Source organism: Corvus cornix, chromosome 1A (genome assembly GCF_000738735.6).
Source record: "Corvus cornix cornix isolate S_Up_H32 chromosome 1A, ASM73873v5, whole genome shotgun sequence".
NCBI classification, from domain to species: Eukaryota; Metazoa; Chordata; class Aves; order Passeriformes; family Corvidae; genus Corvus; species Corvus cornix.
In genome coordinates, this window is record NC_047057.1 from 40,743,316 (window position 1) to 41,031,673 (window position 288,358).

At 36.2% G+C, this 288,358-nt stretch overlaps 4 protein-coding genes and 1 long non-coding RNA gene across 10 annotated transcripts; 3 read left to right on the forward strand and 2 right to left on the reverse strand.

The window, feature by feature from the left end:
- Nucleotides 1–511: 511 nt before the first annotated feature.
- On the reverse strand, nt 512–37,962 carry SLC6A15 (solute carrier family 6 member 15). 3 transcript variants are annotated; one of them, XM_039571057.1, is made up of 12 exons: nt 37,778–37,961; nt 27,074–27,550; nt 18,008–18,165; nt 17,405–17,531; nt 15,364–15,545; nt 14,008–14,118; nt 10,324–10,565; nt 10,026–10,218; nt 8,651–8,843; nt 6,008–6,167; nt 3,324–3,486; nt 512–1,882 (listed from the first exon to the last, which is right to left on the reverse strand). In XM_039571057.1, the coding sequence occupies exons 2-12, from the start codon at nt 27,360–27,362 to the stop codon at nt 1,511–1,513; spliced, it is 2,190 nt and encodes a 729-aa protein (XP_039426991.1). In that variant the 5' UTR covers nt 27,363–27,550; nt 37,778–37,961; the 3' UTR covers nt 512–1,510. The 3 variants fall into 3 exon arrangements, with proteins under 3 accessions (XP_039426991.1, XP_039426992.1, XP_010412058.1); XM_039571058.1 differs by having other exon boundaries at nt 1,447–1,882; nt 37,753–37,962; XM_010413756.4 differs by lacking the exon at nt 37,778–37,961 and adding an exon at nt 30,424–30,612 and having other exon boundaries at nt 1,447–1,882.
- A 36,495-nt stretch (nt 37,963–74,457) lies between these two features.
- Nucleotides 74,458–91,540, forward strand: LOC120411974. Its single transcript, XR_005604614.1, has 3 exons — nt 74,458–74,957; nt 78,514–78,590; nt 83,029–91,540. It is a non-coding gene; the product is annotated as an uncharacterized LOC120411974 (long non-coding RNA).
- Nucleotides 91,541–102,695: 11,155 nt separating this feature from the next.
- Nucleotides 102,696–111,267, reverse strand: TSPAN19 (tetraspanin 19). Its single transcript, XM_039571082.1, is given in 8 exon segments — nt 102,696–102,764; nt 103,897–103,980; nt 105,283–105,324; nt 106,352–106,543; nt 108,327–108,407; nt 109,628–109,760; nt 111,015–111,085; nt 111,202–111,267. Coding segments are annotated over 8 exon segments (738 nt in total).
- A 3,017-nt stretch (nt 111,268–114,284) lies between these two features.
- LRRIQ1 (leucine rich repeats and IQ motif containing 1) lies at nt 114,285–218,998 on the forward strand. 4 transcript variants are annotated; one of them, XM_019279921.3, is made up of 27 exons: nt 114,285–114,449; nt 115,215–115,365; nt 116,550–116,664; nt 117,608–117,678; nt 118,876–118,978; nt 119,401–119,606; nt 121,471–121,545; nt 121,723–122,928; nt 123,739–123,891; nt 125,061–125,211; nt 129,120–129,313; nt 130,217–130,344; nt 136,476–136,549; nt 136,848–136,941; nt 139,688–139,852; nt 146,865–147,341; nt 149,316–149,454; nt 151,901–152,020; nt 167,494–167,583; nt 168,298–168,422; nt 169,023–169,121; nt 169,468–169,553; nt 178,507–178,608; nt 198,901–199,024; nt 200,534–200,594; nt 205,410–205,530; nt 217,596–218,998. In XM_019279921.3, the coding sequence occupies exons 2-27, from the start codon at nt 115,237–115,239 to the stop codon at nt 217,733–217,735; spliced, it is 4,548 nt and encodes a 1,515-aa protein (XP_019135466.3). In that variant the 5' UTR covers nt 114,285–114,449; nt 115,215–115,236; the 3' UTR covers nt 217,736–218,998. The 4 variants fall into 4 exon arrangements, with proteins under 4 accessions (XP_019135466.3, XP_039427389.1, XP_039427390.1 ...); XM_039571455.1 differs by lacking the exon at nt 217,596–218,998 and adding an exon at nt 205,828–207,867; XM_039571456.1 differs by lacking the exons at nt 198,901–199,024; nt 200,534–200,594; nt 217,596–218,998 and having other exon boundaries at nt 205,410–205,513.
- Nucleotides 218,999–230,130: 11,132 nt separating this feature from the next.
- On the forward strand, nt 230,131–250,291 carry ALX1 (ALX homeobox 1). The gene is made up of 4 exons (XM_019279780.2): nt 230,131–230,671; nt 232,818–233,122; nt 236,722–236,850; nt 247,969–250,291. The coding sequence occupies exons 1-4, from the start codon at nt 230,440–230,442 to the stop codon at nt 248,287–248,289; spliced, it is 987 nt and encodes a 328-aa protein (XP_019135325.1). The 5' UTR covers nt 230,131–230,439; the 3' UTR covers nt 248,290–250,291.
- Nucleotides 250,292–288,358: the final 38,067 nt, after the last annotated feature.

Here is a 288,358-nt window from a genome sequence, read left to right on the forward strand (position 1 = left end):
TTATTCTCCTGTGACAAAAGAGTTATCCATAAGGAATTTTATCAAGTTGCTTAAGTGCTTTGGTTTAAAATTTTGCGCCTTTCCATTTATCTGACATAGCTTTTCCACACTGACATGCTCAAAACTGTACTCTTGACACAGACTCTTGAGCTTCAGAGACCTGCATTGATGAATTAATCTGGTTCTTTGATGCTGGGACAATGTAAGTGGGTTCTGCTCCTTGCTTATTAGGGGTAGCAAAGTCAGAATTTATGCCTAATTTTAAAACACTTTAAGGTAAGGAGTAGATCACATACCAGCTTCCAGAGTATCCTGACAGTTTACAGTGCTACATCAGCCCCTGTATTCACAGTAAATGGCCCTGTCTAATAGTTTATTAAGATGACTGATTTTTTGTTTTCAAGTTCTTTTAGCATCTGTATTCATCTGGTAAATGTCATTCTTTCAGATAGTCCAGATGAGGAAAAAGCAGGCTGTGTTATAATAAGTGTATTAGGATATCACAGAGAAATACCTTATCAATCTCTTTATTTGTAGGTTAAAATGTAATGCCATACAGTTCTTAACAGTTACTGACTGAAAAAAATTATCTGCATAAAACAGAAGCAAAACTGAAGGAGACTAATTAAAAAAGCCATCTTGCTTCAGCTTTTGAAACTATTACATACAGAATAATATACATATTTACATTACAAGTATATTATATAAATATAATATATATGTAATCTTGTAACCACAATAAATATCAAGGTCTTTTTTAGGCACACAGCATAGAAAAAAATGCAGAATCTGCACAATCCTTAAGATTCTTGGAGTGACTCACTCTAACATTGTTTTCACACTGAAAAAGCAAGTATTTTACACAAAATGTACAGCCACAGTTTATGCAGTCCCCAGTGAACAGGGCATCTTTGATCGCCTTCCTATAAGTCTACTCCTTGATTTTCTAATACTATTGCTCTATACAGCTATTACATAAGAAAATAGTTTGCAGGTTTGTTTTTTACTCAGCTAATAGCCTAAGTAATTATCAGTGCTAATAAAATAAGTACAGCATATCTACATAAGGTATAATACAGGTGTTTACATAAACATGGGTTTAGTGAACTACTACTGAGCTCACCACTAAGACTTGGGAGTCAACCTGAAATTCAGCAGAAAAAAAAGGATTTTCAGTGATATAACCTCAGAAATATTTTATCATTTGAGTGAGACCTGTGCTCCAGAAATAGAAAGCTTTGAATTGAGAAATTAATTAAAAAATCAAATTCTTGGCTGTGCTGGCAGATGTAGACTGCCATTGAATTCGAATGCATTTCCTTCAGTGCAAATAAAAACTCAAGAGAATTAATCCAAAGGGAGTTTTCTCAACCAGTACGTACAGTCGTAACTTTTTAAAGACTGTCACTATGAAGCACCTGAGATCGCACCCTAGTAAGTGAAGCTGAGCACTTCTCATAGCAGGGCTGTGATCAGTGAGAGAAACAAACAGCACTTTTTTTCCCTGTAGTTACAAATCAGACTCTGGCATGTCAGGCATATCTGCCATCAGGTACCCAATACCATAACGTCCATTTGGAGCAGTGTCCAGAGTCGGTGATCCAGACTGTTTTCGATATATGTTTTTGCCAAAATTTGGAGACGGCACTTCACTTGGACTCTTCCCGTGAATCAGACTTGTATTATCTCCCTCCAGATTAACAGGTTCCTTTATTATCCGACCTCTTTTGTAGGATACAGATGCCAAACTACCAGAACTGTCATCGATAAGGTTGCAACGGCGCACCATGAAGACTATTGGGACTGGCAGTAGGGCCAACACCATCAAAGATATACAGACGATCATTGCCCATGTTGGATAGCTGTGGAACTCTTCCATTGCCTGAGAAACACAACAGAAAAACTATTAATACATCTTTACCAGAAAAATAAGAAAAACCTGCAGTCTTCACTGAGGTCTGTGGTTTTCAAGCATATACTCACCTTTTTGTCACCCTGCACCCACACTGTGGGCACCACTACAGATCTCAAATTTGAAGTCATGGAGATGTAGGATTGCTATCTTTCTGCCAGTGAGCAGGACTAAAACACCACTGAACAGTTTCTGAGATGTTCAGAGCATTTTAGCAGCACACAAATCAAGATTTTCACTTTAGGCTTTGTTACATTTCTCTGTAGTTGTGCCCTGATCCATGGATGACCATAGATCCAAGGATGTCCAGAACAGACAAGTGTGCAATGGTATCTGTAACTATGCCTGGAAAATTAGCCCTTGTTCTGTAGGCTAACAGGTGGTCTAGACAGGGACCATCTCAGTTATTGCACTTTGCATAAACTTCATGTAAACTATAATGCATTTACTGGGGCACTGACTACACCCCACACCTCTACGGCATCCATGCATCACTGGCCAACAGGCTCCGCTCACCTAATTTTTTATGTGGAAAGGAATGGCGTGTTTGGTATTCTAAGGTATTTCTCCTTCTAATTTTTGAGGGCAAGAATCATATGTAACAAGAGCATTTTTCTGAGAATCATGTAGCTGTCTGGATAGAGGCAGGCATACTGTCTACCTATAGGAAAGCCAACCACCTGTATTTACCCTTTACCTGTCTTTGTTGTGACTTCACCCCTGGCGAATTTGGACAAGTTTCCCGAGATTAATTTCTCTGACATTTTCTCTCTCTCCATTTTGCATAAAAAGCCCACAGAAACAGCTGAGGGCTGATGAGCCTACAATTAGCAGAACTCTTCCAATTTACCTTGACTGAATCTCTTTGAAGCCAATGCTCAGAACTGCCTTGCTGCTCAGCCTGACAAGTTCTTACCAGAGGCAGGTGTTAATACAGCTGCTACCTACACTGGGATATGTGTTCCAAAAGTGAAAAAAATTATGACATAGCTAAATTTCAATATTTAATTCCACATGAAAAGTCTGATGTGATATCTGAAATGACTTATGCGGTTATCACCTGTTTTCTTCAGTAAAATAAGACTTCATGAACATAAACAACCTCTCCCAACATTAAGAGTTTCTTCATCATACATCAACAAACTAAAAGTCACCCAAGGCATAAAGGTTTGTGTCAATCAATTATATTTTAAAGCAGAACTACTCTAAAATTAAAAAATTGTTGGTTTTACGTCAAAGCAACCTGAGATAAAAGCAACCATGTCATTATTTATACTGATTTTAATTTCTAATTGAGATTTTTTTGTCTGTTCATGTACGTCTCAAATGCTTCAGATATGATCACTATGATGATGATGGTATTATATATACATACAAACCCTACATATACACATACATACTATATACATACCGTATCTTCAATCCAAGCATTGTAACCAGGAGGACTTAATCCCATTTGGACAATGCTAGCTACCAGCAAACATGTCAATACAAATGGTGAAACATACTTCCACATGTAGTAGTAATACTGGCTTGGAGAAAAACCCAGCATATCCTTCAGGTCCTCCATAAATCTGTGAAGGGATTAAAAGGTTATTGTTAATGCACACACTGAGATTTTCAGCACTATAGTCGACAGCACCTAACTTGAGGGAATCAACACACTGGAAAAATGCATATATAGAAATAGTTGTACTTTAAGCTACTGATGGGCTGAAAAATAGAGTTCATACTACTAGCTCAGACCAGATGAACAAAAGGAATCGCTGCACAGTGCAGTGACTTAGTAAGCTGCTTGCTGGACTGTGCTGAAGATGTTGTTTACCAGCACATCTTACAGATTGTGCAATATTAATTTTGAACCCACACATGTGCTGCAGTCTAAAAAACCAACTTTATGCATAAGCTATGGTTTGCATCATATAAGCTGCTGAAATGAAACTTCGCCAAGCTATAAAACTGCCTCCTTGTTCCTCAAAATTTTAAGTTATGACATGAACAAAACTCCTATTTTTGTTCTCATGATGAAGTTCCAGAGCCAGTAGAAACACAGAATGCTTTCAGAAATAATTCTTTTGGAGTGTGCACAAGCAATGATTGTTTTAACTCCCTTGTGGTCCCACTCCCTTTTGAAGTGTGCATCTCAAAAAAGCTCTTAGACCAGTAAGTGCATTTTCAAAGCAGTTACACATGTGAAGCTTCTGCCATGTAAACTCTCAGAAAAAAAAAAAATAACTGCACCGCTTGAGGCATTCTATTGTTTGCTGACAGTGAAATAAAACACATCATTAAAAAAGAAGCTGGATTTACAAATGGATTGTGCCCTCTATAGATAGCGTTTTCTTTCTGAGATCTCCAGTTCTTCTTCCAGTTGAACATGAATCTTATCTTTACTTCAAAGTCTTCCATTGTCTCCATCCTACTAATCCTCTTCTAAAAGTCTCCTTTAGGCTCAAGTGCCTTATAGCACTGATCCCAGAGGAGGAGATTTTCCTTCTTGGCTACAGAGATTCCCACGTTACCTTTTTTTTATCCCTTTGGATGCTATGCTTTGGTTTACTATTATCTTATCAAAGACTTTTTATCTAATAAGACATTTATATGGAATTTCATCTACAAGGAACCCTTGGTACTATCACAGCCAATGGCAACCTGAGGCTGTTGATCCTGACAGTTTTTGCAAACTGAATTGCTAGGTTCCTGAAGGATATTCTGGAGAAACATACATCAGAAGAAATATCAGGAGTACTCCAGAGGGAGTACTTGGGTGGTCATTACGAATGAGAACTTTAGCTGTTAACTTTTCACTGTATCCTGTCAGAATCCCTTCTGAAAACATGAATGCCCTGCACTGTGAATCGTAAGTAAAGGATTACAATATTTCAGCTATGCCTAAACATCAACTTCCTCACAGGAAGCTGCTAACGTTTGGCATGACTACCTCCATTCACAGTGGAGCTCGGACATCACCAACCTTATAACCAGGTCATCTGTTTTATCTTTTGGTTGCATGTGTAAAATAATCTACATGGTGTTTTTATATCTAAGTGATCAATTGTAGGATTATATATGTGGTCCAAGTTGGAATTCTCTCTTAATGAGCAAGTAGGCCAAGCACTACCTGCACAGACCAAAAACAATGTCTGGAAACTATAAAACTAAATTTTCTTCTTATAGTTTTGTTTCATTGTGACAAAGGATTGGCTGATTACTCAGATCAAACAAGTGAAAAGTCAATTGAAACCACACCCATTCTATGTCACACTTTTTCTCCATGCAAAGGAATCACAGATGCTTTAACTACTTCAGCATGTTAGTACAGCAGGCTCTGTTTGACCTGCAGAGGGCATGAGTTATTTTTGATCCAAACTCTTCTACTCCTTAAGTGTGGCACATACTGATCTCGTTTACTGAACACATTCTGCTGATTTTGGTTATAAAATGAATTAAACAAAAAAAAAAAAAAAAAAGGAAAAAAGCAAGAGGGACTTATAGCCACTCCTCTTCACCCATCACCAATACGTCACTTTACGTCATTGTCAACTGTCAATTCCAAATAAGCTTTGACCCTGTTTTGCTATCATCTCCTCTCACAACTGATGCAAAGAACAATTGCTACAACACCCCAAACTAAATTTAGTTCATAAATAGAAATTTTTTCTTTTTACTTCCATTAGAGTTTGCTTTGTTCCTTTCTCAGCCTGCCTAGAACACTGCATTGAAATACTCACACTCATCTGCTGATTAGACCGTGGTTATTCTTGAAATCTTTATGTCTTTGTTGCTACAAATTCCCTATACTTTCATATCCATTCTCCTTTCTAATTCTCTAATTTTGTTTCTTTTACAGTATTCTCCTCTTTTTGGACCTGTTATACTCATTCTCTGGGTTTCAGTACACTGTCCTGATGTAGTGTATCTTGCTCCAATCCTGCTCCTAGTAACAGACTAGATTCTTGACCAGATTGACACGCTTTCTACTTACTTGTATTTCTGTGTATATTGAGCATGCTTCATACAGGATAATTAAAACAGTAATAATTATTGTAATGAATAGTGTTGATAAGGACAGGGAGATACATTTCCTTCACTTACTTGTCTATTCCATAAATTCGTATGACTGCAACATTCTCCAAAATGACCACGATAAGCAGGGGCAGAGTAGCTGAGTAGTCATCAAACATCGTCACAAAATAATTTCCAGAGCGCTGCACAAAGATCAGGCCAATAAAAAATGCTACCAAGCAGCAGATGACTGGAATAAAGGACAGCAATGTGAGCAATAACTACAACAAAGTTCCCAGACAAAGAGGAACTAACGCATTATTTCATATAAGTAACATCGATAACATTTTACTTTTTAGGTGGTCTCAATTCTAAGAATATTAGGAATCCCACCTCTTTCCTACAAAATGGAAAAGTTATGAAATTAGAATTACTAGAATTTCCATATTACAGCAGTCCTGATTAAGCAGCAGAGATTAATCAAGTGACTATTTCTGTAATAATAAATGTAATGTGAATGCAAGGGTAAAATCAACTGGTGGGGAAAACATCATACATCATGTTAACTGGTCACCAGTTCACTATTTGGAATTCAGAAGTGAACAGAACTTAGAAGTGAAAACAAAGGGAAAAAAATAAAATGAAGAAGTTTCATAGACTTCCCCTAAAACATAATTCCCTGCATGAAATCCTATTAGGATCTGTCTAAATGTATTTGTACATTAAGCAACATTTCTGTCCCTTCTTTAGGAACAACCCAAAATGTATTTCCGGAAAGGTTGATCCTGTGTAATGGATCTCAATATAATTTTCTCCAACTAAATTTGTCAGTAACAGGACTTAATGCTTAAGTAGACATAAATTAAGTCAATTTTCAATAAATTGTGAAATCAATTTTAGGCTAAGCATCAGTAAGACTGATTCTTCCAGTTAAAGTGCCCTTTTTTTTTTCTCACAGGGAACTTAGGCTAAGGATGCACCTAAGTACTCCAAAATTAGGTGAAAATTACCTGGGTCAAAATATAAAATATCTTTATAGAATACACCCATTGGATGAATCCAAGATAATCAATTATTGCTGATTATAGCACTGAAAGTAAGACAATGACACTGTTACAAATACTGTGGTAGAAGACTTATCACTTTTTTGAACCTTGTGGGAACTGTTACTGGAATGACTGTCTGAACTTTACACCTCTCTGCACAATGTTGTTGAACACAAAATAACTAACTATTTGAGCTGGTTCCCCTGAACTCAAAAGGGAGTTAACTGGAACCAAAGAGTTGCAAAAGTGCTTACAATTCTAAATTGTAAATGTAGGAAATTTTTGTCCTGTAAGCACAAAACCTATTGCAGCCATAATTCTTGTTAAATGCCGCCAATACTGCATGAAAAATGATCCAGATATTTCATTCCTGTAAGTTAATTATACAACTTGATAAGGTGTTTTTAATCTTTTGAGTACAACTGACTTTAGCTAAAATCATGCATGCATACCACTTTAAAAAATTACAAGAGAAAGGCAGTTCTTGAATATTCCTTTATCTTAATTTTTTTTTGGTCAAACAGAGTAACAAGGAATTACTGTAAAATGCTCCATTACTCCTGTGTAATGACTATGTATCATGGTATTTGCATACATACTTAGGAAGAACAGCTAATTTCTAACTCTTGCAGCAATAATTTAATACCTTATTATAAAAAAAAAAACCCCAAAAGACCACCAATTCAGGACTTCCAAAAAATCAGCTGATTTATCTTTCTGAAGAATTTGATTTTTTTAGTCAATCAAATATTACTAAAAAAGGTATATTCTAATATTATATTCAAATATTATCTAAGAAAGGTAAGGAAAGCAGTTGGGAAAAAAAGAAGTGCTCTGCTGCATTAGGGGTTAACTCTTATAAAATGCATTATTGTTTCTCTCACAGAGTTCATTATTTCCTTCATAGAATTAGATAATATTAAAGCACCTTTTTAATGTTTTTTTTATTTTCTATCCCACTTTTCACAGGCATTAATATGAAATCTGAATTTGTGCATAACACATCATGTCCTTTGCAGCTGTCCTGAAGGTTTTCAGAAACCTAACTTTCACACTTTTGCTGGTGTTTTATATAAAAAAGAGAAATCCCTACAAGTCAGAACTACATAAACATGCCATACCTCAATTAACTTTGGGCATTTAAGTAATAAAAAAACCCCAAATAAAACAACTAGACATCTTGTTTAAGACTTTATAAACATTTAACAGGGAAAAATATGTTTCTCTAGAGAGTAACTGTATGGATTTTAGCATAATAAAAATTTCATCATAAATTAGGATTTCGTTTGGCCTACTTAAGAATAATTTGTAGTAATTTGCAATGTATTTTCATTCTTTCCTTTTCCTTTGTTTCTCCGATGTGTGACACAGGCTGGAATAGAAAGTATTCCAGAAGAGCCCAAAAGGACTGACCATACAGAAACTTGTAACAGAAATTAGTCCTCCATTAAAATTTAAGTTTTAGAGTGTTTATGCTACTATAACATTCCGGAAAAGGTTTTACTGGCAGATATTAATGTGCCTGTGCATAGAAGTACAGTCTGGAATGCAGTGATTTACTGCTCTGTAAAATACTCTGTAAACTTTCATGTCAAAAAAAAGAAAAAGAAATAAAAAAAAGAATTCATACTGTCAAAAAAAATTCAGCTTACTGCTCTATGGAGAAAAGAAAGTTTGTGTAACTCACCAGTAAGAATTTCTTTCCTGACTTTGAAGGTATCAACAATGGGTGTGATAATGCCTTCTATGGTTCCAAACATACTTCCAAGTCCCAAATTTACTAACATGAGAAAGAACATAACTGACCAGAAGGGAGAAGCAGGGAAGTGGGTCATTGCTTCTGTAAATGCAATAAAAGCTAAACCAGTTCCTTGAACTGCCTGTCAATGAGAAAAAAACATTCTGTCATTATTCATGAATTTGTTTTTAATTTTTTTTGGTAGTGTGACAGCCTGACAAGTCTGACTTCGTGTTCATGCAGTGTCACTGATTACATCTTGAAGGCAGAGTGGGAAGTTGCTATCTAATATGCAATTCTTCCAATTAATACGATTTACTGAAACATGAGAATTTATTAGCTGATTGACATTAACACAATTCTTTCACATAATCACAGATTACTAGGTTTGAAGGTGTCTCAAGGATCATCTGGTCCAAACTTTCTTGGCAAAACCAGTCTAGAATGATGGCCTAGCACCCTGTACAGCTGAATCTTAAGTGTCCAGTGTTGTGGAAACCATCCATTCCACAGAGAGATTAGTCCAATGGCTGATTGCTCTCATTACGAAAAATTTTCCTCTCATGTCCAATCAGAACTTCCTTCTCTCTTTCACTGATAATTTTGCATGAGAGCTACTATACAGGACTAGTACAAAATATACTCTGTTTTCTCCAGTAAGCATACACAGGATTTAATTTCTATACTTTTGTTTCAAATTTAAACAGTGGGAATAGTGTAGAAACTTTTGAAGTCTAAGTCACCAATTTTATATTTTATCTTCAGATCCTGGTGCAACTATATAGAAGTCAGTGTTTCAATCTACAATTGACTCCCTAAAGCTATAATTTCTGCTATATATTTCATTTACTGTAACATTTCAAAACAGGATGATACTCATTAAACAACTACCTAATAAGTAAAGAATAATTTTTTACTTTCAGCAAAGTAGTATTTTTATCTAATAATTGTATCTTAGCATTAGAATATATTGCAATCTGAGATAATGAATAGGTAACACCTCTGTTTAGTCTTTGGAAAAACCATCATGCTCAATTCTTCTAAAAAACAGAGCTTTAAAAACTTATCACCTCCTGAGAAGAGTGATATAATGATCAAAATATATTATAAATCAGTGAAGACTATGTTAAGACACCAGACCCAAAAGTCCTCAAGTGAGCTGGAATGCAACCATGTTTTCATCCAGGTCTTTATAGGTGCACGGCTCACAGGTATGCTGCACTGATACTCTGTGTACACAGGTACACTTCACAGTACAACTTGTTTCAGGCTTACAAATACCCATCTGTTCATAATCTCTGTATTCAAGACTGAATGACATTACCTTGTCAAGTTCATCTTCTATTTGACAAGATTTCAGACCAAGAGAATCAAACTCTTCTTCTTTAACTTTCTGTATAATGTCATAAACTAAATTATAATCTTCTGCTGTAATGCTTGAGAAATTGATATGATGTGGGATCATATCCTGGCTGAGATTGCCCATTTTCAAAAGTTTTAAAATCTTCTCTGAATTTCTGTAAAACACAATAAAACAGAGAGATCAAAGTCAGTGATCTGTGTTAGCTCAGAAATAAAATAAAGCATAAAAATAATTTAAAAAAATAAACAGATATTCGTACTGGATAACACATTTTTCATTTATGATATTAGCTTTGAAGCCCAGCACTGCAAACACCACCAAAGTTGCCAGCACAGAAGTGAAAAAATTGATGAAGGACACCAGTACAGCATCAAAATGGCAGTTGTTGTCTCTCTTGTTGTAGCTTGAAAAGGCAATGACTCCACCAAATCCAAGCCCTAAGGCAAAGAACACCTGAGTAGCAGCTTCTCTCCAGACCTTGGGCTCCAGCATTATTTCAAGCTGTTTGAAATTAGATATAATATATGTCAGCTATAAATTGCATTTCTATTATATGAAAAAACAACAGAAAAAACCCTACATCATAAAACCCTAATACTCCACCACAAATGTATTTTCATTATGATAAAATGAAAGCTGAATACGACACCTGAAGTTGGCAAACTTATGGGCCAGAATTTCTATGTATTTTATATTATCTAAACATCAAAGAGAAACATGCTTGCTATACAGTATGTTCCCAACAATAAGACACTACTGGAGCTATGTAACTGAAATAGTAGCTAGTTATGCTGAGAAATAAGAGAACTTTTTTTTTTTACAGTATTAACTATCTTTTATTTACAGTATATGTACTGACTTCTGTTAGACTTAAGATGTCTTTTAGATTGACCAACCCTCTTAATAAATGCAATGAGTATGATTAAAGCTGCTTTGTTGTTACTTTTAAAACAAACAAAAAAGGTGAACATGAGATATACATGCTTATATGGAATTCTATTACATGCAAATATGTAAAGCAAAATGACATATATGATATGAACGCTGGCCACCACAAGCTGTATAGTCCATGAATCAAATCTCTAAAGTCAGATGCCTTGAACTTAAGCCTATGTTAAATAGGTCTTGTATTTCAGGGGCAGCTATGCCTTTTATCAAAAAATTGAACTGTATTGCGCCTTCAAAAAAAAAACTTTGTTACAAAGTTATGAGTCATCATCTGTCTAGCTCAAATTCTTCTAGATACTGAATCACAAAAAAGAAGTAAGGAAGTACATGTCAAATTTAAACATTAGATTTTCTGAAGCTGATTCAGGGCCTCCATTAAAGAATGTAATTTTTATTTTTTTTAAGCCCTAGGTTTATTCATAAAATTAAAACAAAAAAGCATCAGCAAAGATGCAAGCATTATTAGACTGACTGTCTTACGCTGAGAAGAAATAAATCTGCCATTGTTATAACATTTTGAATAAAATGTCAGTTTCCCATGAAGGTAGAATATTTATTACAGATAAGTAGCAGATAGCTTCTTTATTCACTAATATATAGCTGAAATACAATGTAATTGGGAAAAGCAAAGGTGTTTATGACAATAAATTTATTCCTGACTCACAATTTTGATTATAATTACAATGCACAAGTAGCTATTGCACGCCGGTCAACCTCTGTATCACATGGTCATGCCACAGCTTTCCCACCAGAGGGAGATCGAGGAACATTCTTAACTGTACCAAATCCATAAATGCTTGAAATATCAAAACACTTCTCACTTTCTACAATGTATCATTTGGTACCATCAAAAGCAATGCGTTCGTCAATACACATGGCCCAGACTTCCAAAATAAACTTGCAATTGATTTGCTGCTAGGTATCTCTGTACTTCAGCTTCATATAATCCTATACTTTAATTGCAGTAGTTGATTTAAGTGGGCTTTTCATATACCTTTCTTTAGGTTTTCCATAAAGTTTCTTATTTAGAATCTCTGCTTTGTTCAACAACCATGCCAAACAGAGAAATACTCCCCTTCTACATTAGTCCTGCACTCTCCTACCTGCACCAATGTGTGCTAGTCCTCTCCCATGCTGGCATAACTCTTACGGCAATTTGCTGAGATCATCTGTGCTCCAAATGTAGTCATTTGCTCAGCTAATTGGGCTGAAAAGATGTTTTTCCCTCCCCTCTCACATCTATCTACCTGAATAATTTTCATGCTAGATTGGTTTAGCATTCCTTTTTATAGCTTATATATGGCTGCCCATATAAAGTGCTAGCACAGTGGAGCAAACGAAACAACAGGTGGGGTAGTCTAAATTTCTTCAGGTAGTCTCATATGAACCTACAGTCCAAGTTAGTGCTCAAGTACAAAAAATGATAATGGAAATACTTTTTAAGGTTTATATTCACATATAATACATGTGACATACAGGTCTCCTAACTTCAAATTTAAATCACACCTTAAATTTTGATACAGAACTGGAAACTGGCAGAATAAATTAAGAACAATTTTTTGTTTGATATCATTTATCTGAACAGTTGAAACAATTGTATAATTAAGTATAACATAACTGTACAGTAAGCATCAGCTGCAATTTATTTTAAGTCTAACTCAGATGAAGTAGTGAGTACTGAAGAGGTGTTGGTATCCAAGGGGAGTTTTTCTATTTATTTTCCCTCAGTAGCTAGTGGTACTTCTCCAGTCAAAGAAAGTATTAACACTGCGGTCGAGAAACCAAATTATATCTTATAGAGGTCTGTATTTCACCTCTGCTTTAGACTTTCTCTTGTTAGTAGGGACTACATTTCTCTCTTTCTCGGGTTTCCCAAATTTGCCTGAGCAGCCTGCAAGTTCCTGCACAAGCACTACTCTCTAAAGCAGTGACAGTGAGTGAAGTGGAACATGACTGCATCAATGTGAGAGCTGAAAAAGGTCATTTTTATAGGATGACAGCTCTCCAGACTCAAAACACCTGGAATCAAAACAACTGACAACACCCTGTCATCTGGCATTAGCCACTATGTGCATTGATTTTGATTATTTTATTATTTAGCTTCAATTTTTGAAATAATGGTCCTGTTCTTCTTAACTGTATTATGAAGGGGACTTGCTGGAAAGTCAATTTCACAATACAATATGAAGCCCAGCATTATACAGTCCTGAGTATGGCTCTGACTATTCAAACATGCTGTTCCTATAGTACAGATGTAGCTGTGAGCATTCGAGATAGGTGTGGGTAGAATTTAGACCTTCAAGCTAAACAATGATTCATAACATCCCTTAGCACCTCCGTAGTTAGAAAATCTAAAGCTGTGTAAGGCGCATTGCTGGTAAAAACACTGGCAGCAAAAAATGTATGCTCAGAACTTCTGCTATCTTGTCACATCATAAGAAAATGGATAAGGAAAGCTGAGTGGAGAGTGCTTACACTACTTTACTATTAAACACAGGTCTCCTGTACTTCGGGCTACTATGTAAACAGCTTTAGTTTATTTCTAGAAGGGAAGAAAAAGAATCTTCTTTTTCAAAAGGGACAAGATAATTATTTATGCCATGACAGTTCAAAGTGAGGCACTGACATCCCAGAACTAGAAATTTCAGTATTAGGAAATGGCAAGATTGAAGATTCACTTCTATTTTCAGTATTTAGAGCTCTCTGAACATCCTGAATCCTCTAAATTGCACTCTCAGTTGCTCAGCTTTCTAGAGGTGTAAAACTCTGGGAACCCTCACCTAAGGGAGGTAACTCTACAGACCCTTGGAACACCTAGAGCCTTTGGACTTTAGGGCTTGTTATTGTGCCACTGAGGTAAAGAACAATTTTGCAATTTAAGCAACAGAAAAGCAGCCAAATGTTCTATGAAGACAATAAGTTTAAATGAGAACATTCATAAATGGCCAAATTGCCACTGAAACTTTAACACTCTGCAAACAAATTAAGTACATACCTTAGGGGTGAACATGTGACGAATTCCATCCACTGACCCATTAAGGAGCAGTCCTCTGATCAGAAAGCATAAAAGTACCACATATGGAAAAAGGGAACTAAAATACATGATCTGAAATATAAGAAGGTAAGAAAAAATGTAACGTGACATTTAACATGGACTTTCCATTCAATAGCTTCATTCACTACTCAGTATCCTTTGGATATATGACTGAATTGATAATCATATGTCCTAAGAAATATGCAGAACACTTCCCATTCCCCGTGTCTCTGCAGAAGAAAGCAAAATCACATGATTGCAGAAGAAATTAAATTCTGTACTGTACAAAAACAATACAACTGCCTGATGTACTTATCATTAACTGATAAAGAACCACCAGACTTCCAGGGAAATTCAGTATGATTTCAATGAGATGACAACAAAGACAGAAGTAAACTGTGGCAGAAATGCCTCTCTTTACAAAAGCACTTTGGCTGGGTATGGCAAAGGTATGCAGCATGAATAGTAACTCATTTTGTCTTCAGAAGGAAAGGGGACAAGAATCAATAGAAAGTACATAATCAATGAATTCAATCAATAGGTAATGCTTACTGTCAAAACAACAAAAAATAGTAATCAAACCTGATCTTTCATTACCCATCACTGAAAAGAAAATTTATTCTATAAAGTTTAGTAAAATGATTCACTAGTTAAACTTGATACTTTTTTCTTTAACTGAAATGCTCTAAGGATGTCACAGAAATTGCCATGTCAGTGCCAAACTTTTTAATAGCAAAGAATTTTGTTATTAGAACGAATTATTTTTCCTCTGAAAATCCCACTGAGATCAACAGATCTAGCAAATCTTTCACCAGCTAATCCAGCTGGCTGCATGCAAAGGAAAGAAGACAACAGTACTCAGATGCAAAGGGATGGTAAGTGATTAGTCAAAAGAAACAATCCAGAAACCTGGAAAGCAGCTATGTTAAAGACAGAAGCATGCATATGCAGGTGCACTGCAGTCATACTGTGAGTACACATGGAAACCTATTTCCTTAAACACTCAAAACACACAGACTTATGCTGCACAATAAAGCTGAGGAACAGTTACATGCAACAATTATGCTGATGAGAAGTAAAATGATTCTTCCGATCTCAATTCCCACTAAATTAGCACCATTTCCAATAAAATTGCTAAAATTTTAATGCTTAACTACTAACATTCCTCTGCTTGAGATAATACAAATACAGAGGTGAGTCACAGCACTTAACCTGCTCCTACAGATTTCATGAATGTAAACAGAGGGTTTGGTGAAGAGAAATGTCCTGAAATGCTTCAAAGTAAAACAATGTCATGCAGGTAAATAGTATACTCACTTTGCCTGAAGACTGAATGCCTTTGATCATGGCTAAGCATACCATGACCCAGGCAGCCAGCAAGCAGATAGTCATCTTCCAATTTAAACCCCCACTCTCTGACAGAGAGCTGGAAATATTCAGTGCTTCTCTGTACCAGTAATAAGTGGTTGCAGAACTTTTTTCACACTCTGGCTCCACAACTGTCAAAGAGATGTTAGCAAGTAAAGAATGGGTTCAGGAGAGATATTTCACTGCAGTGTTCTACCACTTCTAAATATTTCTAATTGTGCCATCACCATTTATTAAGAAACTAAACTCAAAAAATAGTCTTAAGACATTGTCTAAAAGCAAAAGTGACTGCTATCAGTGAAAGCTTCTGGCTATATCTTTTAAAACACCCTTTTGGGATAATGTATTCCTCAGCATTATGGTTAATCCTGCTCCAAGGCAGAATTTATTTCTCACTTTAGAACTAAATAGTAGGCAGGCTTAAATGAAGACATACATTCCATTTATCACACATAAGACTGCATTATCTGCATGTGATACCATGAATTGCACACTATGAAAACCATCTCTGCAATGAACACAAATTTGAAGACAAATGTAAAACAAATTGTCGATTGTGTCCACTTTGATATGACACTGAAATAAAAAGAGACTTAATTACTATTATAAACAATAAAATAATAGCGTAATGATACCAAAGTTATGAGAAAAGGAAATAAATGGTTCCTACAGAGATACGTTTAATGAAAGTTGCTATGTATATTCCAGAAATGATTCTTTTGATTATACTGTAATTCTGTTATACTCATGTTACCAAAGAGTTTAAGAAATTACCTAGACATATAACACATAAATAGAAAGATTCCTTCAGAGAAAATATTTACTTAAGTTCTTTATAAATTATTTATACCTGACAATCAACTACATATGTAAGCTAGGCCCTGAATCAAGATAATTAATGGAAAAAAATGGAAAAATATGCTATTTCTAAGAAACCTAGCACAGATGCCAGATCTTCACTGAAATAATCTATTAAAATGTTAAGATATTATCAAATATAAACATTTTCTTTTTTTAAACTTCGTTCAAATGGCTTCTGCTGAAGCTGGGCAGACACACTGTGTCTTATTTAGGCAGGATAAGAGTACATAAACAATCACTGTTGCTTGATTAATGGACAATACCTTATGAAATACAATACATTTGACTGTGTCAACATTCAAAAGTACTGACTATTTCTGTATAATAACTGAAGCAAGCAACTCTGGAAAAGACACTGTGATAAGGTACAACTTTTCAAATGTCCCTGGTTGTTCTTTATTCAAGTGGCAAATAAACCCACAAAAGATAATGAAAGAAAATTTAGAATCTGGAAAAAAAAGGAAATTAAAAAAAGAAATAATACACATTTCAATAGCAATAATAATGCAAAATGCATACTGTTACAAGATAAACAAATCCAAAGGATAAGGCACTTTTCATGCTGCTATAAAATATGTCCATAAGAGATCATCTCATTACAGCAAAAATCCAATGACTGATTATCTCATTTCTATTAATTTACAAAGAAAACAGTGCTTTTATCACTTGCATTTCACTGATATTTACAGTTTTCCATTTTCCCCTTTCTTAGTAAGCCAACAACTTTGTGCCAGGAAGTACCCTACTAATTGAAATGTAAAAATATTCCTCTTTCACCTTTGTTTTTCATCAAGTAAGTGTAAAAGGCAGTATCAACACCAGAAAAAAAGAAATAAGTTTTTTCTGCAACACACTAAATAGCATTCTCCTAATTTCACTACTCTTTAAAATGCTGTTGACAGTGATGCTTCTTTCCAAATATAGTGTATTTGTCTTAGATTAATCTTCTGTTGTATTTTTTCAAGTATTATAACATGACATCTTATTAAGATAGAAAACCAGTTTCGCCTAGAACACTTTTGCACACAAATATCTTTTTGAATTGTATTTTGCCGCCTTTTTGTTTGAAAATCTCAAATTTTACATATTTTATATGATTTTTAAGAACCTTATGTTAACACAGACTTACAGGTATGAGATGCATTTTTAACTAAAGGACATTGGTCCCATGGTAACGGATGCTGAAAAGACTGGGAAAAGTAAAACAGGCTCCATCCAATAATGACATTGTAGTACAGGGCCACAAAGAAGCATACCTAATAAAAAGGAAAAAAAAGCAACCAAAAAGTTACATTTATGAAGTAAATAAAAAAAATCCCTGCTGAACTTCTGCATGTTTCTGTACATCAGACAATGAACCTAAGTTTAACTCAACTAAGTCAGAAGAAGAAGGGAATGATTGGTCCCATTAAAGTACATGACATTTTCTAAATTTTCACTTTTCTCCGTACCTATCATATTACACCTATACTTTTACAGGCATTTTTCCTCCAGAAAACTATTCTGTTCCACAGTTCCTAATTTCAAAAGAATCACAAAATGCAAGTTGACTGATTTAACAGACACATATATATCAACATTTTTAATGGATCAATTCAAGTTCTAAGATCTTCAAAAACAGTGTAAACTGACCTTGGTGCCTAGCGAAAAATCAGTGGCCTTTCCCTGTGGCAAAACAGGAAATCTAAATCACAACATCTGAAAGCAAACGATGCAATGTTTAAAAACTTACTACACAGCTTGCAAATCCAATTCCTCCAAGTTTGGGGCTGATATAATTCCACACACCAATACTCCCTCGGCGGATCCTCTGCCCGACAGCAAGCTCCAAGAAAAAGAGTGGAATCCCTATTATCAGCAGCAAGATTAAGTATGGCACAAGATAGGCACCTAGGAGGGGAACAAAGTATAAATCAGAGTAAATGGAAGAATAGTCAGAACTTGACAGAACACATGTGAAAACTTCTAATAGTTTCAAATTTGAATTACTGTCCTTCATTGCAAAGCTTTTTTGATCACATGCAAGAGTGATTTTACCTCACCCTTGGTCATAAGTCTTGTAAGATATCAAAAACCCAGAGACACCTAATTTATAAAGCACTGTAACAGGTTTGAGGCAAGCCTTACTGAAAGTGAGATATTACTGAAATTAGTCATTTATTTGTTTGGAATTTTGGACATTCAACCAAACTTTTTAGAAATATAGAATGATCAGGAACAGAATCAACATTTCTTAGAAAACCTTACATCTTGACTTGTAACAGAGCAGCAAGACTGAATATAAAGGAAATATAGAAAACATTCTGTATTCAACATTCTGAGCTTCAGTCATAAGAGGTTTCAGAAGATATCTCTTGATTTCTCCATTTCTCAGATGCTCAAAAAGGGGATCACATAGTGTACATAATGGTGATGCTACCTAGCCTAGCAAGGAAACTGTATCAGCCTGTTGCTACAAGGTTCCAGACAGAAAATAGAAACATGAAGTGGAAGCGAAATGGAGTATTGTGGATCTGTATCTTGTAGTTCTACCCAGCCCTCTTCTTTTCAAGGCATATTTGAAAATGCAATTGTCACTTCACCTTTACATAAACATATACATAAAAAGCAATTCCTCTTTTTAGGGTCTTACTCCCAGGAGCTGATCATACACAATTCTAACTTAAGGATGTATCTCCATTTATTTCAGTAAGTCTGATTGCAAGCAAATATATCCATATACTAAGAGCCCTAACAAGCTCCAAGCTTAACTTCCTCCTCAGTGTTGTGGAGTATTTAGTACCAGATCTAACAAAACATGCAGGCCTCAGCAATAAGCAACATAGCACCTGACTTTGTGCGGCTCTTATGCTGCAATATAGACCGCTGTGCCAGACAACTAACTCAAAGGACTTAGAACTTCTGTTTGAAACTATTGTAAGGCTACAGAAAAGCATCTGAGAGATGCAGACTGCAACGTGTCGAAGCAAGCTACAAAGCAAAGATCTAAAGACCTCAGAAGCTTAGGTTCAGGGCTGCTAACTTGTATAATCAGTCTCTTCATCTCTGTGATGAGAGAGAAGCTGAGCAAAGTTCAGAAACCAATTTGGCATTTATCCTGAACTCCAGCTAAGTCCTACTTCAAGTTCCCTCATTCAGGGTCAACTTTCTAGGGCTTTTTTAGGAATCTATCAAAATACACTGGCATTTTCATATCCTTAGTGGGCAGCTTATCTCATGGAATACAGCTTACTTTAGAAAAGTTAAACTTTCCTAGACTGCGAAGGAGGTCTCAGATGTTCTGGTAGCATTCATTCCCATTTAGGTCCGCTAGCTATTTTGCTCCTCATGCAGTACACACTAATTGGACATCCCCTTCCACTACAATGATCTTTTGAAGATATTAATCATGGACTAACTCCAGTCTTGATTCCAAGACTAGCAGGGGGAAAAAAAAATAAAGTCTGAGAAAACTGGGGGCCCCAACACAAGATGTTGACCAACTGGAATGAGTCCAGGGGCACCAAGTTGGTCACAAGACTGAAAGACAGACCTGGAAAAGTTTGGGTTATTCAGTCTGGAGAAGAGAAGGTTCTGGAGAGACCTTATAGAACCTTATAGAAGTACCTAAAGGGGGACTACAAGAGAGCTGGAGATCTTTAATAAGGGTATGTAGTGACAGGATAAGGGGGAATGCCCTTCAGCTGAAAGAAAGTAGGTATAGATTAGATATTAGGAAGAAAATCTTTACTATAAGGTTGGTGAGGTACTGGAACAGGTTGCCCAGGGAGGTTTTGAACTCCCCATTCCTAGAACTGTTCAAGGCCAATTGGATGGGCCTCTGAGTAACCTGGTCTAGTGGAAGGTTCCCTGCCTATGGCAGGGCAGCTGGAACTGGCTGATCTTTAAGGTCCCTTCCAAACCAAACCATTCTATGAAAAACTACTGGTGCACCAGCCAGAGAATATTAATCTCATGTACCTCACAGTCTATAGGCTATGTTATCAAATGAAGTAGCTCCTATGTTTTATTTTCATGACGTGATAATAGGCTATGCAATGATATTGTCTGAGCAGCATTTGATCAATACCTATGTCAGGCTCTGAAAAATATACCTGTTTTGAGGTCATAGTACTCCCTTCATAGAACCAAACATCATGGTCTATCTACCCCTTTCAGCACACTACACTGTCTACTGAAGCATTATTTTTACTGAGGTAGCAGCTACATTCCCATTCAGTACTTTGGTGTCTCTTGCAGTTCATCTTCTATGTGCACATAATGGAAAGAATACAAAGGACTTACTTTCTATTAAGAAAAGAGACAGAAAGACGTAAATGTGGGGAAAACTAAGGAACATTCAAAAATGAGGGGGACTATCTGTCTTAAGAACACGTAACACAGAAACCATTAAATAGCCCTGATTTACCCTCAAAATTTCTGCAAGATAGAATTTACATTGCAAGTGAGAGGCTTTGGCATAAAATCTGCTCATACAATTCATTGACAGCCAACAGTACACAGGTTTTATATCATATAATGCTACTGTAAATGATACCTTAGATCTTAATTAGACAGATGTGGCATAGCTGAGTAGAGACAAACCTATACAGCTCAAAAAAATTGGGGCCTAGTGACTTACCCTGTATCCCACTGGATGACTGTACTAGAGCAGGAACTGAACCCAGCTCTTCAGTGTCCCAATCCACAACCTTAATCACAAGGCTGCAAAGTTAAGCACACGTTTAAAGACTGGGCTGATGTGGGTGTTTTACGGTGAAGTATCAACGTTAAATTGCAAGATTTATCAGTTAGATTCTACTAAATGAGTTAAATAAATGTGGTGCTTAATCCACATTACATTAGACACGACAACCCTGTAATTCACTGGGTAGCCAGACAGCAGAGTTCACCTCTATACTGCTAGGCTTGAAGTGCTGGTCTTCTGATTATTAAAACATGCTGAGCTTCCTTCTGATCTTGTTCCTCTCCCCAAAAAGGACATAATGGAAAAATTGTGCGTCTATGAGTTTCAGTATGATAGAGCTTGGATGCAGCTGGATTATACAACTGCATCACAGCTGCAAAGGGCTTCTGTGCCCCATAGTCAGCATGAAACCACAGCATCTCTGGGCAAGTATTTTGCTGAAGTCTTCCCTTGAAGCTAGACATACTTCAAAGAACTCTAAGACATCACCACTTCATCCTAAAAAAGAATCACTATGGAAACATCTCAGCATGTCTCTTATTTGCCTGTGCATGAAAACATGGGTCCTTGCAGTTACAATACTGGATAAGGACCATTCTTATTTGAGTTTGAATAATAAATTTGCCTCGAACAACATCCTACAATCATTTGTCTGCTACATTTACCAGCTAAGCTGCCTCCTGAATATTACAGTTCTGTGTAGTTCAGGATCCCCAGCTCTCCCTTCTACATTTACAAAATTATTTAACTGTGAAGTCACTTTTTTTTTTTTTTTTGCACATTTTGGTCTTAAACACTGGCTTCCATATTAAAAAATTCATCTCAATAAGGGAAAAAAAAAAAAACATTCATCCTTCTTCACTAGAATGAGTGACAAAGATACAAGAGATTTCATGAAGATTTCATGATTGTCAAAACTGTGCACAGCACTGCTTTGATTTCCTAATTTTTTTATTTAATCAAGCACCAGAATGGGATAGCTGGTAAATTGTCTCCCTTGAGATTACAATAAGCACTACATTTGGCAACATTATCAATAAAAGTGGAAAAATGACACTGGTTTTGATTTAAGCTCTTACAAATGCTCCAAAAAAAAAAACCAAAATTACATGATTCGTAGTGCTTAAAGAGATGGAAAATACTTTCAAAAGCAATAACACAAGGTCACATAACCATTTCCATATTGATACTACAGAAGAATTTTCTTCTTCTAGCAATCCTTGATGTAACCTGAAAAACGTGTTAACTTTCCACATTTGTTTCAGCAGCTGCTGTGCTAGATTTTAATTAAGTGTCCGGTCTCTGATTTAATTCTTATTTAATCAAGGTGAAGTTTACCACTGTCTTGAAGAGAGATCCCAGCTCTTATTGCTTACTAGACACTTACTAGTAGAATGCAAGCAAGAAGCTGATATTCAGATGAAGATCAACTTATTTTCAATGTCAAATGCTAAAATTTTCAAAGTTATGGCAAGTGAGCAACAGAATACTACAAGTTAACAGCATACTAAGCTTCATTAAGTGAAATTATTTACCACTACAAAATAGAAACTCCTTTTATCAGGAAAACTCTGATAAATGGTTTTATGTTTTATCTGTAGGTTTATAGTCTATCCTACTGATAGGATAGTCTTCCTGTCACTAGTTTCAGTTTCAGTATGTTCAGGTGTGCCTGTTTACAAACCTGGCTATTATTAGCCAATAAGCTTCAATGAAGAATTACACTTGCAAAATAAAAACAAGACATTTTCAGTACACTCAAGTACAACTAAATTTTATATCTGAAAATACCAAATTCGAAAAATGATACTGAAGTCATCAGTGAACTCAAGGCACTGAGTATACATTACTGATCCAAAGCTACATAATAAAGCCTCTGAATCCATATGCAAGTGTTGGAGTACAAGGGAATACTTGCTTTGTTCCCATTTCTCTTGTACTAGTTGTTATCTTCTAACAACTACTCAGTCTTTAGCAGTTTTTATATACTTTTTGCTCTGCAGTTGTCCACTACAACTGCTGTGCTTTTTCATTAGACCACAGAACTTTAATGTCAAGCTGCTGGTATTTCAGTAAAAAATTCAAACTACTTAATCATAAAAAGTCACAAAGTGACTCTACCCAGGTCAATCTTCTCAAAACGTAATGACAATATCATCTGCTACAATGTTTCCTATTTTGCTCACATCTTTTATCTATAATTGTTTAGTAGTTCTTTTGGCTTTTTACATCACAGAGATCTTAAAAAATACTTTCCTTTAAAAAAAAAAAACTAAGTTAATGCTCACAAAAATGCAACACAAAATCTTCGGGAATGCAGTACCTTGTAGACTCCTCACTTTTTGTCCACAGTAACACTCTCACTCTTTTTAGAAGAACAGCTAATTTAACTTGCTTTTGTTACTTCTAATTATGTAAAAGTATCATTATACTTCTGCTAATCCTAAAGGGAAATGACCAAACCAAACAGAATAAACTTTAAATATTTTCTTTGTTTGAAAATAGTGAAAGGTGTGCAAGCTGTCCTCCAGATGACAGTTATGAGAAGCACGAAATTGTAAGTCTAGTTTGTCACTATTTATGAGCATCTTGGCAAGACTGGGTAGACCTGAGCAGTTTGTTTTTAAGGCTATCAACCATAGGAAGCTCTGAACCTATGTTATGCTAACAGAGGTTATGAAATTGTTATATAGGAACTGTGCTTATCTGAAGAAACACATGTACTTACTTTCATGTACTAAAGGAGTAATAAACAAATTGTACAGTGCAAAAATGATAAATTGAGCATACTCAGCTCCAGTGCAAATCACCTGTATCAAGAATCAAGGATGAAACAGCTTTTTTATCTGTTAGGCTGCAAAGAGGTGCCCTAAGAGCCAGATGGGGTCTGGGCATTGCCTACCGGGGTAAGAAGGGCCTGTGGTGAGGACAGAGATCTATCGTCAGTTCCTCAAAACTTTACTGAACATCTTCAGCCCCTCTTTCACAGAGCATAAAACTCCTTTGGGCACTCCCTCTCAAAGTCAGGAAAACCAGCACTCTGGAGTGCTCTCAGTCTCCTCCCGGACTCTTTTCCATTCAATACATTCTGCATTACAACTACATCCCCAACATGGATCCAAGTACATCCCAGCTGCACACCAGCCTTTTCTCTCACCTCTCCCAACAAACATTTTTCTGGGAATGAGACAAGTGTGAAAGTTAGCAACGAGCTACCCAGTCTAGCTGTAACTGAGTTAACTACAAAAAATACCAGATATTACTCTAAATATTTGTGAGTTGCTATGAATTAAAGCAACGGAAGTAACTGTTAAATGATCACAAGAAATAAATTGAAGGAAGTTGGTTTGGTGGTACAGACCAGACCCAGAAACAGAGATTGCAAAGATATCCACAGACGTACAAATTCTCACTGCACTGTAGTGCTACTCAAGTTACTTTTAAACATGTATCACAGGTATCTCATTTAAGCAGTAGAGTGCTCTGACGTCAGAAGTGTCACCATACCCCAGGCCACAGCCATAAACAAACTAAATCTCTGTAGAAAACAGGGCAGGAAACAATTTTTTCTCCACAAAATCCTCAAATAACATATCTATTTTGACTAACCTTGCTGTGTCTTATCTATGTTTATTTTGTTGTTCTTGGCCCAGAAGTTTAAAAAAAAGATAAAAATGAAGATTATTACACATTTAGGATTTGCCTTTTCTTTTACTGGTGGCTTTAGAATACGTTAGGAAGCTGTGAAGGAAACTAACGAGTAACTATGGTTTTTACTTTTTGGTTTAAACTGGAACTGGATTTATTGGTTTACTACTTTTTAATATACTCCCCTCACCTGATGGTATTTTCCAGATATAAGTTCCTTTAACACAGGGAAGAAAACAAAAAATGTTTGGTCTAAACTGAAGGTAGAGACCTAGTCATACACTTCACTCAAACAGTCCTAATGAAAATCCAGAGAAAGATAGTTTACCATATATCAAGAGACTTCAACAGGTATTTATAGTAAAGATTTATCAGCAGATTACACAACAGTTCTGACACCCATATTTACACTGGGTTACATAAAACCACCCTAATTTTACCTAGAATAAAACTTATTTGAAATAATATGTGTAACAGAAAAACAGAACCTCATATAAAATGTGTATAGGTTTTCTTACCATGTGTTTGAAGTTTGCACTCCCTCCCCCTACTCTTCTATGCATTTGTGAGGATTACCTGTCCATCGGCACACACCTATACCAATGTATTTTACACATTTCAAAGTTTTGTATCACCTTCTACATCTTGCATTATGACTAACTTGAAAACCAAGCAAGCTTCAGCTCTAACGATCAATTCCTTTTCTCTGTTGTTCAGAAAGCTGCCATTTGCTAAAATGGTGCACAATTATTGTTAAAAGCCAAATACACCCTTGTCTCAGCATGTGCAGAAAACATTGTATCTCCACAGACTATGTTATACATCCAATTTCCTGCAATCATAGCACAGGAGAAAACATTTAACTACAATCTCAAGTGACACCATAACTACTTTTTCAAGTTTGATTAATGAAGTCTCATAATCTTTGTCTGGTTTACTGTTTTGGGGCGGTTTGGTGTTTTCCTGAAATGTGAAATTACTAAATAATTTAATTCACTTATATTTGATCTGAATTAAATTTACCCTCAGTCCCAGAGTAACTTTACAAGTGCCTGATGGCACGAAACCAACAGCCTAAGGAGCACACCAATGGATCCCTTCTTGTGCTTTGAAGGAGAATCCAACCAGCTTGCAAAATTACTAACTACATTAGACACAGCCTTTCAAAAGGATACAACTACACAAAACAAACTGCTGTAATCCATTATCCTTGAGACTAATTCTTGACACCATACTTAAAATCAATCATTTAATGACTTTCTCTCCAGAATAAAAAAGAAAAAAAGAAACTTAAATGATAGTAAAAAAAATCAGTAACTAGATATAAAAGGATTTATACTTTATCCTGAAGACAGAATATTTGAAAGCATAAACTTATTTTTTATTGCTTGAACTAAGAGAAAACAAATAAAGAATTACACTTTTATTATATTCTAGGCTCATTTCTATACTCCTCAATTATATCAGTTGCATCATGCAGCCTTTAAAATCCAGCAGGAGTAAAACGTTATTCTTCATTTTCTGTACATGTTCATTTTCTATATCATAAAAAGTGACAGGTTTGTTTTGAATTCAGCTTAGTAATTAGCTACAATAGAGTGTGCGTTAGTGTAGTATATTTGGATATGGTATAGCATTGGATAAAATACTAATCCGGCATTCAAAAAGAAAGGAAATTCTCCAGCCTCATACTTCAAATGCATTCAAGACCACAGATGGTCAACTAACAAACATGTTAGCTGTTTAAAGTGATGTTTGATGTTATTGTTTTAAGTGAAAGGTACCTTGTTATTTAGGAAAATAGTAGACTGTCTAACAGCACCAAACCAGATGCAGTCCCTTAATGTAATGATTGTAATGATTTAAATTATTCGTCATCAGTAAAAGAAAACCAACCAACCAAACAAAACCCAAACAAACAAAAAAACCCCAACAACTTTTTCCCTCCTAGAGTATTTTGAAGTTCTTGCCAAAAGTAAATCATGATCAAATGGCCAGGAGCCAAGAGCAATTAGAGAGTAAAAGTGTGAAGCTTAGTACCACTAAATACTAAAAGACCAAATGCGGCCTTGGTCTTTAAAGTGGATGTAGTTTTAATGCCTTGATTTATTGTCCAAGTACCATAAAGAACACTTTAGCACAATAACCAGGTCCTAAACAATGCAACCCTCTATAACCATGTGTTATGGGGTAGACACTGGTTTGACCCATAGTCAAGGCTGTATCAAGAGCTGTCTACCCTAAGATAAGGAAACGGCATCTTAGAAGAATCTGCTGCTTACTTTAACAAATGCATCTTTCTAAATAAAGAGAATGTGGGGTTTTCCTCATGGGCTCTGGCAAAAACTAAAAGAAAAACCTGGCATGTTGGAGCAGGTCTTACAGTGGTTCTCTCTGCTGACTTTGAAATCTGAAAGGTTAGCATCATCAGTTAGGTATAACTAGCTGTATCATAAAACTTACCTCCACCATTCTTCTGACACAGATATGGGAATCGCCACACATTCCCCAATCCCACAGAAAATCCAACTTGTGCCAGAATATATTGGAGTTTGCTGTTCCAAGCAGGTCTTTCATCTTCTACATCTGAGCCTTCTTCAACATCTACATCTTTTTCTTCCTGATCATCAACCATAAGTTCACTCTTCTTGAAGGCATCATCTGAAGAGTCCTCATTAGAGAGCAGGTCCTTAACTGACTCAATGACCTCATCATCTAGTTCTCTTTTCACTACCTTGCTGTTCTTAGGCATTTGTAACTTGAAACAAACAGCAAGGAGATGACGTTCAGCTGAGACAGATGGACACAGAAGTAAGCTCTCCCTCTTCTTAGGCAAAAATACTGAATAAAAAGACTGAAGATGGTGCCTGATGAGTCCTTGATATCAGGGAATCAAGAGTAAGGACTTCTGTTTCTGAACGCTTATTCTACTGAAAGTATCTGAAAAAAAAAATTAAGAAGGATATTATACTATTATGCAGAAGAAAATTTTGAAATCATGTGCTTTGTTTTACCCATTTCTGCTTATCTCAATGATATGACGAGAGGAGAAAATGAGAAGAAAGGGATGTTAAAACACTTTAAAATTGTAGCGAATACATCCACTATTTGGTCTAAAAGATTTTTATAAAATACATTTCATTCAGTTGCTAAGGGTTTTGTTTTGGTTTAGTTCCTAAAGACTGATAGGCTAATTGCTCATATTTTCATATCATAACTAGATTCTTCTTATCAGGCATAAAAGGGTATGCACTTTACATAAAATTTAGGAGCCCAACTCCATTACTTCCTGACTTAACAGGTGTGCTTGAATTTATTAAATGTATATTTTAACAGAAGTAAATTAAGTTTTTCAGACCATTTCAGAAAGTCATGCAGCAATTAAATTTTTGATACAGAGCATGTACCTAGTAGTTTAAAAGCAATGCTGACTTATTTTCTTGTTAATCTTTGTCACGGTATAATCACAGTCATAGTTTGAAAGGATAGATGCTCATCCCTTACAAGCTTTGATGCTTTAGATATTTTTAATTATTTCCTGTTTCTAAGAAACTATCTGAAATATCTGAAAAGCCAAATCCATTTTAAAAGCCTAATGTTTCAAATATGTATGTACAGAAACAAAAACGCCTGCGCTTGAATACATGTTTTTCTTCAACACAATCATTTAAAAAGACAGACTTGCTTGCAGCTGCCATACAAAAGGTAACCATAAGATTTTGGGGAGGAATGTTTTTCAGTAAATTCTTCATTAATCACATGGGATAAAACTAGTGCGTGCAAAGCCATCTGCACAGTTAAGAGTCTTAAAAGGGATTTAGATTATGTGTTAAGCTTCATGAAAGCCCTAAAGAGGGCTTCTGTAAAGAATACACAAGAAGTCTAATCAAGAACTGCTAACTTATGAGAATCTGAAATTACTTCAGGAAACATGAGACCTTACAGCTTTTGCTTATGGACTTGCTTCAACATCTGGTCCATAGAGTGAAGGCTGCATCATGTCCTGACAAAATCCCATGCAGTGGAGAACTGCAAGTTACCTTTTGCACAGTCATCGAGAGATCAAGCACCTCATGGTTGCTTCCATGCCAGACCCAAAGGAAAGACACTAAGCCACTGGAACCCAGCTCCCAGCTTATCAAGATGAGACTTCGCAGTACCAAAAATAAAACCTCTGCCACCACAAGTACTATCACCAGCCTCCTAGCCAACAGGGCAATTACCTTCTCCAATAATTTCCAAGGATTTGGAAGTTGAACTTCACTCCGGTTGCCTACTGAACTCCACTGCAACCTCTTTTCACTGATTCCCTAGACTCCAGTCACTGTCTTCTCACTTTCCCTTCTGTTACTGCCTCCTCTCAGCAACTCTAGCTCTGGCAGTCAGCCCGATTTTTTTAAGCATAGTAGAGCCTACTTGTGATCTGCTTCATGTTCACCACTATCACTGAAGGGTTCGGGGTCCTATAAACCTTCCTTCTGACATGCAGTGGGACTAGCTATGCTTTGACTGATACCAGTTCTTAAAAAAAAAAAATAAATAAATTTAAGTGTATGACCTATACAGACAACAGCAGAATAGGGGAAAAGTTGTTTATACAAGAGAGAAATCCTAATACTCTATCCTGTATATCTGGGCTAAATGAATGCCTGTGTGGGCCTCTTTTCATCTGTTCTGTCTTTTGCATTGCAGTCTTCAAAGGACTCTACTACACCCTCTTCTAGTTCATACATGATTCAGTGGCTCTTGGTTCTGACTAAGTAGAACCAAAATGCAAACTTAATACTAAGCTGAAGCATTTAAGCAGTCCAAATGGACCTTTGGGACTATAAGCCACAGAATCTGGTACTTCAAACACTACATTTAGCCACATTTCAAACTTTTTTTCCCTTTGTTCCACTGATGTAAATTAGAGAGCAGCTTCTCAGTTCCAATAATTAGTAATAAGATCAAGGATTACATTAAAATGAAACACCTGCACATGTGAAACTACATCAGTATTCATGTGTAGGTCTGAAATCCTTCTCTAACTATAGTGAGCAAGAGATTTTCAGTCAAAAAGACACAAGCCATCCATCAGTATTTAATGAAATGTTTTAAAAGGTCATACCTGTTCTAATTATTTTATATAGAGTAACTTGCAGGGCAGCAATACGATTTATTTAGAGCTCTCACTGATGAGTCAATTCCAACAAAAATTGCATCATTCTGTCCTTTCATGCATTAAACACTGCACCGGTACACTTCAGGATAAACTGGGCTTGATACTTTTACTCCTAGCACAGTATCATATCAATTTCCTTTCATTAACCTTCCACTAAGCAGTATGTTATCCATAAAACTATCACTGTATAGACTTGCAACATTTGCAGGGCTTGAGAAAATGTGGGAGGCATACTCAGCAGACTGATGCATGGTTCTAACAGTACTGCGTTATCACTGGCCAGACTGCACCAAGGATGGCAGACAGTCCTTCCGGACACATTGCAAATCCAAAGGCAGTCTCCAGCTGTCAGATTTAACAACTCTTCTCTGTATGAAAGGAGCTGGTACTAAACCAAATAAGAAGTCCTATCTCAAGAGATACTACCATCAGGTACAAATGTTTGAAGTGTGGTCCCAGCTGGTTTGTGTGAGGAGTCAGCAAGTCCATGCTCAGCACTCCCAGAACGCAGTCAGTGACATGCACAGAAGCCTCTATTTGATCCAGAACAAACCTGCACAGAAGACTGATATCAAACTACTCAGCTCAAGCTTGGTCTAGATATGAATGCTCCTGAGTGAAGTCTGAATAGGGAGAAAGAGTTACTCACCAGCACTGTTTAGCTAAACATGAACCACTGAGCAAGCTTTATTTTGTTTTTCTTTTTCCTCATCACAGTATTGAACTTGAGCACTTCACCACATATTTTCTATGTTCCCATATCATTTAGTTCGGCATTGAAGTTCATCAGCATTAAACCAGGAAATAGCACACCAAATTCTGTTAAGCACCTTCAGTTAGTTCCAGCAGTCATTACCTTCTACGCTGCCTTGAAGAGAAATACAGCACTATGTGATAAGACAGTTTATCCTAAGTATCATTTAAACACCTACAAAACAAACCACCATTTTAAAAGGATTTACAAAATTAACTACTGTTATATTAGGACTCTAAGTCCTAAATCTTGTCAGGTATTTTAAAACATTGCTATTATCAGCATCTTGGATTAAAAGTAAAATGTGTAGAATATAATTCAGCCTTATTAAAGCTGTCTGTTTGTAAGTTGGATTTTTTTTTTCTGTCTTGGATCTAGATCATGGAATTTGATCAGTTGATTTAGTTCTGGTTTCCAGGCAGGTTTCTCATCCTTTTCATGACTCAAATGATGTAACCTGTCAGATGAAAACACTGAAGGGAAATGTTTATTATCACATTTACTGGAGAATATAGTATTTCCCTGGACTTGCCAACAACTGAAATCAGCAAATAAGGATGGTATCCCTTTTCTTTTGTAAAATTCTTTTTATAAAAAAATCTACAATTACTCTTAAACTGACCTGACAAGTGTCTGTACTGTTTGAGGGAATTTAACACAATGGAAATTGATGAACAGTACACAGTTCAGTTAAAAGAACATTTAGAAAATTATTCTGCCACTGAAATAACAGCAATCAATAATCTGACTCAGCATAAACAAAATTCTGGAAAAACCCTTACTAAATCAAACATATGAGCTAGATTTTAATTATGTCTTACTAGCATTGTCCTTGATATGCTAAAATCTAGTCCTTTTGCATACTGAAAGATAAAACAGTGAGTCTTTTTTGACTTTTCTCATATCAAACAAACTGCAGATCCCAGCTTTCTCTCTCAGAACACAGTGGGAATTTTGTTATTTTTTTCCATGGAAAAATAATCAAGTCTCAATGCGCCAGCATGCAGAAGTAAAGTAACGTGATTAGACCGCCACATTACTAGCAGATTAAGCAGTAATAATCCCTTGCAACAGGGAATTCAGACCCAAATTAGCTCCCTGGGAGATCCATGCTCGCTATAGAACTTTTACTTCAGCTTCAGGCCTGCATTCAGAAATGCTGGCACAGGGAGATAAGACTTGCAATGCCTCCACTGATGAAACTCGCAAGTGTTTGCAGTAAGACCCAAAGGAACTTCATTAGTCAAAGCACCAAAAGACACATTGAAAAACTTCATTTCATATCCTTTCCTCACAATCTTTTTTGTATGGAATGCCTAGTAAGGGAGTTGTCCTGGTTCTGTTCAACATTGCTGCTCCTCCTCACCATTACACTGATAATGAATCCTATGTCAGGTTCCTTCCAATGCATCTCTATCAGACAGATCTGCATGCCAATCAATATACAGATACCTACTAGAAGAACCCTGTACTTCTGGTTCTCTCAGCTGTGTAATACCAGTGAACAACTAAAAGTTACAAGGCTGGGGATTTTCCCACCATGTACCGAAAAACAGGAACCAAAAAAACCTCACTTACAGATCTTAAAGTATAATGAGTACAGCTGCCCCACGTTCTTGGAAATTAAGCACGAGCCTCTATAAAAAGCCATTTGTAAGGCAATTTCATGTTTAAAACATCCCACAATACTATTGCAACAACTGATGTAACTAAATACTAATGAACTTCTAGCAGTGTTTTTCCAACATAAATTACAACACAATAGTTCTTACATGGCATTTCTTCTTAAAACCAGCACTCCCCTCTGAAAAGGAAAGCCAAAAATACTCCTTTCTAACACAGTGGACTTCTTTCTTTTATAATCTTATTTTTACATCTGATGAAAACACAGCAATTTGACAAAATTATTTACATTTAATTTTTAACGCCTTACAAATAATCCTCAATACCTTTTTAAGTTCAATGTTTGCCATTGAAGGGATTAAAAAGACCAACATTCTATTCTTCAGAGCACTGCGTTCTTCCCTGAGGAAGCAGTTCCATACCAACACGCTGATGTGAGGGTGGCAAAATGCAATAAAAAGCTGCAGCCAGTTCACATCACTGTAATCTCAGCTTTGAAAGTAGATTGTGCCAGTGCGGTGTACCAGTCCTGTCCCACAAGCTTGTGTCTTATGTTCCTGTTCACCAGATCTTCACCTTGACTCCCAGTGAAGAAGCTAGTATGATTAAGCAGAGGACACAGAACTAAAAGTCAGGATTCTCACCACGGTACATGCTCATAAAAGATCTTTACTGATATTCATGCTAAATGTTTCAGTCTGTATGAAATCACTGGAGGAGAATCAAATGCAAAAGTGAAGAATAGGAGCCTTTTGCACCAAAAGGAAATGTACAAAATGCATCTCCATCACAAGTCTATGGGCTAGGAAGAAAAAGCATGATGGGAACAACCAATATAGAAAACAAAAACCAAAGTTTTAGGAGCAAGGGACTGATGTGAGTCTGCAAAAAAGGAATCTCTGCAGGCAGGATGAGGGCAATCTAGTGACCATCATATTTGAGGGAAAAAGAGAAGAAGAAGACTGCAGGAGTAAACCAGGTTTCACGGGAGTACTGTGACTGTGAAGAATGGCTATCGCTGGGGGAATCTGTGTACAGATAATTATTTCAGGAAGAGTTACACTGTGTTACAGTACTCATTGCACAGACTGAATTACTGCTGCAATGCAGCATTGTGTTCTTTGGTGGAAATAGGAATACACACCATAGCCTTTTTGCCTAGTCAAGCCCATTTCCATCTACGTACTGAAGCAACCATTATGCTGCTCTTCAGCATGAACTACATGATCTAGCATTTTTCCCTATCCAGTTTAATACAGCCTGTCAGTAAGATATAGATTCAATAGGCACTTAACTCAATTGCAATTAAAGATAATTATATTCTATACAATTATACTTGCATTAGCATGTCTCAGAAAACATCACTGAAGAATGTAGAGAAATCTGTTACACATTCATGACACTGTAAAAAAAAAAGAGCTCTGTGGGCTATGGGAGACAAATGCATTAGAAGCAGTTTCTATTCTGATGTCTACAATGAAATCATTTATACTATAGCAAAAGTATTTAAAAATGCAATATGATTTAAATTCACACCTGCTGCAGATACAGGTATTTATACAGACTTCAGTGACACTGCATCTGTTTCATTTTGCTGGGTAATTTATTCTCTCTTCCTATAAAATCTTGTTCATGGCTTTATCCTACAACAAAACCCTGCACAGACTCAAATGCAGGCAATTTCTGGTCCAGATTAGTCTCCTTAAATTTTAGTTACAGGAGAATACTTCCTATAAAACAAGCACAATAAATTTACAAAACCAGCAAAGTTTCTTTCTCAGGATTGTTCGTTATCAATAGACTTGATCTTAACAGCTTGTGTAAGTACTGCCAAATCACTGGCCCATCAGAAACATCTAGAGACAGAATGTTACAACCTAGAGCTCTTGAATGTCATTTTTTCTTTTCACTGCACATAATCTCTACAGAATTTATTTGCCTTACTGTAGTTTCTCACTTCTGCATTCACAGATTTCTCAGTATTTTCTTCTCACAAATCAACTTCACCAAAATACTTCACAGACTTACAGGATGAGCTAACTGTAACCTCTTATTCAAATGGAGAAAATGCATCACTTATTCAGCAGTCTTTTTTTATATGTACTTTATTGAAGGAACAAATTCATTAGTTACCACTCCTCCAAGTGAAGTAATCTCAGCAATTATGAAGAAACTCTACCCCTGATTGGTCAAACTCAAAAGGTGTAACTACTGGCAACTTGAAACAAAATCTCCATATTCTAAGTTCACCATATAAGATACAAGAGAACCATGAGTTTATTTTACAACTTATCACACTTTTCAGAAGAGGATAAAAAAGTATATTTAATATTTCAATAAAGTTATTTAAGTTGCAAAATCAATTACTGAAAATTAGATATTACCAGATACATAGCTGCCCCAAGACCCTGATTGTCTGACCTCTGTGCTTTAGAATGGATCAGTAAGTAGATCGAGTTGTCCTTGGGAAGAATTTATGTGATTACTTCTTCCTCTGTGTTTTTTATATACAAGCAAAAAGCTGAACTGATCATATGGGTTAGCAGAAATCTTACTTCTCCTCACATCTGATTATTTAATTTCATTACATGGATCATGTTTTCAAGTCATGTTACATTAAATCCCCATGTCTTTAAAAAGAAAATTATTAATACCAATTCCAATATAGAAAATCAAACACTGTAAATGTCCTATTACAGTTTTCATCTCTTCTCCATTTTAGCTTAAGGAGAGCATACTGAATTATTAATACTGCATTACACGTTTCTGACACTTGGAATGCAAAAATATCATTTGCCAGCAGCAAGAAACTATTTTCCCAAAGTGGGAAATAGACTACTGACACCATGACTTGAGGCACTGTTGTCCACATCATTACACAAATGTTTTCTTTGCTTTCTCCCATACAAACAAGGAATCCCTAGCCTTAAGAGAGAAGGATAAGAACAGAGAGCTCTGTTTCAGAGTAGTCTTACAGGAAGCTCAGTTCAGTTATTGCCATTGCCTAATGCAACCATTCTGGCAGTTACCACTGCATTTTCACACTACTTTGTACCAGCTTGCCAGGATTTGTGCTTCCAGCTCTTCAGTGGAACAGCATTTGATTGTCATTTGTCAATGATAATTTGTTTCTTAAATTATTTGAATACATTTCCTGAGCAGTGGCAAGGTGACTGAATCAATTTTCAAGGACAAATGGAGTCGTTCAATGTTTAATCGGCCACCTGCTGACACGTCAAAGTTATTCTGCAACTGAGAATTCAGAGATCTTTAAAGTCATATGGAAAAGCTGCTACAATTGCTATGCTGATCTACAAAATTTGGGACTGAAATCTGTTCTTCCAAAATCAAGATGTATTTTGTCTTTTAAGAACTTTACTGGTGGAGATGAGTGAAACGGACAGAACAATGGGAAGTAGCTGGGAAACGGGTAAATATGTCTTTAACGTTGTGTACACTTCTGGTATACTACTCTAGAGAATTTCCAGAAAAAAATCTTCCCAAACAGATTCTACCACAAATACTTCAAGTGGTAATTCCACACCACTTGAGCAGCAACCACTCCAATAGATCTTAACAATGCAATTTAAATCAAAAGGAATAGCTGCAATTAGTAGATTGTGCTTCTGAATAAACTGTGGGGTTTTTCTGACAAATTCAGCATTTTAAAAGTTTTGTGCATTCAGCTTTCCGGACTATGAAAAAGACAACTGTAAGAATGACAAGACATGAAAGGTCAACAGGAATCAGATTATGCTGTAAAACTAGTTTCAAGATGCCTTGGCAGTTTCACACACTCAGTTTTCTATACTGGTGACACATCTGAACAGCTATGAAACGGTTTGGTTTTTCATGCACAGATCAAAACCAATGGGATTGTTTGTTCTTGAGTCTGAAGCGCAGAGCTGAGCCCAAAGGGAGTGTCTGATACACACTGAATGCAGGCTGTGATTCCACAGTTATCTTAATATGTGGTATATGTAAACAAAAATCTTGTATATTAGCCAAAACTAAATTAAGAAATCTTTCCTAAGTATTTTTCATAGTTTCCTTTCTAATGTGATGCTGATAATGGGAAATATACTAGCAAATAGAAAGAAACCGAGTATGTTTTTTAATCAAATGGAGAAAGCTGGCTGCATAATACATCCAGTGTACATTTATATGACATCAGATAACAAAATATTTGCTTCATTTATACTTTTCTTTGGAGGGGGGAAATTGGGTCCATATCCTATGGTATGCCACAGTGACACACAGATGGTAACATACTACTTAGAAATTATTAGGCTTAGAAAACAACAGTACAGCAGTGAGCTTGTGATGTAGCAATATCACACTGAAAATAAAATAGTTGATAATAACGTGGTCTTTAACAAAGAAAATAAAGTGCCATTTACTTAAATAGATGAAATCCTATCACAAACCTCATGTGTGACAGGTCGGTGTGACTGTGCAGACATATTTCAATCATCTAATTTACTTCCACAACAAAAGCAAAGCCTTGCGAAGAAATTCCAGTTCTCTCTAACACTAGCAAAATCAGAACAAAACCAGGAAATATGGGCATAGAAAATTAGAAGGATTAATAAGCAAATGGAAGAGAAAAAGAATCACTCGGAGAAAACTGTAGGTACGAATCTACCCTGTGGATATGCCGTAGTACACGGCGGGCTGCAACCATCAAAATCCTGCACAGAAAATAAATCCAAGAGGCACAAAGGTTGGGAGAAGGTCCTCATTACCATACCCACCCAAACATGGCTGACACGACACGGGCCCGCAGCAGCCCCCGGCCGCGGGGGTTGCCGCCGCCTTCGCGGGGCGAGAGGCGCGGGTGGCGCGGCGCGGGGAGGCACCGTGCGGCCCCGCCGGGCGACGCCCACGCTCCGCAGCAACAATGCGGTGCCCGGGCCCGGCCCCAGCTCCGCTGCGCCTCTGCCCGCGCCACATGGTGGGCACGGGCGCCGCGGGCCGCTCCCGATGGTACCCGGCTCCCTCGGCAGCCGGCTCAGCCCCCTCTCCCCGGGCTCATCCGCGCGGCGAGGCGCATCACCACGGTGCTCCCGGGATGGAGACAGCCCGCGCCCCCGCTCCTCCCGGAGCACGCGCTACACATGCATCTCGGATTTTTTACGCAACACACGGGAGATGAATGAAATTTCTTCCACTCGAAAAAATATATAAGTTCCTCGCCCTTCCCAGTAGAAATAATAATACTAACGCTGACTAATACAGCCCCGTACATCCTTTTAACCTATGGCCGAGTAAAACATATGGGCGGCTTCTAACCAGTGCTCGCTATTGTCTCCCGAGGGGTCGGCTCTCTCCCCGCCAGCGAGAGGCTGGCGCCAGGGCGAAAGCAGCCTCCCCGCGTGGGCTGGGGGGACCCCCTGACCCGCAGGAAGGCGGACCCCGGGCGGAAAGGAACCCCCGGCACATCCTGCCCCTTCCCGCCCGGTGACACAAGCGAGGCGGCCACGTTCCCCCCCACTGCCCCAGCGGCACGGCAGGGCTGGGAAAGCGCGGGCTGCCCCGCGCACCCACGCTCAGCGCCTCGCCGTGCCGTGCCGTACCCTGCCTCACCGTGCCGTGCCTTACCCTGCCTCACCGTGCCGTGCCTTACCTCCGCCCGCCGGCTGCGAAAAGGGAGGGCCGGGTGCCCCCGCGGGCGGGGATGGCGAGCAGGGCCGTGCGGGCACGGGGCTCAGCGGCGGGCAGGCGGCGGCAGCCACAAGTGCCCAGCCCTCACTGCGGCGGCGTTTAAAGACAGACATAAAAGCGGCGGGGGGAGAGGAAAGGGGAGGGCAGTGCCGGGCCGGGGGAGCCGCACCTCCTGACGCAGGGAGGAGCGCCCACCCACCCGCCTGCCTGCAGCAGCATCTCTCCGCCGGAGGCGGGCGGCGGGGAGGTAGAGGCGGCAGCGAGAGGGCAAGGAGGGAGGAGCTGCCGTTTCGTCGCCGCGCCAAAATCCCCCCGGCCACGCTTTGGCACCGCGGGTTCCCTCATTTTTGTCCTCATCTTCCTTCCCTGCCGCCTCCGCCCCTCCGCCCGGATTCGTGACGATGCCCAGGTCCCTTGTGCCGCTCACACGGGGTGCGAGCGGCCCGCCCTGGCTTCCTGTTGGTGGGGTAGCGGCAGACGGGCGGGGGTGGCCTCCGGGGCGGCCTGGAGGCGAGAAGTAGGCACACAGGTGGGAGCTTCCTTGGGGAACACGGAGGTTTTCCAAAGGAAGGGGGTGAGTGGGAATGAGGGGTGTGAGGAAGGAAGAGAGGTCGGTCGGAGGGAAGCAGGCAGGCCTCAACACCTGCGTGCTGGAGGCCGGGAGGCGGCCGGGAGCGAGCTCGGGGGCTGAAGGGGTGGAGAGAGACGGTGAGAAGAAAGGAAGGCACCGACCATCCCCGTGGTGATGGTGCACAGGTTTTGTAGCCCTGACTCCTACAGTTGCTTCAGTCGCAGGAAGGTGATGTTTCGCTTCAACGCCTCCCCTAAACATTCTGTCTTTAAGTGTTCGCTGCCCTTCGTCAGTTTTTTCTCTGCTTGCATGTTTCTTGCTGATCGATCCTGCCTAGCAAGGAAGGCTTGTAGTAAAGATGAGGAAGTGAGCTGTTCAAAGGCGCGGCAGCCCGATGGGAGAGGCGCATTGGCTTTGCTGCGGATAGGCACGATCGAATGGAGAGTGAACTGGTTTTAATGTTCGTAAATCAAGGAGAGATTTTCCTTAAAAGAGGGGGAAGATAGTCTGCCTAAATTGTTTGCATTTCCTTCATATTTTACTGAGAAACCTGTGATACAAACTTGCTTTCATTTCTGCCTTTTTATTAAAAGTAATTACTCTCAGCATTGTACTTTTCTTGCTATTGGTGCTAGTTCACTTAACTAATAATTTCCACAATGTATTTCAGTTATGTATAAAAACTGCCCTATAGACAATAGATTTTGTACTTACTGATTGAATATTGTTTGCAACTCAGTAAAAATGAACTTGCTTTGAGTAAGTTTCTAACTGTGAATTAAACTTTTTTTTGTACTAAGTACTAATAAGAGGAAGAATTTACACTTTCACTTGCCAGATCATGAGTGATACTTTTATTTAGTAAATTAACTAGTAATGTTATCAGATGACTGCACAGTTAATTGTAACAGGAAGAGGTAATTTCTGGATCTCTTTAAATTCTGTGTACCATTAATGATGAGCTTAGACCTGAGTTAGGGACCTACACACACAGAGACAAAGAGAAAGTCTCATTTGCTGGTCAGACTCTCCAAGTGTCTCTGCTTGTGACTCAGGAGGTTTGAGGATAGAGAGAAAAAATCTAAGTGGAAAGCAAGAAATGCCAGCAAGAGAAAAATCATTATCATAAAAAGCAAAGCCCAAATGCTGATGTACAAAAGCTCTACACTGTCAAACCTTTAGAGAAAAAAAATGCACAAGCAGAGAAAATGACTGGAAGAAAAGCAGTTATGCCAATTTTACTTTTCTGCTTGGTTATGCTATCTTGTCACTTGCATAGAGATTTTAAATATCGTGAGTTGGAAAAGACCCACAAGAATCATTGAAGTCAAGTCCTGGCTCTGCGCAGGACAACCCCTCACACAACATATGTCTGAGAGCATTGTTTGAACTTCTTGAACTCTGTCAGGCTTGTGCTGTGACCACTTCCTTGGGAAGGCTGTTCCAGTGCCCAAACACCCTCTGGGCAAAGAACCTTGCCTAATACCCACCCTAAACCTCCCCTGACACAACTTCAGGCCATTCCCTTGGGTCCTGTCACTGGGCAACACAGAAGAGATCAGTGCCTGCCCATCCTCTTCCCCTCATGAAGAAGTTGCAGACTGCAGTGAGGTCTCCTCTCAGTCTCCTCCAGCCTGAACAGACCAAGTGACCTCGGCCACTCCTCATACGGCTTCCCCCCAAGGCCCTTTACCATCCTCATGTCCCTTCTCTGGAAGCTCTCTAAGAGCTTAAGGCCTTTCCTGTATTTTGGCACCCAAACCTGCCCCCAGCACCCAAGGTGAGGCTGCCCCAGTGCAGAGCAGAGCGGGACAATCCCCTCCCTTGCCCGGCTGGCGATGCTGTGCCTGATGCACCCCAGGACAGGGTTGGCCCTCCTGGCTGCCAGGGCACTGCTGGCTCATGTTCAACTTGCTGTGGACCAGGGCCCCCAGCTCCCTTTCTGTGGCATTGCTTTCCAGCCTCTCATTTTCCAGTCTGTCCATACATCCAGGATTACCCTATCCCAGGTACAGAATCTGACACTTGGGCCTTTTGCGTGCAGGTATCATTAATATTCTCAGTGCATATAAATGACACTTTTTCACATGCCGGGTAAATGTGAAATTAGTCTTGCATTTTACACCTTTCAAATCTGTCACTTTTGTTAATATTCTTTCTGTCTCTCTGTTAGCTCAGCATTGATTTTTTCCTTAAACTATTGCACTCCAGAATATTGTGGATTACAAATTGAGTAATATCAGTAATTACCAACTACACTAGTTTGCATAAGAAACAGCCATTCCTATTTTTTTCCATATTTTTCGAAAAGCTTCATGATCTAGTAATTCTAAATCACTCATGATCCTTTTCAACATAAAATTTTTATTTTTATTTTACTAAATGTATCCTCTTTGGTTAAGAGCTGTAGTAGTCTATTCAAGGAAACAAAAATATGCTTTTTAGGATTAATTAAAACAACAGAGAATAAGGATGTTTTATATAAGTTGCCTATTATCAATGATTTTATGATAATGACCATATTGAGGAAGTTCAGCTGAACAGAGCAGAACCACTGACAAGTCACTGTGACTTCTTATTGCTGCATCATTCTGGCTGCTCTTAGTTCTCTAGGAGATGGCATCTGGTCAAGATTCTGAAGGAGATTTTGCCTTATTGCTCAAGACACAAATTATCCCTTTGGACATAGCAAGCATAGTAAGCATGGATTTCCTGACTGCAGCACCTGTTTTCGTGTCCGGAGACATTGAGAAAGACACCTTATTCTATCCAGTCTGGGGCAAATCAGAGTACATTGCAAGCACTGGGTCAGTATAGAGATTAAAATACTCAGGAGCACTGTCAGTTGAGGGTATGGCTAGTTAGGTTTTGAGACGTGTGTTTGAAGTTTAATTTTCACTAAATTTAAAGTTTAGGTGTAATTAATGAAATGGTATAGTGTCTATCATTTGTTGTACAGAATAAATTAAATAAGTACCTCATTTTACTCAAAGAAAGAATTAGCATTCTAAATATCCAGATAGATACAAAGTGTCATTTAAAGTATAACTGTAGCCACAAACATATAAATTTTGGTCTTGAAAGTAACACAGAACCTACTGCTTACTAAAGAATGTTTCCATGTATTACGTTCATCTATATAACACATTATGAGAACCTCAGAAGCTATATTCTCCACTGAAATCTAGTGCTTACCATAAAATCATAACATACCCAGGGGAAGTTCTTTCTGATTCCCAAAATTCACTGACACTAGAAGAAAAAGATTGTAGCAGCTCAAAACTCTGCATGAGTTAAAAGTAATTTCTTCTCATGATGTTTTCTATCTGAGATGATTTTCCAGAAAATCGTTGGGGATATATTTTTTAAATAAATTAATGCTTTTATGATAGAATGAAACAAGTAGGAACCACTATTACAATTACTGCAATTCAGAATCCCATGTAAATAACAGAATTTAATATTAAGACAAAAGAAGAGCATTTATTTTCAGAAATCCCCACAAGACTTTTACAGATTTAATCTATGATAAATTAATTTTTGTGGCAGCAAGGAATAAAAAGCATAGGATGTTCAGTTGCAAGCCATCTGTGAGAGGTACTTAAATGTATTTAGGCATATAAATGGGCATTTCTATAGTGCGTTTGAGACCATCCAAGTTACCTCTGGAAACAGTGCTAAGGCACATTGAAAATAAGGAGGTGATTGGTAATGACCAACATGACTTCACTGAGGGCAAATTGTGCCTGTCCAGTTTGATGATGGGGTTACAGTGGTGGTGAATTAAAGGACAGCAAATGACATCACCTACTTGGAACTGGTATTCCTTCTGGAACTGTACAAAGCATTTGACACTGTTCTGCATGAATTCCAGTCTCTGAACTGGAGAGACGTAGGTTTGATGGGTGGAACACTCAGTGGATACGGAATTGGCTGCTCAGAGTTGCGATCGACAGCTCGATGTCCAAGTGGAGACCAGTGGCGAGTGGAGTTCCCCTCAGGGCTTGGTATTGCTATTAGCACTGTTGAACATCTTTGCTGGCGGCATGGACAATGGGATTGAGTGCACTCTCAGCAAGTTTGCAGATGACACCAAACTGTGTGCTGTGATGGACATGCTGGAGGGAAGGGATGCCATCCAGAGGGACTTGGACAGGTGTGACAAGTGGGCCAATGCAAACCTCATGAAGTTCAATAAGGCCAAGTGCAAGGTCTTGCCCCAGGGTCAAGGCAATCTGAAGCACAAGTACAGGCTGGGTGGAGAATGGATCAGGATGAGCCCCAGAGAAAGGACTTGGAGTTGTTTGTGGATAAGGAGCGTGACATAACTTAGCAATGTGAGTTTGCAGCCCAGAAGGCCAGCTGCATCCCGGGCTGTATCAAAAGCAGTGAGGCCAGCAGGGTGAGAGAGGTGGTTCTGACCCTCTACTCAGTTCTCATGAGACCCCACCTGGAGTGCTGCATCCAGGTCTGTAGTCCCCAACATAAAGAAGGCTGTTCTATGTGGCCTCCAGGACACAAGGAAGAGAGCAAGTACTCTGCTCCAGAAAACAGAAGAAAAAAAGTGTCACAGCCATGGGTGTCACTGCTACAGCTCTGCTAAAACGATATTTACTTTGAAAATTAAGAAGCCAGCAGGTTACTGAGTTGTTTTCTTTACATCAGAAGTAGGTTTGTATTGCAACACAGCATTCAAAAAATAAAACGTTTACATAGAAGTAATGCTGTATATGAGAATACAAATTCTCATATACTCAGCTTTAGCACATTTTAAATTAATATGAGCCATTAATATAAACCATTACATACACACACACATAAACATCACATAATAGTTCAACATACAGCTGAGCATAGTGATCTGTTCATGGAAGTACTAGGTCTTGAATGAAGGTAAAATGATGTCAGGACGTTTGTTCATTTTTTTTAGTATGCAGAGTAGTCATCTAAAAATTATTTTTGCTTGCAGAACAATGTGCCACATTTTGAGTATTATACTGAGGTCTCAATTCAGAATGGCCTTCATGTTAAATTCCTGCCTGAAAGGGCACACAATACTCAGAATTGTTCCTTATGTTTGAGCTTGGTAAACTATTTTAAATATGAAGTCTTGCTATGCTTTGGGGTTTTTTATCATCTCATAATGAGTTGAGCCAGAATGGAATCCTAGCCTCTGCAAAATGAATTCTAAAATTCTTTGATCTAGCATAACATGAGCTGTGTTAATCTGTACATGGCATGAAGAAAAGTGGTTTGAAGAAAAGTTGCAAAATATCTCTGACTGTCTTGTCTCATGAGATTTCAGAGCAAGCCAGGTTGCCAGTATATTTTAACATATGTCCTGTGATGACAGGCTTCTGGGCTGAGAAAATCCAAGCATATTTCTTAATCCCAGGACTGGCAAGGGCAAATGTAAGGCTCCACTCATGTATGCAATCCTGTGAGTCATCACTGCCCACAGAAACTATCGTTTTCTACTTGAAGCCTAATAACTGCATGATTTCATAATAATATGAAATCCATGTTAGATTTTTGCCCATGTCTTACACATGCTATGTCATTTTTAGCTATTGATGGGCAAGGGTGGGAATTACTTTTTTCTACTGCGTGGAATTTTCTTTAAAATCTGTGGTACAAGGGGCTGGTGTATTCCATATGCCTCAAGCTGAAGCCCTTATGAATCAATCACAACTTGACCTTTGTGTCAAAAGACACAAGCAATTCATATGAAATAGTTTTATTTTAATACATTATATTCATAAAACAAATCTGAGTATATGCAAGCTTATAGTACATTAATAGAATTAGAATTTCATTGTTGGCCATCAGTTAAGGCCAGGGAGTTAGGACCAGGGTGTGTGTTTCATTCACAGGACTAAGAGACTGAAGGGAACAACTGGCATTAGCAAATCTAGGTCTGTGATATCCTAGTTAACCTGCCTTTAGGGATGGGTATAAACCTATCCCTAAATGTATCATGTTCATTCTTAAAACTACTTAGGTTTCACCACTGCATCTTGTTGAAGTTTCTCTAGAACATCTCTCCTGTGATGGTTTGAAACCTCCTTTGAGCAGTCACAGCCTATTCATCATTATTTGTTCTTGTGCCAAAAAGTTTTTAAACTGTTTTCTGTCTTCTATTTTATGTATCATTTTGTATTTTTGGAGGGTAGCTCTATCATTGCCTCCATTTGTTTTAACAGTGTATAAAACTGAGGGTTTTTAGAGCAATGAAAGATGATGCAAAATATCCTCATGCATATTAGTCATACACATTGTGAAAAGATACTAGCTTGAGTCTTAAAAGGAGCAGGCATGTGATAGTTTACTCCAATATTGTAATAAAGAAGTGTTATTCCTGAGTTAATCTACTACATCTGTGTGAAAGAACAAGCAGCTCCCATGGAGCACAGTACAGTGCCCATGTAGCACACGTTGTTTCCAGTTAAATACACGACCAGAACAAAGGTCCACCTGGATGGTATCTGTCTTCAGCAGTGCTATATGCTAAAAGTTTACAGAAAAGCATTAGGAACAGTGCAGGTTTGATTTCTGGTATTATAGCAAATGTTTAATAAATTTCAGATGACATTTCCTATAATTAAAATAGAATACTAGTTTATTCAATACAAATATGAAGCTAATATGCATGAATTGTCCTTAGCAAATCCCTGCAGAGCTTACCAATTTTTATTTATCTTTGACTCTTTTTCTTTCAATTTGATTGAAAAATCTGCATGTGACTGGAGTCAAATGAGTAGTCTAACTGTTTACCTTAAATATATTATTTCCAGACATATTTACAATCTTGACTTAATTTATTTATTTTCAAAAATTGCTAAGGAAATCTTAGAAACATGTATTAGAATCTATCATGCATAGTACTTCTTGGTATTCTGGGATGGAAATCATTTGACTTTTTCCTCCCTTAACTGTCTCTAGCTACACAGAAATTGAAGTATTATTGTTGAGATTTGCTCAATTTTAATCATTCTCATTAGCAAAGCTGCTTTTGATACCAAGAATTACGCCACCAATTTTGCTTGAAGACTCTAACAAGCTCTCTAAATTTTTTGCATATTTTACTTAAGGAGGCTGTACTTTCTATTGTGTAAGTCCACAAACTTCTGTAATAAGTTTCCTAACTTCTTACTCTTGGCTCCTCTGAAATCAAAAATATTATTTACAGAATTACTTAACCTCTCTGGTTATGTAGTTGAACTAGCTCGTGATTACTAAACTCTTCTTTAACTTCTTTATTTCCATTATGACTTCACTTTTCCCCAAAACAAGTTAATATTAACCTTTTTTTGCTTCATTATGCATTTTTAAATAAAAGGAATCTACTGTATGTTCTGCTCAGGAACAGTTGTTGTCGATAGCAGTATTTCCCCTCCCAACTGTCTGTAGTTGCTACCTTTATTACACAGGCCTCAGTAATATTTACCTTGCCAGTATCATTATTTTGTTCATATCAGTGTCCTGTTCTGAGGGTTTATAGTAGACCTATGCCATTTATAACCAACCAACGAACCAACCAGAAAAAACATAGCAACTTTCCACTACCACCCCAACAAATTGTTTTAACCAAAATGGATTTTTCATGCTCAATTCTGATCTAATTAATCTAATTAATCAGCAGCTTCCAGAAACTACACAGCATCTTTAACTTTTTATCTTTTCCATATCTTACACCAGAAGTTCTAGTTATTTAATTTTATTTTCAGAGTTCTTTACAGTAATGTAGATGTTAGTTATTTTCTCTTGAGTTCATCCAATTTCCTAGCTGAATTAGGCAATCTTCTGTCTTCTATCCCTGACTTCTGCACTTAAACATTCTCATGACTGTTCACCATCTCCTAGACTACTATGCTTCATTTTCCATACCATTTTTTTTACCACTCCATTTATCAATTTTTCTCTTCTTTATTAAATGCAAGTAGACTGATTATCTGAGACTCTCTGATTTAAGAAAAAAAAATCCTGAGGGACAATCTTTGATCTTAAATGCCCGGGCTTACTTGCATGCTTAGAATTGACTCCATCTGTCGAGAAGACTCCTTTTTGTGCATCTGCCTCCCTGAAGCTGGACATCTCTCCTGTTCGGCTTCTTTACCTAGATCTGAATTTCCAAAGAACTGCTGCCTGTGGAGTCCACTTCTAAAAGGTTTGTAATCTCAAATACCAATTTTAGTAATCAAAGTGAGTTTTTGCCGTCTTGCTTAAAAGTCTTGAAACTCCATTTGTGGTCAGATTCGTGCTAGGGGGCTGTTGGACTAGTAACACTCTTGTGTTCAATGACTTCCCATTTCTATGAATTTTGCCCATGTCCACTATTTATTCATGGTTTTCAGTGGGAATCAGGAAGTTGTTTGGCTGCACGTGAAGACCAGTCAATAGTTTTTTTGCATTTTAATCCTTTTCAGTCCATAGTCAGTATTGTAAATCTTTATTGTGTCTGAATCTGCTCAGTGGGCAGGCTTCTTGATTCTTAATTTCTAACCACAAAGACTCTTTTGATACCTTAGTGAACATGAGACTCTCTCCCATCTGTTCTATTCCTTTCTGAGGATCGTTCTGCCTTCTAGACATGTTTCCTATGTATCATCCTTTCATTGCTTTTTACCTGGTTCATGATGGTATCTTCTCTTCCCCAAATTTTACTACTGAGATGAGCTTCCCTCCTTTCTATGCTCTTAGTTTGGCAGAAATAAGGATACTTTACTGCTACTGATCTGCAAAAGTACCTTGCATTTTCCAGCAAATTCCCAGTCCTTCTCCTGAATGGTGCTAATTAAAAAAAACCCCAACCTTTTACCCTATCTCTGTAACTGTTGCCTTAATCACTTTTCTGTGTGGCTTTTAAACAAGCATTTTTACATTTTAGTCTTTCAATTTCCCTGTGTTTCACATAATGTTAACCACATTGGCTGTTTTAAAACCCCAACTAATAAAGTACTGATTTACATTCTAGTAATTAATGAAAGATTTTGATGTAAATAGCATCAAAACTATTTTATTTATCCAAAAGTTGGGTTTGAACTTTTTATTTTTATTTCATTATTTCCATTGGCCTACACGAACAATATTGAAAATAAAGGGTTTATTCAGAATTTTTTTTCTCTACACTTCTAGAAAACTTCAAGTGGCGTTAAATACACGTATAAAGGATCTGAGTTTTGCATTTCATCTATTTGTTTGAACTAGTTTGTTAGAAGAAGTTACTTTCTCAAGACTGTAACACTGATTAATTTAGAAGTGTCTTTTAGTGGGAAAAGTCATAAAACTACTCAATCATTAATTTTTCAGTGAAGAAAGAAGCTATACACAAGCTAAGGCTATTTTCATGTACTCATAAAGACCTATTTTATGCTTTAGTACTTTATTCCTTTATGGAATAGTACTTTATTTTTTTAACAGCTTAACATCATGCCATTACAAGGGAAAACAGAATTGGTAACATAATGAAAGATTTTTTTCCATTATGTCATACATTTATATTAACTCTTATAATGTAAGTACTATGTTCTAATATTGAAAATAGGTTGTATCTAAAAAACCTGCTGATTTTAGTAGGGTTTTTTTCAGTTTAATGAATTACAATGAATCCTAGTATTAATTCTTTAAAATTATGTTATCTTTCTTTGTGTTAATTATAACATGTAAATTTTGGACCAAGTTCAAATTTGCAAGGGTGCCTTTATCTAGTTTGGACTAGAAAAATCAATAATTCCTTCAAATATCAAACTAGCTCACTCATGCAATTCCCCTGGTGGTTTTTTTGGGGTTTTTTTTTTTTTGGTTAGGCTTGATTTTAGGGGTTTTGGTTTGTTGGTTGGTTTTGCTATACCAAGTGCAAAAATACATATTGGTGTATCACAATTACTTCACAGGAGGGATTTACCTAACAGTGTCAGCCAGTCTGACATCATTGATACTTAGATTCCTCTGGTGGGATTTGACAAGTTTGTTTGTGGATACCTGTTCTGTCCAGCAGCTAAAAAGAAGTCAAAACCTTAGTTTAATCCAGACTTCTAATTTTGAGGCAGCTGAAAAATTCCATTCCTTACCCAGGCCTTTTACATAGGTACAGATATGAGATTTCAAGTCAATAAATTGGTCTCGTTATGACAGAAATACTTTGACATGAGTTTGAGATTCAAGCTAACTAGTTGTACGCTTTGACTAAATCCATATTATTAGAATTTGTGATGAGGAAGTGTCTGAAAATGACAGTGTTTGACGATTTGCTACTAGGCTATGTAAAAATGCTGCTTTAAAATAACAGGCTGTAGAAAAATTTACTTTGGATTCTAGATATTATTTTGCATCCTATGTGTTGTATTAATGTGAATATTAGAAAAAGACTATTATGATTCTATTTGGCATAAAACTTTCTCAAATTATATTTTTCTGAATATGCATTTACAAATGCTAGAAGTCTTTAACTCTTTTTTGCCTGAAAATAAACACTATTTTCTGTATATGGAAATCAATATAAGCAATATTTACATTGATGATATTGTAGGATGTTTTCTTTGATTTCCCCTTACTGCTAGACAAATGATATATCAAGGAATTTATGTCGTTTTGGTAAGAGTTTTCTTTGAAATGATACCTAGACCTTGAGGAGTCATTTTAGCAATGCAGTTTAAACTTTCAAAATGAGAGACATTCAGCTCTACAGGACTTGTGACTCAAAAGCAAAGCTTAAATGCAATTTTCAGAGGTGATAGTGAAATTTGTAGGCCCTTCACTGCCAGACCAGGGTTTGGAGTCTGTGGAGACCTTGTTAGGTTAGTTCTTTTTCCCAGGGCTGTTGCTTTAGTGTGGACTTCACTCTGCACCTGAGAGCAGTATGGGGTGTTCTACTTTGGAACTGAAATCACAAACTAATGAGTAGACTGTTAGCTTAATTCTCTGTACATGTGCTTTTCTTATGATACTGTCTGGTTTACACTGTTCAGGGCTATGACAGCTGGGATGGGTCCTGGTTTTACCAAAGTCAGTGGCAAAATTTCCATGGTAAGTAACAATTAGAGTTTCCCAATTCTTGACAATGTTAAAGTACACATGAACAAAAGCTTTACTTTGCTGTAGGTAGGAGCTAGCAAGAAATAATTCCCCAGAGTAAGAGAAGTAGGCAGGAATATGCACCACAGCTGTGAGTGCCTCAGGGCAGACAGACGTAGTACTTATAAGCTCTGCTGCTTTGTGCACCAGACTTGCTTTAAGCCAAAAGCTCTCAGGAAGTCAGCACATGCAACCAACATTTCAAGTGGTAACTGACTGAGAAAGTTTGTCAAGGTTGATGTCTGTGTTAGGTGAAGTATATGATTAAAAAGGCAGAAAGCTTCCTCATATTGACATGTTTTGTTCACAAAAATAGTATGTCCGAAGTAATTAATCTCTTGCAAATATGTACAAAGAGACAATTAATGCTGGATGCATTGCATGAAGGCACCAGTTAGAAAGCTGATTTTCCTGGTCCCTTATCTTCAAAATGCAATGGCCCTACTTGAACATGACAAATGAGGATAAGACCCTGTGAAACAAGCCTTGTCTACTTTGTTGTGCTGATATCATTGTTCAATCAATGAAAAGGATGGATTTAGTTTTAAAAAGTGAAAATATATTATTGATTTCCTAAGGGATCCCAGTGAAAAAGGATGCATATAATATTATTATTTAACCTGTAAAAGCAAACAGAATACAAGCAATTAAACTTTAGTTCTTAAATATGAGAAATCTTATTCATATTGGGGGCAGAGAGGTACATTCATGTTTACCCAATAAAACTGATAAATGCTATTACATTCAACTGAATATCTTTCCAGCTGTTTGACAGAGGATTATGAGTTGTCAAAAGCTTTTCATAAATCTGTCAAAATCTGGAAAAAAGTTAATAGAGAACAGATTGTCTTGCTAAACAAATAAGCTCATTAATATGCCAGACAGTGGGAGGATGAAGTTTGGTACATACTTCATAGTGGCAACTTGAGCGTTGTGTAATTTTGGCAGCCAGATTCATGTATGCATAAGGAGTCTGGTGCTTGCTGGAGCATTAGCACCGATCATGGATTTGGAGAAGCAGCAACACCAAGAGTTCAGTTGAGGATTTAGTGAAACAGTCAAGAGAGGAGTATGTTGAAGAAGGTGATTTAGTTTAGCAAGTGCAGTTCTTCAAGTTTATGTTTATGTGTTTGCACTTTTGTGTAAGGTCACTACTCAGAGCCCAATTTTATTCTCTTCTGTGAGTGACAATATTGGGGGAATAGAAAAGCACCAACAAAGTGGATACATCATCCTTTAGATGTAAGATAACCAGAAAGGAGGTCCAGAATTTAATTTTCAGCTGCCAGGTTCAAGATCCCAAGCAAAGACTCTGGCAGGGTACACCCATTCTGCAGTGCCATGATAGCAAGTGCAGGGTTCTCTTTGTGGTACCAAGGAAGGTAGTCACCTTCCTCACCTGTTTTCTCACCAGTGGCTCATAACATGCTTTAGTCATCAGTTTACAGTGGGCAAATTTTCAGTTTTTACTCAATAGAAATTTACATGCTCATTTGGGGATTTTTAAAAACAGAGAGTTGTTGAAAACAAAAATTTAAAGAAAAAAACTCAATCTTAGATAATTTAAAATTGTCATTATGTTAGTGTAATTATTTTCTGAACCAGCAGAATATTTATGTATTTGACAATTTAACTTTGTATTTAAAAGAGCAAATTATCTGTTGTATAACTTCATTAGGCCAGCTCTCATGTTCAGGGAGTTTGAATTTAGCTAGAGTTACAGTTCAGTACAGTACATACTTGAGGGATTGGCATTAAAAACTAAAATAAGGTGAGGGGAAGGAAAGGTTATTTCATCCATTTTAGATTTGAATATTTAGAAAGTCTATACAAAAATACAAAGACAAGCAGATATTCTTCTTTTCTTCTTGCAGTGACTTAGCAGATTTTACATTTGGTTTCTTTAGAATTTTCTCTCTTATACCTGAGCTAAAACACTGTAATCTCTTCTATGTCATTTCCTTTGATCTGAGAAATAGAAGGATTATAAATCACAAAATTCATGCAAACAGAATCTGTTAAGTCCCTTGGAAAAATTGTGTAAATTGGTTTGGATACACCATTGTGAAACCCAAACTGAAACAGCTTTTGTTGTAGGAAGAAAAAAGAGAGAGCTCTCAATACCTCACAACAGCCAAAAGAGGATAGGTGTTTTGTGCAGAATGCTTGGTGGGAAAGAGTTAGCTATAGTTTTCACACAGACTATCAAGTAAAGGGAAAAATAGAAGGAAAGCATTGTTACGAAATGCTTCAGTATAAAATAAAACACCTGTTGCTCGTATCCAAGTTCATTGAAAACAAATGAGCTAGTAAACATGTAGTGTTTTAATTTAGCAAACAGACTTTGTTTTATGATGGGGAAAGAAAGAGTATGACTGTACATTTGTGGTACTTAGATGGGTAGTGATTTGTAGTGGTGTAGACATGATTATATTATTCATCATCCTGTCATTTGCTTTTTTTATTGCAAGTCTGGCAGGAATAAGGTCAATCATCTTACAAATAATGGACTAACATGAAAACAGCTTCAAAATTTAACTATTTTTGACCTACAGGTGCTCTTATCAGGTAGTACTTATAAAATTATACAGATTTTATTGGAGCTGACATATATTCTCTTTCTGTAAGAATGCATACATAAACCGTTCACCCACATGTACACCTGTACATATATATTTTCGGATAGATATACTTGGATATCTGTGTGTGTGTATACATACATACACTAACCTATGGCTAAATCATATATTAGAGAGAGAGAATGAGAGAAAGAGGGTGGGCGAGGGAGGAAGAGACCGATGCATATTCATCTGTCAGGTCCACCAACTCTCACAACTCAGCACTGCTTGCTTGTGGAGCCTGGGACTGTCAAGCTGCTGTTTCTAAGCACAGTATGGATTTGCTTCACGAATTGTATGCTGGCATTCAGTGGTGACAGGAGGCCATTCAGGCCAGATAGTGTGATCAGTGGAGAGAGTCCAAGGGTGGCATCAAATTTGGAACTCTGTGTCTTTTGGATGAGCACCTTTCCATCCATAATTGCGGGGATCCTGGAGACACTGTGCCTCCAAACAAGAACTTCAGTATAAAGTAGTGCATGGTATAAATGCTTTCCATATCTGTGTGAGTGTATTTTCATGGGAATTACTTAAAAACAGGTCAAAGGAGGGTGATGCTTAAACAGCATGCAGGAAATCTTCTTAATTGATATATTTGCTTATTTTATTTGACTGACTTAATTCAGCAGATAATGCCAGTTTCTAGACCATATATTGGATGACATTATGTCTGTTGCATATAATCAAGAGAATGATATCCTGCCAGCTTCCCAGTTGTAAGCCATAAAATTTGTCCTCTGGCTGCACAAATCTCAAATTTAAAACGTTGCCATAACTTGCAAATATGCAGAAATGATTTACTTTTTGCATCTTGTTAGACTAAATATAAACTGTACCATTTATTGTTCATTATCCAGTTATTTCTTTTCCTGAGGAGTAGAAGAAAGTCATTCTGAAAGCTATTGGGGATGAGGATCTGTGCCAAATGAAATCTGAAATAAAATCATCTGAAACAAGCAGCAAAGTTGTACATTCCTCTGCCATGTTTTGGTATACAGATAATAATCCTTTCCCTTAGGATATAACCCTGTTCTCCTGACAATAGGTATTTGCTTCTGGCTATGATTTTTAAAATCATAAGTAATTAAGTTACTTCAAAGTATGATTTTTATCAGTCTGGAATGGAGGCATGTTTCTGAATTATAGATATACTTTAAAATTGCTTTCTTTCACCTTAGTGACATATACTCAGATTCTCTAATATATGGACACAGACAACTTTTTATCTTTGTACCATTTCTACATATGAGAAAGTATAGCCTGTCTTTTTTTTGTTATCATACTACACATTCCTTGCTTTATTATCTGAGAAACAAATTTTTTGGGTGATACTTCATTTTAGATGATAGCATAGAGAATATTCCAACTCATCCCATAGGACAAAATATACTTCTTGTCACATCTCAAATAGAACTGTGATAACAGTAAAATGAAAATATTACTCAACCCCTTGTTTAAATGACTGAATTGTCCAATAAGCTAAAAGCAGTTGCATATATGATTTAAACCAGGCACAGGTTTCTGACCACAGAAACTTCTGAGCTTTTTTTAAATTATAACAATTAATTTCAAAATTAATTCAGTGTGGGGAGTAGGAAACATTTTATATGTCAACTTGAATATACTATATTTTCTTATTATATCATTCAATCTTTTTCCTCCTCTATTATTTTTAAGTTGACCACTAAGTTATGAAATGGAAAAATACACTGCAAATACATGCTGAAAAAATGAGCAATGAGGGACTGTGTCAGGGCTACAACTTGGGATGAACAAAGCAATCCAAAACAGGATGGGCCAACCTTGGAAGGTTGCCTAGACTCTAGGCAAAGCAGTTTGTCTTCCTGATGATTTCACGTATACTCTACAATAAAACAGTTATTACTCAGAGCCCAGTTTTATTCTCTTCTGTGAGTGACAATATTGGGGGAATAGAAAAGCACCAACAAAGTGGATACATCATCCTTTAGATGTAAGATAACCAGAAAGGAGGTCCAGAATTTAATTTTCAGCTGCCAGGTTCAAGATCCCAAGCAAAGACTCTGGCAGGGTACACCCATTCTGCAGTGTCATGATAGCAAGTGCAGGGTTCTCTTTGTGGTACCAAGGAAGGTAGTCACCTTCCTCACCTGTTTTCTCACCAGTGGCTCATAACATGCTTTAGTCATCAGTTTACAGTGGGCAAATTCACAAGTGCTTTGTGCTTTGGTTGTTTGGGTTTTTTTTTTCTTCTTTAACATCTTGTTAGGAATATTTCATCATGTTAAAAGCTCTGGGCAACATCACATGTTACTCTGCATGTCTTAGCCTGGCTGAAAGAGCTTTTTTTCTGCATTTTTTCCCTCCCAGCTAAGGGAAATTGCCACTGCTCCTGCTTTCCATAATTGAAAGTTTGTTTATGTTTGGCTGGTGCTGTGCATTTTGGTAGCAAGAGTAAACAGGTTTCTTATACAACTCCATTTGTAGTGGCAGAATACCAGATGGATGTGTGTTCCTCCTGTCTTGTCCTCCTCTCTTTCATTCTTTTTTTTCTCTGCTTATTACACAATTTGTTTTTCAAAGACCTATCTTGATGTTCAACCTCTGATGTTCAAATCAAAATGAGTACTTACAGCACTTTCTGCTAACTGCAGGATACTGAATGTGTATTGAGAAATTATGCCCAAAATGTTACTAGAATTAAAATTTGCAAGTTTAAGGGGTTTATAGAGAGGGAGAGATCTGAGGTCTAGAAATAAAACCAGATCATGTCACCCTGAATTTTGGACACTGGCTTAACCATATAGAAATTCTGCCTTTTAAATTTCATTTCTAAAAACATGTTAAAATACTAAAGATATTAAGTGGCTAAACAGTTACTACATACATGCAGGTATAGAGTACTCCCAGAAAACTGGAGTTTTCCATTTAGTAACAGAATTTTGGGATCAAGTGTTGTTTAGACGTCTACTTCAAACTATTTCAAACACTGAAGGACTATCAATTATTGCTGCTGTTTCAAAGAATTTCATGAATTGTAAAGGTCTTTGTTGAGGGAGACGGATGTATAATGTAAAAGTACGGCTAAACTCATAACCTAAATGCTTGCCTTTTACGCGGCCAGAGCACGTGGAGAGTGTGGAGAAGCAGCACCCTGCCGCTCCTCGTGACTCTGCTCTGCCTGCAGCACCGTGACCGTGCTGTGGCCACCGGTGTGATTGCCAGCCTGCCCTCAGCCGCCCGTGGCGCGGTGCCTGCAGACAAACGCACCAAGGGCAGCTGCTGGGACTCACCTGCCTCCAGCAGTGAGTTTGCTGCTGTGGTCTGCTCCTCTGTTTGCACGTGTGTTCCTACACACACTCACACATGCACGCCTTTTCTTGCTCAGAGAGATTTCCCTACCAAGGTGATGATGGTAAACATGAAAAGCAAACCTCAATATGCAACATAAAGTGTGCCACTTCTAGCTCATTTGCACCATGCCAGTACTCACTCTGAGTAGAATTGCTTAGCAGTGAAGAGAAACAATTGAAGTATAACCTCAGAGGATAATTAAGAAAATAGATTTTTTTCTTTAGCTTTCCTTGACATATTTTCTTTACAAGACTCCATTCATCTTTAATTAAGTTTTGCTTTGAGGTTCTGAACCTGGAACAGTGCTTTATTATTTTCCTTGTAATATAAACTTTACCTTGCAGGTATAAAAAAAATAAAGTCACGGAGCTATAATCATCAGATCATAGAATGAAAGGATTATGAGTTTTATACAGGCTAAAAAGTAAAATCTTTGAATTAATTAGCATTTTATGAGTTTCAGGTACATGTGAAATATCAAATTAATAGCACCTCATTCTATTCTTATTAGGTGTGAGAAGAGTATTAAGTGGGAAAATGTAACTCATGTTCAATTTAAGAGCTCTTCAAACTAGGAAGATGTTGGAAAGTGATTAAGGGCTAGGCCCAGAAATCTTCAGCAGCTTTAATAGATTAAATTAATGTAAGTCATAGGTTTGGGGGGTTTAACCTGAATAAGATGAATAAAATTCTACATCAAACAAAACACCCTTTTAAACTGAAATATCTTGTCTTCAAAGTTACTTTTATATCTCTGATATGAGCACTATCATTTCTAATCTTTACTTTCAATGTAGGATTACAAAGCCTATACTATTGCTTATTATCCAATTCTGTGTGAGAGATGCAATAGAAACAAGTGAACTAATCAGTCAAAGGTAGATGCAGTTACAGCTCTGAAAGATCACAGAGCATGAAAAACTAGTAATAAAGTACATATTTTCTTGCATATTAAACAGGCAAATCATTCTCATTTATGCTGTATATGCATGTAAAGCATTTTAAAGACAATATCAAAGTAGTAATCTAGTTTTGATCATGAAATATGTTAAGCATTTCTACAGAGTTTTATTTTTTTGAGTCACAACAATAATAACTTCTTTTGTTGTTCCAACAAAGCAAATATGAGTTTCCAACAATCACAGAGACCTACCTCAGTCTAGGTATGAGAATCAGAGCTTAAGGTTTCATTGTCCAAACCATAATCTAATTCTAAATTCCTCTGCTGGAAATGCGAATAAGGAAGTATTTCACTGTACATGTTCAAAAACTCAAACTAATTTTATAGTTTTTCTACTGCAGGTATTATAGATGGCTTTGCAATGTAATTTCTAGAACATCTTATATCTCATTAAAGTCCTATTACTAAAACAAAAAACATGAACAGATATTGATCATGCCAAAAAATAAAAAGCCAAATTATGAAATAGTTACTTGAAGGGGTGCAGAAATGTGAAAATCTACACTGATTTCAGAAAATAGCCTGACACATTCCAAAGAATTTTTCGGTTGTGCAGCTGAGGCTTATATCATGTGCCCTAATAACTACAGCAAGAAAGGCAGAGAGAAATTCTAATTTGAGATCAACTCATTTCTAGAACTCCACTCTACAAGGTAGAAATTGGTAATAGAGAGGACTGAGTACAATCCAAACATGTATTTATAGACAGTATTACTTCTTCAATGTAATTTTGCTTTCATGTTGAGAACCCTAGGTTTGAGACAGCTATTTTGTCGGAAACAATGACACTAACTTAACTTCGTGGTCTTGTGCTGTGTTGCTCATGAACTTAGCTTCAGAGCCATCAACCAAATTTCTCTTTCAGTGCAGCAACTTGCTACAGCTTCTTTTTTAAGGGGAAGGTAGAGATTGTGGAACAAGGTAGGTGTTTGGAAAAAACAGAAATAGGAGAATCCCTCAATATTTCAGTGTTTTATCTGGCCAACTACAGAGATTTCAGAATCTTGCTGACAGGTTTAAGAGGTCTATTTTAATATGCATATATGACTACAGGCTATTTTTTGAACGGTTAAAACTATTCCACAGTTGAATGCAGATAAATATTCATCTATCAATTACATATTTTTTCCTCTGTGAAGATCAGCAATTATGGTGGTGCTAACTTTGTTTAACAGTTAAACTCATCCTCCTCTTTGTTCACTCCTCCCATCTCATTTGGCTTTCTTATATGACTTCCAAAACCTGCTCTGACCTGAACATTAGAATAACATTAGAGTAAGACATATTTTGAGTCAGGGTTTAGTATTGTTTTGATCAGCACAAGAAAATTATGCTTTTATTTGCTTTTTCTTGGTTTGTATTTTGTTATCTGAGTATTTGGTTTGTTAAAGAAAATTTAGAATCCACAGTTTTCAGATTTGTTTGAATGTATTACCCTTCTAATTACAACCTGGAGATACATTAGACTGAGGAAAAAATAATCCACTCTCCCTCCCTTTTATGACTAAAATCCTGGTTAGCATGTTTCTTTTGACAAGGGAATTTCCATTCCAAGTAAGAAAAGCCTCTGCAACACCTCTGGCCACATTATGTCAACACCTAAATACCAAGCAAACATCAGGATGAGCTAAATCAGCACCTTCTAATGCAGATTTCTTCAGTGTAGCCCATGCCCCTTGACTTTCTTCTTTATTAAATCATGAGGCTCTATTCACTCTGCTAGGTGCTGCTTGCTTGGTCAGGGGACTCTGGAGAGCTGGAAAGGCAGCACCATGGCTCCAAACACCTCCTTCACCTCTTTCAGGATGCTGCTGATCAGGTCCATCTGGACCACAGGAGCACAAAAGTATGGAATCTTGCAAAGTCTGGGACAGTATCCATATCAGCATATGAAAAAGGCTAAGTTCTATTTCCCCTTCTTTGTCCATAGCCATTACTCCAAAGGGCTGCCAACACCATCCAAGCATTTGCTCAGCAACCCTGCTATCCTTTTATCAAAATATTTTCTAGGTCACAGCTTCCTCTCCAGCTTGCTGCAAAGGTGGCATGTGCATAAAGTGGGAATGGAAATTTGGAGACCCATGGTGAGGAAAGGAACACAGTAAAGCAGTGTGCTCTTCCATAAAGCAGCATGAGCACAAATTTTAGGACATTCTATAAAATGGCAGCAGATGTTTATTTTGACTACACAGACTAAGGTGGTTTTTTTCCCCTAGCCATATAAAATTAATATTAATCACCAGAACGTGACATCAAACGCTGCAAATTAATATGACCTTCTACACAGAGTTGAAGAAAAAGAGCAGTCTTTCAAAGTGTTCAAGCGAAGAGAAGATGGCTTATTTTACTAACAGTATCATGCAAGTTCTTGTCCTGTTAAAATATTTTTATTACTACTAATTACTTATGTTCTAAGGGGAAAACAATGATTTCTCTGTTCCTTCTTAGACTATTTCACACTGCCAGAATGCACATGAGCCAGCTTGTATTTCTTAAACCAAGTAAGTGCAAGCTGTAGTCTTGATGATATTTAAGGTTCAAGACAGAGTGAAGATTAGACCAGTTCTATGTGGTTTTTCTCTGTAAGAAGTTTGTCCTATAACATTTGAATTTTTTTATTTATATGTTTCATGTAGTCTGAATAACAAATTTGTATTCTTTTACATATTTTATATATTTTCCAATAGACTCAGAAAGCTAAATTTAGAAGTACTTAACTTTTTCCACAAGGACCTAAGAATTTCTGACATCAGTTTTATTTGATTAAAGTGACAATAGAAATTCCATTTTGAAGATAAATGTGCAGATTTCAATTAGAGAAAATTTAAATTAGGGGCTTGCACACTTTTCTCTTTCTGCCATCAGTGTTCTTGAAGGTCAGATCTTGCTCTCTGTCCCTCAGCATTTTTTATTGAATGTCAGTGACTTTCTCAGTGACACCACCTCTGCTCTTGTCCCTAGAAGCACAGTCTGGCACGACTGAACCTGTCTGTCCTTGCTACCCACTGCAATCACTTTAGTTGCTAAGTGAGACTGAGCAGCTCTCACTGTAGTGTTTTCCCCTCTATAGTTTCCATTGGAAAGATGCAATGTCCCTCCAGACATCCCAGCTGATCTCATCTTGTCAAGTATAAGTAAGACAAACCAAGACAGAGAAGCCAATGTTTTGCCTTGTTATTATTATTATTATCTGTATTTACCAGACATTTTTACTTTGTTACCACTTAAAAACAAATCTTGGTCTCATTGTGCTAAACACTGCATGAACATAACTGATGAGAAAGTGTGTGTCTCTAAGAGCTTTCAGTCTGAAGGATAGGACATAAATAGCAGATGAAACAATCAAATCAACTGGACAAAACTGAGGGGAAACATGCTAAAAAAAAGGAATCCACAGTTTAATGCATTCTGCATCACAGCCACAGTTTCCCATCTGTTTCTGGCTGATAACAGACTGAGAGATACCATTTCCCCTGTTACTGCTTAATTTAGTAAAATGTTATGTTGAAAAAAGTGTTACCTCTCTGTGGGGCATTAGTGGAATGAATACAAGTGAATACAATGCTTAAGAGGTTTTGGCCTCCCAATTATTCCAAAGGAAAAGTAATGCAGTAAGCATCAAAATGATTATTTGCTGTCCTATACTGTCAAAAAACTGGTAGTTCTAATAACGGGCAAGTCAAAGAAACAAGTACTTCTCAGACTTTCAGCCTTTCTGTGTGTAATCCCACCAAAGTCAACAGCTGTACAGGATAGGATTCAGCCACAAGATGTTGAAAATTAAAAAAAAAAACTTTAATTTTCAGGAAATGGATATAAATAAACCAAATCAAAGTGTAAAGAAGGGAGAAGTTTCTTTTTCCTTTAACTTTTCAGAGGAAGGAAAAAGTCTTTTAAAAGGTACTATCCAGCAAAAGTAAATCTAAGCAACTTTTGCTTAAAACAGCTAAATGCATATTGTATTCAAAACCCTTTTACTAGTCTTCTAATATATTCCCATAATTTTTTCATCAGTGGATGCTAGCAACTTATGTCCACTGTAATCACAATAATTGTGTTGTCTTAAAGAATTTTGTCAAAATTTCTAAAGGATAACAAGCTAATAGAATAATTAAAAGCATTATTTCTATATTTATTCACCTTAGAAAAAAGATGAATTTTTATATGGTAACAACATTTAGGCAATTTTCTGCTTAAGATAAGTCTTAAATTTTAGGTTTATATCTCAATGTAAGGTGTGGGATGTGGAGAATTTATTTTGTTTAGCTTCATGAGCAATATTTAAAGGTTCAGTTGTATTTATCAAACTGATTCTTCAACGATTTTTTCTTCTGCCGTGCAGCTTATTGATTTCTTTTTTTTACTGGAAATTGTCTGTCAGCTGTTCGATTTGGCCACCTCACTTTTCAAAAACTTAATTAGGAAGCAAACTTCATCCTGGGTAATGGATGTGAGAACTTCTGGCAGAGGCAGAGGTACACACATCTGGGGCAACTGCTGTTTGCTAAGTGACCCTGTGTCCAAGCCCAGGTGCACTGTGTCCTTGTGCTGCCACTGAAATTCTTCCCTTCCCTCAACTAGCTCATGTCAAGGTAATTCAAGCTTCTCTGTATCCCATTGTGATCCATGAAAATTATAATTTATTGCACTATAGTTAGGTACAATAGTTTATCTACATCTCAGAGGGCTAGGTTGCTTTTGTGGTCCTTTCATAAGAGAAAAAGTGTAATCCCGTCTAGTAAAGATTAAAAGCAAACAAGTTTTCTGACTGCATTTTGAAGTGTCTTCACTTTTTCTTTTCTTTCTTTTCTCTGATCTAATCAATAGTCTTCAATTTGCCAGTCAGGCCATCTCGTACTTGGCTGCTAATTTAGAAACTTCTGGAAATAGGATTTTTCACCTTCAATTTTCTATTTAACACATTCCAAGCATCACTTCTCAGGTAACATGAAAGATAATTTCTTTCTCACCACAAGAGAAAAGAGAAAATTTCTAGCTATTTTCAAAATTATTCTGAAAGGATGGAGGCTGTCTGCAATTTTTGACTGACTGTGTTTCTTTCTCTTGGTTGGTTTGAGGGTTTTTTTCCTTTTTTCTTCCCAGAAGCCCCCAAACTGATTAAAAGTCAAGCTGTTGAGACAAAGTAATTTTGAAAGATTAATTTGATGTCTTATATTTCTTTAATATCCTTAAACTAGCCTGTGTAGTTAAAGGATACTAAAGAAATATAATACATAAGTTACCCAATAATATACTGAATAGCATAAACTACACCTACGGGAGAGATATGAAGAAATTATGCTCTTTGCTTGATTTAATTTATTTTTTCTTTTGAATATAGGCAGAGTGAAGGCACAAATTTGTGTAGTTCATAAATAATCACAATCTTTAGGGCTAATTTTTTCATGATTTGCTTCCACTACCAGAAACACAGGATAGAAATCATAAGGTAAATAAATATCAGAACATCTGACAAAAAAAAGTCTGTTAGAATATTATGAGAAGAGAAATAATAAAAGATGGAAAAGGGATAGAAGGAAAGGAAAATCGGGAACTAAAAAAGTGAGCTAAAGCACTAAGAGAAGAAAATAATGGTACAAGAATAAACTTGCCTGTAATTTCTTCTCAGTCTTGGCTTACATTTCTGAGGCAGAGATTGCTTTTAAATACTGTTCAAAACATAATCATTTAAATATATCAGATGATGGTCTCAACAGAAAATAAGATTATCATTTACCATTTCACACATCAACCACTAATTTCCAATTCAATATAGATCTTCTAGTTTGGAGTGTCTCACTGATCTTAAAAGATCTTAAGTGGAGATTCACATACAATTGAACAAACATACAATCAAATTCCAGTCCCTGTTTTCTTTTGCATATGCTATTAACTTGTCCTTATATTTTAGTAGATTTGACTGTGTCACTAAATGTCTTTTAGTCTATTGATAAAATATATAGGTACCTGTATATTACTTTTTCCTGTATGTATTTTCTTGAGGAATAAGAGAAACTACATTATAATGGAAAATTCACTGACAATTGGTTAACATTTATATTTATAATTCTGCTGTCTTTTTGTGTTTTATGCTTGTATGGAACTTGCTTATTGTTATAGGTGAGAAGTCATTTAATTCTATAAAACATGTCATACTTTAAAGACAACAAAAGGAGAATATGTAGCTATAGAGTTTATCCAAACTGTAAGTAAAAGGAAGTCTGATGAGTTAAGTATATTACATTTTCAAGGCAAAGAAATGGCACTATTGCATATGGTAAATAATGTCCTTTTTACAGAAATGTATACTAAAGCCTACAACACCACCTTATTGTTAGGCAAAATTAATAGCTGTAACCAGTAGCAATATTTAAACCTCTTGTCAGCTTATAGCTGATATTATATTAATTCTTATGTGTGTCACAGATAATTGAGATTACTGAGCTACCACACAAGGCATTATCAACTACTAAATATTTCATAAAAAATGATGTAGCAAATCAGTGCTCTTAGGTATTGTTGTGGGTTGTGGTTTTTTAGGCATTGCATATCAACATGTCAATACTCCTAAAGAAGCCTAAAACATCCACACTAGGACATGTGCAACCCACAGCAAGTTGCCACTTTACACTAGACCATGGGTATGGGCGCGTTGCTCAGGCAGCTGATTTTGAATTGCCACAAAAGGCAATCTGACATAGTAGAGAAAACTGAAATTGATGGTGGTTTACCTTAATATGTCAGGCTGTAATCTGCTGTGGTCATTGTGGCTTTAAACTGAAAGAAACTAGGTTTAGATGCTTTACTGAGGGTGGTAAGGCACTGGAACAGGTTGCCCAGAGATATTGTGAATGCCTCATCACATTCAAGGCCAGTTTGGTTGGGGCTTTGAGCAACCCGGTGGAAGGTGTCCCTGCCCATGGCAGGGGGCTTGAAAGTAGGTAATCTTTGAGATCCCTTCCAACCCAAACCTTTCTATGGTTCTATGATTTCAGAAGCAGCTGAGCAGCCTCAGCAGCTGTCTGGTACCTGACAGGAGCAGAGGGAGGCAGGTCACACCCAAAGCTTCCAACAGAAGCTGGGAGGATGTCTGGGACTGCCACACTCTTCTGTGGAAATAAATGTTTCCTGTGTCCTTTCACCCTTGACTAGATAGCCACTATTTTGGATACTATCGGAGAGATGTTACCTACTCTTTCAAGTATCATTAGGGGAGTGCAACAATACTCCCGCTTAAGTACTACAGGCATAGGGTTAAAATTAAGCTTGATTCTTGGGAACTGAAAGCTGTAGGAAATTACTGTTTCTGTGACCTGAAGACCTTGATGGTTTAATTACAATCCTTCTAATTACTGCTCTCATTCTGACCATAACGAGTCACATGCCTCTCTGATCATTCAGTCTCTGCTAACTCTATTCTGCTTCTCTGCACACTGTCATTTCTGTGTGCTAACTTATGTGATGCCAGTGATTTCATACCCTGATTAACTGAATTACTTATTGAATGGAAACATCTTTTTTTCCAGTTATTTTTCCCTTTACTCAAGCCTGCAACCTTTGCAAGACAAAGAAAGGCTGCTGTGTTCCCTGAACCACACAGATGGTGCACATGGTGGTCTCTGAAATGACATTCAAGTACAATTCAGTCCTTGAAGAATATTTAATCTCTTTCTCAATCAAGAAATATCTTTAAAATTAGGGTATTATGTTGCTGGGCTTTTTGAATTATGCTTGTGATAGCCTCATTGCTAAAAGTGACCAGGCTTCTGCAATTCTAGTATTTTTGGTAGTTTATTTTAAAAGATTCCAAATATTAATGTTTATTGAGCATTCTTTCTGTGAAAATCAGGTCCTTTTGAAAATTTAAGTCCATCTGTTCTATTTTTCTGCCTTCACATCTCAAGAAGTCATGGGAAAAATAAGCATCCCCTGGCTGGCACTGTGTGAACTAACCATACTTTTGGCAAAGAAAAGCTTAGGCATGCACAGTTTCTCTACCCCAGCTGAAATCAGCACATCTTCCTATCTCTTACATGTGCCTTTTTTCCACATTTAGTCCCACAAAAACTATAGAGATCACTATGTTGCAGATATCTGGATAGATAATTTTAAAGGCTGTATTTTCCTTTTTTGTAGTCTGACCCTATAGGGTGGTTTTGGTTTGGTTTGGTTTTTCGTAGAGACATAACTGATATTCAATCATTGGTAAAAGCACTCATTCTGTCAGAACTACCTTTCTCTTCTAGTTTATTACTCTGATTAGTCATTAAGTATTCAGAAGAGTATATATCCCTTGACAACCTACATGTGATGTCAACTGCATGTGTCCTTGCTCCTAAGCTGAACAAACTAAAAAGAAAACTGTCTATGCCTATAGATTTTTATCTGTTGGTGCAGCTATATCTCTCCTCCACAGAAAGCCAGCATTTCAGCCATGATGAATGACTTGTATACACGTGATTTTGGTTTTGAATTCGTCACTCACTTTACAATGAAAACTGAAGCTGAGGTGTTTTAAAGGCATCCTATACACATACATATAGATAGATAATGGACAGGTAGGTTGATTGCTAGATAGATAGATAGATAGATAACTCAAAGCAAAACAAAAAAAACCACAACCCTTTTGCTGAATCAAAAGTGTTTCTCACATGTGGAAAAACTATCAATGCACAAATTCAAATCTTCATTTGCCGTATGTATATTTGCATGTTGCCATTTCCTGAAGAAACTTTCTTTTCTATCAGTTCATGAACCATCAGTCCTTTAAAAATGAAGTCCCTTCTCTGTAAAATTCTGAATAATTGCATTCATATAAATATGGTTTCACAATTTTTCTCTAATTATTATAATTCATTATATTAAAATATTGAAATGAATGTTAAATTTTCTGTATTCTGTGGGAGACATAATTTGAAATTATACACAGAAAAGGATTTGAGGCCCAGGTTCATCACAGTCCTCCAACTGCTTATTACTACAGGAAATGATGGGAAGGAGATGGCATGTAGTAGTGCATATGGAGTTTGATCTCCCTTTTGTTCTCTTCTTGTAGTATTAGATGAAGGCAAATCATATGTAGCATTTCAGATATTAACTACTTTGCTATAATACAGATTTTTTTTTAGCAATTAAGCAAATATTTTCTTTGTATTTTTTCCAAGAATATAGATTATATTTTAAAAATAAAATAATTTTGTTATTGTATTATAACCATTCCTAACAGTTGCAGCTGAAATCCAAGCTCTCTTTAATTAGGCTCTGTAAATGTGTATAACATAGGAAAAGACATTCTGAGGTACAAGTAGCATAACTTATACCTAGATAAATTACAAATTACAGTTTTAATCCCTGTTTTTAATTAAAAAGACAAGATTTTATAGAAAATTTCAGTGTTGTCAAAAACCCCATATAAATGTTCCAGCTTTTCTGCTACAGAAAAGTTGAAAAAGATGACCCATGTGTGCTGAAAGGACCCAAAAAAGCTGAAAAGCAGATACTGAAGTACAAAATGGAAAATGCAACTTAAAACTAATTGTATTTTTTTGGGCTGGTTATTTGTTTTCAAACATTTGGAGCTTTTAAAATAATTTTTGCAATGAAAATATTTCTGTTTATGGGCATATAAACAGTCATGATTCGTAACTGTTTGGACTGATATGCAGAAAAAAATACATATATGTGCAATATACACTATGCTCTCATATGTTTTTTACATATCTATCTTATCATAAACATTGTGTTGTGTTTAATTTCAGATTTGCTTTTAGTTTTCAGACAAGCGTGTTCCAAGTTGCAACTTTTTTCTATCACCTTTCTGTCATAAAAAAAATGATGCTAACAGAGCTTTCAGGAGCATGTTCCTCCCCTGAAGAACTGAAAAGAATTAAGAAATGTTAGGATTTGCATAAGCTCTTTTATATGGCTGCCTAACAAAAAAAGGTCAGGAATGACATTCACTGAACCCCATATGACTATAAATTTAAAAATACATAAAACAATTACATTGAAAATATTGAGGGGAAAAAATAATGCAAAAAAAACCCCAGATGAAGATGTGAAATTCATATTTCAGGGGGAAAGAAATCTGTAATTTCATCTTTAAAAACTTGTATGAGATAGTTAATTTTCAAGGAATGAAGTAGACTTAGTGATCACTATACAGAAGCTGAACAGGAACATGACTAGGATCTTTTCCTGTTCCTGTTAGCTGTCTCAATACCATCCTTTAGGCTTTTAAGGTTGTCTTCACCTGATACTTCTCAAATATTATTCTCAGAAATTACTTCTCTGTTCCTCACCCTAATCCAGTTCTCTCAGACTTTACAGATACGTAAGTTCATACAAATGGTGCCATCTCTGTATCACACGTTTTCTGCAGTTCTGAGGCAGGGGTGTTTATGCACCATGACAACATTTGTTTTTGATTTAGCCTGACTAGGACACATGAAATACTTATCTGCAACAGTTTTATCTGTAAGATTTTAATTACATTACACTCACATGTGCCAACTTTGTTCAATATTCATACAGAGATGCCATTTTTATTTCATATTACATAAAAGTGCATATGAGTATTTTGAATAAGAACAGAATACACATTGTCATCATTCACCCACAAAATGTTTATTCCTTTGTTATGTCTCCATGACTCATGCTGAATTGTATATTACCCCTCGAGTTCTATGGCAACCCTTTGGGATCTTGTAGAAAGAAGCAGTTTAAAGATGCATAAAATATTTTGGAATGTCTGCAGTTCTGATTTTCTTAATGTTTGTACCAAAATGGATGTCATTTACAAGCTATGAAATACAGTGACCTGGCAAGAAGCAGGCCAGAATTCACTCCTAGTTACCTGTGTTTATAGTTCTTTTTGTGTTTCCAGGGCTCTGTTCATGCATGCATCTATACAAGTAGATACACATAATTTTTAAAACTGCCAGGCTGTTGTGTTTTCCCTCTACATGTTTAAGGATCACCTACGTTTTTCTTTACTCAGCAAGTTGGAATTGATTCACATGCACTTCAGTTTGGTTTGTGTTGAAGGATCCAGAGAATCTAATAAGTTTTTCAACAGATCGTTTGAACAGAGATTCGTAAGACTTCATTTAGATATTTCTTGGTGAAGTTTTTAGAACCACCAGGAAACTTTTTATATAGATGGACTAAAATTTTTAATGAAGGCTTGACACATATGAGGCTACTCGGTTAACCTGTTTCAGAGAGAATACCACTGAATTCCCCCAGGCATTTTATTCACTTTTAGTTAAAGTTTGGAAAAGGCATGCTAAAGGCTGTTGGTTAAGTGCTATGGTTTTGGGGAGGGTAGAAGAGGGTCTTTAGGGTGCTTTTTGTTGGGTTTTTTTTTGTTTTTTTAATTTTCCATTGCTGATTTGTAGTCCTTTTTAATATTGCTGGGGAGAAGTATTTATATCATGAAACAGTTCTGAGGCAAATACTTTTATATCTACAAGAAAATTGCACATACTGGCACACTTGGAGGAGTGCTATAGCAGAGGTATCTGTTTTGCTTCAATAAAAATATTTATTGTATTTAATTTTGTATTTTGTATTGCATTTGGTTTTTGGTGCAAGAATATGAACCAAGATAAGAAGAATTAGGTTTTTCTAGCCCACTCATGTATGGAAACTAAGAAGTCCAGGCCAGGGCAATGGTGTCCACATAGACCACCTTCCAGAATAGTGGGGAACAGCAACATGCAGTATGGAGGCATGTTGACTCAGGCAGTTCAGTGATTTCAGAATTTGGTTTAACTTAGCCTGTCTGAATTCTTCCTCATAATCCTGGACTTGGTAAATTGTATAATTATTGACTGCATTGAGAACACGTTCAGTGGCACATTTATCACTGTAGCTGCATTTTCTCTGACTTTGTTACTCTTTTCTTTCAGGAAGTGCCCTAAATACAAGGTAATATTCATGTGTCACTCACTCATTTTCCACAGCAAATGTCTGCTAACTGACTTCTCAAGAATATTTCGCAACACAGATTTGTGGCCTAACGTGTGGATTAAAGGTACAAGAGATAATTGTGATTAATTACAATACATTCTTGGTGCATGAAGATACATGTTCAAGTAAATTTGACTGCCAAAATAATTGAATGCTTCTTCTTTTATGCATTTCTAATTAAATATAATTTTCAGCATCTTAATATGTCTACATCTCTTGACAAGTTACAGCTATACTTGTACATATAACATAGAAATACATACTGCTTTAAAACTATCTCAGCATTATGGTATAAATTTTATTCCATTGCTAGACATCAAGAAGGCAAGAAGCTGAATTTCTACATCCATAAATACTCTGAGCACCTTAAGAAAATCTTACAGATAAATCTCTTTCATCATGCTTCCTCTTAAAAAAATTATATCTGCCCAAATGCTAAAACAATTAAATGCAGAGGAAAACCTAATCCTCTTGTTGCAAGCTTAAAAAATAGTCTATATTTTGTTAAGCTGGCAGAAAAGAACACCCAACTTCCAGGGATAGAAATGTTTTCTGTTATACTGACAACCCATCAGCAATCCCCATTCTATCACACCCTTTATTTTTTTCCTCTGCTCAGAAACGTGATTCAAAAGTTATTGTCTCAGGCTGTGTTTATGACACAAGCTGTGGCAGAAAATTTAGGCTTTTTAAAATTTGGAGAGAGGAGGAGATGTCTTTTACAAAAATGTTAGAATTGATCTATGAGCAATCACAGTTTAAACAGATTTTTCATCACACAATTTACTTCATTTGGGGAACTGTTATAGCAATAGCAGAAAAAGCTTGGGTTTGGGGTTGGTTTTTTTTGGTTTTTTTTTTTTCTGCAGTGTATGCAGATTTTAATGTTCAGTAGAGCTCTCATGTCCATTCCAGACATCACTGTATTCTGATGCATTGTGCAGGTATAAAATGATAAAGTCAAGAATGTACTTTGAGTACTTTTCCAGTTAGGTTGCTTCAGTGAAGCACTGTTTCCCTCACAGATTCAGTGGCTGGCCTACTATTGAACTAGTAGTCTGAACAACTCACATACATTAGGTGAGAAAATGTAAACCCTGTGAGGTTCACTGCAGGCAGAAGTCTTCCTAAGCTGATCACTCCGTTTTTACCCTAAAGATACCTTTGTTGATGCTAGGAACCTCTAGCCACTTGGGATCTCATTTGCCAGGAGAGAAGCACATGGTAACTATACCCACCTTGCAGCTGAACTGTCAAGAAGTTAGAGCACTTTCTTGGGAAGTGAGAGGCCTGGCTTGTAGATACTACAGAACCTACAAGTCAAGCTACATCTTCGCCCCGCAGATAATTGGTAGCCCATATAGTATCTTTGGTATGGATGCTCTGGGGCACTCATTCTGATCTTAATGCACTGCCCAGCTGGGGAGTTGCGGGTGGTGTTCCCCAGCTGAGCAACAACAAGAGCAAGTTTCTCAGTACTGAATTGCCATCCTGATTCCCAGACCTTTCATTCATCATCTGTACAATAATCACATGCCGAAAATCTCCCGAGAAGCAAAATGAATATCCCACCATTGCACTCTGCTGCAGCACTGCCAGCTGCGCCTCAGCCAGCCAGTTTCAACCTAAGACAAGACACACTTAGACTGGCCCTCTGTGCTGTTAGTTTGAAATACATAAGGTCATGATGCAGTCATGTATTTGCAGGCATGTCCACTGCTTTGCAGTAGAAATTATAGAACTTTTGTTTTACAGATGGCTTCCCCAAAATTTGATGTTCTGTATATAGTATTCTTTAGTAAGTACACCTAATGTCATTTAGAAGACTCCTATTTTTCAGTATAAATAGTGTTATTTAATGTCAAAAGTGTTTGCATCTTTCAATAATATGATGAACTAAGAACGCATTTGCAGTATATGCTGTGAGTTATGCTATTGTGTGTTTACAACATCTCTCTCTTTTTAGGGCACATCCATAATTCAAAGGTGCTTATTACTTCTTTCAACCATTTGGGGTCATGAGCTGGACATAAATTGTTTGTTCCTTTTGAGTATTTTGAGCTGAGTATATCTGTCATACTGGACTCTCTAAATTTTTTTCTTCATTTCCCCTGCAACATGAGTTAAACATTCTCAGGCATTGTGTCCACAGAAAAATATCATTCTTTAGCAGCTTTTTTTTAAAGTGCTCTCCTAAGGTCATCCTAATAATTCTTCATCTGCAGTGTGGATATTCACATGGTGTTCAACATTCCTCTGAGAGAACACAATTTAATCTCTCTCATTTGTTCCTCTGTGCCATTTAAAAGTATTTATCTTGTATAGTCATACAGAAAGGTTGAACATATATGATACTTCAGCAATCTTGGAGAATGAATAACAAAAAAAAAATCATACTCTTTGGAACTGCATTTGAAAGACAGAGAACTAAAACTTTTCTATCAGTATCTTACTGTTTAATCCATGGCAATGAAACTATTTTCCTGGAGAAAAGCAAAAGGAGCAGATACCGATCTCTTCTCTGTGGTGACCAGTAACAGGACCAGAGGGAAGTTGTGTCAGGGGACGTTTAGGCTAGGTATTAGAAAAAGATTATTTACCCAGAGGGTGGTTGGGCACTGGAGCAGGCTCCCCAGGGAAGTGGTCACAGCACCAGCCTGACAGAGTTCAAGAAGTGTTTGGACAATGCCCTCAGGCACATGGTGTGACTCTTGAGTATGGTCCTGTGCAGGTCTGGGAGTTGGACTTAACGATCCTTGTGGGTCCCTTCCAACTCAGCTGATTCTGTGATTCTTATTTAAAATAAATGTGGAAGTGTTTTTATATTCTCACTAATGATGAACATTTCTATCTAAGTTCTGCTGATGCACTTATCATCCAGTGAAATGGCCCAGGAAGAGGGACCCAAAGCAGGAAAATTCCTCAGTCTAGAAAAAATCCCTGTGGTTGTATCCTCGAGAAAGGAGAGGCTTTATACTACAGATGGCAGATAGGCTTCTTCTGCAACTGGTGATCAGTTACTGTATAAAAAAAAATGAAGACATGAAGACATAACCTAAACATTAAAATAGAACTCATGATAAACATATCCAGACAGTCTTTGTTTTCAAATCCAAACTCACACCTTCTAGGATATTTTACACTGCCTCTTTTAAGAAGAGATTTGCAGTTAGTACAAATGAAATCCAATTGTATCAAGAGACTTATTTTTAATACTTAGCTAGTATAAACTATTTCTGTCAGGTCTCCTTGTACAGCCTGAGCAGCTCAGACATAACCACAAAAAATCCCTTTTGGAGACTAATTTATAATCTGGTCTGGTGTGTGCATATGCATCTGTCAAAGGATATTTGTCACCTGATTACAGGTTTCAACTACAGACTAAGAGTAATGTTTTCAGTTCTGTCTTGAAAGCTCCAGACATATTTTTATGTCAACATTATTTTGCCATAAACTTTGTATATATGAAGAAAAAAGAAATTCAGAACAAAAACCAAAAAAGGTTTATGAAACTGAGTTGTCTCAAGATTTCTCAATAAGGAGGGCAAAAGAATTTCATCACTTCAGAAATGAGGGACCAGCATGAGGATGCATATGCCATGGTAAGGAAAGGAAACATGGAAAGGCAGGAAGAGGAGTAGGCATCGATATATTGCTCTTGGAAGCATGGGAATTTTGGACTGGATGACTACAGAAAATCCCCCTCCTCTGGTCTGGGAGGTTTCTTCAGCAATTTTGCATCCCACTTCCTCCTTTCACAGTTTACACGAATAAAGCAGAAGTAAAAATGCTTTTCTGCCAGTTAGAGTAAATATTGATCATGTAAAAAAAAAAATCAAATTTCAAAGGTTTTATCAGAAAATAAGTCAGGAAATCTGCATTCTGAATGATTCCCGGGGTAAAGTATCTTTTTGTCCTGTCCCTGTCCCACTGAACTCAAATAGCAAAATTCCCATTGGATTAATGGGAAATAGTTCATGAAACAAGTAAGTCTGTTGTATTGAAACTTCATGATGAATTTTCAAATGTCACTTCAAAAATTAGTTCTGCTGCTGCAGATTGTAAGGTTATATAAACACTCAGAAAGTTGATAAGGGGTTACTGAAAAGATTTAAATAAGATCATCTAATGACCACGTAATTTTACTCAGATGCTCAGGAGAAAATAAATGTGTCAGTGTTGTAATTATTAAGAGACACAGGAAGTATTAGATATATAGTATAGATGGTGTACAATAAAATGTTACTCTATCTTCTCTCAGTAATGAGATTAGATAATATCAAAGAATGCCTTCAGAGAGCTCTCTAGCAATAGTGAAAGGTCATTTGGACTTTGCACAATACGGAGAAAAGAGAGACCCACTGATTTTTAACTTTTTTTTTTCTCAGAACCTGGCGAAAAAAATCACCATGTATAATGATGTATGAAACAATTTTCGACAAAACGGCTGCCTTTGCCTAGCTTTAACCAAGCTACTGATCTGGGCCTTCTAACACCAAAGGTTTTATACAGCCAATGAAAACCCCAATTCTGAAGCTTATTTTACCTTACACTTCCCTACCAACAGCTGTATCTGAGTAATCACGTTCCAAAATATGAGTGTGGTTTACTTTTCAAAACGTATTTTGAATTTTGGGAAATTCAATTATTTTTAAAAACAGTCTGGGGGGTCCCAAACTTGTGTTGTCAGCCAAGTAAAGATAAATATTCTCTGGTTAAGAGGAAAAAAAGAGTAGATTACATAGATGTATTCATCTTCTTATTGAGAGGACTTTTTGACCCTCAAGAGAGAGGAATGTTGGAAGTGCATGTGTGCACCTCCTTCCTTTCTGTGGGGAAGAGGGGAGAGGGGAAGGGAGGAGACAGCTCTTTTTCTCTCCAGTCTCTTGAAGCAAGCAATTCCTTTGTCTTCCCTTTCCTTAAAGAAATTCATGACTTCCAATAAAGTGCACAGACTTACACAAAAATAGCTCAGCAGCCTCATACCTATAGGTCGCTGCTGGCATATGCTGAAAGCAACAGTTAAAGGAAACACCTTTTTTTATATCCCAAAACTCAACTATCAAGTGACTCTGCTTGAGGCCATCAGGACTTGGGGCCATCAGGACTTAGAAGACACAAGCAAATTCTGGTGGAAGCTCCAGTTCACAAGGGACTTAAGTTTAACTCTAAAATTTAAACTCTTAGTGTTCAAATAAGTTTGAATTTAAGGGAAAAAAGGTCTTGTGCTCCCTGACTAAAGGATTTTCTTCAGAATCTCTTTGTCTTTCCTGTTTAAACATTCATAGGCAAGGCTCATTTTTCTTCTATAACTAGAAATAGCAAACGTAATAATGAATCTGATCAATGTCTGCCAGCAAGCCTGGTCTACATGAGGCTTTCATACAGCAATTAGGATTTTTGACTCTTTCCTTTGATCTCTAGTCTTGCCCTTGGCAGTTGAAACATTGCCAGATGGACCTTGACAACGGTTCATGTCCACTCTGTGCTCATATGCTCAGGCTTCTGTGAAACTGTGCCATAATTAAATCTGTCTCCATCAACAGTCATAAGAGATTTTCTTAGGCTGGGGGGTGGGATGAAACATTTCTGGCTTCTAGTGTGTTTGTATAATGATCACAGGTTGAAATTGGAAGTCTCAAGGATTTACCTTTCTCTTGCTTATACAGAATCTTAAATTCACCATAAAATGAAACCGAAGAAAGCAGATATGGATCAAAATTAATACAACAGCAACAAATAAAAGGAACACACAGAAAATTAAGGTCAAATCTTAGTTCTGTTAAAGTTAAAAGCAAAATATCTAGCTGTCACAATTGAGCTCATTTTGATTAAAATACTAGGAGTGAAAATACGATTTATAAATCTGTACATTGGTAAGGTTTGGAGTTTTTTTATTGGAGATGCTAGGGATAATTTTTCTTGGGATGAACAGCTGAACAAAAGATCCAATTAATTCCAATAGGTGACTGTAACCTGAGTAATCAATAACTATTTTCATCTATAAACTAATGGCCATCACATGTAGTAGGATGCCATACATATCCATTTTCATCTTTATCAAAAATCACATTTCTCTCTGCCTTTTCTTTCTTTATTTCTTTTTTATTTCCTCTTTCTTGCACACAATTTTCTAATTGGTGGTATTCATAGGGTAGTTTTAATTTAATTATGACTAATGTTTTGTCTGTGTTCAGTCTCTCTGAGTGCTATCAGTCTGTAGCTCTTAGTAGTTTACTGTCCAGAATCAGGTTTTGCAAAAAAGATAACTCTACACTTTTACTTTATCCTTATACTGTAAGATGGTATATATGTTTTTTGTTTGAACATAAAAACCCTTAGAACTACAGTGAACTCATTACTTTGGAACAGAGCAAGTGTCCATCACAGATCTCAAAATAAAGACTTTGTGTAATCAGGGTAGAAAATTCTTAATTCACTTTTCCCATGGACTTTTATTAAGGAGATAACACATTCGTTTGAAAATCTTCACCACTACCATATGTTTGCCATCTCCAGGCTGCATTGGTATGAAGCATTATATCTCTGGTTGTAGCTGGGATCAGGGCAGAGGTCCAGCTGTGTGGGATGGGACAGGCAGCTCCTCAATTAGGTGAGTCACTATATTTACCTCTAATTCATCCATCAGCTCCTAATCGCTTCCCATTCCCTCTTCAAGAAGTTGCATTGCTCAGCTTCCTAAGAAGTTCAAGAACGTATCAATTCTTTGCCTCCAACAGTATTTACAGATTTGCAGCATATTTCATGATTCCAGAAGGAATTAAAACTGTATTTGGGGAGAATATTTGGGGGGGGGGGGTGGGAGGTGGAAGGTGGGTTGTGTTATAATGAATGAGTACTTTCCTTCCTCTCCATTTGATAAGGAATAGTTTTATAATTATGACCCTTGTCTTGCTGATGGGGGTCAGGGCTTGTAAATCTATTCTTTCTGATAAAGTTAGTTCCCCAGTTTCTCAGGCTACATACATAATTTGTTTTGAGAAGGATACTGTTCATAGGATAAAGAGATGGAAAAAATACAGGCTTATGTCCTCATTTGAAATCATTAAACTAAGATTTAACTTGAGACTCCTGTTTTTTAGTTAGTGGCTTTTACTACAAGTCTGTGATCTATAGGTTGTGAGCATATAATCCCTATTTCTCAGTCATATACCGACAGGATCTAGGTAAATCAGTGACTGTACCTTCCCCATGATCCATCAGGCAAGAAGGAAGTACAGTTAATTACAGAAAAATAAAGTAGTAACAACTTGGACAAATTCTTCTTCTGTAACTGCTCATAAAACATGGAACTTCCACAGCATATTCACATAACTGATAAAGGATTACATGCCTCCTCAGCAGGTTTGCTGACAACACAAAGCTGGGAGAAGTGGCCGATACCCCAGATGGCTGTGCCATTCTTCAGATAACCCAGCCCTTCAGAAGGGCCCCAACAGGCTAGAAAGATGGGCAGCAAAGAACCTTCCAAAATGCAACAGAGGCAAATGCAGCGTCCTGCATGTGGGAAGGAGTTACCCCACACACCAGTACATGCTGGGGGACCACCTGCTGGAAAGCTGCTCTGCAGAGAAGGACCTGGGGTCCCGGTGGACAACAAGCTCTCCATGAGCCAGCAGTGCCCTTATGGACAAGAAGGCCATTGGTGTCCTGACGTGTATTAGGGTGAAGGGACATGACCCCGCCCCTCTACTCAGCCTTATTGAGGCCACATCTGGAGTGCTGCATCCAGTTCTGGGCTCCTCAGGACAAGAGAGACATGGAGTTCCTGCAGCAGGTCCAGCAGAGGGCTATGTAGATGATTTAGGGAATGAATGGAGCTTCTCTCTTATGAGAAAAGGCTGAGGGAGCTGGGCCTGTTTAGCCAGAATAAGACTGAGAGGGGACCTCATCAGTGTCTATGAGTATCTGAAGGGAGGGTGTCAGAGGATGTTTCCAGGCTCTTCTCAGTGGTGCCAAGCAATAGGACAAGAGGCAATGGGCAGAGACTGATGCACAGGAAGTTCCACCTGAATATGAGGAAGAACTTTTTTTACTGTGCAGGTGACTGAGCACTGGAACAGACTGTCCAGAGAAGCTGTGGAGTCTCCCTCACTGGAGATATTCCAGAACCATCGGGGTACAATCCTGTGCCGTGTGCTCTAGGGTGACCCTGCTTGAGCAGGGAGGTTGGACCAGATGACCCACTGTGGTCTTTTCCAACCTTACACATTCTGTGATTCTGTGAAATTATTTGAATGCTGGAAAATTTGAGTTGTGCTAATACAGAAAAAAAAAAATAACATTCTGCCTTTCCTGGAGTCTAAGCAATTTCTTTAACTGGGTTATAAAAGTTGCATTCCAAGGGTGCTGGAAAGTTTTTCACTCACTTCTTTATCAAAATAGCATCTTGATAGAGAAATGGAATTAGTTTAATGAATTCAAACATGAAAGAACACTAAAAACATGGGCTTCTGAATGTAAATTTCATTATGTGTGGTTAGTTATGGACAGTGGATTTTCTTTCTACGTTTTGTTCTCTTTTTTTTTGGAAGTTTGCTGAGTGAATTGTAAGTATAATGGAGAGAAATAGCTTTCACATGCCCTGGCATGCAGCAGGAATGATTAAAAGGACTCAAATTTAACCCACAGAGTTTCTGTATTTTGGAGAGCAATTATTTTAATCAGTGATTCTTGTTTGTTTGTTTCCCGAATCTGGGTTTATGGCTTAATTCAGAGACTCTGCAACTATTTAACAATTTCCCACATTTGTCTTGAAGTGAAAGAAAGAGAAGTCCTCTCTGTACATTTCTTGCCCCCAGGTAAGTCTACATAACCTGTGTAGTTCAACTACATAAAGAATAGAGGGGTTTTTTTTACACATGAAATGAGATGACTGTAACATTTCAGTTTGAAGAGTCCTCTACTCTTCCTGCCATCACATACCCAGTCTTATCTGTAGCCACTGGTAAAAAGTGCAGCCTCAAATCCATACTGATATTTTAATCCAGGCATTTTGAAAAGACAGGGTATAAGGGGTTATTTTGTGCTGATTATTAGGTGTGATGAACTGTGATGAGGTATTCAGGTGTTTTGATAAGCATTTCTTGAAAAGCAGGATTCCACATTCAGACCATGCTCTCCTTTCTTCAAATTAGAGCAGAACTTAAAATACATTTAGTATTCACTCCCCCCCCAAAAAAAAAAAGATTAAATACTTCTAGCTTCTATACTGTTCCACAGGTTTCCAGTATTCTGGAATCTGTGTTTAGTCTCCTGATTGAAACCAAATAAACCCAGCTGCCAGTAGGCTTTACTATCCCCAACCTGGGTTAGACCCTTTTGCCCTCCATAAGGAGAACCAGATCTTCTGGGACCCCCATGCCAGAACTTGCTGGGATCTCTTTGAGTGTCACTAGATTTGCTAAAAGTTGGTGAAGCGGAAGATATTTTGAATAAAGGATTTCAAGTGAGGCAGTATTAACAAATGAAATCTATTTATTTATTTATTTTAGGAAAGCTGTAACCAACTCAAACAGTAAATATGAATATTTACTGATATATCAGATTGCTGGATTTTACTTATGTTTTTATGCCTTTGTGTGGAACACAAACATGAAAATCTGAAAACCAGATATTTTTCCAACAATACTCACTGTAATTTTCATGGTAGTGACAGAAGTTCATCTCAGAACTAGGTCTTGTATTTCTGCCAATGCACAGCATGCTTGACCTGCAAAGCCCTTGCTATTCCAGAACTAAGCCTCCACTGAGTGAACTCTGACAGTCATGCAGACTATGGTAATGTGGATCTGTAGCCAGTTAACAGGAAAGTAACATCAAGAAATTAATTTCCACTTGTGACCTGAAGCAAGTCTCCGGATAAGACAGCAGAGGAGCATAACCTAGTGTTCCCCAATCTGTAATACTATTGCCTAGTAACTGGTGTTCAGCTGGCTGCAATTTTGAAGTGAATACTCAAAAAATATAATTTGATGATGAAACCAATATGAGTTACCTTCACAGCATGAATAAATACATTCAAAGCAGGAAAATAAATTTTGATTAGTTGGTTAACCCTTCTTTTTAGCAGAAAAAGTCAGTCATATTTGATGCAGTTCCTAAGCAAGTACATCATGTTAACAGGGAAAGTATTTTATTTTTGACAGGCCCTGGTACAGCTCTTGGGAGATCATGTGTTCATGACAGCAGCTTAAGCAAATCAAGGAGAGGCCATCTCTCTACGGTATGTCAGAGCTCACCATGTGAGGCGCAGTGAGCTCCTGCCTGGCTCACTGTTGCCCAGAGCAGCAGGGAGGCATGTGATGGCTCTGGTGTGTGACAGCCAGCCAGCAAAGGGAGAGCTTGGCTTTGACAGTGGTGGAAATATTGGTTTGGACAGCTGGAGAGTTTCCCAGTGTGTCGCAGTAATAAAGTGGATTGATAATTCTGGTGGAAAAGAGGACAGGCATAAAAAACCAACCCTATGAACAGAAGTTCTAATTAATTTTCTAGATGTATTTCCAATAATTATTTATTAAAAAAAAAAATATCAAGCAGGTGCACTTATCTAATGTTAGAAACACTACCTTGGGTTTGAGGTTTTTCTATCTTTAACTACTATACCGTAATATAAGCAAAAAGAATGACCAAGACACTTGACAGAGAAATCTTCATAGATTTAGTAAGGAAATTTAAAAAATGAAGTAGAATGCATAAATCCTTAAGAAGAAAAGATAAGATTTATTAGTTTTTCAGTGTTCTTTTATCCTCAAGCACTAAAATAATGATAAAACAAAGAACAGTGCTGAGAAATAGTGCTCATAGGCTTCAAATCAATATATTCAGATAATAAATGTGCATTAGGCCACTGTACATACCATATATCTGCAGCTTGACACAATGGCATGCTCCTGGTATATCCCAGAAACTCAAAATCATCGATTTTATTTTTCATCCTTCTTAATTCCAGTAGGTCTTTAGAAGCATTATATGCTCAGCGAGTTAAAAATGTCAGAGTAAAATATTCTTATATCAGAAAATTCTACACATTATATTTTTATGAGGCATCATTTGCAATATAACAAGTCAGGGTAGTCACACAAGCTGGAATTTTTTCCATGTTGCATGTTTCAGTGTTTCAATTTTTTTCCCTCATATTTGAACTTTTTAATTAATTTTCAAAAGTTATATTTTTGATAATATATTGCATGCTGTCCTGGTTCAAAATACTTCTTAGATGTTTGAGTAACTTATAAATAATTTTGAAATTTCATTTCATATAAAGTAATTATTTTTCAAAACAAAATTAAGATTGCCAAATGTCTGCAGAAATTCAGTTCCTTTTCTTCTCATAACCTTGTGCTTGCAGCAAAATTTATGTGTTAAGTTATAAAACAGAATATGTTTTCTTTTTGCTCTAGTATTTCTGAAAATGTATATATTTGACAGAAATACTTGACTCTACACCTTTGCAGTTCTTATGAGTATATGCCAGTAACTATCTATTACAGCAATTAATTATAGACTGTGTTCAAACAGCAAGAGAAGAGAAAACGCACAGATGTCTGATGGGTAAGGCAATTTAAGTAAAATTCTCCCAAGCATTTTATTGGAACAACTTTAGTTTTTTGCATTCATCAGAGCCGTATTTCTAATAGTAACAGCTTCTTTGTTAGACTTAGATATTTTATTTTAAAATGGAAATATTCCCTGAGGAAATGCCCTTTTTTGACAGAAATACCTTTTGCAAGAACAGAAGTAAACACAAATCCTAGAAACCTATGGCATCTGACAATTACACTGCACAAGTATTCAACATCCTGATTCTGTCTTTAACAGGATCCTTCCATTAGATTTAGTAGAGGACCTAAGCAGGCAGATCTGAGATGCCTAAGACAAAAAAATTCCTCTTATACTCCCCACTCGATGATGTCTAAACCTGAAGGCTGTTAAGATCAGTTGGTTCCTCCCTGATTGATTTAAGGTTCTCCAAAGTCTTAAAATTTTGTTTCAGTGCATGCCCAGGTCTTCCCCAGCCCCAGGAGATCCTTATCTCTGGCCTAAACCCGATGCAGATGTGGAACCAAGGCATTTCTCTGCCAGGCTCCCGCAGGGTCTGACACAGGCTGACACAACCTCACAAAAATGCTGTGGCTGCTTTTCTTCCAGTTGTAGCTGAGGGGAAATGCAGTGGCCAGAGAGATTCAAACATTCAACCAGGAAAGAGACACACTGGATCGAGTTCTCTGCTTTGCCTGAGGGATTCAAACTGACATAACCTACCTCCCAGGAGAGACATGTAAGAACTAAGGTGTAGGTTATTTGAGGGAACAGAAGCAAAGCAAGTCTGTGAAGGGGTGCTCTTGGCATATTCTGGCCCCATTTTACTTCCAAGGGTTAAAACCAGAAGGCAGATGAGTTTATGGGTTCTTCATCTGAGCAAAGCAAGTCTATATTGTGTTTGATTTAAAGTACAGAAACAGTCTTTGGAGAAAGGACCCAGAAAATCCTCCAGCACCCTTCAAGTCCTGGCCATCAGCTGATGGCACCAAGCCCCTTTTTCTCTTGCTTCATGAATTTCACTGCTGACACAGGACAGGGACAGCAAAATGGGATTTAACCATAATAATCATTGTTCACTGAATGCATGCTGCCTTATAATGAAACTTTATGGCTTTAAACCTCTCTTAGTAAGGAGAATTTTGGACCCAAGCAGGCCACACTTTCTAAAAGACATGTTAAATACCACTTCTCCATCTTTCTTCTTTCTCTTTCTCTCCCTACCACTCTCTCTCTCTCCCCTTCTCTTTTTTCTAAAGAATAGTAAACCCACAGACATATAGAATACTGGATAGAATTTTCTACCACCATTTGTATGTACTCACCTGGACCTTTTGAATATGAAGTATTCTCGTGGAGCCACTGTTCTCCAGCAAACAGCAAACTGCTATTTCAAATGTACTGTTCCCCAGTGTGCTATGCAAACTTGTCCTTTCCCAGCATCTTTTCCTTTCTGGATCCTATTCTGAAACAGCTAATTCTCCTCTTCCTCTTCATTGGAAGCCTAAGCCTCACTCAAAACTTAATTTCCACTAGGAAAAAATGCCTAAAACATAATTAAACATGCATATTTTTAGCTGTTAAACACAGTTCTTCATTAAATGCAGAGATTCAAGAAGTGGAAAGAACCTGGCTTAATACTCAAAGCATGTAAGTAATTAGAGAAAAAAAACCAACCCAAAATATTATTTCACATCAAAGCTAAATATTTGTGATATGAAAAGACTTGCATTTTCTAAATTAGATAGCTTTCTTGTGAGGCTTGCTTTCTTGGTGCCATCATTACTGGAAATCACTTGCAAGAGAAATTTGGATGCTGCACATCCAGCCAGTTACACTCAAAAGGATGGTTAGAGTCAAAGAGAGATACAAGTTTGAAATTGAGTTATTATGGCTTTTTTTTCCCCTCCACATTCACTCAGTGCCATAATATTAGGAATTATTCTGTGAATTTTTGTATATCTCATATCAATATTGCTGTTGTGGTTGTTTGCAGAGCAGGAAAGAAGGAGTCTATAATGCTCTGATTGTAATATACCATCACCATTTTGTTAACATTTTCCCTGCTTCATGGTATTACATAATTGGGAAATTCATCAAAGGAGGAAAACAGAATATGATTTTAATAATTCCAATGGTTATAAAAGTTCTGCACAGTGTAGCACCAGGAGGAGTAACTAATTTCACTGATACCAAATTATGATGGATAACAACAGGTGCAGACCTATATATATATACATAGGTATATGAATGAGCATACAGGGATATGAACATATAAGTACCTATTCCATACAAAGAAATACAACAAAAAGGATTGTGACAAATACACTTGCTTTACATGACAGGTAGTTTCTTCATGCATTTCTGTTTCTATATCTTCATATCCTTAAATAAAGTCTCATCAGTTAGATTCATACAGACAAAATTTTCGCCAACTCCCAAATTTATTATTGGATCTTCACTTTTGGCTTACCTTGTTTAAGTGCCATTGTGTACCTTTGGATTGTTGTTTCCCTGAAAAGCAATGTTTATAGTGAATGAACAATAACCAAAGATATTTGAAGAGTCTACTGCTAGGCAGAACGGTATCATTAAATCATCTATAGTTTAGTTTATCAGAAAACCTACGGAAAAATAATTTACAAGGAAAGAACCTGAACATTCCCTGACATGCATTCTGAATATATTTCTCATAGCTTAGGAATTTTAAACTGTAGGGAATCCGATCCAAACAATATAATATAATTGTGATTTTTATTTATATAGGCAAAGTGAGAGTTAGTAGACTTTGAGAATATAATCATAATAGTTGATACTTAGGACCAACTTATGCCAAACTTTTGGAGGGCTTAAGAACTAGATTTACACTAAAGTATAAGTTAATAAAAATGTAAAACTATAAAAGGACTTTACACCCAGAATTCTAATTTCATTTCAGACTTTCTACATCTTCTCTAGGTGCACAAGATTCAGTACCAAAAACCTTGATTTTGTTCTAAATTCTACAAGTTATTCCCAAATGTGTGTAATGTAAGAAATTGCCAAAATGGGGGAAAAATTATATTCCTTAACTTGTTCTGATAACTTTTCAGTGTCCTCTAAACCTCTTCTGTGCTTTTCAGAGATGCAGCAGAGTACACAGGCTGAGAAGAGGCAGCCAAAGCAGTTCAAGCCCCTGGACTTCAACAAGGCATTTGACACTGTTTGCCACTGCCTACTCCTGCACAAGGAGGCAAGCTACTGACTGGAAAAATGGTCAGTGGGATGGATTGGAAGCTGACTCACAGACTGAAATCAGAGCGTGCTGATTGATGCTTTTACTCAGGCTGGCTCCCTGTCACACACAGGGTCCCACAGGGATCAAAACTTGCCCCCACCCTGTCCAACATCTTCATAAATCATCTAGATGATAGGTTTGAAAGAACCCTCACTAAGTTAGCTGATGACGCTTACATGTGTAATTATTACTCAAGGAAGTTCAATTTCTCATTGTAAGTGTTCTATAGAGTACTTTTTATGCTGTCTTTATGTCCAGCTACTTCTTTAGATACTATTAGTCCATCACTCCTGAGTAGTAAAGAGGCTACCCACATCTAGTCTGCACTAATTTTCCGATTTTGATGTTGCATGAACTCTGCTCAGAGAAAGGGAGGAACAAAGAAAACAGTTGCGTTGGATTTTTTCACAGTTAGTGTCGGATGGTTTTGTACTAGGGCTTAATATTTTATCTGTATCAGAAATTATGGAGCCAAATTTCCTATGTAATTTTGTATGAAAATTAGATTCTTTGGTGTCTGCTTAGAAGTGAAGTAGAGTTTGGAGAAACTTTCCACTGTGAAAGTTGTTTATTTTCAGAAAAGTTCAATTTCTATGAACATTACAGTTTTGAGGCTTCTGTTTCACTTTCATATTTGGTACTTAAAAATGGATTCAAAAGAAGAGAATATGCCTCTAAAAGAACTCACACATTAAACATGACTGTCTAGAACTTGAAATCAGTAGAAGAAACATAGAAATACTTTTTTATAAATATTATTTTCATTGTTAAATATATAATCTGTCTTAAATCAGTTGCTTTTTAAAAATGTAGTCTATCCATAAATGTTGCCAGATGTCAAACTCAAGTCTTCAGAAAGGTGTTAGGTCTGATTAGAAATCAGTGCTGCATAAGATGGATTTATGGATGACCTGGAGAGTTCACCTAGTGAGAATCACTTCTCACCATGCAAGAGCTCCAAATTGTATTTGAAATTAATATTTCTGATTAAAATTGGCACTCCTGAGCCTCCTGCTGACTAACTCCTGTTTGCTTAAACAATAAGCTTATTTCAGCTGAAAATATCCTCAGCAGACATGCTTTCAAGTTCTGTACTTCATGCTGCTCTAATGTTGCAGGAAGAATCTCAAACACTTATCCCAGACACAGCCACCAGGCTATGGAAGTGCCTTGGCTTTTTCCCTGCCATTTTTGCAACTGCTGTGCTGAAAGAGGAGCCAGTGTAGTGACTGAAAATTTCTGCTTTCCTCTCAGCCAGTGTCTCTTATGAATCTTTTGATTACCTGCTGTTCTATTACTGCCTTATGATCACTGGTCTTCCCTGTACCAGCCCGACTATTTAATCTTATGACACCATTCTGATACATTTCTACAATTTCTGAGAAGTGTTTTAAGATACAGCAGCACCCAGGCAGAGAGCTCAATTCCATGCTTCTCATTCTGTGATTATAAATACATTTCTATCTCAAATGCTGATGAATAATCAAAATGAAAAAAAAAATTAATCAGTCTTTTAATCCATTTTGTGTTTCAAGTTTGTACTACATCTGTCTTCAGCTTCTAACTTGTGCTCTTGACTGACATTTTTACTTTTGAAACACTTCTTCCTTTTCTAAGTAGAAGCAATCACTTCTCCAAAGTGAAAAATGTAAAACAAATTTGTCAAAAAAAAAATATTTTGAAGTTTCCCTCTTCCAGTTTTTTTTGGTTTTGTTTTTCCAATCTTTTGTGTTTTGCTTCAGCTGTAAAACTGTAGATGACTTCATGTCAGTGCATCTTTGTAATATCCTCTCAAAACATTATCATTTTCTGTCCTGACATAGTGCCAGAATTTTCATTGTGATTCTAAAACAACACTGTCCTTTAATCAATGTCCTTCAGATCACTGGAAAAGGAGAGAAATAATACTGCTTAAAGCTTACTTGTGATTTAGTCATTGACAACATTATTTACTCTCAAAAAGAATGAAGTTTAGCTACAAAATAGTCCTTCAATAGGACAAAAAGGTACTCGCTATACAGCATCTGCTTCTGCTGCGTAAGTATAGAGGTGCAATTAAGTGGCTTCACAAAACTAATTTCAATAGCCATTTTCCAAAACCCAATAGAAGTAAGTGACAGCTAACTGGAGTAACTTAGATGATAATTACTTGGCTTAATTGACAGAACTATGCCAAGCCCTGGTGGTGTGAACTAAAGATTCATTCAGGTAGCTTCTCCTCAGGAGTGAGCTCAGAACATTCTGTATGTTTCAGCCAGACAACAGTGAAAAGCTGCATCCCTAAAGTACCTGCTCCTTTACAATAGAATTCATATTTCGTAGAGCCAGTGCTTTAACTGCCCTGATATCATGTAAAGGTGCTCATCTCCCCTGGCAGCCAGTTGTCAAATGAATAAGCATAACTGATCAGATGAGTAATTTTTCCACAAACTGCAACTAACAGCTCAGGTTTTCCCACAGCTGTGGGATACCAGCAGCTATGTGCTTGAAAGTGTATTACAGAGATTACTGGTTAAGAGATAAGTGCCCTCACTCCTAAAACAGGGTACTTTTGTCCACTGTGTAATTGTCTGGAATAAAACACCAGAGAACTAACAAGTAAACTTACAGATTTCAAATGCTTAGAGTGATAAATGTTGTCAGATAAGATACAGACTGTTGCAGTCTAGGTCTGGCTCTTTGCCATATGCTGTGTCGTGGGCACCATGGTAGCCCCAAATGTTGTTGTATAACCAACTACTGAAATTATTCTCAGTGTCTGTGACCGAGATGCACCCATTGCTCCCAAGGATGTGCTGGGAAAGGGTTGGCATGAGCTATATATCTGACAAAGCATTGTCACATTCAGCTCCTGCCTGGGTCCCTTAGACCAAGTCCACACTCGAAAATTTGGTGGGCAGAGGAGAATCCGATGGACAGAGATGAGTGAGAAAAGCTCATAGGGAAGGTACAGATATAAGATCAAAGTTGGGCATTTATTGCTCAGTTGATTTGTTCACAAGGACAGTTCTAAAATACAGGTTCATTAGAGAGAGGAAGGTACAGCACATTACTCACATTGAACTATGGCATTTAATGCTACTGATTCCCAAGAGCCTGAATAGTGCTATGCAAATCAGATAAACAGAAAGTAGTTCTGACTGTTGCTGAAAGTTGGGTTTAAAGTGTGCATGAAGTTTCTGTTGTTCTTGAGAAGTCCCAGAATTTCTTTGATAGACTTAAAACACTGCATAAAACACCTTTCATTTTCACCTGTATTTTTGAGAGAAGAGTAAGGAGATGGACAGGGAAAACAGTCTGCGTTTTTAGAAATATATTACAAGGCTAAGAAATATGGGGAAGAATACATCACAAAAAGAGTGTGCAAATTCTACCACAAACTGAATTCTCTGATTTTAAATGCAATCTGTTCTGTTGTTCTGCTGGAAGTAATTACTCTATACTTAAGGTAGCAGAGAATAAGGCATAGATTTTCATCTGCTCTGCTCTGGGTTACAGATGCAGATGTGGTTCTCTGCTCCCTGCTGCAGCTGAAGTGTATGGGACAGCCTCCGAAGGGGATCAGGAAGTGTGCTGGTCCCAGATTGCACATCCTGTTCTCTGCTGAGTCTTCTCTGAGGACAGGCATGTGCAGCAGACCATGAGACAGCTGCCAATGCCTCAGTAACTCCAGCAGGAAGACAATATCTGACCTGTTTGCTGCTGCTGTAGCCATGGGGCATGAGCTCATGGCTGAGGACAGGGGTGAGCACCAGGGAGCTGGCTTGTAAGACCAAGCTGTTATAAAAACAGATTTTTTTCTGATTTTGCAGAATTTCCTCTAAGAGTGACAAGCATACCTTTCCACGTCTCTCTTTTTCTGAGACAGCAATGTACTGTGGCAGTGACAAGTTGTCCCCTTTTCTTGACATTTTAGTTTGGCTGGCAGCCTGTTGGTCCATCCTCTCCATGTTGGAGGTTCCCATGCCTTATTGCCAACTTCGTGTATTTTCTATTTTTTAAGTTTTTTCTCCAAAATGATATAATTAGGTGAGAATTTAAGGGGGCTTTTGGGGATGAGATTTTTGGTTGGTTGGTTGGTTGGTTGTCGGGTTTTTTTTTTAAATCTTGTGAGCATCAAGTCAGAAAAATGATATTTTCAGGCCTCACTCATGGTTTTCATATGCTTGGAGACAGCAAAATTAACCTCCCTTGCCACCTACCCACTTCCTGATCAGCTGCATCAGCAGAACAAGGGAGACAGAGGTATAATACTCCCATTACCTCCCAGACCCAACATTATCTGTGTTGTCTTGCAGGGCCAAAGTGAGGTTCAACTTCTTTTCCTGGTCCCAAGTGAGTACAGATTTCCTAAAATGGAGGCTACCTTTAAAACATGAGCAGAGGCAGAGAGTTTGGTAGGAGATTCTTCAAATTATTGAGCATTACTGCCACCTTATCTTCATAGGAACAGCTCCTGCTTCAGAAACTACACAAGCCTATACTATACTTTCTTAAGTGAATAGCTTTTCCTCAGACTCATTCTACAGATAAAAAACCGTAACAAAGTTAAAATTTGTTCCTGTACCTCAAAACTAGAACTCCTCACAGTTAAGTCTTGAAAACACCATGCAGGAAAGTGAAATGGCCAAAGTTGGGAGGCTGAGTAGCTATTTTTTACCTTATTTAACACTATTGGAATGTATTTTCTTCCTTTTGGGAGACAATGCTTCTGAATCCTTTCCTAAACGTTGTTACCTCTGTCCTTCTGTCAAAGATGAAACAGAGATTTTTCCTCCCTTCCAAAATCCAGCTGTAGATAATGATAATTCAGTGGTTTGAGCATTTACACCCACTTGCCCGAGGGTTGTCTTCTAACCTACCAATCCTCCAGCTGCATCTGGGCCCTGCCCACCACACATTAAGTTTCCAGGAGTGTGCAAGAGGCCAAATTTCCCCTCCACCTTTGGAACAGCAATGCTCTGAAACAAAAGGATACAATATTCAGGATGCACAAGCAGGAGACAAGGGAAGGCTGCTACACCTACTTACTTGCTTCCACCTCCTGCTGTGCCTTATTCCAGAAGTGTGCACCACCTCTGTGTACTCAAATGCATAAAGAACTGCTGCTGCTCTCCTCCTCCTTTCTCTCATAAAGACAAAATACAAAATTAGCCGTTCAAGGTGCTCAAACTTCTTCAGCTGAAAATGAGAATGTTTATTGTTTTTACCCATCCCTTTCCCCTATTTGAATTCTGTTGCACCTGCTTACATATCCCTACCTCCAAGTTCAGTCTGAGATTATTTCTTCCTTTCTTTTCAGATGCCATTCTGTCATGGCAAGAGGGGAGGCAAAGAAGAGAAAGGAGAAAGTTGCCTCTTTGGTGCAAAAAACCCCAAACCCATGACCTCACTGCTTTTCTCTGTCCCATTTTTGCAGAGCTCCACTCCCTGGTGCTGTCTCCACCATATCCAAAGGCAAATACCCAAAAGTCCTTCCCATGCTGGATGACTGTCTAGATGCATCCAAAAATGTCCTTGTATGGAGTCCCACGTGGTCCATGAGAGTTAACTGGTTAACTGGTTAGCTGGCTGGGTTAAGCCAGGCTAATGGACAAGACATCCCTGGTGAATTCAGCTCAAGCTTAGAGACAAGCAACAGTCTGAGTTTCGGTTATGGGGATGGATGCACCTCATAAGACACAGTTAAACAAATGAAAGCAAGAAGGATTTTTCAGACCCTTAGCTTTGGTTTTCCATACCGCCTATGCTTGCTTTTCCCCCCTGATATTAACTTTAGCTATAGATTCTACCTGTTTAAAGATTGGATTATCATTTAATTTGTTAACCTGAGGGTATTCAGCCAATCCTGTAAGCCTGGTTATTGCTTGATCTGTTCAAAAGAACATCACTTTTCCTTTACTTGCAACTATTATAGCTGTCAAATATTAAGTGATTTGCTGAACCATTGTGTAGCAACATGTCTCATAACATGTTTGTCAGTGGATATATTTAGCTGGTTTGGCTATTTTATTTTTATAAATAAATTACATATCCTAGTTCTTTTTAACTGAAAATATTTGAATTTAAATTAAGCCTTATCAAGCTACTATATGTATAGATATGAAGAGGCTCCCAAAGCACCTTTTAAAAAAAGACAGAAAATGCAGTAAAAATAAGAAGAATATGAATAGCATCAGCTTGTAAAGCCATGAGCCCCCTATTTGACATTCAAAAATCAATCCAATATTTATTTCCATCTTCTGAATCAATTAGAAATAAATTTGTGGAGGAATTTAGAAAAGCAGTTTAGGGAGGAAAAGTTGATGTTAGATATTTTCACAGTTTTGTTTTTAGTTTTACTTCTCAGGATTTGTCTCCATGAAATGGCACATTTTCTGGGTTTTGACTTTTGAATCCATTTAAGATATGTAACACTACTGAAATCAAAAGCAGAACTTTCCCCCAGTTAAATTAGGGCTGAGATTCCCGACTAGACTATTTATGTCCTTACCTTTTATGTTCTTAGTTAAGCATAAATTTTTATCCTCAACTCCTAAACATGAGGAAATTTGTTGTTGACCTCTGATCTGATGGTGAGTAGAGTCCTAGACTGTAGCAGAAGGATACAGAGAAAAACATCCATGCTTACATGATTCCAATGTGTTAAACACCTGGGGGGTTATCAGAACTTCTGGGAGAAATTCAGCTTATTATTCCATATTTCAGGGACCTTGAGGATTTAAAATTTTTCAGTAGATATCCACAGGTAAATGAAACTTTCAGTTTTAATGGCTAAGCAATTAGTGGGAGAAAAGTGTTGTTCACTGTTAGCAGATTTCTCCATCAGTCATTTAAAAATGTCAGGACCCAAGGGCCTCCCTGCACCACTGGATAGGTAAGTCATATACTCAGGTTCAACAAAATGTAGCAGAGATTCAATTTTGTGTTAGCACATAGGACAGGTATAGTGCAAATACATTTCAAAGTGATTTCTAGCAAAGCTTAAATTATTTAGGGTGCTTTTAATGGCAAAGGATCAACAACACTGTGGCAAGTCATCCATGTGAATAGAAATCATGAAGGAATCCTAAAACTCTACATTACTGAGCATGGAAGAAAAACTCTCCTGTTTGGGAAAACGACTTGAAGCTAGAGCAAAAACTTATAGATGCTTCTCTGCTAAGCATGAAGCCTGGGATGAATGTGGCCTCATCTATTTCAGTGGAGCTGACCTTCTCATCCTGGAGTTTCCATGTGTTTCTGTAGCTCCTGATGCAAGAAAATCGTTGGGAGATGCTGTTAGTCAGCTGCCCTTAAGGCTGGTTTATAATTACTGAAGACAATTACAAGATATGTCAAACTGTTATGTGATGTTATCTGAACAGGTTAAAACTCATTAGAAACCACATAAAATCTTTTTCATTAATGCCATGAAGCAGCCCAGTACCTCATTTCTGTGTCATAGGCAAATTTCGCTGCTTTTAGGAACACACCCTCCCATGTACAGTATTGGCCTGCAATCGTGGCCAAGTAGATTAAGTATAAATTCAAAATCATTAGATTTCGGTTATAATTCCTTTCCCTACTATTAAGGTGTAGGTTGAGGAACAAAATCTTCATAGGGATGGTCTGAATCTCTTTTGCTTCTTCGGTCTCTGTTCAAACCTGCTTGCTCTTGCTGCCACATTGCTTGCTGTGCTCTGACAAGCAAGAGCTGCACAGTCTCTTGCGTAATGTACCCATGGCCTGGGTCTCTGTGTGTGATCTTACAGAAATAATTTGCACTCTCAGAAATACAGTTGATATTCATCAGGGAGTGCAGGGAATTTTTTTTTGTTATGTGTATTTACAATTTGTCTGCAAGTTTGGTCTTCGTAGATGACTATTGAGTGCCTAGCGGGGCTGACCTTCCACCACAGCTCAATAAACTGTCCTGTTGATTTAGTTGCTGGCTGATGACTTTTCTCACATTTGGAAGCTCTACTTCACACAGAGTTCACAGATGTTTTCTTTCATTTTGCACGAAGTAAAAGTCTGTAGGTTAAATGCATTTATTTATTTATTATTTATTCTATGGAAACAGCATGCTTAAGTGCATTGAAATGTCAAAAGAAAAAATAGAACTTTTTAGGTGAAAAAATTAGAGATGTCTCCTTTTCTTAAGCACAAGAATTAAAAAAAAAATTTAAAAACCCAGTCATGCCATGAATTACAGTAAAGAAGCTGAAGGTACAGAGCTAAGAAACATAATATTAACACACCTTTGATTCGGGAAATATTTGTGCTAATGTACCACTTGGCACACTCAAGTAAGTGTGGTAAAAAGCACCTAAGTAAGCTTATAGGACTCCATTAGCTCTACAAGTATTAGACCTGAGATTGTAGCAATAAGCAGGTTTTAACAGTGAAATTTCAACAAGATTACAGTTTCTATGTCTCTTAGCTACATCTTGAGTACTTGCTTTATCTTCACCTTAGATTAGATAAGTAGAAGGAAAAAAAGTGTTTGCAATTTCTGTCTCAGAGATGGCAGAGCTGAGCTGCAGCTTTCCATTTCCTTCACAAAAATGGAGGATAACAGGAGAAAGGCTGGAAAGTAACTGTTTGTGTGAGGATCTTTCTGGGATCATGTGTTTTTCTGGCTGTGGAGAAAAAAAATCTGTTTAAGAATTAAGAAAAAAATTCCAGATAACTTCAAAAATGGGGTCAAAGCTTTTCTGATTTGAACCAAATCTGGCCACTATTTATGGAATCATTCTAACAGGGTTAGCTGATATAGAAAAGATTTTCCCAGTTTGTCAGTGTTCATACTTCAGAGGAGTTCTCATGACACTGCTGTTGTCTAGAAAAATTCTGTTAACTTAATTACCTATGATAATCTTAAAAAATTGCCTTTTATACAGCTAGCTGACCCAGTTCTCCCATACTAGAGGTGAACTTGTCAAAAAAATTAATAATTTCTATGAAACATAAGGTCAAAAGTCAGACTATGAAAAGGCAAGAGTTTGGGTTTTCAGATCTGTGCCTATGTTAGTTAAACATTCAGATGATCTCGTCCACCAGAATACTCTGTCAGCAATACCTCAGGGATATTTAAACCAATAATCTGTACTGGAAAAACTTCTTTAAAGGCACTTATGCATTAAAAAAGCAAAAATTAAGCAGCCAGAGAGCTAAAAAACCTAGAGATTCCAACCAAGAACCCTAAAATAATCTCGGCATTTTCTCCACTGTACTATATCTGATAATAGATACTTCAGAAGAAGTATTTTATTTTCTGTACCTTCATAAACTGCTTATTTTTCTCTGCCAGATGCTAATGAAAATATCTACAGTCATTTACCCTAACAGTACAGTAGTAAAATACATTTGGTAGAAACACCTTGTTAGTATAAATAGAAATGCTACCCAAACTTTTATCTTTTTAGACTGGAATTACTATTGATGGTGTAAGTTTTGTGGAAATCTGTGGATGAAGCTTTCTGCCCCTTGTCTGGATTTAACTCACTTCAGCAAAAGAGCTGAACACCTTTCTCAATGCTATAGAGAAGATTGTTCCTAGTAGAAGCAGACACATCTTGCTGATGGCTAGATTTTAGGCAGCTCATTTTAATTTTATAAATTACTTTATTGTGGTCCTAGCACATGAATTTTGACTTTTACCATTGGATAAGCTGACCCAAGTAGCCTTTCCAGCAACAGTGAAACTATTATTTATTACAGTAGTGCCCAGTGACTCCCAACAAAGACCACTAAACAAATATACAGAGTTAAAAAGAAAGCCATATATCCGAAAGACATAAAATTTCAAGCAAATAAGTCATATGATGACAAAAAGGAAGTGTTCTAATTCCATTTGGGGGAATTTGGAACAATAAGAGATGAAAAGATTTGCCAGCAGTGACCCAGCATGTCAATGGCAAAGAAAAAAACCCTAGAATTTCTGAGTCTCTGTCTATTATCCGAAGCACAGCACTTCAGAACTGATTTCAACAGTTTATTTCTAAATCAAGATTTAGTGGTGGTCTCAAATAACTTTTTTTAGCTTTTTTAGCTTTTTTAAACTTCTTTCTATTTACATTTCTCATAACCCTCCCAACAGTTCATCCTATATATACGTAAACCATTCAGTATATTACATTATCTATTTTATAGGAAATACAGTCTCATCTCAATTGACCATGAAAAAATATTCATCTCTTCTTATGAAGGCAGCAAAGGAAATACATATCTTCAGTTCATGAGATATCTCTCATCTCCAAAAAGCTGGAGAAAGCTTTGTGATTCAGGGTTTGTTCTTGCTCACACTCTTTTCCAACTTGAAGAACACCACTAAATGTGGTGGAGTAAGACACGTGTGAACTTGTGTGAGGAAAAGAAGAACCTGGCCTTTCTCTTCTTGAAGAACTCCTCTTTGGCTTTTAGAGCTATAAAGAACACAGCGAAATGCATGCAATGCAAATAAGCCGATTACAAAATTATTTGAAATATATATATTTTTATATTCATGATGCACTAAATCAGCATGTCTTTGGAGGAGAGGATGTTGAAAAGGTCATAAATAAATACAGAGAAATATTCCAGTGGTTCTTTTCCTCTTCATGTTTGCAGAGTCATGCCTAAACATTCTAAATATGTTCGTTCTTAGATTTTTGCATTTGTGTTTATTATTTCTGTATAATAAAATAAGCATGTGCAGAAAAAAATATCACCATTTGGAGGATTTCAGCTAGTGCACTGAAAAAAGAATCACTAAGAACTGTGGTCTGCAGAAGTGACATGACACAGCACTTTGTAAAGAGAATACCAGCGACTCTGTTATTTGCTTTTAAGCCATTAATTTTAGTTTCTCTCAAATATATCTGCTTTCTAATATATGGATCAGACTCTTAGCTAGCATAAATTTCCACAGGATATTTATCTTACTGGGGTTATGTCGAGGATTTGAAAATTATTAGTGCACACACCTATCTGTCAGAAGTAATGAAAGAGAATAGTTTCCTTTCTGGTAAAGGAAAATATTATTAGTATTTCAAGCTGTTTCCATACAGTCATCACCAGCGTGATGAGTGTGGGAATCACATCATGCAGAGGTACAGGGCAGCAGATGGAGGTGTGCTAACAGTCTGACTTTTATGTGCGAGGTCTTAGGAACAGGAGACCTGCCTGCATAGCCCTCATGTAATGGTATGCCTGTGTGAGGGCATGTGGGCATAAGTGAGCACACAGGGACAGGCAGACACATCCTTGCCTGAGTGTCCACCTGTCATTCCTTCCCCAGACCTTTTGCATCTGTTGCCACTCTCAACCATATTTGTCAGAGGAAGGGTTGAAAGGTTTGAAAATCTTAATGTTCCTCTTGCAGTAATGAAAATGTATGACTGAGAATAGGAGAAAGTCCCTTAGAGGCAGGGCTGCTACAGAAACACACCCCTCATTAGAAACATAAGACTTGATCCAGGAAAGAAATGGTCACAATGCCTAAGCACAAGAAAAGCTCCAACTAGGCTTGCTTAGGACTAGCAAAATGCTTGCAAGATTGAGTCTAGGGACATTTAAACTTTACTTTTTATTGCTTTTACTTTCTGCAGTGAATGTAGGGATATTACCAAAACTTTTTATGCCACTCCTCTGAGCTCCTCAATGATTGATATGTACCCGTGTCTGAATTAGCAAAGGAAGTAAGATGGTGTCACAGAAATATTAAAAGTGTCTCTAATCCACCTAAACATATGAAACATGGCTCTGATAATGACTGATGAGGAATTACTTATAAATAAGAGCATGATGGATGTGACATGAGAACAGGTACCAGCCCAGGGGTATTGGAGGTGAGGTAGTGAAGGTTGTAACAGTCATGCTGATCAAATAACTAAATCTAAATTTTATTCAGACTCAAGAACCATTAAGAAAGTCTTCATTTACATTCTGCATATTTTTTTTTACTAACACAGTAGCTGTTAAATGAAACAATGCTTTGCCAAGCCGTGCTGCAGACTTTGAGGAACCACAATTGGTTTCAATGTAGCCATTCAAGTAGATGGGTGTTGCCATTGCCAGTCAGACTAGAACGATGCTCAAGATCATACACTCATTCTCAGTTCATGGTGTTTACAAATAACATAGTGTGTAAGAATGATGTGTTGTACTAGACTTCAATACTTTATGTTATCACCTGCAATCTGTATTAAAATAGGACAGAGAGACAGATAATAAACTTGTGACTTCCACAGTACTGGGTAAGTATGGAATTACAGGCAGAGATCTATGTAGGACTAAGTAGGCTGCCCAGGAAAGTGGCTGAGTCACCAACTCTAGAGTTACTTAAAATGCATGTAGATATTGCACTTGGGGATATGGTTTAGTGGTGGACTTGACAGCGCTTGGTTAATGATGAGACTCAGCGATCTAAAGGTTTTTCTCAACCTAAACTAGTCAATTACACTGTAATTCTAAGTCTCAAGAAAGTATAAACCATTGGCATTTATTTCATAGAGTGAAGAGATTATGGGGTGCACCATACAGCCATTTGGAACACCATTATATTCTTTATTCTACATTCAACAAAAAGGGGAGAGGTACACTTCCCTCGATTCCCATGGCCATCATAAATGACTGATATTAGCAACCTGTTCCTCCAAAGCCATCATGCCTTTTGCTACCCTGGGAGGCCTTTTAAATTTGCCCTACACGTTATGATCTCTGGGCACACTGGAATGGAATTGCATTTGGGTAAAGTTATATTAATTTTATAGTTACTTTCCAATAGTTTAAGATTTTGACACTGCCAATGCATAAGAACACTGATTTTTATTTGCACACAGAAATATTTTAGAAGGTAATTTTTGGAGCCTCAAATTCCAGTATGTTTTGGGGGAGAAAAAAATTATGTCTTTTCACAGTATTGAACTGCTTCATTGGTTGACCTAAAAATATTGACATTAAATCTTTGGAAATTTGTTGCAGTGGGGATCCTGCAACACGCATATATCAAACCAGGAGTCCCGTGGAAAGGAAATATACATGGACAGACAGATTCTTGCTAGCTGTTTCAGAGATGTTTATTTCTCCAGCCGCATGGCCGGAGCTCTGCCCAGGAACTGTTCCAGTCACGGGACCAAGGGTCCTTCTGCCCGCGCAGGGAACACAAACCAACCAATGGGAACGAGGCTGAGCAGGGGCAGGGAAACCCCGTGTCTGTGCCCTCAGGGCCCCTCTCCCAGGGCTCCATGGCAGGGGAGGGACCCCAACACCTCCCCCATTTTATTTTAATAAAAGGAGAATGAAAACAACTGGATAAACGTAACAAGAACAGTTTCAAAACAAAACAAGCCACCCTCCTGAGTCTTTAAATGTCCAAACAGATTCTGTGGAACATCTTAGGGCTGACAGAAGGGAGACAGGACTCTCTGAGCATGCTTTGTGGGGAAACTGAGGCAGGAGAGGGTTTAACTTCTTCCCTCTCCCTTTTCATCCCCCACTCAGCATTGGAAAGGGATTTTTGGGGAAACAATTGGCAAAGGCACGGTTTTGTGAGGGAAACCATGGGTGAAAAAACGGATTGGGAATACACTGGGGGTAATAGGACATAGGGTAAAAGGGAAAGGTGGGATTAGGAAAGGGAGACTGTAGGGGGGGTTTACAAGGGAGGTATTGTCTAACATGACTACGATTTTTAGCATATATACTGCCTTTCACAGAAACACCATCAGGCCCAGTGACCTGCGATGCTTGTAACCCTTTTCTACCTCGTATAATTTTGAATTCCACCACCTCTCCATCTCCCAAGCTTGGGATGCATTTTTCAGGGTTATTCTTTTTAATAGCAGTTCTATGCACGAATACGTCTTGCTGGTTGTCACACCTTGTTGTAAAACCATAGTTTTGCTTAACATTATACCATTTTACTATCCCTAAGGTCTTAGTTACTATGATCTTTTCCTTTTTCCTAGTGGCTGCTGTTTTCTGTCTCGCTGAGTCTTTGCTCTCTCCTTCGGTTGCTCCCGTGTTGGAATTGTCGGGGCTGCTGGTGCCTGCGGGCTCTTCCCGGGGTCGCGTTCGGGGCTGCGCGGGCCGGGCCGGGCCGCGCCGCTCAGTTCTCCGCGCGTCGCCTCCTCTGGTCGCAGCTTCGCTGCTGCTGCCAGGCGCTGCACCCACGTCTTGGCCGGGCCCCCGAGCGACGACCCCCCCGTGCCCTGCTCCAGCGCACGTCTCGGCTGGGCGCAGCTCCGTTCTACCGCCACCGCCACCAGCCGCCGCCCGCGCGCTGCCCCTCTCGGCCAGGCGTTCACGGGGCTCGCTCCACCACGCGCTGCGCGCAGCCGGGCAGGCACCGCCGGGTCCCGCTGCTCCCGCCGCGCCTCGCTCCGCCACCGACACTACGGCTCGCTTGGCTCCGCCCGCACGCGGGAACTGCCTCGCTGCTGCTCGCAGAGCGCTCGGTGCACGTGGCCTGGGCCGCACGGTCCCTGCGCCAGGCTTCCCTTCGCCAGGACACAGCTGACATTGCTCAACAGTCTCGGTAACTAAATAATATTCACGAAAATATTCTTCCATCGGCATATATTTTGACTCCAGTATTAACTGTGTCCAAACGGTTTTCCAAAAGCCCTTGGTAAGAATTAAATCCCAAGAAACATAGAAAAAGTTCTTAAACAACCATGCCAGGAAGTGTTTCAGTTCTTTTGAGCTTGAATCAAGCTAAAATTTACAAATCGTTATTCAAGAATCATTTTAAGTTTAAGATAAATGTCCATATGCGGCTCTGAGAGCCAAGAGTCTTCCCACGGTTCCTCCATAGTTTAGATATGGAATAGCAAAGCAAAACCAAAACGAGGAATCCAAAGTTTCCAGGGTTTACTCACACAAATCAGTCGCTTAGGGATCGGGGATCGTTCTGCTCTCAATTCTCCACCATTTGTTGCAGTGGGGATCCTGCAACACGCATATATCAAACCAGGAGTACCGTGGAAAGGAAATATATATGGACAGACAGATTCTTGCTAGCTGTTTCAGAGATGTTTATTTCTCCAGCCGCATGGCCGGAGCTCTGCCGAGGAACTGTTCCAGTCACGGGCCCAAGGGTCCTTCTGCCCGCGCAGGGAACACAAACCAACCAATGGGAACGAGGCTGAGCAGGGGCAGGGAAACCCCGTGTCTGTGCCCTCAGGGCCCCTCTCCCAGGGCTACACGGCAGGGGAGGGACCCCAACAGAAATTCTTTATTTAATTCAGTATTAAACAAATTTAATGTAGGTAAAAGTAGTTCAGGCTGGGAAAAATTGAACTGTAAACATATGCTGTTCCCATCACTAGATGATGTGAATCTAGCTGGGAAATATTTTTTTAGAAATATGAAATATACAGATTATTCTAATCACCTTATTGTCATAAGGGATAAATGCCCTAAGTTCTGTGATCAAAGCATTATACAAGACTGCATTTGAATTTAGCATAATTGAGGCTTAAGAATGTTCTCTAAAGAAAGAAAGGTCACCTTCTATTTTGAAACATCATTAGTTCACTGGGATCATGTGTTAATGTCACTACCTCTGCTAAAGGAGAAAGGGTTTTATTTACTGTACTCTTGGAATTCTAGATACTTTTATAAGAATGGAGAATGGGAGCTTGGCTAGTGATTCTTAAAAGATCTAGCAAGCTTGACATTAAAAAAAGCACACTATACTCATATTCTCATCTTACTTTTCTCCTTTATATTTTAAAGCTAGATACTCCCTTTTTATTTTTTTGGGGGGGAGGGGGGTGTTTTGGGTTTTTTAATCTGTTTTGGGAGGGGGGTTTTGGTTGTTTGGTTTTTGGAGGTTTTTTTGTGTTTTGTTTGTTTTGTTATTGAGTGATAGTTTTCCAGCTGGTAGTATCTATCTAATACACCGTGGTTTCAAATTTTCATTACAAAGAATCATCCTAGAAAAATTATCTCTTTGATCTGTCCTGTTCTTTTGAGTTTGGATCCTCAGATTCTTGGATGTCATACCTGAAATTATCTAAAACAATCTAGACCAAACTAGTATTTAAAATATATAAGCCTCTTCACCTCTTCCCCGTGACTTTTATACTGAAGTAGCTCTATCGATAGCATTATGGGAGCTTCCCATTCAGAACATACACATGACATTCACAGAACTGACATTGATTACATTAGCTTTGGATAAGTACCAAACAAATTACAAATGTCCTGTGGGAACTGCAGGTTCTGTTCCCACAGGAATTGAGAAGTATGAGCAATATAATTGCAAACCAAATAACTATAATTTTTATTTCTTTCAGAATATGAAAACAAAATAACTTGGTGGCACTCACACCACTGTTTTTCTAGGGCTGCCTAGCCATGTAGACAGGGATATAGTTAATTTGTGCCTAACTTGTCCAAAAATTTTCTTGGAGCATCAGCAACTATGCAATTTCAAAGTGCCTGCTACATTGCTACATGTCAGCTAGCTTGTACCTGTAGCTCTATAAAAATTCAAGTCTAAACTGAGCTGTGTAGGATTTATTCAGAGCCACCTGAACTCCTCTTAAGCCCCCTGGAGAATTCTCCAAACATTAGTCATAGTGAACACCATGACTATTTATTTGATGTAATACTGACATTTGATCCCATTCCCTTATATTATCTAATGTTATAATAGCTGGAGAACCAATTACAGAGATAGGCACTGTGTTTTCCGTCTCATTCTCCTGAAAAGGTTGAAACCATTTTAAAATTTCAAGTCATGAGACACAGAGAAGTGCACTGAGAGTAAGATTCAGTGTCCTTTTACTGAAGATTAACTATTGTGCATCCAGGCACATAACAAGATGGGGCAGATATTAAGACAGCAAGAAGGAGCCTAATTTTAAGATAGGGCTTAGTTTACCCTATGTACAGAGAGGAAGAATAGAAATTCCAATCCTTGCGACGTATACGTGTTTTACACTGGACAAGTGATGGCCAAAAAACCACAACATTCAAACCAACAAACAAACAAGCAAGCAAACTACAGAATCCAAAACCAAAATAAGCAACCAAAACAAATAAACAAAAACAAATTAAAAAAATGACACAAATCACTGTTTTATTGCAGGATTATTTTTTGGACCCATCAGAGCCTTGGATCAGTTCCTTACAGAGCTGTGTGGCTTCTAGTGCCAGTGCCCAGCCAGGTGTGGGAGTAAGGCTAAGGACATGAAGGCAGTGGGACCATGCTGCAGCAGAAGAGTGCTTTCAAGCCAAATGAAAGTGACTGTGCAACCACCGTCTCTGTTTTCTCTCTTAACTTTGTAGATAGAATTCATGCAGTTATGATTTCCACCTGCACACTCGCACTAATAACTCCTTTAAGGACATCTCCTAATTTTGGTGACACGACTTCTAAATTAGCTGAACTGGATCCACTCATTAGCTTACAGAGCTCTAACACAGCTGCTGAGAGTGGTTTCCAATGCCTTCCTTGGTAGCACGGTCTCCCAACATAATTTTCTCTGTTAGTACAGTGCCATGTGGCTATTGGCTTTAGACTTATTCAGTATGTTTTTGTGTGGGCTATATATAAGGTGTGTATTTACAACATTCTGCTTATTTTTTTCTACGTCCTGCATTATTATTAAGCTCCCTGTGTCCTCTAGTGGCTACCTGTCAGAATTGCATAAATTGGCAAACACTTTTCTCCATTTTTGTATCTCAAAACATTACAAAAAACTTTAGCTTTCCATCCTGTAAATTTTGTCCTGTATTAATTCTTATTCCTTTTTTACTAAATTTTATATTAACAGTGACATTTTTATAGTTATTCCTGGTAAGCATCAGCAGTATATGTGGCAGTATTGACAATTTTATATATAATGCTCTTGAACACACACATTTGTCTATTGTCTTGTTATCTGTGTTCTTGCTGGAGATTTTAGCATCCATTATTAATTTTGAATGGTGATACAGGTCTTGGCAGGTATTGTGGACCATTTCCTTATGTTCAGAATTACATTCTTCTCTCACTTGGGCATGCCATATTTTTCCTTGGGACATTAGAAGTTGCCTTGGTCCATCCTAAAATAATATTTGTGTACAACCCACAGTGAATTTTTAAAGAATTTGGATTTTAGCCTACTGTGAAATGCCAATATACGAGCACATAATTGACAATCATTCTGTAATAAAGACATATTAGGAACAAATGCAAATTTCACATGTAACTTTATTTGGGGCTTTCTGAATTCTTGACTATATAGTATTAAAGTGGGATCCAGTTCATTTAGTGTTAACCACTTCAAGTTCTAAAACCTATACGTTAGGGACACTAGGCTCCCACTCAAACCAGAAGAATAATGGTACTTTTAAGAGGATGTCATTCTATAATACTTATCTAGGAAAAAGGATGAATTGCTACTTTACAGGAGTACCCTACACTTCACATGCACTAGAATATTTGTCCAGCTGGACTTAGCACTTAGCCAGGTAATTTCATCCTTAATAACCTTTTAGAACAAGGAGCATGATTATTTTAAGTGTAACAAACCAGTGAGACATGAATAGGTATTTATAAGGTTTGGATGTAATTTGCTGTGCTACAATAGTGAATTTTATTTAATAGTGAATAGCCCTCCCATGTGGACTGAATAGAAGTATTTGCATATTTTCAGAAGATACTTCAAACTGACCAAAGTATTCTGTACTTCCCAAAATGTACAGGAGGGAAGGAGACACTCCCCTGAATTTGAAGTTTTCTAAATAAAAAATTCAGCCTGTGGCAAGCACTTGAAGTGGAATTATTATCATTCTAAACAAAAAGAAGATACCAAATGTATAAGCATCAGAAAATTGATTCCTGAAAGGGAAGTTTTGGACAAAATAAGCAATGCTACCACGTATGCTTGTAATACTATACCTTCCTCAGTTCCCAAGATGTTTCAGGTCACCTCATTGATCAGAGGATAAAGAATGTTTTAAGGTTTCAAGAACACTCCACTCTAAACCACTAAAGATATTTGATTAAAATAATGGTAAGAGACATTGAGTGAGAACAAAAGATGTCAACAACAACACTCCTTGGAACACAGCTAAGGCCTCCAATATTTATAAGACTCAGTGAAATTTCCTGAGACTGAATTACACAACAGATAAGGACAAAACAGTGAAGGATTGGGAGGAATGGTAAAGGCCTAAGGAAGCAACATCTAGTAATTTTTTTTCTTGACCAAATCTGATAAAGGGCTCCTTCTGTTTCAAAGTTCAGTGTACTATATAGTACTATTTACATCACTCTGAACACTCAGGAAACTAATATTCAGGGTGTCAGGAAGATTTGTTAACCAGCTAGTAAATAGCATAGTGCTTCAAATTTTAACACACAAAATTTCATACCATACTACCATAACCATAGTCATGAACAAAACCCAAACATATTAAAGCCCAAATGTTAATATCATCATGTTTACAATAAGTAGAGCCTGATCGAAATTTTAGTGGAAGTAATTTCATAGACTGTCATAAGAATGGATCAGAGAATTCTTACACCACAGCAATGCTCAGGAGAGTTCATGGCTCATTTGGCAAAATATTCTTCCTGAATTTTCTAAATAGCTGATGAGTGTGATCAAAAAAAATCTGTGAAAGGAAAAAGGGTGAGTTAAAAAAAACAAAGAAAGTGTTCAAACGCACTCATGACTGAGCCAATCTGACTGCTAACTGGGCTCCTATGAATGAGAGTGCAGAGGATATAAAGGAGAATGATCAGGATGTGTCTGAAGACAGAAGGTCAATTTTCTGCATCGGTACAGACTTGCTGTGTGACCTCCAGCAAGTCACTTGGGTCCACATTCAAAGAAGTATCTTGAAATCTGTATCAAGTGACACATGATTCAGTGCTATGTGTTAAATGTTTCAGCACCCTATGAATCCAAATATGGTTGGATTCAATGATCTTAAAGGTCTTTTCCAAACTAAATGATTCTATGAATCTTGGTTGTAGCTCTTGAATGGGGATAATAGTTCTTTGCCATCTGACAAGAATGTGTCAGATGTATATTTAGGATCATGAGACAGTCATGTTCTGTGCTAATGAGGATTAGGTGAATATGAAAAAGAAACTTTTTCATTATTGAACCGGCTCACTCCATAGCCAGAATATTTTTACTACATATATTTAAGGGAAGGTACGACATATGGAAGAGGTAAAATAGGCCATGCTTTTAATTGTCTGAGTAAAAATGCACTGATTTCATATTTCACAATTTTAGATATTATTAAAAATCCTTCTGCCTACCTTCAGGGCATCTGTGGAGTGAACAATCAATTCTTTTTCCCTTTATTCATGTGATTTTGTTTTGATATTGAAAGCTCTATTCCTTTTTGCAAAACAAAATTTTCTCATAGATATGTGGGAGATTTCATTGTTTTGTCTTGTTAGATGTAGTACACTCATGGAGTAGGTTCTGCACAAACAGAGGACAAAAGAGGTCTTTTGGTGCAGAGATTTTACATGCTCTTTAACCACTTCCTGACCTTGAAATGCTTTTTGCTTTCAGAGGTCTGGTCAATCACTTCATTCTACAGACTTCAGACAACATAATCCCTGGAGATTGTTGGTAAACACTGCTTGATCTTACTTCTATTTAAAGTTGATGGAAATCTTTAAAAAATTTGGAGAGCACATCAAAGCCAAATGGCACTGGATTGATTTTTACTCCCAGTAAAAATATCAATATTTTATGGGTTTTTTACTCAGAAGTAGTCTGACCTGTGTAGTTAGTAGGCTGATAGTAATTGCAGGTAATGTAAGAGCATTGTTTTCAAAATATGTATTGAAATGTTCTTCACATTCCTAAGCAAGTACATATGAAGAGATGTCAAGAAAAATCATGTCAATTTTGGAACTCATATTGCATCTTCATAAGAACATACTTTAAAAATACGTAGAATAGAACTTTCTGTGTAGTGTGATAGGTTCTGGTATTCATTTGCCAGAAAGCAAGTACATCAGTAATGTCTACTGTGGAATGTTAGCTATAGCACTTTTTAAATTATCTGAATTAAACAGATCGTTCTTAAGGAAATCTGATACTTTTCTGTGGAAATGTTCCAGATCTTCTTACTTAATCAAAACAGAATTTGCTCTTGTATGTGTTTAACTTAGAGATTAACTTACAAGTAAATGCTCAAAAGAATATTTTCAAGTTTTCATTGATTCTTATGAATTATACATCCTAAAATGGATGTGAATATTATCCAGATTAAAATCTATATTCATTATATTGCTTTTAAAAACAATTGTCAAATTCTTATGGAGATTTAAATAGGTGCAAATACAATAAAACATATACATAAATGTTTTCTGTACCTCAAAGTGATTTTTTAATAGCGACAAGGGTTTGTAGAAACAGGGAGAAATTCAGAACTGATGAGAAAAAGAAGACAACAGCAGATGTCACTGGACAACTTCCCATCATTTATGGTTCTGCACTGTCAAGAAGCAACCATCACCCACTGTATTTTTGTCCTCATTGGCTGGTCCTAGTAACACTGCATGGGTTACAGAAGAGGATGATATGTATCCCTTTGCTCCAGCTCGGGTGCTGATATCAGGTGGTCCTATGCAAACTGGTCCCATGTTATTCAGACACATAAATGTTAACATGAACTGGTCTCACAAAACACACCATATTTTAGTGTCTTGCTCATTCCACTTATCCTGTAAAGTATTGGAGATGCTCTGGAAACAGATAATACAAACAAGGGGAGACATTGCTCACAGTTACAAGTGGAAAATGTACTGGATACTTTTTATAGACTGCTGCTTTCCATTGTCATCACTGATTTGCACAGCATGGGTTTATGCCAAGATGCTTCTTAAACCACTTCTGAATTTCCCTGTGATATTGATCAGGCACAATTCCTGTTCTATTGAAGCATCCTTAATTTAGAACTGCCTACATGACTGACAGCTAACAAGTAAAAACCAAGGCTTCAGAGTGATCAGAGACAAAATGATGAATATTGTTAAAACCTTGGCATTTGTAAGCCACATCTTGAAGGCAAATATGTTTTGTACTTCTTTTTCTAAAGTCCATTTAGTAGCAGAACTTACATAGTTCAAGATTTTTCAAGATTTTTTTTTTTTTTTTACCATACTGTATGTTGAATCCCTTGGGACATCATTATATATTCCCTTGGGAATATATAAAATACTATTAATGACCTTCATTTTTTCATTTTCCTCATGGCAGATGCCAATGACTCCAGCAGCTGGGTAGGTGGTGACTGTGCTTCTACAACAGTTCAATAAAACTGCAGTCAAGTATACCAGCACACATTCTAGCTGCACCAGTGACATAATGGGGTCACCATTAATCACTTGAGAAATCACGAATGCAATGAATCGATTTTCAAAGAACAGATTTTAAAAATACATTACAAATGCATTTGTAATCTTGAGACTAGACATATATGCTTTGTGAGTTATCTGGAATAATAAATTATCTTCAGCACTCATTAAAAATGATGTAACTCACCTCTGTAAGAAATCATATTAAGGGACTCACAGCTGATCTATAGAAGCATATTAAACCATATTAAGCTGTTAAACTGTAGTGTTTGTAATTAAAAGCTCATAATGCAGAATTAATTTGAAAGGTGGATAGTAGATCACTGGACAAAAACACTGCTAACAACTTCTAAAATAATTGACACAACCCAAATGCTTTAAAGGACTTTTCAAAAAAAGTAAAAAAAATTACCTTCTGCCAGGCCACAGGAAATATTTTGATTAATAACTAAATATGTGTATTGAAAGTACTAATTTGCAAGCTCATTTTAGACTTTAAGCACTATTTCTGAGAGTCTCAGTGCAAAACCTATTCAAATGTTCTCACAGTAGGAGCTCTCCTTTGACCTCATAACATCTCTTGGTTCACAACAGACTTGAGACCTAAGCAGATCAAGTTTTTTATGGTATCTAGCACTACAAAAAATACCAGGACTCCCATTAATTTTTTCAGCTGCAGGAATTCTTACAGCTTTCTGTGACCAGAGCTCTCTGCTCCTACATGAAATAAGAAGTTCTTCAAAAGCTTAATCTCATCAGTAGTGATACATATAACAGCAAGGAATCTTGCCAACCCACATCAGATAATAGCAGCAGATCTTGAAAAATTAATTCTTTACTACATGAGACTTTTTTTTAAAATAAATTCTTATTTTCCGGTAAATATGGTATACCTACTTCTGGTCGATGCAGTATTTTTAGAGGTGATTTTAGAGGTGGGTTTTTTCCCTACATCATGCTGCATAGCCTTCAGAATGTTCCACACCAGTTCCTGCTCAGCCAGACTCTCATTCCCATATTCAGAAATAAAATCACCAGTTCTGTTGCTCCATTGACTGTGGACCTGTTAATAAATATTTATAGTGTTTGATACATGCATATTGGTGAGAGTGGGGATGGGTAGTCCAATCCTTGATCTTTTATTGATATTCAGGCTTCTTCAAGGTTTTCTTGCAAGCAGCAGCATTCTAATCAATTTGCCAAATATGATCTAAGACACATCATACCCATTGTACTAATGGGAAAGGTAAAAGCCAAAGGGAAGGATAAATGAAGCAACCCAAATCACATACACAGCACAAGGTAATTTGCCCACTGGGGCCAGAAGAGCCAGGAAACACTTTAGTTCCATCTGATCTGTCCTGAAATACTAAATCCTACTTCTCATACTTACTTTTAATAAGCACAGCACCATGTAACAATAAGCACAAACCAAATATTGCTTCTAGACCTAATGTGATACAAGCTTTTGTGAGTACCACAGAATCTGGCCAGGACATGTATTGCTGTAGTCTAACCACTCATATTGGCCCTAGATTAGGCATCTTTGCTGAGACTGTTAAAATACACCTTCAACAGTAAATGAAGTGGACAAGCTGATCATAAAGAGTCTGATTAGAGAGAGTGTAGCAGGGAAGGTATGCAGAGGAGAAATCCTAAGCCACTGAAAGGTTTCATCACAAAGCAATACAAAAATTAAGCTTCTCCAACTCATTTCCCTTGCTACAGCCATCCTAAAAACAAAACTCAAAAGCTTTCATGGTGAATGATGATGTAACCATCATTTATTATACTTCAGCAGCACTTGATTAAGGTTGAGATCAAGTGCAATTACAGTTGATAAAAAATAAATTTACCTTTGAATTTTCAATCAATTTTTCTTGCACAAATGCCAGAATGAATTATTCCTGACAGGTTAAATCTTTCAAAATGTAAAACCATCATATAAACCAGGGGTGATTCCATCATTATAAATCAACATTTAATGAAGAAATTTGATGATACAGATGCTCTTTGAAGGACTAAAAGTAATTTATTTGTGCTGTAGTCTGCCTGAATAGCAGCAGGCTTCAGAGGACTGTATGAACCTTATGAGAACACTGTAATTGAAGGTTTTCTTAAACCATAGATTTTTAAATTATTGAAGAGAGAAATGACCAGACTGGTATTGATGCAGTACAGATTACCTTCCACATAACATTGTGAGAACTGCTCAAGCTATTGCAGTTGCTGTATGTAGAAAAACAGATTACTTTGAAGTGGAACATTTACCAGAGAAAACAGCTATGTTGGTATTAATTCTGGCTCGCTGTTTTTCAAATTGAAGCTACATGTTCCTTAGATTAGATCTCTGCTTGTACCTAAAATAGAGGTTCAGACAATAAAGTTAGTAAATCATTGGTCTACTTTGCATGCCATGATACCAATGAGTCCTGCTATCACAGGGGACTACTGCTGTCACCTGCTAACAGACACAGCTTAGCATCTAGTGCTTCCTCCCACCCCTGCAGATACCCAGGAAAGAGGGACGTCCTGGGAAATCGCTCAAAGGAATAAAGCTGTCCCTAACACTGCTGAGTCCACATTCCTGAACAGGAAAGGCATGATTTTTTGCAGGGGAGAAATTGGAAATATATTTCCATGCACTCCCATTTACTTTATTGAACCATGCAGAATTCCTCCAATTAAGTTTTTCACATGTTCTACTATTCCTGATCATCATGTAGAATAGTCAACTTCAATCAAATGGTAATACAGCTTATAGTGAGAACTGACTATTATATATTTTTTAATTAATTGCAAGAAAAAACTTTGAAGTTATCAGCAGTTTCACATAATTTATTTACATACCTCTTCTTTTTTTTCATTATTATCAGCACCAATATTGCCATCTGCGTTAGAAACGCCAGGATTTGAAAACTCATATACTGAAAAAATCCCCAAAGCCAAGCTATGTATAAACATTATTTTGAATAAGTGAACAATACAATAAAAAATTCCAGAAGCTCAGGTGTAATCCTTCAGGACTATTACTTAGAGTGATTTCAACAAAAATAAAAATTTCTTTTCCTGGAAACCTGCAGAAAGTGACATCATAGTCTAAGAAGCAGACTTCAACCAAAGCACAACTCACTGTGTTGGGCTTGAAGACATAACCATAACTTTCTTGGAAGTGAAGAGCAAAAGCTCTTTTTAGGTGGCTGTACCTCACTGAAGAAAATTCTTATCTCTTTATTTCCTGTTTGAATGACGTCCCATGCCTATTTAAGAACTCATTTAAGCTATACAACTCAAAATAAAAGGATAGTTGATTTTGCTTATTTCCAGTGAAAACAAATATTCCCCCCCAGTATCTAGATACTGTGCTACTAGATGATTCTATGGAAGTTGGAAATGAGACACTTCATTCTCTTTCATCACCTAACAAACTGTGAGGCAAACACTACATGCCTAGTTAGTAGCAGGAAGGAAGAAGGAAGAAGGTTCTTGGTTATAGCACCTGGGCTCCCCTCTTCGCTGTGCAAATTTGCACTTGTAGTGCTTAACAAATGAATTAGTAGCACAGTTCTCTGCTTCAGCCTTCACACAGTCTAACACAGATCTCTCAGAAAGGGTGACAATAAACAAAAGATGGAGGAAAAAAGGTATCAAGACGCTAATAAGAATATATAGTTACAGTGCAATTTTTCAGAAATTAAGGTTTCCTTCCATTAAAAAGCAGGAATTGTGTATAAATACAGTCTTCAGTCTAGTCTACATATGTAACCACTTTTTAATCATACGTTGATATTTCAATATTGCAGCCATACTGTAGCTACCCATGCCTTCAAGTTGCAATATCTGGACCAGGCTTTTCTTTATTTCTTCAACACATACTAAGTATTTAAAAACATTTATGTTAATAATTACAGTGGTTAAAATCTTTTCTGCATAAAACTTCAAGAATTTTGTCATTGAAAACTTCCATGCAGTGATATGGAAAGATCTTCACTTGTGTTGAGATTTCATTTGAACCAGGACTTTATCTAAATTTGTCTTTCTATCGACACATTTGTATGTAAAAATCACATCAAGACAGGGTCACATTTTTCATGCACACAAAATTCCCTTTCTTTTTCAAGAATGCTGGAGGCTGATTTCCACCTACTGTAACTAGCAGACATTTTATTTCCACAACAGTTCCAAGGACTCCCATGGCTGACGTAAAAGTAATAACAGATCCAATGCCAAGTATTATACAAGAAAGATATGTCACTGGCTAGTTCTTGACTGAAGAAACTGTAACACAGTGAATTTGTGCTGTTACTTATTTTCTCTTTATTTTCATGAGACTTCCACTTCCACATCTTATTCCAGAAAAGCAATTATATCTTTGCAATGCCATTACTGAGAGGATGGAAATAATAGAATGATAAAAGGGTATTATTATTACTTATATCTATATTCATAGAAAGAAAAAGATATATTTTCATAAATTTAGACAATGGTAATAACGCATGAGATGTAAACAGAAGATTCTCAATTGAACCATGTGAACCACTCACAATGAAATCAGTGAACAATTACAGTTTCAGTTTACAGATTTTTTTTCTGTTTGCCAAGAATTATTAACACATGTGCAAATCCTATGGGGAGATAGATGTATATTTCTCAATAAATTAAAGATTCAGTGTTGCCCTCCCTCTTTGCAACTGGCCACTTTCTCCTTTGCATTTCAACCATTCGTGCATAGACATGGAAAGTAGCAGGTTTTCGTTACTTCCAGTCCAAATGTTTTCTCCCATAATTACTGCATTGGATCATTCCTATGCCATTAGTTTGGAAGTGACATGTCTTAACACAGCCAAGGCAGTCTGCTCATTAAGAGCACATCTGTTGTTATGTGACCCAAAACTTACTCTTTTGTGAAAAAAAAATAAAAGAAAAAAAAAAGAAAAATATAGATGCTTTGGGGAAAAGGAATATCCATATGGAAAGGCCCACACTTATTCATTCCACCCAAATACTCACATAAAGGATTTATCATCTCTTCAAATGCAGGTCAAATGCAGTCTGGTAAATTTTATAAAGAAAAGGTGAATAGAGCTGATTTATTTTTCAGTGATTCATCTATAAGCTGTACACCAAGAGAAAGAAATAAATCAATTGCATAAATTATAATAATATCTAAATTGTAGATAAAGTAGTAATATGTTTTCTCCTATTTTGATAATCATACCACCTAGTGATAGAAAACATACTCAAGCGGAAAAAAAAACCTCACAACCATGCAGTTCAATCCAATAGTGCCACCTAGTGAAAATCTGTTACTGCTTCTGTCAATTTCCTAGAACCATACAACCCTAAAATGGTTTGTGTTGAAAGGGACGTTAGAGATCATCTACTTCCAACATCCCTACTATGGGCAAGATCACCTGCCACTAGACCAGGTTGCTCAAAGCCCCGTCCAGCCTGGATTTGAACACTTCCAAGGATGGGGCATTTTTATTCTGCAATCATTTAAAACAAAACAAAAATTCTATTTATACTCAGAAAAAACACTGAAGAAATTGTTTCTGTCAAATAAAAGCCACAAGCCATATATCGAAAGCATGAGACCTAGAGTCTGACAGAGGGGAGGGCAGGGGGTGAGGGGAAAGGGGAAGGATTGTTTTTTAATTAAGAACATCTAAAAAAATAATTTGAAGCTGCTAAATAAGGGAAAGAAAACAGATTTCTTGCCAAGAAAATTCCATTGACGATATTTAAATAGCACTTCTCTGTTACTTTTTTATCTCTTATTTTCATTCTTTTGTTTTCAGTTTTGAATCACAGCTGAAAGTATAATCATATATTCAGTTCATTATGAAACAAATATAACTAATCTTATAAACTACAATGAACATCCTTTCTCCAGATAATAGTTTAAAAATGTTAACAGTCACCTGATAGATTGAACAAAAAGTAATAGCAGCAGCAGAAGCATCAAGATGGTGTATTGTCTTTGTTACACTGTACACGTGTATTTTTGGTTTGGTTTGGTTTTTTTTCTTTCAAACTACTAAAGACCTTTGGAAGCAGCATGTATTTTGGAAGATTTATATGGCAAGATTTACATAGCCTGGCATACTCTTGTTCTTCTATTCTTCAGTGCACTTACTAAAAATTAAAGATACCAGCTGAAACGAAGAGATAACAAATGTGAAGCTTCTGCAGTCAAAATCTTGCATTAACAACTTATTTTACATAAAAACATATATTACATACATATCAAATTTGATTTTTTTAGAAGAAAATATTCAGCAAACACAAGCTTAGCTTGCCCTGTCAAGATCCTCAATGCCTGGAATAGAAAACTTCTGTTGCTGAATTTCAGCATGAAGAAAGCTTTAGTAAGCTTCTCAAACTCGCTCTGCACTGGAGTGGAGTCAAAAATGGGGTCAAAACCGCACCTTGTAAAATTATAGACTGTATGAGACAACAGGCTTTTCAATTTCCCTGAAGAAGCTTCACTACTTTTAAGAGTAACTGAATTTTTTTTTTGTTTTGTTTTCAAAATAGAATGTATCAAAACAGTGGTGTGATGCATTTTTTTTAGAAAAAAAACCTGAACAATTATATATTCAACCTGAAAACTGGAATCTGCAATAGTTCTATTGTAACAACTGTGTGGTTTCAAAGATTTATTCTGAGGAATTTTAATAATAATTCAGTTCAAGTTAAATTATTTACCTAAAAATTATTATTATCCTTGTAAATTTACTTACATTTTATGTTGCATTGTTGCTACACAAGAAAACCTTTACCAGTGTTGAATATTTCCATCCTACCTTAAGGAGAACAGTCAAACAATGATACATTTCTTCCTGAAGTCCAACATAACCACATCCTTAGAATAAAGAAGTTTTCTTGTGTTGATCAGCCCTGACTTCCTGGATACAGGCAACAGGTTTCCGGAAGTTTCAGCTCATTTTAATGCACCTCCTGCGATTCCAACCCATGCAATTGTTTTCCCTTCATTTCCAAATTTGTGAATGAAGAATTTTCATCACAGCACAGTTCCAAGATGGCTCACTCTACACTTTTTGAATCAGTACCTAGCCTGGTGATGGGAACTGAGCAGCAAAGACAAGGTATCCTTAGGGTTCGTGTTAGGGTTCTGAGAGCTGCAGAACCTACAGCTTCAGGGACACTGGCACTCCAAAATGCATTGCAAGGGCATCAGGGCAGGGCGCCACAAGTGCCCAATCCACACCTTTCAAACTGTGCAACCTATGTGATGAGGACCTCTGCACAGTGCCAAGCTGTCATTAGGGTCAGGGTTAGGGTTAGCATTAGGGTTGAATGAGTCAAAGAGCCTACAGCTCTAGGGACACTAGGGCTGGAACAGGAATGGCAAGACCATCCCAGCAGGGCCTCAGCATTGCTGCTCCTACTTCTTTCTAAACTTGACCACCCATATGGATGGGGTATTTAGGGATGGGGTTAGAGTTAGTGTTAGGGTAAAGTTTAGCATCAGGTTTAGGGTCAGGGCTAGAGTAAGGGTTAGAGCTATCTTTAGCCTTAGGGTTGAGTGAGTAGGAATTTGAAAATTCTTCATTTTGTGAAAGGAATTTTATCCTGTGGTTTCTATGAAATGTCTCTTTTTATTGCATATTGTTTTTCTAAACACAAGAGATGGTCTTTATCCAGTACGAGCACAGTGTAACTCTGCTAAAAAACAAGCTTTAAGTGCACATTCAATCCATGAATAAAGACTTGATCAAATTGAAAAGTTCACCAGTGATATGATTACATAAAAGTGTGGATTTCAAATGGATGAGTTTCCATTTTTTTAATATTTAAATATCTTGCTTATCCATGACACTGGTGAGAAAACTGTAAGCAGTTGGCCTTAAAGCAAATATTTTTTGCTTAACATCCCTGAATCTTTCAGAAAGGTACTCAGCCTACTCTAAGGACAGTAGATGGGAAAACCCCTACCATTCTTGGCAGATCCTTCCCATTGCTCCTGAAATGCACTTTTTCTATGTAAAATCGGACTTTAACTTATAGCTTTTATTTTTTGTTATACCTCTTTTTGTGTCTTGGTATTCATCATCAGATTCAGGGTTAGATGTGTTCCCTATAAACACACTAAAATGATATTATCTGCACCCTGCCTGATCTGTATCACTTTTCCGAGTCAGAATTCTATTGCGTCTCTAATTCTCCAACTGGACATTTTCTCCAGCTTTTAATAAGCAGCGAGGAGCTTTTACACAGACAGATAGTGATAGGACAAGGGGGACAGGTTTTAAACTAGAAGATGGGAGATTTAGATTAGATGCTATGGGGAAATTCTTTACACCAGAAAGGGTGGTGGGGTTTGAAAACAGGTTGCCCAGAGAAGCTGTGGGTGCCCCATCCTTGAAAGTGTTCAAGGCCAGGTTGGACGAGGCTCTGAGCAACCCGGTCTAGTAGAAGGTGTCCTTGCCCTTGGCAAGGCGTTGGGAAGAGATGATGTTGAAGGTTCTTGCAATTTATTGTGAACACTAAATTCCAGTTTATGACTTAAGAAAAACCCCAAACACAAACCAAAAACAAAACCAAAAAAGAGTCCCAAACCAAAATAAAAATACCCTCAAAAAACCCTGAAAAAGCCCCAAACCACAAAGCCCCAATTTAAAAAAGAGCCCAAACAGAACCTCGAAAAAAGGTGCTGCGATGCGCTCCGTCTCACGCTGGAAGGCGCCGCCTAACGCCCGAGGAACGCGAAACGGCAGCTGCTAGCGAAGTTTGGCTCCTCCCGCTGTCCGTCCGAGCCTCTGTTTGCCGTTGCCGTGGTGACGCTCCCGGTGTTGCAGCGCGGTGAGGAGCTCCCGTCCTCCCCACGGACCTCCCGACCATTCGCTGTTGGCGGATGCGGAATTTCAGGGCGGAGGGGGGACCGGTGTCCAGAGGCGGCCAGAAAGGCGGGAGCTTCGGTGAGGAGCTTGACTGAACGAGCGGTGAGTGGGTACATGAAGTAGACGGGGGGACCGAAGGACTGCGGGTACTCTGAGCGATGGACTACAGCTCCCAGCATGCAAAGGCGCGGCGCCGCAGGCCTGTCCGGAAGCGGCGGTGGGCGGGGCTGCCTCCAGCCGCGGAGCCTTTCGGGAGATGTAGTTTCTTCTCAGCCGGGATCTGCTGCTCGCCTTCCCGGCAGAGATGCGCTCAGTGTGCCCGGTCTGTTCTGCAGGAGCCGGCGAGGAGCTGCTCGCTGCCTCCCATTCCCGTCATTGGAGGGGGCAACGGGTTGAGAAAGGAGGGGGGGAAGGCGCTGACAAGTTTTTTGCTTCTCTGGGTTACACCATTTCTCACTGCTTTCTCTGTATCATTAAAACTTCATCGAGTGCTTTCCGTATTCTTAGTCTTACTTTGTAATTGTTAATATCTATTTATTGTTCAAAGTTTTGGGTTTTTTTTTCCCCTTTGTAGCTATTACGGCTGGAAAAAAGTTCCTTGTGAGGGAGTATAGGGCAGGTGGAAGTTTTAAATATTGAAATTTGGTAACATTTGCAAAACTTTAAGGGATATCCTGAGGGGGATTCTCTTATCACAAAGTAATGTTTTTCTTATTTTTTGCTCGTTGGTACGGAATGAGGTTTTCATGTTTTAAGCCAACTGTTCAATAAATACGTCTGAATGAACTTAAGTTAATGAGGACTCTTTTTATTTTGGTTCATGCTGTGTTGAAAGGTTTTTGGTTTTTTGTGTGTCTTTCAAAACAGATAAGACACTGTGGGAAGTAGAATGTCAGAAGATATTGAAGGAATTGAAAAAGAAATAGAAATCGAATTAGGCAGAATCAGTGTTTCTTCATTTGAAACAGATGATCCTGACACAGAGGTATCAGATGAACCCTTGAGTGACAGTGAGACAGTAAGTATTCAGTGAGCTAAAAGTGCTTCTGTTTCTCCTTGAAAGTAGTGTGGGCATTGGAAAGCCCATTTGATGAGTGAACGTTTTCCCGACATACCTAACCTGACTACTTCTGAGAAGCAGTCTTGGCAGTTGCTTCATGAAAAATGTAACCTTCAGTGGTGAAAGACAGTAAGAGAGGATGACTATCAGCATGCTGCTTGAGAAGATTGAGATTTTGTTTGAGAACCTGGAGATTTTGTTTTAGAATCCTCTGAAGCTAGAAGATTTGATGAGGTAGATTAAATCTGAATGAATAAGCCGATGATTCTTCACTGAAATCTGTATTTAAATCTTACAAGAGACTGACTTGTAAGATTCCTTATAAGACTTCCAGATAAATAGGTGCTTCTAGTCCTCTTTCTTGGATGACTTCTTATTTTGGGGAGCAGTTTTCCTCCAAAATAAAATCAGTTATTTGGGTCCTTTTCTGCCATTTTAATCTTTCAGACTCATAGCAAAAGGATTGGTTTGTAGGACATTAGGGTAGATAATACTGATCATGTGTGACCATAAGTCATGTTTGATATGACATAGACAAAGGCATCACTGATAAGTGTGTATGCACTCACATCCTGAAGGTCAGCAATGTCTACCACAATTTGCATATCTGAGAGAAGGCAGATCGTTTTCCCAAAATCTTGACATTAAAGACAGTCTTTTGAATAGAAAGTTTATATGTAATAAAGAAAATTGAAGCATTGGTTCTACATGCATACTTTAAACATTAGTAAATTTAAAATTGATTTATTTTGTAAGGAGTCTAAACATTTTAAAGAAAAAGGTGCTGTGCATCACAGGTATTTTCTAATTTTTGTCTTATCCTTCTTTAATTTCTTGGTCCAACACAGTTATAAACACAATAATTTATTGAAATGTGTTTCTGGAGATAGTGCAAGATACATTTCTAAAATTTGATTAGAATGTAATTAAAATTAGAATTATTAATTGTTCAGTGGGTGGTAAGACAATGAGAAGAGTGTAGGAATTTGGAAAAATTTTGGTGGAAATTGCAACTGAATCTCCATCAATGCTTTACAGGTGAGGCCAAAACGAGTCTTTAGTCTTATATGTCAAGTATTTACCTCTTTTCAAGCCTGTGAGATGAAAATGTAGAATATATGTCAAAGGCAGTGTTTTTCTAGATTTCAGGTGACTTACCAGAATCAGTTCTCTCCTATTTAAACTTTATCAAGAGCAGCAATCAAGATGCTGAAAGGCTTATACTGCAAGACTTAGAAGATGGGCAAAGTACAACAAGTAAGCAGCAATCACAGTTAAAATGTTTGTACACCTCATATTACCAGTGGAAGTTAGACTAACAAGCATTAGTAAAACAATGCAGACTTTTAAGTAAAGCAAGCAGTGAAACCTATTCCATCAGCTTCTGAATGCATGCTGAAAATCTCTAGGAATGAAACCATGCAATACTATCTTCTAGAATTAGCATCTGAGCAGAAATTAAACTTTTCTACAAACTCATCTAATGCTAAAGAAGGCAAGTTCTGAGATCACTCTCTGAGACAGGACCCAAGCCAGACTCTTCATGAAAATCTAAAATGAAGTCAGTAGGAGCTGAAATGCAGAGTTCAGATGCAATTGACTCCCATAGGATATGTTTAAAGTCTGTCTTGAGAGAGGCCCAAGCTAGCATTGAATGAAATGACCTTTAATTGGCAAAAAAAAAAAATGCTTCTGTCAGCTGTACGACTGAAGCCAAGCTCATAGTTTGTATACCAAAGACTGGCACTGTCTGTTCCATTAGTGCAATGGTCTTAGTGAAAAGAAGTTGAGTATTTTGATATCTGAGGAACATCCCTTTTTATTCTTTTTTTGTAATGCAATCTTTCTTACTCTTTTTCATTGTTTTTATAGTTAATTCTTGATTTTTGACCTATCTGATACAATTTTTCTGCACAGAAGATGTTCTGCTGTGTTCTATGATGTGGAATTCTCTTTCATATTTGCTATTACTGTATTCTTACAGTATCATTGTGTGTGTTTCTGTTACACGTATTTTCTGCTTTTAATGTAGATAAGTGATTCCCCTACATATTTAAGTAAAACTGGGGGAGAAAGAAAGGAAAAAACTCCTTTATTTTAGTCTAAAAAAATTGAGTAGATAACCAGTCTAGACCAAAACTGAGCACTGGTAAGGGATTTTCTCTCTGTGAACTAAATGTTATGTTTATTTTTTCCTTAGGTGACATTTATGAAGTTGTTTCTTGCCATGCTTCTGAATCAAATGAAGATCCAGAACAATTTAATGAAAAAGTATTTTTTATTTATACAATATTTATAGGGGACAAAATTCTATTAAATAATCTAGATAATTTACACTTGCTTTGGTGGCCTCCTAAGGAGACCTATAAATGTTTTCAGTTTTCTTTCTGTCAGACCATCCCTAAAGTATTAAGATGAGTTTCTATATACAATTCTTTAGAATTAGGACATCAACTGTAATATACCATGTCTATAAGATTTCAAATTTGAAATAAATTCTCAATATCAGTACTTGAGATATTGAGCACAAAAATCAACAAAATTAAACAAAACTGAATAATCCTTTATTGCTGATTATTTGAATAATATTATCTTAATATTATGATAACACTTTTGAGCTTCTCTAATCTTATTTTTTTATGATGATCAGGAAGATGTGCTACTATTAATCATGCTCCTAATATATTTCATTATTTTATAGAAAGTATAAACATAGTAATCTGTGTACCTTTCAAAGACAAATAAAGAGTTATGAACATGAGTGCCTATATATTTTCATAGGATTTGACTGAATAGGTCTCTGAAGTTCTTAGAAAAACATAGAACTGAATTTAATCACTTTTAATTTGTTGCCTGGCTTTTATTAGTGAGCACTCTTGCAAACATGATTTTTTGTTCTCAGAAGACCATTGTTTAAAACAGCACAATTACTTCGTGTGACTTCAGCTGCATTACAAATATTAATACATGCCCAAAGCATGTGATGAACAGATGATAAATGAGCAGGAATAGATTACTTGCCAGTAAAGAACAATGAAATAAATATAGCAATCCTTGTGCCCATAGTATTATTTTGGAATTGACTTCTTAAAAATTTACTCTGTAACTAGTTCTTCCCCAGTGTGCATAACAATATTAATGCGTATAGTGCTTGGTTTCACAGAAAGTAAAATAAATCTCAAACGCAAAACATTCATTTTTCCAAGTCAAAATATTAAGTATATTTTAAAACCACATAGAAATATTATGTATTTTGAGAAATACTGCAGTATTTGTTACTCTGGAAAACAATATTTTGACCGATATGTTTGCATTATTCAATGTGTAAGGATTCCAGTCAGTAGTAAGTTTCATATTGTTGTACTTGTCATATGATAAAAAGCTTATCCTTGTTCTGGAAGATTTTTATAATGTTCTGCTTTTAAATTTTGTTTCTTGATTTTTAATAACAATTTTAAACTATGTTAGGTACTTCTTGAAGTTGAAAATGAAGACTTGCAGATTGCTGAAACACCTGGTTATAATCAGTCCATCAGTGATGAAGTGGTCACTGATGACCACTTTCTTACAGGTAAGTAAGCACATTATTCATTTGGTTGAGTTGATCTTTTAACTTTTTTAACTTTTTTTTTTTTTTGTTTTTGGTAGTCATATTGGCTGAAAATGTTTCTTTGTCGTGACCTTTGGATGAGTTGTTGCTGGAGCATTTCAGTGCTAAAAGCCCCAGTTACAGCCACAGCAGACATCCTCTGTAATCCTGCAATATACATTGTTAGGATAAGCGTAGTAGTTGCAGAGTCAGTAAGTGTGCAGAATCATAGTAAGACATCTCTGATGGAAAGGACTTGTGCTGTAGTTCTGATTTCCTTGGGGATCTATATTGCTGGATATATCATCGTAGGATCCTTCTCTTGTCGAATACCTTAAGGCTGTTTAATGTTCCCCAGTGCTTATTAGGAAATTAAATAAAATGTTTGCTTGGTTGATTACTAGATGGTCTTGAAATGAGCATAAGCCTTGCCCGTCGTGAAGTAGAAGAAAAGTGTAGACCAGCACTTGAGCGTGAAGATGAGAAGAAGAAAAAGCGGAAACCCGAGGGAGAATCACGGGAAAAACAGAATGAAGAGGAACACGCAAGAAGTGTGCAGCATCTGGAGCAATTTGAGGCTGAAAGAATAAAGTTAGATCTTTTTCATAAGGTAATGAATGATATTGAAGCCAATCTGTTCCCATCTAGACTATCTGAATTCAAGCTCTAATGTGAAAGAGACTACTATCTCAAACTGTATGAGTGTCCTAAACCCTGTCTACTTGTGTTACCAGTGAGTTGTAAAACATATTTAAGTATAATCCGTTGGTTTTTATGTATTTACTGCTTCAATCAATAGTGAATGAATTTGCTATGTGAAATGTTAAATTTTTCTTTAAGCTTTGCCTTTTTGGTTTTTTTATTATGAAAACAGCCAAAGTACCAGAAATGAGAGTTGTGCTGAAATTAATCACAAATGAAAAATGGTCACTGTGCCCCATAGAAAATACTTAGCTAGTTTGGACTTCCCACCCCAATTTCACATTTTAATGTTAAAATCTTAATGGAGTTAATCAGAACCAAAATCATTCAGTTCAGCAATGTTGGCACTGTTCTTCATCTAGGTAAAAATTACAATACTTCCTTTCCTTATTTTTATCTGGGAAACTTACTGAGGCTTCATCTACTGAGTTCTGCCACAACAGATCATGACTCAACACATTGACTGGTTGCACTCTCAGACTATCTAGTCATGTTTTGCTGTAGTGTGTGGTGCATAATGAAGGATAAAAGAGTATAAGAACATGAAGAAATGTAACTGTCAGATATTATACTTGTGAGGCCACAGAATTTTATTATTTAGCCTAAATAAGTGTGTTTTGAGAGGTGCATTAACGCTACATTTTCAGTTAACTAATTTGTGGCTTTCTGGAGGAGTGGGCACCTTGGCACCAGCAAGATAATTCAAGTCACCAATACTAAGGAAGGGCTTAGTAAATGAAAAGACCTTTGATCTCTGAAGGCCAGTTCACTGTCTGCTATAGCTCTCTTTTCAAAAAGTCACAGAACTGATAGGCCTTCTTGGCTCTTTGCTGTCACAAGTCATTTTTGCATGTAGGATGTTTCTCTAGAGAAAGATGGGCATGGCCACATTTAGGCACTTTGATACTGCTGTTGCAGGAGCACTTTTTTTTGAGGTGAGAAATATAATCTAACTTCCCCCATTGCAGAGTGATCTAGATACCTCGTCTCCTGTTGTCTGAACATCATGCCTCTGGATGCCCATGAAAAACAGTGCTTAGACACTGGGGAGACTTTGTGCTCCAAGCTGAAAGTGATAATTTGTTATACTACTTCCTTCGTATCCTCCATATTTGATTTTGCTGATATGTCTTGGTTCCACCAGGAGTTGTGTGGTTCTGGATCAGCCTGTTTTTTAGTTACTTACCGCCTGCTAACTTTTGGTGTGATTGAGCCATTTTTTCTGTTTGAGGTTATGTTGGGCAAGGAGGGAAATGCTATTTATTTGCAAATAGTGAGAAAGTAGACTTGAACTTTTATTTTCCATTGAGAAACAATTTCAGTCAGAAAAATTTCTTTAACTTTACTGGACAAAATTCCCATTTGAAAGATTTTACTATTATCAGTACATACCAGTGCAATTAAAGGGAGATTGTTCATGCTACTGTTCAGATAGATTTCTGTTTTCTGCCTGTACTTTGAATAGTTTGTAACTAGTTTTCATCTTCAATAGTAGTATAGATCTTGGAGAGGAAGGTGGCAGCTGTTTCGGTCAGTACCAAGATGCTGACTTTCTGAAGGTATGCATCTCTCAGTACATGACCAAATCTGCATTTACTGATGCAAGTGTCCCATTGTTTATTTTGATCCACCCACAGCTCAGTTTCTCATTTAAATTCAGGTATTCACAAAATTGGATTTTTGGAAAGTCAAGAGGATGGGTGAGATTGAAGAGGGGGTGTTTTGTGTTGTTCTAGGTTTTGTACAATATTCATAGTTAATTTGTTGTGCAGAAACGCCAGGCTGCAATAGAAGATGAATTACAGAAGGAAGAGAAAGCTTGGAGAGACAAAATGAGAGAACATGAGGTAAGGTTGTACAATGAGCTTTTGTCAAAAGACTGTGAGGTTACTGTCATATGTTTGAGAACAAAGGTCTTCATGGAACGGTTAATATACTAGCTTCTGTTCATTAATGATAAATATGTGCCAATACCTGTCCCATTTTAAAAGTGGTTGAAGTCTATCCTAATTGTTTTGACTTAGGAATGGATCATGAAGCTGCAGTTGCAAATAGAAGAGGAGAAAAAGGCCTTGGAAGAACAGAAAGAAAAAGAAAGACGACAACTGGCTGAAAAACAGACTATAGCAGCTGTGAAAATCCAAGCTAGATTTAGAGCATTTTTAGTCCGTAAAAAATATGCTCCCATTTTAAAACAATGGAAATATGAAATGAGAAAGAAGCAGAAAATACTAGAGGAACTAGAGAGAGAAATGAAAGAAAGAGAGGAAAAACTGAAGAGGCAAATGGAGGAAAATAGGTTAAAGAGAGAAGAGGAAAGAAAGAGACGAGAAGAACTTGAAAGACAAGAATATCTGAAACAGGTGAGGAGGCATGAGGAATATGAGAAAAAGAAAGAAAGCCTGAGATTGGAAAGAGGAAAACAACTGCAAATAAGAAGAGAAGAACAAATAAAATTGGAACAAAACAGAGCAAATGCTGTGATGAGTGAAAATGTAGAAAATAACATAGAAAACATAAAAAAGGATAATAAGACAGAAAACATGAAAGTAATAAGAGAAGAGAAGGAGGAAATAAATAAACAAATAGAGGAACAAAAAGAAAAACATGCTGAAATGATGGATGAAACAAATAATTGTATGATTCCAGCAGGAAGAAATTTGACACCAAGTGTGCTAGGCTCTGAGAAGGAACACTCTTCTCAAGTGACTAATGAGAACTTACACATGAATTCAGTAACACAAGTAGAAGAAAATTACTCACAAACTAGTTATCTTGATAAAGCTCCAAATGGTCATATTTCAAGGGATGAATCTCTTGACTTTGGTGGTAATGACATGGTAGAAAATAAGGCAAACTGCATATGCAGCAGTCCACCAAGTGCCCAGCCAAATACTAGTAATAGAGAAGTTAAAGATAATTTTTCTGAGTATGAAACAATGAAGAAAACTTTATTTCTAAAGGAAAATGCTAATGAAGAAGTCAGAGACACCTGGGACAGTAGTCAAGATGTAGCAGATTCTTCTAATAAACTGATTTTTCCTGATGATATTGAAAATAAGAGAATAAACTGGATGAACACGTATAAATCTTGGTCTAAAATATATGAAAAAAACCAAAGAAAGCAAGTAACTATAAGAAAACGCCTAAGGAAAAGTTCAGTTAGCAAGATGCCTCCACTAAGTACAGAAAAGATAATTCATAGTGGCCCTTGGAGTGCCTTGCAGCAGGTAACTATATGAAAGTTTGAGAATGAAATGGGAAGACATACTATAACTTTTTTTTTTTCCTAATTTGGTATGTTGGCAGAATGCTGTTTTGGAAGAGAAGTAGATTATTGTTGAGCAGAATATAGATCTCGTGAGAGTTCCTATGGCCAGGTGCAGAATAAGGGCAATTACAATGACGTTTGAATTCCTGTGAGTGTTGTGGACTGGACTGGTGTGGTATTAGTCTTCAGACAATTGATAATATTAACCCTTTAAAAGGCAAGAGCTCTTACTTTCTGCTAAATTACCAAGGTTTTGCCTTTGTATAAAGGCCCACATTTCAGCTCCTGCTCAATTAGCCCCTTCAGAGTTTTGAGAGGAATAGTCTCTTCTAGAAGCAAGACATTACTGATCTCCTTCTAGATAGTCTTTTGCCAAAAAGGACACCTCCTGGTTGCCAGGACTATTATTTTTTACCACTTACTAACTTATCACTGTATGCTTTCTCTGTGCTCTCATCTTGGTATCCATTCTGAGATAACATACTAGGCAATACACACTTCTAGTCTGAACTATTTTTGTCTGTTCTACATTCATTATTTATGATACTGTGACTATTGTTTTCATGCTAGCTTCTCCCATTTAACAGATCAAACCTATCATTGCCACTCTTTTTTATACGAAAAGGTTACCATTATTTGCTCACATTTTCTAAAGCATTATTAGATTGTAGTTTTGTTCTCTTTTTCATCTTAAAGAAAATTATCATAATATGACAATGAATGTTCCATATACAAAACACTAGTTTTATTTATCAATAAATGCATGTAGGTCACAACACTTACACTCGAAGATTTGCCAGCTTGTAGCCTCTCAACTTTATCTGAGTGTACAAATCTTCAAGTTTTGACTCTGAGGCGCTGTGGACTGGTTGCACTGGAAGGACTAAGTGGCTGCAAAGACCTGAAGTATATCAATGTGGAGGTACCAAGCATATTTGATTCTTTGTTTTAACATGGGAAGAACTTCCAGGTTTGCTGCTTAGTTGATTATGTAGTTGTTTCCAACTGAATATATAACTTTTAGCCTTAAGAGCATAGGAATAGCAACGAAATACTCCCAAATGTGAACAAAGTTATACCAGTAGATTTACAGTGCAAATAACAAAAAACAGCATGCTGCAAATGATTCAACATGTACTAAGAAAATACCAGTCTAAGATTAGCATTAGTATGACACAGTGATAGATCTTTGTTACCTCAGTGTCTGATTGATCAGGGGGCAGATGCTGTTCATCATAGCAGGTGCTCAACTTGAGCAAGAATAGGTAGAAGGAAGAGCCCTTTGCAACATACACCTTGAATATTAATTAAAATTAGTAACACATATGCTCAAGGAATAGTACAGTGAGTTACACTTGAGGCCTAATGTTTAGGTATTCGCTACTGCGCAGTGTCTTATATGGCCCTGTTTAATGATTAAAGAAAACTCTGCAACACATCTTTGTTCCACAACTTGGCAATTCACGTGAAACAGCTTTGTTCACATTTTTAATTTCATGTGTTTTAACAACACCATTTTCAAGAAGAAAAGACCAAGCACAGCAAATAGTGAAAGAGAAATCTGAGGAAGCATTGTTAAAATGGACTGGGAAGGGGATGTTAAAAAAGCAGGATCCATTGGTGGAAGAATATTAGCTTAGAACAGTTAATGTTTGTGACCAAGGTACCTCTAAATGCAGACTTTTTCTATTTGTAACTAGGATTCTAGCAAAATTACATCTGTCTTCATTAACATCTAGTAAATACAATGTTTCTATGCAGTTTTTAGTTCACTCTCCCAGGGTTTGGGGAGGTAGGAAAGCATATAGGAAAGAGGCTACTTTGTTCTTAACTTCTTTTTACTCTTTTTTTGTCTCAACTTTGGGCATTTTCAGAGCCAGAATGGAGTTTAAGATATATTCTTGTTCTATTTCAGAAGGACACAAAAGGTTGATTCTAGGACACATAAATTTTTCCTAATTGAAAAATAGAGATGCCCTTACTCTGAGCTAAGGATAAAAATAAGAAATGAAGGCAGTCTGACATATTTTTACTTATTTCTGCTATTTCACTTCAGATGCTATTTAATATTTTCATTTTCTTTTATTGCAGGAGAACAATATTCAGGTAATTGACTGTGCAAATCTGGAAAATCTCTGTATTCTCATTCTGAATAAGAATCATCTTTCATCAGTTTGTGGCTTAGATGGATGCAAAAATCTCCAAAATCTTGAACTTTCCTACAATAGAATCACTCGAATTGGTAAGAAAATTATTCCAATTTGTCTAACAATATTTATGCAGTTTATATTCAGAATAATACACCCCTTGGTTTAGAGCCAGTTGGCTGCTAAGCCCAAGGAGACAGACTTAGAAAAAACCTGCATCTTAAGGCATGGCTTAGCTACTGCCGTGTATTCCATCTACCAAGTCATGTAACTATTGTCAGCCAAAGAGAATTAAAATCTTTCTTGAAGGGCCACTAATATTATCTGCACTAAGTCAGCTGGAATATGTGAGTAGCCTGAGTTCAGCATATCTACAGACATAATGAAAGCAAAGCCTAGCTGTACAACGGCAGAGAATTCCAGTGTGCTCCTGACTGACACAGTAAGTAGTTGTGTTGTCTGTCTTGAGTCTGCTGGACAATAGGAAAATAATTAAAAACAATTATTAAGCTCATAGACGAAACACATTCACATAAGACTTGCATATAAGAAATAGTTTCCACTGTTAAATAAGACTATTAAATTACACTGTGAACATGGACAATGCAGTTCCGTGATAAACAGCAAGGCTGTAGCAAACAGAAAATGGGAAAGCTTAAAAAAACATCTGTAGGTGTAGAGACTTTGATGTCGATATTATCAATATTTTTTGCTAATGTGTGCAAATGTTAGTACTCATGAGGAAACTTTTTGATAGCTGAGAATAAAAGTGCTGGGAAATCAATGTTTCCTGTAAAAGCATATTAAGCACCCTGATGAGGAACAGTAAAATAAAATGGTTAAAAAGTTTCATCTGTCTTGTTGTGGAAAATAATGCTTGATAAAATTCTTATTCAGATTGATCTCATTTGGTAAAAATGTCTTCAAGATTGCTGTAAGAATGACATTGTATTAGTGGATGACATTTAAGAATGTGGCAGCTGTGTGCAGTGTGGTAATTTTGTACTGACCAAGTGGAGTAAAATCCTCTGGTAGTTTCTCTTTTGTGCAGTGCACTGCTACAGTTACTGAGTCTCTAATGAGTTTAAGTAGGCAAATAAATGTTCACAAAAATCATCTTCAAATGTGGTTTTTTTCCTCTCCAGATTTTCTTTGAGCGTATTTGGTTAAAACAGATGCATAATACAGGATTTATTTCATATCATGACATATTGGTTGTGAGTAGTTGCACAGAATACATAAAAATGGATTTGTGGGTTATAAAAAGTTAGCATATCCCTCCCATCGGTAAATGTTGCAGGATGTCCCTTAGCAATTTTGGAAGCCCCAGGACTGTGTAGGAAAGCTTATTTATGTTTGTAATATTTAAGTGTTAAAGACTTATTGTAAGAAATTTCTGGCATACTATGATTTCTCTTTTTATTCTTTTCTTCTTTTATTGAAATACAGGATCAGTAGGGTAAAAATTAGAGTTGCCAAAACCCCCTTAAAAATAGCAGTAAGTGAAATAGTCTCAATTATGCTTTTTCCCTTAAGAATACATGATCACAAGCTAAGTAATTGTGACAGTAACACACCGTTCAGTGCATATGTTTGTATTTTGAGGATGAATGCTTTGTTTAAAATTTTTCATGCACAAAAAGTAGCATTTTCATTCAAGTCTTTGAATATGCTTCTTTAGGGTGTCTATATTCCCATAGAATGCTGGCTAAATTCCTGGCAACTCAAAGAATAGCAATGCATAACCATGGATGGTCATAAATGCTGCTTTTGATCTACTCTTCTTCAGACAGCACAAAGAGGATTTTATTTTTTCATCAGGCACCTTTTCAGTTTTGGTTTTGTTGTCTGAGGTTTTTATTTTGGTTTTTTTCATCTGTATGTTTGCTGTCAGCTTTCACTCTGTTGTTATTTGTCTTTGTCACGCACAGAAGTGACTTCAGAACTGCATGAACAGCTAAGAGAGAGTCCCTAGCTAGCAGGCTCCAGCTGCACTTTGCAAATTGCTAAGAGTACTTATATAGAGGTTCTCCTTGAATCTTGGTGAAAACATGTATTTGTCAACAAAATGCTTTTCCCATAGCTGTTATAACTTTTTTTTTTTTGCATTGTATGTAAAACAGACAATATCTTCTGGAAATGTGAAGAGGACTTTCATGCTTATATTTAATTTTGCATGTGGGCAGAAGAAACAGTAAAATACCATCTGTTTGTATTACATTATTCTCTCTTGTATATTTTCTGTTGGACTATATTTTATAATTCCAGAATAGATTGTGATCCTGTTGTATGCAGCCTTGACTGTTCTGAATGACATTCTGGTGAGAAGGAGTAAAAAAGGTGCTTTGTGCAGCATGAAGAATATGATATTTCCTGATTCTGTATTACCTCCTTGCCTTTTCTTACTGCGTGTGCAGTCTCTCCTCTCGGTCTCACTCCAGACTCATACAGTGCTTTTAAAAATTTCCAGTACTGCTATGCTGGTAACTGAAAAGTGGAGCTCGTCTTAGGAGAAAGTCTTGGGAGCCAACACACGAGAACATGGAAGTGTTTTTGAAACCACTAGATGGTGCTGGTTCCTTTTTTATTTTTATCCGCACGCACAAGAAAAATATTGACCAGGATCTTGCAGTGAGGGTAGTATGTCAGGGGCATGTTTGAAATTTTTCAGAATAATTAAACGTTTGTATATTTATTTGCTAAATATGCTAACATGTGCCTTATGGGACATGTGTGTTATATTTAAGATGATATCTCTCTAATGTCAGACAACTGCATTCTTTTCACTAGGTGCTTTCCATTTTTAAATTAGAATTATTCGAAAGCCTGTGTTGGGGATTTTTTTAAAAGTACTGCTAGTTTTGGTGTTTAATTGTTTGCTTTGGTTTTCTCCTTATCATTTGTTGTCATTTTTAAGTTCTCTTCTATATTCTCAGTACTCTGGTGCCAATTGATCTCTGGTTTCATAAGCTAGTTTGTTTTCAGAGGACAGTTACAAAAAGATTCACTACTATAAAGCTCAGCCAGCTTCCTTTGGGGAATTTGTGAAATTTTGGGTGAGATAAAGATGAGACAAGGTATTCCCTCAAATAATCCTAAATTAACTAATAATCCTAAATTATCTAAGAATACATGAAAGAGAAGTAAAATCAGAAATTCCTTATTTTAGATATGTTTTGTAAAGGGTATCCCTTCAAAGGAGTTTTTTCACTACAGTGATATAGAAAAACTGCTTGGACCTGTAGCAAGTTAGATGCATCAGTGCCATTGCATGTGTAAGACCATGGGAGGACAATGTAATTTTTGCTGTTGTAAGAGGATGATTTGGGTAACATTCTGTGAAAGAAACAGATGCTGATGGGAATTCCTTTGCATTTTTTTTTGTGTGTAGAGATTGCATGCTCTTTATATGGCAGGAGTAAATTTGTTGAGAGTGGAATGGCTATAGTAGTACCGTTTTATTCTTAAAGGCACTAAGTTTTCTTCATAAATTCCTTCATTAAAAATATTTTGACGTAATTCCTTAAGCAAGACTAATTTAAATCGCAACGGTGGTACTGGCCTAAGTTTTAACACAGTTTTTTCTAACCTTGCTGATACCTTAACAAAAAAACCTTTAAATAATAAAAATTAATTTTTAAACAGTGTTTTCATTCTGATGGATGATTTTAAGAGAGCTATTAGCATTTCACAGAGTTCAGAGCAGTTGTAAAGTGGTTAAAGCATAGTAAGTACAGTTTGTTACTAAAAGAATGTTCTCTTTCAACAGAAGTACCAAAGAGATTATGAAATGTTTTTACTGCTTGATTAACAGGATCAGAAAATTTTTAGACCATATGCACTGTATATGTGATAGAGTCAAAATACAATAATTCTTTTTAAACCTTATACAGAACTAATACTAATTGTTATTCCAGATAAGATACAGAAAATTCAGAGTTTTCTTAGTACTTGAAAGACCAGAGGTTTTTATTTCCTTGTGTCTTAAATCTTGAATTTTCAGGTGGTCTGGAGTCACTGAAAAATCTTCTACAGTTAATTGTGGACCATAATCAGTTAATCAGCACAAAAGGTCTTTGTGAGGCACCTACTCTCATTCACCTAGACTGCTCTTTCAATCATCTCACGCAAGTTGAAGGCATTGAGAATTGTGGCCTACTTCAAGTTCTGAAATTGCAAGGCAATAATCTCCAGGAGGTAAAAGCTTTAAATTTAGTGGCTGTTGTGCATACATCTTGGCTAACAGTCATATTTTTCAGCATTCTGAGCATGTGCTCTTTGATTGGTGTGGGATGTTTCATGCTCTTAGGTAAGATTTTTTTTTTCCCTTATCAGAGGGAGATTTTTCAAAAATACAAATGGCTAGCAGTTAATTATTTTCTTACTCCTAAGTCCTTGAAAAATTGGACTCTCAGTGATTATGGTTTCTCCTTCACTTATAGCATCTAGTCTTCAGTTTGTATTATATGATCCTAATTTTGTTTAAAAGGTAACAAAAGATTATTATTACTTATAGGTAATGTTATAATAGTAAGATAATTGTATCAGGCTGGTAATAATGATATAAGTGTCATTACATATAAGTAATTACTTCTTACCGTTACTTGTATTAATGATAATATAATTATTATCACCCTAATGATAATCATGCTTATTGGTGTATGTTGATTCTCCAAAACTTGAAATTTGTGCTGCAGCATTTAAAATAGGAAATTTGTTTGCTAACTGTATGCTTAATCCTATTTACTGACAATTATTCTCTTACGAATTCAAGAGATGAAAAGCATTATCAATAAGTAGCAAATAACAGCATGAATAAAATAGTAAGACTATGACTCTCGGGCTCTTGACCTTTCTTTTTCTTTAATTATTTATATTGACTATTCAGGTGTGATAGAAGACATTAAAAATTATTTACTACCTGATATGTAGAGATTATGTGTGACAACTGGTACATATATAATAAAGAAATGATACATATATCCAAAATGTGAATTTGGCTTGTATTTAGTAATGATTTAAGAAAAGCATCTGGTAAGCATTCCATTGTTGCTTCTCTAATTTATATGAATCTTAAATAACCATCTCTTTTATATTTAGCTTCCAAGACTGGAAAATCATGTTCTCCTAAGAGAACTATATTTGGATGACAACAGCATTTCTACTATGAGAATGCTTTCTTTGTATTGGTTGCCTCTATTGCAGATCCTTTTGCTGTCTCAAAATAGGTAAGTAAGAAACATTCTTCCACTTACAGAACTGATCCAGAGGAATTTATTAACATAACACTTGTCTGAAAAGTGTAATTCCCAGTATGGTTGAAATCTCATTATCTTTTTGGGATATTCTTTAAAAATAAAAATATGTGGTTGGCATGTAATTACATTGGCTACCTCTAGCTAAAAAAATTTGAAACAGCATTAACTATGTAAATTAATTTTTTTCTTTTAGATGTTATGTGACAATAATGCTTGAGCATTGTGGCATTATTAAAACCATAGTGGATTTTTTCTTTCTTTAGCAATTGTTTCTAGCATATGTCTGTCAAACTTCATATTTCACAGCTAGCTTATTCAAAACAGACTTTGAAGGCTAAGTTAAATGCAGGTACTAGAGTTAGAAAGGACAAATAAGAATGTTTTTTATTTTACATACATATGTTAATACCCTCCGAAACAAGTATATTTGCTTTAGTTTTTTCGCTTTTATGGTTCTGTTTAAAAGGTATAAAGAAGAATCAAGATAAGCAGCATAAAACTGGGTCATGCGCTCAAGTACTCTGTCATTAGTTTTCTGATTGTTTCCTAAGCTAATCTATACATTTTTAGACATAGAATGACCAGATATCCTGGATTAAAAATCTTTATTTTCCCCACCCCCCTTTTTCTCAATTTAAATTCTGCTAAAAAAGATATGGAACATTTATTAGAATTTGCAGTATGTTAGTAGGAAAATTGATTTTAAATTGATATCCATTATTTTCCTATACTGTGATCATTTTGTTCTGAATAAGACTGATCTCAGCTAAATAAACAGAATACTACCTACCATATATAGAAATACGCTCTGAACAAATTCATTTACTCTCCTTTTAGTGTAGATATGTTTTTAGAGGGTGATTCATCTGCCATTTTTAGCTGTTTGCTTTGAGACTAATCATAGCCTACAAATGCCTGTTCATCTTCATTGACTAGTAAAAAAATCAAAATGACCATCTCATGTGTCGTTGTCCACGTCTGAACAGAAGAATCCCATCCTATGTGGCATTTACTTCAGTAGAGCCAATTGTGTCTGGGAGCCTGTGGGAAAAAGGATGTGTAAGGCTGAGTCCTGTTATTATAAGCAATGTCCTTCATGGAAAATGAATATTATTTAAGTATATACAACCTATGTTTTTATATAACTTCTCAGATTGTTTTCATATCATCTCTAGTGAAGTACTATTCATGAAGACTCTTGGATATAAATAAAATACCTACAGAATCTAATCTTCAACTTCCTGCCCAGGTTTCTAGGGTTTGGGATTTTTTGTTCCCTTATTAATTCTTCTGGAGTTTGGAGAAAGTGCTTCCTGCTTGTGATTAAACAAGAGTGTTATTTGTTAAGCATTAGATTTTGAGGCACACTGCTTGATTTAATTCATGTTCTTTACTAATTTTTTTCCTTGTCCTGTTTAGCTTTTTTTGTGGAACACACAATAATGTGGCTTTATATTCTCTTCTTCCTCCAGTGTAGCTATCCTGTGTGTAATAAAGTGTTCATTCGCAAGACTCCTTGAAGATCTCATTTGCTTGCTAGGGACTTGGGAGCATAGTCTCAGGGATAGCTTGAATGCAGCCTCTGGATTTAGGTTCTGCTAGACTGGCCATGTAGATGAACCTTAAGTCACTTGCCTATCCCATCATCTTATGGTTTTTAATGTCCGTTGTAGTGCTTGCTCTGGTTTTGCAGTAGCCAAGCTGAGATGCAGCATTTGGTCTGCTGAGTTTCTTTTGCTGGGCTGTGAGAAAGCACATATTTTTGCATCAACACACTGGATGTGCTGAAAATAAATATACATCTTCCCCCCAAACAGTTCCCCTTATTTCCGTGATGTATCTATAGCTTATGTCAAGTCTTTGTGACAAACAAGACAAGATAGCCTTAAAGTCATATTAAAAGCCTCAAAATTCCTGGCATTTCAGTAGCCTGCTCTGTTACACTCACTTTATGTACACTTATAAGCAGCTCCATATGTGTGTGCTATAGCATAAGTAACTCGATGTTCTATAGAAACAGTGAATGTAATGGAGTAAGCTGTTGAAAGAAAAGCTGTTTCTTTACTTCTATCCTACAGCCAGTGCAATTTTGTGAATTTTTTCCAAGTGTGCACTGAGTGCCATTTCCTTTTTACTGATTGCAGGAAGCCAATATAATGATAATGCTATGAATCTGTGTTCTTTCTGAAAGTGAAGTACTGTGAAAAGAAAATTCTTACACTAATTTACAGGACATTTTTATTCCTGAGATGCTTTGTATGCGTCATAAGCCAGAAATTGTCAAAGATAAAACTCCAAAAATTGTTTTAAATTGTTTTAAACCTACAGTGTAACAAGGAATTAAAACAGGTAGTGATTAACTTCTTCAAGTATAAAAATGCCAGCTATTTCACTGCTGCTTTTATTAAGTGTTTTATTGTGGCTTTCACATACAAAGCATATTCTTGATCAATGTGCAATTGGAAAAGACAATGATGAATATCCTCTTGACTTGGTTACTGCAGAATTGGGACTATGAAGATCCGTGCTCTGTTTTATAGCAGCTGAGGACACAACTGTTAAGTTAGTTTTAAAAAGGGACATTTTCTTCTTTTTTCTGTTGTGGATAAAGATTTAGGTGTAGGAGAGAAGAACCTTGTCCTTGTGTAAAATTAATAAATTTTTAATATATGTTAAGAGTTCATGTGGCATTTATATTTATGTGTAATCCCATTTAATTATGTAACTTGCTTGTTAATGTCTTTTTAATTTAAAAGCTTTACAGTGAGACACTAAATCAATGTGCTGTTCAGGTAGCCATTTTTTTTTAAAACTTCAAAATAGACAAAATCCCTCCTAACACTTTCTGTTTTAATATGGTATTAGTATGACAAAGTTCTTATTTTGCTATCTCTTGCTTTTCACTAAGATAACCTAAGTGAGATAGATAAAAAAAAAAAATATTTTAAAAAATGCAGTCACCTGCAAAAGTTCCTTTTTGTTTTGGGAAATTGGTTTGGCCAGAATCAGATTTGCTGTGAACAGGTTGCTCTCATGTTTTTGCATCTAGATGCATACTATTCATAAAGGGTTTATATTAGAAATGCTAAAAAGTTGGTTCTGTTCTTTCTTAGCATGCATTGTTCTCTCTACTTAAATATATATGGTATCTGTGTTTTTAACTGAATTTCTCAGATATGAGAGTTGAGCTTATTGTGAGCCAGGATGTTTTGAGAATTTGACCACTTTTCCAGAATTATTATGATAAATCTAAATGTCATTGGATGTTGAAATAAGTCAGTCATGAAAAAAGCTATACTGATGTATAGTGGTTTTCTCCATCCTATCCTTACAATTCTGGATTTTTTTTTTTTATAATTTTCAGTAATTCTTTGCTGGTGATAAACTTACCTATAAGTATGTGGCATCAGGGGTAATGTACTTGAAGTACTGCCTACTAGAGTATTCAAGAAGTGAAGTGGGTACCTGACAGATTTCATATATTCTGTGTATTTGCTGCTCATAAATATGGTGATTATTGCAAAATAAACTGTCTTGAATTTAAGGAATGAAAAAGAAATGTAGGCTTTACTTATAGATCTAGATTATGATGAATTTATTTTAGTTATTTTGCCCTGCTTCATGCTAACTGCTTATTAACATCAATGATAAATTTTCTGGGGAAAAGCAGTTGCACAGTAGGATTTAGACCATCTTGAGCAGTAACTGCTATTCATGTTCAGAAGCACAATCTTTATTTTCTCTGATGCATACTTTCAACCCTTCTTAAATCTTGCTTTCTGACATAGCCACATAAATGACATAAACTCTATCTCTGACCTGTTCTGCTAGAGCCTTAAATGGGAGCAGAAAAAGGAAGCTATAGCTTGCTTTTTTGTGAATATCTTTTACTTTTGTGTCTTCTTTGTAATTTATATCTCTCTTATGCCCAGGGCTAATGTGACAAGGTCAAGTAGTATTAAGTTTTCAGTAATGTCCTTTGTCTTTCTGGTTTGAATTTTCTTAGGAAAAAAATTAACAAAGAATGTCGGTAAAGGGAAAGCTATAGAATGACAGAGAAACGTTTTAACTCTCATAATGCCAACGGCAGGCAAGGACAGTCCACTAGACAATTTCTAATTCACCACAGCATATACTGATAAAGATCCAGAGAACTCATTATAAATAAAAACCCTGCATTATCTCTTGTCCTTTATGCAAAATATGACATTTGTTTTCCTAGATATTTCTGAATATATGAATCTATAGTCATGGATTTTCAGTTTTTGCGGCCATACTGTTAGCCAGTAATATCTATGATGATATTTACTGTAAATATTAAATATATTTAATTACTATTGGCTGATGATGAGAAACTAAAATGCTGAAATTTGTGGTACTATATAGAAATCTACATATAAGGCTTAATGCTTTTTAGAGTCAATACTTATTCATAATTATTTGATTCCATGGAAAACTTCCATGGCAGGAAGGTAATAGAACTAAGTAGAATTAGAACCAGGACAACTTTACAATGTAGCTTGAGAAAGAAATGGAAGTATAGTGGCACGCACACAGTTTATATCTGTTTCTCTGAATTTACTCTTAAAATGTTATATTCTTGTATAGAAATACTTGTCAACTGAATGTGGAAATGATTTCTTTTCTGTTTTGAATCTGGTTCTATTTTCAATGAGATTAAATAATCTACGACCAACATTTAGTCCATAATTAGTGTACCAGGGTAAAATTCTGCCTTTCAACTGTAAACCTGTGCTGGAAACACAACATAGTCACACATTTCAGCAACAAAGCACCATTTTTACCTCTGAACAATTTTGAGTACATTTCTTTTTTTTGTAGGGTCACATTTCTGACAAAAAGAATTCTGATTTATACCTTTCAAAGGCACTACACCTTTCAGAAAATAGTACTTTCTGTGAAAATTAGCAGTCACAAGCTAACCACATATTGTGACATTTCTGTAACCATTCTCTTGTTATGCTAGGGTCTTGCCCTTACAGGGATGAAATGTTACCTAAACATGTATTTCTTTAAAAAAGATATAGTTGATGTAGTATGTGCTTATACATAAACATTCTAGTTTTAGTTGATAATTGTGATTCTTTGCATCTTGATTCTTATCTTTTCTTACCTCTTTCATATTTAATGTAAACCAAGATAAACTTTAATCTGAAAGCTAATATTTAGCAGTAGCCTGGAAGCTGAATGAATCATTCAACATTCATTCTTGCATCATTGCAAGTTTGTAACGAAGAAACATGAACAACACTGAGTCTTAATCCTTAAGTAGTAGCAATAACACACATCTTACAGTCCCAATCCCTTTGTATAGACGAATGTCAGCTCAGTTTCTTTACATTTAGTCTTCAGTACTGCAAATAAGAATTTTGTTCTGTCTTTAGTACTGCTTTTCTGTTTTATTGCTCAAGAAAAGCTCTGATAATGCAAGAAGAGCAATTCCATAACTGATTCCATAACTGATTCCATAACTGTCTCAGTAATCAGCACCCATGTGACAGCACCTGACAGAAGCAGTAAGATAGAGGAAACACTAAAAATATGTTACAGGACAGTGCATACTTGACCTGTTGAAAAATGCATCTATGGCAACAATTATGCTTGTTTTAGGATCTAGGAAGTGATGTGCTGATTGGAGAAAAGAAACAACCTGATACGAGGTCTGAGCAATGAGAAATGAGGGAAGAGGAAAGAAGCCAAGCAGATTTTCTTTTTTCTCCAGAATCAGGACCTTCTATTAGTACCATTCTAGTTATGGAGCCTAAAGGAAAGCCAGCTGAGTTGTGTAAATTTTACAAGACTTCAGATCTTCAGCACTAAATGCAGGGAACAGAATGAAATATTTATCAGATACAAAACCATTAATGAAAAAATATTAAAAACTGAGGTTCTGAGAAAACTAAGAAATACTTTCAAGTTAAAATTTCAAGAAATTAGTTCCAGCAGCTTGGATAGATAAATGGGTATTTTCTTATGTAAATAAGTAAATTGTCATACCTGCAAAAGATTCTGTTGCCTTTCTGTTTATGAACTGCTGTTTTATTTAATTTTTTAAAAAATCTTTTCTGTTTTGTTCTTAGATTAACTGAGCTTGTGCCTTTAAATTCATTTGTATTTTTGGAAAAGCTAGATCTCAAAAATAACTACTTGTCAGGTGAGTTGTGTTAAAAAAAAAGAAAAACCCCATTCTAATAAGAACTTCTTAGCTGAGTTATAAACTGATTTGAATGGGACTGTTCCCATGTATTTATAAGAGACATTTATACGGAAAATATACAAATATTTTCCAAACATCAGTTTTATAGATATTAATTAAAACTAAAATGTATAGATAGCAGTCTTGCTTTTAGGACTTCATGACGTTGGTATATTTTACTTTCATGTAAGAATTTATGGGAAATAAGATGGTTCTGCCTTCAGACATATTTAGCTTTCTTTCTACTATACTACAGATCTTAAAGATGTCCTTACATGGTTTAGTGGCTGTCATAAATTAAAGGAGTTGTCATTGAGTGGAAATCCTCTTCTCCAAGAAAAGAACTGGAGGTAAGGAAAATAACTTAATTTGCTAAATCAAAAAATCAAAATCAGGCAACAAATTGTTGCATGTATCTTAGTTAAATAGTACTAACACTTCCACATATAGTCTGAACAGTCTCACTGCTCTGACAGGTTCACATTGGACATAGCTAGAGAAGGGGTAGTGTCTGTTAGAAGAAGAAAAGGTCAGAATGAATGGTTGATTTTTCCTTAGTAGTTGAAAATCAGCCTTTTTTATGCTTCAAATTTCTTTACATCAAAAATTAATAGCTCTTATAATTATGAAAGAGATGTAAGAGTAATGCTGTCATTTGTCCTTCAGTGGTGTATAGTACTGGAATAATGATCTGAAGAATCAAAGAGCTAGTCCTAGACACTGATAGATCTCTATATAAAAAATGAACAGGGTCGAAAAGAAACTTGACATACAAAATGATATGCAGTTACCATAATTCCTGAAATAAGTAGTTATATATGTTTGTAAACCATAGGAGTAAAATTGTACATGAATAGGGTTTTTTGTGTAATTTTTTTTGCATATTAGGCATAGTACTTGTGGTGTGGCCTCACCAGTGCCAGGACAGGGGGATGATCACTGCCCTAGTCCTGCTGGCCACATTGAAACCTAAAAAACCAAAACCACCCTTACGTTTTTATCTTCCATTTGAAGATTTTTGTACAAATTTATGATTAGTAATCAAAAAACCTCAACTATTTCAAACTTTTAGTTAGAAGTGTTTGAGTAGTTTAAAAGATAGCTGTGCAAGTACATTCTTGATTGGTTTGTTTGATTTTTTTTAATGAACAGACTTATTTGCACTCCCATGGTTCCTGCAGGTAATTTCATTCATAAAATTCTGTGACTGTGAGAATGTTTTAAATTTCCATCTCCATTGTTTGAATTCTCACTATTTTACAAAACTAACTGTTATTTCACTTGTAACCTGGAGAGAAAAGCTTTCTGAATTTCAGTTTAACTATGAGAACTGACACTTTAGATTGCTTAAACCAGTAGAGCTTTTATGATTAGACAAGAGATTCATTTGTCTAAAGGATTTAAAGTATGGAATACTATGAAATATGGATTTGCTGAATACAGCATTGACTGTAACTTCAGACAATATGTTCCAGTGAACTTTACATAACCCCTTGATACCAACAAAGGAATTAGTTGTAAAATTTCCCAATCAGTTTTGTACTTTCATGTCCAGCCAGCGATAACACCAACAAAAGTGAAGTAGTAAGAAATCTCTTTCTAAAAATTAAACCCTGGGATCAGTCTGAGCGCTCCTAGGGGAATATGCTTCAATGCTGTAGTGATTAATAGAGCCTCTTAAGTGACAGAATATTCACCAGGAAGTTTTCACTAAATGAAATATTGACTCAGCCATTCACCAGGAGAAACCCAGCTGGAAAAACGAGTGTTGAGATCCCACTGCTCTAAGACGCAAAACTTCCATCATTGATCAACTTTGATATGTCACTGTTTTGGTGTATGTATGGCTGTTCAACATCAGCTTTGGTAATTTCTCTCTATGTGTTCAGGAACTGTTGATCTAAACCCATAGCTTTATTCCAAGTGTACTTCAGATGGTCTTAGCCTTCATTAATGGGCAGTAGAGAAGGAGTTTTCTATTTGCAAAAACTGATGTTCTGTTCTTTTATTTGGAATATTATAGCACAGTCATAGAAACTTTCTTTGATTTTAACCTTAGTGTATGTTGTCTGAGCTGAGTAGTAGTCCTTTACTACTAGGGAATAGTCAGGGAGTTCCAAAATTTGGAAAACAATACTATCTTTGTTAATAATAGGGGGATTTACAGCCTACAGTTAGGATTCTTTCAAGAGTTTATGTTACTTAAAACTGAGTTAATGAAAATATTGAGTGTTGATGTATTGCTTTAAATAATTTTGCAGTCTTCAAACTTTCAACAAATTTGGTCTGGTACGAGAAATATGTGAAACAAGATTGCAGTACCAGCTTACATCTCTCAATAACATAAACCAGACCGCATTGATGATACATATGAATTTTTTTTTTCTTTTTTTTTGTTGTTGTTGTTTTTTTTTCTTTTGTTAGGAAAGTTTCTTGTACATATTTTTTCTTACCTCAGTGGCCACAGATGTCCTTTCTATAGCAAGGAAATGTCATCTTTGCTCTCAGTCCTTTCACTGTCCTGAATTCAGTATTTCAAAAGTAGGTATTTTTTCCTGTCAGGCGTATGGAATAGCATGTCAGTATATCTGGTATATGCAAATGGTAAAGGGAGTAGACTTGGCAAAGTTTAGTATTTTGTGCAGTTTTAAAGTTTAAATTTTTTTATGTGTCAACAAAATCAGTACTGTATCTTAATGCTGTGACTTAGTTTGCTATGTTGCCTACTAATCAAATGTATTACGGGTGCCTATGGACAAGTGTGTCAAATTTTCCCATTAAGGTTTGTATAGGTAAAAATTCTAGCTCTAGTGATTTGAGTCTGCTGCCATCGGCTTTCTTGGTGCCAGTATTTCAGCAGTGCTCTTTATACCAACATAGTATTAAGAAGTCTTGCTATGTCCTGTGTTTTATTCTTTATTTTATTGTTAAGTATAAATTCTTACTTAATATGTTAACATATGAAATAAGGACAAATACATGCAAATATTTAGAGAACTGTCTTCATGTTCTGTATTGTTATATTGTATCAATAAAATAGGTGTTTTAGCATAAGTATTTTTTCAAAGAACTAATTGTGATTTTTCTTTTCCTAAGGTCTTCCTTGTTGGAGGTCCTTCCTAGTTTACAATTGCTTGATGGTGAAATCTTAACCCATCAGACTGAAAAAATCAAAGCATCTGAATTAGGAACTTTTCTGGAACTTTGTCAAGCTCAAATTGAAGAAAATATTCAACTGAAAAAAAAGGCTGCTCAATTGGAGTATGTATTTATGTTAATATAAATTGCATTCAGAAATATTTTTTCATGTATTGTTACTGAAGTTCTTGTTGACTTACGAATTTTACTTACATTTTTTTGCTTAGAAATTTATTAGGATAAGAAAGAGATTAGAATCATGGACTTCAAAGGAAAATCTGTTTTAGACAGATACTAAGTTATGAGGGCCTTGAGTTTTGTTTCTTTAAATTTGAGAAAACAGGTGATTCAAAACCTGCAGTTAGTAGTAACTGAATGAATTCATACACTCAACTACAGTACAGTGTTATGCAGGAATAGTAGCTTAAATCCTGAAAGTTGTATAATCATATTATCATGATTTCCAACTTTAACTTAATCAAATCTAATATGGCTGTTGGTACAATATACTCTATTTTTCTTTCTCCATTTTTTTTTCCATGTGTATGTTATTCACATTCTAAATAATTGCAAAGGATTTGACCTCTTTTCTCCTAAGGTAGTGAATCAGATGGATCTGTTTACAGGTCTTTAATTTTGTCATACTTGCTACCTATATCACTATTACCATGGTTAGTTGTTCAGTAACTTCAGCTTAGACCATGCAAGTGGTAATTTATCACTTACAAATGCTATGCTTTAATTGTTTTGTAATATCTAAATATCTCAAACTTCTCATTTCTGCACGTGGTAATATTGAATGGTTTTTCCTTTTGTAGATGCTTTTCATTTCCTAGCAGGTTCACAATATCCTTGTAGTCCTTTGAATATCCAACTCACATTTTAATTTTTGGAAAAGTAGTTTTCTTGATTCTGCCAGGTGCTGAACATTATCCCAGAGCCAGTGAAACGTGGTGTTTTACAGTGTTTTAGTCTGAACTTTGCCTTGTATACTTTGTTGGTTTAGGAAAAGTATGCCATTTTTTTCAGAATCTGGCTATTTTGTGTTTGCATGTAAGCCTGTATATCCATGGTATCTTGTTACTAGCTAACAGTTTATTACAGTGCTGTATTATTGCAGCTTTTACTAAGATGCTATAAAATCTTCATAGCTCAGAACCGGATTACCTTGAAAAGAGGTTTGTATTAATGATTAGATAGGAATTAGTTGGGTGAAATTATATAGTGCAGTTTTCTATGAGAGATGTAATGTGTAAGTGACTCCTAAAAGTCATATGTTTCTCCATTAAACCGTCAAGATATGTCTTCTCCACTTCTGTGATTTTTGGCTTCTGATTTGCAGGTGGGAAGCTGATATTTCCTAATCTATTTACCATTGTGAAATGGTGTTCTTTCCTTCCTTTTTCATAAAAGAAAATAAAGCTCTCCTCTTCTATGGTTGAGAAGATTTTTCCACGTCTGGTATTTAGACATTTCATCATTATCCTTTTCCAGAAAAAATGCCAGTTTATAATTAGTATATGACTTGTGAGCAAACTCTAGTAGAATCTAAGGACCTAGCTTTCATATACATTTCTGCAGGATGGTAAAAAATGGGAGGGAAAGATGATATTCCTGAAATTTAATGGGTTTTTGTATTCTACATGAATGGACATAAGAAAGATAAATAAGAAACTTATTGGGTAATCAGTCTCAGACCATCCATTAATTATGAATAGTTAGTGTGTCATGCTACTTTCTGAAAGCTGACTTGTACTTCTAACATCTTTTAGCAAAGACTGGGAGCGGGAGATGATGGAGTGCACACTTACTGTGCTTGCAGACCACAAGTGTTCAAAGGCAATTGTTCACGTGCCTGAGGGGAGGACTACCAGTCAGACATAGGCAAGATGGGAGGGCAGGTCAACAGGAACCTTGTAAATTCAACAAGGACAAGTGCAAAGTTCTTTACCAAGGAAGGAGGTAAAGAGGAGGCCTTCTGCCCACTCCTGGGCTACTTGCTGAGTGGAAGAGAGAAGGCTTTGACTTTGTCAAAGCACTGTTCAGCAAAACATGAGTGTTTTATCAGTACAGTTGCAGTCGCAAATCTAAACCACAGCATTATATGGGCAACTGTAATGAGAATTTATTCGTTCCAGCCAGAGAGAGTACAACTGGACATTAAGAAAAACCTTTTCAGGGTGGGACAGTGATAAATTGCAATAGGCTGCCCAGAGTGGTTGTGCAGTCCTGTTCTTGGAGTTTTTCAAGACCTGACTGGATAAAACCCTGAGCAGGCTGGTCTGATTTGAGAGCTAACCCAGCTTTGAAGCAGAAGGTTGGACTAGAGACCTCCTGAGGTCCCTTCAATTGAGAATTTTTCTATGAGTCTATGTAAATTTTGAAAGGGAAATGTTTGAAAGAGCCTGCAGATGTTTGAGAAGAACAAGGTGGAAAGAGGTGATTATGTAAACATCTTTCTTGAATTTGTGGGTTTGGGTGAAGGGAGGGCAGGGAGTGTGGAGGAGGGAGGGTTGTGTATTTTTAAGATTTTGAGAATTCATTCATGATCTTTTAAATTGGTAACTTTGACATGATTGAAGCAAGTTGTATCAAATTTAGTCTTAAAATTAATTTCTTCTGTGTTAAAGCCATCTATCTTTTATTTTGACTGAAGTAAAATTGATGGATGACTTGAAAACTGTTGCAAACTGCAGTTCATAAAAGGAACTCTAAACAACTTGTTTGTATATAAACCTTAGCAGCATAGCTATTATACGTACATATTGCAATACTTGAATTAATGTGACATTGCTAAAGAACAGGCCAACAATAGAGCAAATGTCTCTCTGTTTCCCATCTTGCTAAGTTATGAGCCCCTGTAGGTGCGACCTCAAGTATGTAAGCTGCCAAAAGTAATCACTGCTTCCTTCCCTAATCTGTTTCCTGCACCACTGCTGCCCAGTTAAATTCTTTGTGCTGTTTCTTCCCAAAACTTCTTTGTTGTTGCCATGCTTAAGAATAAAAGTTATTTTAAAATTGAATTTCTCTATTCTAGTAAATGTTTTCTGTCACATAATCTTTAGATTACTTGGAATGAGTTATCATGTAAAAAAATAATATGACACTTAAGGCTGCAGCAATTTTTATTCAGTCATCAGATGTGCAGTTTTCTGGCTAGTGGAACTTGAATTTTAGAAGTGCTGTATGTATATTACAGTGAAAATGACAGGAATTTCATAAATGGTGTTGCGAGGAGAAAATATGTCTAAAGTGACCTGTTTCATGTGTTTGTAAGGGACTTTGGTAAGCTGCAGCTGAACATCAGTAATGATGTTCAACAGAAGTTTCCCTGAAGACATTAGATTATACCCTACACTATTGCAAACAAAAGCTCACATAAATTGAGGTGTACTATTTGAATATTCTGTGTATTATAATTATGAAAATCACAGTAGAGCCACAAAGGGAAAAACATGATATTAAGCAAGGTTTTACCTAGCACACAAACGAGGATAGGAAGGAGTAGAATATTGATTATGATTTAGCTGCAAGGGCCAGGAGAAAACTGCCATTCCCGATCAGAACTGTCTTGTTTTTTCCAAGCCTGTCCCTTTTGCCTCTGAGAGATTTGTTCTACTGACTTTTCCAGATTTACTGTCTCATTCTGACAAAATTATGCTCTTTGAATAACCAGGCAGCCATTGCAGGTGTGGTTGCAGTATAAAAATCTATACAAAATGTGTCAGCTCTACAAGCAAGCCTCTGCTGCCACTTTAAATTTCTTAAGTAGCAACATTTTTGCTGATATAAACTCCACTGGAAAGCCTTTAAGCATGAATAATTTGTCCTTTTCCATATCTGTTGAGTCAGCCTGTGCATGGATCCTTACACTTCCTAGCTGCTGCCAGTGGGGTTTACTCCTCCCCACCTCTACTCCTCCCTTGCCGAACACTGCATGGGAATTGAGGAGGGTTTGGTCTAAATTAACCAGGACAGCGATGGATACTCTTTCTGGATTGATGTGAGGACTGAAGTTGTAACAGTCATTAATAAATGCTTGACTTAAATTTCCTGACTTAATTTTTTTAGATTAAAATCTAATTCTAATGCTTTTATCTTTCCTCAAAGTGCCTGGAAGATGCTAGCACAAATAGAGAGGTATCTGGTAAAAAAAAAAAAAAAAGCTACAGGTAGCTTTTTGCTCTTAATATCTTTTTGTGAAAATAATATCTTGGTCTTTTATATCAGGGCCACTGGTCTAGCACATTTGTACAGTAACACAAGACTCATCCCTTGCTCTTCTGGCTTATTATCCCTTTCTCACACTGCAGGAGCAGTGGTTATGCTTTGTGGTTATGCTAAAATTTGCATATGGCATAAATCAGTTTCACTTGTTATGATCAAAATAAAGCCATGGGTAGCCAGGCAGCAACTGAACGTGAAGGAATATGCTGGTCAAAGCTGGAAGCCATAAAACTTCTTTTGTAGCAAGGCCACCATATTAATCTGCATTTCACTACATACTAAGCAGCCAGACACTATGGATACTGGTGTTTCCATAGGATAGTTCCATTTCTTGTTTTGTCTAGATGCTAATTTATGCTTAAAACCTTGGTCATATCTTAACCAAGAAGCAATTCCAGGTGTAGTGTGACCAGACCCCTTGACCGATAATTCTGGAAAAGGTCTGAAAGGCAAACAATGAATTTACATTAACTGAAAAGGAAATATTGTGGTATCAAAGATCTTAATAATGTCATATTTCTTACTTAGTCTTCACTCGTTCTTTGTATGGGTTTTTTATCATTAAAGAGGTAAACCAGTCCTGCATATTTTCCATTACAGCAGCTTCCTTTCTGTGATTTGAATAAACAATCTTCAGCAGCATGTCTCTTGTATCAAGAATGCTGTGCTATTGAGACACTTAGAAAGTAGCAGTGCATTGATAGGATGCCTGATATCCCTGTTCATTTAAGGAAACCACCAAGCTGAGACCTCGTACTCAGGCCCTGACGTAACAGTTGTCTGTGCACTGGAGCTTTACATTCGCAGGAGAACCTCAAACAAACTTACCAGGCCACTTCACTGCACATAAGTCTCTGACATATCACTTCACCTTCCTTTGTAGTTTCTTTAAACTTAAGCAAATCTGACTGCCTAAATCGCAAAACCACTGATACTGAGGGCAACCTAAAAATCCTGCAAAATTGAAGTATAGTTGTGGATTGCCGGGGAATGTATGGGAGAGGGTGCATGCCCACAGTGACAAGATGGTATTTTGCAGACACTGCTTGGAAAAACTGCCCAAAAAGCAGCCTCTGTGAAAAAACTAACACACGGTCCCTGGTCACCACAAAATTACTCCCTGCCTGAATTTTCATTTCCTCAGTCTCCCCTTTCATTTCTGCTTGAGCATTCATAGCCACTGGAAGGATGAAACAGCTGCTTGAGATACCTCTGCATCTGTCAAAGGGGAGGATTCACTGTTATGGTGGTTTGTTTTTGTTTCTTTCTGGTTTTTTTTGACAATGAACAAGGATACTCAGGTTATGCTTTTCATGCAAAAGTTTATTTTGCTCAATGTATGAAGCATTCTGGGGTTTTCTGCAATATTTTTATTTTTGTAAGCAAATAAACCAACAAAATAAAGCAAAGAAAAGGAAAAAACCAGGTAGGAGTAGATTTTTTTTCCCATATTTTTCTTTTTTTGTCTTCTCATATTATTTTTTGTAGAAATTTGGTAATGATCTTTTACCAAACTTATCTTTTTTAAATACTTGGACTAATTCAATATATTTAACTAAAGTATTTTACTAATGCTTTAAGTATTTTTTGTTAAGGAAATTGATATTCTTGCTATGTAGTATCTTAGATCCTTAAACAAATCTATAGATTGGTATAAATATCTTTAGGACTTGTCATATGTGTGGACTTAACAGGCACAGGAGCAATGTTGTGGAGTGGACAATCAAATGTGCTGCTGTTACACAGTGAGTTTTGTGCTTAAACTGTGTGGATCAATTTAGCCGTTCAGATTTTGTCCAATAGCACTGAAGTTGCACTAGCAGAGGAAGAGTTGGTATATTTTTTAACTCTTGTAATATTTGATTGATTATGTTCTTAAAAATCTAAAATAATCTTAGTTGAACTTTACTAGAGGATATAATTATAATGGTAAACAGTCCCTAATAAAACCTTATAAAAACTTCACCTTTAGAGAATGATGAACAGGAAGGAAAATTCTGTTATTCTAACTATAATTTTAGGACCTAATTTTTCCAGACTAACAAGAAAATTGATCTTATTTCTACTTTTTCACTTGGATTACTGACCTAGAATTGACTTTGTGCTCCTTTGAAATTAGCACTGGATTACAGATTTCTGCATCTATCTATACTATTAAAGGAAAATGTTTTCATGATTCCAGAAATACCTTCTACCTAATAAAATGGTCAAACACCATCCAAAGTACAGACAGCCATCTGAATCTGTAACAATTAGTTCATATTTACTCTTACTTATCCTCATCATTTAGATAGCGTAACACAAAGAACTAATGAGAGCCAGACTTCATAGATTAGTGTCGCTTCAGTCTAGCACTTTCCCTTATATTGATAAAAACTTCTGTACTTAAAAGTTTGTGTTTTCCTGAATTTTCCTTAGACATTGTGGTTTGTTGCTTTGAATCTAAGTTTGGGTTTTGTTGCTTTAGTTCTTATCTAAATTTTAAAATTACTGTTATTTTTATATGAGCTTTCATAGTTCCCTGGTAAAATTGGATTATTATGGCAAAATTGCCTCAAATCCTCTAAAAATTTGGGCTTCACATGCCACTTACCACACAGAAAATTAATAGTGAAATGCATGCCCTAATGCCTATTTTAAAAAGACTGAAAACTTTATTTAAAAAAATACAGTCTAAAATCAGAAATATGTGTGATTATATTTTAAATATGTCCAAAAAAAAGACAAATGCTATCAAGATTTATAATTACTGAAACTGGATTTCCAATCAGAGTAATTGCTCTTTGCTGTAAGAATATGGAAACATGTAAGAATACTTGAAAATACAAGCTATTTTAGAAAATAATAGGGGAAAATTTTTTAAAGCATTCTAACAGACAGATAAAAACATTTTTTTCTTTTTTTTCAGAATTACCTCTTCTATTGATTCTGCACTGGGACAATGCTGGTATTTTAATCAGCTGATGAAACTTAGTATTAAACATCGATATGTACATGAGTACGGTGAACTAAACATTACTGACAGAGATGGACCAGAAGCGCTTCAAAATCATTTAAAACAAACATCCACTGGCTGCCTACAGGAAAATAACCTCTTTATCATGGGTGTGACAGAAAATAAACAGGTCTTGTTGGATCCTTCCAAAAGATGGATTACTACTGGCGATATTCAGGCCACATTCATTAACTCCTCCATACCTGTGCACCAGAAGGAAAATAGAGGAGATCAGAGAGTGAAGCAGAAGAGCACAGAATCTTGTATTAATTACAGTGGGGAGAGCAAAGGCAACAATAATATGTCAAGCCAACTCACTTTGCAACAGGCAGTGATAGTAGCAAGTGATACGGGAAGAAATCTCCAGCACTTTGGGAATGGTACAGAAAGGTAAGATGGATGTCAGGTTGCTTTCAAATCAATTATACAGATAGACAATAGAAGTGAGGATTTCTTGTTTAAAACAGAGGCACAGAATTTGTAAGGTAATATTTTTAAGCTTATTAGACAATAAAGAGTTATATTAAGGTGTTGCCTACTAGGCTTCCATATTAACAATTAAGAATCCTTTGTGATATTCTCCCAGTTGGTATATTAGGATATAGATATTTATGTACTTCAAATAATGTTAGGACACCAATTCAATGGCACATACAGAGTTAGGAATGCAAATGCCAAATGTTTTGCAGAAACTTTGGAGGAGATTAACTAGAAGCTAGTATAAGGGCTTTTAACCAAAATTATTCATTAGACATTCAAGATTAATCTGTGTAGACTTTATAGTCAGTACTGTTTAGAAGGCAGGTGGAAAAATTGCTTGAGTCTACCATCCTACTTCCTTGATTTAGGCCAGTCGCCTGCTGTTGTGATGACTGAAGAGCTAATGGCCTGCCCTGCTTTTGGTACTCCTCCAACATGCCTTAACCTGCTTCTTAAAAGTAGAGGCAGGGGTGAGAGGCCAGTTCAGCTTGTTCTGTGCCCCCAGATTTTCTTCTGCATGAAACAGACTGGTATATTACCACTTTGGAATGTGTTTGCTGCTGATTTGTATGGTTCTGGATGTACAGACGGGAAACAGAAGCTGATTTTTTTGCAGTAAATCGTCAAGAATTGAGTTAAAATTTCATAAGAATTCAGTTTCAAAAGCAGATCTCTTGAGAACACTATGAAAAGCAAGCATGGCAGGTGTGCTTCTTTGAGCTGTTTAGGCTTACGGTAAATAGAAAACAGGGCTTAGTAGGTACTTAAGGCACTAATAATTGTCATAAAATTTATGATTAAGGAAGACCATGCAATTCATGATCGCTTCTCAGCAAGCTGAAAGCAAGAATACAGTAGTCTATTGCATAAGATGAATATGTCAAAAAAATTTTGAAATTGTTCATTTAGTTTTTAGTTAATGTTTTAAATGAATTCTGTAAGTGGTTTTGGAGAGTTCTCTTCAAAACAGAATGCAAAAAAATTTTTGTCTTTGTCTTGACCTCTTAAGTGTGTTTTTTTTTTTTGTTTTTTTTTTTTGCTGACTAGTACTCCTCTATTTAAATAGATGCACTGCACAAGGAAAGAAATTACATAAAGATTGGGGGAAATATAGATGTTTTTTCTTTAATCCACTATCCAATTGAAATGAGTATTTTGTGGAGAAAAGGATTCCAAGACAGTAGAGTCATAATCCAGAGCTGACAATGTACTTTTTCTCCATGAGTATGAATTAGTTGAACATCCATTTAGAAATCTGAATCTAAATAGAAATCTAAATAGTCTGTACTTAGTGCTTGTTAAAAAAATGAGCAAATTAGAAAATGTAGACATATAACCAGTGGTCAGTAGTCTTAAATTAAAGTCTAAAAGCAGGCAAAAGATGAAATTCCACTTTCTGTGTTTTTCCTGTCAGCTCCATTGGAAATACCTGTTTCATGCAGTTTTCAGTATTTATCCTTCTTTAGTGCTTGGTGTTTGTTTCTTTGGGGGTTTTTTGTTGGGTTTTCTTTTTATTTTTTTTTTAATATGGTCAGTGTAAATAAGTACACCCCTCCAATAATTTATTCAGTCATTGTTACACCACTTCTGCTCCTAACCCCTCCTTTGAGGACTCTTCCTCTGCAGTGATTCTTCACAGAACAGAGCCCAATGGAGATTAGTCCTTAGATGATTGTATTTCAGAAGTTATGTGATGTGAATATCCTCCAGTGTTTCTGAACATATATGTCATTTCTGGATTGTAATTTCTTGTTTAGTGGCACAGCTTTTCATTTGCCTCAAAGCACAGTGCTATATGTTTCACGGTTAAAGTTTGGCAGATATGATAATCCAGTTGTACTGGTGAAGCTATGTGAGTCATAAAGGTATTTATTTCTCCATGAGACTACATATGGCAGCATCCTTGATCCAGTCCTTCTGGAGGCAGTACCAGACTCAGAGGAAAAATAAATGCAATAAAACAGAAAATCATCAGTTTATAGAAACTTTGAGACAGAAACATGAAGCTGCCACAGTAATCCAGGTTGGTTTATGGTATTTTCTTTACTTATTTTGTATAACAAAATTGTATAACAATAACAAAAAAATCTTTATAATTTTGTGTACTTGTCATCTTCTATTTTTGCTTATTATTTTATTAATAGTTTCATAATGAAACATTTTTTGTTTTATTTAATCAGTATAAGCTTGATGTTTATGAAAGAGATACTTCTTTGCAAAAAGTTGTATAGAAACATAAAAATATTTTCCCTTTTTTCACCAAGTATTTCCCTGAATTATTTTTACTTGATTTAATTCTAATATTATGCTTGAGAGATCCTATGCCCGTGTTCTTACCGGGGCCATTCTATGCTATGAAACTGATGGAGGCTGTGTAACTAATTCATCGTGTCTGATGTGTATGTGACTAAATAATCTTCCTGCCTCTTCTATCCTACCTATCCATTTCTTTCTTTCTCTTCCCATCTCCAAAACTCAGGATTGCTTTATCTGCATTGTCCTTGGGAACAGACTGTGGCCTAGTCTGTCCTAGGGTAGATACTGAGCTAATAGCAATTAAACAGAATGTATTACTATGGGCAAGAGTTGAAGTCCATACCTTGACTCTGTTTAGTTTGGCAACCAGATATAGTATTTGCCTGCCAAATTGCCAAGGTTCATGGGGTTTTTTTTCTACATTTTGAAGCAAATCAACTCTTTTGATTTCATTTTCCAAGTTAACTTGGAAACATTCCATACAGTAAGTTTTACATAAAAATTTCAAAAGTGACAAAGTGATTTAGAAGCAAAAATTTGTTATTGGGGTTTATTGTGTAGTTAGCATATTAATAATTGATTTCCATAAACTTATTTAATCAATTTTTGAGCTTACTTATGTATTTGACCTCTACTATATATTAAAGTGGTGAGTTTAATAAATTTATGTAGTGATTAATATGTGCTTCCTTTCATTTATTTCAAACATGATAATTCCCAAAGTGAATGTGAAAATAAGTCTTTTATTATTTATCTTCTGTGCATATTAGATTTTTAGATCTCTCATACATCCATCTTTACATGCACTTCTTGAAAATAAAATTTTAGTCTGTTCAGTCTCTTCACATTTCTCTGTAATTCTTTTTATCGTATCGTCCCTCTCTGAACCTTTACCACAATCAGTTACAATCTTTTTTAAAGAAGGAACAAGAACTGAATTTTATAGGCAGATATAAAATGAATTTGTACAGAATGAAAGTTTTTATCTTGTCTCTTAAAAACTACTAAATGTAATTTTTCTTTTTGATCATGACTCAGCACTGACCTGGTGCTTTCACAGATCTGTGTTAGCAGCTGCCTTACAATTTAGCTTTCTGCATATATCATTAGGATTGCTTTTCTCCTTTGAATCTGTAAGAACTAACTGTCTTTGTTGAATGAAATATATTTGTCATTTGATCACTCAGTAATATCAGGATATTTTATCCGGATGCTTATGAAGGTCTGTAGGAAAATAACAACAATGAAATGATAAGAAAGCAGTTCTAATGCATTTAATAATTTTATAATAATTAGGAATTATGTGTATAAAATAGTAACATATTCAATAATTTGTGTGGTTAGACAAACTTTTTCTAAAAATTAATAATCTAGATGTTAAACCAGAATATGAGATTTACCCTTCCTATTTCAGTGCCTTCATTGCAGATCTGTTAGATATGTACAACACCACTTCTTTCATGACAGTGAGAATTTTTTGCATGGTGTTTTAAACACTTGGGGCATCTTGAATTCTAATGTTGTCAAATACTGATTTGGGGGAAAATTGCTGTTTTGAATGTAGTTTTCTTAATTCTGTCTATCTCATTTTGATCTCTGATGTGTTTTTGCTGGATATGATTCTATGCTTGGCATGTGTTCCTAACACCCTTCCTTGTTTTCTAGCACTTTAATTCCTAAAGTGCTCCTTTGTCTTAGACATGATTATGCTGCTAATATTTTTTTTAAATAAAGGTATTAGACAGTTAAGAAAGAGTAACTGACCTAGGTCAATTACATCAGATGTCTCCAAGAATTACTACTTGTAAAGTATAAGACATTTACTACAACTGTATTTTTATTCTCAGTAATTTGAAAGTTGACACTTGGGTTTTTCTTATGTAGCCTTTCCTTTCAGTTTATAATAGTCCCTGAAGGAATTGTCAAATAATTAATTAGTTGACCTCTACTTTTTAGAGGTTTGTAGTTGAGGGAGTTGCAGGATTCCTTTCTGCTTACTTGTGGAGAGCCTCTTGAGTACTCTAAGCTTTAGACATATTCTGGCATTTAATTTGTCTTGTAGTTTTAAATGTCACATAAAGTTCAAAAAACAGATCATTGAGCTATTAAACAAAGGCCCAAGATGTTTTATCTTCCTAATGGGATAACATAGAGAATCTGGATTTGGGTTTGATCTATGGCTATGTATAACATGCTTTGAATTTTTTGTTTAGGCATTTTGGAAGGGTTTTCTTTTGCGAAAGAAACTGGCCAGTGCTCTTGCAGATGTTACAAGTGATGAAGTGGAGGATGAATATGAGGAGATAAATGTGGACGCTTTCACGTTTTCTGAAGTAAGCATAGTAATTAGCATAAAAGCTTCACTATTCTTCTTAAACAATCATGTCGGTGTTGGAAATAAAAGAAATGGAAAGCACTACCAAGGCTAGAATTAAGACTTTGGATGTCCAGAAATAAAGAAGCATTTCTTATATACAGCTGATTTAAATGTATTTGTCTTGGATTAACTGCTTCCTGCTCTTTGAGATGCTCTGGTAGTTACTGTGCTATTAATGTCTCACCCACTGTAGAACCCCATATATTTTTACAGCTAAAGGGCAATCAAATGAAAATAAGGAAACAGTTCCTTTTGTTCCAAAGTTTTTATCTTTTTAGTATTTTAGTAGCAAATTATAATGTCAGCAATATTTTAATGTGTATTTTTTTCATTTTCATGACAGAATGAGAACAATTTAGAAAGTACTGCAACACTGAATGTCAGCTATATTCCAGTAAAAAGAACATATCCCCAAAGCAAGAGGTGAAGCAGGGTTATTATCTTATGTGTAGTGTGCTAAAAAGATCACACAAGTTCAAATATAGTAGTAAGTTATGAAGAGAAGCATGGTTAAATCAGAAAAAAAGCCCAAACCCCACATTCAGCAGCTCTGTTCTGCACAGTAGCCAGAAATTATTACTAGTTATTTTTACAAGTTATATAGAGTTTAAAATGCTCTTTCAGTTTCAAAAGGATTGAAATTGGATCAGAAGTTTCCATTCTAAGAAATAAAAATAGGCTCCAGAGGAATTTGAGGAATAACATCATGTTCAAGGCTGAATTTAGCTATACTTAGGTAAAAAATAAAAATGTCTATGGGATCAATATTGCCGTTCAGTAAACAAGAAAAAGAATCTTTAAAGAAATTTTTTCTTTATAGCCTCAAAAGACAGTGTATATGGGAAATTCTAGACCCAGTATGCATAGTAAATAGTAAGGCAGCTGTGGTGACAAATACATCTATGTATTTGTCTGGAGAACTGCTTTCTCTACTTGTTCACATTCATTGGCTGCCTTTTTTTTTTTTTTTTTTTTAATGCTTTCAGGTAAAGCAAAGAAAACTGACAGCAATGTGGCCATTTGAGACCTAAGAGGATATGACTAAGATTTTTTATCATGAACCCTTGTCTCTGAATGTGCTTTTTCAGCTGCCGTGTCTTTGCAAGAGCCATTTATCAATATTCAACTGTAATTTTGCAAAAGAGATATATGCAATAGCCCTGCTACTGGCAAGACCGGGTCCCATTTATAATCTGGTGTTTGCACGGATCTTAGAGAGTTATGAAATCAAGTATGTTGTTGGTTGTTGCAATGCAGTTTACAGTTGATCAGTCTTTGGTCATCTGATATCAAGCTTCTTTTGCCAGCTCCTCCCCATAGAAAATAGCTGGGCTTTCTATGAAATTATTACCAATGAGTTGATGACTTAGGGCAATTTTATTTTTTTCTTCTCCTTTTCAGCAACTATTTTAAGGTACATTTTCAGAATTACTGCTTTATTTAAGGGCATGCAAAAGGTTTGAAGCAGAAGTCCCAAGAATCATTTGGTAGACGGGAAACGTGTGTGTGTAAACATAGAGATCTGCCTTAAATTTTAGAATTTTTTTCTTTTTAATTTGAAATACATATACAAAACAGTTTCATTCATTGATGTTCTCTGATCCCTGGCTTCTTTCTAAAATAATAAAAAGCAGAATGTTGAAGGTTTTATTTTGTCACACAGGAAGGAAGTATCTGTTCATATATTAAAAGAAGGAGAATATCCTGTTTCGAATTACTCAGCCAGTAGGCCAGAGTTTTACACACCGTAATTCAGTTGAGCCATTCTTGTGTCTCTCTGGCCCAAATAACTCTGTTATGTTTGGGTTTCATTTTTTTTTAATTGCTTAACTGAAAACTACGTAGACAATTTTGTTCCATCTTTCTGTCATCAAGACAGTTGCATTTGGGCAGATGTTCCTGAGGCCAAGGAGAAAAGGAAGGGGTGGAGAAGGTGGGAAAAAGAAGGCCAGCTCCTTTCAGAGAGATTTGTACTGTATCACCCTCTGGTGTTGCCACACATTTCTTTTTTTTTGTTTTGTTTTTTAATCCAAATTATTATTGAGTTTATTAGGAATGAAATAAAACATGGGTTTAGGGAGAAATTCTCAGGAAGTGTTTAGGTTCAGATGATGACAGGTGAATCATGAGCTGACATTTTAATTTGCCCAGCAGGCTCAAAGGCTGAACTGTGGATTGATGTCAAATAAGTTACTCAAGCCCTTAGCTTCTTGTGATGAAAAATATAAGAACATCTATTTTCTACAGGGCAGTGTATATGATAAATTTGCAATGTATATGTCTGTGAATGTTCTTTTTTCAGTGAGTGAATATTTCAATGTTCAACATTGATGATTGTAACTAGAATTATATCCTACAATATTTGTCATATTTTTTTCTTTTCTTTCTCTTTTTTTTCAAGTGTATATGTTGTCTGTGCTGAAGAGTTTGATTTTAAGAAATGTGTGGTGTAACTATCCTGGGCATACACCTCTGCTCTATCTAGCCCAGACTAGCTACTCAGTACTAGGTTGCCTGTTTCCATGTGTCTGTAGCTGTTTCATTCTCTGCAGTTGGGTAATACCAAACCATGTGGACTTCCTACTTCTGGAGAAACAAGCAGCAGAATCTTGGAACAGTCTATGCTTCCTATTCCTTCCTTTCTGGTCTCAGTGTTTATAGCAAAGTGCTGAAACAGAGCCAAGTAATGACACATGGTATCAGTGGCTATCTGTTGTGTCTCAAACAAGTGTGTAGGGAGGACTACATATTGCTGGGCTAAGAGATCCCATATGCTGGGGTTTGAAGGAAGAGAAAAATATTTGGATACCATTTTGTACTGCAGATTTCACTGTTCTATAGGGTGAGTGAAATGAGAGAGAAGGGCAGAAAAACCTTTCCTTATCACAAACTAATACAAATTTATTAAATCTTGTCTAAAAGCTTTTTAAATAGTTCACTATTTTGTGTTGTGGTCATTGTTTAGGTTTTTCTTATACTGTTATGTAGATTTGAGTCATAATGATTTTATTCAGTATTATCTAATGTTGTACAAAATCACTGTGCAAGCACCTATTTAAACCACTTGTAAATATCAGTGCAATAAATCACTAGGCACCAGTCTTCATGAAAAAAATGTTTATTATCTTCATTATAAACTCGCTGTACCCAGTGTTCCATGGAAGGTGAGGCTGTGAAATAGCACGGGAGAAACCCTAGTCTTTGACAAAGATTTTCACTTCATTTATGCCCTTTGAATGATAGTATATTTTTAGTACAAGTTAAACTCCATATCACGTGAAAAATTGATTGCATGCGATTGGGCTAGAGGAATGGCCTTTATCTTTCTAACAATAGCATGAATATTAGTCATTTCACCTGAACCATTGCTGATACCTTCTTGTGTTCATTCATATCAGCTCCCATACGTTGCCAAAGACATTCGGAGGCAATTGATGGCAGTAGTGTTTTGTGTCTCTTTGATTGTGCAATGTCAAACAGGCTATCCCAGATGACATGAAAGATCTGGCCAACAGATGTTTCACAAAGTATGAGCCTGATATTTAGTGATATCTTCACGTCTTTCATGTGGACTTTGGAGAATTCCAGCCTACATGCTCCGGAAGGCTGATCTTAAGGCAACCTTTCATCAGCAGTCCATCCGTGTAGCAAACGATCTACAAGGCAGAGCTCACTTCACCTCTGGTGGATGAAATCTGACAGCACATTTGCTTGACACAGCTCTTACTTTCTGTACTATCTAAATATCAGTATTGTTGTTTTCTTGATGTAAATATGATGTGAGCCAGATGCAAAATGTCTAAACTTGCCAAGGTGTCAGGAAGCTGAATAAATTAAATATGATGAGGTTTTAGACAATTCTTTACCCTAAGCAATGACCACTGAATAAACATATGGACACATTCTCATCAAGAGAAGTATCAATATTGATGATTACATGGCAAACTAAGTAAGTACTCTATTTTAAAAACTTCATTTTTAATTCAATTTAAATCACTTTAGTCATACCTTTTCAAAAAGAAAGTCACTTTTTAAGTTGCAATGAAGTTAAAAAGAAATCCATCGCTGTTCATCAAAAGAGATAACAGTGTTGCCCTGAGACAGAGTGTTGTTCTTTTTCTGAGCTTGATTATGTAGATTTTTTTAAATTCCAGTCTTTTTGATGGCTTTTGAAATTATTGTTCAGGAGTTTCCTTCCCATTTCTTTTTGCATATCTACACGCAGACACATAGCAATTCCTAATTTTTTGCTTGCCTTCCACAGCAGGTAGGTAGCAGTTTTATTTTTCTTTCTTCTCATTTTTTCTTTTCTGAGGGGTGGGAAGAATAAGAACTAGCTCATGTGTGCTAACTCTTAATAAATAAACAGTAATTAGAACAACATTGTCCTCATGTCTCCCATAAGGAAATTTTCTTATCACATGTCCAAACTAGACCCATATGATGTGTTTTGTTTTCTTTTCTGATAATCCTTCATGATGTGGTTTGTCTCAGACTGGGAGCTTATGATTGTGAGCTTGTGACAGTGATTGCTGTTTTCTGGCTAGTGCCAGGAAATAAGTGTAGCCCATGGATTAGAAGGTCCCCATAACATTTCTTGTATCTTGACACTCTTATGTATGTCTAGATCCTGTAATTGCTTATAAATGTCAGATCAGCATCTGGCTTTTCTGTATTGTATGCAGCAAAGAATATGATCCTTTTTTCACCAAATTTCACATAAAGTTACAGTGTTGTAGAAAAGCAAAAAAGTATCTTAAAAATTTCATTAGATCCATCCCCTTCTTTTAAAAAGGAGTAAAAAACTCTCTCCTCAGCAATATATTGGAGGATCAATCTTTTTTTCATGAGTGTTTATCAATAATCTCTTGATATGCTCCTGTTGCTTCAGCTGCTGTGTTAATGGATGGTTATTCATAGTCTGTGGCTTCAGCAGGTGCATAAAACTTCTACCTCTTTCAGCGGTGCTGCTTATCTCATTTTCTAGTTGTCTCATAGGTATTCTGGTCTTAGAAGTAGGTTGTTGCAGTCAGTACCTGAAAAAAAACCGCAACCACAGCTACCAAAGGCTGTTGCTAACACTCCAGCTTCACAGCTCGTGCAGAACGTGCTCTGGTTGCTTTCTGGCCTTCCACCATGACATCTCAGTTCTTCCTACCACCTGAAATGCTGTTAATTTTTAAAGAGAACTTATCTTCATGACTTGTCTCTATCCAGTTCTTGGTTAAATAGCCGGATTCAAACAAATACTTCCCAAAGGAAAGCCTACTAGTGATGCATGGCACTACAGATATAATTTGGAACCTATATATAGCAAATGTTACAGTATTTTTATAAATTCCATTTAGCTTCTATGGCATACCAAAGGATAGTGATATCATTAATTATAATTCCTAGTCTTATATCTCTAAAGACAAACTCAAGCATCAAAATTGAATAAGCAAGGAAAGCAATGGAAAAATGTATGTAGGTGAAAAAAGCTTTAGTTCTCTGAAGTTTGTACTCCCTACAGTAGCCTCAGAGGAAAATTGTTCTAAGCCAAAAGCATCATTATAAATGGGAGCAATAATACAGTCATAAGTTCTTTTAAATGAGAACATCTCCATCTGGAGTCTCTTGAAAGCTGAACTAAGGATCTCTAATCATTGAGTATATCTTCCCTAAGTTCTTTAATTTTTGTGTAATGTTGAAACTGATGTTATAGTATAGATATAGGCTGTGTTTAAAATACCTACTTAAATGTCTAATATTTAGCATGTTCACATACATTGATTTCCATTAAAAAAGATTTTTTAGTAGTCCCTATTTAAAAATTTCAGGAGCTAACCTATTTGATTGGTCTGTGCTCTGTGAGAAGAAGCCATTGATGCAGTAATATTATTACTGAGTTAAATTGCAGTTCTTATGAAGGAACCAAAGAGGAACGTGAGATGTCAGCTTCTGTCATCCTCTACACATATATCTCTGCATGTCTTACTGCCTGGAGCTTAAAATCCTTTTGGTTTAGAAGAAAGGAGATGTTATCCAGTTGCAGCACAGTTTAAGTCCCCTGAACATATGTAAGTCCAAGGGAACAGATAGGATGCATCCAAAGTGGTTGAACAAGCTGCCTGATGTCATTTTGAGGTTACTCTCTATCATCTTTGAAAGATCACAGCAACTGGGGAGGTTACTGGTGACCAGAAAAGGGCAGACATCACACCAATCTTCAGAAAATTCAAGAAGATCCAGGGAACTAGAAGCCATCAACATTATCTCACTTTCTGGGAATACTTGGTGTAAATACATTCAGAAGCCATTTCTAAACACATGAAAGGTGATTGTGAGAATCCACATGGGTTTACCAAGGACTGATCCCTTTATTTGTTTTCTGTCACAAGGTGAATGGCACTATGAGTAAGGGGAGTGCAGTGCATATTGCATGCCTTTACTTTAGCAAGGCTGTTGACTGTCTCCCAGAGTCTTATTCCCAAAATTTGTTGAGGTATGGCCCAGAAAAGTAGGCAACAAGGTCACTGACGAATTGACTGCAATGCCAGGCTCAAATGGTTGTGTTTTGTCGTGCAAAATCCAACCTGTGGACAATAATTAATGGAGCCCATAATGGATGGTAGGGAGACCAAAATAGTAAAAAATTTAATTTGGTACCTGTATGATGGAACACAATGCAATCTCAAATGTGCAGATGACACTGTATTGAGGGCAGTGGTTGGTATGCTGGAGGATCAGGGTGTTCTTTAGAGCAGTCTGCACAGGCTAGATAGACAGACTGACCAGAGCCTCATAATGTTCAACAAGAGCAAGTGCAAAGTCCAATATATTGGCAATACAGTTGGCTAAGATCTGACTTTCTATGAAGCAGTCCCACAGAAAAGGATGTGCGGTCATAATGGACTTTTCATGCAATTGTTTAGTTTCTAACAATGTAAACAAAGAATGGTAAAAACCCCAAAAACCTCATATGCTATTATACAGTCTTAATTTAGCTAAAAACTGTTTATGTTTAGTTTGTCTTAGAATAGAGTGAGCTAAGGATTCCTAAATGCTAAATACTGTCCTAGTACTCACTTTAGTATTTTTTTTTTGCTTGACAAATACTTAGAAACTTTTTTTTTTTTAATATGGAAATAGGTGTAGCTATTGATCATTTCATAAACTAGGAAAACATCCCAAAGAATCAGCTTCTTTCCAAAGAGTATCATTACATGTCCCAAAAGATTTAAGGTGTTGAGAACACAAGTAGGAATGAACAAATTTAAACTTGCAGATTCATTTGTGGATAGTTTATTTCAAGTAGAAGAGACACTGCTAGAGACATATAAGGAGGGCAGTATAAGTGAAGCTGAGAGATGATTTAGACATACCTCTTTAGAATTAATGATTTTGTAGTGTAATTAGAGGTTTGTTAGCATAAATTTCAAAAAATTCTGTTTATAACTCAGCTCTCTTTTGCTCTTTAGCTTCCAAATCCTTTTTGTTCTTGTTTCTGAAACGGGGGCTTTTAAGCAAAAAGGAAAAGTTGTTTTGAAATTTAATCAAATCTTTCATGTGACCTGAACTTTGAAACATGTTAAAGGTTAAATGACTATAAACTTGTGACTAGTCTATTTTTTATTACCCTGTGCTTCTGCATGACTTCCCTTCTTTAGACAAAACTGCAAGCTGAAGCACAGCTTTCTTTTCTTATTTTGTTTTAGTATTCATTACCTGAGCTGGATAGAATATTTTGGGTTATGTTCCTTCAAAATTGGGTATTCTTTGAATGCAGGGTATTTAAGGGGTGGGTTGGAGGTGTTCCTTGGCTGGTTTTTTTTTAAAGTTTTTATCTCATTGCCCTTTGAAAGTTTTGTTTCTTTGTTTTCATGGAAGTACAAAAACTTGGGAAAAGATTTATAGAGACATAGCAGCAAAAATTCATGTCATGTGCCAGAGTCAGAGAGGGGAAGTCCTGTTGTCATTTTAATGGAAAAAGACTATATCTGGGGTCTTAGACCCATTTTGAGGGGTGGCCTGAAGGTTCCAGGATCTTGATGTTAATTGAGATGGGTGGGGGTTTACATCTCAAAAGATTTTCAAGCATACATTTCTGATGCTGAGTTGAACAATGTCGAATCTCTGAAGCTGAGGTTGCCATTTACCCATCTGTACTTTTTATTCCTGTATTCAAAGAAATGATACAGAGCTTCCTTTGAACACTGTCAGGCTTAAGACAAAAATGCATTTTTAGAAAAGTTTAGGTAACATAGTCATGAATGACTGACATGAACTACAATAAGATTCAGACTTTTGGAGAGTTAATTATGTATGTAGATGTTCAACCTTTTATTTGAATGAAAACTTCTGTGGTCCTTGAAATTTCCATTGTTCATTTACTTTTCCACAATAAATTCTTTTCATAATTTTATTCACATTTGTGTAGAGCATACACATAGGTACATGTATTAAATATAAATATATATATATATATATATGCATTAGAATTTTAGAGATCAGCTAGTTTTCAAAGCTTGCTAAACAGTTAGGAAAAATTACATGTGGAAAAGACATCTCACAATAAAATTTACTTGAATGTTTTTATTAACAGAATGTGATTTTTCCGGTAATCATGAATATATCCTTCTTAGAAATGGACAACTATCCTTGTCCTCTCATTTTCCTGAAAGAATGCACTCTAATAATTAACCAGTTTTTGTCAGTCTATAAAATCTCTTGGGGTCAATTAATCATTGCAATGTTCTCTGGAATTCGTGTAATATTACTTTTTTTGGCTTGAAACTTTGTTTGGTTTTAGCAGTCATAAGAATGCAGTTGTACCCAGATTTCTTTTCTAATGTATATATATTGTCTTATATAAAGACAGGGTTGAAAAAGAAGCATTGCCAAAGGTTAAAATAACCTTTGTTAGAGTGCTAACCTATTTATCTTCAGCACATAAAATATGTGAAAAATACTGGAAGACAAACTCAGAGAAAAGGACTATTTTTTCTACTGTTTGCAGATCAGAGATATATTTTCTGTAAAATTTATATCCACTAAGCTATCGAACTAAAAAGATTTTATAATTTTTTTTATAATGTTGTTCAATGCATTTACATATAGATTTAAAATGTCAGAGTTTAGACTGAATTTTTGTACTACTGTAAGTGGAATAATAATGCATCTAATAGAAGATTCACTTTAGGATGTTCGTATCTGACATTTTCTTAGCTTTGGAAGTTTTTTATAAAGTATGGGTCTGAACTGATGTTCAGCTTCCTAACACTGAGTTAAGCTTTACACGTGAACTTGAGTTTCACGGAAAAGCTAGTCCATAGAGTAATCTGATTCCTCAAAGGACTGGATGAAAGAAAAGGCTAAATACAGAAATATATTCAGATCTTTAATTTCAAAGGAAGTTTTCAATCACAGTCTATCAACAATATACAAAAGAGCATAGAAAAGTGATCTGGTTCTTCTGTTTAAGCTATAAGAGCTGAAAATTTGTGGTTTCTTAAGAAATTTGTTAAAACTTATTTAGGATTTTAGAGAAGAAATTCCCAGCAAATACTCAGGCTTTGGCAGAAATGGAGTTTAGTTTAAAATGAAATTAAATATGTCGTCTTGGACTAGCATGGTATTTAAATGAAATGTCCTACAGTGTGAAATATGTTTGCCAGGAGCCAAGAGAGAAAGTTACAGCTTTCTGCCAGATGAAAGACAGTTCAGTGAGCTGGCTGTGAGTATCCAGAGGGTTAACCTTCAGCATAAGATCCTTCTGCCTCACCACGCCCCCTCCCAGTGGAAGCAAGTATTTAACCTACAGGATGTTTAACATCAGGAAAAGTAGTTCTTCATATGGAGTGTATTGGCCCAAAAGAATTTTTGTAAGCATATTTAAAATGGCGATAGAATGATGTTGAAGGTTCTGCCTTTCATTTTTCTTTGGTTTTAACTTTTTTATTGTCTTTCAGTGAACAAGATTTTAACTGCACTATTCAAATATACTCACTGAAAACTAGAAATCAAGGACATCACCAGCCGGAAGAACTGTATTCAAATTTGTATTCTGTAGAGAAGACTAATGGAAAGATTAATTCTGATTCATTTATTTATTTACTCTAATTATGTAGTATTCTTATTGAAAACAAATTTGAATGTGGAGAGGGCAGATACTTTGTAAAATCTGGTTGAAAAAGGGTTATTCCTCCTAAGGATGACGTTAATGGCCTGCCTCACAGAGGGGAGAAGAAGTACAGAAAAACATGTTGGATAAAACCAGGCAGGTGAACTGGATGGAGAGTGAATCTTTTTTTAAAAGCAGAGGATTCTGCACACAATTTCTATTAAATTTGAACATGGAAATACTGTTTCTAAAAGAAGATCCTTTTTCTTTTTCCCTTGCCATTCTTCCTGTTATATTGTAATGATCAGGAGCCAGTCATTACTCTGAGTTCATGGTGTGTTTTGGATGTTCGTTTTTTTCTGCTTGTCTATATTCTATTGGGTAATGTACTTGTTTTTATCTTAAAATACCATATAAATAAATGCACTATGTAAATATCAATAATTTTTTTTTTTCTGAATGCTCCCTGTCCTGAAAACAGTGAATGAGCAATGAGGAGATGAAAGAGGAAAGGAAAGAGGTATAAAGAGTTAGTTCTCCCTAATTTTCAAAGATAGTTTCACAGTTTTCTTAGGTGGTGATTCTGAGGTCCACCACGCATGGAAACCTGGGGTAGCTTCAGGTCCCATGGCATCCAGCATGATGCCCTTTTGAAGTTGATCTACAGCACTTTTGCAGTTATATCCTATAAGTGGTGTATATGATTTGCATTCTTTCTGGATTGACATAGAGATGACATGGCAAACACACTGACTATATAGTTATATTTGTCATTAGAAATTAGATTACTGTTTTAAAGTGATGAATATTTTCCTAGATTTTAGCAGAAAGTCCTTAAACCAGCAGTTTCCAAGGTCTGAAAGAATGTACTAAAGGAAGGATTGGCTTCATTGTGTCCAGATCTTTTCATTTTTTCCGTAACAACTGCTACTGAACTCTTCTGGAAGCAGAGTACTGATGTAGACGGATATTTGCTCTGACCAGAACAGAGTTGTTAGATGTCAAACGCTGGCCTTTCTTTTCAGCCTGTATTGTTAATGCCTTTTTGCATCCTCTACTTCAAACCATAGTACAGTTTCAGGAATTGGTTTGGTTTCTATTATGCTCTTGTGATCCTCCTTGATCTCAGAGAGATGAAAGGCAATATGTGATGGCATTATTCACAGTTTGGACAGTTACTTGTAGAAGTGCTTCAAAGTTGAGCATAAGTTTTACACTGTTCTGAGAACTACTTTTTGTTCATGGTGTAAATATGACTCAGAACAGCCCTAATTACATGTATAGTCATGATATATTATAAAAGATTATTTAGCTCCAGAATGTAATCAGAGCATATAAAAGATACCTAGGATTAGATTGTGTAAATAACGTTTGCACTAAAATTTGACTTTTCAGCAGCTCATTCAGACCCAATGAAAGTTAGTAGAACCATTCTCACTCACTTTGGTGATTGTAGGATTGAATTCTGTTTCTGAGACTACAGAAGTTTAATGCTTGATATAAATAGTTGTTACATTTTGCAAAGGAAACAATAGAGTAAATACCTGAAAAATGAAGGAGTAACAAAATGAAAAAGGCTATATATAATATGCCATGAAAAAAAAAAATCCCTAAACCTCCAGAGTTTATTAATGAGCTGCAAAATCAAAGCAGGAACCTTTTAGGAGTAGTCTCTCAAAGGATAAAAAATGCATTGTGAATCAGGATAAAAAGTTCTTGATCCTAATGGATAAATGGAAATAGCTAATAATATGAAAGTTTCATTATTAAAATGCAGAAAGAAAACCCCAACCTCAAATAGATTCACACCTCCGTCTTCTTGGAGAGTGGTATCATGGATAATTGTACTGTGTTTAAAATTTAAAAATTTGTTTAGAATGGATTAACAAAAAATTAGGTGTAACAAAAAATAGAAAGGTCTATGTATGTTTTGTGTGCTTGTGAAACTTGAAACTTTAAGTAATTAATACAGACGTTTTGAAACAAACACTGGAAATAAAGTATAGAGAATACAAAAGCATAAAAGATATCTTCAGATGAACTAATATGTGTTAACTGTATGTGATTTACACATATGTGTAAAGCCACATTGTATACCTCAGTATTTAAGAACTTCCTTTTATTTGGCTCTAGAAATAAATATAAATATAAATATAAATATAAATATAAATAGAAATAGAAATATAAATATAAATATGTTACATCTATAGCTGTTTATGTAGACCATACAATCAAAAACGGACATTTTATTTGCTTTGTAATTGATCTCAGATTGTTGTTTTTTAATCTTAGTGAACAATATCAGTACAAACAGATCTAGTTTATAGCCTTAGGTGTTGGTAAATCTGTCATAAACTTTTCATTAGGACTGTTTATAGGGAAGGTATGGACAGAAGTTTCTTGAGCTTAGTGCTGTGAAAATGTCCAGGGAAAACATAGTGGAAGGGTGTGTTTGAAAATCAATTATGTGTTTATTTTTGTGGACAAAGCAAATATCAGGCTGGTATATTTTTAGAATATGCTATACATTTGTAGGAGTACCAGATGTGCTTAATGATAAATCAGTTATCTTTTTTTTACTGTCTTGCATATTTATGTCTTTGTTTCATACTTTTATATTTTTACTGATATTTCTTTTCAACACGTAGGACACTGAAATACATTTTATAGGCTACAAAAGAAATAGAAACACTAGTAATATTAAGTTAATAAATGGCAAACACTACACTAGGAAAATATTAGTGAGAAAAGTTTCAACATAAATATTAAGAGTAAAGAACTTTAATTGGGTTATGGTACAACTATAAAGCAAAAGGATTCAACAGTGTACTGTTAAGTGATTCTTGTCCCAAAAAATTGGCTACACCTTTGGAGTGTTATTTCTCATGGAGATTTTTGGTTTGGTTTGGTTCTTCATTTGTTTCTTTGATTTTTTTTTTTTTTTTTGATTGGGTTGTCTGGGCTTTTTTTAATTGTTTTTTTTTTGGTTTTTTTTCTGTTACAAACTATTTCATCAGAGAAGTAAAAATTCAAATAGCTAGCATGCAGGCTTGGCCTGAAATCTGACATTAGAGCTTTGATAATACATTTGCTATGTAATACATTTAAGTACTCAGGTACTGTAATACATTTAAGTACTGTAATACTACTACTGTAATACATTTAAGTACTCAGGTAAATAATGGACACATCATTGTACGCACCAATTGAGTTGATTGTCATTTAAATTGTACAAGAAGTGGGAATCTACCTCTCTCCCACCTGATTCATTTGCAAATAGAGGAGGAAATAAATATTTCCAAAATCTGCTATTTTCGTATACCTATATATACCAGCACTATTGACTGGATTGTATGCCCAGACTTGGACAATAAGTGAAAAATTCTCATCTGAAAAGCTAAAAATATGATTTGCATAGTTCAGCTGAGAAGTAAATTTAAAGAGCACAAGAAGAAATAATATCTCTTTTCACTGAAAGTTTTCTGTCAGATGTTGCACCTTTTTCATAGCTTTTCTTTTTGACCATTCTGCTCATAGCACCCAGGCAATTAGAAAACTTGAATATATTGTAGCTTTGTCTCTGCTGAGATAAGAATTTGTCAGTCTTCTATGTTCAAATTGTACCAATGTCACATATTTAATTGATCCCCTTTGGGATTTGATTTACTACAGTCTGCTTTCTGGAATGTTTTTTTTTTTTAATGAAACTTGTGTGAAACTACCACTTAGTGGTTATCAACATAAGAGTAATCACATCACTGAGGAGAGATAAATTAGGGGGTGTAGGTAACTGTAAAAGTTAAGAATGTGTTACATTTTGTCGTATGCCTCTGCAGTTTATTTACATAGATTTCTTAAAATACCTGAGAGAGGAGTTATGATAAAATGGATAATGTTACATATTTATAATGAATTGAAATGTTGAGAGAGGAATGAGGAGAAGAGCAGTTATCTTTTAATAATGAGGGCATAAAATTTTTCCAGATTTATTAAATAAAGGAATTAAACCCAAAACATACTGTAATCAAACAGGGAATTCCAGAAGCAGGGAATCAACCAGATGTAGGAATTAATCCATTTTAAGACATGAAAATAAAATCAAAAATTATTATCTTTCTAAGCTTGGTCAGAATGGAAGCAGAAAGAGTGATCTTAGAGCCACCAAACCGAGTGGCCAGTACCTGAGGTAACCTTTCAAAACACCTGGAATATGATTCTTTTGTCTCTCAGAATTTCAAAGGCCTTGGAAGATCTTGTTCACTAATCAAAGGTCGTAAAAAAATACGCACAATAAGGTATCCAAACTTAGGATAATTTCTCAGGGTCAGAAATCAGTACAATCTGAAATATTTTATGCATGGGAGAAAGGTAGTCCAGTTTTATAAACTGGTCATTTTCAAAAGAATGAACCCCGGGCTCTTTGCTGTTGAAGTAAGAAGAACTGTAATGAGTGAGCCCTGTAAGTCAAGCCAAATTCTTCAGCAGTATTTACTTACTGTGTGGGAGTGATTTGCTTCTCTCACTTATCAGAAGATACTGAAAGGACATGTGGTAAAAAACCTCAAGGACCTATAAGAAAAATAAGTTATGGTTGGTGTTGAAACAAAGGTTTTGATCCGAGGTTGGGTTTGAAACAAAGTCTAGATTTTGTTTTTATGAAGGAAAACTGAATTCTGCTTTAACGTGCTAAGGATGCCAGTTAGCAATTAATTCTGTCACTCTTCTTCATTCCAACCATTATTTTAGTTTCCCACTTATTCCATCACATCAAAAATAAAACTGCTTAATTGAAGCATATAGCATTTACATATAGCATTTATTTTTTTAACCTTGCATTTCAATGAAAATTACTCACCAATTCAGTTCAAGAAAAGCAAGTTTGACAGAATCAGGCACCTACATCTGGACATAAAATACTCAATTAGTCAAAAAGAGCATGCAAAGCTCTTCATGTTCCTTATGCCTTTAAGTTTCTTGGGTCTGTATTTTTTCAAAGTTTTGCAGTCTTTTATAATAAGTTTGTTTTACTAACAATGTTGGAATAAAATTACAGGAATTTGAGAAGGAGGAGATGCGTCTTATTTACAAAACAAAACCAAAACCCTGAAAGGAGTTCCACAACCCACAAATACTCTTGATCTGATCTGTTTAAAATAAAACAGTACAGCACAGCATCTCCAAAGGTGCTTTGAGTGTGATTGCTCTGCAGGTGGCAGTTCTGATATACAACTTGAAAAGATGTACAAAGTATGTAAGACAATTTAAAAGAGTTATCAAAACTAAACTGATTTTGTCAGTGCACTATTTGACTTTGCTCATTCATGCAGGCTGCGTTAGAGAAGGAATGGCTAACTCTAGATTCCACCCGTTTCCCTTCAAAAACACTCCTGCTCTCAAACCAGCTGCACTGGCCAAAGGTAACATGTCACAGAAACAACTTAGTCTTCAGTCTTTATTCATTCCTTAAGGATATGCTATTTTGGGGTGATTAATATGACAATTTAGTGACTTAAAAACACAATTACTTTTAGAAGTCTCAGACTTCCTCCTCACGTCCAGATGCAATTTTTCTTTTAGATTTTCTTTCATTTGCTTAATTTTTTCTTTATTTTGGATTTATTTCAACGCTTTACTTCACAGTAGCAGAAAAAAAGATGATGTGCTTCATCTGCACATTTGGCAGTGGATTAAAAATTGCTAGTTGACAACCTACTTTAAAAATACTAAGATCTGCATTATATGACAACAGCTGAATGTTTTCAGAACAGCTAAAGGTCATCGAACTGTAATGTCTGCTAGATATTTGATAAACTTTGAAGTTTTGGCTTTTTGTTTTTGTAGGGTTTTCTATTCTTATTACAAGCATAGTATTACTAATGTTTTGTTTCCTACAATTAAGAGAAAGGAGTCTTATAAATGTACAATTTATTATATTTGGGGATGTTAAGTGTAAATAAAGTCACCTTTTTGTCCTATTTAGTTAGTCGAAAGTAAGGTCTGTAATGGACATGTAACCACTAAGAATCCTTTCAGTTATAGTGATAAACTTTGCAAACACTGGTGCAGGTTTTCCTGCACATTTTAAACAACTTTACAGGGACCATCAGCTGCATTCCTTGTCTTTCTCTTAGAAGTTTTCTAGGCCTTCAGATTCCAGTGAACATTCAGATAATTTGTCACTATTGCCACAAGAAGTTTGGCAGTCTGCTAATAGACCACATTCATACTCAGCAGAAAAAATCCATTTTCATGGCAGGTAAGTTAAACTATATATTTTTGAATTATATTTAGTTCATTTGGATTTGACAAAAATAAAAAGAAGAAGAGGCTATTTTCTGATGTTTTTGCAACTTTTGGTTAATGTGATATTACTGGAGTTAAAATGTATTTACTTGCTAAAACCAAATACATTAAATTCAGTTGTTATTTTTCATTGACTACCATAAATAGGAGTATAAGACTATATATGTGTAGTTTTATTTATTTAGGTTTGACTATCATAAGACTTCTATTTTTTTCACATGTTATGAAATAGATGTTGGAATAGAGATCTTTAAGACTAGATAAAGATTAAAAGGGATTTCTTACACAGCTGCATTCTGTGAAAGGACTGAAATATGCTTCAAGTAATTGAAATGTAAACATTTCAAATTGATGGCAGACTTTTATTACTCTCCAAGATAAAACCTTCACGAAGTATTAAAATTGGAATTTTTTTTGCATCATTTCCAAGCTTCAAAAGTGCCTTTAAAAGGCACAAACAAGTTGCAGAATAACAAAGGCTGCAAAATAGTGTAACCTCAGAGCCTTTCTTATTTACTTACCTTTCATTACTGCTTTTATACTTTGTTTCCAGGTCAGGGAAGGAAACAGTGTCATCACAGCTTTCTAACTGGAAAGAAAAAAAGAAGTTTTTACTTATGTCTGAAAAAGAAGAGAAAATATCAGAAGAATGGTATGTTAAGGTTTTTTGCTTACACAGTGGCTTCCAGGAATAGGTATGGTATAGTTGGCTGTTGCTGCTTGCTTTTTTTAAGTTCCACCTTTGGAGAATCTCTGTTTTCTACCAAAGTAAAAATGATTGTAATTATTTTTGTAAGTGTCTGGGAAACTATCTTATTAAGTTTCAATAATGTAATGTTAAGATAAGAATTGCAGCTATCTCTGTAATTCAGAAAGTTTCATACCATGGATCAGTACTACACACCAGTATTCTTTTTGAAAAGTGTATTATACAATAATATGCAGCTGGTGTAACATAATACATGTGATATATTTAGTAAGTTATTTTCTTCCCTTAGGGGTTTTAAGGATATTTCTACTGCACAGCTAATGCTGAAGAGGGCCCATAAAATGAAACCTAAAAAATACAGTAATAAATATTTAGGTAAGTCAACAGTTAAAATAATGGTTATATTGATGTAATTTTTCCATTCTTAAAATAGTGTCTCTCTTTTAAAAACTTCGCTTGTACAATATTAAACATTAATTTGAATAAAGATGGAGTGTGATTCAGTAAAAACAACTCATTTTAAATCAAGATATTTAGATTTTAAAAACCATTTTGAAGTTGAATATTTGACAGCTATGGTAAACAGAAATTTCATTTCTTCCTGTTCATGTATCTCTTTTTCTTGATGTGAGATTTATATTTCTGCATTTTGTGCTTCTCTTTGTATTTTCTTCTTGGGAAAATCTCAGGTTAAAATTATCGAATTATGCAAGAACTATTTATGAAAAAACCAGCTTGATATAGATAAAATTAAATCTTTAAATTTTTAAAATTATATATTTACTGTGGAAATAGATAAAGCTTATCCAGCCTCTCATCCAACTGTGTTCTGGTTCTTCTCAGATACTTCCAATGTCAATGAACCTTTCTTAGAGTCATTAATTGTTAATATGATATGCTAATAGAAATGTTGCTGGAATATATTAATGAACATATTAGTCATATATTGATAGTACAAGAAACATTTAAACATTTATGACCCTATTTGACAATAGGACCTAACACTAAATGGTTTTTAGAAAATGCACCCTTATATACCTATATTTTGTATCACAAGCTACACTCTTCTGCGTAACTTTGCAAAACTCTACTGTATTAAGTGTTGAAAATATTGAAAGATGTTTTGCTCTTTGAAGGGCAAAAATCAGCCTACAGATATATTTCAGCAAAGCATTTTTCTGTGTAATCTTTTCTACTTTCAATACCGTGCCTATGACGAAGACTAAATGTGACAAAAATGACCTATAGTTAAAAAAAAAAAAAAAAAGGGGTAGGTGACAAAAAGACAAGTAATCAGCAAACTGTGCTTTGTGGAAATGAGAGTATATGGATAGGAGGTTAAAGTTATTATATTTAAATCTTCATAGCTTTTCATGGTGCCCTACCATGTTACCTTATTAAAAAAAAAAAAAAGCAATAAGTATTTGGTGTGCAGCTGAGTTCTTAATATATATTCCATTTTTTTGGCCTCTGCATAATTTTTCAATGAATAAAACTTATTAGGTTATATCTTCTTTCCTCCATATGCTGTCTGTCTTATGTTAGTAATTAATCCAGTCATAAATGTCTGATTGAGCATATCAAATTTGCTATCCTATTTTTGTTGTAGTTCTAATGGATTTCTTGGATATGTTTATGTTCACTTTGTTCAGATTATTCAATATGATGTATGGGTGTTGAGCTTTTTAATGTAATGCTTGGAATATTCTCAAAGTACATTGCTAGTTTTAAAAAAATTGAAAAAACTTTTGCCCAATGTTTTTATAGTTTCAAATTTTCTCCTCTTGACACTACCTCATATAGAATTTTTTTGTCTTTCTGACTATTACATCAAACACAAAAATAACCTGTGTATATAATTTGCCTGTATGGAGTTCTCTGTCTGTCATTAAAATCACAGGGTTTTTTTCAGATGAACAGAAAGCATAGTTTCCAGAACCAAAAAATGTGACTGAAAATATTTCGCCCCATCCCGTTTAAGTAAAAAGGTTATCAAGCTGACTATTCTTTCTCATACAGCCCACTGACAGCCAGTCCTTCCCTGGTCAGTAAGGACCAAACGGATATTATCAATCAAAACAAGTATTTTTATATTAAATTGATCTTAAAGCTCTAATCTTGTACTAAAAAATGATGCTGATCAAATATTCTCCACGTGAGAAGAATCTCCGCATATATAATTATGTTTTCCATCAGGTACATCCTCTGAAAGTGATGAGAGTAAATCAGGGTCTTTTTGAGAGTCTGGTAGAACAGAGGGACTTTTCAGCATTTCAATTAGAGCATATAGACCTTATCCTGAGGCTAGCCTGCTCCAGATCAGGAAACTGCAACCAGACCCATTAGGCTGCCAGTATCTTTCTCTGTGTGGTACAGCTCATGCTAGGTTACTTTTAGCAATTTGAGTGTAACTAGGGAGAGAGAGTTCACAGTCTTAGGCAATGGCTTTGAGTTTAACCCTGCTGAAGCAGGAATTCCAAAAGAGATTTTATTCCTTCTAATATTTAAAAGCAGACAGAAATTTATATGAATAAGTAGATGTCAACATTGTCTTTTAGTGTTTCCATAGAAGTTACCATCCTATCGCCTTCATTTCCACTGAAATGAGGTTCGTTTATCTTGTACTTACTGATGCTGAATATGGAAGGTTGTAGGATCTAGTTTTAGCAATACTATTTCTGTTCTTTCTTTTGAATTTCCAGGTCTTCAGTGTCATAATTAAAACTGTTTCCTTTTTAGCTTTCTAATTTAAAGTAGTTGAACATATGCTAACTACAAGAAAATAATTTTGTTTGTGAGAAAGATTCATAACCACTAGAAAGTAAGTAACAAGCATCCACTGGATGGAAGGAATTATAAGGTATAAAGAAGCAATGTTCTATGTTATATCTACTCACGCATCTGACTTAGAAGCAAAACTTTTTTTGAGAAAATGCAAAGCAACAACTCTAAAGGTTCTAGATACAAATAAATGATAAGATATTCACATTAAACTGATAGCTTTTACATTGAGATTTCAGTATAACCCCAAACATCTTTTATATACTGTTGATCATTCTGTGTAAGGATCTCATTACTTGCAGGTAATGATAAGGTGTTGATGGAACTTCTAGTAACAAACTAGCTGTCAGAGTATGTTTTCTGCTTCCATATGCTATCAAACTCCTTTGCCTTAGACCTGAGATTCACAAATGCAAAGTGTTAAATCAGCTTGCATTCAGAGAGTTATACAGTTGCTCTTTAATATTGTCAAGACGTCTGCTGGATTGGAACTTGGACTGGACAGCCTTGAACAGCTTTGATTCTTAACATACTCAGGTGTGGACATGTTTTCCTTTTTATTTTCCATATAAAACATTTGTCTTCTACTAGTGCAACAGTGATGGTATTCATTTGATAATTATAGAAGTCCACATCTGAGTTAGTCATCTGCATTGTTTTATGGAAATAAATTTCCTCTTAAAATATAATTCAAAAACAGACCACTTGAGTCTCACTGTAAAAGCACTTACAGTTCTCCATTGCCTAGACACACAACCTAGAGTGACTTGCTGAAGTACAGAGTTAAACTCTAGATATGTAGAAATTGAGAAGTGTCTTACCTCATGTGTCTGGCCACATACCTTCTCAATATAGAAAAAAATACCAGAAAGTGCACTGAATCCTGGGGTTTGTATTACAAGGGAGAGCTTAAAGTAGCATAGCCTTATAATATGGAATGATTCAGGCAAGGCTGATATTGCAACTGATCAGTCCCACCAACTCATGGCCTTAAGGCCTGTATGCCCTAATCCACTACTGCTCCGTATGCTTGTTTATGTAGTTAAAGTTGTGGCCTGTATTTTAATGATACCAAGTGTATGCTGTGTCTGAAGACATTATTGTGCCTCACTGTGCTTAAGTGACTCATAACAATCCTAGCTTCCTGAAGATGTCTTGGTACAATAGTACCAAATTTCTTCCTTAACTTGTAATTTCCTTGGTTCTGTGGATTTTATATTAGCCTCTCATAGTTAACTTCTTTTAAGATGGCTGAAAGCTTGTCTCTCCTACACTGGTGTATCACTTCTTGTTTAACCTTTTCCTCTCCAAAAAATGTTCTCTTGTCAGTGGATCAGGCCCAGCCAGCATGGGTTTAGAGAAAGCAGGTCCTGCTTTGGCCAACCTGATCTCATTTTATGACCAGGTGACTCACCTGTTGGATGAGGGAAAGGCTGTGGATGCTGTCTACCTGGACTTCAGTAAAGCCTTTGATACTTCCTCCCACAGCATTCTCCTGGAGAAGCTGGCTTGGACAGGTAGACTTTTTGCTGGATTAAAAAGTGGCGGGATGGCCAGGCCCACAGAGCGGTAATGAATGGTGCTCCCTCCAGTTGGCAACTGGTCACTAGTGGGGTTCCCCAGAGCTCAGTATTGGGGCTGGACCTGTTCAATATCTTATTCAATGATCTGGAGAAGGGGATTGAAGGCACCCTCAGTAAATTCGCAGATGACAATAAGTTGATCTGCTGGAGGTCAGGAAGGCTCTACAGAGGGATCCGGACAGGCTGGATTGATGGGTCAAGGCCAATTGCTTGAGGTTCAACAAGGTGAAGTGCTGGGCTCTGAACTTGGATCACAGCAACTCCGGAAAGTTCTGTGGGTTTGGGAAACAGTGGCTGAAGAGCAGGCCAAAGGAAAAGGACCTGGGGATGCTGGGTGACAGCAGCTCAACATGAGCCAGTGTGCACCCACATGGCTGAGAAGGCCAATGGCATCCTGGCTTGTATCAGAAATAGTGTGGCCAGCAGGACCAGGGCAGTGATTGTCCCCCTGTACTCAGCACTGGTGAGGCAACACTTTGAGTGCTGTGTCCAGTTGTGAGCTCATCACTACAAGAAAGACATTGAGGTGCTGGAGCATGTCCAGAGAAGGGCAACAAGGCTGGTGAAGGGTCTGGAGCACAAGTCCTACGAGGAGTGGCTGAGGGAGCTGGGGATGTTTAGCCTGGAGAAAAGCCTCAGGGGAGACCCCATCACTCTCTACAACCACCTGAAAGGAGGCTGTAGCCAGGTGAGGGTCACTCACTTCTCCCAGGCAACCAGCATCAGAACAGGAAGAAATGGCCTCAAGCAGTGGGGAGCTTCAGGTTGGACATCAGGAAGAATTTTTTCACTGAAAGTGTAGTTAAGCATTGGAACAGGCTGCCTAGGGAGATGGTGGAGTCACCATCCCTGGAAGCGTTCAAGAAATGAGTGGATATGGCACTTAATGCTATGCTTTAGTTGACCTGGTGGTGTTTGGTCAAAGACTTGATGGTCTTGGAGGTCTTTTCCAACATTAATGATTCTATGATTCTATGGTAATACTTGATGCCAGATAGGAAGGGAAAAAAAAAGGTAAAAAGCAGCTGAAGTGGACCTTGATCACTAGAACCAGAACACAATGATAAAGACATTTCATAGAGGTCAGCAAATATTTTTTAGTTTGAGTTTAGAATTTTAGACAGCAATGCAATAATTAAAAATGAAATAAAAAACAATAAAAAACTCAACCCACCTTCCTCAAACCCACAGCCCCAAAAGAGATGTCTTAACAGTCAGAACAAAAATTTGAGCATATTATTATTCTGTATTACACATTACATAAATGACCACTGATCTATATTAGTAACAGAAAAAAAAGCTACTTTTGTTCTGACTGTCAATTCCGGGTAGCAGTATCTTCTGGGAACTCCAGCCATGGATGATTTGCAGTTCTAATTCCTGTGCCATTATGGAACAAAATCTAGTCTTTCTTCCAAATGAATTTACATTACAGATAAGCATCTGTTGCTGTGTGCTACTTTGTCTTAGGATCTCTTTAAAGTTGTCACATTATGTTTATGTTTTCCTAATTACAGGTATTCCACAACAAAACTGAATGGCAAACATTTTAATTTTTCAGTTTCACATGTTAACGAGAAGTTTAGGAATGTGGTGCAAGATCAGGCAGTAACTATTCCTTCCATATTTTTTCCATAACATATCTTGTGTTTGTCCAACTTAACTTCTATATATGGAGGCAGCCAAGGAATGTGCATTAAATTATCTCCCTGGTTTCTAGATTGCAAGCACAGACCATCATCTAATAAGCCACATTTAAATGAGTGTGCCAGAATCCAGGAAGATATTTCTATGATTTTGAACTATTGGACTCTTTCACAGTTCTCTGTGAAATCTAAAACATTTGATTGCTTGTCATCAAAGCATACATGGAGTTCATTTCCCTAGCTCACTCAGAGACTGAAAAGCACTAGTATTATGAAGTAATCTATGTAATATTGCCTACACTTGGGACTAGATAAAGAAAAGGACTCATTTTTAATAACAAAAGAGCTGTAGGCAATGGTTGAGGTGATCCAGGTAGGTACAAATTCAAGTATTCTGGCACTGTGTTAAATCCATGTAAATTCTTTTAAGTTATTTTGTAAAGATTCAAAGACAAATCTTCTGATGGAAATCTCTTAGAAGAACAATTTCCATTATTTACCCTTCTTCCCAGTTCACGATATCTTTACTGCTGATATCTTTGTGCACAGATAAATGTTTGAGAAATCTAACTTGGGAATAATTATTCTGTGTGACTTCACCAAAAATCTTTGGTACAGTTTAACTTTGGACTTGGTGTTTCCATAGAATTGGGTGGGAGGTTGGATGAAGGAAAGATGACATTTTTAAAACATTTTGGACTGATGTCAATAGACCCACAAAAGGAAAAAAATTATTATTTCAGGAATTATTTTAAATTAATCAAAGTTACTTTGGAAATTTTCAATTGCGTTTTGTCTTAAGACATTTTATTTGATTTTGTCGCTTTGTCTTTGGTCTTCTATTAAAGAAAGACATTTTTTGTAACTAGCATAAAGCTGGAAGAAGTTAGAAGTCTTCTTGTCAACACTGTGTGCTGGATGTTGGAAAAATTACAATTATAAAAAATTTTATTTGTACATTTTTATCCATGTGTAGGACTTGTATGGCCATGTATCTTAGAACTATACAAAAGACAATAATAATTCATGCTTAAAATATTTTTTACAACTTCTATTATCTAAAATTTCAAGGATAACTTTTAAAGTATAATGTAATACAATTTCAAGGTATTTAAATCACAAGTGTTACTGTGATTCACTCTCCTAAGCATTTGCTACCCTGACAAACACTAGTCTGGCACAATTTTATTTTGGTTGGAAGGCTACTTTATCCATTTATACAGAGTGAAAGAATCTCCAAACCTAGCAATCCAATTTGTGAATAAAGTTATCCCATTATCAGAATCATTCCAATAATCCACCTTTGAAACTAATGGAGCTAATCATTATTTATTTTGCACCTTGGATAGTTCCATTTAATTTAGGTAGTAAAAGTGAGTTAAAATTACTTTAAATATAACATCCTCTGGCTTAATCTGAAAGCTATAACCATCCTACAACCATGTGAGAGAGGCTCTTAGACAATTTGAAATAACAAAGGTGCCACTGATTCTGCCTTGTGAGGTTGGCATGGCCTATATTACTCCCTCCCCACTTGCCACAATTCCTTCATTAGTCAAATTTGCTGCTTTATGAGAGGTTAGCACCGTTAAGAACGCTCTGTCAACCACATGCTGCTGCAGTGTGGGCCAACCAAGAATACTGTAATGTCTTGATGTGTTTTGCCAATGCATTATCTCTTAGAGTGCCACACCCCGTTTGAGATCTTCTCCAGGCTTGTAATTGATCTTCCCACTCTTTGGGGAAAAGCTGAGCTCTTAGGATCCCTTTATGTTCCATTAGTTTGTAATTGAAGTGTCTACTACAGCTATAGGGGTCTAGTCGAAACCAACTTTACAAACTGTTGTTAAAATTCATAAGAAGTTGCCCACCAGCTTAACAGGACATACTGGTGCTTTATTTCTAGAAATAAGAAAACCAACAACAAAAAAGCTCTTTATTATCATGGTCCTATAAACTCTCTCAATAAACACTTTTAAGGTCATGTAACAGACTCAAAATGAAGCACCAGACATAACTCGTCATTTCAGTATATTCTGTCTGAATGCTCTTTGAGTCTTTCCATAACCTGTTTTCCTGCTCTATCTGTTCTGGCAGTGTCTCACATACTCATTTTTGCTACACATGCATTCTTTGTGAAAATTTAGATCCTTCCCTTGACATTTCTACTTTCTTGATAAACTCCATTGGTTTTTTTCTCCTCATTACTAATTTCTACCCTTTTCAGACAGTTTTTAGTCATCTTTGTTGACAAGCTTCTTCTGCCTCATTGTTTCTCAGATATTCCTGAGATATGTCTGCTTGGGCTACTGTCTTCTTTTAACCATGTCAAATGTATTTATTTTATCTTTTCTTTGTCATTCTGCTACTCATGTTACCTTGCTCCGTGGCATACCTACAAAACTCTCTATACTTTACTTGTCATTGTGTATCTGCTTTTGTTTCAACATTCTTTTCAGTCCCTATTTTTTTTTTAATATATCACTGGTTTATTGTGCCCAGAATTTTCACATTCCTTCTAACACACTGTTTCCCTTAAACTCTTACTTTCCTCCTATGCCAAGCAAAAAATTCTTCCTTCATGTCAGAAATAACATGTGAAAATCACCTCTCCTGACTAGTGTGGTTTTTCATCAGTTTAGCTTTTGTTAATTAAACTTTTTTTTTTTTTTTTACCAGTCAAGGAACGTCTTATCTAGGTTTAGATACAAATCTCTGCTCTTCTTTACTTCTTTGCAAACTTTTAAAAGTAACAGTAAAGAAACTAATCAAGATGTCATACTTCAGCATATAAATGAGTCTACAGACTTCTGGGGTATTTTTTAATTTCAGTCAGGATGGAAGATGGAGGAAGACTAACTTATTGTCTACAAGCGTAGTCTTAAAAAATAAGCTGCCTCCTGTTAACATTTTTTAGGTGTAAATGTCTTGATTTAGACTGCTGAATAATTCTGGACCAAAGCTTTTAGAAACAGTGCTTGACATGTATCCTGTTACTATTTCTGCTTTAATTTCAAGCTTTAAAACAAGATTTTTAAAAAAATATTTTCTGCAAATATATGCTTCAGAGTTTATTTTTAATTTGGAGATGAGCGAGCTAAACGATCAACAGTGTTAAAATCCTGCAAAACAATGACTTTGATTCTCAGTTGCGTGTGTATTTATCTGGCTTTATTTTAGAAAGTGTAATCCTTTGTGAATATAAAACCTACTTTTAAAGGTATTTTCATTTATTAAGTGGCTAAAAGGTGAAAAACTGCTTGAAGGAATGAATGAGCCAGGTCTGACCTTTGATTTTAACTTGTTCTTGTCATCTAGACCCAGCTGTGTGCCTGGCGTTGTTCAAAAACAATGAAAATAAACATCTCCCTGTGAAACCACCAGGGAAGACGCAGCCTATAAATGCTGGATACTTTGAAGGTATGAACAACTATTTCATTTTATGCATATAAGCATATATATCTTGCAATGTATTTTAAACAGGCCTACTCGAAATATAAAACAATATGCACAAATAGAAGAAGCCAGAAGTTTAAGGACCTTATCTGTTCCTGGGTATCTCAAGTTACAGCAGTGAAACATTTCAATTTCAATTCATTGTGGATAGCAGGAGGTGCTCCTAGAGCTTAATTCATAGGGAGATGGAGCCTAACTTATTTATTTCTTGTTTTATTATTAAATCTTCATCATAAAAAATGTCAAAGCATGTCACAGAGATATAAAATATGAAGTACTCGAATAAAACTTTATAAATTAAATATCACTTCAAATTCTTCATTTAATTGTCACCTTTTCTGAGGCTAGCCATTAACTCCTAAAAATCCTTAACATATTTTTTCAAACGTACTTTCATAACTATTCCTCAAAAATCCACCATTGGACAGAAGGGAAGGAAAGAAGATTTAGCATGTAAATATAAAATTTGTTTTCCACAAATATTTAAACACTGATATAGCTCTTTTACTCTCCTTGGTTTCTGTACAATTAGAATAAGGCCAAGTCCATATAAAATGCCCTTGTTGTAAGAAGATAATCATCTCCAGAGACATCATTCTATATTTTTTTGATTCCTCCTGCAACTCATTAGTGTACTCAGAAAGTTCTCACCTCTATCTTTTTATCTTTTTCAAAGACATAGTCACATGCTAGCTGATCTGTTCCTAATTTCACAAAGTAAAATTACAAATTATAGTGTATTAAGATTCGCTGTATGAGGATAAAATTAGAACATGTCTGAGACAGGTGTGAAATGAATATGAATATACCTGAACTGCAATTCAGTCAATTAACCTAGCTGTATGGAAGCCTAGATTTGCCCCACCTTCATAAGTCCATGCTCAAATTTGTTTGGAAACAATTCTTGGTAAATTCTGAAGAGGAAATATTTTTGCACTATTATTTGCCTTAGATCCAAGCATGAATTTACCTTGACTATAGCGAATCTGTGTATACTGCACCTGATTGAGCATTCCCATTCTCATATATGTTTTTGTGGCATATGCTTATATATGTCAGAATGCATCATATGCAGAAGAAACAGAAGATGCAGGCTGCCTGTGAAAAAGTGAATGTCCAAGACTAGAAACAATAGTAGGAATGTTCAAAACCATGTCAGAGATAAGCCTGATTACAGGTTCAGTACCCTAAAGTCAGTGTAGGTTTAGCCTAGCTTTCCTGCCACCAGTTTATCTGTTCCTGCCTGGAAACATTTCCCTTTGATTTGAAAAGCCAATGTACGCGTTCTAAATATTACTGAAGTTATTTTTTGGATTTATGGAGAGAAGGTACCGAGGCAGATTGGATATCAAAAGGCAAGCATAGTGGTGGTACTCTTTAATTATCTTTCATTTCAAAGACCATTTTACTTCTCTGGCCAGCTCATAAGCAGAAACTTTTTTTCACCACTCATGGATGCTCACATGCAGACTGCTGAGCCTTCAAAAAGACAAGCAATACTTTTCTGCTTGACCAGAATGTAAAATTGTCCTTCTACCAGAGGCATTGCTACTTTAGACATTATGTCCAGAAAATTCTAGGTTGGGTATTAGAAGCAGTGTGCAACACAGAACATTTATTTGTATGTATGTGAGATATCATCAGACAGAACTAAGAGTTTCTAAATTTAGAATTAATAACTCTTTGCACCTGCATAGTAACTTCACAGAGTTGTGGTATCAGTGATGTCTTCCCTTGTTTCCCATTTTCCCTCTCACCTTTTGAATGTTTCTTCCTCTTTTGCCTGCAATAGATTTCTTTGGGTCTGTTCTGTTAGTGGAGTTCTTTCTGTGAGAAGAAGGTGGAATGTTTTCACTCTGCATCCATAAATCTTGTGGTCATTGAATTTTAAGTCGAGAGAACCCAGACCTTTCCTTTGCATGGTGAAAATAAACTTCCTCCATTCAATCCTTTTACTTCCACAGACTGGTAGTGAGTCCTTGGGTAGAAAATTTGAATTCCAAACCATCTTCTTCATGAACAAATAAATAAATTAAAAAAAAAAAAAAGCACATTCTATATATTCCTTCTTTATTTCTTTAAATTAGGAAATGGAGGGGAGAAGTCATAGCATCAACAGCAAAACAGCAAGTACACATGTGTTATCTGTTAAATAACAGAATCACTACTTTTGAAAGGGGATGCCCTGGGAAGTGAAACAATTAGAACAGTTTTAGATTTTCAAACTGGAACACATCATGGTAATGAATATTTAAGAAGAAATCTAGTTAAAATGTATGATGAATGTCTTTTGTCTTCATCGTGGTTTTGTGTGTAAGAGTACAAACAAAAAGGAATAGAAGCATAAGAGGTATAAAAATAGAGTGAAAAGGAATGAGTTTAATATCTGATGCTTTTGTGTTCCTGAGATTATTATTCTGTCCTAATTTGCCTTCTTACTTTCCTGGTACAAAAGTTTTGGCAAGTTGATATGCAATATGTTGATAACAACTTTTGAAAATTTGTACATAACTTTAATCCCATAGGATAATGCATGCATCTCTAAGTTGACTTACACATTGTAGGAAAATACATTTTCAAAAATTGAGTTATTTTTTCAAAATATTCAAAATTTATTCATAAATTTTTATTAAATTTTGGATGAGTCATCATGCTTTACTCACTGATATTAGACAAATCTCCACCAGGGACCATTATTTCACATTTGTATCCCAGTAGCACACAGAAGTTAGTCAGAAATAAACCCTTTTGTAATACACACCTTATGCCTACAGCATGAGGAGATATTGTTCTCACAAAGAAGAGTTTACCATTTAAAAATACAAGCAGCATGTGAAGGCACAAACCATGGGAATGTAATTCAATGCATTACTGTATATATATGTCAATACATTTACATACAACACGTGTCTATACTCACACAAATATATAAGCATATACCATAAGTGGGTGTAATAATTCAATAAGCATAGCACTTATGACTTTTTATTTGTATATTTTGAAAGGAAAGTAAATTATGAACAATTACTGTCTGGTGTAATTACTAGTATCAACATGCATTTTGTAATCCTAACACATTCTGTCAGATGCAGTTTCAGTTTCTTTAAAATTAATGCATGTGGTCATTGTATTGTGGATACATTAAAACTATTATTTAAATAAAAATATATTTGAATCTTTATTATATATTGTGACATTAACTTGAGTAGGTTGTAAAGTAAGCCATAGAATATGCAAGTGTAAATACGTATTTACTCTTTCTTTTAACAAACTATACCCTGATCAAAAACCTGAAGACAGATGAAAGCCTGACTTGAGGTATTCCTGATGATTTGCTGGACGTTTTCTGGGACTGTGTATATTACACTGCGCTCATTGGTGTGATAAGGATGTGCCTCCATCATGGTTGTTGAGTTTCATTTAGTGTCAGGTAGCTGACAAACAAAATATGTATTCTTTAATGAATATTGTGGTTCAATGAATATTCTTGGAGATATTTTTGTGGTTTGTAGATGATGACATTTCAAAGATCTCAATATTTTGGAAACTTTATAAGGAGCACAGATAATTGTCTTAATTTCCTATTTTGCATCAAAGCATATTTTTTAGAAGGCTTTATGGCTGCTTGTCCTCTTTTTGTCTGGAGGCTATTTCAGTTGTTAATTTAATGTAAAATAGTCTTGACTGTTTTGGGTAAAGTACATCAGGCATTGAAGGAAGAATCTATCCTTGACTCCTCTTGGGAAGTTCCAGTTAGTCCTGGATGAACGTGTAACAGAGCATCTCTGCCATTTGTGGGTCCAGAATTACAGGATCTGTAATTTCATTTACACAGAGGAAGGATACTTTTCTAGCCAACAGTGTGAATACTTAGGCCCAGCAGCTGAAAACCAAAGAATGAGCCCTAAGGCCAAGCACATGGTTTTGCTATGAGCTTTGCAAACAGTATGTGTCTTTTTGGGTTCTCTTTAATCCAGTTTCCTCAACAGTTTTGGTGGGTTATCCAAATAATTTTTGTTCAGTGGAATGGGAAGCTGAATTCCAATCTGTAGAGCAAGTTGGAATAATGCAGTAAATCAGCTGAAAATCCATTCAAACTATCCAAGTGTTATTTGGACATGATTCACTTTATTTCAAAGAATTTCATGGACTGTGCTCTATTTAATTTTGTAGGTTAGGTGATTTATTGGCATATATGGTATATTTATTTTTAGTCATATCCATATCCATCAGTGACACATCTATACCATACACTTCAAAGTGAAAACAGTGCAATGTGACTTCATCTAAAAATACGCACAATGATTTCTGCCTGGAAGTTTAACTATGTTAGAAGTGCACTGGGCTGTGTTGACAATATATGTTTGCTGTAGTTTGGGAACCTAATTGGCAGTACTGTATTTCCTGTCATTTTATGCTCATGGTGACTAAAGAAAATATAACGGGTATAGTGTTAAGACTGATTTCACCAATACAAATTTGATAATGAATAGATTTTGCTTTCTCAGGTGACTTTTAATTATGGCAATATTTATTTATTTCTGTTGAAATTGTGTGTAGAAATAACATTTATTTTTCTAGAATAAGAAGTAAAATGAGCTTGTGATTATATCATATGATTGGAAGATAAATATCAAGGAATCCACTTAGTCATCTGTTTTCCAGCTTTCTAATAGTTCATAATTATGAAACTCCTTGTAGTCTCAAGTGAAAAGTATTGCAAAACATTCTTATAGATTATTATTATTAGTGATAATTGAAAGTACAAATGTGAGACTTTGGAAAGTTGGAATTTAAGGTTAGCTATTTAAGGTTAGTTAATTCTGTGAGTTTATTAAAATATTGTTGCATCATGATCAACATGGTTGCTTAGATTTTCTGTATTATAAAATATGAATACATTGAAAAAAATTGTGTGTTATATTTAGTAGAATTTATATTGATTCAAATCACTGTTGCTTGAAAAATCGCTTCTACCTGACAGTTAAGAGAAGGTACCAAGGCTGGAATGCTAATATTCATCTTTATACAGGCTTTAAATGTTTTTTTTGTTTGTTATTTAAGAGCATTTAAAAAGACATTGAACTATAACTGATGATTTGTGTTAGTTGTTTTCATCTTTTAGAAATTAGCTATTTTTAGTGGAGAAATATTAATGGCATCTCCCAGGAATCACATTGTTTGTAAACATCCAGTTCTAAAATAAATAATCTTTTATTGATCTGTTGTCTCAAGAGGATTAATAACCACATTTGAAATCTGGCCTTGTTGCAATTCTATGAGTTGAATTCCCATGTTCACAGTAAAATATAACTATTACGTATCTCCCAGGCTCTAAATTTGTATGCCACATTAAGGAAGCAGTTTCTAATCCATACAGCACTGACAAAAAAACCAAAATAATGCATTTTCAGAGAATGTTAGATCTGTCCTGAAGTGTAATGAAAATGTGTTTCAGAAACTTGTAGTTCAGAAGGGGATCTATCTTTTAAAATCATGATTCTCTGGCTTTGTTTCTTATTATTTAGTTTGAACTCACACAACAGAACTCTCGCATTGAAATATTTTCTCATTTTAAGGAATTAATGGCTCTCCACCAGCCCTTCAACATGTAAAATGAGTAGGTTACTTGTGTCCAGTACATCCAAAAAGAGCCAGGATAAAATAAACATAAGGAGTTGGATATCTTGGAAAAAATCTGTCATGGGTTTGGGTTAATCATCTCCAGAAGAAATTCAACTTGATGCCTGAAATGTAAGACTTCTTGGAGAAAGCAGTAAAGCCTGAGGCAGTGTTGATCTGAAGGAGTGCTCTCCATGGGTCAGAGCTGCTCTGCTGGCAGAGTGCAAACCCAGTTCACAACAGTGGTACGCTGAAAACTTGTAAAGGACTGCAGGGGCCTTACAGTGCACGCACTCAAGCTTCGGTTACATAGTTCTACTGGTCCAGTTTCTTATTATAAAATAAAACTGAAAAATAAAATCTGTGCCTAATTTTCTAGCCTCCTGTCTGTCAATGATAGTGTAGGATTTTTTCAGTATGCATGGAATGAAGCAGTCCTGAAATTATGTTTAAAAATAAATATGTAAAACATAATTTATGTGCATTTATGCAGTCCACTTCAGTGTCTGAGTATTTATAAATTATCTAGATATATGACATTTTTATATATGACATTTTTATTAATATTCTTGCTTTTCACATTTAATTATCAAAAAGAAAAGAAAATTTCTACTTGCCTGAAGTTCCTGAACAGGAGGTACTTGCCATAGATACATACCAATTAATATTACGAATTCTCATTGTGGTTTTAGTCTTCAGGGTTCCTGTATTCCTATGTTCAAGGTTTCTGACCACATATTTCACCTGCCTGTGTACTTTGTCTTTGTTCCTCACTCTGCTATTTTGCAGACTGTTGTAATTTGTGGTGGCATAAGGATTTTATTAGTGCATCAGATATAAATGTGGTCTCTAAGCTAGAGAGCATGTTTGTTTGTTCCAATAAACTTCCAAAACTAGGATTTAATACAATATAGGTGGTTACCTGTGCTTTCATAACATACTAATTAGCCAGTTTTTATCAACCTAAAAGGAACTTCACATGCAAAAAAAAAAAAAATCTTACTGTTCTTTTGCTAATAACTACCCAGTGATGATTTCAGTAGGAAAGAGATTTCAACCAAAATGTCATCAGAGGTTGAAAACTATTTTTTCTCATTGTTGAGTAAGATGATATAATAGTTCAGATAGTTTTATTTTCATCTCCTGCAATTCTACCTTTCTTTTTTCTCCTTTTCTTGATATTTTAGGTCCAAAATTTTTGTAGTATGATATCTGTATCTCAGCCAGTGTAAATGTTAACAAGTTGATTCCACATTCAGATCCACAGCTTTTAATACTGCATAAGGCAATCATTTTAGATGAATAGATCCCTGAGTACCGAAGCATTTCAAATCCTTTTTCATTTGACCATTCAGTGACCTGATAACTATTTCCTGTCCCTAAGTAAGGTCATGACCTAGGTCTTAGAGTGCAAAAGACAGATAATTTTAGCAACAAGTTAAATCCAAATGGATTTGGTTGGAGGGGATAAGGGAGAATAGGTTTGGTTAAATTCCTTTAAAATAAAGTGTTACAAAACTTACATTTAGCATGTCCTGTTAAAAGTAATTGTTGAATTTGTTGCTGTCTTGTTTGGATACCTGGGGACTGTGCTCAATATTGGGGTGGTTTGTTTATTTGCTTTGCTTTCACTGAACAGTACCCAATACATTTTTTTACACTCCAAAAAACAGTTTCTAATGAAGAGGTCATTAAAAGTGCATATTCAGATATATTCCAAGTGCTTTCCAAAATGAGTGTCTCAAGCACTAAAATCATATTACAATGCAAATGGTTTTTTAACATAGGCCACAGATGCTGTGTCTGTAAAAGTATCATGAATGTTATATTGCACAAATGTTCCTCTTGCAAAAGAATTTCCATTTGGTATGATGCTCTGAATAAGGAATATAATGTAGTCTTAGAATATTTTATAGGTACAAATCTTACTTCAGTTGGAATCCATGGCACATTTTAAGTCACAATTAAAGGAATATTTCCTGTAGCTATAGATTTTAATAACTGCATTATTCTAAGCACTTTCAGAGATGGAGTAAAGGAAGGCCTTCCACCAGAGCTTTTAATTAATTTGAAAATGTAATTTATTAAAGTTTGCTTTAAAGAAATTTCTTTTTTTTTTTCTTATTCTATAATGGGAACTATGGTGTTATGGAGAATTAGTATTATCAATGAGGTCAGAGGTCTACAGTATTCCAAAGAGGCCATTTTCACAAGTTTAATATTAAACCCACATTGAATTATCTTTCTGGTTTTATAACTAATAATGTTGTTGTTCAGCTACTTCATATGTTTTGGTAGTGTGCAAAATTTTTCAAGCAAAATATCAAAACAACACTAAAACTGAAATATAGGTATCTAAACTTTTATGCTGTTCAATGCTAACTCTTACAGCAAAGTTCTATGCCTTTTACAAATTTCATGTAATCCAGAATTGAATGTGTGGTGGACCTACATGATTTTACAAGGAATTCCAACTTAAGTATTTTAATGAAAATGTACAATCATGCAGTGATACCTGTATAATTTTTATGGTGTGTTAGTTCTGTAATGTACATTTTCCAACTTCGTAACTTTGCAGTTCAATTCTTATCAAAACATGTTAGCAATTGCTTGGAATTCATAGGTTTGTGCCAGTTTGATGTATGCACTGCAGATATTTTATCTGGCTTGTATAAAAAAGGTAGAAATACTGAATTTTGAAGTTATATATTTTTTTCTCGTATTGGTAAGAAAGACTGCATTTCAAGATAATATTTTTGAATAAAATTTTGTTTACATGACATTCTAGAATAGTTCTTTCTTTGCAGGTTTGTTGTCAGGTTCCTAATCCAACAGGGTTGTAATTTCATAAGTTACCACATTTGTAGAATCTTGTCGATAACCCAGTCCAGACAATGAGATAAAGAAATCCAAGTACCCAGACAAAAGAACTTCACTTTCACAGTCATCATTAAACAAGTACTTTATTAATAACTGTAATTTTTTTCATGGTTTCTAAATTCACGCTATCAGGCTTACTAAGACCCTGACTGTGGAAAGATGTTTCTCTAAAACACATGCATGCTTTTTGTTTTCTGATAAGAAGCAAGCTCAGCAGTTTTCACTCTATGAAGAAACTAGTGATATCTCTTGTCAAAGATAGAATGTGACTTTTATAAAGGAGGAATTTAAACTCTACTGTGTATTTTTAAGTTAAATTTACTGAGTATTTGCTTTAGTACCTGATGTATATTCTGTAATTGAGAAATTAGCAGTGAATGTAAGAAGAAAGGAAGCTATGTGCTAGTAAGCCAGCAAGTTCTGATTTAACCTACCAATGACCTGGCTTTGTTTGTTCAGATGACAGTTCTAAAAGTGTGCAGAGAATATTCCCTTTTAATACAGTTATTTGCCGCAAGCCGTGACCTCACTGCCTGTCGGGGAGCAGGTCTGAATTGGCCCTTTCTCTGATATCGTGACATTGCTTCTGTTGCCTCGATTGTGACCTCTGATTGCATGATACCCCTGAGAGTTCAATTTAATAAGCGTGACTCCTGACTCTTAGCCAGGTCTGCCTTCTTGGGTTTTGTCAGACTCTACTTGTAGTCTGGTCTGCATATGCTAAAATACTGCATAGGCTGTCATCATACTATGTGAGTTGTGTGCACTGTATTCAAAATTCTCTTTCAAACGTCTTTCATTTATTTCAAATGGAAATGTTTATAAAATCTTGCTTGGAATAAATTTTAGAAGTTGCTTCTTTCGCATTTATGGCTTCTTGGGATTTTTGGGTTTTATACCTTTGTACAAATAGTTACTACTATTTCACTAAATTACTAAGCATGTATGTTATCCATGCATCATACTAATTTCTTGCTTCCAAATTTTATTTCCCCTATGAAACTGTTACATATTTTTGTGACTTCCCATACAGTATCTTTGTTCATTATAGAAATATAAGGGGCAAATCCCTTTTTCTCATTGTATAATTAGTACAGTCACACAACAAGACAGTACTGATGAGCACCCAGAGCACTGTAAGATGTAGTGACCCAGGACCAGTCAGGTGAAAGCTGAAGAATCTGTTTGGAATCCAGGAGAAGGTGAGTAGAATTAAGACATTTTAAGTATCATTGAAAAGAAGTTATATTGGGTTTAGTGACAATTTTGCTACATCATTGCATTCTTTTCTCCTGTTTTCTCTTCTTCTAGTCCGAATGCTGAAGAAGAGTCTGTTCTGAGACCTGGATGCCTTGAGGGTGCTGATGCTATTCCGATATTTCTCCAGTTTTAGTACCCCTTGATACATTCACTGAACCAGAATATGGAGAAGTTCAAAGATTGAAAGAAAGTTTCAAGAACTGTGGTACAAGTTACGGACGAGTTTCTGTATTTACTTACATGCATTTTCCATATTCTCATTGCACATATGTACCCATTTTTCTAGCCTCTGTATCAGTACCCCTAACTTAGTGCTTCTAACCAATTTATCTTTTCAGAAGAGCAGAAAAATCTTGCTGAACAAAATAATGCTTTTGGCTTACTTCTGCAGTTACATTAATTTTTTTTCTGTAAATATTACCATTTAATACTTCTTTATTTCTTCAACTGCTTTAAAAAATTCTGTTAACTTTTCAATTGGATTACTTTTTATTAAAGTTGTTTATTTTGTATAAAAACTATATTAGGGTCTTTCTTATAAAACAAGTTCCATATAAGGCAGAAACTGGGTATTTTCTTGTTACATTCAATCTTGCAAGTGATATTCTACTCCTTCTTCTTCATGACAGTGACTGTCACAGTAGAAGTAGAATCAAGTAAAATCTCGTCTTGGCCACTTTTTTTTTAAGACAAATTCTCATGTAAGATTATACCATTTTAATAACTAGTTTTAGTCTATAAGGTTTTAAAAAGTATAATCATCTGTTTCCTTCTTCTGGAGTAAATGGTATAAGATTAGCTACTGCTTTTCCTTAATCTCAAGTGAGAGTTTGCCTACCTAATTGAAATTTATGAGATTTCACTCCTCTCTGGATCAGACCTTAATGCTCTGTAAATTCCTGTGCTATTTGCAGGAGATTAGATCATCAGCTGCAAACAAGCAAAGTTAAAAGTGAACAACTGTTTTAACCTGTTGTTAAACAACTGGCAAAACAAATTGCACTTTAAAATTAATTAGTTATGGCTGTCTTAAAAGCTATTGCAAATATAAACAGAATGCACATGAGGCAAGTTCACCTATTTGGAGCCATCATGGTATTTAAGTTGTTCCCTCCTTTTCAAACAAATTTTATGTATATGTATACAGAAATGCATATGTAAAGTCAGCGAGTTGGAGAGTTTGGTAGCAAGTTTAGACAAAAAGTTTAGTGAAAAGAAACTAACTTAAATACACCTACAATAAACATAAACTGTTTAAACTCAAGATTAAGCATAGTTAAATTATGTTCCCAAATAGAACTGGGGGGTTGGTGTTTGTTTTCCCACTAAAAAATAATTTGAATAGAGTTCTAAACAAAATTCTATAAAAGAACAGGAGGAGGAGTCAGGGCTAATTTATTCCTTTTTCAACTGATTTCTTTATTCAGTAAGTAAATCATTCAAACCTTCTCTGCATGGATAGAAAAAACCTGTGTCATTGCAACTATAACTGATCCAAAATCAATATAATTAAGTCAGTTCCATGTTGGGGATATATTTGAATATGTGTTGGTTTCTCTGTAATTATATATAGTGTTTCAATTCTTTTTTGTTTTCATGTGTTCACCAGCTAAGAATTTCAGTTCAATTAATGAAAAAATCTATACAAATACTAAGATCTTTGAGACATATGTATGGAGAATTAACCTGGGGCAACTCATAGGCAAATTATGGTTTTCTTTTGCTTTTTTTGCCTGACCTTTTTTAAAAATGGATTTTTTTTAATAGATCTGTAAGACACTGGAATTTCATATTGTTTATCATCTTCCATTATGTATCAACTAATTAAGTATAACTTAATAGGAAGAATTAGTGCTTTTATGTCTATATTTATTTATAGACATAATTTTGGTATTTATGGTTGTTTTTAAGCTGGTTAGAGATACATAAGAATTGCACAGAGTTGGGGATTAACTCAGATGTAGTGTCTTAAGAAAAAGAAAAGACTCAGAGTCTATCTGAGACTTTTTTTTTCTATTTAATTCAATGAACATTAAATCAAGTCTTGTTTATACAATGTTTGTCATAATGATAGGCCTGATCTTCACTGTTACCTCTTGGTTTTGCTGTGAAGTAAATTAAACAGCAGCCTTGTACTGAGTGTAGACTTTGTGTCTGTAGTTGAAAATGTAGAATAGTTCTGCTGTTACACATAACTGTGCTGACAGAGCTGTGAATTGTTGTCACAGTATGTTCATCAAATACCAATAGGTATTTCAAGTCAAGATCAGAAATTAAACCAGAAATAGTTTTGCCCAAAAAAATAAAACCCTTTTAAGTTGAAAAGTATATAATATTTTGGTCTATCATATATATATATATATATATATATATATGTATATATATCATATTAAATGTATGATATAGATAGAATGGTTAATCAGTCCAGAGGCATTCATAACTAAAGTATGTATTGATATTAGTACAATGATTTCATTATTTCACTTTGAGTGTTAAACTGCATTAAGTACCAATCATGCATGATACTAGTGCACATCATGTGTGTTGATGAACATGAGTTTTTAAAACAAGTTCTATTATTCAGATAACTTTCTAGAAAAAATGTGTATTCTCAAGAGTAAATATAAGAAAGACTTTTTAAAATGAAAATTCTGAAGCTGTGACACGCAATTACATGTTTTAATTACCTGTTCATAGAAAGTATGAGACAATGCGACGTGAGTCAGCCTTACTGACTAGCTGCATGCTGCTCCCGAGTAATGGTGGGGTTTTTTGGTTTTTTTAATACTTGGCATATGTATCTTCTTGTCACATAGAAGCCTCAAATTTTTATTTTGAGCAAAAGTTTTTTGGGTTTGAATTTTTCAGTCCCTTTCTTGTGCTTTTAAGTTCTTCACTACAAACAAAACCTACCTTAATGGTTGTCACACTCAATAAAATTGATCGTATTGTGTAGTTTTTGTCCTCTTTATAGTGAACAACATAGTAGTTAGACCTCCTGCACTCTTACAAAATATTCCTTTGTACTTGTTATTTTGAGAATTCCTTTGGAAGATCTTATGTCTTAAATAATTTTACTTGGTTTATTGAATTTAGAGAAAGGTATTCCTCTGGTTTGGACTACATATAAAGTGATAATCTCTTCTTGCTTGGAAATACAGTTTCATTACTGAGCAACTAAACACTTGTGTTGAAGTTCTTGATTGCTTCTGTCATTTAATTTTAAGAAGGAATGGATAGAAATAAAATCTATCAAAATATTCTGTGAAAAAGGGGGTTTCATGTTATGCATCTCTTGTTTTTCTCCTCAACAGTATAAAATCCTCTATTCAGTAGAGAACATCCATCATTAAGGAGTTTATTAATTTATTATTATATATTTAGTTTATTAATTCCCAAAGTTTATGAAAAAAGCTGGAGATAAGGTCTGTACTAGGCAGACTTGGAATTTGAGACAGAAACTGTGTGAGAGTGTAGGCAATAAGGATAAACAAAATAGGCTCAATTTACTTCCATCTTATTTATACCTTACATTTACTGATGGATAACTAAGCATTGAAATGCTGAACATACTATTTCAAAATATTTTTCTACTCCTCTTGATTTCTTTGGTTCTTCAAGAGCCTTGGCTACCCAAAGAACTCTTGGTAACTTTTGATTATACTCCAGATTTATTCTCAGCAGTGCTATTGATGAAGTTCTCCCATGCAGAGTGGCTGAAGCCAGTACTATATTAACTACAGAACACTGTTCACAGAAGACTACACAAAAGAATAATGTGAAAGTATGGTATAGCACTGGAAAGTCTTTCATGTTCTTTTTGAAACTGTAAGCACCTGAGTGGATCCTGAAGCATGCTGATTGCAGGTAGAAGTAGTTTACATCAGAAACTCTTTCTCTTCATGTGGGTAGAGTATCACCTCTGTTGTTTATTCATTTTTGTAGAGTTGAGCTTTGGTTTTGGCGGGGATGTTTTTTGGGTTTTTTTTAAGAACCAGCTTAGTTTTTCAAACATGCAGGAATTCCATATTCAAACAGTCATAAATTAGCAAAAAAAAAATTGAAATGAACAGTTGCCTGTGTGGCATCTTCCTGTACAACCCAGTTGAAATAGCTTTTTAGGTCTATACATGAATGCAGAAAAGTGTCATATGTCTTAGGAAATATCACAATATGAAACTGCTATTGTTATGAAGGAAATTATAGAAGATAAATAAGAAATTGTATTTAACATAAATGGAAGAGTACAGGAAGTGATAACAACCCATAAAAGTCGCAAAAGTTGGTCAAATTGGAAGGAACAGTGTTTAATGATGTCTTGTTGTCAGTGCTAGGAAAATGAACCTTATGAAGCAATTCAAGTGGAAATGTACCATGTTACAAGAAGAGTAAAAGACATGAACATTTTAATATGGAGTGGTAGTTTGCAATACATTTGTGTGATCAGAGGGTTGAAATAGAAGAGGTTAAATAATCAGGAGATATTGGAAGAACTTCTTTGACACTATTGGAATATGAATACAGAGAAATAACTTTAAATTATGTGTTTTAAAAGTACACCATTGAGGATGAAATAAGACTTATATTTGCCTCAATGGGGGAAGAAGAACAAGTTGAGTATAAACAGTAAGCTAGGGACAGATAAATAATAGTGGTGTATTCTGCAGGGGCAGGAACAAGAAGCAAAATAGAAAATAATGGGAAGGTACAAATATGGAATCCCATTTTCCTCGAATTCAGAAGCTGAAATTTGTACTTTTTCAGTGGTTTAGGAATCTCAACTAAAGGATTCAGCTTTTGCATAATCTAATAATAAGACATCAAAGAGAGAACACAGAAAGCACAGTCTGAAATATGATAACTGCTGAAACAGAATTAACTAGTTGGTGAAGACATTAGAGAAGAAAAGGAGGTTTACAGATCAAATAGTAATATCATATGCCTTATTTGTAGTTTGAAAAAAATACAAAATGCCTGGCAGAAAGAGAAAAAGGGCACAATTTTTAGGAAAAAACCCTCTCCTTAAATTTTTTTTCCTTTTAGTAGCTAGTATTATAATTTTTGAAAGACATTCTCTTGTACATTGATCAGTGCTCCCTTGTTCAAAACTCCTTATTGGTTGATAATTGATAAAATATTTGATAAAGCATTTTTAAGCATCAAAAACGTTGTAGGTCATAACCTGATGCAGTATTCTTGTGATGAAATTCTATTTTATCTTTTATTCATCTGTGAACTCACTCAGACACTACTTTAAATATTTTTATTTCATTCATTGTGGTCCAAGAGATGGAAGTCAATTTAGTCAAAAGTCACTCAGATGAAAAAATACCTTCTAAAATTAACTAATATGTCAAAAGAAAATGTTTTTAAGGTAGAAATGTATGTACCCCATTATCTGAAAATTCCAGACCTGAGTTGTAGATAAACATTATCAGGGGAGGCTATAAGTTTCAGTAAGAACTCTGTACTTCTACTGCCACATTATGCTGCCAAGTGTCTGCAAGTCATGTATATATTGCTACTGTAAGTGTATTCACAGAACACCTGTAAGCATGCTAAAGACCACTCTAAATACCATTCTTTTTCCTAAACGATTTGGGGCCTGTTGTGGTTGCTATGTAATGGATGGGAGTATTTAGTGACTCCTGACAAAGTACACTTCTGACAAATGTGTTAAGCTCTCTGTGGAAAAAAAAAAAAATTCCTCTCATTTCTTCTACATTCTAGTGGGTTTTGGGGGTGAAGGGCAGTCGGGGTTTTAATTTTTTAATTATTGTTGTTTTCCTGTCTGTTTCCAAATACTTCACTTTTTTTGCCTTAACAGCAAGAACAACTCATGTCATTCTTACTTTCTGTTCAGTGGGTAGTATACACGTGTGACAGAAATAAGACTTTGTTTTTGTTGTTGTAACATGGAAAAAATGAGATAAAAAGTTGGATTTTGGATTTCAAGGTAATTGATAAATGTTTATTACACACATGATATAACTTTATAGAAGACAGTAGAAATTATAAATCCTCACAGGGTAGATAATTTTAATTTTCAGTAAGAATTTTTTTAAATATTTTGTGCATTCATACTCAGACACATACACCTTTGAAATATATATTTCTGACCGGTAATTTATGCCACAGTACTGACAGAGAAGAAAAATTTAATATATTAATAGTGTAAGCAATAATTTTGTATGCAAGTTCAGCTACTTAATTCCTATATGAAGAACACCATTTTCAGAATACATATTAAGAAAATTAACTCTGGTCACAGATTTTTTTTGTTAAGGGAGGAAAACTTAGAATGCTGAAGAATTTCCAAGTCCCTCTTTCACATTGTAAGTCTTAGGGTTCTTAGTCTTTTATTTGTATTGTACTCCATATGAAGCAAGGTTTGAAGTGATTTAAATCACCTTCTAAACACAAGATTTGAAAGGTTCAATACAGTGCAGACTTCTCCATATATTTCTTTATCAAGAAGCAGCACATATTAAAGTTAGACCTTTTATCTTCCTGTCATCAACAAATCAATTTGGAAAAAAATTACTGTGTTGAAGGTTCTTTAGCATCCTCTTGCATATAAATTGATGAAGAGTGGAGTAACTATCTTTTACAACAACCAGGACTGGTGTTCTCTGGGCACAGAGCTTGAGTTCACCCTGAATGCAGACATTGTGTAATCATCCTCCTTCCTTTTGTATGCTGGCTTCTTGTTAACAGCACTTGTCCTAGCACTGGGAACATGGGTTTCAGGTACCCCTTATCCTGATGGGATTTGAATCTCCAGCTTCCACATGTTGAGCTATTCCCTTGGCTGTGTTTCAGTCCTCTTTTAACAGTGACAGCTACAGCTGAGGGGACAAGATCCATGTATCCTGAACAAAAGCCTGTAAGAAAACTGACTCCATGTAGAACCTAGGGCCCTTCACCTGAAGCAGTTAATCGATTCTTTGCCCTTCTCCTTTAGCTCACTTAACGGATTATCCAGAGATAGTCTAATTTAAAGTTCGTAATAGCATCCATATTTTAAACTGAATGTGAGTCATACTGTCTCAGAGCACACTCAGCAAACAGATTTGACAGATGAAGGTTGGCATTTTTCTGGATGCCAAAAGTCAGGTTCTTACAGGTTTGCATGTGGATTTGGTGACCCAGAAAACAATTTGTTGCTTTCTTATAATACTCGGTTCCAAAGATATTTCAGATGCCCAAGTTTTTCTAAGTTCTCTCTATTTAGATGGTCAAACTTTGTAGGAAATTGCCAGTAGGTGGCCCTGACTGCTGCATTGTATCTGGCCTAAGTGTCCAGTATCTGTGTCCATGATTATTTGGCAACACCTAAAAATCATTACTGTATTAATGCCAAGTGTAAGACAATTCCAATCTTAAATGATTAGCATGTGTGTCATGTAAAAAAAAAAAAAAAGGTCAAAAAGACTGAAGTCTTAGAAGCAATAATCTAATGAGGGTATGATGCTTTAAATGCCTCTGAAATTAATTTGGGTTTTGATGCCTTTTTTGATGTATTTCTATTTTCTTTGATAGTTTTAGAGCTGTCCGCATTTAACAATTAAAGATTATGGGTCTGATCCATTTCAAAGATGCAGAAAGCTTACAGCTCTTTGGATCTTCTGTGAATGTTAATACTTCTACAAAATCAGGCCCAGGTTTTTAAAAAACACATAGCCCTAATTTAAGACAGCTACCAAGCAAATGCATGTTAATGATACTGATACACCAGACTCATAAGTTCATAAGTGGAGTAGAAAGGTGATAATGCAGTGTTTTAATTCCTAGCATAGATTTATTTTTGGAAGAATTAAAAAGCCAGATATTACTGCTAAAAAGTAAGAATATGGATATGTTCAAAATAAGAAAATAGAATGCAGTTTTCTGCCACATTATAAACAAATTATTGAAGAGCATCTGCCCATTTGAGAAAAAAAACCCACTATTAACACTAATATGGAACAAGAATACCCTGTCTAATAGCATATAATACTTTTAAGGAAGAAAACCCTATTGTGTGCACTTTTATCTTGTTCACATTTTTGTTTCAATCATGTTTCAATAATCAACATGCAAAAATAAAAATAAATTAAAATAAAAGTTTATTAAATAAAACCAATTGTGTTTCAAACCTAATGCAATCAAAAATTGAAACTACAACTAAGGAAAATTATTAAAAATCATTTTGGAAAATAAATTGCCAAGTTAAAAATAATCAGATTTTTGATAAGCTTTATTATAGCTTATTGTATATTCATCTTCTTTCAACTGACACACAGACTCAGACATGAACTTCTAATACTGGTTTATCCCCTATATTGATTTCCCATTTAAGTGAGAAAAAGATAAAAACACTTCAGTGAATGCATAAATAATACAAATCATTTTAATAGAAAGAAGTGTTTATCCTTAGAAAGGTGATAACACTGGGCCAACATTTCTGTAAATACATGTAAGAAAAAAACTAAATATGATTTCTTGGGAGATTATTCCTCATTGGAGAACATATGCAGAAGGCTTATTCTCCAGATTAATGCTCTTATGAAGTCACTCACAATGTGTCTTACTCTTATTATAAATCAGCATCTGTCTTTGAATGAAGAGCTATAAGGATACCACTGTGGTTGTGGACTTGGAATTGATCAATTTTCAAAATATAAAGGTTAGAAAACTGTACTCCTGAACCAGGAAGGCAATATCATAAATTTAGAAAAAAATAAGTAATTCCCACTTAAATATAGGAAGTTGATGAAGAATTTTATTAGTCTTTTAATATTTGGCACTGATTCAGTAATTCACTGCTTGGCTTTTTTAGTCAGCCCTCACACCCTCATTTGAATAGATACAGTGACTGTCCATCCAAGATTTTCATTTTCTCTCATCCTAAGGAGGTAAATGAGAGTTCTTTACATCAACTAAGGAAAAATTCTTCTGCCTAAGTTCTAGTCTGTGAGTGACTAGCAAGACATATATGACTTTATATTCTCCACCAGGACCTTGCCTTGAATGCATTCAGCCTAAGGAATGGATCTCGATTGAATGGAGATTCCCTATACTAAGACAAATAAACAAAAGACATTTGTATTTCAGACAATGAAATAAGAGCTATGCTACTTTCACATAGAGCTAAGCAATGAGCTCACTGCAAAGCCAGGTAAAATGCCAGTGAGGAGCTATATTTTGCAGCTTATGCAAAGTAAATTGCAAGTTTAAAAAATACTACAGGTAATGTACCAAACCTCTTAAAAGGTGAATTGGTGAATATCCTATAACTTCAGTTTATGTTGTCAAAACATGAATGAAAAATATGGCATTTCTGATATCTTTGTCCCTGCCCCCTGGCACCCCTTTGCAGTTACTGAAAGTTAAATCGTCCATAATGAGCAAATGGACTTGATGTTAAGTGAGGTGACCTGTCATCTTTGCGAACTCAATTGTTCCTGCAGTTTACTAAAAAAACATCTAGTAGCTGCTGAATTCACCTATCAGTGAGGAAAGAAGGATCTTTGAAAGAAAAAAAAAGGAATAATTAGCAAAAAGGATGATAACTCAGTGTTATCTGAAATTACATCAAAGAGAAAAACAAAAAACATTTGTAGCAAAAAAAAAAAAAAAAAAAATTCAAATGTCTCATAAAAGCCCTGAGTTGAAGGTGCTAAAAAGATATAACCTATGAAGTTGATGTATGAGGGAAGAAAATGAAAATTTTTCTAATCCATGAATGCTGGCAGGCAACAATGATGCCTCCTCTGCATGCTCTTCCAATTTTGGCATCCTCTTCCTTATGCTTCTAACCATGTCTGATATTCAGCAGAATGGTCCAAAAACTGAAGGTTCTCTGGAATTATGCATTTTTTTTTCATAATGTCACTATTTTATTCTCTATCTTTAGATGCCTTTTGTGATCTAAAAGTAGGTAGTAATTTCTGAAAAATAGTATCATAGATGCAATGGCTTTGGAATCCAAATCAGAAATGTCTTAAATGTCTTAATAGATCATATTAAAAGACAGATCAGAGTAACAAGATTGTCATGTGTCCACTATTGCATATAATGGTGATTTGTTTTTTTAACCTCATAGATTGCTAAGTAGAATAGTAAATATAAATGATTGTATATTTTTAATTATGTAAATAGAACAATAAGCAACATTCATGGCAGCTGCGACAAGCAATTTATGTGTAATATATACTTCTATATGAATTTCATAATAAAGGATAGATTTATTTCCCAATAAAATAAATTTATTCAGAAGGCCAATATTACATCCCAAAAGAGAAAACAAATCATAAAATTATAACTGATATAAACATATTTCTTAAATAGATCTGGAGAAATTTTAAAGAGTTGGACTCTTTGTATGAAAATGAAGTAATTGCCTTTTTTCTGTTCCAAAAAGCCATAGGTTCCAAGTTTATCCAGGAAATCTTAAAGAAAATGTATTTTAAAATAATGATGAAAGACAGGAGTATCTTTCTTCCTCCCCAGATAAAAAATTTTCTCAGCTGGATACTACGTTAGATGAGAAATTACAGAGAAAAGACTTCACATACCAATGGCTTCGTGCACAGCTTTTGGATTATGAAGCAGCCAGTTCCAGAAATATGAAGTGGTGAGGTCATCGCCTTTAAATTAGATTTTTTTTATTTTAAATTTGTCTTGTAAAGTGAAACCTAAGTTAATAGTTCTAAAACAAACATGACTTTGCAGCTAGCAGAGGGTTCACCATATTTCCGGGTCCCAAATATGGCACCCTTTAGAATTGGCTTAGTAGTCATTGGATAGATACTTCTTCCACATTGAAAATGAAGTTATAAATGTTCAGAATCTCATCATAAATAACTACATAGTTTTACTTTAGCACTGCAATGATTTTTAGACTCTAAAGAGTGTAGAAAAAAGTGCTTATTCATCATATATTATATAATACTATGGTTTTATGTAATTAAATCAACTGTAACATTAGCTATATTGTAAGATTTGATTAAGGAAGTAAAAAATACATTTTTTTAACTAAATAGTGTTTATTTATATTTTGTCTTCAAAACATAAACCCAGCATCTACATCTTTATACTACACTGTACTAAAATGTTGTAAACATGTCCCTTCTATATTCAGTTTTGGTTATTAAACAGGTAAAATGTCAATACAATTAAGGGAAAGTTTCATGTTGCCTAAACTAACATGAAGACATAGAAAGTATATTTTGATCATAAATTCAATATAAGGCATTGGTATCTTAATGAAGTCATTAGTAGACACAATGCCAAGCACCTCTAATAAAACCAAACAAAGTGTCAGTAGGCAAGAAATGGGTTTAGTATATGAATTCTAGCATTATTTTCATTTAAAATGTATTTAATTTATAATTAAATGGGCTGCAAATTGTTCTGTCTTGTGCAGAAAAATATGCCACATATTCAGGTTGTATCAATGTCTGTAGAATCTATATGAAAAATACATTCCTTAGGAAATATTTATCTGGCTTTGAAGAAATATTTATCTTTCAGTCATGATCCATAGTAGAGAAATACTCATAGTGTTTGCTTAAGATGTCTTCCTTGACTTTTAATTTGAATGAAAACACTGAAATATAACGTACTGATGTTTGAAAGTAAGAAGACATAGAAATTGATATAAGAATTTTCTTAAATATTATTGTGCTACCTCTGCAGGTGTATGCAATGCCCTACTATTTGTAATGACTTTTTTGAAGATCATGAAACCAGTTTTTAATGTGCCAAAAGTCCAACTGATCTCCATTCTAACTTTATTGGTAGACAGTTTAGAACAGCTGATATATTTATTCAACTGAAAACAATCTTATTCTTACAAAAAGGAACATGAAAACTGGTTTTTCTACAATTTATGTCAACACATACAAAATTCTGTCATTTGAGTAAACAATTGTTAATTATTTTTCTAATCTTAAGTACAAAAAATTTAATACTAAGTGCTCTTATAATTTATCAGTTAATATTAATTTCTCTGGTGCATCTTAATCGTGGAATTATTTTAAATAATTAACCAGGATTGTCTCCTGAAAAGATTTTGTGTAGGTATTTTAGTGAGCCCAGTACAGTGGGAGTTACTGAAATTTCTATTCTGCATTTTTCCCAGCTGTCATTTTTTGCCTGAGGTAGATCCTGTGATATGTGACAATAGACAAGTACAACTTGTGGTAAGAACTTGTTTCTTTGTCAGATCTTGCAGAACTGATGTATTTCCAATCCATACCTGGTGTAAAAACAGGAGAATTTTTTGATTAATGTAATTCTGTAGTGTTATCTCTGTTGGGCAATCAAATCAGCCCCTGACGGAGATCAGGAGAAAATATTTTAGCACAAATATTTTAGTACATAGGGTTCTAGCTTCATGATTTGACAGAGTTTGTTTTTAAGAGATCAAATACCACTGTGTGGTTTTTTGAAGCTTCTAAATCTGCATTTTCAAAAAAAAAAAAAGAAAAATTAAATGTGGTTCAGTACCAACTACATTATTTACTGAAAACACGTATTCAGTTGAATAACTTTCAATATTCTGTGTATCACCTACCTAATTCATTCTAATATGCCTTCAGTGTCATTTATTGAAATACAGTAAGTTGGAATTGTATATTAATATGGTGACATTATTGAAAACATTGCATGAAATCAGACTTATTCCTACAATTTCTTTTCTATATTTTTTTACATCTTAAAATGCCATCTCCTCTTTTCATTATTCACTCTTTTAAAAAAAATTGGATTTTCTGAAACTGGTAGTCATGTAAGTTGGCATGAGGGGAGATATGAGCAGTATAACAATTTGAAGATTTACAAAATTAAAAGACTATGTCAGAGATACCCAAAAGTTCCTTTAATAGCGAGTAGTTGTGATGCCTACAGGCCAATGTATACTTGCTCCATTTCTGTATATATGGACTTCACATTTTCATATTCAGTGAATATAGAATTCACTGCTAAAATATTAGCAATATTTTTATTGATATAATGTTGTATGGTTTTAAAAAATGGGGCAAGAGTTTAGAAGCTATGCAGAATTAGTGTTTTATACTCATATATGTGATGTAATATATTTCACAAAAAGTATTTCCCAGTTAGATGATGTGTCATGTGCCTCATTTTGTTCTCTGAGCAATCTTGCCCCTTTCTAACCTCTTTCTTCTTCAGCTTCACAACCTATGCAATTTGCATGTTTTGGAAATGATTCCATAAACTCTTGTAAAATTCACCTTTGAAAAAAATGCTTTTAAGCCTTAGTTTTTTACTATTACTGTTTTCTTTAAGACAGATTTTGTCAAATATTTTTCTCTGGCAGGTGTGTCCAATTCTTAGGTTCTTCTAAAATTTAAAGGGCTGGAATCATGAACCAAATGACTGTTGTGGGGTTTGAATGCAGCAGCACCAATAGTTATTTGTTAGGTTGAGTCTAAAACAGTAATTTATCTAATTTGAGAAAATCATAATTTAATAATGTTATCTAAATTACATATTATGTAATTATTGGTAAGCATATGTGCACATAGGTGGATTGTATGTTATTTACACTAAGCGGTTCTGTCCACAAAATACTGCTGCAATCCCACAATAGAATTATGTGGTGTGCCCACATAACTGCCAAAGTTATGGAATTGTCACAGCCTGTGCCACATAATAACATAGCTGTTCCACATGAATGAAATACAGAGAAAAATGCAATAGATGGTTCAAAAAATAGAAAATGGAATGAAATATATCTCTAATGCAGAAAGCAGTACAATATAGGCAGTGAAATAATAATGTGGTTTGTACACACAGATGGCTGGAGAATTTTGGTTTTAAAATTTATATGGGCTCTCTTTTAAAGGTTGAAATGTGAACATACTCCTACTACTTTTGCACAGTAGCTTACTTAAAAGCTATACAATCATGAAAAAAATCAAGTTAACAGCTGCAATCATTATCAAAAAATTCTTGTAAACTGAAAGAAAGTGGAATATATATATCAAAATAAAAGAGAGAGAGAGAGCAAGCATTAGAAGAGGAAAGCATTCCTGGGCATTCCCCATAGTTTATTCCTATGTCGTATGCTCGACCATAAAGTTTTCTGATGTGCTAGACAATCCCTGCTTTTTATGTGTTCCATAAGCTGCATTCTGAGAATACTGGATTCATATAGTTTTCTAAATGATATTTGTGCACATTCCAGTAATTTAAGACTTTCTTTTTTGTGGATAAAAAATGGCATTTCAATGGTTGCACATAAACAATAAAGTCTTCTCACTGGAGATTATTTCTTCTGTAGTAACCTGCAGTAAATCTAAGACCTTCTTATGTTAATCTATAAAAATCTTTGTGGATTTTTCTCACTAGTGAATACCATAGAAGTGCTTAGGAAGGCATGCTGACTTACAGTTTAAACTATTTTAATATGATTTTGTGGAATAGCAAGTAGGATAGACTTCCTGATTCTTTTTGTATGAAGTTTAAGTTACCTACAGGATTAACCACTTCACTATTGATCAGTATCTCCAAATCATTTAGATGTAACTTGAATTCAAAAGCACCTTTTATCTCTGTTGCAGAACGTCTTGATAATTTTACCTAGAAATAGACAAATATAAAGATGCAAAACTGTGTTCAAGGCAAGGATTCCTCCTGGTTGAAATTAGTTTCCAATTAATTAGTAAGAAGGGTTTGGGGTAATAAAACCAACGGCTTAAAGTATGAAGAATTAACTATGGTGATCGCTACAAATGGAAGTCCAATACTAGTCTGTGAAAAACTGTGCCATATCTTAAATTTCTTCCAAATTTTGGTTCTAAATCATAAATGAAAAAGGGAAGGTTTTAATTAGCTTCAGAGGACTTTCAGTCAGCTTCTTTGAAAAGCCAAAATTGAGTTTGCTCCAGTGATTAGTATAACCTTAAATATTACTCTGACTGTAACTGGGTAAAAACACTTATCTTTATTTAAAATAAAATAACAAATATTTTACATCAGAGATCAAGACAGCCCTAATGAAATCTAGCATATGACCCTGAATATTGCTGTCTACAAGATGATAAAGCCTTAGTTTCTATGATGGTAGGGATTGGATAATAATACCATAGAAAGGCTAGCTGTATAAAATTCTGTGGCCTCCTGGGTCTTTGGGAATTGGGACATTAAAAAACTTTTGCTGTGTGTTGAAGCAGGTTAGATAGAAATAAGAATGATCAGTTCTATTGGTTTGAATCTCTTTGAGTATCACAATCATTGCATTATGAATTAGTCTACTAATGAAAGACTAAAAGCTTTTGAAAATAGGAAGCTCTCATAAGCTTAAAGCAACTGTAAATATTAAGGCCAGAAAAATAGAAATATTTGGCAGAGTAAAACAATTTTTTCAAAGTTTCTTCACACTGCTATGGAAGAGAAAATATAGTACTGATGTTAACATCAATAATAAAGACTAGCTGTGCAAAGCAAAACTTTAAAATCCTCATCATTAAACATAAGAAAGGTAATCATCAGAAAATAAGGGATAAACTTTCTGTGTGGACACAAAGGGTATGCAATCACTAAGGAAGAGTGCAAAATCTCTGTATCTTTGGAGTTTTTGGTTTGAAAATGCATGGACTTTTTAATGAATTTTACATTAAACAGTGACTGAGTAAAGACAAGGAAATGAAACAGGTCCCCATTTCGTCTGAGTTCTCTAAGTTAGACTGGACTACAAAGCCTGTCTGCATTGGTGCAGTGCCGCTTTTGGTACAGTGCGCTAGTTTGAACAGGAAGTCTGGAAATCATCTCCTCCAGAATGGCCTACAACTTCATAGTAACAGCACTTTCCTGAGAAAAAGGGAGCTGTGGGCTTTAGCCCCCTGAGGATGGAGTTGAGACCCAGTCTGTCAATACTTGGTTGAGCAATCTTGCTACTACAATGTTAGACAAAAATTTAGTGACATTACCACTAGCAAGGTCTTTCCTTTTCTGTAGTTAGTTTGTTTTTACATTAAAAAACAAATACTCAGTTAGACACCTAGCTTCTGAAGGACACCTAGCTCTTCAGCCCAGAGAGAGGAAAGACATGATCTACTTTTCTGGACGTCACTTTTGAAGGTCCAGAGACTAGAAAGGTATATCCTTATGTTCAGTACTTCCAGCCGACTGACTCTGCACTGGGGATTTTGTAGACTGTTCATCAGCAGTGTCTGATTTTCCCCATCATTGTTACTGGCCCTCAGTATCTTGTTAGAGGCTGCTTTTGGTGCTGAATGGATTTTCCTTATCTTCTTCAGTAAATGTGAAGTTGTTTCTGCAAAAATAACAAATCTGCAATTTACAGTGGGTGGTATCTTCCAGGTCTGTTTTTAAACTTTGCCCTATATTTTCCCAAAACAGCATTGCTAAAATGAAATATGATTTTCATTTTTATTTTGTCATATGTGTGTGCAGCTAACATGTCTCATGCCAAAGCATACCACCACTGCATGTTAGAAGTATATAATTAATATAATACCATTGCCTAATGTATAATTAAAATGCTGTCTGATGATTATGGTTAATTAGCAAAAACTTAAAAGATTAAATTACTCACTGGGCCCATGACTGATTGAAGTGATACGTGTCCTGGATAAAGCATAAATATTGCAAGAAATAATCCAATATGACATCTCTGACATTCAACTATAACTTAAATTATAGACTGGTCAGTAAATGATCTTAAGCTGTTTAAGGTTTCATCAGCCCGCTGCAAGATTGATTTTCTTCAAAATTACTGTACTAAAATGTTTTCTTTTGTTGTTGCATTGACTCAGATCACAAACCACAATTTTAAGATCGGCTCTTATTTACAAAAATGCTTTGACATAGTGCATTTGTTCAGCCTAGGCAACAAAAAAGGATTGTGGTATCATTTTGAAGAAGGTTGTTTGACAGACCTGTTTGTTTATTTGGAGTAATGTGAGCTACATTCAGAAAATGTTATATTTTGTTTCATGATTGTGTACATTCTCTCCCACTGCTTCCAGGCAAGCCGTGTAAGTAGAGAAGACATGGATTTAGACCTTGTTTCCATGGCCAGTGGAAGTGCTTTGACTGAGAACAGAGAAAAAAATAAGCCGCCACACAGACACTCAGCAAGATCCTCAAGTAAGTTATAGATCTTTTCAATATCAAAGATCACTTTAAAATGTTAGGTAGAACTGAGCATGCTTGGAATCCTTAATAACACATGCTGCTTATCTTTCTGTTTATTTGTATCATACATTTACTACAGTTTTCTTTAAAAACTTTAATATCAATAGACTTTCCTCCAGTGATTTTAGTGGGAAGTTCCCTGTGATGTATTGTAGGTCTTCTCATGTCTGAGTCCCAAGAAGATTTTCTTTTCCCTAAAGTATGAAAAAGGTTTGGTTTTTAATATTCCTCTATTTTTTTTTCTAATAGAGCTTTGAAAAATGCATGTTTTGTTGCCTGAACACCAGAACACATATCACAAATCAAGGCACAGATTTCTGTCATGTTGATTACCCATTATGCTGTAGTATATGATCCCACTGAACTCACCATATATAGCTCAGTAGTAGAGGATCCTTTTAAGGGCTTATATTTTTACCACTCTAATACCATAGAAGGTAACAAAAGAATCTATATTTAGAAAAAATGAAAAAAATAATTCTTGAATGTCATAAAAGTATAGAATTTTAAGTTTCCTGTCTTATATTGTCTGATGTAACTGAAGAAATGTTAATATATTTCTGATAATATGGCATACTATATTTTTCTACTTCTGTACAATGTCTTTCAAATAAATAAAACTATAAACCCACAAAAAACACATTGCAGATAATATAAACTGTAGTACATAACTTTGGCAAAATTATCAAAATTCCTAAGTAGTGAAGTTTCTTGAAATGTTTTCAAAATAGAAATTAGGTATTTCATGTAATTTATATATATAAATTGTTGGATTTACTTTTTGATTATGTTTCCGTATATGCTGAATTTTTATTTTCAGTGAAAAATAAATTAAAATTCAAGAAAAACATGTAAAAATGCTTGAAATCTCTATTTTTCTGACATACTTCGTAGAGGCTGTAGAATAAAGATTTATTTACATTAGTTCACCACAAGCAAAAGATAATAGCGACTCAATATGTTTGTGCTTATTCATTTGATTTACACTCTTAAAATTAGATTAGATAAAATTTATCATCATAGTCTAAGTTAATTGCATCAATGGAGAAAGAATATAATTCTGTCTTTGTGCCTGCCATCTTAGAAAAGAATGAATTGTGCCCTTAGTTTTCTTGTTCCTCTCCACTGGTTAGTGATGAAGCCACACAATTTAAATTAGATGAGAGTTCTAACTGCTAAGATCCTGAATTTAGGTGAGATGGCTCTAAACTGATATCAATGGCAAAATTATCGTTATTCATATATCCAGAATTGAATGTGTGCATATCTTGAATAATTGAGTTAAATAGTATACACTGCATTCATATTAGTGTGTAACCACTGTTTAGACTGTAACCTATACTGTAACTCCATCCAAAAATAAATTAAAGTGAACTGTTTCAACATGTAGAACTTGCCTGTGTGGATCTTGGGAACAAGATCTTTCTTTGGAAGATAAAAGTGTCATTGCATTATACTTTCAGTCAGGAGAAATTAGGAGAGGAGCAGGAAAGAACAATCAACTGGCAGAGTCATAAATGTGGAGGGGCAGGGGTGGAGAGAGAGAGAGTTTACAATGTCTGGTAATATATGTATACTTTCATAAAATACACATCTAATACACCATACCTATGTATTCATTCCCCTTTCAGTAGTCCAGGAACTAAGGAAAAAAAAGTCCAGGTCTTACATCTTTTTACATGTTTCTGCATATGTGTCTATATAAATTTTATCATCATTGATTTAAGAAATTAAACGGTGGTGATACATTCAATTGAATCACTTATGATATATAAAACCAGACATTACTGTCAGCTTTGTACATTTCATATGCAGTATAGAAACATATTTATTACATTAGTTCTGTTTGCCAAAGACTGTTGCTTTTCAATGATCAAAATTAAATTATTAGCCCCATGGTATCCTTAATCTGAAAACATTATAAATTTGCCTTTACTGAGATTGTATTTGTTATAAAATGCTTTCCTGTTGCATAGTCTCTCTTGGTTTTGCCTTCTGAAATATTAAATGAAGATGCCTAGGAACTGTTTCAGTGATTTAGTAGTTGTATTACAGATTATTATAAAGATGCTGTGGCTTTAGAGGTGCTGTCATTTCAATAAATTATTAAATCAAGCTCTTGTACCATTTTTTCAGGAGATCTCAACCTCAATGGTTTGACAATCTTTAATTAATAAAATGTTACTAAGTTCACTTTCCAACATCCATAGTTTTGGTTGTTGCTCAGAATTCAATTATTGTTTGGAATCAAGAGCTGTTATTTGGCAGTGTCATACATGTTCCTTATATATAACTTGTAATTTAGAAATTGTATCAATAAATTGTTGAGATCTTACAGGCTGAAAAGTAAAGTCTAGAAATGCAAGATAATGGATTCTTAAGTATAATTACTAAAAAAAAATCCCTCTCAAATTTATGTGATACTGAAATAAAATACCTTTTATATATAGTACAGGGAAATGTATGAATGATCATGTCTTTGTTAAAACAAAACTTCCAACACTTTGAAGTTATAATCCTTTAATTCACAGGGGATTTTAGAAAGACTAAATCAAGATTTTAAGAAATATTTTTGGGAACTTCCCAACTTTTATGTTCTTTCTATAGATCTTTTTTTCCAAAGGCAGGTTCTTTGAATTCTGAATAAAACAATGTCAAGGTTTTTATAAGCCAAATTTACTATTTTTTCTGAAAAATTTGGATGGGATGCATTAATCCTAAACTAACTTAATTCTGTTCCTTGACAAAGCAAAATCAATTAAGTAATAAAAGAAATGCTTTTAGCATAGTATATCTTAGTTTAAGGAAAGCATTTGTTTACTTTAAAGTATTTGATTTGCTTCCCTGTTACATGTTCAAAGGGAAATATAGTTGTTCATTAAATTGACTCAATATTAAAAGAATAAAGCTTAAATAAATGTATAACCTAAAGAAAGAGTAGCCGTTGTTCAGTTGGACTAAATAGTTATCCATCTAATTTAGGACTTTGTTTCTGTTAATGGCCAGTATGTTATGATCTAAGAACATATTTGTATTATGTTCTAGAAAGAATATTATATTCCTTCTAGAAATCATAGTTATTGCTTTATGCTCCCTAGTAACTATTTTTTCTTTTCTATTTCTTGAGGTAATTTTTTGTATGGGGCTGGTTGGGGGAGGGGAGGGGGGGGTGTCCATTCTTATCTGACCATTCTTTATGATTTTTATAACTCCATAAACATTGGTGTGAATTTCTGGTTGTATTTTTTGTTTCATCACTTTCCTGAGAATTGGTACTATAGTTAACATTAAGTTGCAAGATGGGCACAGAAATATTTTGCAAGAATTAGAAGCTAAACATTTTTTATACCTAGCTAGACAGTATAGTTTTTTTATATCCTCATATCCAATTTGTGAGTAGGCTGTGACAATCAACTACCTTCTCTCCTCCTAATATGTTTCTGGCCAACCAATATTGGTCCTTTAGATGAGTCTCCTACATATTTACATTGTCTAACTGTCATCACAATTTTGTGGTTTTCTTTTCTCTGCAAATTGAAGCTTTATTTTCATTATATTTGCCTTGGGAACTGCAATCTTCTGACCAGAATTTGAAAGTGAAATACAATGGGATCTGTGCCTTTGTTATTTAAAATACTGCCCAGAATTCTTAATTCTTCTCCTCCCTGAATTCTAGCTTTTCAGGAAGCCTCTGATAGCAGTAAAATAGTGCTTTCCAGGAAAAAAAAATAATTAGGACCTGAACCTTAGTTCAAAAATGGACCCATGTATATCTCCACTGAAAAACATTTATCGGTTCTATTTCTCAAATAAATTCAAACTTTACTACCGTGTTAGTCAGTGAAATTAAATTAATGCAGTTTAATTATGACTTTCTTACAGTGAAAAGTCTTCCAACTCAGAACAAAAAACAAAGTAACTTTTATTTCACTTTCTTTTTGAATCTTATTCAATTCTTTTTGCTCTTGACAGAGCCCCCAGCTTGATTATTTTTGCATCCCTTCTTTCATGATGAGAGTTGTTAGAAACTCTTCAACTTTTTTATGAGCAGTGTATGGTACAGCTTCACTTTAAAAAATTCCTGCTTTCCTGTTCCTTTCTTCTCAGTGTCACTATTGTCTATATATTCTAGTTCAAGGACTGCTGTCTTTCATTTAGGATTTGTAAACTCTGTGTAGTAAGCATCTCATTTTTAAGCTCTCTATGAATTTATTCATATTTTACCAAGGGGTTTCTTGTGCATATTTCTTTCCTTCTTTCCTTTTTTCTTTTTTTTTCTTTTTTGTGGAGATACATACATATTTTTCTATGTATTGTTTAACTATCAAACAACATATACCTAATCTTTTTGAATAGACTACAGAATGACAATTTACCAGATGCTGCTTAATTCACTTTGAGATTGCATATTAAAAAATTACCTAAATGCAGATTTTAAAAGGTATGTAGAACTTGCTTTCATTGAATTTAACAGGCTAGGGAGAAAAAATGATACATGATCTCATGTAATTTCATCATCCATGTTTTCAATTATGAAAATAATTCCAGAACAGATACACAAAGGCATTTTCTAAATTTTAAGTGCTTAATTTTACAGCTGGATAGTCTATAGTCTTCTACTCAGGTTTGGAAGTTCTTCAGTGTGGTTTTTTGGAGAAACCAGATTTAAAAAAAAAAAAAAAAAGGAAGAGAGAGAGAAAAACCGATTTCAAGACATTGGCTTGTAGCTCACTTAGATATCCGCTTAGACACATGGAAACATTAAACCATCGACAAGGATTTCTGTCTTATGATTTGAGTCAATAATAACAATGTTATGTTTCCGTTGCTGTGGGATGTTTGTTAAGTAGGTTCAAAAATATTTCTCAAGTCAGTGCACTGAAAGGTCCAGTAATTTATGTTGAGCTATTTCAGATTGTTGCACTGGATGGTAAAGATGTGTCTATGAGATCTTCTTTCCCAAGGCATTCTTTCTGTTGTTGTTTTTTTCCTTCTGATTTGTCTCTTTTTTGTTGCTGTTTTTTCCACACCTGTGTTCCGTAATCCTTTCTTTTACTATTATAAATTCTTGTTTCTGTCCTCTAACTTATTGCAGCATAAGCTTCCTCTCCCATCCACTCTTCCTTCCCACATAAGCCATCAAGTCTTCTGTTTGTTTCTACAGATCCTGGTCTGATTACCTTTTTCTTCTCACTCTCTGTTTCTTTCTGAATCCAGATTATTCCTGACAATATTCCTCAGACTCATCATCTTCTAGTTTAGACTTCCTCCAAATTTGGCCTGTTTTAGTGTACTGTTTAGGCAGATCTTGAGTCCAGTCTCATAATGTACTTACTCTTTGTGTTCTTTCTTATCATTACCTGTATTTTCACTTCTTTTAATTATGTACATTCTGAGAGTTAGGAGCCATATAGTGCCCATAATCCATCTTCTTTATTCTTACTCAGTTCCCCTTTGCCAATTACAGTTTTCTTCTTCCTCATGTTTTTCTCTCTGCTCTGTGTCAGTCTCTTTGTCAAGTCATTCTAGTCTCTTGCTCCAGCTGTGCCAGGACAATGTTTACCAAGTTAGCTTTAGTTTCTCTTGATTCCAAGTCAGTCTCATTCCTCTCTTGGATTTTAGTTCCAGCCCTTTGCCTCTTCTCTCAGTCTTCTTCCTGTAGGAGTTTTGCTTCTTACCCTCTTTATGGTTTCTGTAGCTATTGTTCATTCACAGACATGAAATGAGCAGGCTTTTAAGTTCCCTGAGTTAGCATGATCTTCCACATTATCTTTAGGAGTTGTCTTGCTTAGCTCCATGTAATATCATGGTTAATCATGTTTCCATGACTGGCATTTTAGTGAATACAGCCCAAAAGATCAAGAACTCCTTCTCTGATCATGGAAAAACTTCAATTTGTATATACTTGATCCAAATTTGGACATATCCTAAAAGGAAGGCTTTGTTATTTGGTAGATTTTAGGTCTCCTCTGCAAAGGACAACATAAATATTTTACATATTTTCTTAAAAGTGACCAAACTTTTTTGGAAAATTTCAGGCAGACACAATTTCATCCTAAATGGTCAGAATTGGGGAAATAGATAAGGAGCTGAAACACAAAATAAATATTGAGCTGTAATAACCAGTAGTGCTGAAAGTCTTGTTTGTAGTTAGAAAAGAGTTGTGTTTTACAGGAATGTATTTGAAACACTATGTTTATTATGTTTATTTTAACTGTGTGGAATGGCAATTAATAAATGTTTATAATATATTCTTGTAAATTGTTCTCTCTCAACTCCATGTGACTCAGTCACATTTTAGAGTTCAGATTATTCAAGTATGTAATTGTCAGCATGATCTAATTAGAAGAGCATCAATGTTTGGTAAACAAAGGAATTTAAGTTCATCATTTCTATAAAATTTTAGAACTAGTCTCTACTCCTACCGACATGAAGTCAAGCAGATTTACAAACAAGATTCACCATTTACTTACAAAGAAAAAATATTAATCATGAGTATATTCTTTCTTCAAATTTCCATAGAAAAAGGAGATATATCTTTACATATCATGTGGGATTTCATATAAATTGCTCCCCAGAATTTTCAATGTTATTTAAATATAATTTTGAAATTTAAAAATGTAATGTAAAATTGCGACACAATATTTTTTATGCAAACGATGCAACTAAAAAAAAGAATACAGCTTCATTATAGCCATAAGTAACATTAGTAAAAGGTTAATTTTTTCTGATATTGTAGCATTTACCTTTTTCACAGACCTGCTGAACCTACCTTCTTTCCAGAGCTTAAATTGATGTAAATGCTTTGCTGCTAAGGATTCGTTCTGGTCACTTTCATTAAAATGTTGAGGTTTTTTTCTCCATGCCTTCTTATGCTGTACTTGTTTTTAAGTAATACAATATGGTAAGGACTTTGAAATAAATTATATCTCCAGACACACAATGTTAGGTGGATCGATAAATGTCCTATGACGTCTACTATGCATCATAAAATTTCTATCATAACCTTTTTAACAAAGCTTTTCTTCTTGGACACCAAGAATTTCATTCAAAGCATTTTGCATATTGCATTACTTATCAAAACAGAGGATATGTAAAGCTTGACATTTGTTAAAAGACCCAGACTTTAACAGAAAAAAGACCAGAACAAATCAATAGCAGAAAACAGATTAAACAACCAAAAAGTGACTGCTGAGAAATAGAAGCATGTGACATTACCCCAAGACAAGCTTTCAGCACATACTCAAATGAAATAGTTTTTTGATATATATAGGCATCTGAAAGTCTCTCAGACCATACTGGAGCTTCATATAGTAAATTGTTGCAAGTAAATAACTGTTAGAGCCTGTCTTCCAATTGCTTTTCTTGGCTAAGATTTGTTCCCACATCAGTGGGTATTAGAATAACCATGTACCATGTTAAATTATACTTAATATACTTGCCAGGTTCTATTTAATTCTAGTACAAGTAATGGTAAGAAGAATAATAATAGTTGTTGTCAAAAATATCAGTACTGTATATAGTAAACCAAATGGAATTGTTCTAATTCATGTTTAATAAACATATTAGTTTATATTTATCTAATTTCTATTTAGTAAACATACTAAAGACAGTATCTTGAAACAGTGTGAATCTTTCTGTTGTTGCCTTTGGGCAAGGCCCACTACAAATACACTTAAGGAACATAACATGAAATAAAAGTATTGTGATTATGCTTACAATTATTCATAAATCACAAACGCACATGTGCATACCTATGTGTGTATGTATGCATATTAATGCAATATATGCCTTACAGATCTCTTTATCTTTATAGCAAAATATGACTGTAAATTTCACCTTTATTTTACCAGTCAAGAAATTATGATAGTAGTAATTTGATTCACTCATATGCTAGCATGTGAACCATTCATTTGCAGGACACATTGCAGTTTAGAGGAAAATGGATATATTGCAAATCCAAGCTTGCTGTAAAAACTGTTCACATCATTAGTAATGCTGTAAGAGAAATATATAAAACACTCAAAATAACAAATAAAAGTGAAACAAATTTATTAAGGATTCACCTGCCTATTCATTTTGGTGTGTTTTGAGGGATTTGGAAAGTTGAGTTTGTTATCTGGTTTGCTGCTTTTTTTTTTTTTTTTGAAAAACAAGATTGTGTTTTTAACACTTCTAGGTTCAATCTGTTAATTCAGAGTGCCATTGTCTTCCCTGACCAGACTCTCTTGTCTTCTCTCATCCTCTTGATCTTGACCAAATTCTTACCATTTCCTAATGGAGGTGTCTTTATTAAATATTTCTGAAGGAAAAAAAAATGCCTGTTTGAAAATCAGAATCAGGAAATCTGTTATAAACACAGGTATTGACAATCAAGTCACTGATTTTTTTGTAGTTTACATGCAATTTTTTTTTACTTCTTGGAAGATTCTACCTAGTTGCTCACTTTACACTTAAGTGCAAAGCTGCTCTTGAGCACCTGTGAAATGCTCATACCTAGATTTTCACTGGTATACCAAAAGACATGAAGTAAAAGTAAGCCTAGTAATTTGTGGGCATATGTATGATCAATCAGGTAAGTCCTGTATTTGCAATGCATTCCATTCATTATTGTAGTATCATTATTGGATTAGATATTAGGAAAATTTTTTTCACTGAAGAGGTGGTCAAGCATTAGAACAGAGTGACCAGAGAAGTGGTGGAATCACCATCCCTGAAAATGTTCAAAAAACTTGTGGATGTGGTACTAAGAGACACATGGTTTAGTGGTGGACTTGGCAGTGCTGCCAATGGTTGGACTCCATGATCTTAGAGGTCCTTTCCAACCTTTATGAATCTATGATACTATTAGTATGTTTTCATTAATCTTTCTGTTTGGTCTTGCATTAAACTCTAGGAGAAAGAACTGCAGCAAAACCCTTTTTCATATTTGACTAATACCTTCATTATAAATGAGGTTTCTTTGTTTTATGACACAATTTTTCGATCATAAATAATATTTAAGCCACTAGCAGTTACAATAGGCACTAGTGTAACATCTGAGAAATAGCAATGATGTGAATAGGAGTAAGCAAATGGTACTATGCTGGTATGACTTATCTGTGCTTAAGAATTCTTCTTCAGGGAATAAGCTGTTGGTTCTCCATGCCAGCTCTGTTTTTCATCACTCCAATTAGACTGATAATTGGAACAGCAGCATTGACAATAATACCCATCTCTTAGTACTATTTAGTAGATATCAAAAGTGCCCATTTCAGAGATGGAAAGAGGGGACATACAAAAGGAATTATTTACAGTGATTTACAACAAACCCCTCTGTAGATATTTCATTCCAAATTAGTTGATCATTCTCTGCAATGGCTTTATTTTCTTTGGCTGAAAGTGCTGAGAACTGTGTAAAGGATGGAAAGAAAGAATACAGAGTTAGTCTGTGCTTCAATTCAGTTTGTCTAGGTCACAATTGTATAATACAGTTTAAAGCAGACACTATGAAGTGTAACGAGACCAGATAAAGAAAAAGAGACCCATGACTGTTGGACTTTGGGAGAGCCTCTGATTTGTTAAACCTGCATTCAAGAGAGCAGAGAATCTACACCTTTAGAGTATCTGGGATTTTGTGAAAATACCTTCAGGCTGATGAAGTTATCCTGCCCTACTGCTGAGGGTCTGCAAATCCTGAGCAATGATTCTCACAGACATCTAAAATGTTGTTTTGCCAGACAGCCTATATGCACTTCAGATTAATATTTTATTACGTTTCTTGACTGTTCTACCCTCTGAACAATGTGTAAATCAGTTTAAAAATAAAAAAAAAAAAATTTGTGAACTTTTGTCTCTGTTTAGACAAGCAGAATTCATGGTATGATAGATGCAGCTGTTATTCTGCCAAAATAAAAGGATGTATTAGCAATTTATGGACACTTTTCACAAGTTTCTTGCAGCAAATTATAGCAGGTCTTTGGGGATTTTTTAATGGAACAAATAATATGCATTTCATACTCATGTAAGGACAATATATCCCTTCCAATGCATTGTATATAGTTACAAGTGGAGAGCCAAAAACCCTGTATGTACAGATTTCTGAAATCCATCATGAAAATACTATTTAGCAGTGCACACAGATTTGTAAACAAGTGAGGCTGTTAGTCCAGAAATAATCCAGATCAGGCAGTTAGGATGAGGTTGATTGACTGTCTTGCTGTATTGATTTTATCACTGCTAGACTAGTTTTCAAATTCATTTTTGATAGGCTCTTTCTAGCATTTGTTTATATTCTGTTTTAAAAATAATGTAATTAAATGCATTTTTTGTCAAAATATACAAAACAATAGCTGGTATGTCTTGTTTACCTATATTATTGATACCATGTTGAAGATGAGTGCATGAGAAAAGAATAAGTTAGCCTGATTTTGTTTTCCACTTCAAATGTGCAATAGCACATTTGTTTTTATTTTAACAAAGAACATACTCCAGTCTTAATTTTTTTGTTGTTTAACAATGTTTTCAGTTTCAGAAAATACTGCTTTAAATTAAAGGCATGCAATTTAAAAAATATTATTACCATGTTAGATTTATTTTGAAGTTTCACTAATTAACCACTTAATTTACTTATTTGAGGGTTTTGGCCTTCAGTGAATATGTTATGGTTCCCAGTCAAAATAATTAATGGAAAGTTTACTGCTTGATTAAATATTTTCTTAGCTCTTTGACAAAAGTCTTTCTGTACTAGAGAGATCTGCTACCACTTGAGGTGTTAAATAAAATAATCCAAAGGCAAGGAAACCGGGAATGGTGTAAAGACAAAATATCAGGATTTTAAATCTTTAGGAGGTACATCTAGAGTAAATTATATATTTTAAGAAAAAACAATTGGCTACATCTGTAGAGCCATAAGAAGATGAATGGAGATAATGTTAAAAATACCTGAAAGCTCTTGACTGCCAAAAGAGAGAACTATTTAGTAAGATACATTTGCAATAATTTCAGAATTCATAAGAAAGGGAACTGTGGGTGGGGAAACCCCCCTGACATTTAGATCTAACAGGTTACATAAAAGCATCCATGAGAAAACAAAGAAACTCTTACTCTTTGGTACATAGAATGATATTCAGTCATATGATTTAAACTTTGTTCTACTTTTTTGGCACTATGTATTGCAAGAAATTTAATTTTTCTGTTGAGAAGTACTAAAAATTTAAAATATCAAAAATACTGAAACTATGTAGGTAATAATATTTTCCTTTGTTAAGTGGTAAAAAGTTGTTCATATAATAGGTATTTGATAAGCTGGCATGTTAATTTTTTATATATATACACAAACACAAACTGCTGTAATGTGAGCATCATATCATTCTCTTGCAAAGTTTGGATTGTCTTCCACAGATGTTTTCTTTCTTAGAGATGCCAAAGAAAGATATTTCCAGGTGTAAAGTGTTCATTTTTGTTAAATGAATATCATACCTTTGGTCATGCCTACTGGTTATTTTATTTAAATAATCATCTCAAGAGTTTTGTAGAAACTATTGTCTAAGTTGTTCGAGCATCTGTATGCATGACAATGAAAGTGATTGTTTAACATGTTCCTAAATTTTTCTGTGGCACTATCCAGCATCTAAGTTAAAGTATTCCTGAGCTTTGAACAAAAGAACACTCTCTTTTATTTGATCTAATATAGTAAAACAATTAATCCACTTGAAGGGTGAGTTTCTGTGTCAAAAGCATTGAGTATTTCCATAGGTGTTTAGCTTCAAAATGGACAGATAATGGCACTTTTAAAAATATGACAATTTTGTTGGGTAAGGAGGTTTTTTTGGATAAGGAGGTTTTTTATTTTTGAAAATACTACCTTGTGAAAATACTTGTATTACTTTTAAAAGGTGAGCAATACATAACTATAAAAATTGTGTGCTGTCAAATTAGACATAAAAATATTAGTGTCTTGAAAATAATATGGTACAGTGAAATTTAGGGAGTTTTGGTTGGTTGGTTTTTAATTTCATGTTTGTTTTGTTGTTTAGAAAAGAATATTTCTACTCCAGAAAAATCATATTTGCGTCCATCTCATAAAGAACGGATATCATTTCGAGACCATCCAGTGCAGCTAAGTGGAGGATGGGGAGCAGGCAAAAAAAGGCAAAAGCTTAAAAATATTAGCTGAATATTGGAGATAACTTAACTAGTTGATTTAATCCAATATGGAGAGCATATGGAGAGCTGTTTCTTTTCAAGCCTCTGAATATCAATTGTTGGATTTTCATTTATTACCAATAAACCAGTTTCAGTTAACTACTTTTGACTTATTTTATTATACATGGTTACAGTGGTTTGGGTTTGATGGGATTTTTTGGTCAAAGTATTTTATACCTGTCAGTAAGTTATCATAGTTTGTGTTTTCAATTGCTTATATGTTCATGTGGTATAGAATGCAGAACTGATTAACTCTGCAAGGTTTGTTGCACAGTGACTAAGTTTAGGCTTGCTTGTAAGAACTGGATGGGAACTCCAAATGTAATAAGAGTTCATGTTCATGTGGTGTATGTCACATATTGAAACACTGAATTCTCATTTTCTTACAAAATAAAATACATGCTTGCAAACTGTGTTGTGAGCTATAACAGCCAGCAATGCCATTCTTAGAGAAGTCTGTTTAGAATATTTGACTGAATGAGTATACAAATGATAGGCATGCACTTTTCCTTTTTTAGGAGTATGAGTAGTCCTCTAGATTGTCATAATATGATAAAGCAACCTGTTATAGTTTAATACTTTCAAATACTTCTGTTTCCTAGAGAATTAAAAAAAAATAAAAGGTTGTCATTTTGTTCTGGGATGACGTAAAATTAGATCTACGTGTCACTGTTAACCCAACATAATTTTTTCGCAGAGAGAGGCTCCTTCAGACCCATGTATAAATGTTCTGTGGTGCAAGGAAATCTAGAGAAAGAGATGAAATACTATTTCAGCTGTTCATGGGTATCTAACTCATTACTTCTAGTCAATGCTTTGTCCATCAGCATTCAGGACAGAATATGTTCCTTGATTTCAAAGACTAACATTATTTTAATGTTTTCCACTTTGAGGGTATAAGTTGCTAATTGGATCTAAAAAAGGCTGTCTTTGGTATTTCCTTGTCTGTTTTCGTAAGCCTCAACCCCCTGTAGATGGAGAAAGAGGTGGAGAGGGTAATGGGGCTTGAAACTTCAGTCAGTAAAGAACATAAATTACTGCATTGTGGCTGTTTTAAGAATGTACTTAAGTTAACGTCATGTTATTCTGTAAAGTGCTTTTAATTCTAACATACACATCCAGCTATGGATTAAAAGCATTTATCTCCACTTTTGTGAATACTCGCTTTCATTTTCAGATAAAAAGATGGCTGATCTCATGGAAAACCTCCACTAAATAATTTTGCTTGTTTTAACCAGTGTCCTGTTTTTATTATCACTTGCTTTTGAGAAGTGCACCCTATTTCAGAAAAGATTTCTTTGCCTTTATGGGGAATTATGGTCAGTGAAGGTTGCTTGACCTGACTGTAGAAATGCTGTGGTTGTCAACAGGGTATAAAATGCCCGTAGATGTTTATCTTACCTAGTTAGTTTCCCAGTGACTGATGTTAAATGTTCAGCTTGATTTCAGGGTCTGCAATATAGTTACTTCTAAACATCACTAACAAATACTGGAGCTTTTGTGATTTTGCTTTTAACATCAAGGTTATGAGTTTTATAGGAAAAACTTTGTTATTTCAAAATGTCTGTCAATACACCTGGCAGTGTGTGTAGCCACTGTCACAGGTGTTAACTGGAAATCAAAATACAAAATCAAGCAATTCACAGTTTAACATATCTTGCAGATTGTCCCCTCTATTTGTCTAGAGTATCCGTAATATATTGCACATCACTAGAACTGTAAATAAGGGATATTTCAGGTTTTATGCTTCTTTCTATATCTGCATCATCTATATCTGTAGCTACATCTCTATCTAAAATGTATCTGCTGTATAAAAATTGCCATACCTAATATCTTTTGCTTTCAAGGTGTTTCTGAATGAGAAATACCTTCCAGCCTAAATAAAATGGGTCGGCAACATTTTTTAAGGCATTTTATTTTGCAAAGATAAATGGTAGCTTTTTAATATGCAGTTTACTGAATTACAAATTGGAGTGGCAATATTCACTGACAAGCCTTTGTGGGTTCATGATGTGCTTAGTCTGCTATTCAATTAGTTGATATTGCCATGCATAAGTTAAGTAATATACCCAACAGAAATAAAGGTATAAAGTATGCCAAAACATGTTTCTGTTTTCATTACATAACATTGCAAAGTGTAATAGGATGAGGTCTTATTATGGTATCCAACACATCTTTCTCAGAATTGCAATGTTCAGAGTACAGCGTGTCTGACCAAATACAGAAAAATGTGCAAGGTGCAACTTCTGTTGAAGCTAGCAGAGAGACCTTTATTGCACTCAGGGGTAAGGTGAAGTAACCAACGTGTCTTGGTGTTCATAGTCACATCTTATAGTACATAAGGTCAGAGGTAAAACGGATGATACACGTGGTGGGTATTTATTACATTTATTTTTCAAGCCCTACTCTGCAAGCAGTTTCATGCTTTTTTTGTGTGTGTCTTTTGGGCATTTTCTTTTAGTTCTCTCTTTTTAATTTCCTTTTTTTTTCTTTTTTTTCCCCCCCCCACTTTTCTTTGTCCCCTCCACACCTACCCCCTGATGCAGTAATTCTCATTTAGGACAAGAACATATTCTTAAAAGTAAGTTTCTCTGTCAGTCTGTTCTAATGTTGGAGTGGCTGTGAGTCAGTGACAGTCCAGCAAAACTTACATCACAGAAACCTGAAACTGTGTTCCTGGATGTGCTGCTGCCTTTGCAGTGCTTCAGACTTCTTCCAGGCTCACTAGCATCACCTCCTCGACCCTTTTTTCTGTTCCCTGAAGATCCTTTAACATGAAGGATGAGGAACTTCATATGAATAAGCTCTTTTAAAAGAATTCCTTGTATGTATGAAGCTTGGGACTCAGGAATGTATTCAAAGCATTCATTTGAAATAAAGAAGAAAACAACAAGGTGCATTTATGTATTGAAACGTTGATGGGTGTTACTCCCCAAAGCAAACTGAAGAGCTTTCTAGGAGCTCTCCTGAACAGATCCCTGGACTGTCTTTTCCTGTGCAACTTACCTGAAGGTATGCACAGTAGTTCTTTAAACCCTCTGTTGTTTGAAGGCAGCATTAGGAAAAACACCTGCAGCAACAGGAAAAAAAAAAAAAAAAACCAAACAAAACCCCTCCCCAAAATGCATGGTCTGAATTTCTAATGTTAGAGAGGTGCTAAATGGTACTCAGATCACACACACCTGAATGACAAAAGACTGTGAGGAAATGTTTCTCACTGAATAACGGGCAGATTTACCTACCTACCTACTTACCTACTTCAGACGCAGTAACCATGCTGACTCAAAAGATTATTGCTGAAATGCGTTTTGTGTTTCAACAGGTATGTAAATAGCCAATGTATAGCATACACGTTGCTTTGGTGCAGAGTGACTTGGTGTTACATTTTGACTTAGTAAATCATTGTCATTAATTATTAATAATCCTATTATTCGAGCATGCATTCATTAAAGGCATGTCCACTGTACATAGTGTTTATATTTTTCAAAAACTTGCCACAGATGGCATCCAAATCTGGCCTCAGACACATGGCTGCAAAACTGCTTCTTGGTCTTCCATTACAACTGTTAAAAGCACTATGAGGAATGTATTAGATTAATAGCTCCTTGATTTTAATTTTTTAACTGCCCCAGACTGACCATCTTTACAAGGACTGGAAGTTTAAATTAATGACACTATGAGCTATACTGTTATTTGCAGACCATCTAGACAATTGGATTGTCCTTTATGAGCATTTCCTCCATTATATTGGTGACAGATGCTGACACAACAGGTTAGTACATACCTAACTAGCTGCCAAGGTCTAGCATTTGTTCTTCCCCTGATCTTCATTCGAATGTTAAACAGACTTGTTTGGAGTTAGTAACCTTTTCTTAGCTTCTTAGTTGACTGATTGCTACTTATATAAAGCTTTTTTTTTTTTTTCCGCATAAAACATTAAATAAGCTGAATACCTAGGAAGATATAAAATTACTTCTGACTGATATGCAATTGATAGCTCTTTAACAATAAAGCAGGTAAGAGCATTTTATGTTGGTAACAACAAATGCTGATTTCACAAAGTTAAGTGATAAAAACCATGTTTATTAATAGCTAAGGGTCTAAGAAGATTTTTTTATTCCTAACTTATTCATTTATTAAATTACACTTATGCAAAGAAACCAGAGGTTTGCAATTTTTTTTTTTTTTTTTTTTTTTTTTTGGGAGGCAGTACTTCAGTCCTGAAAGCAAATAAGCACCACCTGGTAGCTGAGCCACAGCCAAAGTGTTCCACATATATCCTGAGATGGAAGACACCTTTTTAGGACAGAGTGCTATAACTAATTAAATTCTAATAAAGGATAAATGCCTCTATTTCAAATTGGCTCAACTTTCTGTGCTTGTGAGCCATGGTCTGAAGAAAAGGAACGTACAAAAATAAAATGGGCTGTATATTCCTGCTACATTCCGATCATGAGATGTTAGCTGTCCTGTCCAAATGGTGTGGGTTCTGTCACCATTACCAGGTAGGGGGGGTTCGAGCAGTTATTCATTGCAAGAACACAGGTTAGCCGTAAGCTTGGCTCGTTTGTCTAATGCGTTGCTGTTCATGCGAGTGAATACAGTTCTCCGGCAATTTTGCTTTAAACGACGATGTCCTTTACATGAAAAAATGATTGCTGCGGGATTTAAAAAGCACGGCTAGGCGAGAAGAGAATAAAAACATCGGCCTGGCAGTCTCACGAAGTGGCAGTTTCTGGTGGCTTTTTCTCTTCCCCCGCAGTTTACTCTCCGTTCGCAGGTTCTGTGAGAGGTGCGCCTGCGGCCGGTGCCAGCTCGGAGCGGCCGCGTGCGCCCCGCTCCGGAGCGACACCGAGGGGCTGTGCCCGGCAAACCGGCACGGATCCTGGCTTCCATTCCACGAGCGACGGCTTCATTCTCCAGTGCGGGTCCAGCCCCGTGGATTTCTGTGAGACATTTGACCGAAAATAAAATAAATTTTTAAAAAATATTCAAACAAAACAAAACCTAAGAGCTGTATTTTACATATCTCCTCCATGTTTGTGCCGTTTTCACTCGCATTTAATTGCAGGTAATGACTCGGGAAGTTGTTGCCTTCATGTAATGTGCAGTCCGGCCGTGTGCCGGGTTAAGCTCAGAGCCTCGGCCAGGACGATGTGGGAAGGATTTGTCCCTGCTCGGGGGAGATGCGCTGGCTGTGGTGGCAAATGGTCGAAGGGGGGGGGACCTGCTTTCACCTGGCGGCACCTCCTGCCCTGCGAACAGGAGGCGAGGCGAGGCAAGGATTGAAGCTTACACTGTTCTGCTTTACCTGAATACTTGATAACATTAAACATTTTGTGCTTTGCCACAGCACAAATGCAAACACAAATAAGAGAATTTCCTGCAGGATCATGTCGTCTCCTCACCTCCCATCGCTGCCCGATACCCTCTAGAAAGAGCCAGCACACAAACGGACTAGAAAAAAATGTATTTCGTGGTGGCATATGACAGGTATGGGTTTTGTCAGGAAAAGTGAAATATTTCGAGGCTATTTGTAATATAGTGGATTAATTTGGATTGCCCAGGGTAGAAACAAAAAGAAGACTGTCTCTAACCAAAAGCTGGGGGCTGGCTTTATTTGCCAATATCAATATTTGTGTGGAAAGCTTAAAATATGTTGTTTTTCCAAGCACTGAAGTTTTAAAGGGGGGGGGGGGGGGGGGGGGAGGAAAGGAGGAGAAGGGGGGCCGTGGATGAAATATTAGCAGCATATCGGTTAACCACTAAGTTCTTTTTTGTGTCCATCTAGCCGTTTCTGGTAAGAAGGGCAGAGAGTCTAAAGGCTCGGGGATAGATGCTCCTTAATGCAGGCTAGCGTTTCAAAAGATACAGGCAGCTCTCAGCAAATGACAAAATAAGGCTGAGACTGTACAGAGGCGGTGCTGAAAGACCGGAATAAAATTGCTCTGTGGTTTTCAGCATCGCTGAATTACACACTTTTAATCGCATCTAGCACACATCGCATTGGGGGAAAAAAATGCAAAAAAGAGCAAGGGTTCTTTCAAACGAGGTAGCCTTGAAAACCGGCAGTCCTTGTCAAAGCAGCTCAATGCATCCATTTGTTAGTACCTCCAACTTGAACAGGGATCTATTTCTTAGACCCTGCCCCTTCTGTCTCACACCTTCCTTTACCTTCGTGCTTAGAAACCACAATGTCGACCCATATTTCATGCCTTAGAAGAAATCAATTCATCTGAGATGACAAGGCAGTCCCCCCCACACGCACTCTCCAGGCCTCTCGATACATTCAGAGCCTCGGGTCGCTCCGGTAATGTAGCCCTTATATTTTCGGAATTGTCCCAGTAGCAATCAAACTGCCATCAGGGAAGACTGGGTAACTTGCAAAGGAAGGCTCTGCTTTTAGTTTGCTCTCTTGCAGAGGTGCGCTAAAGTTCAGTGCCCTACAGCCCAGCATTGTTTCGCGACGGGAGAGAAAAAGGGGCAATTTAGACAGAATTGTTCACTTAAAACTCTCTATCAGCTCCTTCGGGGGGACCGCCTGCTCCTTGGAAATATATTACAGGGGTAAGGGCGGGAGGAGAAGCAAATATTCACCCGTAACTGACTGCAAAACATGATAGCGAGCTTTTCCACTTCTAAATTTTTCTTATAAGGCGTCTGTTTCTGTGATATGAAGAACGGTGTTTGTCTTTTGCCTTGCGAATATAATTTGCTGGAAAGCTTGGCAGAGGGGGAGGGGGCGAGGATTTGGCTTCTGAGGAGGCGCTCCGGCTGCAAGAGCCCGGCTCGGCCAAAGCTGCCAGAAGCTTTGTCCCCCGGTAAGGGCGGAGGGACAGCCGCCTCCTCCGGGGCTGCACACAGAGCAGCTCTGTGCTTGCCTTACCTAAAATCCCGAGTAGAAAGTCAGATCCCACTCTTAGTCGAAGTGCGGCGAGGGGGGAGTGGAGGGGAATAAATACGTATATTGGACCTGAGAAGCATCTTCAGGAGCAAATATCTTCTTTCTAGTGGTGCAAAACTGCACCGGGCTTTGAGTCCCACGACCCAACTTTCAAATCCTTTCTAAACTTGATAAAGGGCTACAATAGCAGTCCGATGAAGCACAGATTAAATTAGTGTAGAATTTGTTTTTATAGCACATATGTAAGTAGGGTTCATTATAATTTGAACTAGATCAAGATAAGAGATTAATGCTTTTATAGAGCATCTCTGCAGAGATTTCCTATGGGGCTAAGATTAAATCAAAATCAACACACTAAATATTATCTCATTCCATTTTATGTTTAAAAAAAATTGGTTTAGGAGTCACTACCTGTTGTAAGAAGAAAATTTTCGAGGTTTGTCCAGCCCTGACAGCAATCCTGCTTTCCTAACGGGGCAACTTTCCCATTCACCAAATTTCTTGCCTGCCCCCTGGGTATGCCTTTGAGGCACGTGGAATCTTCATTTTATCTGTGCAGGTGTCATACAGGAAATCTCCCAAACAGCTGAGGCACTGTCAAAGCGCCAAACTGCAGGAACCGTGAAATGGTTGCTGTCGTTACGTTCGGGCTGTTTTGTGGACTAGACCTGGAAATGTCTGAACCTCGAGCCTGGCTGGGAAAGCAGGAAAGGCTCCAGGCTCGGGCCCAGCCTAATGAGAGGTGACACCACTTTCCCTGTGCGAGGTGAGCGGAGCTCAGTAGGCTCGTCCGCTGCCCACGCAGAATTAACATTAAATTGCCGAGTAGAAGTGTAGTCGACTTGCTCCTACACTTTCACTGATCTCTGAAACTACAGATCCCAGGTTTCTGGTAAAGTCACTCCAAACAGTGTCAATTAAACATTTCCTCTCCGAACGGAAAATCTTAAAGTTATCCACGTACACCAGAACCGATTTGTGTTTGTTTGCTCAGGTGAACAAAACCTGCCTGTTAGGAAGAAAGTTCGTTAAAGGGGGCTTGGATCGGGACCTTTTGCAGCCTGGCTGCGGAAATCCGGAACACAGTCTTTATTTTCAGGGATCAAAATAGTGATGCTTCACATACATAAAGAAAAAAAAAAAAAAAAACAAACAAAAAAACAACAGTCCCCAAAACTCAGTTTATTTCAATGCTCATTGAGAGGCAATGCACTTCTTTTTGCTGGCAATAAGAATATTTCACATGATTCTTCTCACAAGCAGGATGTCTGGAAAATTATTTCTCAGCCAAGCTAGCGTTTGGATCTGTAATTTGTAATTTGCCACGTTCCACTGGGAGGGAGATATGGAGTGAGTCGCAGAGTGTTTTTTTACACCTTTTTTCGCCTCCGCAGGTCAGGTCAGTTCCCAGGACCGAGTGGCAGAGACCGAGAGTCTGGTTTCTCAGAGGTCTCTCTGGAGCCTGTGCCCATTTCATGCAGTAAAATCTCCGTGTCTGAAATTGAAATGAGCTCCTAGGTAAAGCCTCAGCAAAGAAAACAGAAGGCTTGTGGAAATACTGAACCATTCGAGCACCTGTTTTTCGAGATAGACATTTCTCTTCGTGTTTCACGCACCCGATCCCCGACCTGCGGCGGTTATTGGGGTGCTTGATCACATTCAAGACAATTTATTGCTTCCCTTCTTCCCCTATAACCATCCCTCAGACGCCCCTCACTGAAGGGCACTCCTCCCGCGGCAGCACCCAGCCCTTATCTTCATTGCTTCACCTTCCATTTACCAGACAACTGGAATGTTCGTATGTGGAAGGAATTGAATAGTACCCCCCAAATTCGTTTAGCCGAGTCTCAGGTAGCGTGAATTTCCTCCCCTTCAATCCTTAAATAAATTTCGTGTTGTAACTTTTCTGAAGGGAAGAGAAGTGTTGGTGTAAAACAGATTAAAAGATAAAAATCTTCTATCTGTCCTGACATCCATAGTTAAAACCCGGTATTAGAAATGGGGAGGAGGGACGGGAGAGGATGGGGATTCCTGGACATTTGAAGGGGAGATCATCGCCCGTATTGCTGCCGTTCTCACTTTATTTAAACAAATGCAAGGGTGTGAGGAGATCCCTCCAACACGCAGTAGCCCTGTTTCGGCTGGAAACTGCCATCCCGAGCAGCAGCGGCTGCGGACCCAGAAACGGAGCGGACGGGTCCGGCACCGCAGTCCCTCATTTCTCTTCCTAAATTCTTTGACTGTTCGGCAGCGAGACGTTTGAAATTTATGCGGGATCCTCTTTCCTACGCTTGGTCTGTAACTTCTGATCTCAGGAAGGGAAGGAATGCGAGGACGGCGGGGGTAAGGCAGCCAGCCGTCCCCGCAGGAGAGCCCAGCGGTACCGCGGAGCGTCCCGCGGTGTGCGCGCCCGGCTCGTCCCAATGGACAGGCTTCCCCCAAGGAGCTCCTATGCACTGCAGGGGCGAGCTCCTTCACACCACCTCTGGTCACGAAACGTCTCTCCATCACACATAACACCCTCTCACAGAAGGTTTAGGAGATACTCCATCTCTGGAAACACAGCGGCACATCTGCATGCAGCTCTTAATAACGGGGCTGCCTGGCGGAGGGAGTAGGTCCCTGAAGAAAGATGCTTTTCAAAGCTGTCTCACCTCAGCACAGAATTTTTTCCCTTTGCCGCCTTCTCCCCCGGGATCTGTCCAACCCCTCTCAAATGGTTTTAGCCCGCTGAAGTCAGCTTTCTGTTTTCAAGCTTTTAAGGAGAACGTGGCGCCAATTCTCCCCTAGGTTACATCTCTCCTTCCCTTTGAAGTCCTCTGGGTTGCACAGAGGTAAATGAGAGCAGAATTTGGTCCCTGGAGCTAACAGTGATGTGGAATCACTCTGATTTTTATTTATTTATTTATTATTTCCTGTTGAGGAAGGACGTATTTTAAGACCCGGTCATAGTTGCTATCGCGCTCTATATTTAATACTCTGATATTGTAAACGCATATACATAAATGTCGGCGCTAATCTCGGCGGGGAGTGCTTCGCAAAGACGGGGCTGTAAGGGAGAGGAGTCCCCGCTGGGGAGAAGAAGCTGCAGGAGGGTCGTGTTCTCTCAGCGGAGCAGGGGTGAAGAACACAGAGGACGCTGCAGCCCGTCCCCAGCTCGGTCCCCGGACGAGGCCGGCGCTTCCACGGCCCCGCGGGTCAGCCGCCGCCGCCGCCGCCGGGGTGGTCCGATCCTCCCGGGAGGGAAAGGGTGGAGGGGCTGCCGGGGTGCGGAGCAGCTCGGTGGGGAGCGAGCGCTGCCGCCGCCGAGGCGGCTCCTCGCCGCCAGCGGGCCACGCGCATCCCCCGCGACAAGCACCCGCGTTCCCTCCGGCCTCCCTAGAAATAGCCCTGCTGCTGCTGGCAGCTCTTGGGGGGTTTACGGTCATAGGAGATGCTCCTTGTCCTCGGCTTTCCTGGAGTTTAATAGTTGTCTTTAAAGAGGGACATTTATTGGGATAAAAGTGGATTGCAAGCTGCAAAAATGTTGCATGTGTCTTTCATTTAAAAGACATCCAGAGCTCCATTTTTTCCCCTCTCTCTCTCTCTCTCTCTCCCTCTCTCTCTCTCTCTGTGTGTTACTCTCTGTCTCTCCCCCCCACCCCCCCTTTTTTTTCCCTTCCCCAAGGCATTTAGTGCTTTTAACGCACAGTTATAAACACGCTGCCGAAGTGCCAGCACACGGAGATGCGGGGGCAGGGAGAGGATCTATTTCCCCGGGTCCGGAGCAGGCGTTGTTCCAGAAGGTGCAAGGAGGAAACGTGTCGTTTTTCATGTGAAATCCGGGGACGGGAGCTGCCCGTGGAGCGGCCCCTGGGGCAGGGTCCAGCCTCTCTCCCGGGGCAGGCAGCTGGCCTCTGCCTCACCTGGCCGCGCACCGCGGCCACCGCTCGTACTCTGCGCCCCTTCCATTCCTGTTCTCTCGGGGGCTTACGGAAACCGCTTCCACCTCTCACTCCCCACCAAAGAGACACCCCCATACCACAAAAAAACCTGTCGCACCCCAAGCCCCCGAGCACCACCTCTGCGCTCAGTCACGACGGAGTTTCGCGCCTCCCGCAGCCCCAGCTCGGTGATGGCGGCAGGTAACGCCGGGAACAGGGACGAAGATGTGAGGGTAGCAGCCCGGCCCTGACAGATGACAGGGAAGGGCAGATGGTGCACGTGGCGGATGGTGCCCACAGCTACTCGACAGTGGTAGCTGGAAAAAAACATCCCTCAGCTACCCCTTTCTCCGGGAAAAGATCAGATTAGAGACCAGCTGAAGAAGGAAGGGAAGCTGCTTGCCGGGAAACATGCTGGACCCGAAATGGCCTTCCCTTCACCTTTGACTGGGTTCACAGGAAAGGTCTCTAAGCCGCTCCGCAGCCCCGGCTGGCCAGTGTTGCACCGATACTTCAGCCACTCATTAAAGCCCCGCTTCTTCTCCCCTCCCCGCCCCAGCGGGGGAAGGGCCCGCCGAATCGGGTTCTAAAATAGCCTCAGTAGAAAAGACAAGCGCGGGCACACGATGCTGAAATATTCTTCTGAAGAGATTGCTATCTCGGGTTTGCTTTACTTCAGCGAGTACTCCTTTCACGAGGAAGCACGGAAGCTCTTTTCCTTAATTCGTGCCTTTTCGAAATAGTCCACTATCTTTCTCGCCTGTGTTTTAAATCTTATCAATGTGCGAAGGGACCAAGGAATTCAACACTTCAAAGCTCACACTTTGGGTGAAAACCACCCGCTTTTCCAATATCCATAGGAATGCATGAATATATGGCTCTTTTATTTTTCTTTTTATTACCTAAGACTTTCAAAAAATACTTTCATTTAGAAACAGTATTTTAAAAAACCCGAAATATTTCAGGAGATTTAAAATAAAGGTCCGTTTTAACCACTTCGCACAGACACACACACCCCCCCTCAACCCCAAACACACACACAGAGGCAGACTGGTTAAGATCTGTTTCATAGCAGGCAAATTCTCTTTTAGGCCAGTTTCTGCTGTGAGAGAGTTCTAGTTTTAAGTTTCTCTGTTTCCATTCCCTCTGCGCAAACAACTGCCTATAATATTTCTTTCTCTGTTTAACTCTAGGACAAAACTTCTGAGCAGTTTAATAAAGAGGGAACACCGGTTCTTAATTTTACAGCTTCAGAGAACAGGACTGCAGCTACCGACGTATCAGTCAAATCGATTAAAGAAGATCCTTTACTTGAGGGTATGTGCCCCTGAAATTACGTTGCTCTAAGCCTCTCAGGGAGCTGGGGGAAGAGGGAGGGAAGCGAGGGATTACTCTTTCCAGGATCCCTGGAGAAATAAGAATAGGTTGCAGAGGGGAAATGTCCTTTTTATTTGTCCTCCCTCCCCTCCCTCCCTTTCTCCCCTCACCCTCCCCGAATGCTTGTGTGCGTCTGTCTGAAACAGATCTGTCTGTCGAAAACGGGCCTGGAACTCCCTCCTGTGTTGGGATTAGGTCTTGGGGGACCTGGGGTGGAGTTAGACTGCTTGGTTATTTTCATATTCATTAGAAATGGGAGGTTGCACAAGAAGTCCTGCTGAGCTTCAAGATATAAGAGCAACTTCGGGTTCCCCTTTCAAGACAAGACAAATCAAAGGCTCAGAGGCAAAACAGCTCCCTAAGCACTGAACGCCTCTTCCTCCCTCCTTCCTTCCCTCCCATCCACTCACTCTCCCTCCCTTGCTCACAGTCCAGCCTCTGTCTAGGGAAGAGGCTCTCAAGCAGCCTTAGATGATTATGGATTTTCTGAGCGAGAAGTTTGCCCTGAAGAGCCAGCCGAGCAAGAACAGTGACTTTTACATGGGAGCAGGAGGCAGTTTGGAGCACGTTATGGAAACTTTGGACAATGAGTCCTTTTATAGCAAAACGTCAGGCAGCAAATGCGTACAGGCCTTCAACCCTCTGCAAAGAGCTGAGCATCATGTGAGGCTGGAGAGGACATCACCCTGCCAGGACAACAACGGTGAGTCGTCATCCCAGGGTTATTCTTCCTCCTGGAGATACACGGGCGAGGGCAGAGATTCTCCCGCCCAGGGAGACCAAAGGCAGCTGTGCAGCCTTCGGCTGTGGGCATGCGAGGGGCTGTCAGGTCGTAGTAAAATAACAATAACTGTAACAATATTACTGTTATAATACTACCACCACTACTATTAAAAAAAAAAAAAAAAACTCCGGGAGAAGGCAACCGCCTACTTTGAGGAGCTCTTTTCCTCTCAGTGCAACCCTTCGGCTACTGCCTTCCACACCGGCCCCGGCCCGGGTCCAGCGGCTGGCCGAGGAGCACAGCGTCGGGCACGCCGGCACAGCCCGCCCGGGGAGCTGGCGGGTCCCGGCGGGAGCTGCAGGGCACGGCCGCCCCCCGGCGCTCCCTTGGCCGCCCCTGGTCGGCTCCGGCCTCTCCCCGGCCACCCTCGCTCCCGCTACGAGCCGCGGCGTTTTCACCCAGCAAACTCCCGGGAGAAAGCATCCCCGGGTGTCGGTGTCGGAGGAACCCCGGACACGGCCGGCTCTCCGGTGCCGATCCAGGGAACGGAAGGTCGCTTGGTCATTTTCGGTTCCTTCAGATATCGTCCTGCGACGGTAGCGGGGTTCTCTCTGCCGTGTTACCAAATGATGCGTAAAGATGATTCTTCCGAAAACCACGTCGGTCATCCAAAGATACTGTTAAACCTTCTATCAAGTATTAAAATTTTCTAGCCTACCGGCAAGGAGAATATGGAATATTTTCTTTTAAAAACATTTTAAATTTTCCTCATTATTGCAACATGATGAAAATCCCTGTAGAAAAAAAAAATAAAAAATAATTTCCTAGAAGAATTGGAAAACACAGTTAAGATCATATGCAATAAGAAGACTAACAGTACCATACTTTTTTGACTTCATATAGTCATTGAATTATATATATATTTCTGAGAAAAATTTTTTATTTTCTCAAAAATAAAAAACTATGAAAAAAATTGTAAGATAAATTGATAGATTTCTTCAAGTGTAATTTAAAAAAAAATAACCTATAGAAAATTGATTTATACATTGGAGTCTTTCCTAATTAACTAATTTAATGTGTGCCCTGAGGGCTTTGGGGCATTTCCTATCTATGTATGTGTTGATGGTATCTAAAAATTGTGTTTCATTACAATCAGCTCAAATTGAAAGAAATTACTGAGAATGTGAGAAAATCTCAAAGCAAGCTTCTTATGTTATGTGGCATCTTTGTAAATTTTAATTTCTACAGAGTTTGAATATTTTTTTACCTTTTTCTTAGAAAAGAAAAAAAGTTTTTTTGAATTCCATAACTTATCTCATTACTTTTCCAGTGATGTGTGATAAGTAAAAAATACTGAAAAGTAAGAAATGTTTTCATTTCCTATTAAGAAGCTACTGCAGAACATTTCTTATCTCTACAACTAAAGACAAATAGTTCCTGCAATCCTTATACAAAGTATATGAAACGATCTCTTTTAATAAGTTAACATTTTGCAGAAATGCCCTGTATTTTGTAACCATAACAAACCTAATTGGAAACAATTCCACCTCACAAATCCAAAAGAAGGTATATGGAATTTATTGAGTTTTTAAAGTGAATTCAATTTTTGATTTCATTTGCTTATTGATTTGTCCGTTTACAGCTATTTAGTTTACTTCTTTGTTAGTTTGTATTTTCATAGAAATAGAAGTTTTTGCATTTGCTTTCAAGTTTAAAGGCACGTTTGTCAATAGCTTTGTGCCTCTTCTATGAAAATCTGTTTTGGGCTACGATTCCTTATCTGTATAACTCTAGCTGATGCTGATTTCATGGATTGTTAACTACTTTAGTGGCAGTAGTGGCAGAGTGAAAATATCCAAGTCTCTTGCACAGTCTCCTTACTCTGTAAGTTTTCAGATGATATTTTCAGATATAATTCTCATTTAGAATTCAGTGTGATTTAGCACTTTTATTCTATCAGTAGTTAATATTACAGATTCCTCTTCCATGATCTCATATAGAAACAACACAGCCAAGACAGAATCTTGTTCCTTGTGAAACTGTTTTATATGAACTCCTGAATCTAAACACCTCCCCTTCCCCCTTGATCATTTATTAACCAGCTGTTAACCCACCTTGTATGCAGTGAACTACGGGATTACTAAAGTGGAAGGTCAGCCTCTTCACACAGAGCTGAGCAGGTCCATGGACAATTGCAACAATCTCAGGATGTCTCCAGTGAAAGGGCTGCAGGAGAAGGGAGACCTGGATGAACTTGGTGATAAGTGTGACAGCAATGTCTCCAGCAGTAAGAAGAGGAGACACAGAACAACTTTCACCAGTTTGCAGCTGGAGGAACTGGAGAAAGTATTCCAGAAAACTCACTACCCTGATGTCTATGTAAGAGAACAGCTAGCTCTAAGAACAGAGCTCACTGAGGCCAGAGTCCAGGTAAGAACCAAACTTCAGCATTTCTACAACAAATTGTGAATTGTAGGAATGAGTAAATTATACTCTTGGGGATTGTACAAAAGCCTGTAAAGCTAAAGTAAACAGCTCGTTTTGCTTCTTTTCTTTATGGATATGAGCTGTTATGCTGCAGTGCTAAAATGTTATTTTTTAAAATAGCTTGTGTTGCAGTTCTGAACAGTTGTTTAAGGGATGAGAAAACAACATCATTAGAAAAGCTTTCTTGATCTCTTGTAGAATTCCAGGCAATGAAAACGTAAAGTGTTACGTGTAAAGATCCCACTAAAGACTCGTTGCATGTAGTTCAGACTGATGACAATGCAGAACTCAGATGCAGAGGATTGTGTGTGTGTTATGGCATGAAAAGTACGGTCTAAAAAGTAACCAAATTCCTTGTTTCTATCCAAAGAGTGTGCAGTGAAACTGCACATACATAAATGTGCATAAATATCTATATATCTATATATCTATATGCCCATACTTATTTAGATCTCTGTGTGTGTTTGTGCCTGTATAAAAAGAAGGACAGAATCCTTCCACCTTTTCTCTGTGGAATGATCTCAGAAATCACAAAATTAGGAGGTACAATTGCTGGTTGTTAAACTTTCATAACTGATGAATAACGTTATTCTAGTTTTTGGAAACAAACATAGTGTTGACCACTTAGTACATTATTTGAGTATCGTAACTGCATACAAATATGATTCATTCAGTATGTGCTCATATAGTAATCTCAATAGTATTTATGGCTTTTGGTGTGCAGTGGTGAGAAAAGAAGCTAAATATCCAGGAAATGCAACCTTTCCCTTGTTTAGAGGTCTTCTGTTAGAAAAGGGTGTGAGCCACATTTTGCAAGTTTATCTTAATTTTAGGTATCTTCACTGTTCTGGTAATAATCATTATTTCAATTTAGAGAATTGCAGTCCTGTTGATTCTTATAGACTGGGATTAATTTTTTAAATTTAGTGACTTGAATATGATAACAACTTCACAACTTGTAATTAAACACATACTCACACATGCATATAGAGAAATAGGCGTCAGTGCACATGCATACAAACTTAAATTAAATAAGAAACACTTTCAGAAACAAAGTCAGCTAATTAGTTTTATAAAGAAGTGTTCTTTTCATGTCTATTCAACCAGACATCATATTCACTGTTGTCATCAGAAAATAGAGTCCAAGGCTGTGTGTTCAGTTACATCGATGCGATATCAGCAATGCCGATGGAATTTGTTTCAGTGGCTTTTAACTCTTCAGGCTCTGCACAATCCCTCTCCTTTTGAATTTGGTACAGCTTTCCAAGTATGACTTCCATTCATTGGGTTTTAGTCTTGAAGAAAAGAAGGTAGCATAACGTTAAAACACTGTTCTAAAAAATGCGTAATTCTGGAATACAGAGAAGTACTTCAAGAGCAAATTAATAGTGAGAACAGGGAGGGGAAAATTGAACTAAAGTGTGTCAACTGACTTCTTATCACATTTATTTTCCTAAGATTTAGAAGCTTCATGTGGTAAGAGTATTAAAAAGAAGACAGTAAGTGAAGAATATATAAGTTTATATCAGGCTTTCACAGAGTATCTACTTCTAGTTTATTTAGACATGTTCTTCCCTTTCTTAAAAGATAACCAATCTTTGCATTTCTCGTATGCTAAATATGAAAGGACATGTTGATCATTTCTGTCCAGAGTAGAGAGAGTATTCCATCACAAGATGAAGCAATTTGCAAGGCCTTACGTCATTAAAGGCAAGCATCTGGCAATTCAAGGATAACAAGCAGCAGATTTCTACATTGCTTTGAGGAGGCAAATGGTTACTTTATCTCTGCCAAGAGTAAGTTTCTAGTAAAATGGTGTAAACAGAAACATTTTGGGGGATTGTCAAAGGAAAAAAATATGTGCTTTTTCTCATTTAGTTCTATGAATTCAAGCAAATTGTTTGATTTAGTGTAGCAGAGTGATCAGCTGGATACCTTACCCACAGTTCCCTTCACCACCATTTCATCAACATCCAATTTAATATTTGTCCTGCACACATGCAGAGAGAGCCAACCTGAACCTAATTTATCTGAGTTGTTCTCTTTCCTGCTGCATGCCAGTCCAGTAATTGGCACCCATTTTAAGGAGATTGTCAAGGTCTTTTTTCAAGGAAAGAGCTTCATGACTAAATTTCCTTATCGTGTCCTTGATGCCTCCTGTGGAGATAGGAGATTTTTTTTTTTTGCCATCCCTTTTCTTTTTGCTGAACCTCAGGCATCATAAATAACACAAATTTACCACCAAGGTCCCTAACAATATACACTCAGGAGTTATATGCATGAGCCTTGCTTTGATTGCTGAATACATTTTAAAATATTGCACATACTAAATCTGCAACAAGTGCTTGGGAATCAAAATGAGCAAAATTATTCCCTGGTTGCTTATGCAGTATCAAAAGACAGTTGTGTTCTCCAAAGATTAATTCAAGAATGGAATTTTAAACCAAACAGTGTTATTTTAAATGTCCCACAATATGGAATCAGAAAATATCCCTCAAAATATAGGAAGTGTCTATACAAAAAAACCACTATTCATTTATGTATATATCAAAATGAATTAATGATCAATTTAGCAGGAAGACTAACCAATGCCATGGTTTCCCTTAAAAAAAAAGGTTCTGTTAGTAGTGTGACTTCTTAGAAAAGTCTCAGTGAGCTTGCTTACATCAGAACAATAAAGATAAGTCAGATATTACTCTTATACAGTGTTACTTTTCTTAGCAATCACCTTAATTAATCAGGATAATTCTTAACCAGTCCAAAATAAACTGTCTGAAAGAAAAAAATTATTAAGACCATGGGACAATTACAGTTATCAGTAACAGAAAGAAATGGCCATATAATAGGTTTTTTATATAATTCTTGACACTCAAAATATTACAGAACAGTCCAGGGGGTATGAAGAAATTTAAGCATAAAATCTAAATTATTTCATAAAGTTCCATTATTTTGTTTTCCATTATAAGAAGCAGATATCACCTAACAACAATGTGAAAAAAAACCCACAATAGTTCCAAAAACTCTGTGACATGATGACTTTTTATTATCTTCCTGGCTTTTTAGCCTTCCTTATAGGAACCTTTCCTGCTGTGTAGAGTACTGTCCTTGTGCCAGTTTTTCCTGCCTTTTATTGCTGCACTTGATAAAGATTATGGACACCTCTAGGAGGCAGATTATGGGTAGTCCTAGGAAGTCAGTGGGAATGGGAATTTAAGAGAATGTTTCTTTACAACTTTACTTGCTGCAGACTGATATTTCTCAGGTTGTTTTTTTGTTTATTTGTTTTGTTTTGTCTGTTTTTTGAGATAATAGAAAGGAAGCAATATGTATTGTTAAAATAGCTAGCAATAACTTAAGCAGGTCAGACATTGACCATATTGAAACTGTAAGAAATTAATTTTCAGGTGGAGCATTTCTCTTTTGTAGATAAAGAGAAATTTTCAATGCCACTGTCCAAAATCTCTTGGGTTTTTTTCCCCTAAAACTCTTTGCACAGTATATAATTTAGTTTACCCTGATGACTGTTTCCTTGTATACTACAGGTTTGGTTCCAGAATCGAAGAGCAAAATGGAGGAAAAGAGAACGCTATGGTCAGATCCAGCAAGCTAAGAGCCACTTTGCTGCCACCTATGATATATCTGTTCTTCCAAGGACTGACAGCTACCCTCAGGTATGGTAAAGACCAAGCAGTACTTTGGGTCTACATTTGGCAGCTGTCTTAACAACTCTGGTTTTGTATGCTTTGCTAATATGAGTATAAACTATATGATCTCTAGACAGCTTCCTTCTGATGTGTTAAACATGCACCATTTCTTTATGGACCTCAAAAACCGTAATAAAGCCATGTAGAATCATAATTTAATGTATATTGCTGGGGGGAGAGAGGCAGAGGGAAAGAACAGCTCTCTCAGACAGTTGTAGTTAGTTTAATCTGTATTTTTTTTCCTGTTTCAGTTCCCTGTTAGTATGTAGTAAGGTATACAGCATAGTAAGATTGTAATCTTCTGTCTCTGTTCTCCAGTCCTTTGGTTTACTGCTTTGCCTCACTCTCTGCTTTTGTCTGCTTGCTTGTTTTAGCACATTGAATACTTTTATTCTGAAGCCATTGTTTTTCATGTCTCTGGCTTCACATTGCTTTTACCACATAATTAATAAAAATAAAACACCATACAAAGCAAAAAATTTTGCATGGTTCCCTTCACTACTGGTGTTCTGGTGCTCTTCAGCTTCATTAAGTAGCGGGGTCTCTGTCAGCCTTAAGAATATACTCCTATTCTATGTGAGCTTGCTTTGGTCATGCTCTAAATTGGCTGAATGGAGAGGTCCTCAGCGTTGGGGAAGAGTGGCTGGAAATTGACCCAGCAGAGAAGGGCCTGTGGGTGCTGGTTGACAGCAGCACAACACGAGCCAGCAAGTGCCCAGGTGGCCAAGATGCCCAATGGCATCCTGGCCAGTATCAGCAATAGTGTGGCCAGCAGGACCAGGGCAGTGATTACACCCCTGTACTGGGCACTGGTGAGGCTGCACCTCAAATCCTGTATCCAGTTGTGGGCCCCTCACTACAAGAAAGACATTGAAGGGCTGAAGTGTGTTCAGAGAAGGCAAACACAGCTGGGGAAAGATCTGGAGTACAAGTCCTACGAGGAACAGCTGAGAGAGCTGGAGTTGTTTTGCCTGGAGAAAAGGAGGCTCAGGAGAGACCTTATCACGGTCCTAAACTACCTGGAAGGAGACTGTAGCAAGATGGGCCTTGGTCTCTTCTCCCAGGGAACAAGTGACAGGTCAGGAGGACATAACCTCAAGCTGAGCCAGGGGAGGTTCAGGTCAGACACCAGAAGAAATTTTTCACTGCAACAGTGGTTAAGCATTGGAGTGGTGGAGTCACCATCCCTGGAAGTGTTCAAGAAATGACTGTAAATGACAATTAGTGCTATGCTTTAGTTGGACCTAGTGATCTTGGAGGCCTTTTCCAACCTTAATGATTCTTAATGATTAGCTATGAACCAGGGGTCTTTGGTTCATGTGTCCTCTACTCAGCTTAACGTGCTTTACCTCTGAAGAGGTTGCACGTTACTAGGTTTGGTGCCTGGGACAGAGCTGGCTTGTGTTCCAGCAGCTCAGAACATGGACACAACCATCTCAGCTGTGGTGGCACTTGTAAGTCTGTCTAGTTTTATTTTATAATGTAACAGGTCAATAACCCAACTGCATTAGCAACCACTGCATGACAGACTCTGTGTTTAAGCAGGTGGACACAACCTTAGGTAGTCCCAGGTAGATTCACAAGGACATAGATGCACATTCACTCACAGATCTCACTCAAGGTGTTCAGTTCTCTTTTGAAGGTCTTTCTGACTTACTTATAGCATAACAACAAATGATACAAGGAACAGTGCAGAAACTTTGGGATTTCTAGACTAAATTTTGTGTCTGCAAGGTCACCTTGTATTTTTAGTAGGATTCCATCTACAAATTTTCCCAACTGACCAAAGTTTCATTAGTATAAGATAATGGAATAATACAAGTAATTGGCAAGCACTTAAAATGATTGTCCTAAAATTAATGTTTTTCAAAAAATCCCATATTTTTAAATTATATGATAATATGATCTATAAAATTCTAAATGCAATAAAATATCTATTCTGTCCTTTCAGATTGTTAAAAAGATTAATTCACTGCATTTCTGTTTACATTTTTGTCAAAAAAAAATCTCCTAGACAGATGACACAACTAAGTTTCAGCCTGACAAATGTTTCCATCATTAATTAATAGATTCTTAAAAACAGAAGATTGAAATACAAATGCTGGTCCCATAATCTTAGATCAAGCATCTCTAAAATGTGTAGAAATACAAAATGTGTACCCATTCACAAACAGCAATACAATGTGCTCCCCTACAACCACAGACTAACAGACTGCAGGCAAACAGAGAGGCACAAGTGTGTAACTGAGTCTGGTCGCCCGCACGAGAAAGCTGCGTTGTACTGTTCTGTACTTCAAGAACAGGAACAAGGAGCTAAATGAAGGTGTGAGTGCACTTTACATTGGCTATTTCAGCTGAGTGCTTGCATGTATAACTTGGCTACATGATAAAAACAAGTTAGCCCACTCCTTAGAGAAGAAGTTGGCTACTTTTCTGTACACTGGAATATGAGTGGGTATCCATGTAATTAGCACAGGACATTTAATAAAAATTCATGTTTTTGCTAACCTGGGGGTAATTCTTCATAGTTTTCACATTCTTAAATCCTCACCTTCAGTAAAACCACATCCCTATCATGTATATAACACTTCCAGTGGGAATGCCTGAGACAATGAAAATCTGTTTTAAAAACACAATGACCACTAACATCATTCAAATCTTTTGAACTAGATATCCTTTTCTAAGTGCCTCACTTATGGAAAATAAATATACAGTGCCTGACTTGATATAAATTTATCAATCTACCCCACAATTCAGCAGAAAAGGTATTTAAAATTGTTATCTGCATGTTTTGTTCTAATGTTATAAATTGATTTCCCAAACAATTCCATTATTTCTTTGTAGATAATGTAAGAAAAGGAAACAAATATCCTTTTTTTCTTTGCTCCTATTCCTGCACCACTACTTGTGTACAATCACTTCTCTCGTGACAAAGAAATAAGCAAATATTAGGCAAGCTTTGCCATACTTTTAAGTAAATAGTTTTTCTTGGGGATTGTGGAACACAGATCACTGAAGCTTGTTTAAGAATCAACAAGGGGAAAAACAGACTCCCTGTTGCTGGAAAAAAAATAGGTTGAATATTGGAAAAGGATGAAATCAAGCCGAGATGTTTACAGCTGTATGGCAGAAAGAGCAGGAACAAATGTGAATTTCTGGTGTGCATTATAAGGATTTGCAGCCTGCAGATTTTCTGTTTTGAGTCCAGACACGGATATGTTGAGAAAACACATCTCGGTTGCTTTCCAGCAGAAGCATCAGTCTCTTGCAGCTAACAGAGGGTGATGTGGAGACTTCTGCTTAGTCTCTTCACCAATTATCTTAATCAAATACAAATTAAGAACAAAATGCTGCTATGCATTGTGTGACTATGTAAACATGAAAATTTTTTCCTGTGAGAAAATTATTCTTTCAACTCATTTCAGACAGAAGGCTGGCTCTGAATCAGAGAAAGGTAGAGATTGCAAGTGACCTCTGGAGATGGTCTGGTCCAACACCTGTCTCTACAATCCAGTCTAATTTTGCTATTAAATTCCACATCTTTATCTTCACAATAATAACAGTTTAGGGTTTTTTTGGTAGATCATAGTTCTTTGATCTGCTCTTTCAGTCTAACCTTAATTATTTTTATAGTGTATTGACTTTAGATGTTTCTTTTTTTCTTCAAAAAAATTGCTCACCTACCTGCCAAGAAGTTGAATATCTCCTAAACTGGCCAAATTCTGCACGCATATATTTTCCATTAATTACACTGTCACAAGCTGGATTACAAAGGAGTGCAGTTTGTACAATAGTCCAGCACAACTAAGTGTTACTTACATGTTTTTTTCAAGGCTTTAACAATATTATGCTGAAAATCAGATTTTTCTTGGAAAATGTTATGCACAGTGTTTTTCATTCATTTTAGTGAAAGATTTCCGTTTCATTAATTTCAGTATTTGAACTTCAAGCTTCTCTTGCAGATACAACACATTGTGGTCTAAGTCATCTTAAGTGCACTCAGAAAAACACATCCTATGCAGTTTAACTTATAGCAATATCCTACTGATGATGTGAAAGTGAAGATGGAGCATCTTAACATCAGTGGGGAAATGAATGCAGATTCACTTCATGGGGAAGTTTACTTCATTTCACCTGAGTGAATGTTAGTAAACAAGCCATACTTAATTTGGTCACCTAAATACAGTATCGAGTGTCATTAAAGATGTCTCAGGATATCTGAGACACTGTTGAAGTGTTGATGAACAGGATTTAAATGGACAGTCCATCCTTCATTGTAGGCAACCGTGGTCAGATAAGTATTAGACATTTGTGTTTAGGAAACTTAACCAAACGGACTTCTATGCCAGACATGGGTTCCCTTTAAAGCTGTCAAAAACCTGATCAATTAAATTTTTTATTCCTGAAACATAAGGTGTAAAACAGGTATGATGATCTCTAAAAGTTTTTTTAATCTCATATGTGGTTCATCTGCAGTCATCTGTAGTTATCTTACATGGATCTATAAATGATATGATGAAAGAGGAACAATAAAAAGCCTCTTTAGCTTTGTTCTTCTCTTACCTTATTGGTCTTTATTTGACTCCTTCTGCCACCCTATGTTAGTAGGAAGGCTACTGTTACAAAGGGCACTCGATCTCATCAGATTCAATGCTTACCTAGGAGAAGTAGCAAGAAAACCTGAGACAAAATTTCATATAACCCCTCCTTATTTCTGCACACAAGAGACTATACTATTATCACACAGACTTGCAGCTTTCCCTGTATGAATCAAGTTTATAAAGATGTTATCTTTATAAATAAGTGCATCAGTATGTAAATAAACATTAAATTGTATCACTGAAAAGCAGATAAAAAAGGGCAACATTTTTCTCCCACCTAGGCTCTTTCCTTACTTTGCATCTTTCCTCATTTTGCATCTTTCCTCCTTCTTACTTGTTCTTTGAATCATGTTCATTTATTGTAATTTTTCTTCTAAGTTCTTTTAAAAGGATTCATTTTGTCACACCATTCTACTTTCCCTCTTAGTATCACATGTAAAATGTTTGGGTTTTTTAAAATTTTGTTGAAACTGCAGGCAAGAGTTGGATAGGATAGAATTTAATTTTTTTGTTTTAGTTAAAAAAACCCAGTCTAGTGCAGGTGGGAATCTTAAGACGACAAAAGCTTTTCGAAAGTATGGGAACAGGAGTGATATAGAAGGTATAGAAAGAAAGGAAAATGTTGAAATCTCAGAAATAGAAGGAAGATGCTGAAGTTTGCATTCCATCCACCAGAATGATAAATTAAATTAATATGTTGAACAGCATGGCATCACATGATGTGTTGGCAAAGAGTGTAGAAGTAGTATCAGCATACATGTGTTAAGTACTAAGTCCTTGGATCATCATTATAGTTTGCTCTAGCTTTAGTACATATGGCTAATCCTCATTAGCAATAATCAAAGTTACATGCTCCAATTAAAGGTTCATATGGAATATATTAGACACCACATGTTATATGACTGAAAATTTCTTTTAACTGTAGTAGACATAAAAATGACAGTTAATCACAATAGTTCATTAAGGCTATGGGTACACTGATTAAGCAGGAATAGATGTGGCAGACATATCTGAGCTAGCTTCAAAGGAGTTTTATCACACACTCATGCTGTCTAGCTGTGACAGCATGGAGCTCAGGCTGAGCCACCACCTGGATGGTGTGTGTCTTGCTGCATGTGTGCTCACTTGCCTTGCTGTGCCTGATCTTCCAACAAGAGTGACACTTCTAATCTTTCTGGGTGGTGTCTGTTCTACACAAAGTAGCTTATGCACTGCACTTTTATTTTTTCTTGGTAATAAACCACCACTGTATGTGGTCCTTTTCACAGTCTCAACATTCAGTTTGTTGTTCTATCTCTTTTTTTGTGAAACATATTTCTTTAAGTGTGTGAGTGACTTTACTGGGGCTTAATTATAAGGCAAATTAATTTTTTTTTCTGAGATACACAAATTTTTGAATAGTATTTTTCAAAGCATGAAATTTTGCCTTTAACTGTATCATAGAGTTGAAATATAACTAACCCTTATTGTAACTGGCTCCAAGATTGCAGTAGGAAGAATTTACAGTTTACAAAACACCCCATACAAGAATGAAAGCTTGATGACTTTTCAAATCCTCTTTATTTTGAAGCTTAGCAAACTTTAGTGTGAAATCTAATGATCAGATTTTTATTTTGTTCACCATCTGTAAGCCCAAATGTGGACTGAAGGGGTCTATCACATATTTTTGAGCATATTTTAAGCATCTCACTACCAGGGGCCAGGTAGCGTTTTATTTATATCTAAAAATTGTGTACTGCATCTCTCTCATATGTACCTGAGCCCAATACAGTACAGGTGATCTTCACATGTGCAGTTGGTCCAACAGCTCCTACAAAATGTTCACAAATTACACTGAGAAGTGTTCTGTCTAGATATAAATGTAAAAATGCAATGAGAGTGGTGAAGCTTTGGGACAAGTTGCCCATAGAAATTAAAGAACCCCTGTAGCTGGAGTGACTCAAAACATCGCCGAATGGGGCTTGAGTAACCTTATCTAAATTTAAGAGTAGCTGTGAGCAAGGGTTTGGAAAAATAATCCCAGAGGCTCTTTTCAGTTTAAATTATTCTGAGAATCTACAAACTTGGGAAAAACAGGCAAATTTCTACCTGTATTTTGGATGTTCTAAACAGACATCCAGAAAAAAAAAAGCAGAAAGTGACAAACCAAACTAATCATAGTGATGGACTAGGAATGACCAACAGATACGAGCTGTGAACTAGCAGTTTTGAGAAGTTTAACAGCTATTGCATTTAATCTGCCTGAAGCAGCTCCTTGTGCTTGCACAGATTTGATATTTTCTGGCAGTGCGAGGACTGTTGTTTCACACAAGGAGAGGAGTGACAAAAGTTTAGCAAATCAGTCTGACACTCACATGTTTTTTATAATTGCATAAATTCTTAACTGTTCAGTTAGTGCCACTCTTGTTTCCCATGCAGTGAATAAGAATACCCTGAAAACAGAGTAAATGTGTAGTTCCTAATTAATTACTTGAGTAATTATAATAGCATTCAACATATATAACATTTATTGCATAATATAATAATAAAATCTCTTAATAGCTAGAGATCTTAAAAGAGATTAGAATTTTGTTTCTCATGTGAAGCACTAAAACGCACTCAAATAGAAGTGCTCACACGCGTGTCTGCTGGAGACAGACTCTAGTCCAGACAGGCAGGTGACTGCAATGAGTCAAGAGATTTGGTGATGGGAGAACCAAAGCTAGGGAAGTGATAGTAAAACTCCCAGAAAATTTTGACATTTGAGTTTGTGTGATTTCTCCAGGGCCTGCATAAAAAGGCTGAAGCTCAGGCTTAACAGAAAAAAGCAGTGACACCAAGCGGAATGAGCAATTACCTCAGCTCGTTTTCTTCTGCAGTGTCTAACAGAAGGTCACGTGCTTAGGAAATTATATCGTAACCGTGTTAACAACCATAACTCTCCAGTTATGTTCTTGTCACAGCTATGAAATCCTATTTCTTTTTCTATCAGGAAGGGTGTGTGTGCATGTGTATGTGTGTATAAAACATACAGTAGGTAAATATATTGAAGGGCTCTGGTAATTTCATGGTAACCACAAGAGCAAAGCTCAAGTTGTTTGTGATGTTAACAGAAACCAGAGATGTGCAGTATGTATAGCCTCATTCACAGTCTCTGAATTGCCTTTTATATAGTTCATGGATCACACAAGATTTTAAGAGGAAAAATATTTTCTTTAAATTCATGTACATAATGTCGCTTTTCCTTCTAACATACCAGAAGAAGGTCTGATAATTTTGACTTATTGTGAAACATTACTGTATTTATTTTTAATATAGGACTACCTTCTGCATCTAAATTTTGCTACGAGATATTTATGTTGTAAATCCTTGTAAAGAAATGAAAATTTAATAGCAAATGTGAAGTCACTCAACCAACAAAAATGAATAGAAAATTGATATGACTGAGACATTCTTTTGGAAAACATAACTACCTCATGAGAGAAGAGGTAAAGTTTCCTAGAATCTTGTGGCATTCCTGAAGTTAAGTTTACTAATTTGTATTCCTTTCTCTAAGAAAGAAACCTAGGGCACACCTTTGAAAGTTTTAGGAATTAATAGCTTGTTCACATATTGCTTTAAAAAGACATTGGAATATTTTAGGATTTGAAGCTGAATTCTCTTCTCATTTACACCTGTGCAATCTCACTGAAGCTAAACTGAAAGGGATTTGTCTAGGGTAAAAATATCAGGAAAATTGGTGGTACTAAACTTAGTTTACTGCAAACTAAACTACTCAAAATATGGAAAGAAGTAATGTTGTGATTCCTCCAGACCACATAGGTTATTGGGCACTTTCAAACTGAGCCTCTGAACCTTTTGAAGACTTCCCACCATGACTGTTTTAAAGGCAAACTTGTGCATGTTTGCTCTTAAACAGATTTTTTTTGAAAATTATTCCCATAATTATATCTGCACCGCCTGGGTGACTGAAGCATTTGGTATAGAATTTCTTAGAAAGAAATTTCAGTAATTCAGATAAACAAGACTTTGTCACATGTGAGTTACCTTTGGAGACTATGAGCTCCTTCAGAAATAGCTCCTGTATTAGACACTGCACAGATTAACTGTTTCTCCCTGGGGAAATTTGTCTGATTATAAGTCAAAACTGGCTCAGGTAGATCAATTAAGGAGTAATAAGGCAGCTGGGAATCATGTCAAACTGTGGAGAGTCTCCCATGGGCTGATGTTTGAGTCCTCTAAAAACTGATTATGGGAGGAGGGAACTGGAAAGTTCTGAAGCTTTTTATAGATTTCCTCATGTAGACTTCAAGAGGCCCACAGGAAGGAGGAAAAATCTTCCATATCCTTCCTCAGGCACCTTACTTACTCCACCGCCTCTCAGCCTGCCACCTAACATATGCAGGAGCAGAAGCCTGAGGTGTGCCCAGCTATGTGTGTACGTGTGTGTGTGGAAAGGCAAGCCATGTCCACGAGTGTGTGTGGAACTGTGTGTGGAACTGCACATGTGCATGTCCGTGTAAACAAGCTGAGCAGACCCAGAGTTTGGGGAGATGTGTCGTACCATTACTTTTCCCCAGGCTTTTGTAGGAAACCAAAATGGAGCATTTACCAAATCTATTTTTGCTGCTGTAATTCCCAAGGAGCCCAGATTAGTTTGTCAGCGCCTGATGACCTTGCTAATACAACTGTTTAAAATATTAACTTTTAAAATAAGACTATTTCATCCTTCCTATCTGCACTAGATCTCAGCTAGACGAGTTCAGTGAACCATAATTTATCGCTTTAGCTTGTTGGTGCTTTGGTGAGTATGTGGTGTTGCAAACTGATAGGAAAATGGGAGAAAACACAACTCATCAGCATTAGAAACATGTTTTCATTCTGTGTATGCCTATGTGTGCATCTGTCATACTTCATTACTTCCCCTGACCTCTACTTTGACAGAAAAAAATCACTCATCTAGAAAGATAACCTTTATATCTTAAGTCAAAATTCCTTTATCTATGGACTTGGAATGTGAATGTAAAATTAAGTTTGAAGTGGGAATTCACTTTTCAGTGCTAACCAAGGAGTAATTGAGTTAGTCTAACATATCACAGAGAACAAAGACACGTGGGCTCAATTGCAGTGCATCAGGGTAAGGATACACTGAACAGACAACAAATTTTTAGAAGGAGGACAAATTTAGCAAAGGAAAACAAATAGGAGAGGATATGGTTACTGGCGGACAAGATCCATACTGTGAATGGGGGCTAAAAATGTCTTCCCTGATGTTATTTGTACATTTAAAAAAAAAAAAAAAAATCAGCATTCAGGAAAGATATATAGGTAAAAGTGGAGAAGGCATACAAAGCTGTATATTGTATAATGGTGTGTGCAAATGAGGAATGACTGAGGAAGCTTGAGTATGTCAGAAATTATACCATATACATGTAGTACTAATAGACAGAGAGTGGAGAGTTTGAAAAAAACAGAAGGGCAGCTGCTGAGTATGAAGTTTGATCAAATCAAAGTGAATACAGCAGGAATGAAAGACCATGCAGTCTGAGATAATAACAAGAGCTGACTTATGTTAAGTCTTGAAAATCTTCCTGTCTGTTCATCTAGTAACAAACAAGTGAAAAATACCTATCCATAAATAGCATCTATACATAGACGTTAGAAGGCCTGGGACTCAGAATGAAGCTTTAAGTGACTGCCAAGTATAGAAAGGATTATACATCAAAGCTTGAATACATGGTTACTCCAGACATCGCTGGTAACCACAAAGTTTGTGTCCTAGTCTGTCATGCAACCTTTCCCAGGGATGCATATTGCAGCCTGTTAAGGCTGAATGCTGAAACAGTGATGCCCTCAAAGTATAATTTCACATAAAAACACCATGAAAAGAAATTTTAGCTCAAATCTATCTTTGAAACAAATTTAAGAAAAAGCCTTGAATGTATTATCAGTAATTCCTGTGTTTTATGGTTTCATTTGTTTTAAAGTAATTATGCAAGGCTTCTCATTACTAAATTTTTCAAATACTTGTTGGGCTTTGTCGCTTGAGAAATCCGAATTGGTTTGTTTTGTTCACCCTCGTCTAGTCTTTCCTACCATGAAAGTAGAAATTCTAATGAGGAGAAGCATTTATGGTGAAAATATTTATGATCTTGTATGCTCTTTTGACACCTCTTCTCTGATGTCAGTTGTGTGTTTCCATTAATTTTATTGACTGGCTGGGCTGATGGCATCCTGAGGTTCAACACTAGACATCATATATGGAGCCACAGAGCAAATGGATGAAAAAGTAAGGAGCATGAATCATCAGCCCTTGCTCTTAAGTGAACAATCTCATATTTTGACTCATGTGATCTCTTCATACTGTTTTCTAACATGATTGCAGGGAAATATGTTGCTTGTTTCAGAGGAGAACTAGTTATGTGTGAAGTAAAACAAACCAAGCATTGCAGAAAACAAAAGATGAACTATCTAAATTTAATTGTATTCATTTCATATGTTCCAGATTCAGAACAATCTGTGGGCAGGGAATGCGGCTAGCGGCTCTGTGGTTACCTCCTGCATGCTGCCACGAGATACGTCCTCCTGTATGACACCTTACTCCCATTCACCCCGGACAGATTCTGGCTACACGGGCTTCTCAAACCACCAGAATCAGTTCAGCCACATGCCCCTCAATAATTTTTTCACTGACTCATTGCTTTCTGGGGCAACCAATGGACATGCTTTTGATACCAAACCAGAGTTTGAAAGGAGGTCCTCCAGCATTGCAGTTCTACGGATGAAAGCCAAAGAGCATGCTGCCAATATTTCTTGGGCCATGTAATATAGCAGTACGCTCTCTCAATTTGTTTTTTTTTTTAATAGCAAACTAAAACCATTTTTATTTCCCATATTTAAAGGGAACAACAATAAGCTGCTGTGCGTGGAATGCTAGAAATCACAATATACACGATGTCTGCTTAAAGAAATGCAATATAATATTTAACAATAAACCAAGAATAAACCAAATAGATTTACCATGCATCAAGCTCAACAAGCCCTCTTTGTTTTGATTTTTATATATGTTTTGTTGTACCAGTTGATGAAATATGATTATAGAACCTGAAAAAAAAAATAAAACTACTAAGCAAATATGTCTACTTCATGGTTTTTAGCAGTCCTGTATAAAAATTCTTGCTTTACAAATGAATACTTCATAAGGGAACAACTCTGTAAAGGATAATAAATTTATTATACTAAACCCATGATGTAAATCTCTAAGCACACCACGCAAAGAAGGAAATATGTGACCATTCATGTTGTAGGTAGAATTTGTAGACTGAGTTCTCTCAGCACTGGGCTGCTGCTCTAAGCCAGCTGTTTTACTAAATGCATGTTGAGCTTGTTGAATTTATACCAATGAACAACTAATGTAATATGAATAGAAGGTACTACTTCATCTAATGGACCTGACTGTATTTCTATTAAAGATAACAAGAATTTTTTTTGTCAAATATAACACTTTAATAGAGTATTCAAAGAAGTGCACAGATTGTCAACTAGTATGTTTAAATTAAGTCTTAAATTACAGATAGGGTGTCATGAAGCTTAGGTGACTAAAAGACAGCATGGAACAGTACTCCTACACTTTTAACAGAATACAGATTAGGGAAAAACCCCAAACAACACAACAGTGAGGTCTGACTTCCAGTACAGTCCATCTTACTTGGTTTTGCTACTCTATGGTCAAACTGAAACAAAGAAAGCCCAACAAGGCTTGCCACTTTCAGTTAGTAACTGATCTTAAGACATTATTAGAGTACAGTTCATTTAGCTTTAGTTATATTTTGTTGATAATTTTCTTATACGCTTTCCAGAGTGTAAGACTAGTTTGCTACCTTTAAAGTGTACAGGAAAAATCTTTTTGAGTGCAAAGGCAGCAGGATTTGGCTCTCAGCTCCCAGCCTATCACAAAGGAATTAAAATGTCAGCAGACTTTCTGACATTTCTGGTGGAAAAAAAAATAGAGGAGAAGAAAAATACTTTACATCTGGAGAATTGCTATCTGCTTTGATTTACTTCTCCTCCCTTTCCCCTGTCACATTCCAAGCTCCTTCAGATGAGTGAAATGTCAGCCTCTTTGAAAGCAACAGTCAGTCTCTCAGGTTCATAAAGGCAAAGTAAATTAATTGAAATAAAGAAGGACTTGCATGGCTGTGACTAGAACAGGATACAACTCTCGGGGCACCCCCTGCTTGTTCTTGCTTTTCTCTCTGCCATTAGTTAGGAACGGAGGGTGCATGGGGGAAGAAGGGAAGATCCGGGAAGCAGTTTCATCACAGCAACTGCAGAACTACCAGTACTCACAAAAACAAACACACAGGAATCCCCAGATTTTCTCTGCTCCCACTCAGGGGGCTAAACTTGAAATAAAAATAGGAGATGGATTCATTCTGTAGCCTTTCAAGGGAATAAATAAGCTTAACTTTGAAACCACCAGGATCAACTGAAAATGGGATTTTTACAGCAGATTCTTACACAGCCGAAAGGAAGGTTGTCCTATTTTCCACTAGTAATAAACTCAAATTTTAACACATACATATACTCCAATTTGTGGTTTTCTGATTCGATTCTCCTTCTAAAAATTAGCTTCAGCTTTGGTCTGAGGAGCTGGAAAAGAGTATTCTGGCTAGAAGTTATCTTTTCCATTTTTTATGGTCTGTTTAGACAGCAGTAAAACTAGACTGACAATTTAAAGCAAAAAAGAAGAGCATTTTATTGGTACAGGTAGAGACATTAGTTTTGTATAGACACTTTTGCCACATGCAGAAGGATGAAAGTGGTGGAAATGCAAGGGATATTTTAGTAATCAGTTTAAAGTTAAAAAAAATTATTTTTCCTTTTTGTTTTTGTTATATTTTATTCAGTTTCCACATAATAATTTTTTAAGGTGTGGTATTTAGAACATGCTAAAGTGATTTCCAGAATTTTTTTAGGGTGTCATTAGTGGACAAAGAAGGAAAAGTTTAGTTGACTATCTCCAATCCATTTTTGTTGTTGCCTCTTTCAATTTACTTATTTATTTTCATAGCAGAATTTGCTACTGTTTTCTTCTGAAATCCCCCCAAAATAATTTGAAGATTTTTTATGTCAGGAGTAAAATGCAACAATTTCTAGGAATTTATTGCAGTTGCAGATTACTTGGGGAGAATAAATATCCATTTTCAAAATATTACAATAATTTTAGATGCTTCCAAAATCAAAGGGGAAAATAAAAGAACATGTCATCTTCCTGCTGATTTTAGTTAAGTGAAAGTGATGCAACTCTAATTAATTCTTCATCCTCAAATCTAGCAACAGAAATTTTTTGTTACATGTTGCTAGCATAACTTTATACATGAAATAAATAGGTATTCAATCCTTCATTAAACCTGAGGTGTGATATGTTGCAGGCCTGCATTAAGCTTGTCATGCTCTTGCATCAGCCTCGTCTCAAAGAATGAATGATAGCCTGTTGGTTGCAGCGTTTCATTTAGCTAATGAAAAAGTATCTTCATGTTAGATGTCAAGTACTACAACAGGGTCACATTCTGCCAGTTTTATTTAGTAGTGCTTTACTCCGTGAGTAGCTGCATTGATGGGAGTGAGGCTACTCACATAGGGCAAATTGTGAATCACTTGTAAATGTTTATTCACAATGGCCCCATTCATGCATAAAAAAGCACAACATGAGTAATTGGTTCATAATCAGGCCCAGCTTAAGGTACTATTCAGCTCTGGTAAGGATGGCAGAATCTGGCCCACACTGGCTTAAGGCCAGACTCAGATTTTTAGCCAAGATGAGTAGCTCCTTATTCCACAAATAGTGCAGAGAGACTCAACAGGGCTATTGGTAGTATACTCTTTTTTAATAAAATTCTAGGAAAGAGACGTTTCAATATATGCAAATAATTTAAGCAAGTTTCTATCAAAGGTAAATGATTTTATTTTCTACTGGATTATGCTCCCATATTTGACAGAACTTGTGTTTTTGTGCTTTGATTTTATCACTTAATGATAAAATCTTCTCATGAGCAACTAATCTTTTTACTGCTTCTTGAACATGTGGAAAATGCACTAAAAACAAAAGGAGGTGATTTACATAGCCTTCCTGTCAAGTATGTTAACTAATGTTTGAGATATGTGATCATGATGCTATGCTGAGAAGCAAATTTATAGAACTTTTGGGCAAAGAGTCCCTATCCTGTTAAAAGAGAAAGTGAAATATTGTTCTAATTATTGATGCACTGTTTTTTCTCCTACAATTGATTCATCAACATTTTGAAATCTTAAGCCTGTATTTTAACAAATTTTTGAACAAATGTAAATTTACCTATGAAATGTAAATTTATTTATATTATGGTTTTTACAAACTCATAAGTGATGGACAACACTGCATTTAGCAGCTAAAGATACAGTCTTTTTATGACCAAGATGGTCAGAAAAGTTTGACAAAACTCATTTCTACCTAGAGTTTAACGGTATTACTTACCACAGGAACGTATCAATGAAAGCATCTTTTGTTGCTGAGAATAAGTTGAAATGAACTATATTTCTCACTTCACTTCTTTACTGTCATAACATTTTGTAGAGTGAAGTGTTGAAAAAATACAGTTCAATATGTTAAAGGCATTTTATTTTGACTGTGAATTTTATGGTAAGGCCCTGAATTATAAAATTTAACAAATATAACCTATATTGTGCATTTAATAATGAGATAGTTTAGCATAATAGAAGTAAATTATCTCATTTGCAAATAATAAAATATTGCAGGGTTTTTTCAAAATGGCAAAGATTGTTTTATTGATAAATTTTTAAATATCAGTGCTATTTCGAAATCAGAGTTAAATCAGGCTGATCAGAGTTAGAACCCATTAAAGCTGCTTTTATTTCTTTCAAAATTTTTTCAGGGGAGGTTCTTCCTGTAAGAAGTATGTGTTCCCTGTAGTGGTTTAAACCCTACCAGCAGCCAAGCCTCACGCAGCTGCTCGCTCACTCCCACACCAGAGAGACTCGGGAGAGAATCAGAAGGGTGAAAGCTGGAAAACTGATGGATTTAGATGAAGACTGTTTAATAGGGAAAGCAAAGGCCACGCACACAAGCAGAGCAAAACAAGGAGTTAATTCACTGCTTCCCATGGGCAGGCAGGTGTTCAGCCATTCCCAGGAGAGCAGGGCTTTATCACATGTAAGGGTGACTTTAGAAGACAAAGGCCATCACTCCAAATGTCCGCCTCTTCTTCCCCCAACTTTACATACTGAGCATGATGCCGAATTCTATGGTATATCCCTTTTGTCAGGTGGGGTCACCTATCTGGGCTGTGTCTCCTCCCAGCCTCCAAGGCCTGCCCAAATTCCATGCCGATGTAGCAGTATGAAAAGCCTTAAAGGCCTTGGCTCTGTGTAGGCCCTGCTCAGCAGTAACAAAAACATCTCTGTATTATCAACTCTACTCAGCACAAATTCAAAGCACAGCCCCGTAGCAACAAATTGTGAAGAGAGTTAACTCTACCCCAGCCAAAAACCAGTGCATTCGCCCAGCACTTTTGTACCCAAATAACAAGTGGCTCACTCGTTCCCAGATTGCATACTTCTTATTCATCTACAGTGATCTTTTTAGATTTGGCTGGCATTAGAATCATGAAGGAGTGTGCAGAATGATTGTTCTGGGGACAGAACAATCTTCTGGGAGGAGAGTCAAGAGTACAGTGCTGGAGTAAGGGGGAAACCTAAACCCACTGCAACCCTCCCTTCCCTCTATGCCTAAACAACTTGTCCTGAATGTCACCAGGACCTGGCAATGTAAGATTTATTCTATTGCTACCTTTCCAGTGTGCGTTTAAGGAGGGATATAAAGAATCAAGAGTAAGTCTTGAAGAGGTAGGGTTGGTAGGTGTTTGACTGTCATTGGCAATACATACTGTGAAATTAAGAGTAGTTTTGTGGAGAAGCACCTCTAATCATGAATTTCAAGACTTTTTTTTCTCTGTATTTTTGAGGCAACAGTAGGACAGAACATTAAAGCAAAAGCACAGTGACAGTTGAAACAGTGAGCTCACTAAATTCCTGAAGCACAACCACTCTCCCTTGCACCACAGGCTCATTAAAACTAATATGGCTGTGGCATGCAAATGAAGGAATATATCACAACTCTACCACATGAAATATATTTGAGATATTGTCCTGTTCTGACCAGTTGTTTTTACTCTATTGAAATAACAGCATAAAAATTACATCGTGCCTCATCAAATCTTTACAAAGTCCACACAAGATATATAATATAAGGAAAAAAAGCCAAAACCAAGTAGGTGAATCTTCATTATCATCACAAAGAATAGGGGTTTGTGAGCCCTTATACTTTTCTAGGCCTCACACTCAACAGCTCAACTTCAGCTTGACTCATGCTGCCGAACTTCATAACAGTGATTATTCCCATAGGAACTAGACTAATAAATACATCAATGTATAGGAAATAATATTGGTTATAGTGATGTTAGCATGAAAAACATAATTTCAAAAAGTGTAGGTTATAGGATCAGGTCAAAATTCATAATTTCTGACTGGCTTATAGAGTGGAACTTGATGGTTTACAAGATGCTATTACAGGAGTGCTTTTCCATGCTCTAGTTCTACCTATAGCAACCGTCCATAATGTAACAGCTGTCTGCTTCATCTCTCAGAAGCTGGGTTCTGCATTCTTTAATTATGAAAAATAATTGAAATAGGCTTGATCCTCCCTGTCTCATACTCTCGCGAGAGTATCCATCTATGTGCACTGACTGCAGTTTACTTTAGTCTCACTGTCATTAAAGTGAGGCAAAGTCTTCTGCTATAATCCAGTAGCTGAAAAGATTTGATTTTTGATACCATTACCTCTCTGTGAATGAGCAATTTATTGATATGGAGAGGGATGACTAAGTTGTGTAAAGCCTTTTTTTGATTAAAACCCAAAACCTTAATTGGTTTGGTTTTGGTTGAATACAGTCTGATTATAATTAGCAATCTGCTTGTAGGCAGGAAAAAGTCCCAGTTAACACTTTTATAATATTTTTGTCCATCTGAGAAGAAAGGGCATCATTAAAATGAAGTTTTGTCAAACAGCATGCTCAAAGACAGACAGAAGCATTTGAATGTTTGTAAGCCTCTATTTACTCAGGTGTGTTTACTGAAATGATTTTGGTTTAATCATTAAAAATGGAAAACAGCTGAGATCTTTAATGGAAAAAACATTATAAAATGTTAATTGTGTTTTTCTTTCAAAGTGATATTAGGGAAACAACTCTGCTTCTAGTGTACTAAGAATGATTTTGCTCATTACTTGTTATAAACATTTTAGTATATAATGAAATACATATTTATATATGGAAAAACCTGACAGATATTACTTAAAAACATAGGGTAAATAAAATACTAAATGATTTTGGAGGTCTTTCAGAAAAAGCTCTGGGATAGAGATCAGAGTTAGTGAGTATTATTTAGCAAATGCTTAAGTAGTATATACAATGAGAAAAGTGGAAAATATACTCATTGGCTGGGAGTTTATTGAATATTTAGAGCCAGAAAACTTGGTGTTGGCAAGGAGGGATGAAATTTTCTTTACTCAAGAAACTCCTTATTATCAAATCCTAATTGAACTTAACAGGAATCTTGCCAGGGATCTCACCTGGGAGTAGGATCTGGTCCCTACTAAACACATAATAGATTTACTATGCTAAATTGAATTGTCCTGGAACAAAATTACTTAGTTTATATGAATGCTTTTTTTATTAAGGTAGTCCATTCAGCTATTTTTAAAGCAGGGGAATTTATTAAATCAGTGGTTTATGTCTGATTTACTACAATGGTTTCTGTATTTGTGTCTGATTTTTTTTGCAGAATTAAAGAGACAAGGATAGACTGAGCAATGCTTTTTTGTTTTTAGGGAGATGTGTTCTAAGAGGACTGTTAGTTTTAGTGTGAAAACAATTCTATGCATATGCTAAATCACTAGTGCAGAGGCATTAATACTTGTATAATCTAATTGGACTAATTCTCTTCTGGAATTTAGGCAAATAACTGAGATAAACAGAGTCGCTTACATGTCCACATTTATCTACACTTTCTATTTATACTGTTAAATTCTTAAAACAACACTAGCCCATAAATTTGCCTTTTTGTTCTCATTCTTTTGGCAGTGTTTCCTACATGCTGCACTTTTAGAGTGCAGTTTGGTCTCATCTCAAATAAATAAGAGCCATGGAAGGAAAAAACTGCAGCTACAAAGTAGTTCTAACCCATTAAATGCAGATGGCCCACAGGGGGTTTAATCATAAGAGAGGGAACACACATCATGCTGAAATATAGAGCTGTTTTCTATCACTTGTTACCATTTGAATGTCTGTCCCAGGAAAGTGAATTCAATATATCTTCCTGGCCATCAGTTGCCCTCTGAATACTCCTTCTCTCTCTGATGTAGCTAGATTTCCCTTTAGAACATACAGAGATGAATGAGCTCTTACCACACGTAGAAGTGAAAGAAAACATTTCTTTCTGCACCAGAACAGATGAGATTCATCATTAAGAGAATGGATTTGACCTTGTCAAGTGGACCAAAGCAATTTATAAACAAACTCCTACAGGGGAGGCTACTTTTGGCCAAGTACTATATTAGCGGTGTTTTACTTATGCCTGCTGCTACCTTACAATAACTTCACAAACAGGCTGACTTCCTGAAATATAGAGTGCTGAGAGAAATCACAGATGTACCTAGAAACACTGGGATAGCATAGGGTTACTTCCCTCCCTAGGGGCTGCACAGAAACATGTCCACCCACCTTGCTTTCTCATTCCTGGCAAAAGTTGCTGATCACTACCCAAATTAAATCTTCATTTCGAGTATAGATATGTATCACAAAACATATTTATACGTCAATTTGCCGTTGTTATGCTGTTGTTCACGTAAGCAGCACCCATATGGATGATAGTGTTCCATATGAAACTGAATGGCATCTACCTATCAGAGCACTAACAGAATAACAAAAGCAATTCAGCATGGGTCTATTTTATTTCCAGAATCAGAAAAGGGATATAAAGAGTCAGCAGTTTGCTACAAAGTTATTTAGATCAGATAATACTCCTACTAATACCAATAAATTTTCTCCCTTTAATAGGATATTTAAACTGCAGGTAAGAATTTTTACTCTCCTCCTCCCAAGTCTGTGTCGCATATGCATTTTAAGTGAGAGCAGTGTTTTAGTGGTAACAAAAGCACAATGGCTCAAACCTTTCTGTTCTGTCCAACAATCATAAGAAAGGAAATAAAAATGAGGACATTCAGTGGCTCAAAGATAACCCTGCTGTATGGAAAGAGAATACTGTGTGCCAGTCCAAGGGGGTGGTTGCATGATAAAGTGGGGAAAAGTCTCACTAGATATGTAAACTACATGTACAATTAATAAAAAAGTTTTTACTATGACTTCTAGGACATACCTGCCCATCTATATCAATCTTAGTCATGCCAGCAGAGCTGATAGTGTTATAATCTCTTCTATGGCTACAAAAAGAGAATCATGGAACATTTGCAGAAGGGGTTTGACCAGAATATTCAGTTTTCGTTGACTCACTTTTCCTGTGGCATGTATCCAAACAGAGATGCAGTTGCAGCTGCAGTTACTTCCTTGAAGACTACAGTAATAAGCCTGTATAAGTGACAACATGTTACTTTACTTTTTGTTGATATTGCCTTAGAATCATAGTTAGGGTTGATGACAGTGAGCCAGACCTCTTCTCATGCTAGAAATTTAATAGACTATAGGTGGAATCCTTCAAGCCATGAAATTTCCCAAAGCTTCCAGGAGTCTCCCTCATTAATGAACTCTATGTGAATAGCCAAGAGTTTGATACATATTTTAGCTCAGGAGAAATTTATGCTGTCCAAATCTTGTCTGCATCATCATAAAAGCTCTTTATTGTTCAAAACCCAAGACCACACCGTTGTTCCATTGCCAGTCTATGCTTCATTGCCAGGAGATAACAATTCTGACCCTCTTAAGGTCAGAATAATGAAAAGAATTTCCCAAGTCCTTACAAGGCACTATATTGCAGATTTATGCCTTATTCTTCTGTAGGTCGAGTTCTCAAGGTCTTCTACAATTAGGTTGAGAAAAGAGGGAAGGCCTTGCTTGCTTCTTATTGCAATTATTCATTATTCACACACCTCTCTGTGTGCGTGTGTGTGTGTGTGTGTGTGTGTGTGTATGCGAGGTGTTTCTGAGCCAAAGATGGAGATGAGGGACCCAGTTCTGATGTTAGTTCCCTGGTTTTATGATCACTTCTCCACTCTGATTTACAGAATTGTAAGGAAAAACCTTGGGCCCTGCACCCAGCATACTTAAAGTGAAAATATACAATTTACAGAAAAAAGAAAGAAGAACCAGTGACAGAGTACTACTGCATCACTCTTTATCTTAACCCACATTTTTATAAGCATGCATCTGTTTACACTCTCTAAGAGGAAGATCAAAGTTCACAGAGAATTTTTATTGCCCTGGGAAGAAATTTATATCTTTTTAAAAGAAAAAAACATGGTTTATGATCTGCCTTAAATGAAAACAAATCCATCCCTCTCTCCACTTCAGCACCAGACAGAAAGCATCCAAGATGGATGACACTTAGTGAAAGGTCTCAAAATTTCTCCAAAAACACTAATTCATCCTGAAATCAACTCTCACAGTTTTGATCTGCCTGAAAATTCATTAGGATGTTTACAGAGAGGATATTTGGCTGTTGAATTTGGTCCTGTAGATTAAGGGGGTAATCACATTTCTATTGTCCTTCAGCTTTATTGATTCTGCTGGAAACCACAGTCCAGGATAATAAGGGCTATTTTCCATTTATTCTGTGTGTCAGTATTCAGATGGGGGTCCTTGGGAAGCTGTCAGAGTCAAGAATTCTATAAACTTCTGTAGCAAGCAATAGCTTGCTACAGAAGACATTTTATTTATTTTAACTTCTCCACCTCCATTCCTTTTTGGCATCCAATGTGCATATTTAAAGTGTTGCTGCCACTTTCCAGTTTGACTTTAGAGCTCTTTGTTTTTATATAAAATAGTTCTGTTGCATTCCTCTAGTATGTCAAAGCAAAATCAAGCTTGCTTTAACTCTTCAGGGTTTTTACGTCTCTGCTTTCCTTTTGTTAATATGCAATCTGGCTGTCAACTATTGTCTCTGTTTCATCACTGGTAAGAAAGTTGTTGCATGGCAATTTAAATACTTCTTTTACATAGCCCTGATATAGTATTAGAGCCCTCCCATGCAATGATTTGTCTAACCTAAAAATTTGTTCTTTAAATTATCTTCCTTGGTTTTGTAGGATGCTATGGATTTGTACAAAAGTGATCTAGTGTAATTTATTTTCCTGAATGTTCAGCTTGTGACATCTCAAAGCAGAGACTGTTCATAGGCAGAATGATTTGCAAAAACAACTATGTAAAATGATTTTTATAGGTCAACAGATTTATGACTTCCTCTCAGTTTCCTCACTTTTAGTTCTCATTTTGAAGAAAAATTCCATATTTATTTCCCATTTGATATCCTCTATCTATTCAACTACCTGCTTGTCATAAGATAATCTTCTTTAACACTGTGTTCATTCAATTTTCTGTATTGTCTTCTCACCTTTCTAAATAGATAATACAAATAAGGTTTTCCACTGTGGAATTAGAAACCATCCTCTCTTGTACCATTTTTGTTCCTTCTTCCTTGAGAATTTGCCCAATGAGTTTAACTTCGCTTGGATCGTAGGAGGTAAGAAGTGGCTTTCTACCTGGCACAGGACTTAAACTGAAGCAGAGGAACCTTTCTTTAATACTGAAAACCTCATTAGAAGACATGACAGAATTATCATGTATCTCAAGGCCATGAAAGGGAATTCTGCTACATGAAGGACTACAAGACTCCAATTTTTGTTCCAATGAATGCTTGAAGAATCTGGCAAATATTGCTGGAACAGGATGGGGACTTCTTAAGATGCGAGTCTGCTTACTAGAGGATAAAAATAATTCTCACATTTGCTCTCCTTTTAGCCTTGCATGGTGATTTCTTAAGCTTCAGCAGACGGTAATAGAAGGACATGTCTCCCTAAAGTACCAGACAGCTTGTTGCAAGGATGTTTGGGTAAAAATTATTGTAACTTTTCAAGCAGAAGATGAAGCTGAGCCTCCTTTCATGAAAAGCAGAGTTTAGTGATAATTCTACCTGTGTGAGATGATTTGCAAAGCAGAAAGGACCCTGCATGTCTCAGAAAGCCTGTATTTTTCATATGTGCATTACACAGGATTTAATATTCATTACCATATTTATAAAACAGTGTTACCATGATTAAGGATATCCAGGCTGCATTTTCATATTACACTATTCAAAGAGAATATCACACAGTATATTGTTGATATATTCCAAACATACAAGCATATATTTTAACCATCATAAAATATTTGCGTTTGTATTTATGTATATTTTAAATAGGAAGTCAAATTCTCTGCAGAAAGTTTTATGAAAGATATTAAAATGCAGAAATTGAAACTATGTGGCTTTTTCAAGATAGGTGATATTTACAGTAAATTGTTGTTCAGACAAAACCACATGAATCTGAAACATTTAAAAGCCTTAGAGTGCAATTTGTACTCAATTTCAGAGACTAATTTTCATTTTTGAATTTGTCTTCCATAAAAACATGGTATCTATTTTCCAGATTCTGAAGAGGTTTCAGATCAGTGGTGCAAGTAGTTGCAAGTTCTGGGTGGAAGCAGTGACTCTTTGGTAGTTGGAACTTGCTTTGATGAGAGAACTTGGTGCATATTATTAACGAAGACAAAATTTTAATGTCATAGTGTTGATTCTCAAACTTGAATACAAGCCATTGGATTTTGATTTTGTCCCCTTCTCGTGTTAAAAAACTGTGTTGTGTGTAGACATGCAGTTGCTGGCAGTGGGGGGCTGCAGAGGAGGCCTCTGTGTGAGGAGGGCAGCGTCTGCCTTGTGTCAAACCCTTTGCACAGCACAGCTGAGCCCAGCAGTGAAACTGGTGGTGCCTCTGACAAAAATCTTGGGAAATGGCAAAATTCCTTGGAAGAGAGAGGAGGAGGTAACAAAAGACTGAGGAACAGTTAGGGGAACACCAAGATCAGAGGAAGAGGAGGAAGAGGGTATGGGTGTGGAGATTCTCTGGGCACCAGAGCAGTTATCCATTGCAATCTGTGCAGTGAACTGGGCAGAGTTACTGAAGGAACTAAAACTCATGTCAATGCTGGAGAAGGGTAGAGATGTGATAGGGAAGGAGCAGAAGAGAGGAATCATTACATATTGACCCTCATCTCCTCACCCATCCTGTGTCACTGTTGGGGTGTGTAGAGGAGTTGGGAGTGAAGGAGCAAAGCTGAGCCTGGGAGACTGGGGAGGAAATTTGTTTTAATGCTTGTCTTTACTTCTCACTACCCTAATGTATTTTAACTGGAAAAAATTTAAGTTTAAATTATTCTTTCCCAAACGGAGTCAGTTTTGCCCAGCACAGTAATTGGTAAGTGATCTACCTGTCTTTATCTCCATGTACAAGCTTTCTACTTCTGGTTTCTCCTCACTTTGTGCTGGGATGGGGAGTCACTGACCATCTGAGTGGGAATTCAGCCCTTAGCTGACATTAACACACTACAAAAATCAAATTGTTTCTGGGTCCGAAAAAATGATGTGCAGTCATCAACCTGAAGATTTCAAGGGATTAAAAATCCTTGAATCCACTGCCCATGACAAATCTGTTTCCCTTGTCAGTCTTTCTGACTGTGAAACATCTTTTCATTGTTTCTCAAAGAAGTTCACCAGTCCCAGTTTGAAAAAAAATACCCAGCAATTTCGTAAGGTAGTTTACTCTTCCATTATTACTTTGATGACCACATCTAACACCCATTTATGGTGCGTTGGATGGAAAACAGGTTTCAAAAGTCTGAGTTGATTCTGAAGAAAAAAGGTCTTTCTTATTTTGTGTTTAATGTCATGTATTTGAAAGATCACCTCCCAGTTTTACTCTTTCACCTTTGTTTACAAAACACTGGAAACTATTGAAAGCAGTTATGAGTGAGAAGGTTATTGCAAAGGTGAGAAATTAAATTAGACCAAAAATTTACAGAGGTGAGAATAATACAGAGCGAAGTCTTTGATGAGTGAACTGCACTACTTTAAATATTGCATTAGTCATAAATAGAAGTATATTATCTCAGTAGCAGTTGAACAAAAATATAGCCAAGTAAATATTATAAACAGCACAAAATGCATTGTAAAAACATATCAATCATGCAAGAGGGAGTGCTAAGAGCTATTCCTTTCATGGATGTTATTTTCTCTCCTATTTATACCTGCTAAACATCTTCCATGTATCCTAACTCCTTGAGTGCAAGAACACATGTAAAGGATGTTTTCCTGATGCATTATCAGGTGCAAAGGGTAAAAGGTGAGATATGTAATGCCTTCTAACTCCTGTGATGGTTAGTCCATGGACATGTATCAATCTACAGCTGCCAAACTCTTCTGCAGGAAATGAGTGTGGCAAGATAAGGAAGCAGCAATATTCTATATTGATAAAAAGAATATTTCTGCACAGGAAACTTTCATATTAATGGAAAGTGATAGCCTCCTCAGACAGTTAACACAGATAGATATTAAAGAAAACTCCTAACCAGCATTTTTCACATTGTCACTGGCTATAGAGGATGCCTAGGAAACTTTGCCCTGCCTATCTGAAGTTAGTTTTATGAAAAGCTTTTTTGAAGTCTTTCCACTGATTTACTAGGCAGAAGGTATCTTTCTGGCTTTAAGTTATGAGAATGAAAGGTGGTGGCAGGAGTGACTACTGGTATCAATTAAAGTGTCCCCAGGTTCGCAGAGGCTTTCTGCAGGCCATCCCAAAGTGATTATGGGCAGTAAGGCAATAAGGTGAATTCTGTGCTGCCTCTGAGTGCTCAGTCATTGCCCAGGTTGGGGCTTATTACTCCAAACCTCTGCCAGGAGTCAGAGCAAGTCTGGTGCTGTTCCCCCCACATGAATCTGCCTTCTCTGGATCTTTCCTTTGTAGTCCTGCCCCCTCCATTTTGTGGAGCCACACGCAGAGATTGAGATGAGAAACTAGAAAGGAAATAAGGACACATTCACAGCTCTGCACATATATAATATATCCCACAAAAGTTATGGGAGTTAGGTGTTTAAAACTCCTAAGCGTCTTTGTATTCTTCTGTGTTGAGCAAGTTCTCTCCCCACTATCCATAAAGGGGAAGGGAAACCCCTCTGGAGAGGTCATCTGTGATGTTCATTATCTCTGAAATGCAACTGTTTTAACTATTTTATAAATCACGTTCAAACAACTTGGAGTACACAAATGTATGCAAACCTCTGAGGGCAAATATGTGGAAAGGTTCCTCCCTCTTCCTACTTCCTTCAACCTCCCCACAAGCAAAGCTTGCAGATGTTTTTTTCTGCTCTTTATTCTTTTGTTCCTGTTTGGCTCTGACCCTTACTCCCAACTGATTCTTTTTTGTCAAACTTTGTTTTTTCCTGAGCCTTTGATCCTGTGCTTTGACTCTTGCAATAATGAACATGACACTATTATTTTGGTAGATTCATTTTATGATTCCTTACCTCTGAGTCCCCACGAAAAAAAACATACACTTGTTTTGTCAGTGTCTCACAGAAAAAGTGGGGGTCTTACAAAAACTACCACCTTGCCTAAGGACAGGTGAAATATAACCTTTCATATGTAGACTGAATACTTAGGATTATGAACTATAATTATACATTTGATTATCCAGTCCATCTTTGTTTCTGTATCTTCAGTTTCCCAGCTAGGGGAAACTAGTCAAAGGTTAAAAAACCTGTTAGTGTAGCCAAGTATAGAAGACACATAGCAGACAAGAGGCTAGGGTTCCAGCACTTGCTCAGGAGCAAGAGCTTATTGCTCTCAGAAAGAAATGTTGCCTTATGCTCAAATTGTAGATACTCTTAGGTCTTCTGATGACTTTTCCCCCTGTTTTCTGTGCTCAGACATCTCAGTTTGATCAAGAAATGTGGGAGAAAGAGGATCTCTGTCTGTTTCAACAAAAATAAATGTACCTACACAAAAAAAGTTCTAGTTGTAGTTGAGTATCAGTCATACAGTAGAAGATATATGCTGCGAGAAAATCATAAGCCAGGAATCCAGACCACCAAATCTAGACATTACTAGCAAACTAGAAAGGCTTTCCTCCCAGAAACTGTGATTCAGATACATATATTGAGTAGCATACATGTATAACAATAATTACAGAAGGTACAGCTTAAGAAAATTTGCAAGTATGTCTTTCATACACCTCCTTTCATCTGCTCCGGTGATTTACTACAATGTTACCATGCCTCGCCTTTGAAGAAAGGTGACTCTCTAGTCAACACAACGCTGATCAAGGAGGCTGTCTCTCCTTTGCAACAACAGCGGAGGAAGTTATTTAAGGTTACTACTGTCAGCTCCACACAGATCTTCAGACTACTTTAATTTATGTCATAGGCAGGCAGGCCCCAAGCTGTGCTCAGATGATCAGAAGCAGCAGTAATAACTTGGAAACAACACTTTTTTCTCAAGTCTATGTGTTAAATACACCTCAGCTGGAACAGAGGGAATCAAATTCAACTTTTCTAATTTGACTGAGTAAAATCAGCAATCTATGTGAAGAAAGGTAAGGGAAATTATGCAGGCTTAGACAGTAAATAATTGCCCAAAGATTTCTTTTCCTACTTTTTTTTCTTAAATATTTATTTAGAAACAAAAATCTAGTTAATATGTAATAATACCCTTAAGAAATAGGATCAGAAAAGAAATTTAATGATAAAGGAAAGAAGGGAACAAGAGACAAGGGAACAAGAGTCTTTTGATTCTATCCATCTTTGTAAAATACCTTCTCATGAAACATCCACCAAAATGTGAAAGCAACATTAAAAGGAACAAAAAATGTCCCATAGGAACAAGTCCATATAAAGAAACACATCTCTGGCAGACTACAAAGTTGCCTGGAACCAAGGGAAATGCTGGACTTTCCGACTTCACATTGATGCATCCAGTTGAGTCCCAGAAAATGCTGTTCCTGTGTCTCTGACCCGTAACCATGGCAAGTGGCATGCCCAGCTATCAGTGCTAGGAAAGATATCTAGTGCTTCATTTTCTAGTGATTATCTTTGTGCAATTTCTTATTTTTGTTTCCCAGATATAGGCAACAGAAAATACTCTAGTACTTGTTACAGAGCTGCTGGCAGAAAACATGGATTTATATACAGACATTATATATATAACATTTATATATAAGTATATATAAAAATATATATATTTGACAATATAAAAAAAAAAAAAAACAACCAACAACCCCCCTGCTGGTAAACTGGCTGAAAGCTGGCAGTCCTGGGTAAGAATACTGGAAGGTTTTTGCTGGGTTACAAATTCAAGAGGCACGCATACTTAAATCATGGTGTTGAACCATTTCCATACAATAGGACAAATACACATCTTTCTGTTAAATTTAAAATCCTAGAGTAGCCAAGATATACTTCATATGCATATAGTTCAGCACTTCTCCAAAATTTAGAAATATTGTGAAACTTTATGTAGAAAGTGATAAAGCAATTGAAGACAAGAGCAATTAAAGCCTAAGATTTGTAAATAAACTTCATGAAAATGTAGGCATATTCTGGCTTGTGATTACCTTTTATTTAAGAGGAAATTGTCTAAGTACTTACATAGGTTAGTGACAGATATTAAGTAGGTCACAGATTTATTCTTCTATTGCACCCTAGAAACAAATTTTAAAGGCCTTAAATTCAAGAATATGGACTAGAATATCCATGAAGTTTTCAATGTTCCTTAATGGAGATATAAGTTGCATACAGAACAGAGAAGATCAAATCCCGAAACCAAGGAAAAACCTCCCCCAAATCCTAATATATTTATTCTTGTTCTGTGTCATTTCTGCTATTCTATATGCTCAAATTGTTTTCCACAGGCTGAATGCAAAAGGTTTTACATTTCTCCTCTACTTAGGCTGATTTGTTGTCAAGCCCCAAAATTAATTGCGTGTTATTAGTTGCAGATTTATAGCTCAATCAGCTTTGTAGTAGCCTCTTCTTTTATGAGTGTTTTTTCTTTGAACATTATGAAATATCTGTTACCTCTTTCCTTCTTTTTGTTAGAACATTTTTCAGAGCTGACTAACTTTTCTTTGAGACCAACAGAACATGGATTGCATTTCACTGCTCAACTTAGATGATGCACAACCACTTGGCAAGATACTCTATTGAAACAGTTTCTCGAGGTATGACCACACATTTAGTGCTCAGAATGGAAAAAACTATCATTATTTGAAGTGTTTTGGTTCAGAGATAACAGCTGATGAAGAGCCATGCTAGGTCTGTTTCTCAGACAGCTCTCTCCTCAAGATCTACAGTTCGATGATACAATAGATGCAGCTCTGAGCTCTTGGATAAAAAGCACCATGGTCACACAATGCAAAATATTTCTTTGATGAAAAGTTAGTTGATTACTTTAGACTTAATCAATCACTCAAAAAAAGGAGGGTTTTTTCTACTTTTTTGTTTTGCTTCAGAGGTACCCATTAAGGTTACTTTGTAATGTCTGGTTCATACCAGCAGTATAAAGCATACCAGCTTCACCTGTGTGAATGCAGGAAACACTACACCATACTTATTCTGTGATAAGGTCACAACAAGGTAAATGACACATAAAAAAGCCACATTCTAGATTTTTTTTTGAACTCATTTTCATGGATATGTCATAAATATTGCCATTGTTTCTAATTAGTCTTATCTAGATAGAAGAATTTGTTCAGACACTTCCTGTGTGACAACAAGCACATTTATTAGTATCCTGGAATTATGATGGAGCACTTAGGGTTAGATTTCGAAGTCCAAAATTCTTGGTCTGAGCTTCAACAGACTCAAGTCATTTGGTAGAGACCAGACAATCTTGTAACACTTGTTCATCTCTAATTTACACTTACTTTCTCTGTGTTCTGATTTAAAAAAAAAATAAAAATTTTATATTCCTCTATTTAAGTCTGTGATCCATGATTTTCCTATTTTGGAGAGAGCACTTGAGGCCCAGTATGTAAGTTTAAAACATCAAGATGCTTTGACAATCTAAATTCTAAATGGAGTGCTTATGAAATCATCACCTTTGTGAGCAGAGGTGAAACAAAGCTCATCTAGTACTGAACTAAACTTGAAATTCCATCCCTAGAAAAACAATCTGGAACTTACACTTCCCTTGACTTGTGCCTGGTACACCCATTAAGCTTCCCACTAGTTATTAGATAGTAAAGTAACTTAAGACAATTTTTCTTTTTCTTTTGTTTTTCTTTTTTTTAAAAATTATGTTATCATTGCAATTATCTCAAATGAATGTTGAAAATTATATTTTTCAATTCTGTATTGTTAACTGATCAGACTTTTTAGTTACCATTTATTTTTTTCTTTCTCACTACTAATGTAAACCTAGGGTAGAAAGAGAAGAGGAAATACAGGCAAAATTTTGCTTTTTCTTGGTATGAAGCATGCAGGCATGAAAAGTACTGTTCATTGTGGGATGTTTCTAGGCTCATTTTAATATCTGATAACTTCAGTGGACAGAATTTAGCTCTGTCTTCTCCCATTGATAGTAAGTATTTGGTATCACATATATATGCACTCTTAAAACTTTACAAAGGTGAAAGGATACTTTCGTGAATTGCCATTTTAGGTATAAACTAAAGGTGTAGCTCCTGATCAGCATAAAGCAGGAGCTGATAAAAGTAAACCATTCACAGACATCACTCTGGAAAGACTTAGCTGGCTTGTCAAGCAGCAGACGGAAACAACTGGTTATATATATTTTTTATGAAATATCTGAATCTAGCATTTAACCAGAGAGATGGTCTTGGATACTAAACAAAACCAGTTTATATGTTAGCAGAAACTGTTACCTTTGTAACAGTTAGGAACAATAAGTTAGAGCAAAGAAAAATATTTTGTACCAAAGATGACACCTGAAACAGTGCCCCTATATGACCTGTGGCGTATATGAAGTGGTGTTATTTCAGCATGAGACTCTGGTTTCACTACAGCATAAGTAAACATTAGAATTTCTGATCTTTGACATATTCTGGAAGATGGGAGAAACCACAACATTCATCCCAGCAATGTGCTGTTGGTGACACACTGATGCTCCAGGTCCAGCCGAGCCACCGCATGAAAGGCAAAAGGCTGTGCCAGTCAGGCTGCATTTTGAATTCTTGCTGCATCTGAGCAGAGAGTGATGGATGAGCTGTGTGCAAGAAATGGCATAAACACCTCTTAAAAAACCACAGCTGCACTTTCATCAGTCCTAAAAGGCAAACCAAGGGGGGAGAAATCATGAAAAACTGAAGAAAAATTGATTCATTTATATTTACAGAGGAAACGCTTAATTTTCAAGCATATATAGAATGCTAAGTTAAAGTACAAAGTAGCTGGTGTCCCTCTTATTTTTGCAATATTGCTGAAGTACTTCAATGTCTCTTTCTAATTATTCCTTGTTGTGAATGTATTTTTTATTTCGATTTCCATGGAACAGTGAAGCTGGGATCAAGTTTCTTTTCTTCTTGGTCCCATATAGGAGAGGAACGTTCTCGTTCTAAAGCTTTTACACTCAAAGAGCTCAATCTTACAACTGGTAATACACAAGAAAAGAGATGTAGCTGCTGAGGATAGTAACACAATCTCGAGTATCATGTTTTTTAAGTGACACCCATTAAATTTCATTGTCTCAAGCATAATTGCAAGTTGCAGCCATCACTATTTCACACATTCTATTTCACCATCTAGGAAAAAAAAGTTTTTAACAACAGAAATAGCAACTGGAACAATTTTCTTATGGATGTGATGGATTCTCGAATGCACTTCTAAAAGCTGCTATAACTCAGATAGAGGTTACAGGTTTTGAAGCAGTGAGTAGATGAGTTTCTATTACCTGTCTTTTTGTGATCATGCTAATCAACAGAGGTGATATCTGACTTTAAGATATACACATCTGTTTACCAAAAGAAGAAATGAAAGGAGAAGTGGCAATTCCAGAGTTTAATTCATTAATATATTTGTATGTATTTCTAAATATTTGGAAGCATAATTTTGAATGCTATCAGATAAAATAAAAAAATCTCCATATTTTTCAAATTTGTCTAATGTTTCTTGCCATTAAGTTGGTGCCAGAGATGAAAACACATTTTTTAATATACATTTCTAATTGCCCAAGATACTTCGACCATCAAACCACAAAATAATAACCTAGAAATTTCCCCACAGCTTTCGTTTTGGTCCTTGGTAGAGATTGGATTGCTGTAGAAAAGCTCATGCACTTCTGCTTCTAGGTTGAAATGGGTTTCTGACAACAAGATTGGCTTATGATGACTTCCTCTGGGTTGCTGCTGCCTGCTTTAGACTAAAGAAAACTATAATAATTCTGAGTTACTTTTTCCATTAAACAATCCAGCAGCTATTCCCACAGATTATCATAAGAATCTCATGCAAAGCTGCAGGAAACCCAAGGAGAAGCATATAATATCTCAGAAGAGAATGTTGAAGGATGGATGAAATGTCTGTTTAACTTTTTTTTCAGTATGTTCATATTTATGAACTCTGATTGTTTCTTGAGCATAATTGGTCCATCTGTGCCTCACAGATCAAGAGGGCGATAAAGATAATATGTAATTATTATCAAGCTTTTCTTCTTTCTATCACTCTTTCTTGGGTTATTTTTACACAGTCTGGTACTTATATAGGTGAAACTAAAGAAAAATGGGTTGTCTCAATACTCATACAGTCAATGCTCTAAATATCCCACATCTGTGATGCGTATTTTTAGTAAAAACTTTTCCTGAAATTGTCTTATTTTACAGATTAAATACATCTATTGGATGAGTTTCTTCTGTGGAACATTTTGTTTACTTAGTTTAAATTCATTGCTTTAACCCACTTGTTTCTGAATCAGGAATTAAGGTACACCTACCCACACCCAAACATACACGCACTACACAAAGGCAGAGGCTTTCATTTTATGTGCAGAAACATCCATCTCACTGGTTGTGGAAGGGAAGGGAACTCTCTCAGGAGTTCATTCCAAATGCAATGTCAAGTTTACAATAAACAGAATAATTGCACTGTTTACAGGACTTATTTTACTACTATCCTTGTGATTGCTGCAATTGTAAATAAATCTGCTCCTTGCCACAAATTTATTTTGTTTTCCAGAAAGAAGGACACATTTTCTTCCTTTGCCTGCAATTATAATAATGGGCAATATATGTTTGTATTTAGTTTTCTTTAGCCAATATAAGCCAGACAGCCAGGCAGCTGTTGATCTTAAAGGATTATCACAGAACAAGTTCACTTATCTATAGATAGTAATTTATCATTTGTGGCACAATCCTGATTATGTTTTTAAAACAGTTGCATTTTTAAAATGGCAACTCCAAAGTATATACAACATCTGAAAAATGATATAGTCTTCCATGAGAAACAGCACTAATTCATGGTGTTCATGTCTGAACATTCAGTGAGGCTGTCAAGATAACCTCATGCTCACATCAGCCACGCTGCAGTTGAACACAAAAGACCAAAATGTGCTGGCAAGAAAGCAAATTTTCTCCTGTAACTTCTGGGTGCCTTGATTTAGTGAGATTGGTTTTGCACCATCTCTTCCCCCAAAAACTGGAGGTAGGATTAAGGCTGTGTAGTGCCCGAAGGACCTCCCCAGCACCCTTAGCGGCTTTTGGATATCAGCAATGTAATTTTATTTTTTAAAGAGTCTGATTGAAATTGGAGTTAACCTATATGTAAATGGGCCGTTAATGTAAGTAGACATACAATCTACTTAATGAACTGATATACTAGGTTCATTTTGTGGTCAGTTCTTTAGGTAGTAGTTGCTCAGGTGGGATTTATTGTTGCTTCATCCTATAGCATCAGCAGATTGCACAGTGGTACTGAAAAACCGTCTCAGTGCAGGACAGCCTGACAAAACAGAAAGAGAATGTCAGCTGCATCCTGCTTACCTCTGTCCTCCTGGTGCAACAGAGGGACAACAAGGAAATGTTTCTGTTTGTGTGAGGCTTGGCTACACTTTTGACTACCTGATACTTTTAGCAATTAATGTATTCTGAAGCAGTATGAGAATTTCCAAGTACAGAACAGGGGGAAAAACCCTCAGATTAGTTCATTGAAAACACATGAAGAGGCCATGTCATGGCAGTGATATGTCCAAACTGAAAAACAAAAATAAAATTGGATATGGAATATTGTATTAGTTTCAAGATGCAGACAGATGCTTCTTATTTCAGTTTATGTAAAGACTAGAGATCTTAAGAGTTTCTTTCCCCAGAGAAAATTTTTTACTTTAAAATTTAATAGAGATCACATGCCCACTTTAATTAAACTCCTGAGAAATATAAAACTCTTCAAAGATTTTTTTGTCATTAATATTTTTTTAATTTGAGCCAAAAATATTTTATTGTGATATTTTCACTTTATCAGTCCACAAGAAAATAGACACTTGATGGAGCCTAGTCTGACATGATAACAAGTGTTTTTAAATGGTGTATATCTAGTCATAAAATAGGAATGAGTGTAAAAAGGCAGAAAAAACTAAAAAAAAAGTAGCTAGATTTTTTATATTTTAAATTGAAATTACTAAATATAAAGAATACCAAATATTTTGGTTTTAATAATTGATCTCTCTTGTGTACAGAAAATGTGAGTCATGTTCTTCTTCTGCCACATCTACATATCCATTAATCCATGTGTCTCAAGGAGTTGTAAGTATTTGTCACCACTTTCTTCTGAAAAACCTTTACAAATAAACCATTTGGTTTTTCACTATTAGATAATGGGTAAATCCTGTGGCACTTTATTAGTATGCAACACAGGACATCATTAGCAGAGGAAAAGAGTCAGCAATAAAATCAACTGGACATTAAGCTCATTCACAAAACTTAAGTCCCTGTTGAGTGTAGTGTTAAACATGCTTGATTGTTTCATTCAATAGCACAGCCATTGATGGGGTCCCAGAACCCTAGTTAAGTTTTTATAAGGCTTTTCACTAGAGAACTTCACTAGAGAACATAATTGTTATTTCCACATACCTACATTCAATTTTCAGGGATTACTTTTAAGTGTGAATTCTCAGGTATTTCTTCCAGCTGCCTCCTGTCAACCCGTAATCCCATATACTGAGCTCAGTCCCTGCAGGGTAGGCACTTGATCCTAGGGTCAAAGGTCCTTTAGCTCTTGACTAATGCACCTCATTAGAAGAGGAAAGCAGAATGTCTCCAGTAATTTAAATGTCATGAGAAGTAACAGAACTATATATTTTTAATTGTGTTAAACAGGATTATTTTATTTTTGACACAACTAAAAAAAAAAAGAAAAAAAAAAGCTGAAGGTTTCCCATTTATAACCACTGGAAACACTGTCTAATTTTTTGTGCATCCATGTGTGGTGCAGGAGCGTGCAACTAAACTGGAAGGAAATTAATTAATAATTAATTTAATCATATGCAGCATCCTTTTTTATTATGGCAGGAGGTTGGTCAAAAAATCTATTTATTACTCAAGAATTTGGACTAAAATGAATGTATCAGTTGAATGAAATGCTATTTTTCTTAGTACTTTATGTATGGTAGATATGTTAGGTAGTGGTTTTATCCTGTGCTGAAAAAATAATCACCTCATAAAAAGCAGGTTTTGATTAAGCAATGCAACTGGAACTTAAGTTCACCTGAATCCCTAAGCAAACATAAGCTACTGTGTTTTCTACATAAGCTTTTCTATGGGATCACTGTAGTTACAAAAAAATTCCCTTTGCTTTAGAAGTTGAATGCATTTATTTGCATTTTCATATTTGTATTTTGAATGTTTTTTGCTTTAAGTGGAAATCAGCAATTCTAACTATTTTTCATCCTTGCATTCTGAAGGAGGTTTGCAAAGTAATTATGTAAGCTAACTTTTTGTAAAATTTGAACTGCAATTATTCAATTAAAGAGCTTCATTTATTGCAGTAAAACAACTTACTCCTTGGCATCCAAATAAGTTAAAAGAAAGAAATGCCAGTTATAGTTTTACACCAGCTATTTTTAAAAAATGCAAAACATTTTGTATGCTAATTGAACGGAGATACAGAACATGAAATCTTGATGTCACCAAAGCCAAAAGTACTTCTACACTGATTTCAAAATGTGAATTGTCCCTAAAGTTTGTTTCATCAGACCTCTGCCTGACAAGCATTTTGGGACTATATGTAGGATTTTCTGACATTTCCAGACATTTTCTGGGAAACAGGTAAGGTATGTGATTTTAATCATAAGAGGAAACAATAACACAGGAGTAGATATGATGACATGATCTCTGGCCTTATATCATGATTAGAAATGGATTTCTCATAATATTTTGATGTCAGAAAAATCCTGACACTTTTTCTATGGGTAGTTACTTTTAATGTAATGATGAATCATAAATGTGAGAGAGGGAATTTTCTTTTCTTGAATTAACAGATAAATTTGGAGAAAGCTGAACAGTTCAGTCTCACAATTCTTTCTTTGTCTTGGGATTGTCACAGTTATAACAATAGTACATCTATGCCTTATTTAATGACTCCCGTTTTGAATAAAATGGGATTTCACACTGTTTTAGAGACGTGGTAGTAAGTATTTTTATTATCACTTAATGGAAAGTCTTGCAGATTTGTTTGCAACATGTTAGGTTGGCTACCATTATGAATAATACATGTATTATTTTACCTTCTCTTAAGTTTAAAAGACTACACAAATGGATGTTTTATTCCATCTGGAGACAGAGAAATTACACAGTGAATTATCTTTGATTTTTTTTTTTCAGTTTATTAACAAAAAAACACCAAAAAAGAGCCCACCTCCGCAAAAAATCTGTTTCCTAAACAGTCTAATCTGGTATTTTCCCTACCTACATCTCCTCCAGCTAGCACCCCTTTTGAAAAATGTTTACTGTTAAGGTCCATTTTCAAGCCAAAAGCCAAGTGTTTAAGCTGTGCAACATTTTATTTCATTCTTTATTCCAGAGTGTATAGGTATGATTTTCTATCCAAGTTCAAACCCCAGCTCATAAACAGTGTGTACACTGACTGTTTTCTGCTAAAAACACTTGGCTCACAGTGTTCACTCTTCTTAAGCAATCTTCCACTTGTGTCTTTCTCCTAGCAACTTCTTTAAATGAAAAATAGTAACAGCTTTCCAGATCAGGGAGTCTAAATCATCCTCTAACAATAACATGGTTTAATTTAGGCTGTAGAAGTGAGGGCAGTTACTGAACAAACTCATGTTTGTCTCACCACTACATATTATTTCAAAGTGTCATTTACTACAGCTGTAAACTCTAGCCTTCTGGTTTGTAAAAGTTGTATTAAACCCATCCTGCTTATTGAAGAAAACCAGTTACATCTGAGGTAGCTCTCACTACTGAATTGTTTTGTGCATCTATTTTCCTGCTGGCTGTTGTTAGCTTCTATGATTCCCTCGATAAATCAGCAAAACAACCTTGCTGGCTCTTGGCCTTCTCTTAACTCTCTTACCTGTCTTAGCCTTCTATTTAGTTTTACACAGTAATCTATGCATAAAAAATCTCAAAGCTGCCAGAAAAGGAAATTTTCTCAAAGGGCTTTATTGATGGTTATTTATTACAGCTAGAGATGCATGTTTGGAGACATTTCCCTACGTATACTTAATAAGTCCATTTGTAAATCATAGAATCATAGAAAGGTTTGGTTTGGAAGGGACCTTAAAGATCATCGAGTTCCAACCCCCTGACACAGGCAGGGACACCTTCCACTACACCAGGTTGCTCAAATATTCCACACAACTACTTGCTTCCTCAGGATTTAGTAATGTTACATCTCTAATGGGGCCCAAAGATAATTGAAATTTTTACCCTTAATTTCACTGGGCTTGCCATCAAATTCACTCTGCTGCTGGTCCTGCTCCTTAGCTGGAGCACTGTTGAGAAGCTGACAGCTGACCACATATAGCAAAAAGATGAAGGGCTACTTGAGGAGACTGACAGTGCTTTTCTGTGTCTCCCACGGTTCTGGCAGGTCAACTCTGTTTATGATGAGTGAGTGTTTCTGTTGTCTGCTCCTCAAGAAGCACCAAAGATTTCCCACAGAGATGATATTCTGTTCTGTTCAAGATGCTCACGCAGGAAAAAGAAAGTATCTTTCTATGGAGGCTACAGAGGCAAATGCAGAAAAATAGATTGGAAACATACTTAGGTTAACAAAATACTTTCCTTCCCTCAAAGATGTTGAAAGGCAATATCTCTACTTCATTTTCATTATTGTATCGATAAAAGGTTTATAGAAACAATGGCTAAGAAGCTAAAATCTCAATATTAATGCAAAAGCCATATATTTTATATTGCTACTGTTCTGCATCTGCAGGTTTCCTCTTATGTGTCCTGTCTTATGAACAATATGTATGCTTTTGATTTAGGAACCAATAACATTTTAAACTCTGACACTAAAGGAGGTTAAAAAAAAAAAGGAAAAAAGGGAAAAGAAAGAAGTGGGGAAATGATTGAATTACACAAAACATATTTTTCTTCTAAAATGCAGTAAAAGATTCAACAGTTGAAATTGCTCAGGGGTGATCACATTTCTTTCAGAAGGTGCTCTGTATTGGGGCCAGTGTATGTATCAAATACTGCTGATAATTCAGCAGATGCTTTTTTTTTATTGAAAGTCACAGAAAAGAGTTGCAATAAAACGTGCATTAACAGCCAGAGCTGAAACTGAGGCTGCCTGATGATTTATGCACTTTCCTTTGGTTTTGATCTTTTAAAGAACGTGACTTGCCACATTATATACTCTTCTGGGATTTTCCCCCTCACCACTCATTACTATACTCTCACAGTCAATCTGATCATGCAGTTTCATATGATTCAGGGAAAAGAAAATAATCTACTAGCAGTCAGCTCTGCATGATTTTGCTCTTCTTTTGGCTAGGGCTCTGATTCAAAATACAATCAGATGAGTGAGAGGACACTAGTTGTTTTTAATGGGCTTTGGATTGAGCTATGAATGTCTTTTCAGGGCACATCATTTTAGATTATTCTGTGCCTGAAATTTTTCTTTTAAAATTCCCTTTATCTCTACATAAAGCTAGTCTCAGCAAATAAAATAAAACAAAACCACAATTCATCTATTGTTTAGAATGGATGAGAGGATTTTTTTCTTAATTTTAAGTAGTAGTATTCCTTAGGAACTATCTTATTCCAGAGGCTGCAACATATGGAGGGTTCTTCAAGTACAATCCATAGTTCCTATTTGCATTTGAGACTCTGTGCAAGTTTTTACATTTTCACATTTGCCTCATGAAAATAGCTTGGGATAAGAATAATTTTTCAAATGTTATTAATAGATAAAAAGTAATCCAAGGATAAATACTTCCAGACTGCAGCTACTGTGTGTATCTAGGCTAGACATACATATCTCAGTGTTTTGTTTTTTCAGTCTGACTAATTGTCTTTGTCTTTAATGACTCTCCTTTAAATGTCTGCTTTATGTTTCACAAATACTTAATCATTGCTTTTCTTCATCTGTTTATTGATAGAGTTTAAATGCACACATACCAAACAAAATGCATTTGTGGAAGAAAAGTTGGGCAGAAATCTGGTTTTCTTTCCATCTTTCAAATAAAATCTTTTCTCCTACCTGAAACAAACAAAACCAATCATGTCTTTTCTCCTTCACTGTAAATACATGAAGAAAATGGTGGAAATGGGAATTGTTACAGCATGCATAAAATATACTTAAAAGGTACCCACAGGAGAAAACATCACAGTGCTCAGGATCCCATCCTGGCCTGTATGAATTGTACCAAGAAGACCAGTAAGCCTACTCATGGAAGTGAACATTGCACACGTGTTTAAAACTAGGAAAATAGTGTCTCATAGATGGAAGCTCTTACACTCTAATGAAACACCTTCGAGTATGATATAATGTCAGTGGAACAGCATGTGGCTTTGGTACATATAAAAGCAATTATGGCAGCAGTATTACAGGCTGACTTGCCTTTTTCCTTTGGTTTCAGGGTTTCAGACTCCGTAAGAACTGAATCACAAGGATAGCACTTTCCTTCTTGTCATCATCTCACAATAAAAATTTCCATTCTTTTAATTGCTCAGAAGCCCTTCAGATATGCCATTGGTACTTATATTACAAGCATATACATTAGCTAATATTTTACAATTTACTCTGGGTTGTTTTGTTTTGTATTTTAGAAATTTTAGATAGTCTGGGATAGTTTAAATAATAGTGATTCAGTTTCTGGTTATTTAATGACTTGTTCCACATGATGTGTCTTGAAACTATGGTATAGCATATGTCTACATTTCAGAGAAATCCAAAAATATAGTGTCAGATGATGTATACAAAGAGTATGTTATGCTGACCGTAGTGGCCACTGATAACCTGCTCCATCTGTCTTGCCTTTGACATGTTAACTGGACAGGGTAGAGATGAGGCAGCCTCTAAAAACAGAAGTCATTATGAGAAGAAACAGCAGCCCAGCAGCAATCAGGTATTTTGCTGAAAAGTTCAAAAGATCGTATTTGTTTTTTTCTTCTTTTACCTGCTTTAATGTCCATTATCACTGCAAACATGGTATTTCCTTAGTGAGTTATAGAGGATGACTTAATCTTTCTAAGCTTCAGCAATGCAGTGTTGTTGGTTAAGAATCTTGAAGCCCAGCTGGGCTTGTCTCTTCTTTCTGTTTTTTGTAGCTCAGGACTTGAACCCTGATAAACTCAGGCAGAGTTACACTTCAGCACTTCATACCTATCCTCCTGATATATCTTTAGGGTGAGTTCTTCTGCAACTAATGAAAGTTTTTTCCCTTCCTTTTCCTTTTAAACAACTTTGAATATATCAAGCCCATTAATATAAAAATAGTCTTATTTGTATACCATATATTGTGTTGTTATATTATCCTGTATGTTGGCTACATGCTCACATATGCATGGATGGATATAGTCAGTTAAGGATTAATATCATTTGTGCATTCATACACAGGAAGTATTAATTTTTAAAATGCTTTGTGTTGTAGATGATATATAGATCTTTGCACATGGCATACTAGACTGCCTAAGAAAATACAAGCTTCTCTGTCACAAATACTTACAAAAATGCATTTTACCTCTAGTGCTCTAATAGAGATTGTAGAAACACAGTCCAAACTCATTGTTTTATTTGAAATTTTCATATTCATAGTTCACATCATGCTTTTTGGCTACTGACTAGATGAAGTGAGAATTTGAAACAGCAGAGTAACTGTTTGAGTGCTTCAGAAAGTAGCATAAAAATCCTGGCTGGGGGAAGGGGGAAATGTTGAAAGAAAAATTAAATACGTTATACATGCCAACTGTTGACCACTTATTCATATCATGCTGGGTTTTTAAGTGGTTCTCTCTTTTGGTTACACAATAAAACCACTCCATGTGTAAAAGGAGTATAACCTTCCATTTCATGGAGAAAAGTCCCCTGTGAATAGTGAATTTTACCCCTTCCCTGACCTAATTTAAAATTTTTACTTCCTTCTTCAGATGATATTGAATTTTAATACAAAAATTGGTGGCCTGTGACACTTTTACTGAGCTGAATACAATTCCAGCTCTGCTATTGTGCTTTTGTAGCTCTCCTAGAGCATCCTGTGAAAAGAGCAGGAAGATTTGTGCTAGTGGCTTCTATTTATTCAGATGTATTTGGTTTAGTTCCTCATCCTTCTGGTTTGAAAGCTAGCACTAGCACAGTAGATGGAAGCTTTCTGGAAAATTATTGTAAGCTCCTAAAAGCCATAATTACAGCTTTACAATATCCCTATCTGTGGAAAATACCAGACACAACTACTGTAAAGTAGTCGTTATGATGCCACTTTTTTATCAGAAGCATGACAATTCATTTGTTAATATGTAGTTCTGTTCACAGCCAAGGTCCCTGGTATAGGCCCTCCCAAAGGTCTGGAGATGCCCATGGAGTCCCCAGAAGCGAAATGTAAGAGGTTCAAGAACACAGACCAAACAGTGCTTCTTATACCCATAGAGAAAATGTAGCAATTGCCCAGCCTTAGTCAATCATCTCTGCCACTTTTATCTGTGGTCTCACGAAGACCTCAATAAAGTCTTAATAATGGTGCAAGTATTGTATAACCACTTTTACTGGCCCCCTGTGCTGTATTTCTTTCTTAGAATGAGCTCTGTTTGCTTAAGGACAGCCTACCTATGAATGTTAATCATTTGTGATCACATAACACCATCCCCCAAAATGCGTGTCTAAAATTAAACTACAGATGGTGTTCGCAAAGGTTAACCTTAGCCTGGGGTGCCAAATCCCCTCAGAATCCCTCCACAGTCAATGGGAAAAGGAAATGTCTCCTTTAACACAGTATTCCTCAATCTGTGCTCTGAAAACCAGTAGTGATCTGGAAGACATCTGATGGTAGTTCATGAAAATGTTGGAAACATTTAACCTTCCCCTGCAGAAAACACCTCAAAACTATATACAGAAATTCCTACGTATGCACACAAGCAAACAATCAATTTGGGAGATTTTAAAAGTAATAAACAAAGCTTGAAAGGGCATTTGGCTGTAAATGAAAACCATTATGACAACACTTCATAACAGTACTTTGATTTTTTTTTTTAAGATTGGGTAGACTTTCAATTTGAAAAAGAAAAGAACTGAAGCTAATTTTTGAGTCTTTCTCTCCCAGATGACTACATAAAACTGTTAAGGAAACACACTTGACTTGGAAAAGACATGGTTCTTCTAAAAGCCCTTACATTTTGAAATAACAAAATATGAAAAGTGATGTCCATGTGGTAGTACCTCCAGCATGGTATACTCAGTCATCATTTCTTGAAGTTTCATCTATTGGATATTAGCATTATATCATATCTTTCCAAAGTATGGTTGAAGGAGGTATTAAACCCCAAAAGAATTCAACAAATTAACTTTAAACTGAGCAATATGAGCCTTTATTTTTTTTAAATAAGCCTAGTGATGTTAGTTTTCAAGGAAAAGAATTAAAATCGGAAGCATTATTGAAGTCAAAGTCTTATGCTATGTCATACAAAATTATTCTAAATTGCATGTTGTAAAAATATAATCTTGTAAGTGAATGTTTTCACTTCTTAATTTGACTAAAGGTTTTGCTAATTACAATAGCTTTATGGTTATTTGTATCAAGTAGAATTTATTCCCATGTGGACGGCACCATAAGGATTTCTGTCTAACAGATGGGCTTCTCATGCTTTTAATTCCTTAGAGGAATCTTAGCTTTTTTGTGCGTGAAACAAAGAAGAGGAAACCATTGTGAAGGTCTTTTATGTGCAATCCTTTTCTATTGTGAGCTGCATGAACGAACAAGTCTGATGTGGTATTCAGTGAAGAGACTAGGTTAAAAAACCCAAACCCTTTAATTCCACCCCTTTGGGGGTCCATCATATTTCCTAATTTTATAATTACATGCATTTACTCTTTTTTGCTCAGGTTTGTACTCTGACAGTAAATTATAGTAATTTATACCATGATAAATCATAAATCCCATTGTAGTTAAGATCTTGTTCCAAACAACCTGTGGTTGGATTCTGATCCCATTCCAAAAGTTTCTCCTCGGAACATTTGTTTCTCTTCATTTGAACTATGTCAATTCATCTCATAAAGTGTATTGCTTACATGTCTCAAGAGATCTTCCACCATAAACTTTCTGAATATTTATAAATCCAGGAGAAAAGAATAGTAGAAAGATAATCTATGTTTGAACAAAATAGTATCTAATAGAAGGCTTGGCATCTCCAAAAGTCTAGATTTTCTCAAAGATGGGTAAAGTTTTAAATAATGGACTAAACATCAATTCTAGGGAATAGAGAATTTGTAGTACAATAAACTGATAAAATTTTTGCATGCTAATTTTAAGGGACTGCCTGATCAGAAATTTAGCCTAGAAATAAATTAACAATTGTAGCATACAAATAATTGAATCAAATTATACCAATCACATCCCAGGATGCCTGACTTTCCAGATAACTCACATTTGCTTGCTAGACAGCAAGCTGCTTGCTAGACAGCAAGTTCAGAAAGGGCATTTCAGGGGAATTCTAGTGTGCAAGTGAGGGTAATGACTTCACAACCAACTTTTTCCCAGCATGGAGTGTTGCCGTTAGCTGAGAACTGCAACAGAACCAGAAGTTGTAAACATGTGTTCACTGCCTATGGGTAACTGCAGAAAACAAGATACAAAATACAGATTTGTGAAGTCCCATTTATGAACTCACTTCCATTCACAGGTGTTTAAATGCCCAATTTCTCTCTAGGTTACTAGTAAATGACCCTGATACTTTTTGTCCATCTAAAACAAGATAATCTTGTAAGTGGTGAAAAGGTAATCCTTTCAAAAAAGAGTATAGAAAGCAAAATTTGAAACCAGGGCATTATTTTTTAAAGGGTTGACCAAAACTCAGTAATTTCTTAATATGATTTAATTAATGTGTTTACCTCCATTTGGGAACTGAATATGAAAACACAATTTTTAATGGACATTTCTTCAAGCCATGAGAGAAAAATCAAATATATCCTCATCTAGTTTCTTCATATAACTTAAAACAAATTTACATTTTTGAAAAAAAAAATCACAGTTAAATGGTTATGAATACATATCTATAACAGAAATGCATATGGAAATGCATATGCCTATACACCTTACTGAATGCTTGCAGGAGAATGAAAACACCATTTGGCAAATGATGACTGTTCTAAGAAAAAACTCTCAGTGATTCTATATACTCCACAAATAAAATGTCTAGGATTGGGTAAGTTATGTTTTTGTTCAGTCAAAACTTTTTTTTTGGATTTGTCTTGCATGTTCCATCGCAAGATAGAAAGTTTCAACATAAAGATCACTCAAACAGAAAAAAATGCTCCTGAAGAAAGTGTAGACTATTTTGACAAAACTATTTTTATATTTTGCTTGATTTTGATCTGTATTTTCTACAAAACACAATTCTGTGAAGCATTTTCATTCCAAAGATGCATTTTTTTAAATGTGAAAAGGTCTACTCAATTCTTAATTTATGGCTTTTCAGACAGAATTACTACTTTCCTCAAAGATTTTATACTTAATAATTACAGAGAAATAATTATTCTGAGAAAAAATTACCTCCTAAATAAGAATTTGCTTCCAAACACACTGAACATGACTGCTGGGCAAGTGAGCCACTATGGAATAAAAGGGTTTTATTAGAAAAATGAGATGAAGAGATTTTACAGATTCACCCGCACGACAGAGTGAAGCACTGTGTAGAATTATGTGATTTAGTTCTCAATGAGAAGCAGGGATATGAAAAAATGTTTCTTTGAAAAATTCCCAACTGGTTCTACAATGAAGTCAAACAGTTCACTTATCATAATGCTATTGTAGTACCCCCTTTTAAATAAAGATTAATAGCAACGTGTTGCATTTTTTTTCCAAAGATAAAGATTTCTATCTAATAAGCTTACTGTGAATTATATCCTCAATGCAACCATTTTCCCCATCTCTTGTAAAAAATATCCATCCTTATTGGCCTTTAGTTGTAATCCAGGGCAATGTCTCTCCTGCATACTGCGTGCATTTTTCACAAACATGTCAACATAACACTCCTCGAGAAGGACATTGTTTATTTTGGATAAACCTGCCTCATGGAGGATAAAACCATTCTTTGTGAACACTTATGAAGGACAAGAGTGTGTATGCTATTTATGAAATGTTTCATTATGCAGTATGTGGTTTCCATTATATAAATAATTCTTTCCCCCTCATCTACTTCTCTGTGGGAATATTGAATAAATAATTAAAGGGGAAAAAAAGAGTAGGAAGAAATAAGTATAAACAACTTGAAAGATGATTCATAACTTGAGTTATGTTAATTGTATTTCCTACTGAGACATCAAAGTACATTTGGTAACATGAAATATATGCACCTTTCCAAGATTTTATATTTTGGCTCTCTTAAGGGTGCTGATAATTATCCACAATAACTTCATGGAAAATATCTCCAAAAGCTTTGTTTAGCGTTTATTTTCCCAGAGCAAGACATTACTTACAATCCCATTTTTTAAAGGGTTAGTTCTTTGCCTTTTTTATAGTGAGACACATTGCCTAGTCCACAGTCAGAGTATAGAAGTGCTTATCACAGTCACATAACATTTCTTCTTACTGCCTTTAAGAAACTCATCAGCCACAAGAGAGAGCAAAAACCACCCTAAACCACTAAAAGCCCCCACAAGACTGGCAGAGCACTATTTAAAATGACTGCATTTTGGCTACCTTCTTTGAGAATTATTATACCCCAAATAATTGGGATTTATTTATATTCCAGTAATATCTGGAGACCCTGATTGGAGATTCAGGGTACTATTTTCTAAAGTGTATAAGTAATGCAGCAGCTACAGCCATAAAAGAGCAAAGGCAACAATTTCACAGTTTAGTTCCATAAGTCCAAATTTCAGGTACTTGAAGTCTGGCTCAGTTGTTTTGTTGCCCTGGCAGACTTTGGTTGCCTGTGTTTCTGCTGCTGGTTGTTTGCAGAACTTCCCCAGCCTTTCCAACACAGAGGTGATCATGCACACAGAGATACACCAGGAGTCATGATACAGAATTTCTGCTACCTATACGTCCTGGTGGGCCTGCTCTAGAAGACAGTTCTTATGAAATAGGAGGAGCACTCTTACCAAATCTGGATAGACTAGAACCAAAACTCAGAAAGCAATATCCTCCTGCAGCTTCCTACAATAGTGAAAAGATGGAAAAGGCAGGGAATTGGCATCTTATTTTCTCTATCTGAAAAGAATTTGAATGACAGAAGATGCTGAAAAATCATGAAAAGAATGGAAGAATAGACTTTCTAATTTTTTTTCCACTCTTCCCCCGGAATAGGGAATGAACTTGGATTGCATTTGCTGCAGCTGGCTGGAAAAGAATGACAGAAATATTCTGAGGTTTTAGCCATAGGTATTTTGTGGCTTTCGTTGTTCTTGTTTGTTTGTTTGTGTTTTGTGACTTTTGTTTTGGTTTGTTTGTTTTTTGTTTTTGTTTTGTTTTGTTTTTTTGGTTTTTGTTTGTTTGTTTGTTCTACCTGAAGACATCTTAAAAGAGAATTTCCTAAGTAAGGAAGGGAAGAGAAAGCCAGTAAACACCCACCTGGGCTGTAGTACATTCGTCAATGTTCATGGTCTAACACTACGTGGTTCAGAGCAATGAATATGTCTGCTGTGTGGCATGGAGTTCTCCAAAAACCAGTTAATGAATATTTAATGAGGGCAAAATAGTTTCAATGGGAGTACTTTAAAGACCAAGCACCTCGCTAAGCCAGGGTGAAGTAATATGCTAGGGAAGAGGGAAAGGTTTCACATCAAAGTCATCACTCAGTCTGTGTTTTTCTCTAGAATATTAAGTTTCAAAAAATGCATAAACCTGGCTCTTCAGGAAAATTTCTCTAACCTCAAGGACTACTGGCTATTCTAAGATCTCATTCATACTTTCTGGCTTCCATCTAAATTTACAAGTGACATTGCTGAGAAATGCATTATAAGCCATGGTTCTCTAAAAAAAGCTCTTAGTTGGCTAAACTGTGGAATTCCTAGTTACTCAGAACTTCTGTTGGCAAGAGTATTTCTTTAAAGATGGAGGAATTTGTTTTAATAGAAATTGGCCAAGGTGGTTATTTTTTCAGTGAATAACATAAAACTGGTATCATCAACACCAATTTTAGACACACACATGCATAATAGTCTATCTTCTACCAGCTGACAATGATGGACTTTGAAATAATTGGGCATGCTGTACTGGATTTTATTTTTCACCACGTTTCAGGATATATTTGATTGTTTCTTCTACTGATGATATTTAAAATGTAATTTTTTTATTTGAATAAGGCAATTTGAAATCAGGCCACAAGTAACAGACTGCTTTGTTTAAACTGGTTTCACTTTCTTGGTCTTATCTTGTTTTATGTGTTCCATATCATCAGCATGATACACAAGAAATGCCTTATACTATATGCATTCAGAATGGCTGCTGTGGAGGGATTACCAGCCCAGCTCTTGCATAAAGGCCCCTTTAGAATTTGTTGACTACAGCACTGTATCCCAAAACCACTGGCAATGACTAGGAAACCCAAAATTGTTAAATCTTGCTATAGGGCCTTGTAGTTAGTTCAACGGAAACTTTAGATAGTTTTCACCAAATTTGCTCTTTTCTCCCCACACCCCTCACCCCAGATTTTCACCTAATTATTGCTTGTTTTTATTGCATTGCATTCTATTGTTAAAAAAAAGGTATATTACTAAAATATTGTGATTTTTTTAAAACTGTTTTCCTTACTTGGGCCTTATTTCCTTTTGTACTTGGCTTGGTTAAAATCCATTTTTTCTAGTTGTAAGGTTCTTGCTGCATGGTGGTTCCTGTGCCTGCCACGAGAGGTCTCTTACTGTGTGACAAATCTGAAAACTAAGAGCCAAACATACTTTTCCTGACTGCTCTTTCAGGCTCAAGTTCCCCTTCCACTTCCAGGGAAATTTCAGACGTACTTGACAATAAATCTGTGTTTGCAAAAGTGACCAGAATCTGATCTGTGGATTCAGAATTGAGAGAGCTCTGAACACAAGAAACAGAAATGATATTCGTGTGCTGAACTTAAGATATGCTCCAGCTACCTTTCCAATTTTTTGTTTTCCCTTCTGAGTGTTACATCAATTTCCTTGTTTCTTCATAAGCTGGTGAGTGTGATGAGCATGTGCTGTACTCAGCAGCCCAGAGCTCCTATGATAGGGTTTCATGTTTCTGATCGAAGATTATGTTAAAGAGTTTATAACTTGATTTGCTGCATTCTGAGACACCATGAATAAACCTCATCTTCCCTTGGAGACCATTTTCATTTGCTCTTTCCTTTAATGTAGGATTTTCAGAGTTTGTTTATGACATATGAAAAAATGTGAGACTTATGAAAAACATTGTCTTCTGGGATGCCCTGCAATAGTTTTTAATGAGTAAGATGCTTCTTTTAATCTCTCTAGGTTTTGGAACTTATGTCACAGTTTTATCCACCAGCTGCAAGGACAAAAGAAATATACAACAGAAAAAGAAATGGAAATGTGTGAAAGGCCAGTAGGTAGCTGATAGAACCTGAAAAGATTCTATCTATCACAACTCTTTTGTGTCAAGTGATAAACAAGTTCTTCAGATTTTAGTATGGACAGTGAACTTCCTAGATAGATAATGAAGTCATTTAAATCTTATGAAAATTTTGTCGCTTCCAGATTGATAAAAGACATTTTTATTAAGTTTGTGTAGACTATTAGTGATGTGAGCACTATAGCTTGGAATAGCAGCTGTTAGCATCCAACAGCAAGTGGATGGCCAGATCTTATAAAAAAATACAGTTATAATCTCTTTTCTACAAATTTATCTTACGCCTTATATATGGTAAATGAAGTGGTACTTACTATCAGTAATACAAAAGAAAAGGAAAAAATTATCCTATGTCAAGCATATTCATGTTTCCTTTCTTTGTTTTTCCCCATGGTAGGCTTAGGCAAAGTCTAATGGCTGCCAAAATCATCACAGAAAATTAATGTGCCAAGTACAGTGGATCAGCAAAAGTTTTAGATGGAGAGAAGCCAAAACATTTTTCAAGAAAAATACTGGGACTGAAGGTTTGGGGTGAACTCATAAAGAACCATCCTCTGGCAGGCTAGGAGTCAATCTTATTTAAATTCCTCCTGCTTTTAATGTCAATACTTGGCAAAATTCCATTAGTCAGATAAAGGCACAATGATTTCAAAACAATGTAAACTATATATGTTACCTGATAGCATGCCTCATTTGACTCCCCTTTCCACACCCATTCCAAAAAGAATCACACAGAACTTTATGGAGAGAGAAGTTGGGCTATTTTGGCAGTTCTTCAAAACATAAATTAAGTTCAAACAAAAAATGCATGTAAGGAAACGGTTTGGTTACGCCTTCTTATTCCAGAATTACTGTATTTTGTTCTATATTATTTAGTTTCTCTTGCCTCTGGGGAAGTATTTTCCATCCATGAAAAACTAATTTCTGGTGTTGTTCATGCACATAATCCTGTTGTTTTCCCATAATATTTAAAGGATTCTGGTCACTTTACAGGTTATTGTACATTTTACCTCGAGTTCTGCAGGTCCTCAAAGAAGCAATATGGAACTTCTGTAGCCAGTTGTATTCCTGACAGTAAGGGCACCTTGCATAAAGGGCAGGCTGTGCAGTTATGCATCCAAAATGAGGAATGAAAATGGCCTGAAAGAGAGGGCTCAGCGTAAATGATGAGCTTTTTTGTTTCTGGATTGTTATCAAGACAATTGCATCAGTTCTTTCTACCCAACAGCAGAACATACCTGAGTTTGTCTTTGTTTGTTTTGAAACAAGTGATATTGTTCAACAAATTAAAAACATTACCTGAGTGAATATTTGTAAGAATTCTGCAAAAGCTTTTCATTACCATAGTACAATTGCTAAATGATACAAAAGCCTGGAATGCTGCTTACAGATTTGACCAGTCTCTAATTTTACCAACAGGAGGATTAAAAAAAAAGTACAATCATCCAACAGTGCAATATGCTGATGAATAGTAAATACCTGGGACACTGCCAGACTGATCCTAAAGAAGTATATACCACATATGTGGTCAAGAGACAAATTGCATTTATCATCCACCTCTGCTTGCCTCATTCATCCATCTCTGCCTGGACTACGTTAAGCATTCCAAAGACTGAGTTACATCAAAGCCTCTGTCCAAAACAAAAAGAAAAGAAGGAGTAGTAAGCAAACAATTAATTTTCCCCTTCCCCTTGGCTGGTACAACATTAATCTTTCCCTAAAAAATATTGACAACTGTTGCTGGTCAGTTTTGAAATGTTCAGCGGCAAAGCATTTTCTTAGTGTCTGGATAGACAACTCATAGAGCACTAGATCTAAAAAGATATTGACCAGTTCCCTGTAATTTTGTTTTTTAAACACATTTTTCTGTTTACCAGGTGAAGAAATCAGACAGAATAAACTAGATCTGGCAGGGGCCTGATAGGTTATCTAATTCATCCCCCTTTTTGGTTTTCTAAAACTTTTCCCTTATATAGTTTTCCAGCTTAATTATTATTTTTTTTACTATTATTAATAATGATTATGATTTTTATAATACTGTAAGTCTTCATGGACTATATATTTCTGAAAATGTTACATGGACTAGGATAAAAAGCTGCAGACCAACACTAGTTCTGGAAAACTACAGATCATTGATTCTTAGCTTTATCTCCCTATTTGCTCTTTAACACTTAGTTCAGTTTGTTATCAGGTATTTATTATGTTGGAAAAAAAATCTCTCATCCTTTGCCTTGCCTTACCTTGCCTCACCTTCCCTTGTATTTCCTTGTTCTCTTTTTTCGTATCTGAGAAATGATATAAAAGTGGCACAGGATTCATAAATACGTCCCAACTTCTATCATCAGACCAAAGTTTCAGTGATCCAGAACCTCTGGAGATGAGGAAGGACTTAATCTGAGGTCCTACATTAAAGTAAAAGATTTTGATCATTATGTGGGTTGTTGGCTTAGGTTAAAAGTCGAATTGCATTGACAGAATCATCCTGTCCGAGTTTTGAAAAGAGCCAAAACAAAGAACATAACTAGAATGGGAGGAATGAGAAAATACAGCAGGTCGTTTCACCATG

Coding starts and splice junctions, on each gene's coding strand:
- SLC6A15 (XM_039571057.1), bottom strand. CDS start 27,362: ATGCCTAAGAACAGCAAGGTAGTGAAAAGAGAACTAGATGATGAGGTC. Junction 17,532..18,007: donor TTGGATTTGCAAGCTGTGTA/GTAAGTTTTTAA, acceptor CCTTTTTATTAG/GTATGCTTCTTTGTGGCCCT. Junction 8,844..10,025: donor TAGAAGATGAACTTGACAAG/GTAATGTCATTC, acceptor TCTCATTGACAG/GCAGTTCAAGGAACTGGTTT.
- LRRIQ1 (XM_019279921.3), top strand. CDS start 115,237: ATGTCAGAAGATATTGAAGGAATTGAAAAAGAAATAGAAATCGAATTA. Junction 123,892..125,060: donor TGAAGTATATCAATGTGGAG/GTACCAAGCATA, acceptor CTTTTATTGCAG/GAGAACAATATTCAGGTAAT. Junction 136,942..139,687: donor CTCCAAGAAAAGAACTGGAG/GTAAGGAAAATA, acceptor TCTTTTCCTAAG/GTCTTCCTTGTTGGAGGTCC.
- ALX1 (XM_019279780.2), top strand. CDS start 230,440: ATGATTATGGATTTTCTGAGCGAGAAGTTTGCCCTGAAGAGCCAGCCG. Junction 233,123..236,721: donor TCACTGAGGCCAGAGTCCAG/GTAAGAACCAAA, acceptor TGTATACTACAG/GTTTGGTTCCAGAATCGAAG. Junction 236,851..247,968: donor GGACTGACAGCTACCCTCAG/GTATGGTAAAGA, acceptor CATATGTTCCAG/ATTCAGAACAATCTGTGGGC.